At 38.0% G+C, this 288,358-nt stretch overlaps 5 protein-coding genes across 13 annotated transcripts; 3 read left to right on the plus strand and 2 right to left on the minus strand.

The window, feature by feature from the left end:
* The first annotated feature begins 5,690 nt into the window (after positions 1-5,690).
* Positions 5,691-26,824, plus strand: ppp1r1c (protein phosphatase 1, regulatory (inhibitor) subunit 1C). 3 transcript variants are annotated; one of them, XM_022206257.2, is made up of 6 exons: positions 5,707-5,899; positions 10,763-10,820; positions 15,377-15,414; positions 15,942-15,993; positions 22,201-22,404; positions 24,105-26,824. In XM_022206257.2, exons 1-6 carry the CDS (start codon positions 5,819-5,821, stop codon positions 24,158-24,160), a joined length of 489 nt encoding a protein of 162 aa, XP_022061949.1. In that variant the 5' UTR covers positions 5,707-5,818; the 3' UTR covers positions 24,161-26,824. The 3 variants fall into 3 exon arrangements, with proteins under 3 accessions (XP_051815673.1, XP_051815672.1, XP_022061949.1); XM_051959713.1 differs by having other exon boundaries at positions 5,691-5,899; positions 15,386-15,414; positions 22,201-26,824; XM_051959712.1 differs by having other exon boundaries at positions 5,703-5,899; positions 22,201-26,824.
* An 8,713-nt stretch (positions 26,825-35,537) lies between these two features.
* On the minus strand, positions 35,538-112,352 carry nckap1 (NCK-associated protein 1). 5 transcript variants are annotated; one of them, XM_022217409.2, is made up of 32 exons: positions 112,013-112,352; positions 99,482-99,499; positions 88,317-88,427; positions 83,859-83,945; positions 83,713-83,769; positions 79,299-79,441; positions 79,019-79,109; positions 77,618-77,755; positions 76,438-76,486; positions 76,189-76,345; positions 74,457-74,513; positions 73,923-74,019; positions 72,033-72,139; positions 71,370-71,502; positions 70,908-70,989; positions 70,699-70,757; positions 68,872-69,017; positions 68,663-68,795; positions 66,840-66,959; positions 57,187-57,326; positions 55,438-55,569; positions 54,023-54,241; positions 49,823-49,953; positions 49,523-49,620; positions 47,559-47,652; positions 47,211-47,293; positions 45,890-45,970; positions 45,716-45,809; positions 45,514-45,630; positions 41,252-41,361; positions 37,422-37,511; positions 35,538-37,332 (listed from the first exon to the last, which is right to left on the minus strand). In XM_022217409.2, the coding sequence occupies exons 1-32, from the start codon at positions 112,118-112,120 to the stop codon at positions 37,216-37,218; spliced, it is 3,399 nt and encodes a 1,132-aa protein (XP_022073101.1). In that variant the 5' UTR covers positions 112,121-112,352; the 3' UTR covers positions 35,538-37,215. The 5 variants fall into 5 exon arrangements, with proteins under 5 accessions (XP_022073101.1, XP_022073100.1, XP_051815654.1 ...); XM_022217408.2 differs by having other exon boundaries at positions 83,859-83,951; XM_051959694.1 differs by lacking the exon at positions 112,013-112,352 and adding an exon at positions 102,917-102,982 and having other exon boundaries at positions 83,859-83,951.
* On the minus strand, positions 41,368-45,507 carry LOC127537449 (neurofilament heavy polypeptide-like). 2 transcript variants are annotated; one of them, XR_007947076.1, is made up of 2 exons: positions 44,994-45,507; positions 41,368-44,931 (listed from the first exon to the last, which is right to left on the minus strand). XR_007947076.1 is itself a non-coding variant. In XM_051959705.1 (2 exons), exons 1-2 carry the CDS (start codon positions 45,187-45,189, stop codon positions 44,239-44,241), a joined length of 909 nt encoding a protein of 302 aa, XP_051815665.1. In that variant the 5' UTR covers positions 45,190-45,507; the 3' UTR covers positions 41,368-44,238. The 2 variants fall into 2 exon arrangements, 1 of the variants encoding a protein (XP_051815665.1); XM_051959705.1 differs by having other exon boundaries at positions 44,974-45,507.
* LOC110967721 (dual specificity protein phosphatase 19-like) lies at positions 111,418-138,910 on the plus strand. Of its 2 annotated transcripts, none has more exons than XM_051959710.1 (5): positions 111,418-111,543; positions 113,789-114,041; positions 122,562-122,608; positions 125,410-125,562; positions 138,594-138,910. In XM_051959710.1, exons 2-5 carry the CDS (start codon positions 113,804-113,806, stop codon positions 138,774-138,776), a joined length of 621 nt encoding a protein of 206 aa, XP_051815670.1. In that variant the 5' UTR covers positions 111,418-111,543; positions 113,789-113,803; the 3' UTR covers positions 138,777-138,910. The 2 variants fall into 2 exon arrangements, with proteins under 2 accessions (XP_051815670.1, XP_051815669.1); XM_051959709.1 differs by lacking the exon at positions 111,418-111,543 and adding an exon at positions 113,286-113,464.
* A 23,939-nt stretch (positions 138,911-162,849) lies between these two features.
* LOC110962199 (G patch domain-containing protein 8-like) lies at positions 162,850-265,392 on the plus strand. The gene is made up of 6 exons (XM_051959695.1): positions 162,850-163,673; positions 234,578-234,682; positions 247,330-247,466; positions 250,375-250,475; positions 254,247-257,886; positions 261,571-265,392. The coding sequence occupies exons 1-5, from the start codon at positions 163,563-163,565 to the stop codon at positions 257,039-257,041; spliced, it is 3,249 nt and encodes a 1,082-aa protein (XP_051815655.1). The 5' UTR covers positions 162,850-163,562; the 3' UTR covers positions 257,042-257,886; positions 261,571-265,392.
* The last annotated feature ends 22,966 nt before the right edge of the window (positions 265,393-288,358 follow it).

The raw sequence follows: 288,358 nt of genomic DNA on the forward strand, positions 1-288,358 counted from the left end.
GGTTAAAATCTACGACACACTGTTGGTTTTAACCGTAATATCTAAACTTTTTGCTGCTTGTAAATTGCAGCATCTTTTTTTTCTTTACTGGAAACACTTGCTCAACAGCTGATGTTTTTAAATTGTGCCACATGAAGACTTTTACGTTCTGAACGTTTAAACCAGAATCTGACGCCTTGAACAGAGGAAGCTTTGTAAGCTGAAACCACAGGTGCTGGTTTGTCTCCCTCTCACCTTCACAGAGCTCTGATGGACGGATTCCAGCCAGAAAAAACCCAACAAGAGGCTCTTTGTGTGGTTTGTTCCAGCTTCTGTAGCCTCTAAGTCCCTCCAGATGAGACAAAGTGTTTCCACCACGGCTGCCAACACGAAAAAAAAAAACGATTCTGAAGTCATTGGTGGCAGAAGATGCAGTTTCTGAGCTGGAGGTAGAAAATGGAGATGAACCAGAGACACAAAGACACAAAGAGGAGGTCTGACTTTGATCTGGTGGCTTCTAGTCTGAAACACAACTTTCTATTTCATGTGCATTTCTGTCATGAAACGTGATGAAAATTTGAGTGTGTTAAACATTAATGAAACATTAGAACAACATCCTGCTAAATATTGAATAAAACTGATGTTCGATCATAATTTAACATCCAATAATTTACATTTAACAGAAAAAAGTGCACTACTTTTGAGACAGCATACGATTTATTTGCTAAAAGCTCAAATCTAAAACATTTGCTGCTTCCAATTTGGTCTTTTTCTTTGTTGTTTTGGATAATAAACTGAAAATCTTTGGTTTTTGGACAACTGATTTGAAGCTTTCGCTGGAAAAAATGCTCCTCTCAAAACAAGAAAAACACCTTATTTCAAGGAACTTTTACCTTGAAATAAGTGAAAATAATCTGCCAATAGAACACGTAAAAAATGGCTTGGTAAGATTTCTAGAAATAAGATATGATGTTTAGAATATTGAGACATCAAAATTAGCTGGAAAAAGTCATTTTAAGCTTTATTTTACCAGGATTGTCAAGCTTAGGTGTCTTAAAATAAGCCAGATATGCTAAAAAAAAAAAAAAAAAGAAGAAGAAGAAGAAATTCTTCACTCAAAAGTAGATTTTTGCTTTTATTTAACCTCCTAATTTGAGATGAATTAACCCTCCTGTTGTCTTCATTTACGGACGGCAAAAAATATTTTCTTGTCGAAAAAAATCCTCAAAATCTGCCAAAAAATTCCTCAAATTTCTGAAAATATTTGCAAAACCTTCAGGAAGAAAATTCCAATAATTCCTTGAAAGTTTTATTTTTTTTAAAAAAATCTACAAATTTGGCAAGAAAATTCTTGTACACATTTTCAAAAAATGAGTAAAAATCTTCCAAAAAATCCTACAAATATGTAAAGTGATTCCATATATATCAGTAAAACTTCTAATATTTTCTTTAAGAACATTCAAATAAAAATCCACCAAACTCCAGCGAATTTTTCTGGATTTTGGTTGATTTTTATGTGAATGTTCTGAAAAAAACATTTTTAACATTTCTTTTTTCCATCAACAAATGTTCAAAGATTTCCAAAAAATGTTGAAAATGTGTGAAGTTACACAGTGAAAATATTTTTTTCTCCACATTTTCAAACTTCAAAACGGGTTAATTTGACCCGCAGGATGACACGAGGGTTAAACTTATTTTGAGTTTTCTTGTAAAATTCAACTCAAAACAAAATAATTTCAAGACTGTTTGACTTAACAAGATATTTAAGATGCATTGTCAGGTGTAAGATTTAGAGTTTTTGCAGTGTTAATAAACTTCTGGTGTTTCAAAGACCAACTTCAAGCAGTTTCTGAGTGTTTTCTTTACTCCCGTCACATTTTCTTCGCTGTAGACTCATTTTCACTGAAATCTGAAGTCCTGAACCTCTATGGAAACAGAACAACCATGAAGAAGGAGAGAAATGTTGGAATGACACAGAAATCATGAGAAACAACAATTAAAGGTGCATTTCTTAGATGATATATTTTGCCAGCAATGAAAAAACCTGTGTCTGCATGTATGCAGAAGTTATCAACACCTGAAAGAAAACAGAGGCTCGAGAAATTGTAGCTATTTTATATTTTTTATTTGCAATTTTATTTTGTTTCAGTATTCGTCTTCTCGTTGCTCAGTGTAAACACTCATTTTCTCGGTGGAGCAGCACATGACACGTGATTAGTTCAAGGACTGTTGTAAAATTGAAAGTTCAGTGGGTTTTTCCAGTTTTTATAGTTTCCAGCACTGATAAACGGCGTTGATAAGATGTCTTTCTAACCTTCACACAAGATCTGCTGGAGACTCAACTGTCAGAAAATAAAATTTCACGTTCTTATGACAAAAACTGGATATAAATGACGAGGAGATGGTTTGTGAAGTTCACCTGGCTTCAGTTCAGACGAGTGCAGCAGTAAAACAAAGCCACACATCTGACACATAACTGAACAACTGGCGGCTTTATTTTTAGTCCAAGTGATGTTCTGGTGTCGATACGCAGCGAAGATCACGATGAAAGCAGCTGCAGTTTATTTGTGGAAACCCACAACCAGACAAACGACAGCTGAAAACACACGACTGCAGAGAGCACAACGTTACCTGGACTGACTTTTTAAATGATGTAGCAGAGGTTTTCCTACAAAAATGTAACAAAAAACAAAGAATTAAGAAGAAAAATGAATTGTTTTAACCTGTTTTGTTAACTGAAAAACTGTTTTGTTAACTAAAAAAGAAATGTTAAAAAAGTTTCTTAAGAACATTCACATAAAAATCAACCAAAATCCAGCAAAATTCACTGGATTTTGGTTGATTTTTATGTGAATGTTCTTAAAGAAAATATTAGAAGTTTTACTGATAAATATGGAATCACTTTAGATATTTTTAGGATTTTTTGGAAGATTTTTACTCATTTTTTTGAAAATGTGTACAAGAATTTTATTACCAAATTTGCAGAATTTAAAAAAAAATAAAACTGTTAACTTGCTCAAGTGTAATTAACATTTTTGTTCATGAAATGGTTGAAAAAAAAAGAAAATGCAGATGTTTCTACCAAACTTTAATGCACATATAAAATCCTACTAACTCTAGTGCATAATCACCCCATAAAGCTGCATTCTGAGCAGAAAAAAAACAGTGTAATATAATATTTATTGTCTTAGCAGCTGAATTAAAGCACAGATAGTGAACGTACCACAATATGACTGAAAATAAACAAATGTCAGCTGAAGAACAGGTCCCCTGTGGCTGTTAAAGCACAAATTAGACCTAAAAATTATAATAAAAAGGGACTTGCAGGTTTTTTTGTATTTTCTCTCTTTTTGTAAAGATTTTATTCCTCCAAATGATGGATCTTTGCTAAACTATTCGCTAACAGGTGCTAAAATTAAATGCACAGTTTGTTCAGAGCTGATCTCAGTTTATTAATCTACATTTCTACGTCAGCATGCATTTCTATATTTTACTATAAGTTCTCGAGAGGCTCATAAGTCTGACGTTTAAATGTTAAACTTTGGGAGATTCTGATGTGACGTTAGTTTAGGACTTTAGAATGCAGACATCACCTCGTCTTTCTGGGAATTTGTGCGTTTCATCAACGTTGGCTGACTTTATTTTAGTGAAAACTCCACGAGTGTTTGATGTTTTATAACCAGAATATTTATAGATGTTTACTGGACGGCTTTAAGGGCCAATAAAACACAGAAAAAAAAGGCTGCAGGAAGAATAATTATAATTCTGGCAGAGCAGATGAAGCTCTGAAGCAGATTTTAAGACTTCATGTTTGCAGGAATTCAGTTGAATGAACAAAATATGACGTTTTAAAAGTATTTGACCTTTTAGAGAAAAACGGTGTCAGAATCATTTTAGTTCAGCTTCCACATTCAGTCTAATTTGATCTCCAGTGACCAGTAAAGTCACAGCATAATAACCTGTAAATAACTGCTCATGTTCACATTTAAGGAATTATCTTTTTACAAAACATCATGAACAACCTGAAATGTCTGAACAAAAACAAGTTCAATTCCAGCAACGTTCAGCCTCAGTTTATCATTTCCACATTACAACTTACAGATCAGAGCGTCAAAGGAATACAAAATTTAGTCACAGCTGTCTGGAAATGAATGATTTCATATTTTACTTTATGATCAAAATGACCAAAGTCAGACAAAAGACAAACAACTACAAAAACAACATAAAATATTACAAAAACAAGACAAAACGACAAAAGCGAGAAACAACATTACAAAAAGGGAGACAAAGGACACGAAACAAAGCAAAACAGAGACAAAAAAATCAGACAAAAAAGTTACAAAGCGACAAAAAAATGGACAAAACAAGACACAAACGAGACCAAAAACAAAAAAGTGAGAAACAAAACGACAAAAAAGTAGACAAAAACACAAGGAAAACACAAAACGACACAAACGATCCACATAACAACCAATAAAGAAAAACACAAAATGACAAAAATAAGGCAAAAAAGACAAGCGAGACAAAAAGGAAACACAAAAATGACAAACACAAGAAACAAAATGACAGAAAAGTGAGACAAGCGACAAAAGTCAGACAAAACACAACAAAAAGAAGACAAAATATTGCAAAAATGACACAAAAACAAGAAACAAAACGACAGAAAAGTGAGAAAAGTGACACAAAACAAAACAAAAAAGAGACTAAAAAGTTACAAAGCAACAAAAAATGGACAAAACAAGACACAAACGAGACCAAAAACAAAAAAAGACAAAGAAAACCCCACAAATCAACGAATAAAGCAAAACACAAAATGAGAAAAATGACAAAAAACACAAACGAGACAATCTGCAGTTAATTTTCATGTTTAATTAATTCAGTTAAAGCTTCAAACTTTGAGCCAACCGTCCAAAATGCAGACATTTTCAATTTATTGTCCAAAATGACAAATAAAACGAGAATAAATTGACATGTGAGAGAGCAGAAGCAGCAAATGTTTTAGATTTGAGCTTCAGAGGGCTACGGGACTTTATATTGCAGTGAAAAATGAAGCAACAGTGAAGAAAAATGTGACAAAAAAACATCCAGAAGCTGCAGTTTGGAGTTTACCGGGTTAATCAGCGGTTCATTTTCAAGTTTAATTAACTCGATTAAAGCTTAAAACGTTTAACCAATTGTCCCAATTACAAGGATTTTCTGTCTCTTGTCCAAAATGATGAAGAAAAATAGCACAAAAACACATCTGGGAAACTGGAAGCAGCAAATGTTTTAGATTTGGGCTTAAAAATGCAGTTTCCAACGAGCTGCAGGACTTTTTATTGAGAACCTTCATCTGTTCTAATAGTTTAATTGTTTTTTATATCAATAATCTGAATGTAGAGGAACAAGAAGCCCAAGAATTTGCTTTAAAATTTTGCTAAATGCTAAAATAAATGTACTGAATTAGGTGAAAACATTAGCATGTTAGCATGTTAGCATATTAGCTCAGAGTCCACATGATGTTTCCTTCATGAAATCAACGTCACCCTGATAGAACTCTGGAGGTTCTTCAAGCAGCTAAACGTGGCTGCGGGCAGGAAGTTATAAAAACACAGCTGCTCTGAATGTACAGAAAGAAAAAGAAAAAACTGGGCTGTGAGAGGAAGCAGAAACACAGCTTGGTTCTGTTTTGGAAAATGCTGCAGTGACTTGGCTCCTCTCTCTCTCTCCTCAGGTCTGTCAATTAGTGATAATGGACCCAGCGGCCGAGCGAAGGCCACTCCCTCCCTCCTCCTCATACACACACTAACACACACACCGACACACACTCGTCTTTCCTTCCTCCTCTCAGTCGCTGATAATGGAGCCCAGCAGCCCCAAGAAGATCCAGTTTGCGGTTCCTCCGCTGCAGGGCCAGCTGGACCCGCAGGCCGCCGAGCATGTGAGTGGACCCGGACCCGGTTCTGGGCTGAAGGTTCCTGCATGTGGGTCTGAATGGAGCTTCTATCTGTCTGGAATGTTCTGTGTGGGTGCAGAGCTGCATGAGAACTGCCGTCTGTGTCTCTAATGTTGATTTTAAATGGATTTTATTTCTGTTTTCTGCTGAATTACACAAAAAAAAACTCTCAGGAGGTTAAAAATTATAATTTAAATCTGTTTTTTGTGAGTTTTTCTGCTTTAAAGACAACAAACTGACCTTTGTGAGGTGAACAGGGCGTCAGAAAGCTGTAATCGTTGGTGTAATTTCCCTTCAGCTGCAGGAACAGAAGCCGGACTCATGTTTCTGGGAGTTTAAACCCGCTGACGTCTTTATGGACTGTTTAGAGGCTTGTTGTGATTAAAGCTCCTCTGTGGCCGTTTGTGGAGTCGATCTGTTGGAGTTTCTGAATTAAAGTAAACCAGAGCGAAGGTTTTACGAGATTCAGGCTTGTAAAGATGATGATAAACATTTACATTTCTGCAGAGTGACGTCTTTACATTCAAACCGTTGCTCTGGAATAATATTCACATAAATACTGTATAGAGTATAGAATATGTATATGAAGACTTTCTCATTCCTCTGAAACCCAAAACTGTCATGTTTTACAGGAAAAAATCCCCCAAACTGCATCATCTAATAGTCGGTAAACAGTAAAAACTAAAAGAAATGGTCAAATATCTAATTTTCCAGCGGTCCTGAACTAATCATCTGTGATGTTCAGTTGGAAATTTACCCAAATTTACTCTAAAAATCGCTAAAATTATTTCACATGTCTCATTTAAAAATTTACCAAAAGATAAACAGTTTGCTCCAAATAAATTCTGTAAAAATAAAAAAATTCTGTGCTCCTGATTCTAACTGTGAAGCCATGACTGACTCAGCTGTGACCAGCGGTTATGGGACAAAAATTCAGAGTGTTCAGGAAAACTGTTTCTAGAAATTCATGAAAAGACTGGAGAATAATTTTCCACTTTCAGTCCTCCAAACCACCAAAACTGTTATGCTTTGCTCATTTTAATCCTCTGAACACCAAAATCTATCATGAAATCCCCACAATGGCATCTACTAGTCAGAAATACCAAAAAAATGAAAGACATCATTAGATTTTCAAGTTTCCAGCGGTACTTGAACTAATCGTGTGTTATGTACAGTTGAGTCAGAAAAACAGCAGAAATCTAAGCACAAAATCATTTTATTCTACATGTCTCATTTAAAAATCTGCTAAAATAAACCACTTTCTTTAACCATGCTCTGTAAAAAATAAAAAATTCTGCACCTCCTCCTGTACTCAACGCTCAGCTGACAAAAAGTTTTCAGTCCAACTGCAGGCAGTGTTTCTACGAGTTAAAGTGAGGAAAAAGGAACCAAGGTCAAGTTACTGATTTTAATCCTCTGAACATGACGACTCATGTTTTTAAGGAAAAATCTACAAAATGACAAGAAAAAACCTGAAAGAAATCATCAGATTTTCAAGTTTCTGATGGTACTTGAAGTAATCTTGTTTTATGTACAGTTGAGTTGGAAAAACAGCCAAAATCTAAGCATAAAATAGCTTTCTACTGCATCTATAAACATAATAAAAACAAAAAAATCTGCGTTTCACTGCAGATTAGAAGCAAAGATTAACTGAGTTGTAACCGACAGTCATGGAGTTTTCAGTTGAACTGCAGGCAGTGTTTCCACATTTTCAAAGTTTTAGGGAAATTTTTGAACATTTTTTGGTGGGAAAAAAAGAAATGTTAAAAACGTTTATTAAGAACATTTCACAAAATGGATTTTCTGTGAATGCTCTTAAAGAAAATATTAGAAGTTTTAGTGATAAACATGTAATCACTTTAGATATTTTAAAGATTTTTGGAAGGATTTTTCTCATTTTTTGAAAATATTTACATTTTTTTGGCAAATGTGTTTTTTTTTTATCTGAAACTTTTAAGGGAAATTTTAAAGGACTTATTGGAATTTTCTTCCTGAAGGTTTTGCAAATTTTCAGGAATTTGGGGAATTTTTTTCTGAATTTTTAGATTTTTTTTCATAAAAGGAAACAATATTTTTTGATGCCTGTAAATGAAGACAACAGGAGCATTAAAAATCTGCCAAAAATAAACTGCTTTGTTTAACCAAATTCTGAAAAAATAAAAAAAATCTGCATGTCTCACCGTAAATATCAAGTCATGACTGACTCAGGTGTGATCAATGCTCAGCGAACAAAAAATCAGTTTTGACTTGAACTGCAGTCAGTGTTTCTACGAGTTGAAGTGAGGACTGGAACAAAAGTCCAGTTACTGATTTAAGTCATCTCAACACTAAAAACTGTCATGTTTTTAAGAAAAAATCTACAAAATGACAAAAAAAGAGGTGAAAGAAATCATGAGCTTTTCAAGTTTCTGATGGTACTTGAAGTAATCTTCTTTTATGTACAGTTGAGTTGGAAAAATAGTCAAAATCTAAGCATGAAATAACTTTTTTCTGCATCTGTAAACATAACAAAAATAATAAATTCTGAATTTTCTGAGATGCGACCGACAGTCACAGAGCAAAAATGTTCAGTTTTCAGTTGAACTGCAGGCAGTGTTTGTACGAGTTAAAGGAAGGAATGAAGGAATAAAGATCAGGTTACTCGTTTTAATAGTCTGAACCCCAAAAACAGTTCACTTCTAAGCATAAAATAACTTTATTCTACATGTCTAAACATAATAAAAACTACAAATCTGAAAGAAACTTTTTGTACTTGAACTAATCATCTGTGATGTTCAGTTGGAAAAAATAACTCAGATTAAATCTAAAAATCGCTTCATTTTACACGTCTACTTTAAAAATTTACAGGTTCTGGACAGGCTGGACTAAAAACTCTCCAAAATTAATCAAAAAATGATTAAAATTTGTCATTTTAAACAAAATTTCTGTCATCTTGAAGTAGTTTTAAGTCATTTTGGACAATTCTTTAGTAGGTTTTGAGTAATTTGGGACAATTTTATATTACTTTGCACAAGTTTTAAGTCACTTTAAGTTATTTTAGACAAGATTTGAGTCATTTTGGACGATTAGATAGAGAGTAAAGAGCAGCATGGCTCAGAAACCGTGAACAGAGGAGGAAGTCGTTGGAAAGCCATTCAGCATGGTGAAACATCTTTCTACTGATGAGGAGCAGAGTGGAGAGGCAAAGTCTGGAGAGGCTGGAAACATGGAAATAGTTAAATATCTGCAGTATGAGGAGACAAAATGACCACAAAGAGACAAAAAGTGACACAAATGGGACACAAAGTGACAAAAACAAAACAAAAAATGAACAAAATGAAACAGAAAACCAGAAACAAGACAAAAATGTACCTAAAATTTGTCCAAAATGATTTAAAAATTGTCCAAAATGACAAAAAATGTGTCCAAAATGTCTTTAAAATGTCAATAAAATAAAGTCAGCATGGCTCAGAAACAGTGAACAGAGGAGGAAGCCAACATGGTGGAACATCTTTGTACTGATGATGAGCAGAATGAATCAGAATCGTTTTATTCTACATGTCTCGTTAAAAAAATCCCCAAAATAAACAGTGTGCTCTGATCCATTTCTGTAAAAATGAAATAATTTTGCACTTCATGACACAGATGTGAAGCCTTTAGTAAACCAGCTGGGACCAGCAGTAACATGACAAACATTCAGAGAGTTTTCAGCTGAACTGCAGGTCGTTTAGCTACAAGAGATGCGGGGAAGCGAATAAAAAACAGCATGAAAGACATTTCTGAGGTCGGTTTGTTTCCGTAGATGTTTACGACTTTAGATTACAGTGAAAATGAACCCACAGTGAGAAAAAATGTGATTTAAAGCATGTAACTCTGGGAAAAACGTCCTTAAAACATGTTAAAAATGAGGTCCAGTCTGGGAACAATCATGTTTTTAAAGTTTACTTTAAGTTTTAAAAGCTGTAAGTTGGAAAATTATACTTTAAAGATGCTTCTGGGAGAATAAACTCTCAACCTGTAATTTAAAGAAATGTGTGAGAGATTTTTATTACAGCGTGGGATGATTAGTTCCAGATGGTGTTTTAATGGACTTTTATTGGGACGAAGAACCGAAGTTTGTGTGTTTTAGGCTGTAAATGTGATGCTGCAGAGCTAAAAGAAGGTTTAAATGTGTTTTTTGAGTGTTTTATAGAATAAATATGCTGTTGTAAAGGTTTTTTAGTATAAATATCATGCTGTAGATTTAAAAGAAGGACAAATTTTGAGTATTTGTGTGTTTTAGGGTATAAATATGCTGCTGTAAGGGTTTAAATATGATTTCTTGTGTGTTTTAGGGTAAATATGTGCTGCTGTAAAGCTAAAGAAAGGTTTAATTCTGAATATTTGTGTGTTTTATAGCATAAATATGACGTTGTAAGCATTTAAATATGAATGTTTGTGTATTTTAGGTATAAATATGCTGCTGTAAAGGCTTCACTATGAATATTTGTGTGTTTTACAGTATATATGTGCTGCTGTAGAGCTAAAAAATGGTTTTATTATGAACACGTATGTGTTTTATAGCATAAATATGTTGCTGTAAAGCTAAAAGAAGGCTTAATTCTGAATATTTGTGTGCTTTACAGTATTAATGTGCTGCTGTAAAGGTTAAACTTTAAATATTTATGTGTTTTATAGTATGAATATGTTGCTATGAAGCTGAAAGAAGGCTTTATTGTGAATATTTGTGTGTTTTATAGTATAAATTAGCTGCTGTAGAGCTAAAGAAAGGTGTAACTATGGATATATGTGTGTGTTTTAGAATATAAATGTGCTGTTGAGAAGCTAAAACAGTGTTTAATTGTGAATATTTGTGTGTTTTCACCTCAGATCCGCCGTAGACGACCGACTCCTGCCACCCTGCAGATCTACAGACAACCTGGTTCAGGTGAGGCGGCTTCTCTCCGAGCTTTGAGCGGCTCTAATGGAAGCTTTATTAGATTCTGCTGTAAGTGATCCGGCTGATGGATTCCTGCAGATCCTGTTTGTGTGGCGGCTCTCAGCACCGATAAATCTGCAGCTGGGAGGAGTTTCCATCCTCACATTTGTTCTGTTTATTTCTGCAAAGGAAACAGCGAGAACGTTGGAGACAAACAGAAAAGACGACAGGAGACACAAAATAACACAAAGAACAGCAGCACTTTCACTTTAGAGACAGAAAAAGTCCAGAGAATCCCTGAGTTTGTTGGGTTTTCATCTCTACAACTCTAAATGAGTTCATCTGCATAAGGATTAGGCTAAATTTCAGAATTTATTAGACTGTTCAAATAAGAATTTTTAAACAATTTATTACAGGAATTTTAAAAAGAAAGGATGTAACGAGAAAACTAGAGACAAAGCAGTTTCTCCCCTGACATCCTTTATAAATACATCTGAATATAAATGTCCTGCTCAGCTGAGAGATTAAATCAACAGAAATTATCCTCATGTACTCTGTAAGATTTGAGATTTTTAAACCATTTTGACTGTATTTTAAAAACAACAACAACAATTAACTGTGATTTTACAGATTTTCCCTGTTAAATTAAATTAAAAATAATGACCAGTAAAATCACAGATAATGCATTAGCTTACATGTTGACTGCATGAAAGCATCCGTTAATAATGTCCACATCAAAAATACTTCTTTTACAAACAGTCATTTGCTCTTTTACAACATTTGATCATAAAATTATGATTTTTGGAGGGTATTTTAATCGGGAAAAACATAATTATTTTATAGATATTTGCTACTATTTGAAAGAAAAATGAAGTATATGAATGAATAAAAAATAATGGTAAATATGTATTTTTAAATGTTGTTTTACAGATTTTTCCTTTTCTAAGTTACAGGTAATATCCAGTAAAATAATAATAACTAGACAATTCCCGCTCGCGGAAATCGTGGGAGGGGCTCGGGATGTGTGCATGTCCGGAGCAGCATGGGATAGGCATATTTACTCTGAAGGCTGTGTGAAGCTGAGAGGTTTAACTGGCAAATTGTGCTGTAAAGTAATTTTGAAAGGCAGAGACCTGAAGATCTCACCTGGTCAAAATTTGGATTGGAGTTACTCTAAAGGCTGTGTGAAGCTGAGAGGTTTAACTGGCGTTTTCCAGTCTGTCATAGGCTTTTATTTTGAAATTGTGCTGTGCTTTTATTTTGAAAGGCAGAGACAGGAAGATCTCACCTGGTCAACATTTGGATTGGAGTTACTGTAAAGCAGGGGTGTCAAACTCAGTTCCCGGAGGACCACTATCCTCTGTGTTCGAGATGTTTCCTTCTTACAACACACCTGATTCAAATGATTAGCTATCATGAAGCTCAGCAGAAGTCTGATAACGAGCCCGATCATTTGAATCAGGTGTGTTTGAACTGAGTTTGACACCCCTGCTCTAAAGGCTGTGTGAAGCTGAGAGGTTTAACTGGTGTTTTCAGGCCCATCTCAGGCTTTTATTTTGAAATTGTGCTGTGCTTTTATTTTGAAAGGGAAAGACAGGAAGATCTCATCTGGTCAACATTTGGATTGGAGTTACTCTAAAGCAGGGGTGTCAAACTCAGTTCATGGAGGTCCACTATCCTCTATGTTTTAGATGTTTCCCTCTTCCAACACACCTGATTCAAATGATCAGCTCATCATCAAGCTCAGCAGAAGCCTGATAACGAGCCTGATGATTTGAATCAGGTGTGTTGGAACTGAGTTTGACACCCCTGCTGTAAAGGCTGTGTGAAGCTGAGAGGTTGAACTGATTTTCAGGCTGAAATGCAGCTCCTGTGTAGGTATTGGGTGTGAAGGTGGGTGTGGCACTCCAATGAGTCTGTGTGTGTGCGTGGGACCATGCCTGCGCGTGTGTAAGAGCGGTTGCTATGGCCCCCATAGCAACGGTGCCTGCCACAGACAGCAAAAAAGTGCTTCTCAGGAGCAGCGCGCAATGTCTCGTTCTGGCGCTAATTGTGGGCTAACCGTGAATGGTAGCTGAAAACTAAAATGACCGTGAGCGAGAGGAAGGCTGTGGCTTTCCATAAATGTAATTATTTTCCACATATTGTGAGAAATGACCGAGTTACAGCGATTTAAAAAACACTGTCCCTCCATAAGGCAGATGATTCAGTTTACATTGGTTCTAATGGGGAGAACGGTGCGACTTTGGTCTAAACTGCTGCCTGCCATTTCCCTTCAGAAAGAGATAGGTCTTCAAACATGGATTCATTTGAATCCCAAGAAATTTGTCTACAATCTGACCAAATTTCATTCCCCTAACATTTATCGTTTGGTCGTGAGGGCGATGCGATCGTGAAATTTTCAGGCGGATTTCTCTCCTCTCCTCCACTCTACCAACTGACATGCCGCACTCTAACCAGAGCAGATTTTGAGAATTTTCACTTTTTTGAGGACTCACTGATCAAAAACTGTAAATCTCAGCCTGACATAAAATATATTCCTGCGGAGACAAGAAAAATCACTGCGTTTTGATGGTTAAATGAAGTTTCTAGGTGAACGTATGGCGAAGCAGTGGCGTTTGGAAAAAAGTGGATTTTTTGAGCCGATTTTTTTCGCTCCCCATTCATTTCCTATGGGACTTTTTTCGCAGTTTTTTGCGAATAATTCTGCGATAAAATGACGAATTTCTTAGAAAAGTCATAGCACACTATTCCCGATGAAGCCGCACGTTTTGATATATAATTTGTTTTGGTTTTCTCAAAGGCCTAGGACGAGTTAGCGACCGAAAAACGGCGGAAACGTGAAGAAAAAAAGACTATAATAAACGCTTTTTGCACAGGAGAACAATAGTGGCTCGTGGCTTCGCCACGAGCCACTCTCCTCCCATTGCTTTGCAATGGAGAGGAGAGTGGCTCGTGTCGAAGCCCGAGCCCCTAATAATAATAATAATAATAATAATAATCACAATAATAATGATAATCATAATCATAATAATCATAAACATGATAAACATAATAATAACCATACGAATAATAATAATAATAATAATAATAATTAATGTCCACATCAGAAATTAATATTTTTTACAAATAGTATTTTGTCGTTTTACAACGTGTGATGGTAAAATTAGTCACTGTAAAAAATATCAATGCTGTACAGATATAGAGTGCTTAGAATAGGAGCTATACAATTATTTTTATTGTTATTATTATTATTGTTGTTGTTGTTGTTGTTGTTGTTCCCAAATTATGAAAGTGTTTTTCTCTGCCTCTGTTTCTTTCATGCTTTTATTTTGAAGGGTTGGGGCTCCTTCACTTCCTGTAGCTGTAAAACAGCCACAAACCTCAGAGGTCGTCGTGACAACGAGCTGAACGTTGCTAAAGATTCTCACTGTTTTTGTGAGGCGAGCGATGAGATTTTAACAGTTTTTTTCTGAAACCTCTTTGAATTGTGTTTTTATTTCTTTGTTCTGATTTTTAAAGTCAACTGAGATTCAGAATCTCTGCAAAAACCCTGATTTAGTCACAAATACAACCCAGACAGAGCTACACTGAGCTGAAAACATTCAACAGAAAAAAAAACCCTTTAGCTTCTGTTTGCTGCAGATTATTTACTGTTTACAAATAAAACTGTTTACCTGCTCCTGTTCTGAACACACAGCAACTCACATCAGAAAAGGTTTGGTCATTTCATGGGATTTTTGTTGATGTATAAACTGAGAACATCAACAGATTCATGACAGCAGACAAATTAAAGAATTAAATGAGAAAAAAACATGAGCAGCTGCTGAGTCAAAGATTAGAAATCCATCATCAATGAGAAAAGAATCACCTGCAAGAGCTGATTTAGTGGAAAAGTCATGAGGCTGATGTTCAGAGTCAGTATTTGTCACACAAAACAGAAAAGATGCAGCATGACAAGTGAAAAGTTACACACAAGTACACACAAAATAAAGATAAATAAAGGAAAAACAGACACAAAAATACACAAAGAACCACAATGTGATGCAGAATGACAGCAACGAGATGCAAAGTGACTGAAAATAGACACAAAACCAAGTTAAATGACTGCAGAAACACACAAAAAGTGATGCAAAACACATGCAAACAGGGACAAAATGACAACAAAGACACGCTAAAGTATTGCAAAGAAATTTAAAACAACCAGAAAGAACCAAACGGACTCAAAGGGCTGCAAAGAGCTGAAAAAAAATACTAAAAGAGAAGCTAAAATAAAGATACATACATGCAAAAATACACAAAGAACCACAATATGATGCAGAATGACAGCAACGACACGCAAAGTGACCAGAAAGAGACTAAAATCAGCTAAAAAGAGACACAAAATGAAAAAAATGAGGCAGAAAACCAACTTCAGAACAACAACTGCAGAGAAACAAAAATATACAAACTGATGAGTTTCAGAAATTCCTGAACTTCATCAACATCTGACTGAACAGAAATAGAAGCATGTATAAAGTAGAACTTGTTGTAAATAACATAACTCTGTCCTGTTTCTGCTCCAGATGTTGCAGATCAACACAACGCCTCCGGAGACGCTCAGGTTTGTTCAAATAAACCGTAAATAAAAACAGACGCTGCACATTTTAGACTTTTTAGACTCTGAGAACAACTTTTAACCTGCCACTTTGTGCCACTTTCAAGTCATTTTAACATCTTTCTGTGTCATTTTTGGGTCTTTTATGTTATTTTTGTGTTATTTTTAGCATTCTTTTGTGTTGTTTTTTCTTTTACTGACATTTTTGTGTTATTTTAGCATCTTTTTGTTTCCTATTTAGTGTCATTTTTTTTATGTCATTCTAACACCTTTCTGAAGATCTGAAACTGCACAAATTAACCCTCCAACAAACAGCATCAACACGTTTCCTCTGTATTTATGAAGCTTTTATTCCTCATGAATAACGGATGATTTTCTGCTCTGAGCTGATTAAAATCTCTGAGAAGTCGCTGATGTTGGATCTACCAGATAAACCTGACTGCTGCAGACAGCTCTGATTTATTTAAACTTCTGTCTCACCTCCTTTACTCGTCTTTAAGACCTTTAAATGTGTTTTTCTGTTTCCTGTCCAGGCCTCAGACTCTCAGAGGAAGCAGAGCACCTTCGCCCCTCCGACAACAAAAGGTAAAACGGTTTCCGTCCCTCCTCATCCTGAAAAGCGTCGTTTATTAAAGAGGAAACGGGAAGAATCTGTTTCCCTGAAGAGAGGATTAAAACGAGGATTTACCGACTGCTTCTCTGCAAATCTGTTGGTTTCACAGCAATAATTAACCCTCTGAACGCGTTATTTTAAAAAGAGATTATTTCATTTATCAGAGAAGGAATTGTTAAATAGAAGCTTTTTATTTCAGTTTTTCATCTTGAGTTTTACTTTAATCTGAAAATTAACTAACCAAATCTGAGTTTAAAGTCAGAATATTTCAGTAAAATCATTTTATTCTACGTCTTGTTTAGAATTTCAAAAAAAACTGTTTGCTCTGAACAGATTCTGTAAAAAACGAAATATCCTGTGATCCTCGGTGCATTCATGGAGTCATTAATGACTCAGCTGTGACCAAAACTAACAGGACAACAAAACAAATTCAACATTTGTGTTTCTATTTACTGTCATTCTAACTGTTTTAGTACATGAAGACATTTCTGATTCTCTCTGCTTCATCCTGTTTCCATAAAAGACTTTATATTACTGCAAAAAATGAACCAAGAGTAAAAACACCTGGAAAATAGACATCTTTGGTATCATTTTGATCTCTTTCTGTTGTTTTTTTAAAAAAATTTAACATCCTTTTGCTTCTTTTTTTGTCTCTGCCACCTTCGTATACATACATCTATCTGTATCTACACTCAACAAAAATATAAACGCAACACTTTTGTTTTTGCTCCCATTTTTTTATGAGATGAACTCAAAGATCTAAAACTTTTTCCACATACACAATATCACCATTTCTCTCAAATATTGTTCACAAATCTGTCTAAATCTGTGATAGTGAGCACTTCTCCTTTGCTGAGATAATGCATCCCACCTCACAGGTGTGCCATATCAAGATGCTGATTAGACACCATTAGTGCACAGGTGTGCCTTAGACTGCCCACAATAAAAGGACACTCTGAAAGGTGCAGTTTTATCACAGCACAAAGATTTGAGGAAGTGTGCAGTTGGCATGCTGACAGCAGGAATGTTAACCAGAGCTGTTGCTGGTGTATTGAATGTTCATTTCTCTACCATAAGCCGTCTCCAAAGGCGTTTCAGAGAATTTGGCAGTACATCCAACCAGCCTCACAACTGCAGACCACGTGTAACCACACCAGCCCAGGACCTCCACATCCAGCATGTTCACCTCCAAGATGGTCTGAGACCAGCCACTGGGACAGCTGCTGAAACAATGGGTTTGCATAACCAAAGAATTTCTGCACAAACTGTCAGAAACCGTCTCAGGGAAGCTCATCTGCTGCTCGTTGTCCTCATCAGGGTCTCCACCTGACTCCAGTTCATCATCGTAACTGACTTGAGTGGACAAATGCTCACATAGGATGGAGTCTGGCACATTGGAGAGGTGTTCTCTTCACGGCTGAATCCCGGTTTACACTGTTCAGGGCAGATGGCAGACAGCGCGTGTGGTGTCGTGTGGGTGAGCGGTTTTCTGATGTCAGTGTTGTGGATGGAGTGGCCCATGGTGGGGGTGGGGTTATGGTATGGGCAGGCTTCTGTTATGGACCAAGAACACAGGTGCATTTTATTGATGGCATTTTGAACACACAGAGATACCGTGATGAGATCCTGAGGCCCATTGTTGTGCCGTACATCCAAGAACATCACCTCATGTTGCAGCAGGATAATGCACGGCCCCATGTTGTAGGATCTGTACACAATTGTTGGAAGCTGAAAACGTCCCAGTTCTTGCATGGCCAGCATACTCACCGGACATGTCACCCACTGAGCATGTTTGGGATGCTCTGGATCGGCGTATACGACAGCATGTACCAGTTCCCACCAATATCCAGCAACTTCACACAGCCATTGAAGAGGAGTGGACCCCCCCACCCCAAATAAAACCAAACTGCACCTTTCAGAGTGTCCTTTTATTGTGGGCAGTCTAAGGCACACCTGTGCACTGATCATGGTGTCTAATCAGCATCTTGATATGGAACACCTGTGAGGTGGGATGGATTATCTCAGCAAAGGAGAAGTGCTCACTATCACAGATTTAGACAGATTTGTGAACAATATTTGAGAGAAACGGTGATATTGTGTATGTGGAAAAAGTTTTAGATCTTTGAGTTCATCTCATAAAAAATGGGAGCAAAAACAAAAGTGTTGCGTTTATATTTTTGTTGAGTGTAGCATCTTTTTGTGTTGTTTTATCTCTGTGTCATTCTAACTGTGTCATCCTTCTCAGAAGTCATTTCTCAGTTTTCTCTCCTTCTTCGTGGTTTTTCTGTTTCCATAGAAGACTTTAGATTGCAGTGAAAAATGAAGCTGTAGTGAGGAAAAATGAAGCTGCTCGTTGGGATTCAAGAATCCTTAAACTCTAAAAATGAGACATTAACTAAAAATCGAAGCAGAGATGAAAACGTGGGCAGCAGAAACATCAAACACATGACAGCTTGTATTAAAATACAGAAACACGCTGACTTAAAGACGCTAAATGGAAGATTTCCCTCCAGAGCACAGAAGCAGGAAATAAAAGCCTCCTTTGTTGGTGACTTTCACTCTAAAGAGGCTGAACTCTGGATCCTCAGCAACAGAAACTTCCTCTGTCCCAGTGTTGAATCGTCTGGTTGTTGAAGCAGATAAAAGACTTTAAATCGTGTTTTCATTCAGTCTGAAGGCTTCATGCAGATCTCTGCAGCTGTCCACACACCAGTCTTTATGTCCGTCTATTGGAGGAACTTCTGTTTGTTTTCTTTCACAGCATATTCTCCTCTCTGTTATCTCGGCTCTGCTCTGACTTATTTAGTCTCTGGTTTTGTTGTTTGGTCTGAATGTGTGGATCCATCTGCTAGAAGACCATTTAGTTTATTAATATATATAATAATAATATAATATAATATAATATAATATAATCATATATAAAAAATGTCGATTTTAAGGTTTGTTCCACCTAAATTACTACTTTCTGTCCAAGTATTTAGAGTTTTAAAGGTTTATTCCACCCCTAATATGACTGTCTGTCCATGTATTCTACCTAAAATATTAGTTTCTGTCTAAATACTTCTAGATGTAAAGGTTTACTTTATTGTTTATAGGACTTCTTTCTCAGAACTCGTACTTTTAAATGTTTATTCCACCTAAAATACTATTTTCTGTTCAAAAATGGGTAGATTTAAATGCTCATTCTACCCAAATTATGACTTTCTGTAAGTATTTGTAGTTATAAAGATGTTTTCTACCAAAAATATGACTTGCTGTTGAGGCACTTCTAGATATAAAGGTTTATTAAACTCAAAATACTATTTTCTGTCCAAATACTGATTTCTGTCGAGGTACTTCTAAATATAAAGGTTTATTTTCCAAAAACTACCATTTTATATTACTCAAAATACTAGTTTCTGTTCAAAACCTGTTAGATTTAAAGGTTAGATTCACTCAAAACATTGTTTTCTGTCCAAATATTTATAGTTTTATAGGTTTACTTTATTGTTTGTAATACTTTCTGTTGAGGTATTTATAGTTTTGAAGGTTTATTCCAGTCAAAAATACTATTTTTTGTCTAAATATACTTATAGTTTAAGGTTTACTTTTGTGTTTATACTATTTTCTGTCTAAATACTTGTAGTTTTAAATGTTTATTCTGTCCAAAATACTACTTTTTGTATAAATATTCATAGTTTTTAAGCTTTATCTCACCAGAACAGGACTGTGTAACAAATGAATTGCATGTTTAAAGCTTTATTCCAGTTTTTCTGGAAGTTTTTCTGTCTCTGATCCAGAAAACCAAACTTTTCTTTGGATTAAACCACGGCTCTCCATGTTTTCTGGTCCAAATAAAGAGCTAATGAACAATAAATGTCTTATAAAATGCAGATTTCTCTGCAGACACACGATTAAAGGTCACACCAGCCGATTAAAATTTGCTTTTATCTGCAATATAAATAGAATAAAAAGGCAGAAAATGTAAAGATAAAGGTCTGATCGCTGCTTTAATCTGTTGAATCCTCGTTCTGATGTTTGCTGGCAGCTTGATTTGTAGAAACTCACCGTCTAAGCTCGTCTTTCAACAGAACAAAGCAGAGATCTGATGCTTTCTGTCACTACGAGTCTCTGCTGTCATTTTAAAATCAAAGCTGGTCCTGAATAATTTATAAAACTCTAACGGAGCAAAGCAGAGACCAGGAGGATCAGAGTGAGCTCAGAGCTGCAGGTTTTTACAGTTTCAGCTGAAAAAAAAAGCTCTATTTTAAAGACTGTGAAGATAGAGGATTTATCTGCAGGAAAAAGACCTGAGAACCAGAAATCCTGCTGCCAGTGTTTGTATCTGCAGCTGATTCTGGGAAGTGGAGCCGTAAAAGCTTCTGGTTATCGATCTGTTCTGAGTGTTTGTTCACTAAGAGCCTCCAGAGAAACGCAGCAAACAGCAGCTTCACGTGTGGAGAAGAAACGCTCTTTATTCATCTCAGGAGGTTTGCTTCCCTCACGGTGGGGTTTTACAGAATTATATCATCAGGATGAAGGTTTTTAATTTAGACTTCAGGAGGTCCTCAGCTTTATCTTTAACTTCAGTCCTGAAGCACATTTTTCTACAAACACAAGAAGAAACGCTATGCTGAAACTCCACATTATAAATAAAATGGTGAATGTTAGGGGATGTTCCCATTAGATAGTCAGCGATATTTGTAAGACTTAAGTATAAAAAAATAAATGAAAAAAGCAAAACAAACAAAAAAAGCCCTAATGAAAATCTGGCAACAAGGTGCCAGAAAAAAAGAAAAAATATAAAAAATATTGTAACGTTAAAAAACTGTAAATGTAAAAAGTAAAATAAACAAATAAATAAAGATTAATATTTTTTGGCTGATAGTAAAGCGGTAATTTCATCATCACACACTGTAAAATAATAAATTATTATATGTAAAAAATATTATTTTTTATGTGGTCATTTGAGGATTCTATTTTTTTCTCTAATTTTACTAATTATTATCTGTAATTTTCTACATAACAGGAAGTCATTGAAATTACATTTAAAAATCATTTATTATTATAATTATTATTATTTATTATTATTATTATTATTATTATTATTATTATTATTATTTTAATCATTTTAATACTAATTTAAAAGAACAAATTACTGTTTGTAAAAAATACTCTTTTTGATGTTGACAATATTTATATATTTGACCAGTTTTTTCTCACTGAAAATAAATAAATATTTTTTTAAAATTAAGCAGATATTGTTTGGAATTTAACAAAATGTGGATTAAAAAAAAAAATTCGATTCAAATTTACAAATTCTAAATTCTAATTAAAACAAGGCCAATATCTATAAAAAATAATAGAATTTTGCTGATTTAACCATAGTAAAATTCTGTAATCTGTTTTATTTTGTTTTTTTATTTATTATTATTTTCTTTACAATTTTTATTTTTTTCTGTAATTTTACAAATTATTATGTGTAATTTTTCAAAAACATGGAAAATCCTAAAAAATACTTAAAAATTATTTATTATTATTTATATACAGAATTTTTCTTTCAAATAATGACAAATATCTGTAAAATAATAATATTTCTGCTGCTGATCAAACATTAAAAAATAATTTTTTATTTGTAAAAATGCAAATTTTGATGTGGACGATATTCATATTTTTTGCAGATAATATCTGTAAATCAAAAAACATGAGAAGTCTTTAAAATAACAGTTAAAATATTTAAAAATGTTAAATTCTTAATATACAAACATCTGTAAAGATAATTATATTTTGCTGAATTAACTACAATAAAATTCTGTAAAACTTTTTATTTTATTTTTCCCAGTTTTCACTTTTTCTGTGATTTTATTAGAGAATATTGGAAATTTGATAAAACAATGAAAATCTATAAAATAACAGTATTTTAAAAATTATTTTTAAAAAATTTATAAAGTTTTATAAAATTATAAATTTGATTAAAAATACTTTTTGTGGCGAACAAACTGCTAAAATCTACAAGTGAAACTAATTTCTTCCTTAAATCTAAAAAAAAACAAAACAAAAAACGACGATCTTCATTTGGATTTTTTTGTCTCTTCAGTTCTTCCCTCATGTTAAAAATAAATATATATTATTCTTTTATTTAAGCTAATTTTAAAGCGTACTTCAGCGTCTCCCCACTAGAGGTGCTCTTCTCTCCTCAGAGCTGCAGCTGGGGGTGGAGCAACACCTGCTGGGGGCGGGGCTTCCAGAGACAGACAGCCAGCTCAGTCCAGTCACAGCGCAGCTCTATGCCACCGCCTCCCTGTGGGCCAATCACAACGGGCCAGAGGAGGCCAATGGGAACGAGGCGTGTCTGCTGTTAGCCAATCAGGAGAGAGGAGTGGCAGAGAGCGAAAGTTCAGGCGGTAACACTGGTTTAGATGGAAATTTATTCAAACACAAAAATAAAAATGAAACTTACTGTCACTGCAAAAAAGTAAAAAGTAAATAAAAACAGAAAACTTACAAAAACATAAACATCAAGAAATAATTGAAAACAACAATTAAAATGTTTGACAAATAAATCTAAATATAAAGTTGTTCTTCTATCTGAGATCATCAGGGTGCCTTTCATCGTAAACTTTGGATAGTTAGAAAACTACTACTACTAATAATAATAATGAAAATAATAATAGCTTAATTTGTATAGCACCATGGACAACAACAGCAAGAAGGGAACTCAGCAAATACTTTTGAACATTGTAATAGATTTTCAAAATAAAGCAATACAATAACACCACATAAAATAATAAATGAAAGAAACCAAAAAATGCCCATGTCGAAGTAAAGAAGAAGAAAAATATATCAACAACAGTAGAAATAAATAAATAAAATGAATAAGTAAGTAAATAAATACAATAAAATAAACAAAAAATATAAATTAACTAATAAATTAATAAAGGGTAAAAGGGAATAAAACACACAAAGAAAAGAAAATAGTGTCGTGAAATTGTAGCTTGACAAATTTCCAAGATAAATAAAAATAAAAACTGCCCAACATCAGACAAAATTTTTCAGAGATCTTGTTGTTTAAACAGCCTCAAATATAAACATGTAAAAAAAACTTAATGAGGATGTGTCAATGAGTGAGTTTTTGAAAATAAATATCCAAAAAAATATTCAATAAATTAAGGTAAAATAATACAAATATCACTAAATATCCATGTTATATGTATATTATATATATCTATATTGCTGTAAATAATTCTGGTATATTAGAGCTGGTTGAGCAGAAAATGTTCAGTTTAAGAAAATTTGATGATTTGAGACTGAAAATCCAAACAAAAACTGCTTTTCTCATCAAAATTCATTAGAATGTAAACAGACTATTTCATTTCTTGAAGATGACAATTTCCATTAAATAACATTTGAATGAATCAACATAAAGGCAGAAATCACTGGTTTGCTTGTTCTTTCCCTTAAATGTGAATTAAAATGCTTTTTTCTCAACATTAAATTAATTTTAATGTTGAAGGACATTAAAAATGTTAACATTTAAATGTTAAAAAGTGTCGCTTAAAGTCACAAAATCAAAGCTGAATTTAAATTCTGCAGTTTTACAGCTTTATTTTTTAGCCTCTTTTAACTGTTTGTTGAGTTTTTGCTGCTTTTGTCAGCCACAGCAGGCAGCAGTTTAGTCGATAAACAACAAAATGAGAGAAAAGCTCATAAGAAAACATCTCAGAGTTACAAATATTTTAATCAGGAGATGGAAACAGACCAAACAGCGAGTGTTTATAATACTAAAATGGAATGAAAGTTGCTAAACTGATGCTAATGTTGGTCATTTTTTATGAATAATTCAACACTAATCACAAAATTAATCTGGTGTTTATTCTGTTCACTAATGCAGCTTTAAAGATGTGAAAAATATGATTTAAAAAACTTTTAAAATCATGTAAAATTAACAGTTACACACACACTCATTCTTCACATTTCCATATTAACATCTATATCGTGCAGATTTCTTGATAAACTAACAGAATTAACAACTAACTCTGTTTCTCTTATTTTTCTTTTCTTGCATGATTTTTCTATTTTCTCCTCCGACTTCTTTCCTCCTCAGATTTGTCATGTGACCACAAAAAGGAGGCGTCCAGTCCAGACTCCGTCTCTCGATAGCCACCATCCATCTCCCCTCCTCCATCTTTAATAACCAACTCTTCCTCTTCCTCCTCGTCTTCCTCACTGCTCTCCATCTGATCCTTTAACTCGCTGCTTCACTGCTGCACTCAAACTCTGGATGATTTCATTTTAACAGACCTGCACACATAAAGAGTTCAGTTCAAAACCTGTGGCTGTGAATAAAGATGTGTTATATTCAAACATTTACACAACGTCTGAGTCCTGTTTGTCCTTTAATAATCGTATTTCTGGACAGTTTTCAGGGAATTTTGAGGCTAAAACATGAAAAGTTTTACTCTCAGTGGTTTCTCCAGAAAAGCTGCAAGAAAATGCTGTTTTTCTTTTTAACCCTCCAACAAAACAACAAAAACAACAACAACAAAAAAAACAATCAGTGATGTTCTTAAAAGAAAAATGTTCAAAATTATACCATTTAAGAATCCTAATATTTCCAACTTTTGCAGTAATCTTTGAACTACTCATCTGTGATTTGCTGATCTTCAGTAAATCTGAGCTTAAAATTGTGATATTTCATCAAAATCACTTTATTCAACATGCCTCATTTAAAAATTTCCCAAAAATGCACCGTTTACTGTAAACAAATTCTGTAAAAAAACAAAAAATGTTGCTCTTCTCCGTGCAACTATAAAGCCATAAGTGACTTGGCTGGGACCAACAGTCGTGTTATTAAAATTCATCAAGATTTTAGATGACTGAAGTTGTAAAAACTGTGGCTGTGAATAAAGATGTATGTCTGAGTGGTTTCTGCCCTGTATAATCATATTTCTGGACAATTTTGTCTATTTTAAGCTAAAACATGAAATGTTTTGTAGGTTTTTAGCTATAACACTGTTTTACTTTCAATGGTTTCTACATAAAAGTGAAAATAAAATATTCTTTGTCTCTTTTAACCCTCCAATAAATAAATAAATATGCCTATCTGTGGGTTATAAAGTTGTGTTTTTAAAGAAATATTTCCTAAAACGGCACCATTCATCATTTATGAACTCTAGTATTTCCAACTTTTGCAGTGATCTTTGAACTAATCATCCGTGATTTGCAGTTCTTTTAGTAAATCTGAGCATAAATTTGTGATATTTCATCAAAATCGCTTTATTATACATGCGTCATTTAAAAATTTCCCAAAAATGCACTGTTTGCTCTAAACAAATTCTGTAAAAAATTAAAAATTTTGCTGTTTTCTGTGCAACTAGAAAGCCATCAGTGACTCAGCTGTGACCAACAGTCATGTTATTAAAATTCAGGATCAGCACACAACAAGATTTTAGTTGAATAACGTTAAAAAAAAACTCTGGCAGGGAATAAAGATGTGTTATATTCAAACACTGAAAGAACGTCTGAGTCATGTTTGCCCTTTAATAATCGTATTTATGGACAGTTTTCTCTATTTTAGGCTAAATTATTCAAAATTTTCTAGCTTTTTTGCAACAGCTCAGTTTTCCTCTCCATAAAAGCTAAAATAAACGGTCTTCATTTTATTTTTTAACACTCAAAACCACAAAAACCCCATTAGCAAGGTTAGAAAGTCAGGTTTTAAAAGAAAAATGCCCAAAATTACACCATTTATCATTTAAGAATCCTAATATTTCCAACCTTTGCAATAATCCTTGAACTACTCATCTATGACTCACTGCTCCATGTGAAAATCTGAGCTTAAAAAAAATTACTTTATTCTACATGTTTCACTGAAAAATGTACCATCTGCTCTAATCACATTCTGTAACAAATGAAAAACTTTGCTCTCATCCGTTCAACAAAAAACCCTTTAGTGACTCAGCTGTGACCAACGCTGAGCACTTCATGAGACAGAAGACAAAAACTCAGTTAAAGTTATTTATTCTGCAACAAGTAGCAGATATAGAGGAGCATCACTGTTCAAAGGACTGAAGCTAACAAAGGTGTTCATCTGAAGGCGTCTTCCCAGTGATGGATGAATTCACAGAGTACTGAGTGGATTCATGAAAATGTACAACAATCTGATTGGTCAGAAACTGTTGGAGAGGAACTGCTCTGATCTCAGCCCTCTCATCGTTGGTGGACCAGGCTTGTCCTTCAGCTTCTGGGCTCATGATCCTCCAATCAGATGGTTCAGATCCTGCAGGAGGGTCCCTCTCCTGATTATCACAGTTTCTGGTGACGCTCCGTCTCCAGCTCAGTCATGACTGTTTGTCAGTTCTTAACACAGCAGCTTTTTTTCTCACTTGATGTTCTGTTTCTCTGGAGTGGCCTTCAGCACTTGAATGTGTGTGTGTGTGTGTGTGTGTGTGTGTGTGTGTGTGTGTGTGTGTGTGTGTGTGTGTGTGTGTGTGTGTGTGTGTGTGTGTGTGTGTGTGTGTGTGTGTGTGCCTTTAGTGCAAGTGGATGTGCTTTGTCCTCTGTTTGACCCGTTGTTAATCTTGTTGGTTGGAACGGCTGCTGTAGATCCTCCCCTTCATTCACAGATCAACACACTCCTCTATTTAGCACACAATGCATTGTGTGTTTCACTACTAAGCCAGCAGCATGTTTAACCCTCCTGTTGTCCTCATTTATGGGCACCAAAAAATGTTGTTTCTTTGTCGGAAGAAAGTCCAAAAATTCAGCAAAAGATTTCCTCAAATTTCTGAAAATTTGCAAAACCTTCAGGCAGAAAATTCCAAAAATTCCTTAAAAGTTTTATTTAATAAAAATCCAATATTGGCAAGAAAATTCTAACAAATATTCTTTTAAAAAATAGTGTTTCCTTGTTTGAAAAATAGCCATAATTCAGCAAAAAAAAAAAAAAATCCCCAAAATTCCTGGAAATTTGCAAAACCTTTAGGAAAAAAATTCCTTAAAGTGAAATTCGCTGGATTTTGGTTGATTTTTCTGTGAATGTGCTTAAGAAACATTTTTACCATTTCTTTTTTTTCCACCAAAAAATGTTTAGAATTTTCCAAAATTTTTGAAAATGTGGACATCAGAAGTTTCACTGTGAAAATATGTTTTTTTTCCCTGCATTTTCAAACTTCAAAATGAGTCAATTCCCGCCCGCAGGACGACACGAGGGTTTGTAGTGTGTGTAAAAGTTTAATTATTAGTAGTAAATGGATTCCATATTCATTAGCAGTAAAACAGATGATAACATTTTGATCAGTAGTAAAAGACAGTATATTTGTTAGTAGTAAAAATAAGAAATTCCAGCAATATATTCTTAATATTTTTGAAGTGAGATGAGACAGGAGTGAATAAACACCTGGAGGTCAGAGGGTGGAAATGAGACGAAGTGATGTCTGGACCATGAAGAGATTAAAACATTCAGTGTGATTCTTCTGTGTGATGCTGCACTGACAGCTGAAATGTTTTGGTGTTACTAATCACCCCAAGAGGCAGTACTACGGAGCCCCTAAGGTGCCACGGAGGAAAAAAAATATAAATCGTGCGCACAAGATACTAAAGCGTGCGCTCGAGATACTTATTCGTGCTCACGTTTTAGCTTAAACGTGGGCACATTTAAGCTAAAACGTGCACACGATATGTTAAAACGTGTGCACGTTTTAAGATAAAACGTCAGCCGGCGGGAGGAGGACTCAGATTTGGGCCGTGTCATTGATTTCATACAGGAACAATTACAAGGTCCGGGGAAGATGCATGGATATCGGTGGATGTTCACTAAGTGCTAAGAAAATGGCCTAAAAGTCAAGAAGGAAGAAGTCCGACTCATACTGGCCGAGCTGGATCCAGAGGGGTCAGCATTCAGACAGCGACAGAGACTGGACAGAAGACAGCACTTCTCAAAGGGACCTCTGGCACATCGACTCAAACTGAAACCTTTTGCTGTGTGCATTAATGGGTGTATCGATCGCTTCTCTCGTAGTTTGGCTGAATGCCTACAAAACAAGCAGTGACCCAAAAGTGATCGGACGCTATTTTGTCGAAGCTTTAGAGACATTAGGTAAATATCCCAAACTTGTGGCCACTGACCGTGGCACGGAAAACGTCTGCGGAGCTGTTCATGGTCCTGAATATTACTGACCTTTTTACCAGAGCTGTCCTTACTGATTAATCCCTTATTTAGTCAGACAAGCAAATCAAAGTAAGAATAACTTTGCACAACAGAAAACAGAGCACAGAGCTTAAAATAATGTTTTAAAATAGAATAGGTATACTTTATGTTGCGGGTTAACTTAAAACAGCATGTCTGGAAATAACGTGATGCCTAACTAAAAATAGTTACTGGGAAAAATCCTAAATAACATGCTCCTGGCATGAGAGCCGTTATATAGGCTATGCTCCACAGTTATCACAAACTGAGTGAAATTTGCAATAATTTTACGCGAGAAAGAGAGAGAGAGAGCGAGAGAGGGAGAAAGCAGGGGTCTGTGTGATACGCAGGTATACGCCATATATCCACGAGAAAATTTTCCAAATTTCCGTATACCCACTTAAAAATGTGCAAAGATACGCATACCCAGGGGTGTAAACACACAGGTATACACCGTATACCCACTAGAAAAGGTCCCGAATTTCCATATAACCACTTAAAAATGCGCAAACACATGTATTAGTATGTTTTTGGACATAATGTTCACTTTCCCATTCATAAATTCGTCTTCTCTGTGTTAGGAAGCGGTGAAGGTGTCTGGCTGAGAACAGGGCTCACTAAAGGCCGACCGCGGTCTGGATCCGGACCCAGACGCCGTCTATACGGGTGTAAATTTGACAGGTCGCTTCTATTTTACCGGTGCAGCTTTCCAGTGTTTATCATTGGTCTATCAGCTCAGAAACACACAGACCAATGATGTACGAGTTCAGGCATCCCACGTGATGCTACTCAGCTAATGACGTCGCTGAATCGCATCGCCGCTCTGCCTTCAAAAACCAGCTGAGAGGTGAGGGACAGAGAGGACAGTAGTGATGGAAGTTCGGCACTTTTCAGAGAGCTTTTGGCACTGCTTCCAAAGAAAAGACGGCTCTTTCGGCTCCCAATTTATTATTGTTTGTAGCCTCATTTTAGCCTAACCTGGCAAATATGAATCATTTGTGTTTTGACAAACACTTTTTCATTCAGTGTCTTTATGAGAAGCCTTATAATTGACTCATTTTGTGCATTTGTTTGTTACAAAAGCAGGCATTCTTACTTTTGTTTAATATTTCAATCAAAATTTTCTGCATAAAAACAAATGAACAAAACTCTGCACATGAACCCACAGAACCAGAACAGAAACAGAACCAGACTCAGTGTTCAAACAGTATAAATGTCCTCAGAGCAGGCTGACATTCAGAAAAATCAGAAGCCCGAGCTTGGATGGGCTGATACATTTCTTCTTTCAGTGACTATCTGCCGTGTTTTTGAGAAGATTCTCTCAGATGGAAGAAGTTGTCTCTCCTCCATCACCTTCACCAGGTGGGGCAGACTGAGGCCTTGTCCTGCTCCAGCTCAGTGGGTCGTCTGCTGGTTGGATGAGGGGTTCCTCTAGATGTGATCCTCCATTACCACATCAGCTGTAGGATGTCTCCTGAATCATCTCCTGTAGCTCTTCCATCAAAGAGCCTCCACACAGCAGAAGTTTGAGGTTCCTCCTCCACTTGGTCCTCTAATGGTGGAGGTGTCAGACTGCTGCTGCTGCTCTTATTCTCTGAAGTGTCTCATCAACAGCTCTGTTGTCACTGAAGGCAAGCTTCTTTAATCTAGGATCCAGTAACATGTTTTCTGCTAGGACAGTGTTAAACTCCATACTCCATTAAATACGTTAGGAGTCGGCTCTTCAGATTCACTACAAAGCATCGACTCTTAGAGTCGTATCTTTTGCACATTATACAGCCCCTCGTGAAAGTATTCGGCCCCCTTGAACTTTTCAACCTTTCGCCACATTTCAGGCTTCAAACATAAAGATATAAAATTTTAATTTTTTGTCAAGAATCAACATCAATTGGGACACAATCGTGAAGTGGAACGAAATTTATTGGATATTTTAAACTTTTTTTAACAAATAAAAACCTGAAAAGTGGGGCGTCCAATATTATTCAGCCCCCTTGCATTAATACTTTGTAGCGCCACCTTTTGCTGCAATTACAGCTGCAAGTCTCTTGGGGTATGTCTCTATCAGTTTTGCACATCGAGAGACTGAAATTCTTGCTCATTCTTCCTTGCAAAACAGCTGGAGCTCAGTGAGGTTGGATGGAGAGCGTTTGTGAACAGCAGTCTTCAGCTCTGCCCACAGATTCTCCATTGGATTCAGGTCTGGACTTTGACTTGGCCATTCTAACACCTGGATACGTTTATTTGTGAACCATTCCATTGTAGATTTGGCTTTATGTTTTGGATCATTGTCCTGTTGGAAGATAAATCTCCGTCCCAGTCTCAGGTCTTTTGCAGACTCCAACAGGTTTTCTTCCAGAATGCTCCTGTATTTGGCTCCATTCATCTTCCCATCAATTTTAACCATCTTCCCTGTCCCTGCTGAAGAAAAGCAGGCCCAAACCATGAGGCTGCCACCACCATGTCTGACAGTGGGGATGGTGTGTTCAGGGTGATGAGCTGTGTTGCTTTTACGCCAAACATATGGTTTTGCATTTTGGCCAAAAAGTTGGATTTTGGCTTCATCTGACCAGAGCACCTTCTTCCACATGTTTGGTGTGTCTCCCAGGTGGCTTGTGGCAAACTTTAAACCAGACTTTTTATGGATATCTTTGAGAAATGGCTTTCTTCTTGCCACTCTTCCATAAAGGCCAGATTTGTGCAGTGTACGACTGATTGTTGTCCTATGGACAGACTCTCCCACCTCAGCTGTAGATCTCTGCAGTTCATCCAGAGTGATCATGGGCCTCTTGGCTGCATCTCTGATCAGTCTTCTCCTTGTTGGAGGTGAAAGTTTAGAGGGACGGCCGGGTCTTGGTAGATTTGCAGTGGTCTGATACTCTTTCCATTTCAATATGATTGCTTGCACAGTGCTCCTTGAGATGTTTAAAGCTTGGGAAATCTTTTTGTATCCAAATCCGGCTTTAAACTTCTCCACAACAGTATCTGGGACCTGCCTGGTGTGTTCCTTGGTCTTCATGATGCTCTCTGCACTTTAAACAGAACCCTGAGACTATCACAGAGCAGGTGCATTTATACGGAGACTTGATTACACACAGGTGGATTCTATTTATCATCATCAGTCATTTAGGACAACATTGGATCATTCAGAGATCCTCACTGAACTTCTGGAGTGAGTTTGCTGCACTGAAAGTAAAGGGGCCGAATAATATTGCACACCCCACTTTTCAGTTTTTTATTTGTTAAAAAAGTATAAAATATCCAATAAATTTCATTCCACTTCACGATTGTGTCCCAATTGTTGTTGATTCTTGACAAAAAATTAAAATTTTATATCTTTATGTTTGAAGCCTGAAATGTGGCGAAAGGTTGAAAAGTTCAAGGGGGCCGAATACTTTCACAAGGCACTGTAGATAGATACAGTCCATAATCTGAGAAAGTTCTGCTGTTCACACCTCATTTTACAATGTCCTGTTTGTGTGTTTGTGTAGGTAAGCTGGAAAGTTCTGTACCTGAGGAGGATGAGGAGGAAACCAACCCTCAGGACGGTTGATCCAGCAGAGAAATCTCAGCACAACCGAAGCAGCCGATTTATCTTCTGCACAAACATGAACATGGACGTCCATCAGCACCTTCATGTCAGGACATCGATCAGTGGGAGAAATGACTGCAGGTTATTGAAAGACAGCAGTTTATTTTTAAGTCAGAACTGGAACAGAAACGCCTGAAACCAGCGTCCAACCCTTCAATGAAAACACCCTGACTGAACCACCTCCACCAACGATCACCAGACCTTCACCAACAGCCAACACCTCAGTGTTTCACCCACCAGAATTAAACCTACCTTTGTTTGTCTTTTTCAAGTTCATACAGGATGGATTCTTACTTAAACACAAGCATCAAAATGACAACAAATGTCAACACAACAGTTCACCTCAAACAGTTGATATTTTAATACTTTTGATGGGAAATTGTTCAACATTAAAGTATTCTTAATCTACGAAGCAACGAACACTGACATCGTAATTTCATGTCATTTCGAATTTACACATTAAATAAACATTTTAGAGGAACAAATCACGATAAATTTTATATTTGGTCTGCATGCTAGATGCTAGCTAAAGCAAGAGTTACCTGTATCTGCATGCTAGTTAGCTACAAAACGATGTAGCTCACAGCAGATGGATTTCAGTATCAATGTAAAGTGTCATTTTATTCAGAACCATGAAATAAAATAAAAATGCAAATAATCAATTTAAATTCTTCACTAAAACAGTTGACATAAATAATTATTTCAGTTTTTTATTTGGTCAGCCAGCTACTTGCTATCCACTAGCTAGCAAGCATTAACCACACCTGCTTGCTAATTAAGTGAAACCAACAAACTAATAATCTCAAAAGGTAGAGGTTTCTTTTTCATCAATAAGCATCATTTTGCTCAAAGACAAGTCTAAAACATAACTCAAATTTTGATCCTAAATTTTGCTTATATTTGGCCTGTTAGCCTGCAGCTAGCTACTGCAGCGTAGCCAACCAAGGATTAACTGTACCTGCTAGCTTGCTAGCAAAACAAACAAACAAAAACAAATTAAGCTAATTCACAAGTTGTGGTCACCATTAACACAATTTTATGCAAAAACAATGAATCCTAATTAAAAACTCAACAAAAAAGTTAGCTAACCAATTTAAATTCCTTTCTGAAGCAGCCACATTTTAATACTTTTGCGGGAAACGTAAACTTTATTGTGTTTAAAATCTATGAAGCAACAAACATTGGCATTTTAATTTTAGATTTCATATTTACACACAAGAGAAATATTTAAAAGGAATGAATCTACATGTGTTTATTTTTACATCTGGTCTGCTAACCTACTGCTAACTATAAGCAAGGGTTATCTACACCTGTGAGTTAGCTAATGCCAAAAACAACAAATTAAGCTAATTCACAAGTCTTTGTCACCATTAATATAATTTTATTCCAAAACAAGGAATCATAATTAAAAACTAAACAAAAAAAAGTTAGTTAACTGAGTTAAATTCCTGAATTAAAGGAAGAAATGTAGATGTGTTTAATTTTATATTTGGTCTGCTAACCTTCTGCAAGCTACTAGATACAAGCAAGGGTTAACTACAGCTGCTAGCTAGTTAGCTAAACCTAGCAACTTTAGCTGGCTAACTCACAGTAAATAAACTTCTTTGTTGCTATGATGTATGATTTCATTCAACAACTTGGAATAATTATTTTATAATTCATGATTGAAACAAAACAGCATAAACCAACTAAAAACTACACCAAAGTAGGTATTACTTGCTAGCTAGCTACACAACAGTTAATTATTGTCAATACACTTCACTGCCTGTAATGCTTTTACAGCTGTGTATGATGATTTGCAGCCAATATCTGGTTTGTTTCCCCACTTCAAGTTTTAAAAATGTCCAACACACCATCAGGAGTTATAAGGTGATTCACACAGCATCTAGAAAATATACAGAAGCTCATGAATTATAAAATAATTGCAATAAATTTAGATTTTTAGGGTCTATGTTGACAATAAAGCAATATATAGATATAGGAGATCTCAAATTTACCAGGAGACGCTCAGGTAGTTCATGACATCAATAATAGCTGTTCTCCAGGTTAAGGGTCATAGTCGTTTTGCTTTTTCCTGTGATGTCGAAATTTGTTTCCATTGATTCATGTTCCTCAATATAATTTTCCACTTTACCTGTCAGAGTCAGTGCAAAAAACAGCATAAAGCATCAGTTTATGGTTGAACAGCACACGTTTTTAGTCACTTAAAGAAACTGGACTAGGTGAGAAACCTGAACTCATCAACTAGTGAGAGGATTTATGGCTTTTTTCTACTTTTATTTTTTGTTGACCTGTGTATGCAATATGTAACCTTGTCACTTATATCAATAATAACAATAAAACGTCAGCATTTACTTTATATGCAATGGAATTAGGAAACAGGAAGTGAACTAGCACCTCCTGGTGGTTTTTGTACGATACAGCAGGCCTCAATTCAAAGGTGTCATGTTTGTACACATATTCTGACATTTTCTCTGGACTAATTTTGGATTATTTGAGTGTAAAACGGCTGTAGATGACATTCAATAATGAACATGTAACTGTCAGGTTTCAATAATTCCATCCTGTTGGTGTAAATATTCCTGAACTCTGCACAGTTCAACAGCAGAAACCTTTTTTTTTTTTTTACCCATTTTGAGTCTGGAATCTTTCTACTTTACTTTGGCATGATTAGGTTATATGACTGTTTACATATTAAAACAGTTAAAATTATTCCTAACGTGCCAAAATAAAGTAGCTTAAAGTGCATTTAAGTGTGAAACAGAACTAGACTCAGGAGTTAAATGTGGTTTAAGGTCTACACTGCAAAAACTCTAAATCTTATCCGGTCTGTTCATCTTATTTTTAGGCAAAACGTCTCATCCTACTTGACAACGCATCTTAAATATCTTGTGAAATCAAACAGTCTTAAAATTATCTTATTTTGAGTTGAACTTTACAAGAAAACTCAAAATAAGTTTAACCCTTGTGTCGTTCTGTAAAATGTGGGGGAAAAAAAAAACGATTTTCACAGTAAAACTTCTGATGTCCACATTTTCAACATTTAACGGAAATCTTTGAACATTTTTTGGTGAAAAGAAAGAAATGTGAAAAATGTTTTTTTAAAGAACATTCATAAAAAAAATCAAAGAAATAGAAGTTTTACTTGATATACATGTAATCACTTTAGATATTTTTAGGATTTTTTTGGAAGATTTTTATTAATTTTATGAAAATATTTACAAGAATTTTCTTCCCAATTTAGAGGATTTAAAAAAAAGTTTTAAGGGAAACTTAAGGAATTATTGAAATTTTCTTTCTGAGGGTTTTGCAAATTTTCTGAAATTTGGAGATTTTTTTGCTGAATTTTTGGATTTTTTTCAGACAAGTATATGCATATATACATCTCACATTCGGAGGTTGCATGAAAGCAAAAGTCTACCTCTGAGTGAAAAACTGCTATTTCTTTCTTTTTTTTAGCATATCTGGCTTATTTTAAGACACCTAATCTTGACAGTCCTGGTAAAATACAGCTTAAAAAGATCTCAGCATTCTAAATATCACATCTTATTTCAAGAAATCTAACCAAAACATTTTTCACTTGTTCTATTGGCAGATTTCCTTCCACTTATTTCAAGGTAAAAGTTCCATGAAATAACTTTTTTTGGTTTGTTTTCAGAGGGGCATTTTTTCCAGTCTAATTTGCCATCTTGTGGCATTAATTCTCTTATTTTCTTACCCTTTTTCACCTCAGTGGAAAGCAGCCGTCACACACTCACAGCTCAGGTCTGACACAGCCCTAAAGTTTATTTTATTCATGTCATTTAAGTTACACGGTGGAATCAGAGACACAAAAAGGAGGTTAGAAAGGAAACAGCAATCATTCCACATCAAAATGGCAGAATGTGTCCACGGCTCCAGTGTCTCCGTCGGCTCATCGTGCTCATTCCAGGCTGTAAAAACAGATTTCTACTTCTGGACTCGTGCTGGAAACCTCGTCTTTAACTCTACACAGGAAACTACAGCAGAATGTGCAGAATGAGTGTGGAAACAGAGCCGTGGTGTTAGTAACGCATGAGCAGAGGGTTGTCTCGTACGAAGCCCTCCGCCGAGCCTCGGAAATAAAAAATAAACCAGACCGCACTTTGTAAAAGTTGTCCGTCTGTCCTTTAAAAGGTCCTGCACAACCGTCAAACAGAAAAGAAAAGTCCATCGGTGGATGTTTTCCCCCCCGAAGCAGTGAAAACATCACCAAGAGTGTTTACATATATATAGATTTATTTTCTGTCTTATTGCAGCTCCAGGTTTGTTTTTTTCTCTTGTTCAATTAGGATTAACTGCTTAAATTGACTTCCTAGTCGAGTTAAACACGTTTCTATCTAAGCAGGGAGTGTCAAATGACGGCTAATTTCCCTCGATACGGATGAAAAAAAGGAACATTTCAGCCTCTTTTTGGGAACTTACAGATCACATAAATTAGACTTTGAAAGTCAACAAACAGCAGCTGCAGTTTGCGTTGTAAAAGTTTGAGCTTTGTTTTTAATCTGAGCCGTTTAACCCCCCCATTATGAACCCAAACACTCCACCACTCCCAAGCCCTGACACACAACTTCTTCTTTTTTAGTGTCGACACATTTGGCAAATCGTCATAAAAATAACAAAACAAACATTAAAAACAGACAAGTTCAGTTCACATCAAAGTAGAATACAGATATTATATCTTTACCCACAAAAAGCTCATGTTACGACTAGCTAGAAAAAAAGAAAGAAAACATCACCATGTTATACGAGTGTGTGTGTGTGTGTGCGTGTGTGTGATGTCTGTCTGTCAGTGTCTGATTAAATGTGTAAACTTACATTAACGAGCAAACATGTCTTTCAGTATCAACACAGGAATCCTCAGCCCAGAAGCCCCACATCACATCAGAATCATTCCCAAAGAAAGCATCCAAATCCATCACCACATCGTCAGCTGGCCACTAGAAATCTCAAAACTTTCATCGAAAAAATAAACAAAAGAAAAAAAGAAAAGTAGTGTCAACTATATATATACTATATATTTATATTTTTGTTCTTTTATACCAACCAAACATCTTGTATATTAATGTGTTGCTGCGGTTTATGGTCCCTGCAACGTCATGGAAAAGGTACAATGATGAAAATAAAGACACTGATCCCCACTCTGTCCAGCTAGTAGTGTGTGTGTCTGTCTGTTGTCCAGCGAGTAGTGTGTGTCTGTCTGTTGTCCAGCTAGTAGTGTGTGTCTGTTTAGTGTGTTTTTCTGTTTAGTGCATCTCGTTCGGTGTGTTTCGGTTTAAATGCTACGCGTTTAGTGTGTCGACATGTTTCTGTCGTCGTCGGATGGCCAGTTGAGGCGTCGCAGGCATAGTTTAGTGTGTTTAGTTTGTGTTTAGTGTGATGCCGGTAGTGTGCGTTGGTCGCCGTGTGTGTAGTGTGTCTCTATGCGTTGGCGCTGATGCTCTGTTTGTAGACGGCGTGGTAGGCGTTGCGCAGCAGGACGTAGGGGAAGCAGGACTCCAGCAGGTCCATGGTAAGGAAGGGAGACTCCTGCACAATCTGAAGGACACACATACTGTCATTAATACTCCAACAGTACAAACATTCACTGTTCCAACATCTAAAGTTTCAGTTTGAGCTGTTCTCACCATGTCCAGCAGCAGATAAACAGATTCTCTGTTACGTGTCGTCATCTTGTCTGTTTCCTGACCGATCTTCAGCAGGCTGGAAGACGCCAACTACACAAACAAACAAACAAAAGTCAGAGAGTGACAGGGTGGTGTTTGCCGTCTGACACGTTGAGTTTCCACTTATTTTTGGCAGCAGTTTCGAGCAATTTTTCTTTAGAAATTTCGACAAAACAACCCATAAATCAGACATTATTTCCAAAAGACAACTTCATTCAGATGAGAGATGTTCTGATCCGACCTAAAGCATCAGTGTTGGGGTCAGTTAGTGCATTTTTAACTGTTTCAGCTGAAATCTAAACCTGAGCTTTTGTTTACGTCCACTGCCTAACAGATGTCACAAAGGGAAAGCAGTTTGTGTTGGACACGGGGGATGCTAGATAATTTTCTTAATCGAAAAGGTCACTACATTTACCCTCCGACGCTACATTTACCCTCCGACGCTACATTTACCCTCCGACGCTACATTTACCCTCCGACGCTACATTTACCCTCCGACGCTACATTTACCCTCCGACGCTACATTTACCCTCCGACGCTACATTTACCCTCTGACGCTACCGCTACATTTACCCTCTGACGCTACATTTACCCTCTGACGCTACATTTACCCTCCGACGCTACATTTACCCTCTAACGCTACATTTACCCTCTGACGCTACATTTACCCTCTAACGCGACATTTACCCTCTAACGCTACATTTACCCTCTAACGCTACATTTACCCTCTGACGCTACCGCTACATTTACCCTCCGACGCTACATTTACCCTCTAACACTACATTTACCCTCTGACGCTACATTTACCCTCTGACGCTACATTTACCCTCTGACGCTACATTTACCCTCTGACGCTACATTTACCCTCTGACGCTACCGCTACATTTACCCTCCGACGCTACATTTACCCTCCGACGCTACATTTACCCTCCGACGCTACATTTACCCTCCGACGCTACATTTACCCTCCGACGCTACATTTACCCTCCGACGCTACATTTACCCTCCGACGCTACATTTACCCTCCGACGCTACATTTACCCTCCGACGCTACATTTACCCTCCGACGCTACATTTACCCTCCGACGCCGACGCTACATTTACCCTCCGACGCTACATTTACCCTCCGACGCTACATTTACCCTCCGACGCTACATTTACCCTCCGACGCTACATTTACCCTCCGACGCTACATTTACCCTCCGACGCTACATTTACCCTCCGACGCTACATTTACCCTCCGACGCTACATTTACCCTCCGACGCTACATTTACCCTCCGACGCTACATTTACCCTCTGACGCTACATTTACCCTCCGACGCTACCGCTACATTTACCCTCCGACGCTACATTTACCCTCCGACGCTACATTTACCCTCCGACGCTACATTTACCCTCCGACGCTACATTTACCCTCCGACGCTACATTTACCCTCCATTTTGCTCCATACGAGCCTTTACGTAGCCTGAGATCCTCAGAGTCTCGGCTGAAAACCAGATGTGACAGATCAGAGAACCGAAGCACCGGAAGCAGGAAATCAGGTCTGCAGATCAGTGACCTCTTTAAAACGTCTTCTTAACTCTGCTGTTGTCCTCATTTAGAGGCACCAAAAAATATTGCTTCCTTGTCTTCCAAATGCTTCCAAATTCTGAAAATTTGCAAAACTTTCAAGAAGAAAATTCCAAAAAACTCCTTAAAAGTTTCCCTTATTTTTTTTTTAAAATCCTCCAAATTTGGCAAGAAAATTCTTGTAAGCATTTTCAAAAAATGAGTAAAAACTCTCCAAAAAAATCCTAAAAATATTTAAAGTGATCACATAAATATCAGTAAAATGTCTAATATTTTCTTTAAGAACATTCACATAAGAATCATCCAAAATCCAGCGAAATTCGCTGGATTTTGGATGATTTTTTTGTGAATGTTCTTAAGAAAAACTTATAACATTTCTTTTTTCCACCAAAAAAGGTTGAAAAATTTCCCAAAAATGTTGAAAATTTGGACATCAGGAGCTCACTGTGGAATTAAATATTTTCTCTCCACATTTCAAACTTTAAAACGGGTCAATTTTGACGACACGAGGGTTAAAAAGTGTTACAGGACACTCTATCCTAATGGTAGTGGACTGAGCGGTTCACTTGTGTTCATGTGTTTTTATTTTACACTGCATGTCTTTAATTTGCTTGTGATTTTAAACGTTTATGGTTTACTTAATTTTCTGACCTTTCTTAAAAAAAAAACAACTATTTGTTCAGTTTTACTTGTCTGCACGCTGCAACCTGAGTTTATAAAGTTCTCCATAAATACAGACTAATACTAGAACCATGAACACCTTTTTGGTTTGCTGCCTTTAAGAATTTTATAGGATTGAAATTAAAGTCTATTAAAAGCTGTGATGATGACTGGTGAGAGGACACTGATCTTCTATAAACACCTGAACACACACAAGGAACTTTAACTGAGCCTTTCTGTTCAAACATGTCGGTGTTTTAATTGCAAATATCCACGTTTCCCCCGAATGTCTCTCAGTAAGCTGCCACTGTATCACACCACCACCAGTTCATAGGTTCATTTTTATGTATTTTTATCCTTTTCTAAATGTATGGCGCTAAAACAAAAGTCAGACAGAAACGTATTTTCAGTTCCTCTGCATGTCCTGGATGTATAGAGAAATGGACAATAAAACCCCTCTATTTTACGAGTGTCCAACATGAGGCCTGTGGGCCAAAAGCGGTCCTCCAGAGGGTCCAATCGGCCCTCAAAGTGTAGAAATTACAATAAATTAGTAAAACTATAAATTTAAAATGATTTCTCGACCATGACAAGTTGTTTGATCAGAAAGTACTAGATTGTTCTTTGTTCTATGCTCATTGTGTGTCTCATTTTTGTAATATTTTGTTTGGTTTTTGTTGCGTTTTGTCCTTTTTTTGATCATAAAGTCAAATACTGCATCGTTCAGTTCCAGATAGCTGTGACTAAATGTGTTCCTTTGTCGACACTCTGATCTGTAAGTTGTAATGAGTAAATGATAAACTGAGGCTGAATGCTGCTGGAATTTTACTTATTCTTCTTAATAAGCTTCAGGTTGTTTATAATGTTTAGTAACAAGATAGTTCCTTAAATGTGAATATTTTCAGAATGGACATTTTTGCTCTGAAACAAAGGAAAATGTTGTAGTTTGTGGTTATTTACAGGTTGTTATGCTGTGATTTTAAAGGTCACTGGAGATCAGATTAGACTGAATGTGGAACCTGAACTAAGAAGAGTTTGACGCCTCTGATCTATTCTATTCTGTCTTGTTTGGCAGACAGTGACTGACTTCCTGGAATAACAGAAATAATCCTTTGATATTTAATATTTCCTTCATCTAATCATGTGTGACGTTTAGTTTCTTTGGGAAAATTCCACCGAATCAAAGCTTAGAACTGTGAATCTTCATTAAAATCACTTTACGGTGCGCGTCTCATTAGAAAATTCACTTGATTGTGTAAGAAAGAAATAAAAATCCTGCATTCCCAGTGCACCCTAAAGGCTGTGTGCGACTCAGCTGAACAGTGAGGAAAAATACAGAACAGGAGCAGTTTTGAGGTTAAAGTTGGCAGAACTTTCTGGCAGAACTTCCACCATATAACCTTCCAGAATGTTGAAGCTCTGGGGGTAAAACTCGACTTCTCCTGCGTCTGTTTTCAGGTTTTAGGGCTTTTCAAACAGAGGAACCGCGGCAGCATTCCAAGCCGTAGAACCTCCAGACGATGGATAAAACCTGAACTTAGCGTTTGGTGTGGGACTCACAGCCAGGAACTCCTTCAGGCGGTCCTCTATGCTGCCCTTATGGATGGTGAAGAGAGCAGCAGCGATCTGGTTGATGGCTTTGGCCAGACAGTGGATGTTGTTACAGTGACCTGCAGGGGGCAGCAGATGCACACCATCAGCACAGCAAATGGCAGTTAATCAAGATCAATTAAGTCTGCTTTAATGTGTGACGTCTGACTGACAGCAGCAGGAAGACTCCAGAAAATCAAACCTGGAAACGAGGTTTAACTTCCACGTTTCACGCTGATCAGTGTTTGTGGACATCACAGGGACTCAGAGGGAAAAACGTACAGAAACAACGCATTTATCCGTTTATTGTGTAGATTCATCGTATTTATTTCAGAATTTCTAACAAACAAAATCACAAAGTGCTGTACAGGATGGTTCCATTTTTCTTTGTAAATAATCAAATAAAATGAGCTTTTCTCATTTTTTAATGATTTATGTCATTTTAACTGTTAAACATTACAGAAGACATTATTTTATGTTGTGTTGTTTGCATAGAGGTGCAGGACTGCATCTTTCTGTTGTGATCTGGTTTGTTTTTGTTGTGATTTTGTCAGTTTTTGTTGCGATTTTGCATCTTTTTGTGGTAATTTTGTCAGTTTTTGTTGCGGTTTTGCATCTTTTTGTGGTAATTTTGTCTGTTTTGTTGTGATTTTGCATGTTTTTGTGGTAATTTTGTCCATTTTTGTTGCGATTTTGCATCTTTTTGTGTTAATTTTGTCCATTTTTGTTGCGGTTTTGCATCTTTTTGTGGTAATTTTATCAGTTTTTGTTGCGGTTTTGCATCTTTTTGTGGTAATTTTGCCTGTTTTTGTTGTGATTTTGCATCTTTTTGTGGTAATTTTGCCTGTTTTTGTTGTGATTTTGCATCTTGTGGTAATTTTGCCTGTTTTTGTTGTGATTTTGCATCTTTTTGTGGTAATTTTGCCTGTTTTTGTTGTGATTTTGCATGTTTTTGTGGTAATTTTGTCCATTTTTGTTGCGATTTTGCATCTTTTTGTGTTAATTTTGTCCATTTTTGTTGCGGTTTTGCATCTTTTTGTGGTAATTTTATCAGTTTTTGTTGCGGTTTTGCATCTTTTTGTGGTAATTTTGCCTGTTTTTGTTGTGATTTTGCATCTTGTTGTGGTAATTTTGTCTGTTTTTGTTGTGATTTTGCATGTTTTTGTGGTAATTTTGTTCATTTTTGTTGCGATTTTGCATCTTTTTGTGGTAATTTTATCAGTTTTTGCATCTTTTTGTGGTAATTTTGTCTGTTTTTGTTGTGATTTTGCATGTTTTTGTGGTAATTTTGTCCATTTTTGTTGCGATTTTGCATCTTTTTGTGTTAATTTTGTCCATTTTTGTTGCGGTTTTGCATCTTTTTGTGGTAATTTTATCAGTTTTTGTTGCGGTTTTGCATCTTTTTGTGGTAATTTTGCCTGTTTTTGTTGTGATTTTGCATCTTTTTGTGGTAATTTTATCAGTTTTTGTTGCGGTTTTGCATCTTTTTGTGGTAATTTTGCCTGTTTTTGTTGTGATTTTGCATCTTGTTGTGGTAATTTTGTCTGTTTTTGTTGTGATTTTGCATGTTTTTGTGGTAATTTTGTTCATTTTTGTTGCGATTTTGCATCTTTTTGTGTTAATTTTGTCCATTTTTGTTGCGGTTTTGCATCTTTTTGTGGTAATTTTATCAGTTTTTGTTGTGATTTTGCATCTTGTTGTGGTAATTTTGTCTGTTTTTGTTGTGATTTTGCGTCTCTGTTGTAATTTTGTGTGATCAAGTGAGTGTGTGGGTATAAAACGTGTCATTGTGAGCTGATGACCGGCAGCAGACGTGTGCCGCTGTCGTGTATTCAGACAGAAAAACCAATCGCTGGCCGCCGTGCGCTCTGCATACTAACAATGGTGGAGCCATTACAACTCATTATGTCGCTTATTAACAGTGGCGCCTTTCATTTCAAGGTTGTTAGAAGTCGACGTCTTGATAATCCGTCCCTGAGTGACGAATCTCTTTGATACTTTATCAAAAGCCTTTCTGACTCCATCAGTGTCTCTGTTATAGAGAGATCAGATCCTTTAACTGACGGATCTTTTTAGTGAAATACACGAAACAAATAAGGCTAAACAGGCGACTCTGGGTGAACAGAGCTTTAGAAATATTAAAATACACTAATGAAGATGACAGTGCAGCTCTTGTGCACATAAATGAGTTAATCTGAGGGCAGAAGGTCGACCTCATTTATATGCAGAACAGTTTGATCCCAGCAGTAAATTATGTTTCACAGAGTTTAAGGCTCTGAACTGTAGCGGTCCTAATATTGTCTTTACTCATCAAACACGTCTCTACAGCTAGAAATAAAGAAAAAAACTAATCATGACGACTCAGATTTTATGTGCTTTTATTTTGTACTGACTACATCTGTGACTATTCAGTAATTACAGAACCTTTTAATAACCGATTAACGCTCTGAACCCTAAACCCATCATTCATCTGCTCTGAACACTGAGCTTAAAATTACGACATTTATTCACACGTCTTATTTAAAAATTCACCAAAAATAAACCATTTGCTCGAACCAGATTCTGTAAAAAATAAAAAAATTCTGTGTTTCTTGTTGCAGATAAAAAGCTTTTAATGACTCAGCAGCTAAAAGTCACTCTATAAAAATTCAGGGACTTTTTGGCTGAACTGCAGGTAGATAGATACGCATAGAAACACAATTATCAGTTTATTGTGTAGATTCACCGCATTTTTCCATTAATTCTAACACCTGTGGACCGAAACAAACAAAAACAAAGTGCTCCACATGTTGACTCCATTTTTATTTGTAAATAATCAAAGAAAATTAACTTTTCTTATTATGTTTTTCATGATTTATGTCATTTTGTGTAAAACAGCAGAGGACATTATTTTGGGTTCAGTGATGTTTGCATACAGGGGCAGGACTTGCATCTATTGTGGTGATTCTGTATCTTCTTTAGTGATTTTTGTGTGTTTTTGTTGTGATCTTGCCTCTTTTTGTGGTCATTTTGCATCTTTTTGTGGTCATTTTGCATGTTATAATAGTGATTTTGTGTCTTTTTGTGGTGATTTTGTGTCTTTTTGCAATAATTTCATGTCTCTTTGAAGCGATTTTGTGTGTTTTTGTGGTGATTTCATGTCTTGTGCTGATTTTGCGAGTCTGTTGTACTTGGGCATCATTTTGTGGTGATTTTTGCATCTTTATGTGGTGATTTTGTATCTTTTTAGTGATTTTGTGGTAATTGTGTGTCTTTGCATCTTTTTGTGGTGATTTTGTGTGTTTTTGCAATAATTTTAACTCTCTTTGTAGTGATTTTGTGCGTTTTTGTGGTGATTTTATGCGTTTTTGTCGTGATTTTTGTGTTTTTGTTGTACTTTTACATCTTTTTGTAGTGATTTTGGAACTTTTTGTCTTAATTTCATCTGTTTTTGTTGCAGTTTTGTGTGTTTTTGTTGTGATTTCGAGTTTTGTGCTGATTTTGTGAGTCTGTTGTACTTGGGCATCATTTTGTGGTGATTTTGCATCTTTTTGTGATGATTGTGTGTGTTTTGGTAGTGATTTTGCACCTTTTGTGGTGATTTTGCACCTTTTGTGGCGACTTTGCATCTTTTTGTGGCGACTTTGCATCTTTTTGTGGCGACTTTGCATCTTTTTGTGGCGACTTTGCATCTTTTTGTGGTGACTTTGCACCTTTTGTGGTGACTTTGCACCTTTTGTGGTGACTTTGCACCTTTTGTGGTGACTTTGCACCTTTTGTGGTGACTTTGCACCTTTTCGTGGTGATTTTGTTGCTTGTAAAGATGTGAAAAATGAGCCCACAGTGTTGAAGAGTGTTCCAGCGGAAAGAAACAAAGACAAGATGCCAAACGTCGTGTGATTCCAGGTTCTTATGGGAGAAACTGTCATGACTCAGTTTTGGAGTGCAGGTTGAACAAATCTGAAGATGTCACTTTGGATTGTGATTTCTGGGACACGATTACAGAACAAACTATCATTTAGCTTTGAAAAAAAAAACGTATGAGGCAGACTAACTGCTAACAGAAATAGTCATCAGTCGGTGGATCGAGGCGCTGATCTGCACCAAACAGTCCTGAGTGGGCGCTTTGTGTTTGCTCCTCATTTACACTTCAACCGCTTCACGTGTCAAACATGAAATCTGGGTGAAAGTCTCTGAAACTGATCTGAAACAATCCGTCAGCGGCGCAGACAAAGCGACAGCGCGGCGCCTACCTTCTATGGCCGGGCTGTACTGTGACATCACGTTGCTGGCGAGCGTCGGCAAGGAAACGGCCACAAACACCATCAGCAGGCAGGCGATCTTGTACTCCTCCTCCGGACTGATGTTCTCTGCACGGACACAAACACACACTGAGGCTTTGTGCGGCTACACGCTGGCTTTGTGCGGCTTTGTGCGACTGTGTTTGTGTCTCACCGCTCTTCTGAGAGGACAGGGCGACCACCAGGGCGGGATCGATCTCACAGGGGAGACCTGCTGCTGACGACAGCTCGTAAACATTCATGGCCACCTGGAACCGCACAGAAAGTCCACGTGAACACAGAGAGAGCAGCACTTGGAGGTTAAACTGAGTCTGTGACGGAGTTCTACCTTCATGTCCGTCTCTCTGGGAATGTGATCCTTGAAGTCCTCCACTGAACTGACCAGGAAGGGAATGTGACAAGACAACACCTGGAGAGAGAGAGAGAGAGAGAGAGAGAGAGAGAGAGAGAGAGAGAGAGAGATGGAGGAAATCTTACAAAACAAACAAGAAAACACTGATTCAGCACCAATAAAAACACTTTTTGAATAAAAGTGTGAGTTTACATGGAAAACGTGAAATTATCTGGGTGACCCCACACCGTTGAACGGTAGAGTAAGGCAACTTTAACTCAATTAGAGCAACTTTAACTAATTCTGTATTAGCTAAAGTTTGGCAACGTCACCGCAAAAATACACAAAATTACCAAAAAAAGACGCAAAATCACAACAAAAATACAAAAAAATAATTACAAAAGAGAAATTAAGACAAAAAGCTAATTCTATATTCGCTAAAGTTTCTCAAAAATGAGTTTAAGTTGCTGTATGTTAGTTAAAGTTGCTTTATATTTTTATACAATTTTAACTAATATAGAGCAACTTTAATTCATTTTTAAGCAATTTTACTAATGTAGAACAACTTTAATTCATGTAGAGCAACTTTAACTTAGAGCAACTTCACCCAAAATAGAGCAATATTAGCTAATATAGGGCAACTTTAATATCGAGCAATTTTACCTAATACAGAGCAACTTTAACTAATAAAGAGCAACTTTGATTCATTTTTGAGCAACTTTACTAATATAGAACAACTAATGTAGAGCAACTTCAGCTAATCTAAAGCAACTTTAATTTTTGAGCAACATTAATAGAGCAACTTTAATATAGAGCAACTTTAATGTAGAGCAAATTTAACTAATGTAGAGCAACTTTAACTAATATAGAGCAACTTTAATATAGAGCAACATTAACTAATGTACAGCATCTTTAACTTATTTTTGAGCAACTTTAGCTAAAACAGAGCAACTTCAGCTAATATAGAGCAATTTTAACTCATTTTTGAGCAACTTTAGATCAAATAGGGCAACTGGAGCAACTGTAGTTAATGCAGAACAACTTTAATTCATTTAGAGCAACTTCTTTTCAAACACCAGAGGAACTTTAACCCCTAAATGCTGGAAGACTCAGGAAAAAGCTGCAGGATCAACGTTTTATTCTGCCCATCTTAGAACCTTGGCTTTACTTTTATTCCATTCTACTATGATGGTTAGTATTCTGTCTACGTGTTGTTCCTTTTGTTGGGGAAAAATAACAAAAACAAAGCACAAAAACAAACAAAAACGTTGCCTTGGAACTTTTCGATGGCACTCTGAATTCATCAACAGGTTCTTACGTCTCTCAGAGCCTCCTGAGCGAGGGAGCGGAAAGACAAAATGACTCCAATGATGGTCATTCTCTTCAACACGCTGTCCACAGCTGCAGACACACAACAACACAACAAATCAACGAGCTACAGCAGATATACGGATCAATATCAGCACAGCAGGTCATCAGGTTGTTCGTCATTTTAAGATCAGCCTGGGTTTTGTTCTGTACTGACTTCTACTTGCCGTTCAAAGACTATTAATAAGATTACAAGGGTTAGAACATCTTTAAATAGGGAAGAAAATCCAGAATTGGTTTCTCAAATCAAATGTCAGAAGCTGTTTATATGCCTGTTATTTGTGTGTGTTTTAATTACAGGTGAGTTTCTTGAACAGCGCGGCCATGTGGTCCGGTTTGTCGAAGCTCGTCCTCATCTGGGTCAGAACCTCCATGTTTTCTACCACCAGTTTCTACAACGAGAAGAAAAAAAACACCAAGAGTTAAAACTAAGAACAGCCTGTCTGCATTTCATTCTGCAGGATAACCCTTTTAGTTTCTGTTAACTCGGAGGCCGTTGTTTGTCAAACAGAAGCAAAGTGATTCTCATTCATGGTTCAGAAGTCCTTAACAGTCCTCTGTTGTGTTTTATTCAGCTACAAGGTTTTGTATTCAAACTGCAGAGTCGCGGCTCCGTGACGCACATCGTGAAAACGCTTTGATAACAAAGATGCTGATTAGTCACAGGTTCAGTGTGCTGCACTCTAATTCTCAGACTGACTCTTTTGACAAAACGAGAACAAGAAGGAAACCTGTCAGTATGACGGCACACGTTTACAAAAAATACAAATAAAGCAGCTTTGTGCAACACGTACAACAGAGTTCACAGGAACAAATCTAAACATGAGCTGACAAACACAATTAAAATGTTCAAGCTTACTAAAGAACTATCACGCACGTTTAAACCTCTCTTTTAACCCTAATATTAAACATTTTCAGAATCAGAACCATCTATAAAGGCCAACAGGAATTTGGTTTCGGCTGTTGATTAAGATTAAGGAAAAGAGAATAACAAAATAACGACAGCAAAAAATAAGCACTCAAAGCAGGACTCTGCCAAGGAAGCTCCACTGTCGGACAATTTTCTGATGGATGAAATTTTCAATAAAAAATGACCTTGGGCTAAGCACAGGCGTGTGTTCTGCATGTGCACATTATGTACGGATACCAAATCACATGACCTAAATATGTAGCAGAATTAATGGGACTCAGAAACACCCCCACAGTTTAATCAGTTGTTCCTTGGATCATTTCTGATGGATAAGTCCTGATAAGTCCTCAGTGGTGGATTTGTAGTAGGATCACAATCAGCTGATGTAGTGTTCACTGGTTGTCATGGTTACAGTGACACCGTGTCACTGTCTCACAATGATATAGAAATCTTTAACAAATCTCCAAAATGATTATAAATTTGTCCAGAACTTGCTTCAAAAATCCTCTTTTCCTGTTCACAATCTGTCCAAAATGGATTAAATATCTAGGAGGGCTTAGAAGGGTTTCAAAAATGGCTAAAAACAATAAAATACGACCAAAATGACTCAAATTTGACCTCAGACAGTAAGTATCTTCTGTAAATGTTAAAAAATGACCTGAAATGTGTGCAAAATGACTAGATATGATTTACATTTGTCCAGAACTTCCTCAAAAAAATCATCTTAACTGTTAAAAAGTTGAAAATCCATTGATTCTTATGTTTTTACAGTTTCTAAACCTAACAAATAGTGTTTTTTTCTGAATTTTTAAAGGCAACACGCTTTCAAAACCACTGGTGGTTTTAATGTAATACGTTACACCTTTTCTTCCTCTAACTTGAAACTAAAAGCTCAAAAACAAAACTATGAAGCTTTTGAGATCTTAAATTTCATCCTTTCTTAATTTTAGAAAACTACTTTCTCTTATCCTGCTGTTTGACACGTCAGAGGAACCAAACTAAGAGGGGGTTGAAAGAGGAGTTTTACCTAAATGAGGTGTGTAAAATAAAGTGATTCTGGTGATTTTAAGCTGAATTAGGGGACATTTTCCAGACAGAACTCCATTTCACACATAATTAGTTTCAGGACTGTTTAAAGCTGACCATCTGATGGTTCTTTCTGACTTCACAGTTCCTGGATGTGATAAAAGTTTGGACTTTAAGCCTGACATGAGATTAAAACACAACGTATTGATGTAGAACCAGATCAGAAACAGTTATTTACATTTAAGCAAGAAAAATGAATCTGTCTGTACTAAGCTTTTCAACCTCTAACATCAAGCCTGTCAGTAGATCTTTGTTATAGTTTTTACCTTTAGCTCAGCGACCTGAGATGAAATGTGCCACATCAGACTCTCACTGAGGAACTTCATACCGTACGGTCCCAGCAGCTCCGACAGTGAACGCATCTCTGGAAAACAATAATAAAAAAACAACTTCAAATCCATTTAAACACGTGATTTTAGCAGGAAAGGTTAAACGAGTAGTGTGTGTCTCTGAACTGTAAGGACGTCTGTACTTTGTTTTCAGAAAACGAGGAAACTTTTCGGTTTGTTTTCCATCACCATCAGTTCTGACGGCGACTCGGTGTTTGTGCGACTAACGGTTCGTACCGGAGATGTCTGAATACTCCTCGGCGTTGAAAGTCAGCTCGTTCTCTGTGGGCAGGTTGACGAAGGCCTTCATGGCGGGAAAGTAGGCGATGTGTCCGTTGCTGACCTGACGGAGCAACGTTTCCAAGTACCTGAACGAACACACAAAGAACTTCATCAGCGAGTTACAGGTTCAGAGCAACGTTTAGTCAGTCTGCAGCACAGAAAGACTTCACACAGAAAAGGCTGCAAATATAGCCTAGCCGCGCTAGACCCATGCTCTGAAGACGGAAGGGTCTAGGTACACTCAACAGGGAGGGAGGCGGGCTAAAAGGTTGTCTATCAAATCACTCTGCAGCAATTGGGTAGGCATACAACCAATCAGCGCAACGAATAGGCTCCTAGAGCGCCGGAAATCAGAGGATGCAGGAGTTCAGTGAAGCCTTATTTATACAGTCAATGGGTGAAGCTCAAGTATATTACAGACATGTTAACAGAAAGATTATTCAGAGTCGGTGCTAATGGAGCTCAACGACTGTTGTCGTTTTTGTTGTCGACCCTGGCAGAGAATTAAATTCATTGCTGTGGGTTGTCTAGTGCAGCTAGGCTACTGCAAATATATAAACTGTACGGAACTGTCCAGTTTCTAAATAAACATACTTTTAAAAATTCACTTCCATGCATAAAAAATAAAAGATTATTTACTTAATTACGTAGATAATTAGATGTGATGCAGTTATAAAACCATAAATCATTAAAAAAGGAAAAAACAAAAGGGAAATTTTCTTGATTCTCAACAAAAAACCTCAAAACAAATCAACATTTTTCCAATTATGATTTAATTAATGAACTAACTGATGTTTTCTCATGTGACTGTTGGTCACAGTGGATTCACTCAAGGCTTCACAGAGGGTAGGAGTTTTCATTTTTACACAATTTTGTTCAGAATAATAGGTTATTTTTGGCATTTAAAAAAAACGAGACATGTAGAATAAAGTGATTATAATGAAATATCACAATTTCCAGCTTACATTTGGCTTATTTTCCGGCTAAAACTGAAAATCTTGTAATTGTTGAGTAACTGATGGCTGCACAGTGGAGGAGCTCTGAATTTTTAGTGCAGACGGTTTATTTTTGACACTTTTTTTAAAATAAGACATGCAAAATACAGCGGTTTTAATGAAATATCACCACTTTAAGCTGAGGTATTACTCATGTAGGACGCTTTAAATCAGCTGTTATCAGGTAAAAGTAAATTAAAAAGCAGTTGAGAGCTCAGAGAAGAAGCTCAAACCTTTCTATTTCAAAGAGCTTTTAATAACTAGCATCATGGTGACATTTTATTAAGTTTATTTTATGTACTAACTTATAGATTTTAGTGCTGTTTATTTCTATTGGTTTATTCGATATTTTACTGCTGTCTCTGTTTTTACTGTGAAGCTCTTTGTTGACCCTGTGGCGTCTTGTAAAGGACCACATAAATAAATAAAATAAACTGATAATTCTGCAGCTTCTGTCTGGTGTGTGTGTGATTTCCTGCTACATGGCACTAAAAATGAGCAGAATCCGGTTCATTAGTGGCTCTAATAAACCAGTTTCTATGACTGGTGGTGTGTGAAGACATTAAGGCTCTGAAGCAGGAGCAGTTTTCTCACTCGGTCACTCCACAGCACATGGTTTGGTTCAGTTCTCCTCGCTGATGAACAGTTTGTTAATTATCCTCCAGCTGATGTAGAGACTGAAGGCAGCTGACTAGAACACACACCGTCATGTTTCTGTAGCGCTGCTTGGTCGGTATCTGTGCTACTCCTTTATCACCGGCAGCTCCTCTCGCTGATCGTTTCTCTTTTCACAATAATCTCCTATAGAGTTCTTCACTGCTGGTGAGAGCTGAATGAATAATGATGTAGAAGATATGGTCGTGTTTTAGATGTTTGTATCCGCCTCCATTTTTCTCTCCTTTTTAAACCTCTGAATGTTAAAAGCTGCCGGCAGGTTTGAAAGGTGTGCTATCTGTTTTAAAAGAATCACCAAAATAACACAATTTATCAGCCAGAAACACTGAAATCAGACTTTACCATCCAACTAACCTTAAGGTTCTCGTGTGGGACTTTGGTTTCGACTGGAAAAAGAACCAAATCTAACCCTAACATCGTGATATTTAATGAAAAACATTTTATTCTACGTGTTTTGTTTAAACATTTGGCAAAAATACACCGTCTGCACAAACAGGGAGAACACAGCACTGCTCCAAGGCTGCTCAGTCTTTGATTCATTTCTGATGGATGAAATCTTTAATACAAAATGACTTTGCACTGAGCACAGGCGTGTGTTCTGCATGTGTACGTTATGTACGGATACTGAATCATGTGACCTAAATATGTAGCGGGAGGCGGGAATTGATGGGACTCAGAAACACCCCCACAATATAATCAGTTATTCCTTGGATCATTTCTGATGGATAAGTCCTGATAAGTCCTCAGAGGTGGATTTGTAGTAGGATCAAAATCAGCTGACGTAGTGTTCACTTGTTGTCATGGTTACAGTGACACCATACTGCTATCTCGCAATGATACAGAAATCTTGAACAAATCCATGGATCCAGACTAAAGTCTAATCAACAAAAATGCTGATTCCAGTCTTACTGGGAAAATAAAAAAAAGGTAAGCTTGAAATTGTGATATTTCATCATAATCTCTTTATTCTACATGTCGTATTTTTCTAAAAATGCCAAAAATAAACAATTTATTTCTTTAAAATTCTGTAAAAAATCTAAAACTTGTACCTTCTGTGGTGCAACTGTGAAGCCTTTAGTGACTCAGCTACAACCAACAGACACATGACTGAAAAAGAGACTTTTCAGCTGAACTGCAGGCAGTGTTTACAAACAGTTGAAAGGAGAGAAGTGTGGAAAACAATCAATCAATCAAGTAGTAAAATATCTACAGGTGTCTAGAGTCACCGTATACTTTTCTCCAGTGTTGGTAACATCTGTAGGCAACTGCAGAAATGTTTTGTTGAAGTTTTTACATTTTTGTTGTAAATCTAATGAATTCCACTTTTGGTTTTCCTTGTTTAATGCTCTATAGTATTCTAGTATTAGTATTATATAGTATTATAACTGCATCATACTGCATATCTATAACATGTAGAGTCAACATCTTTTGACAATATTGGTGAAGTTTGTTGAACATGTTGATTCCAGGTTTTATCTATTTTTATTTTTCATCATTCTATCTGTGTCATCTTTCACAGAAAACGCTTTAAAGTTCTGTTTCCGTAGAGCTGCAGGACTTTATCCTGCAGTGAAAAATGAACCAACAGTGAGGAAAAACATAAAAACAGCAAAAAAACATCCAGATTCTGCTTTGAGTTCAGAAGTTAATTCCGTGTACGTCTTCAGGAAAAGCCACCCATTTCATCCTATCTGCATTCTTTTGTACTTTCTGACATTTTTCCATGTCTGTACTTATGTTTTTGGCCATGAGTCTGCTGTGGACGATGGTTTAGCTCTAACACAAGTACCAGTTGGTATAGAGGCTGGTGATGGTTTAACTCTCTAACAGACGTACCAGTTGGTGTAGAGGCTGGTGATGGTTTAGCTAACAGATGTACCAGTTGGTGTAGAGGATGGTGATGGTTTAGCTAACAGACGTACCAGTTGGTGTAGATGCTGGTGATGGTTTAGCTAACAGACGTACCAGTTGGTGTAGAGGATGGTGATGGTTTAGCTAACAGACGTACCAGTTGGTGTAGAGGATGGTGATGGTTTAGCTCTAACAGACATACCAGTTGGTGTAGAGGCTGGTGATGGTTTAGCTAACAGACATACCAGTTGGTGTAGATGCTGGTGATGGTTTAGCTAACAGACGTACCAGTTGGTGTAGAGGATGGTGATGGTTTAGCTAACAGACGTACCAGTTGGTGTAGAGGATGGTGATGGTTTAGCTAACAGACGTACCAGTTGGTGTAGAGGCTGGTGATGGTTTAGCTAACAGACGTACCAGTTGGTGTAGAGGATGGTGATGGTTTAGCTAACAGACGTACCAGTTGGTGTAGAGGATGGTGATGGTTTAGCTCTAACAGACATACCAGTTGGTGTAGAGGCTGGTGATGGTTTAGCTAACAGACATACCAGTTGGTGTAGAGGCTGGTGATGGTTTAGCTAACAGACGTACCAGTTGGTGTAGAGGCTGGTGATGGTTTAGCTAACAGACGTACCAGTTGGTGTAGAGGCTGGTGATGGTGGGCTCCCCGTGGCTGTCCAGGTGTTGCGTCTGCTGCAGCAGGACGTTGTTGAACACCCGGGTGATGTCGATGGTGACGTAGTTCTCTATGGACTGCAGCACCGTCATGTAGGCTCGGACGCTGGTCAGCAGCTCACTGGGCTTGGCTATCTCCTGGGTGGCCTGGTTGTACATGGTCATCCCCACTATGGACCTGCACACATCACAGGGGAATGAAAGGTGTGCTGACAGAGGTAAAATCTGTAAAAACACGGAAAATCTAACCACATTCAACAGAAAGAGGCAAAATCACCACAAAAGAGGCAGAATTATCGCAAAAAGAGGCTAACTTTCTACAAAAAAGAGGCCGACTTATCACAAAAAGAGGCAACATTTCTACAAAAACAACAAAATTACCACAAGAAATATGGAGAACCTCCCATGAAAAGATGCAAAATCACCACAGAAAGAGGCAGAATTATTGTAAAAAGAGGTAAAATTTCTACAAAAAGAACAAAATTAACACAAAAAATATGCAAAACCCACGTTAAAAGATGCAAAACCATCATAAAATAGGCAAAAATCACCCCAAAAAAGGCAAAAAACTGAAGAGGCTAAAAACTGAACTTCTGGATTTTCAACTTTCTGGTGGTCTTTAAAATACTTTTCCATCAGAAAACTGAACCAAATCTCAACTTAAAGTCATGATTTGTGAATAAAAATGATTTATTCCACACATCTCATTTAAAAATTAACCAAAAATGAAGCATTTGTTTGAATTGGATTGTGTAAAAAACAGCGCAAACATGAAGTTATCAGTGACTCAACTACAACCAACAGTCATGTGGAAAAAAAAAAAGCTTTGGGTTGAACTGCGGGCAGTGTTTCCACATAGTGGAGATAAATAAACTAATAAATAAAATATATATCGTATTTAGAGCCATTATTTATTTTACAGTGGTGGTGGTTACAAATGTCTTGGGAAACTGTTATCCATGATTTTTTTTTAAATGTTTGTAAAATAACTAAAGAAATTCAACATTTTGTTTTTAAAAGATGTACGGTATTTTAACTTTTCTTGTAAAGTTTTCTCTCCTTCTTCATGGTTGTTCTGTTTCTGTAGAAGTAACAGGAGTTTATAGTGCAGAAAAATCAGAGCAAACTGCACAGGATTCATCCAAAACTCTCAATTAATCAACTTTTAAATCATGATAAATGCTCTGACTCTGACCTTTGCTCACTGATTACAGTCTGAGAAGATAATGGATGAATTCATGAGGTTTTTTTCTCTTTAGGCAAAGTTTTATGTCTCATTTGTAAATAACCGAGAGTTTGTCGTTTGTCAGACTGCAGGGTCGGATCAGAAACCTTTTAATCTGGACAGAATAGATGATGTGTGTGTTTGTTTACTTGGTGAAGCGGATCTCCAGGTGTGAGGTGAGGTACTCCCTGGGCGTGAACGTGTGCTCCCAGACCACCAGGTTGGGAACGTAGTTGATGGAGAAGCAGAGCTCAGATAACGCCGTGTGGAGTTTATCCAGACTGGAGGAAGAAAAAATACAAAAAAAGACATTTAATAATCTGTGTTTGTTTGTTTACAGACAGCTACCAATAACCGGATGTATGGAACAAAACAATAAAGGAGTTTTTAATGAAATAAAACATCAATCTGAGCTGTTTACATGAGAATAAACAACTAAACAATCCTGTCAACATTATTACTGCATAGACGGGTGTTTAATGGAGCTAATGGGAATTTAACCAACAATAAAACAAGGTCAGAGCTCCATTATTAATAATTATGGACTAAATAATGGAGGAACTACAAGAGACAAAGAACAGACAGAGACACAGAGATAAAAGTAGATAAACGGAGGCAGACGGTTATCTCCAGATCAGAGCAGGCGTTAGTCTAATTCATTCACTGAAAAAAAAAAAACTATTCAAAAAAACACAAAAATTAAAGTTTCCAAACCTAAAGGGAGCAGAAAGAAGAATAAACTTCAGCAATCTGTCCCTTTATAGCAACAATCGGTTTAAAATGAGCATTAAAAACAAAATAAATGACTCTAAAGTCTGTAAGCAGTTTAATAAAATCATGCTTTTTATCACGGTTTTAAATCTCGAGTGTGACTTAGATCCTGATTCCTCGTCTGGATTGTTCCATAAATACATTTTTTACAGAAATAATATTGATTTGGTTTTATGAAGATCTCTGTTGCTTTTATCTTTTGCTAACCTGTTCTGGTAAAGTGTGATGATTTTTATGAATGACATCATTTACAGAACGCTACAATCTACTATGTGGTGAAGTTTCTACAGTTTTAACTGAACCAATAATGGGTTTGTTGGAGCTCTTGGTTGTTGTTTTTTTTACATTAATCTGATGGCTTTTTTCCTTTTGCACTTTATGGTAATTTTGTCATCATTTTGTGGGTTTTTGCATTCATTATGAGACTTTTTCTCGACATTGTGCATCTTCCTATAGTAATTTCATTGCTTTTACAGTCATTTTGGGACTTTTTCTGAACATTTTCCATCTCTTTATAATAAGCTCATTGCTTTTGTAGTCATTTTGTGGCTACTTGTCATTAATTTGTGGATTTTTTTTTTTTTAGCAATTTTATGGCTTAAATCTTAGTTTTATGAAGACATCTGTTCCTTTTACTTTCTCTTTTTGCAGATCTGTTCTGGACATTGCCTGCTGAAGTTTCTTGATGAGCTTTATACATAATTTGCAGAATACTATAGTCTACTATGTTGCGAAATTTCAACAGTTTTAACTGAAAGAATAATGGGCTTGTTGCATCCCTGTGTGTTTTTGACTGATTATTTTTATGGCTCTTTTCTGTAAAAAGAAAACTGACTGGATGTTTGTCTTCCAGGCATTTCCCCAAACTTAAACGCAGTAGGTCAGTTATGAAACAATCAAGAGGATTACAGAACATGCAGAATGCTTTGCTATCCAACAAATCCTTTACTTTGTGTACTACAGCAACTGTTTCAGATATTTTCCCTTTTGTATGTTTTATAGGTGATTTCTAGTTCTAATTCTCATCAACCATGACACCTAAAGCCTTAGTTTCCCTCCCTGTATGAGCTTCAGCGGCGTCTGTATCAGCTGAACACGTGTAAACGGTGTCCGGTCGTGGTACTGACTTGGTGACCAGTAGTCTGTTCTTCCTCATGCTCTCCACTCCCGGCTTCTCCCTCTCCGGCTCGCCTTTCTTCCCCGTCGCCTTCTTGCTCTTCTTGTTCACGGCCTGGCTGATGGTTTTCGCGCAGTGTTTGGGAAGCAGCTGAGGGAAAAACGAGACAGATTGAGCAACAAAGAAAAACAAAACACAGGACGCTGACAGATAAAAGTAAGAAGCTTTTTATGTCAACAGAAGGCTGGCAGCATCAATGTGACGGCGTGGAGGTGTTTCCAGACCGTCCGTTAATACGAGGAAACTTTCAGATCTTTATCTGAGCAAAGACTTCTTTACTGTCCACTGGAATAATGTTTGAAATATTATTTTGTCTCGTCACATAATAACGGATCATAAACTCAGAACAGACCGGAGATACTGAAAATCAGGCCGTGACTCTGAAAAACAATTCGTCATTTTAGAAGAAGCACTGTTTTGCTTTCAGGCAAAATATCTGATGTAGAAAGATCAGATTCTGCTCTAATTCTACTTCTGGGACCAGAAACTTCACAGAGTTTCTGCTGGTTATCTGGCAAAACTACAGAACAGAAACAGTCCAGAATAAGACCTCCTGTAAAACTATGGATTGCTGCTTTTACACTTTGGTTTAGTATGACTTGGGGACTTTAACAATTTCATCAAATAATAATATAAGGGTCATTCCATGAAATCGGTGCCTTTTGCCTCCCCAAGAAATAATCAGTCATACAATTATGATAACAACAAATTAATATTTCATTTAAAAATATAACATTACCCTGTCTTCTCTCCTTAATATAACATCAAATTAAAGTCAGTGAAATGTTATTTTAATTAATTTAAATTACTTTCATGCTGATGAGGGTGAGGTTTTTGGCCTGTCCCTCACTGTTATTGTTGTATGTGTACAGGACTTTTCATTTGTAAAATGTAGGCAAAATGTTAAAATTTTTACATTTACATGTAGTTTAAAGTATGATCTTATTGTAAAACATTGTTTTTGGTAATAATAATATATATTAACCATTATAAATTACCAATTTATCGGCGTCCCCTGATTTCGTGTCAACCCTGTTACCCTAACTAAAAAACCCTATAAAAATAATGGTACATTCCAGATTTGACAGGATTTAAAGGAGGTTGCATCATCTTGGAACCAGGATGCTGACAGCTCATTGACAAGTAAGTTTCTCTCATCTCTGATTTGGTATTTTGAAGTTTTTTCAAGGTTTAACCAGGGGGGACAAGCATACAACGTCAATCCTGTTACCAGTTTTTAACATATAAACATAATCAATTTCCTATTTTTCAAAATATAATCAATATCTACAAGTAATTATCTTTCAAAGTACATAGCTTGCACTTTAACTCGCATTTATTTAGCTAGCTACAAGCAAATTAGTTTAAAATGGTCAACCCTGTTACCTTTCCACAGTAACAGGATTTGACATAATTAACAAATATTAAATAACACAGCCTGAGATGGCACAATATAGTTTCCTGTCACTTTAGACCTTCTGTGATTCCTGGCTACTTAAAAAATAAAAATTAAATATAGTTTAAATTTTACATTTTCAAAGTTGAAAAGGCACCGGTTTCATGGAATGACTCATATACACACGTGGACAAAATTGTTGGTACCCCTCAGTTAAAGAAGGAAAAACCCACAATTCTCACTGAAATCACTTGAAACTCACAAAAGTAACAATAAACTAGACAATTCCCGCTGGTGCGGAAATCGTGGGAGGGGCTCGGGATGTGTGCATGTCCGGAGCAGCGCGGGATAGGCATATTTACTCTAAAGGCTGTGTGAAGGTGAGAGGTTTAACTGGCGTTTCCAGTCTGTCGCAGACTTTTATTTTGAAATTGTCCTGTGCGTTTATTTTGAAAGGCAGAGACAAGAAGATCTCACCTGGTCAAAATTTCAATTGGAGTTACTCTAAAGGCTGTGTGAAGCTGAGAGGTTTTGGTGACATTTTCCGGTCCGTCACAGACTTTTATTTTAAAATTGTGCTGTGCTTTTATTTTCAAAGGCAGAGACAGGAAGATCTCACCTCGTCAACATTTGAATTGGAGTTAGTCTAAAGGCTGTGTGAAGCTGAGAGATGTACCTGGCAAATTGTGCTGTGCTTTTATTTTGAAAGGCAGAGACGGGAAGATATCACCTGGTCAAAATTTGGATTGGAGTTACTCAAAAGGCTGTGTGAAGCAGAGAGGTTTAACTGGTGTTTTCAGGCCAATCGCAGGCTTTCATTTTGAAATTGTGCTGTGCTTTTATTTTGAAAGGCAGAGACAGGAAGATCTCATCTGGTCAACATTTGCATTGGAGTTACTGTAAAGCAGGGGTCTCAAACTCAGTTCCTGGAAAACCACTATCCTCTGTGTTCCAGATGTTTCCTTCTTACAACACACCTGATTCAAATGATTAGCTCATCATTAAGCTCAGCAGAAGCCTGATAACGAGCCTGATCATTTGAATCAGGTGTGTTGGAACTGAGTTTGACACCCCTGCTCGAAAGGCTGTGTGAAGCTGAGAGGTTAAACTGGCGTTTTCCGGTCTGTCGCAGGCTTTTATTTTGAAATTGTGCTGTGCTTTCATTTTGAAAGGCAGAGACAGGAAGATCTCACCTGGTCAAAATTTAGATTGGAGTTAATGTAAATGCTGTGTGAAGCTGAGAGGTTTAACTGGCATTTCCAGTCTTTCACAGCCTTTGATTTTGAAATTTTGCTGTGCTTTTATTTTGAAAGGCACAGACAGGCAGATCTCACCTGGTCAACATTTGGATTGGAGTTACTGTAAAGGCTGTGTGAAGCTGAGGGGTTTAACTGGTGTTTTCCGGTGTGTGGAAGGATTTTATTTTGAAAGTGTGCTGTGCTTTTATTTTGAAAGGGAAAGACAGGAAGATCTCACCTGGTCAACATTGAGATTGGAGTTACTCTAAAGCAGGGGAGTCAAACTCAGTTCCTGGAGGTCCACTATCCTCTGTGTTCCAGATGTTTCCGTCTTACAACACACCTGATTCAAATAATCAGCTCATCATCAAGCTCAGCAGAAGCCTGATAACGAGCCTGATCATTTGAATCAGGTGTGTTGGAACTGAGTTTGACACCCCTGCTCGAAAGGCTGTGTGAAGCTGAGAGGTTAAACTGGCGTTTTCCGGTCTGTCGCAGGCTTTTATTTTGAAATTGTGCTGTGCTTTCATTTTGAAAGGCAGAGACAGGAAGATCTCACCTGGTCAAAATTTAGATTGGAGTTAATGTAAATGCTGTGTGAAGCTGAGAGGTTTAACTGGCATTTCCAGTCTTTCACAGCCTTTGATTTTGAAATTTTGCTGTGCTTTTATTTTGAAAGGCACAGACAGGCAGATCTCACCTGGTCAACATTTGGATTGGAGTTACTGTAAAGGCTGTGTGAAGCTGAGGGGTTTAACTGGTGTTTTCCGGTGTGTGGAAGGATTTTATTTTGAAAGTGTGCTGTGCTTTTATTTTGAAAGGGAAAGACAGGAAGATCTCACCTGGTCAACATTGAGATTGGAGTTACTCTAAAGCAGGGGAGTCAAACTCAGTTCCTGGAGGTCCACTATCCTCTGTGTTCCAGATGTTTCCGTCTTACAACACACCTGATTCAAATAATCAGCTCATCATCAAGCTCAGCAGAAGCCTGATAACGAGCCTGATCATTTGAATCAGGTGTGTTGGAACTGAGTTTGATACCCCTGCTCTAAAGGCTGTGTGAAGCTGAGAGGTAGATCTGATTTACAGGCTGAAATGCAGCTCCTGTGGAGGTATTGGGTGTGAAGGTGGGTGTGGCACACCAATGAGTCTGTGTGTGTGCGTGGGACCATGCCTGCGCGTGTGTAAGGGCGGTTGCTATGGCCCCCATAGCAACGGTGCCTGCCACAGACAGCAAAAAAGTGCTTCTCAGCAGCAGCGCGCAACGTCTCGTTCTGGCGTTAATTGTGGGCTAACCGTGAATGCTAGCTGAAAACCGACATGACCGTGAGCGAGAGGAGGGCTGTGGCTTTCCATAAATGTAATTATTTTCCAAATATTCTGAGAAATGACCGAGTTACAGCGATTTAAAAAACACTGTCCCTCCATGAGGCAGATGATCCAGTTTACATTGGTTCTTATGGAGAGAACGGTGCGACTTTGCTCTAAACTGCTGCCTGCCATTTCACTTCTGAAAGAGCTAGGTCTTCAAACTTGGATTCATTTGAATCCCAGGAAAATTGTCTACAATCTGACCAAATTTCATTCCCCTAACGTTTATCGTTTGGTCGTGAGGGCGATGCGATCGGGAAATTTTCAGGCGGATTTTTCACCTCTCCTCCACTCTACCAACTGACATGCCGCACTCTAACCAGAGCAAATTTTGAGAATTTTCACTTTTTTGAGGACTCACTGATGAAAACTTTAAATCTCAGCCTGACATAAACTACATTCCTGCGAAGACAAGAAAAATCACTGCGTTTTGATGGTTAAATGAAGTTTCTAGGTGAACGTATGGAGAAGCAGTGGCGTTTGGAAAAAAGTGGATTTTTTGAGCCGATTTTTTTCACTCCCCATTCATTTTCTATGGGACTTTTTTGGCAGTTTTTTGCGAATAATTCTGCGAAAAAATGACGAATTTCTTAGAAAAGTCATAGCACACTATTCCCGATGAAGCCGCACGTTTTGATGTATAATTTGTTTTGGTTTTCTCAAAGCCCTAGGACGAGTTAGCGACCGAAAATCGGCGGAAACGTGAAGAAAACGGAATAACTAGACAATTCCCGCACGCGGAAATCGTGGGAGGGGCTCGGGATGTGTGCATGTCCGGAGCTGGGCAGGAGAGGGGTATTTTTTGGTCCGTCACAGGCTTTTATTTTGAAATTGTGCTGTGCTTTTATTTTGAAATGAAGAGACAGGAAGATCTCACCTGGTCAAAATTTGGATTGGAGTTACTCAAAAGGCTGTGTGAAGCTGAGAGGTTTAACTGGCAAATTGTGCTGTGCTTTTATTTTGAAAGGCAAAAACAGGAAGATATCACCTGGTCAAAATTTGGATTGGAGTTACTGTAAAGGCTGTGTGAAGCTGAGAGGTTTAACTGGCGTTTTCCACTCCGTCGCAGGCTTTTATTTTGAAATTGTGCTGTGCTTTTATTTTGAAAGGCAAAGACGGGAAGATCTCACCTGGTCAAAATTTGGATTGGAGTTACTACAAAGATGGGGTGTGAAACTGAGTTCCTGGAGGTCCACTATCCTCTATGTCAGGGGTGTCAAGATCCGTTCCTGGAGGGCCACTATCCTGCATGTTTTAGATGTTTCCCTCTTCCAACACAGCTGATTCAAATGATAAGGCTCGTTATCAGGCTTCTGCTGAGCTTGATGATGAGCTGATCATTTGAATCAGGTGTGTTGGAAGAGGGAAACATCTAAAACATGCAGGATAGTGGCCCTCCAGGAACTGAGTTTGACACCCCTGCTCTATGTTCTAGATGTTTCCTTCTTACAACACACCTGATTCAAATGATTAGCTCATCATGAAGCTCAGAGGAAGCCTGATAACGAGCCTGATCATTTGAATCAGGTGTGTTGGAACTGAGTTTTGCACCCCTGCTCTCAAGGCTGTGTGAAGCTGAGAGTTTGAACTGATTTTCAGGCTGAAATGCAGCTCCTGTGTAGATAATGGGTGTGAAGGTGGGTGTGGCACTCCAATGAGTCTGTGTGTGTGCGTGGGAGCATGCCTGCGCGTGTGTAAAGGCGGTTGCTATGGGCCCCCATAGCAACGGTGCCTGCCACAGACAGTAGAAAAGTGCTTCTCAGCAGCAGCGCGCAACGTCTCGTTCTGGCGCTAACTGTGGGCTAACCGTGAATGCTAGCTGAAAACCGAAATGACCGTGAGCGAGAGGAAGGCTGTGGCTAACCATAAATGTAATTATTTTCCAAATATTGTGAGAAATGACCGAGTTACAGCGATTTAAAAAACACTGTCCCTCCGTGAGGCAGATGATTCAGTTTACATTGGTTCCTATGGAGAGAACGGTGCGACTTTGGTCTAAACTGCTGCCTGCCATTTCACTTCAGAAAGAGCTAGGTCTTCAAACTTGGATTCATTTGAATCCCAGGAAATTTGTCTACAATCTGACCAAATTTCATTGTCCTATCTCTTATGGTTTGGTCGTGAGGGCGATGCGATCGTGAAATTTTCAGGCGGATTTTTCTCCTCTCCTCCACTCTACCAACTGACATGCCGCACTCTAACCAGAGCAGATTTTGAGAATTTTCACTTTTTTGAGGACTCACTGATCAAAAACTGTAAATCTCAGCCTGACATAAACTACATTCCTGCGAAGACAAGAAAAATCACTGCATTTTGATGGTTAAATGAAGTTTCTAGGTGAACGTATGGCGAAGCAGTGGCATTTGGAAAAAAGTGGATTTTTTGAGCCGAATTTTTTCACTCCCCATTCATTTTCTATGGGACTTTTTTCGCAGTTTTTTGCGAATAATTCTGCGAAAAAATGACGAATGTCTTAGAAAAGTCATAGCACACTATTCCCGATGAAGCCGCACGTTTTGATATATAATTTGTTTTGGTTTTCTCAAAGCCCTAGGACGAGTTAGCGACCGAAAAACGGCGGAAACGTGGATAATAATAAAAGACGATAAACGCAACAGGAGAACAATAGTGGCTCGTGGCTTCGCCACGAGCCACTCTCCTCCCATTGCTTTGCAATGGAGAGGAGAGTGGCTCGTGTCGAAGCCCGAGCCCCTAATAAACGCAACAGGAGAATAATAGTGGCTCGTGGCTTCGCCACGAGCCACTCTCCTCCCATTGCTTTGCAATGGAGAGGAGAGTGGCTCGTGTCGAAGCCCGAGCCCCTAATAAAATTTATTGAAAATTAAATAATCAAAAACAGCCATTACTTTTGAATTGTTGATTAACATAATTATTTAAAAAAACAAACTAATGAAACAGGCCTGGACAAAAATGATGGTACCTCTATAAAAGATTGAAAACTATTTGACCAGAGTGACATGATTAACTCAGGTGTGTCATTTAATTGACATCACAGGTGTTTCCAAACTCATAATCAGTCAGTCTGCCTATTTAAAGGGAGACAAGTAGTCACCCTGCTGTTTGGTGAAAAGGTGTGTACCACACTGAACATGGACAACAGAAAGCGAAGGAGAGAATTGTCCCAGGACATCCGAAAAAAAATGATAGACAAACATCTTAAAGGTAAAGGCTATAAGACCATCTCTAAACAGCTTGAAGTTCCTGTGACAACAGTGGCTCATATTATTCAGAAGTTCAAGACCCACGGGACAGTAGCCAACCTCCCTGGACGTGGCCGCAAGAGGAAAATTGATGACAAATTGAAGAGACGGATCGTTGGAATTGTATCCAAAGAGCCCAGAGCAACCTCCAAAGAAATTAAAGGTGAACTCCAAGGCCAAGGTACATCAGTGTCAGATCGCACCATTCGTCGTTGTTTGAGCCAAAGTGGACTTCATGGGAGACGACCAAGGAGGACACCACTGCTGAAAAAAACTCATAAAAAAGCCAGACTGGAATTTGCAAAAATGCATGTTGACAAGCCACAAAGCTTCTGGGAGAATGTCCTTTGGACAGATGAGACCAAACTGGAGCTTTTTGGTAAGGCACATCAACTCTATGTTCATAGACTGAAAAAGCAAGCATACGAAGAAAAGAACACTGTCCCTACGGTGAAACATGGAGGAGGCTCAGTAATGTTTTGGGGCTGCTTTGCTGCATCTGGCACAGGGTGTCTTGAAAGTGTGCAAGGTACGATGAAATCTGAAGACTATCAAGGCATTCTGGAGAGAAATGTGCTGCCTAGTGTCAGAAAGCTTGGTCTCAGTCGCAGGTCATGGGTCTTCCAACAGGACAACGATCCAAAACACACAGCCAAAAACACCCAAGAATGGCTGAGAGAAAAGCGTTGGACTATTCTAAAGTGGCCTTCTATGAGCCCAGATCTGAATCCCATTGAACATATGTGGAAGGAGCTGAAACATGCCATTTGGAGAAGACACCCATCAAACCTGAGACAACTGGAGCTGTTTGCTCATGAGGAGTGGGCCAAAATACCTGTTGACAGCTGCAGAACGCTCATTGATAAATACAGAAATTGTTTAATTGCAGTGATTGCCTCAAAAGGTTGTGCAACAAAATATGAAGTTATGGGTACCATCATTTTTGTCCAGCCCTATTTCATTAGTTTGTTTTTTTTTAAATAATTATGTTAATCAACAATTCAAAAGTGATGGCTGATTTTGATTATTTAATTTTCAATAAATTTTTAGTTATTGTTACTTTTGTGAGTTTCAAGTGATTTCAGTGAGAATTGTGGGTTTTTCCTTCTTTAACTGAGGGGTACCAACAATTTTGTCCACGTGTGTAAACAATAATGCAAAAGACGAAGGACATAGATGTCAGAAAATGCACCGTAGATCAAGATGATCAAAAACGCTAAATAAAGTTTTTTCTCCCTAACGTCTCTTTAAATCAGAGGTGTCAAATTAATTTTAGTTCAGGAGCCACATTCAGCCCAGTTTGATCTACAGTGGGCCGAACCAGTTTTTAACTAAAGGATCAAAACGACAATAGTCAGATAAAAACAGACAAAAAAACCCCCAGCAAAAACAAGACAAAATACTGTGAAAATGAGACACAAAACGTCAAAAAAAATGAGAAACGACACAAAATGAAACAAAAAAAGAGACAAATAAGTTACAAAGCGACAAAATAATGGATAAACGGCGAAAACGAGAAAAAAAAAAAAAAAACACAAAACGGCACGCAAAACAATGAATAAAGCAAAACACAAAATGACAAAAATAAGACAAAAAACACAAGAGAGACAAAAAGGAAACACAGACCGACAAAAACGAGAAACGACAAAAACGAGAAACGAACGACAAAAGTCAGACAAAAATAAAAACAATACAAAATATTACAAAAATGAGACACAAAATGACAAAAAATTACACAAAAAATAAAAATAAGAAAAAAACCACAAGCGAGACAAAAAGGAAACACGAACCGACAAAAACAAGAAAATGACAAAAACGTGAGACGAACGACAAAAGTCAGACAAAAAAATAACAAAAACAAGACAAAATATTACAAAAATGAGACACAAAATGGCAAAACAAGAGAAAATGACAAAAAATTCGACAAAAGTTACAAAGCCACAAAAGATGGACAAACTACAAAAATGAGACCAAAAAAACACAAACAACAAAAACGGCACACAAAACAATGAGTAAAGCAAAACACAACAAGACAAAAATAAGACAAAAACCACAAGCAAGATGGAAAGGAAACAAAACAACAAAAACGACACACAAAATGACAAAAACATGAGACTAAAGTCAGACAAAAAACTACAAAAATGAGACAAAATGACAAAAGAACAATCTAGTATTTTACTTTATGATCTAAACAAGTTGTCATGGTGTAGAAATTATTTTAAATTTATAGTTTTAATAATTTACAATCTGCAGTTAATGTCTTCTCTGTAATTTTTACACTTTGAGGACCGGATTGGACCCTCTGGAGGACCACTTTTGGACCACGGGCCTCATGTTGGACACCCCGGCTTTAAAGGATCCGTCTCTGAGCTCCTACCTGGTCGCTGAGCGTACACTGCTCGGTGCAGATGTCGGTGATCAGGTTTCTGGCCTGTTTGGCCATTTCATCCAGAAACATGTTACACAACGACAGGCTTCGGTCTCCTATGTGGTGACGCTGTGGACGAAGACACAAGAACACAACCAGGAGTCAATATTAGTGTCAAGATATCATCATTTAGCAGCAACTGTACAGAAATCAACAACTGCTGCTCAACGTGTTCCTAAACTCAATAAATCCACATATAAACTGGATTTATCTCTCTGGAGGAGCTGTACTTGTTGTAGTTTTTCACCTGGAATAATTAGTCACAATTATCCCTGTAATTTAACTCCCATCTGGTGAGACGGCCGTGTGTTTTAAAGTCAGAGTAAGTAGTTTTTCCACATGAATGGTTGATTCTTTTTCTACTTTTTTCTCTTTAAAAACGGCTTTATGTTAAAATGTGTTAAAGTGAAAAGGTCAAACACAGTTCTAAATGTCCAACACCAAACCTGACAGAACATGAAGTTGGTTGAAAGTTTTTCTTGTACGAACCCCAGAACCCAGTTTTATTTAGAAAATCACCGAAATTACACGATTTATCAGAGAAAACCTGCAAAGAACAGAAAGAATCCTCACCTATAACATACAGTTCATTTCAGAAAATGAACCAAATGTAAGCTTAAAATTGTGATATTTCATCAAAATCACAAAAAATAATCAGAACTTAACCACTTCAAAATAACAACAGAGTTTTCTGATCACCTCAGTGTAAAACATGCTGTGGGTCACATGACCTTCAGTCCAGTAGAAATGTCAGATCAACATGGCGGCTCGGTCGTAAACTTACTTTTTTATTACGAAAACTGTTCAGAAAAAGCGAGCACTCAGCTGCTGAATCTGTCCTGATTTTAGTTCAGCAATGTCTGGTTAGATGTTTAATGAAAGTCTTGCGATGCGTCGGATCTCCGCTCCCTGCGCCTCATTTGCATAAATGAAAGTACTTTATGTAAATGAGCTCCAAGGTGACCCACCATACATTAGCTACCACAGTCCTGGCACTGGCAAACGGTGCATCCATCCCATAATAGACCACTTTAGAAGACATTTAAAGTGCCTGAGTTCACAAAAAGTCTTAAAATGTTGAATATAATCGCTTTAATTGGACTTTGAGTTTGCAGTAATCTGAATGTAGCAGACAGAAGAAAAATGCAGATAAATAGAAATGAAACAAACATTTTTGTTTAAGTTCACGTATATGAATATTCACTGATTTAGTCGTCAACCAAAATTTATTTGAATTGAAAAACTTTGTGTCAAAAATGTGATTAATTAATTACAAAGCTTCTAATTAATTAGATAATTTTTTTCAATCACATCCCACTGCTAGTAGAAATGTCACAGGAGCAAGAAGAGTGTAGAAATTTCTTTGGGCTTGGGGGTTAAAAGATAAGAAATGAGCTGTTGGTGTTTGGTATCTGGGTACAAAGACATCTATCACTGGATTATCTTAATACTCAGGAAAAGTTCCGAATGTGACGCCTGTCGAGTAAATCCTGATGCATCATTTTGTGCAACTGGAGTGGATTCGAGGATGTTTCTTCACAACAGACAGCAATATCCTCAGAGAGTGTAAGATATCAAAGGATCAATAATTATTTCATGCCAGGTTAAAGTTCCTCTCTGGAGGCTTTTGGCATTAAGCTGCTGAAGGTTCTCGTCTTTTACAGACCACATAATGCAGTTTCCGGATCCAGGAGTTGAATTACAGTGAATATCATTTCCTCTCTAGTGCTGCTCCCGCGTTAAACAGCAGTATTGTGTATCTGTGTACTCACCTCCTCAGGACAGAGCTCGTGTGTGCAGGACATGAAGTGTGTGCAGAGCAGAGGGAAGCAGATGGAGTGTCGGCTCTGGGAGGGAAGCTCCAAACACTGCTGGAACATCTTCTCAAACGCTCGGCTGTAGAAGCTACAAAAACACACAGGAGACGGTTAGAATCACAAATTATCTCCGTTTATCTAAACGTGAGGCTGGTGCAACCCACCAGAAAATAGAAAGGTCTGACGTCTCCACCAGCATCTCCACCAGCGAGTCGACCATCTTGGTGTGGAAGATGATGGTGTTCATCATTTTACCGAGCTCCTTGTGATCAGATATACCCAGACTGGCTTTAGAGACGCTGGTGTACGCCTGCAGAGGAGAAAACAAAGTATGAGGAGCACATGAAAGAACAGATGGAAACAAAGGGTTTTCTTACTGAACAATAATGTACAAACCCCACTGGTGGAGTTTTATTACATCTCTTTTATAGCATTATTGCTACATTTGAAGTTTTTATGCGTTTGTCTCAATCAAATTCCTTCCAACAACCCTGTTTGGATTCTAACTAGGTCTGTTTTTTCTGGCCAAAGGGCAGAAAAAACATCTGAAACCGCTAAAACTGGGTCAAATATTCAGTAAAATCAAGCTCTAAATGTACGTCTGTATGCAGACGATACTCTGCTGTACATATTCACATTGTCCACAAACCAAAGTCCAGTTTGAAGATGCTGATGTTCTGATTTTACTGTAAGATCACCACAAGCACCACTGGTGGAGTTTGTGGTGCAAACTATGAGCATTATTGTTCAGTAACTCAAGAAAGAATTAGAAAATTTGACCTACTGACCAACAATGTTAAGCCTTTGCACCACAAACCCCACTAGCAGGTTTGAAAGGCATCCCGTCTTTAAAAACTCACCAAAATTAAACCATTTATCAGAGTCAGAAACTGCAAAAACAGAAAAAAAATCTGTGGATTTTGAGTTTTACGACAGTCTTTGAACGCCTCGTGTGTGACTTTAAGTTCCGTTGAGGAAACAAGCCAAATTTAAGCGGAATTCTAAAGGTTTAATTTAAAAATTTGGCACAAATCAACAGCTTGGCATGACCAAATTACAGACAAAAATGAAACTTCTGCACTCTTCAGGCTGAGTTTATACAAAGAAGAAGTAGCAGCAGACTGGTGGAAGTGTCAAAAAAATATAAGTAGCAAAATATCTATATGTACAACCAATATTATATTGTATCATATTATAAGTTTTTTTCCTTTTTTTACCCAGGTTTTTCCACCTGGTGGGGTTTGTGGTGCAAAGGGTGAAAATTGTTGTCCAGTAACTCAAGATAGAATCTGAAAATTCTTAGAGCTACTGAACAATGTTAACCCTTTGCAACCACTAGGGGGTTTGAAAGGCATCATGTCTGTAAAAACTGCCCAAATCACACCATTTATCAGAGCCAGAAGCTGCAAAAACTCAAAAGAATCTGTGGATTTTGAGTTTTACAACAGACTGTGTGTGACTGAAAATAAACCAAATTTACACGTAAAGTTGTGATATTTCATCATAATCTTGTTAATCTAAAGGTTGAATTAGAAAATTTGTCAAAAATTAACAGGTTGCTATGATCAAAATTTGGAAAAAATGTAATTCTGCGCTCTTCAGGTTAAGTTTATACAAAGCAGATTTTAGCAGCAGAATGGTAGAAATGTGAAAAAATATCAATAACATGTATAACCAATATTTTTCTCCGTATTCGTAACGCCTGGAGGCACAAAAATGTTGAACATGTTGATTCAAGTTTTTTTCCTGTTTTGCTAAAATAAAAATAATCAAAGAGTCTCTCTCTCCATCTGATCCTGGTTGTTCTGTTTCCATGGAGCCCACAGCGAGAAAAAAAATGCAAAAATAGCAGAAAATGTTCAGAAACTGTGTGAGGTTCAGCAGGTTAATATTTTATGAGGTTGTGGAAACCAGGCTGCACTAGAAACAACTGGCCTGGCCTTAGAAATGTGTTTTTTAGGAGACCTAAATCACTACATCCATGTTTGTACCTGCAGTCTGAACCAGTCCAGCCTCATCCCTCTGAAGTCAAACACCTCTCCGTCCTCCACTGGAACACAAACACAATTATTTAACCAAATAAACACAGTTTCTTTAATCTGTTACTTCCTAACATTCACCTTAATCATTATCAGCACTGCCGCTACACAGATCTACTGCAGTATTAATAATTCTGCTGTTATCGTCCTCTAAGGCTCACCTTGTTTGACGCTGAGGGAGGTCATAGTGTTGACAAATGAAGACATGATTATAGATTCATCCTCTGGACACACTGACAGGTTCTGGGAAAGAAAGATGGTGAGAAGGACGGTTAGAGTGGATAAAATATCTATTATAAGAGACATTTTTAAAGATTTAGCTTCAACTAGGGCAAAAATGTGGATTTTTAAACATTTTACTGACAGTGGAAAATAAAACTTAACACTAAGAAAAGGTTGAAACAAAAACTAAACATGCAGTCAAACATTAAATCAAAATTCCATCACAATATTAAGGAATTCTAAGTCATGTATGGTGAAATAATTACAGCTGTACAGAGGTATTGTTGGACACAAACTAAATAATAATATTTTTTAGGTCAATCGAAGCAAAACTGCCCAATTTCAGCAACAGCTTCTCAGACTTTGTGTTGCATTTATGCATGTAAAGTGTGATTTCCTACCTGCACCAGCTCATTCAGCACCACAGCATCAAAGCCTGACAGATACTGGACGTAGTATCGCTGCATCACTGGTCCGTATTTCCTGACATGAGCTCTGAGCTCCTCCATGTAGAAGATCAGCTCTGCTATGTGTCTGAAAAACAAAAGGACGCATCAACCACCTGAGACTGAAGAAATAACAGCAGCAAAGTAGAAAACATGCAGGTTAATGAAGGTCTGAAGATGTATCTGTGTATATATGAAGTTTATTCTGCTTCAGAAGAGGTCTTTAGAGGGCGACAACTCACAACAACAGAGTCTGAGTATTCACATACAGTTGTGCTCATAAGTTTACATACCCTGGCCAAATTTGTGAAATATTGTCCTTTATTTTTCAGCAAATATGTTTGTTAATGGAAATATTTTTCCTTCATTTCGGGCTGGTGTTCAGACAAAGCTATTTATTGTCATGCAATTGTATTTGCTCTGATCATTCATGTTTTCATTAAAGAATGGAGCACATTTGACAAATTCTGTGAACTTATGAGCACAACTGTAAATCTGTGCATTTTCTTGCATTTCTCATCCTTTAACTTAAAGAAAATGCTGTTTTAATTCTCAGTTGTAATGATGTTTCCTAAACCCTACATGTGTGCAGCCACTCTGTTGTGTATTTGTTCTTACTTGTCAATGAAATCATCTGTGCTTTTCTTCTGGATGTTGTCAGCGTGTCGTAGCAGCCAGATGATCTCGTCACGGGCGAACGACAGCGCCATGAACACAAATAACGCCTGGTGGACGGAAGCACAGAGGAAGGAGGAGAGATTTAGACGTTTCGAAACTGCATTTAAACCTTCTGAACCCCAAAACCTGCTGGGAGGTTTAAAAAGCATGTTTTCTTAAAAGACAAAATGACACTGTGTATAAGGCCAGAAAAACAGAAAGAACTGTCAGATTTTCAACTTTACTGCCTTTATTGAACTACTTATTTGTGACAAGCAGTTCCATAGAAAAATGTATCCAAATCTGAGCTTCAAATCATGACATTTCTTCAAAAACACTTATTTTCTACATATCTCTTTGAAAAATTAACAAGAAACAAACAGCCAGCTCTAACCAGATTCTGTTAAAAAAAAAAAAAGATATTACACTTTTTGGTCCCACTGAAAAACTGTGACTGACTCAGTGTTTGGCTGAACTGCAGGCAGTGTTTCCACAGAGAAAAGGAGACAATAAGGCACTTTGTTAGTGTGTAGTCATCATATTTTCCACCGTTGGTCACACCTGTGGACAATTTTATACACATTGATTCCAGTTGTTTTTTTAGTAACATAAATAATGTAAAAAATATAAATTTGGCTGTTACTTTTGTCAACTTCTTCAGAGCCAGTCTGAGCCACTAAAAGCTACATTAAGATGATGTTTTAGTTTTTTTAAGGCAGCTTTGTCTGATGCATTGGCCTAGAGGACCTCTGTTTTATGATGTCATGTGAAGTTATTTCATGCACTATATTTGGATTGAAAAAGTAAATACTTCGTATGATAGTCAGCCTTTAAATGTGGTGTTTTATTGTTTTTAAGGTGGAATTCCCTTACTCAGGTTGCTCGTTTAGTGCTGATCATTTAAAACTGAATGTAGGGATTTTTAAGGTGGTATTCTGTGTTAATTTCGAACCCCACAGTCCAGCTAAAACAGTTGTTAATGGCTTCAGAGCTGATCTGAGGAACTAAAAGCTACTTAAGATGTTTTTTAATTTTAGTTTTAAAGGCAGCGTTTTGACCTCTATGACTTTATGTTATCACGTGAAGTTATTTCATGCACTATATTTGGATTGAAATGGTAAATATTTAGTAAAAGAGTCAGTCTTTAAATGTGGTGTTTTGTTGTTTTTGAGGCAACAAACCCTTACTCACTTTGAGCTGCTAACTCAGCTGCTTTAAAACTGACAGTAGGGGTATTTAAGGTGGTATTGTGTGTTACCCCTGGCTAGTTAGTGTTAGACTAGGGCTTTTCAAGGCCGCTTAGCTGATGCATTAACCTAAAGGACCTCTGTTTCTATGTTATTTTGTACAGTGTATTTGGATTGCAGTAGTAAGTGTTCAGCAGCATAGCTGGCTACTTCGTGTGGTATTTTGTTGTTTTTAAGGTGGCATTCCCTTACTCAGGATGCTCGTTTAGTGCTGAACATTTAGCCGTTTTAAAAGTGACTGTAGGGACATTTAAGGTAGAATTCTGTGTTAATTTCAGACCCCACAGTCCAGCTAAAACAGTTGCCAACGTCTTCAGAGCTGATCTGAGGAACTAAAAGCTACTTAAAGGTGACATTTTAGTTCTGAAAGCAGCTTTGTGTGATGCACAAGGACCTCCATGTTTTTATATTGTTATGTGAAGTTATTTCATGCACTATATTTGGTCTATGACAGTAATTATTTAGATAGACAGTCAGCTATTTCAAGTGGTTTTATATTATTTTTTAAGGTGACAAAACCTCATTCAAGTTGTTCGCTTTAAGATTCCACCTCAGCTGCTTTAAAACTGAGCATATTGCTATTTAAGGTGGTATTCTGCGTTACCTTCGGACCCAGCAGTCCGGGCTGGTCGGCTAAAACGGTTGCCAACTCCTTCAGAGCTGATCTGAGGAACTTGCGTCTCTCTCGGTGCATGGAGCCTCTGTAGAGTCGGGCAGAAGCAGCGAGTCAGAGCGTCAAAACACAGCAGCGTCGTGATTAAAAGGTATTTTGACACTTTCAGGACAATCCCACAAGTGGAAGAAAAGCAAGCAGATGACAGTGACGGCAGAAGAATGAGAGCGGAGATGAAAGGGGGAGACGGAATAAGTAATGAGGATGAAAGCAGACATGAGACAGAGGGGGAGACAAAGAGCCGAGGATGAAACGGTGAAAGGAACGACGATCGGATAGAGAGAAAGAACGTGACGTTTCAGCGCGAGACTCCCAGAGAGGCTGGAAGAAAAGCCACCGTGACAGGTTAGAAAAAGGAAGCTAAAATACATGTATAATACAGAACATGTCGGCAGTGGAATAAATCATAAAATGAGATTTATTTTTGTAGAACAGAGCAGAAGAGATGGTTGATGGGATACGTACGCGTGGGACAGCGCCTGCTCTTTACACTCCCTGATGTCGTTGATGCGTTTGTTGTATCTGGAAAACACACAAAGAAGGAAAGTTGTTCAAAAAGAACAAATTCAGAAAACAGTCCGTCAACACGACACTTTCAATTTTCTGCTTTTGTCTCAGTGATGCTCCAAAACGTGAAAACAGTCAACAGATATGGAAGTGAATGAAGGGCACATTTAAGAAGCTGCAATGTGGAAATTTGACACTTTTGCAAAGAAAAAAAATGTCTTAAAGGATTAAACTTATCAAAAATGTAGTGAAATATGATCAAACCTGCAACAGAACTAGTCCAACATTCAAAATGCAAAATAAAACATCAGAAAATACTGTTATGAAACAGCTAGCTACAAAATCTGATTCTTCAGATGTTTCACAGTAAAACGACTCTTCCTACTGAAATATGCATCATAAACAATCACAATATGTTTTATTTTCTTATTGTCCAGCCCTAGATAGTTACTAATCTCACTCACAGGAAATCCCTAAAAACTGTTTATGCTTCAGGTAAACAGTGTCTCTCTGTGTCAAAACATGAATCAGAATAACTTCTAGCAGGGAAACTGTTTTATTTCTAAGATAGGAGAAAGTCATAAAATATGATGGAACACAAGAAATCAGACTAAAACAAAAACACTGAGAAGCCGAGTCTCTAGTGATGCAACACGAGGCTGTCAGGTTGGTAGAGGGAGGGACGGAAACCAGCCGATCAAACAGAAAGAATAAAAACTAATTGTTTGCTTTATTTCAGTTCCTGCAAAGTCTACACTGTTTGATTTTTAAAAATGACTCGTCTTCCTGTCACTTTAGCCTGTGCTTGTTTCCAGCACCGGACTCTGTCGGTTTTCACGCCCGCCTGGTAAAAGAAGCCGTCAATCTAACTTTAATGCTGGTTTTTAATGGAATATCTCCACAGGGGTACAGAGGAACATTCCCAGCAACCATCACTCCTGTGTTCTAATGCTACATTGTGTTAGCTAATGCTGTTGAAAGGCTCACTGAGGATTAGAAAACCCTTGTGCAGTTATGTTAGCACATGGATAAAAGTGGGAGTTTTCATGGAAAACATGGAACTGTCTGGGTGAGCCCAAACTTTGAACAGTAGTGTAGATCTATAAAAATCTAGTTCAATGTCAAAAGAGCTGCTCTATCATCACTGTCAAACTCCAGTCTCATCAGGCTAACATAGTTCCTCACCTAGACTGAACACCTGATTTCTGCCTTATTTCTCTTCCCTAAAATGAAATTTAAACGGAAGATTTGTTGTTTTGAAGCAGTTTAGTTGATTCAGCTCAACACAGATGGAACTCCACATATTTACACTGCCGTTCAAAACTTTGGGCTCTGTACCCCTATGGAGATATTACATTAAAAATCAGCCGTTTACACCTAGAATAGTCATTTACCACATTAACTATGTCTACACTGGATTTATCATTCATTTAATTGTATCTTCATTGGAAAAAAACTGCTTCTCTTTCAGAAAGGGAGAGTTGTAAGTGCTGCAGGAGCACTGGGAGCAGAGCATCGCTGCACAACAGACTACTTCAAATGTAAACCAGGTAGCTCCACCGCTAACTTTTCAATATGTAGGTTCCTCCACAGTAATGTGACCAAGAACAGCAGTAATCCCTCCGCCTCTTTCCCTGCCTCTCCTGGATTTACTCCTGGATCCGTCTATAAAGCGAGGACCGTAACTCACCCTCTGATGTTGACGAACAGGTCCTCTGCGGCCTTGTGGATGTGGAAGACTTCGTCCCTGAACAGACAGAGGCAGGTGGAGCTCTGCAGAGCCAGCTTCCACAAAGACAGAGCTGCTGCGTCGCTGTTCAGCACCGCGTGACACAGGATGAAGCCGACTGCAGAGAACACAGAGGAGAACATGAACGCTGAAGACTTTTCATCAACCACATACCGGTTCAGGCGTTTAGACTCTCAGTGCAGAACTTACAGACGATCCACTTCTCCATGGCGTCCAGTGACAGATATTCACACGGCATCTAAACACAAACAGATGATTTTGGGCTTTTCCAGCTGAATTATTTGATCAAAACCAAGAATAAATACAGTAAACATTTTTTTTTTAAATCCTTGATGAAGCTCTTTAAGGGTCATTCCAGAATTGAAGGATATTTTACATCCTACCTTCAAATTCCAAACAATCCGTCTACAAAATCCTAAAACACGCAGTCCTGGTGTAAATGTTCTTGTCCTGAGACCACAGCTAAAAAACTAGGAGAACAGAATGTTTGAAAATGTTTTAAAACACCAAATCAGTCTGGAGTTCCCCCTAAAACGACATTTTTCTCTTGTCCCCTGATGACCAAACTGAACCTCTAATAAAACAGTTCAAATGAAATTTAAATGTCCTCTTGTAATTGTAGGAACATTAAAAAAAAAGAATTTAATCAACATAATATTTTAAATAATAATTATTATGCACGGACCGTGTGTCCCACAACAACCCTGATGATGACATTTTCTTGTTCTTGCCATTTTGAGTCTTGTTTTCGTCGTTTTGTCAGATTTTTATTATTTTGTGTCAAGTTTTTGTCATTCTGTGCATTTTTTGTCTTTTGTCTCTTGTTTTTTTTTTATAATTTTGTGTCTTTTTTTTGTCGTTTCCTAAAGAATGTGTAGAGCAAAGCTATGTCCTCTCTTTTATTCTTCATCTTTCCATCACATTGTCAGCCTTGATTGAATGTCTCTCTCTCCCTCATATTACCAGGATCAGACTCATTCTTTGGACTGTTTTCCATCAGTCAGTTTGTCCTCTTGGTCAGCAGTAACAGCTAGCTAAATATCTAGCTTCTACTGCTGAGAAAAAGATCACATTAGCATGGATTAGAGTAGGGTTAGCAACAACACAGAAAACATGGAATAAAAATGCTACCATTGATGTGGAAGCTTTGATAGTTTATTACCTATTATTGATCAATATGGAGCAGAAAACTGGTAAAGAGAAGGTTTATTTTTCAAACATTTTGAAGTCCAAATGTCCTCCAGTTCTGGAATGATCCTTAAATTAAAAGACTGAACTGAAACCTTTTAAATCCTCCCTTGGGTCATATATGAGGCAGGATGCTAAAATCTGGCTAACTGCTGAATAGTTCAGACATCATGTTACTAACGGTGTCGGACTGAGCAGGGTTTAACATGGTGGAGGGAGCAGAGATGAGTGACAGCAGCTGGGCGTTCCTCCACTGGTCAGCGGACAGATTCCTCCTGGGATAAACCATCTGAAGACTGATCAGAGCGTCCGACAGCGACTGCAGGACAGAAAGAGAAACCGGAGCGTTGCAAACGTTGAAACTGGATGAAGAGCGCAGTCTAAAGGTAAATTTGTGATAAATAACCACCAGTTTATTGGAGTGTGAAGACGAATTTCTGAATGAGTGAAGAGAGAACGACATCCAGACATCAACCTTATTAGATTGTTCATTTTTAGAGGCCAATGAGAACTTTAAAACCATCAGAGGTCGTGTTAATCTAATGCTTTTAATTTAGTAGCAAACATTAATGTGAATTGCTGCTCCTGAAATATTTGGAGGCTACAGTGGAGTATTTTATCTGTGTAGGTTAAAGTGAATTAGACGCGAATGATTCTCTGTCATGTGAGTTTATCTGTGATCTGAGTGGATGAAGTGCTGGAAACAGGGAAGACTTTCCAATGTAAGTTATTAAAAAAATAACAAATAAATTCCCACAATTTCGCCATCTATCTGAGCCAGAAACAGCAAATCTGAAATATTTTTCAGTTTTGCAGCCGTTCTTGAACTATACTTGCTAAATGAAACCAAAACGCTGCTTTAAATCACACTATTTCATTAAAGTCACTTTATTCTACCCGTCTTAAAATCAGAGGTTTTTGACAGGTTCCTGATCTAATCTCTCCTTTCCTGTTGGGAAAATTGATCAAATCTAAGTGCAAAGTTGTGGCATTTCATCTAAATCATTTTGTTCTACCTGTGGCATTTAAAAATTTGACCAAAACAAACCATTTTCTCAAACCGCATTCTGTAAAAGAATTAAAATTCACTTCAGTAAGTGAAACAGTGAAGCCATTATCGACTCAGCTGTGATCAACAGTCACGGGACAAAAATTCAGGAAACATTCGGCTGAACTGCAGGCTGTGTAATAAAATATGTCTAACATGTAGAATCACAGTTCTGTTGGGATGAATAACCCAATTTAAGATGAAAACCATTAAAATCACTTTACTGTATGTTTGGTGTGTGGTATGACCTTTTACCGCATTACTTTGAATTTGCTTTTAATTAAGTTGATATTTCAGCTCTCAGTTGAAGAGCAGAAACGGTTTGAAATGTGGCACTAAAAAGCTCTGCTTCAAAAAAAAAAAACGACAAACACTGTAGGTCAGACTGCAAACGACCGTGGTGCTATTTTAGTAACGATGGCAGAACTCACAGAGAAAAGGGAATACGAGAACAACGACAAGAGTGTCGTGTCGAGGAATGAAATAAGAAACTCGTGTTTGTACTTTGTGTGTTTATCAGTGTCGGGTTTGTACCTTTCCATGTGGGACGAACTCCTCCATCATCTTCTTCAAAGGGTTCTCGTAATCCACGATCATCTGGCCCAGCCTCGGGTATTCCCTGTCACTGCACAACACAGCACCACGGTTACCATAGCGACCACACGGAGGCTTCATCACACAGAAATAATCTTGGCTGAGAGCGAATGTTTGTGGAGATTAGCGGAGAACAACAACAAAAAGCTGCACTTGTTATTCGTTTGTGCGAAGCGAAGGCTCTCGTCTTTTCTAATCTGCTTTTATCGCTCTCCGTCACCTGGCTCCATGTGTCATCTCGTGGGCATAGTTGTACAGGCCGATGATGGCCTTCCTCTCCTCGATGCGAGACAGAATGATCATCAGGGTCGTGTACGTCACCACCAGGTCCAGGTAGTTCTTGGTCAGGTCAAAGTTCACCGTCTGACACCAAGAAGAAAGACAAACGTGGCGTTTTTAGACGTCAGATATTAATAAAATCTCTGCACTGAAGGGATTTAAAGGTTTGGAGCATCATGTAGCCGATAAAATGGACAGCAAAGATGAGATGGAGGAAATATTCTGAAATACTTCTGTAAAGAAACCATGAAATGAGAAGACGTGTCCAATCTTTTGACTGGTAGTGGATTTACCATCTAAATGTAACCAAGACTCAGCTTTAAATCACTTTATTTCATCAAAATCACTTTGTTCTGCATGTCTTTTTAAAAAAGTCACCATAAATAAACCGTTGCTCAAATCAGATTCTGTAAAAAAAACAATTAAAATTCAGTGTTCCTCTGTGGAACCGTGAAGCCATCACTGATTCCGCTGTAACCAACAGTCACATGACAACAATTCAGGAAATATTTGGCTGAACTGCAGAATGACAATCGGAGTTGTCTATCAGAACAACTTCAGCAATTATCAGGCTGCTGGATGATCAGAGCTATTCAGCTTTTTTCCAATTACTGTTTTTAATTGATTCCAGAAACATTTTCTGCGTAAAGTAGCAGATATTACTGAAGTTGCATGATTTTCTGATCTGTTTCTGTGATGATAAGCACACCCAGTTACGCTGAAATGTTTCACCTCTGAGTAACTTTGGTGCCGGTTTCTTTAACCTGCGATCCGCCTACGAAGCTGGACCCTAAAACAACTCGTTATACCAATACTCTGACTTTGATACCTGCTAAAATATAACAATAATTAAATTATTTACCAGCCAGAACCTAAAAAAAACAAAACAATAAATGACAGAACATGTAGCTAAACATTGTTGATTTTCTAATAATTATACCGTCAAAGGGTCTGTCTGTCTGTCACACTACTCAAGAATGAACCAAGAGATTTGGATGAAATTTTCAGGGAAGGTCAGAAATGACACAAGGACCAAGTGATTAGATTTTGCCAGTGATGCGGCTTTTCGTCTGGATCCAAGGAGTTGTTCAAGAGTTCTGCATCATTGCAGTGTCACAGTAACTATGACAACAAGTGAACACAACATCAGCTGATTGTGATCCTACTACAAATCCACCTCTGACGACTTATCCATCAGAAATGATAGAAGGAACAACTGATTAAATTCCCCGCCGTCCGCTACATATTTAGGTCATGTGATTTGGTATCCGTACATAACGTACACATGCAGAACACACGCCTGTGCTCAGTGTAAGGTCATTTTTTATTGAAGATTTCATCCATCAGAAATCATACCAAGACTGAGCCGCCTTGTCAAGAGTGCTTTTCTTGATATTAAAAAGAAAACTAAAAGTATTTTGACAATAATCAACATTTGGTAATGAAGGGTGTAAAAACAACAGGAGGGACTTATGGCACCACAGTGTGTTCATATATTTTCATGTGCAACCAGAAACTGTGACATTTAATCACGTTGTTCCATCTTCATGTCAAACTGATGCTTATAAAATCCTTGCATGGTTAAAGCTCGTGTCCGGAGTTTCTGTTTGTTTTCAATTTATGTATCATTGTTTAACAAAGCTTAAATGTGTTAGTCTAGTTCAGGGGTCGGCAACCTTTAACACTCAAAGAGCCATTTCGACCCGTTTCCAACAGAAAAGAAAACACCAGGAGCCGCAAAATCCTTTTGGCATTTAAAATGAAGACAACACTGCATATATCGCTTTTTTACCTCTATGCCCTTGTTAATCAGTCGTGATTAATTAATTACAAAGCCTCTAATTAGATTCATTTTTTTAAATTGTGTCCTTCCACTAATATTTATCTTACCATGTTCATGTCATTTTTGCTCCTGGACCTCATATGTTACATAATGTTAGCTGGAAATCAATATTTTGCAAATGTCTATTAAACTTATAAAATCTATTTATCTATTTATCTTAAGTTAATAACTTTTCTCCGGTAAGTCGCTGCCCTATTTTCCAAGACGACACTCCTCTGACTCTCTGACTTGCTGCCTGGACATCGAGCCGTGTTCTTGCGAGTAACGTGTATTACCCTATCATGAGAACTTTTGACTCAAAGACGTGTCTTTCTTGGAGTGGAGCTTTAATACACAGGCTTGCCATTCTTGAGTACAAAACGATGTGAAACTACAGGCGTTGCTTCTCCATCTCCTCTGCATCAACTTTGCACTCTCATGTCCCAGCCAGGGGAAAACCCCAGCAGCACATCCGGTGGAGTGACACGTCAAAATAAGAGCGGTAATTTCACAATAAAACTCTCTATATTAAAATGCATTGAAAGGCGCCTGAAAGGCAGAACAATTTATTTTCCAAAGTTAAAGGGAGCCACAACAGAGGGCTGAAAGAGCCACATGCGGCTCCGGAGCCGCGGGTTGCCGACCCCTGGTCTAGTTCAATACTATAATATAAAGTTAGTGTAACGCGATATGAAAATTTATTCCTGAGCTCCGCCTTCCTCTCATAGACCCCCATGTTATTCCAAAAAGCGCCGGTCGCTGCCGACCAATCAAGTTCGAGCTTCAGCTTTGTCATGCTGTCAATCAACGGTTACGCGCACAGCAAGCAAGCCCATGCAGAGGTGGGCGAGCTACGCACTACGCAACCGCGCGCACATTTGTTTTGCTTGTGGAGGAGAGAGCATCAGGGCTCAGCAACTTCCAGAAAAGTTACCAATCCCACAGCTTGTCAGGCCAAGAGACTGCAGGACGTTTTTTGGCTCGGGGTGCTCGCGTCGCTCCCCGACCACGGCCTCCATAGCCCGCCTGACGGCTTCGTTTAGATGCCCGACCTCTGGAGGAAGATGTTGGGGCGTCTGGGACATACTCTTCGTCAGAGGAGTCATGCAATTCTGAACTCTAGATAGAAATAAATAAACAATGTAACACATAAACACGCGTAAATGCACTAAGTTTGATAAACAACGTCATCCAGAGGGATACACGAGTGTAATCACATATTGAAACTTTACTCGTTCGTCCTAGCAGATTCATGTTATTTTGGTATTAGGACAAGTTAGGCTCAATACAGAATTCTAACGTAATTCCTTTATTATTTACTAAATGTACTAAATGTAGAAGAGTGGAAAACAGCAAAACAGGCAAGATGCTGCAGCACTCCGGGCACTCCTCTCATGTACTGCGCGTGTGCACAAATAAAGGGGCGAAATCAGAGGGAGGGACCAACAGTGTTTTGGGAGACGCTGCGATTCAAACTCCAGACACGAGCTTTAACTGCAGCAGGGCTTTGGTGCACATTTTAAAACACCCACTTTTGCTCTTTCTGCAGGAGCTGATCATTTATATCTGCTGTTATTGATTTTCAAACAGTGATTTTTGGCAGCTTGCATCAGTTAAAAGTACTGGTGTGAATGCTGAGATGGTTTTCCACATTGATCAGTTAGATAAAAAGATTAAGGCCAAATTAAAGTCATAATTTGTCAAACTGGTGGTGAAAAGGTTTGTTTGTCACAAAATAATCTGTCTGTTCACTGTATTTTATTAGATGTAACTATGTTATATTATGTCCTTGGATTAAACCCGACCGTCAGCTGGAAACACAATAATGCTGTCTTCAGCTTTAGGCGTCTACTTAGTGGACAATTTGTGCATGATGGGCAGCTAGTAGCAGTGCTGCAGTGCTCTAATGAGAGAAAAAGTGGTTGTTATGTCCGCTACACCTGCAGAGAGTGGAGGTGGAGCTGCCACGTTGTCACACATCAAGGAAAGTCATTTTTAAATTACCAACACCAACAACAGCACTGGGTAACATACAGCCATGGCCATAAGTTTGGACACAAGTACCATGATGCTTGTGAATCTTAGAAAATACCACAAAATTGTCACTTACAATACAGTACACAACTCCTGAGAACTATATTAAGTTTCATATTTTAAAAAAAACATCAAAAGAGTTTGGTGTCATTTTGTTATTCTTACCAAATCCGGTTGTGAAAGTACTGCATTTTTTTGTTATTTTCTTCTAATATTATGTTTTGGGAACAAAGTTGTTCCAATTGTTGGAATTTATTGATAATATTATATCCCTTGTTGATTTGTTGACTAATTAATCTGGTGCTGTCAAAAATATTAGTTATGTTCTGTAATAGACATCAAAACAGACATAGGAAGTCATGCTGTGTCCAAACTTATGGCCATGGCTGTAGTTTTTAACAGCACTGCATCACAAACGAAACTTCACTTGATGGGACAACAACAAGATTATCTTTTAAAAAAAGAGCAAAAACAGAACTTCTAATATAAATTTGCTTACGATATCAAAGAAGACCTGGCAGGCGTCGATGGTGTTGAGCAGCTCACACACATGATCCTGTTGATACAGAATAAAAACACTCTCATTAGAATCTCCATCAGTCCTAAGTACACACTTTTATTATGTCTGACTGAGAGTTGCCCCACCTTGAACTCCATGACATCTACGAAGGTAAAATAGTAAAGAGCCAGGTTCTTCAGGATCTCTGACTTCTCCTTCTGCAGCTGAGCCAGCTGTTGCTGTAAACACCGCACGGCACAAAACACACAGTTACAATAAAGCCAGGGGTTTTATAGGAGCTTTATGAACCTGAAAATGATCTTTCCTCCTGAGTTCCATTGTTTCTAAACTGACTGTGAGTGTTTCCCTGAGTGCTCTTTAAATGTGTGCAGCAGAAATCCTTCATTAGGACGATCTACCTCCTTTTTATTTTCCTTCTCTCAGAGCTAAAGTCGTGACAGCAGATAAATAAACACGACTGCTCTCATTTAAACTCTGACCGGGTTCCACTCTGGAAATATTGTTCCTACATATTCCATAAAACACTGTGAAGAGAAATATCTGCATATTTTTATTCCTTTCGAGTCTCTAAAAACTCTAATTGCCAAGTTTCCCTTCAGGGATCAACAGACATGATCAGGTCTCGCTTCACATTAGTGAAAGTTTCTCTTATTTCTGACTAAATGAACAGCAAACTGATAGAAATCCCATCTAAATAATTCAGTGATATTGGAGCTAGCAGACCTCTATCTGTAAAAACAGATTTATTAAAGACTCTGCTTTAAACTCCAAATGCAGATGAAGTCATTTTACTTTGGTCGAACATTTCTTGCATTTGACTTTTTCCTCTCATTGGCTCAATTTCCTCCTTTTTAAAAAATATTCTTTGTTAAGAAACAGAATTAGGATAAAAGTTTGTGACTTTTAAAAAGTAGATGTTTTTAAATTTTAGGTGAAAATGTTTGACCAAAGTAAAATCTGACTAAGAAAGAGAACAGAGCTGAACTTTAACTCTCTGAAGCCCAAAGCATGCCGGTGGGTTTGAAAAATGTGTTATCTGTAAAGTTTGGCCAAAAATAAACCATTTATCAGAGATAGAAACTGTAAAAATAGAAAAAAAAAGTTAGATGTTTAACTTTCAAAACGTCTTTGAACTACTCATGCAAGATTTTTCTTTCTGTCTTGAAAATTAAACATATGGAAGCTAAAATTTGTGATATTTCATCTAAATCCCTTCATTCTACATGCCTCGTTGCAAAAAATAGCAAAAAATAAACTGCGTGCACTAAACAGATTGGGTTTCCAGGTAAAAATTCTGCGTTTCTTCACACAACCATGAAGCCTTTACTGATTTGGCTGCAACCAACAGTCACTTGACAACAATTCAGGGACTTTTCTGTTGAACTGCAGGCTGTGTTTACACTGAGCAGAGACGAGACAAATATGAAGTAAACAAATAAAAAACACAAGTAATAAAATATCTATCATATCATTTAATTTGTTCCAGTGTTAGTAACACCTGTGAACACTTGATTCCAAGATTTAAATCGTTTTGAAAAATATATAATCAATCAAATAAATTTGACTTTTGTCTCCTTTTGTGTGATTTCTGATTTTTTTAAAAATTTATTCTCTCTCCATCTCTTCACGGTTGTTCTGTTTCCATAAAGCACCAGGATTTTATATTGCAGTCAAAAATGAGCCTACAGTGAAGAAAAATGTGACAGGAGCAGAAAAAAAAAACATAGAAATTGCTTTGGGTTCAGAGTCTTAAAGTCAGAAGTGAGGAGGAAAATTCAGTCGAAGCACTAAAACTAGAATTATTTCTGCTGATATCTGGTTGGATGCAACGTGCTTTAAAAGATTGCCACACCAATCTTTTAATAAGCTGTAATATATAAACATGACTAAAAAGCAAGAAGCAGTTTTTATTTACATGACAGACGTTGCTCTAGAATACTGCATGTAAATTGAAATGAGCTCCAGAGGTCAGAGCTGCAGAGTTTATCTACCAGGGAAGGAGGAAAAGTCCAGAAATGACAAGTGTAGGAAGTGAAACACTGCTGCTGCTGCACCAAGGAGCTCAAAACACTGTTTTCTGGTCCAAAGTCAAGCAAAATAATAAAAATTCTGGGATCTGGGATGAGTGTTTTTGATGCTTTTTGGAAAAACTCACTGATTCAGATCAAACATCTGCAGAGAAAAGCCAATAATGACAGAAAGCTGACAGCAGATTAGTGGATGTGCTGTTTAAAAGGCTCCTTGTTGCAGACGGTCAGCTCATTCAGACACCAGCAGGTCGGTTTAACGAGCTCCAACCAGGCAGAAACCAGTTAACCGACCACACACTCACTCAGTGGATGAAGGAGAGGAAATAAAAACACAAAGCTGCCAGCAGGGAGGAGGAAAAAGCGGAGCAAAGCAAAGCACACGCCAAAAACGGCTTTAAAAAATACAGAATTACATCAGTACAAAACTTAGGTTCATGAACTTAAATACAAAAATAAAAAGTTACGGAAACTTACAAAAACTTACCAAAAAGCACAAGTCCGGAATAAGCCAAGTTTTAGCATGCAGAACACAAACACAGAAACAAAGCAGAAAACAACGTAAGAGACCATTTCTGCACAGTTATACTGAATAAAGCAGTTAGCCACACACACACACACACACACACACACACACACACACACACACACACACACACACACACACACACACACACACACACACACACACACACACACACACACACACACACACACACAGCTGTTTGCTAAATGACACTTCCACATAAACAAACAGGCCAGAAGCTAAGCTAATGAGTAAAGCTGAAAAACATTTGATGAGCAATGACTGTTTAGTTCATTCAAAACACACAAACAACACACACTCATACACAATATATAACACCCTTTGTTGTTAGTTTTCACTGAAACACTTAAAAACTGAACAGACAAAACAAATGAATCCTGTTTATGGAAATAATCTGGAGGATCATCTGACTGTTTCAGGGTGTAGAGCAGCACTTACTGACTGGACTGGTTAAATGACACTGATGTAAAACTGCACCATTAATGTTGACAGTTTGTCTCATTTCAGTCTTTTTGTAATTCCTTTTTGTCAAATTTTCCACTTCACACAGTCAGTTTTATTCACACAGTCTGTTTACGCTGATTAGTTTTTCTTTCACTACAAACAAAGCTTCAGATTTTATACTTTTTAACCGTATTTTGGAAAAACAGAACACTATAGTTTTTGATCTAAAAGACAATAAACCAAATATAAATTCAAATTTTCTTAATTTTTCTCACAGAAATCTGTATACTGACATTCAGATTATATTGCAGTGATGAATTTCTGCTTTTTGTCTGTTTGTGTGTTGTTTTTTGTCTAATTTGTGGTATTTTGTGTCTCTTTGGGGCAGTTTTGTCTCCTTTCAGCTGTTTGGTGACCCTCTTTTTGTATTATTTGGCGTCTTATTTATGTCATTTTGCGTCCTGTTTGTGTCGTTTTTAAGTCTCGTCTTTGGGATTCTGTGTCTAAATTGCATCGTTTTGTGTCTTTTTTCTGTTGTTCTAAGTCTATTTAAGCTCTTCAGGCAGATGTCTTGGATGCCTTTCTGATTGTATTTGTGCTTTAATTTCCTCTAAACTCTTATTTCTCTTAAAAATGTTTAAACTAAATGACAATAGGTACTGTCTAAACGTGCTCAAAAAATACAATCAGAGCTGCAATGATAAATTATATAGTAGCTGATGAATAAGTAATAATTGGCAGCTGATTAATTAGTTTAAATGAATTTTTGAAAGGGAAACAATGATTGACATTTTTTTCACAAGGTCTGGACGTTTCACAGACCAAACTGATCGATTAATAGAGATACCGGTTAACTGTTCTGATCAATGATTAATTAGTTGGGAGTAATATTTTAACAGTTTTGTGATTTCAGCTTCCTAAATGTGAATATTTTGTAGTTTTCTTTACTTCTCTGTGACTGTAAACTGAGTATCTTTAGGTTGTGATTGATGTTTGTCAGAATTTTCTGACAATTTTTTGGATTAATCAAGAAAATAATCAAGAATGAATACAATTAGTTATACCACTTGCATGTAAAGGTTTATATAATTGTAGTTTAGTTTTAGTTATTCAGATTGAGTCAAGTGATATTACGGCCTCACACTGGGCTTTGTGAATATTATTTGTGACATTTACCAGATTAAATCACGTTCTTTCTTTCTTTCTGATTGATAGCTGTTGGTATTTTTACAGTTTCTGCTCCCAGATATTACACTGTTCAGGGAATCGTGTGGCTAAGTAGCACATTTTACTATATTTTAGCTAATTATTTATTATCATAAAGATATAAGACAACAGTTCAAAATATTCTAATGTCATACAACATATTTTAATACATTTTCCAGATCTGTTTTACTAATGCAGCTATTTTCCAAATGTTATTGTAGGCAGTACAAAAAATTATACACAAGATTTAAATTGTCCAGTTGCACACCTGAAGACAAACCAAACACACCTGCAAACACGCTTTCATTCATTCTGTACAACAGAAAGCACGCTGCAGGCAGACATGCAGGTGAACTTACGTTGTTATTCCGCGTCTCCACGGCGGGAAACTTCCTGACGATAAATTTAACGGCAGACTCGAGGTTCTTGTCGACCAGGTAGGAGGGTTTCGCCTTCGGGTCGCCACAGGCCTGGAAGGAGAGGAGAGGAAGAGGTGAGGAGGGATGAAGCTAAAGCCACACTGCTGCTGCTGAAACACCTGCACTCTACTCTGGTGGTTCTTTCCTCACAGTCGGACATGTTGGATGTTCAGGTGTTACCGTGGAAACGCCGACAGTTAAACCCGGTTTATCCCAGGACCAGATCAGAGGAGGGTTTGGGTGGATGAAATACTGACACTGCTGCACCACAAAAACAAACACACTGGATGCAGTAACGTGTGCAGTCTATGTTTATTTAGATGCACGTGTTAACAGGGTCGATGTTCTGCTCAATGCAGTTTGGAAGTCTGCGGTTTTGTTCGGATAAACCAGGTTCAACTGTTGGAAAAGACTGAGCAAGAGCCTGAACTGATCAGTGGTTCTCAGCGGCTGAATCAACACATTAAAATCTCAATTTATTAAACAAATATTATTGTAATAAAATGTTTGATATTGATCATGCTTCTCAAGTTTTGGAAAGATGTTTTAACCCTCTGAACCCAAAAAACCTGCTGGCGGGATTTAAAGGATGCAATGATTAAAAAAAAAATAGAAAGGAAACTGTCAGATTTCCCACTTTCTGATGGTCCTCGAACATCTCGCATATAAATTTTAGTTTTGTCTATGAATCTAATCATTTTAGTTTGCACGTCTAGTTTAAAATTTGCCAAAAATTAGCTGTTTAATCTTATGTGTTTTCTTACAACCTTTGAACAAATCATCGTGTCCTTCCATTAGAATCCACAATCATCCAAATCACTGTATTTTACGTGTCTTATTTGAAAACTCGCCAAAAAGCCCCCACTTTCTATGAAACGGATTCCCTAAAACACAAAATTCTGTAATTCTCGTTGCAGCTGTGAAGCCAGTAGTGACTCAGTTGCAACCAGAAAAGTCGTGACAAAAATTTGAGGATGTTTTTGGTTTAAATGCACACAAAGTTTACTCAAAGCAGAGAAGAGAAAGGCATGAAAAAATGTAAGCAGTAAAATGTCTACAGCAGGTCCTCGGTCTCTACGACGTTTCGGGTTTACATCAACATCTGCCATAAATTTATTTAAGTCTTGTTCCATCGTTCTGACATACGGTGTTTGCCACGTTAAAACAAATCGTTGGGCGGTGTAGGTGCACTCCATTACCCTTTAGTTCTTTATCAAATCCTGTCAACTTTACTTCTTTCAACAGGAAGTAGTCATATTTTCATAAAACTGAAGGGAATTTGAGGCAAACCTTTAAAAGAACAACGAAAACCAAGTTGGTATTGTTTCCGTTAGTCATCATCAGAAGATGGCGTAGAGGCGACATTTTTATACAGTGGTAAGTGTCGGAAACAAAACTAGTTGTTTGCCAACTGCTAAAAAAAAACTTAATGAAGAAGAAGCTAACAACTACTGCGTTTGCGACGCCTGTGAAATTGGCAAGCTAAGTGGACAAATATGTCGTCACACTAGGACGATTTCTTTGTTAACATTTGCCACATTGGATTCTTTCATTTGTGTTGTTTTTGTTGGGAACTTTTTGCCCTTCATTATGGCTCCCAGCTGTAAGTCAGACTCTTCTTATGGTAGTAGTATGTTACCACGGCGTTAGTGTCGGTGAGTGACATGTGGCGTTTTTCCATTAGCACCTACTCGGCTCGACTCTACTAGGTCTGTGAGGTTTTCCATCAGGACGTAGTGCCCGGTACTAGGTACTATTTTAGTACCTACTGGGCCGGGGTTTTAAGCGAGCTGAGTGGAGCCGATAATGTGACGTCTACAGAGTGCAGGCCACTGATTGGACAGGAAGTGACGACACACCAGACCTGTACCATGGGCGAATGAAGAGGTCAAGACTTTTCTGTCTTTGGTGGAGGACCAAAGAATACAGAGGGAGCTGGATGGTGAGACTCACAATGAGAAAGTTTATCTGGAGGTGTCTGAGCAGATGACTGCCCATGGAATGAAGCAGTGTCAGGAGAAGCTGCAAAAGCTCAAAAGTAACTATTGGTCCATCAAGGACTACAACGGCTGGAGAAGGTCAAATCGAAGGCGTTGGAAGTGGTTTAACCGAATGGACGCCATTTACAGCACCGACTGGTGAGTAACGGGAGGAAGAGTGGCCTCGACTCCAGCGCTGCATTGTTGAAGACCATGCTGGAGGACGGTGAGCGTTCTGTGACTTCACCCACGATGAGGTGGTGCTACACTGTAAACGAACGCGACCTGAGCAGAGTTGAGTCGAGTCGAGCCGAGCAGGTGCTAGTGGAAAAGCGCCTATAGGTACTGATGTACATGTGAGTTCCGACTTATGGCGAAAATCGAGTTGGGTCACGTCGTACCGTTCCGACGTAAGACAAGACCTTTCTGTATAGTATATAGTGTTACCATTATTTCAGAGTGAAAAATGAGGGTTCAGAGGGTTTAGCATCTAAAACTTTGGTGTCACATTTTAACAGTTGCAGTAATCTGTCAACAATCTTGATGTCTGATTGGCCAATTTTAAAATGAAAATTATTAGCTACCTGAGTGTGACAGCTTTTTCTTTGCTATCCATTTCCAGCAAACTGAGCAAACTAAAAGCTCTCCACAACATAAAAATGCTGAGAACCGCTGAGAGCTGCAGGTAATGAGAGGTTTCAGTTTCAAACGGTGCCTCTGAGCGGTTAGATCCACTCCATGACAGGCAGAGTGACGGACAGGTAGGACCGAATGAAACAGAGAGAAACGTGAAGGAAAGGAAGGAGGGAAGTAAAGAATGGACACATTGAGAAATGAGAGGATGAAGGAAAAGAGAGAGAAAGCCTTTCCTCAGAGTCTCCATTACTTCTCTTTTGTCTGCTCATTAATATTCTCCTCTTCAGGCGTTGCAGTTTCTGCTCGACTGCCCGACTCTGGCAGGAAGCAGCAGCGCTCATGCATTATGGGTAGTGTAGTAGTGGATGGTGAGGAAGATGTGGTCCATGCATGTGCCATAAACAGAGTGAATGTAGAAAGTTTATCGGCTGCCAACACCGAGGAACAATCCTAGAAGAGGTCGGCGGCTCCGACCGTTCTGAGGATTCAGTTCCTCGTGGTTAAGGTTCAACTTTAGAGAAGGGGAAGCACACACTGAGAAAAGCCAGAAAGAGTAACATGAGGTTACCAAAATGAAGTCTACAACACAAACTACGCTATAAATGCAGAGTTTCTACCTCCAGTATCACAGCTAGTAATGACCCAAACGGCACCACAACCATAAACCTGGATTTCAGTTTGCATGGCGCTGAAACGTTTCCAGCATCGGCCAGTACAAAATGAAACCGCCACACAGCAACACATGCTAGTTAACACAAGCACAGGAGGTAAACTGACGACCCAGGAAGTAAAACAAGATGAAATGCAGGCTGAAAGTTCAGCTGTTGACGTGTAGAAGGTGAGATTTTGACTTTATTTCACTCCCAGGTCTAATAAAACAACAGTCGCATTTCATGTCGTGGTCTGTGTGAACATAAATCTCATGTTTTTCTGGCGCTGAGGATTTAATTTTCTGTCATTATTAACATTTACAGACCGTCTACAGAATCACAACTGGTTTAACCCTCTGAACCCCAGAAAGTATCGTGTTCGTAACCCGAGTAGTCTTAAAATTAAACCATTTATCAGAGCCAGAAACTGTAAAAAAAACAAAGAGAATCAGAGTTTTTTTTAAAGGTCTCTGATCTAATTTCTCCTATTCTGTTGGGAAAATTAATCAAAATTTTGCTCTACATGTGACATTTAAAAATCTAAACCGTTTCTCTAACCACATTCTGTAAAAAAACATAAAATTCTGATCTCCTCGGTGCAGCTAAGAGGCCATCAGTGACTCAGCTACGACCCAAAGTCACCAGACAGAAAAAACCTGGATGCAGGCACACAAAGCAAACATTAAAAAGAGTTAAATATCTATAGTATGCAGAGGGACAGTTTATTTTTCCAGTATCGTTAACACCTGTGGATCGCTGGACAAATGCTGCACATGCTGATCCAAGGTTATTATGTTATTGTAGCATAAATAATTTCTAAGGACTTGTGGCATTATTTACTGTTCAAAACTTTGGTGTCACGTTGGGTCTCGTTGTTTTGTGTATTACTAGTGTTCTTTTGTGTTTGTCTATTTTTTGTTGTTTTGTTTCTTGCTTTTGTCATTTTCTGTCTCATTTGTGTCACTTATATAATTTTTTTGGGTCATTTGTCCAATTTCTTGTCCCTTTGTAACTTTTTTGTCTAATTTTTTGTCTCTTTTGTGTTTTGTGTTGTTTGTCTCACGTTTTGTTGCTTTCAGATCCAGGTAGCTGTGACTAAATGTTGTGTTCCTCTGTGACCTGGAAGTTGTGATGTGTAAATGATAAATTGAGGCTGAATGTTGTTGAAATAGAACTTATAAATATTTTTTCTTAGGAAATTTCAGGCTGTTCATAATGTTTTGCTCTATCTGCCACTGCATCTGTTCTTTTGTCCTATATATTATTTGTAAAGATTTCTATTTACATCCTTGACTCCGCTATTTAGTTATTTTTTTATGTTCTTAACTTATTTATCTTGCATGTTTAAAAAGGAGAAAGTCACCTGAAATTTCATTGTAGCTATATTGTAACCCTAAAGCTTTCTTATCCTATCTTTAAAAGATAATTCATTAAATGTGAACATTTTTTTTGCACTAAAAACAAACGGGAAAAATTGGAGTTGTGGTTATTTATAGGTTATTATGTGACTGGACTTGACATCAAACTGGGCTGAATGTGTCCCCTGAACTAAAATAAGTTTGACACCCTGGTTTAGACTGTATTTCTGATTCATTTAATGTTGTCTTCACTGAAAAAAAATGCTTTTCTTTCAAAAATAAAGACATTTCTAAGTGACTCCAAACTTTTGAACAGTAGTGTACATGAATTAAAGCTGTTCTAAAGGAGTTAAACGGTAGTGTATATGATTTTTTGTCCTTCTAGCCATGTCTGTGTCGTTTCTAAAGAGGGTCAGGACTTAATATTGCAATAAAAATGAGCCCACAGTGAGTAAAAATGTGACTTCTTCAAAACTTCTTGGAGTTCAGAGGGTTCCTCGTCAGGAAACAGCTGCTGCCACTTTGCAAAATGGATGCAAACTGGTGCAGGTATAAAATAACTGGCTGTAAAAATGATCCTGACACGACAAAAGAAGATGGACTAAACGACTTGTGTCGGAACCCGGTTTGGTTTGTGTGTCAGCTGAGGAACACCGACATGCTCAGCTCTTACAGGTCTACGTCTGGAACACACTCACTACTACAGAAACACTTGGACACTATGGAGGGATTGGACACAGAAACACACAACACCAACATGGTTTCACTACCCATCGATGACACACTGGACCTGGAGTCGCAGCTTGTTTCCTCGTACCCACTCCTCTCACACCTCAGCAGACTCACGCCGTCGACAGCGTGTTCGCTCAACAACATCTGCTCAGGGGTGTGAGAGGAGTTTTACCTTCAGCTGACTGAATAACAAGGAACCAAGATGTGACTGTGGAATCCATGCAACTGCAAAAGCACAAGCCTGGCAGATGTGCCAACACAGCGCTCCTCTGAGCCTCATCCTACACAGACTACCTACAGAGTAGTTACCCTTTGACTGACGCCGGGGAACTGTGGAAGAAACACTGTCTGGTTACTGCAGAACATCTGGATGCTGACTGGAGGGTTGTGTCATGTTTTAGCCCAAACTCTGACTTTTAGCTGCTGTGTTCAGTCGACAAACTACTTTAAAACGAGTTTCTTGATGACTTGCACATTTTGTTAGTATATTCGTTAGTGTTTTGAAATAAAATTAATTGATGTATTGACTTTCATCTGGGTAAGGCTTCAATAAATTATCAACTAGCTGTCAACTACTAGATTAATAACTGAGTATTTTGATAACCGATTAGGTTGAGTAATTTTTTCTTTAGGTTGTGGACAAATAAAGGCGTCCTTTTGGATATTTTTCACTATTTTAAAGACCAAACGGCTGATCAACTCATCAAGAAATTCAGACTAATTAACCAGGAACATAATCCTCAGTAGCAGTTACACGTGTTGGATCTGTCTATAGTTTATCTATATTCTATCTATCAATAGTCTATCTACAGCGCCCTTCATAATTATCGGCACCCCTGGTTAAGATACGTTAAAAGCCTTAAACTGAATTCAATCATCATTTCAGAAACAAACTCTCACACTGAAATTTGTAGAAAAATGTATTACAGGAGAACATTAAGTGCCCTTTTGTTGGTAAAAGGGGGTTGCACAAAGTATTAAAATCAGTGGTGCTAATAATTGTGCCACACATGATTTGATGTAAAAGAATTATTTCTTAATGTGTGATTTTTTTCCCCCACTGAATAAATGCACTTTAATTAAAGGTTGGATTTTTCTCTTCTTTTCATTGTGGTCCTATATTATTTAGAAAAAAACTGAATTTATTAGAAGCTAAAGACCCACCTTAACCAGGGGTGCCAATAATTATGGAGGGCGCTGTATCCATCCATCCATCCATCTATAGAGCTAATGAGCTATAGCTCTATCTATGGATCTACACCCCCTGTCAAAAGTTTTAGGACACTGTCCCATTCAAATAAAGCAGAACCTGTCCTACAACTTTTGACAGGGGGTGTATTTCATCATATGGATGTGATCAGGGCAGAACTCTGATCATACATGTAAAGTTTCAGGCAGATTGGAGCATGTTCAGGACATTTACACAGCATTTGAAATTTCATGGTGAAGGATCAAAACTCCAGAGGCCGTCACAGACACGCCCTTTGACTTTAGAAAAAGATTTTAATAACTTTGGATCATTAAGGCCTCCTGTATGTACTGGCAGAATTTGAGGTGAATTGGAGTTTCCCCCTAGGAGGAGTTCGCTCTAGAAAAAAAATGAAAAATGGGCAAAATCTGACATTCAAAGCCAAATAGCTCACTTCCTGTTGGGTTTGGAATGTGGCTGTCACTGACTTTTTTGTTCAGCCTGATGTGCTGCATATGTGTACCAAATTTGGTAGATACACCCCCTGTCAAAAGTTGTAGGACAGTTTCTACTTTATTTGAATGAGAAAGTGTCCTAAAACCTTTGACAGGGGGTGTACCTATCGATCCGGTTTGAATTTCTAACTTTACATTAGTTGCGCTGTACAACACCAGACTCTTAAAAGTTAGATGTTAGAGATTCCCGCAGGTACTTGAAGGCAACATAAAGGAATCATTTTCATATCTAGCTGATTTCCTCATCATAGTTTTATGAACATTATGAAGTATCACAGTAGAAAAGACTAATGAAAATTATGTGCACAAAAAAACTATTTCATGCTCACTTAAAGGAGCTTTATAAGTAACGTTAATGAGCTTCACTGGAGTCAGAAACACCTTTTCTGAATAATTGTCTCTGACAGCATGAAACATGAACAATATCACGAGTAAGAATAATTACAACTTCCTGAATGACTCCTGAAGACTTGTGACCATTTATCTTGTACAGTTAGTTTCTTCTACTTGGAGGTTTTATGGCAAAAAGCTAGTTTTGTTTCTGACATTTACAACAGTGGAGCTCAGTAATGTAGCCTCTAGCGCCACCTTCTGATGACAACGACTAATGGAAACAGTAGCAACTTTGTTTTGATTTTAAAAGTTTGAATCGAATTCTCTTCACAGTTTTATGGAAACATGACTACTTCCTGTTGACAGAAGTGCATTAAAGTTGTCAGAATTTGATAAAGAATTAATGTCATTTATTTCACCTACACTGTAGATATAAATATGTTTTAATTAATGGGCTAAAACATGTCAAACCTTCAGAATAATTTGTAAAACTTGTTTAGCATCTCCTGGAGACCTTAGTGAATTTTGTAGCTCTAGCAACACCATTACGTCACCAAGCATTATGAGTTATACCTCCAGAAATATCGAGCCTAGCTGTATATCTAGCTGCTCAGCATCACAGAAGAGACATTAATTCATATTTTCTGTAATTTAATGGCATGTCCATTAGTGCTGGTGGTGGCTAGTGCAGTAAGCTGGCTGGCTGGGTTTGGGTGGGGTGGGGGGGCAGATGGAGGGATGGATGGAAGGAGGGGCGCAGTGAATGGAGGGACGGGGTTATGGGAATAAGCTGAGGATCAGTCGTGGTCGGGGAGCTGTTGCCTGGATACCAGAACAGACCTCGGTCTCGCCTCCACCATCGTCTCCACTCCAGGTAGCAATTAACAGCTGAGCTTATGAGAGGGTCCCCACGCTGACCAACATATGGCGGGGGACCCTGCGACGAAAAAAAAAACGCACATCTGAAAACTAATTACGGCTGCTAATTACTGGATGCAGTATTTGAGCGCTGCTTGGAGCCTTTTCACGGCTGCCTGTAAAGCACCTCCTCCCTGAGATGATCCGTTTACGTCTGTCATTCCTCTCAGTGTGAGCGCTCTCGTTTTCACCAGGAGGGGGATTAACTGCCGCGAAAAGAAAAGAAAGAGAGCTCCAAAGAATCCAACAGTCTCGTGATTAGAAACAGAACCACTAGAGAACCACTAAAACCTGCAAAGAGCTGGCAGGCTGCCTGGGCTGCCTGCTGGCAACCCGGATAAACCTTCACTCGTTATTCTGCAGTCGTCAACGTTTCTGCTCTTGTTCTCTGCTAAAAATACTCGGAAATCAATTTGAAAACAATTTAACAACTTTTTAGGATTACAGGTTTGCCTGAAAAATAACTTTTTTGGAGAGAAAAAAATGACTGAACAGCTAATTTATGCATCTAACAGGAGCAGTAAACATCTATAAATAAATAGTAGAATAAACTTAATTTAACCATCAACGTAATCCTAATAGGTTTGAGTAATGCTTTGTGGATATTTTCACCATTTTCTGACATTTTAAAGACCAAACAGCTGATCAACTCCTCAAGAAAGACTAATTTACCAGGAACATAATCCTTAGTCGCAGCCCAAATGGTGGTATTTGTGGTGCTGTACATCATCTGACTCTTAAAAGTTAGATATCAGAGATTCCCTCAGGTACTTGAAGGCAACATAAGGAATCATTTCCATATCTAGCCGTGTTTCTGTATCCTAGTTTTATGCACATTTTGAAGTACTACAGGAGAAAAGGTTCATGGAAACTGCAAAGTTACGTGAACAAAAACGCTTTCATGCTGACTTAAGGGGCCTCTATGAAAAATCTTCACTCGTTATTCTGCATTTTTGTGCTTCTTCTCTGCTAAAAATATTTGGACATCAATTTGAGTACAATTTTACAACTTTATAAGATTAAAGGTTTGTCCACAAAAGAACTTTTTGTGACAGAAAACTGAACAGCTAATTTATGGATCTAACAGGAGCAGTTAAGTGACATCTACTAACAAACAGCAGAATAAACTTCAGTTAACTAATTAACCAGGAACATAATCCTTACTTATAATCCTACTTCAGTTAACCGTCAACAAAATCTTTAGTAGCAGTTCAACTTGTTGGTGTGTTCAAGTGACTGTAGGAAGTTCCAGCTCTCTGAGAAACTACCAAAAAAAAAAAATCACATTATTCTATTTACTTTTGTTTCTGGTTGATTTCCTAGCTATACATTTGTGGAGCTATACAACACATGACTCTTACAAGTTAGATAATAGAGATTCCCACAGGTACCTGAAGGCAACATAAAGGAATTGTTTTCATATCTAGCTGTGTTTCTGCATCGTACTTTCCTGCACGTTTTCAAGTATAACGGCAGAGAAGCTTCATGGAAACTGTAAAATTACTTGCACAAAAACGCTTTTATACTCACTTTATGAAAAATCTTCACTCATTCTGCAGTCGTCAACACTTATGTGCTTCTCCTCTGCTAAAAATACTCAAATAACCAATTCAAAAACAATCTAACAGCCTTTTAGGATGATAGGTTTGCCTAAAAAAAAAAAGCCCTTTTTGGGATAGAAAAACTGACTGAACAGCCAATTTATGGATCTAACAGGAGCAGTTTAGTGACAATATCGATTAATAAACTTCATTTAACCTGCAACTAATTAACCATCAACATAATCCTTGTTGGTGCATTCAAGTGACTGTAGGAAGTTCCAGCTCTCTGAGAAATTACCAAAATCACATTATTGTAACCATTTTTGCTTCTGGTTTGAATTTCTAACTACACATTTGTGGTGCTGTACAACACATGACTCTGGAAACTTAGATAATAGAGATTCCCACAGGTACTTGAAAGCAACATAAGGAATCATTTCTGCACATTGTGAAGAATCCTGACAGAAAAGGTTCATGGAAACAGCAGAATTACTTAATAATAATCACTTAAAAGGGGCTTTATGAAAAATCTTCACTCATTCTGCAGTCGTCGACGTTTTTGTGCTTTTTCTCTGCTAAAAATACTTAAATAACCAGTTCTTAAACAATTTGTCAATTTTTTTAGGATGAAATGTTTGCCTATAAAAGGATATTTTTGAATAAAAAACTGACTGAACAGCTAATTTATGGATCTAACAGGAGCAGTTAAGGGATAACATCTATTAATAAACAGTAGAATAAACTTCATTTAACCTGTAAAACTATCAATGCACAACAGTTTGGTGGCTCGTTGAAATCTTTACAAGTTCTAAAGAGACTTTTTAACAAATGTTTGTATAGTTTTGTCAGTTACTGGCATCTTTACACGTCATGTTCACATCAAGAACTAAAAAAAAAAAAAAAAGCGTCAAATCTAGTTCTGGCTTTTGCTTTGCAGTCCAGTACACTGGCAGGTAATGCATGTGCTCTAAGAGGAACATAAAGGAGAAAAAGTAATGTTGGTGTGGATGCCGGATCAGAAGCAAATGAAGAACACACTGAGTTTGCACTGTGTAAAACTGACAGTGGATGGAGCCCAGCCTTACTCTCAGCATTACAGATTCAGACATGAAGGAGGAGTGAGGCACAACGGAGAGGACCAACAGATCAGTACAGGTAGCCAGGAGGAGGAAGAGGAAGAGGAGGAGGGAGGAGGAGGAGGAAGGGTGAAGGGGGGACGGGTTTCATCAGTGGAAGGTGATAAATTTTGCAAACCTTCCAAACTTGTCCTTGCTGCATAGGAGAGGGGGGAAGCATTGGAACGGAGAGAAGAAGAGAAGAAATCAAAACAAAGAGGCCACCCAGACAAAGAGCTGGATCACTGGTCCACACATCCAGACACACAAACACACACACGTCGTCACACAGCCGCTCATACAGGTGTTTTCTGCAGATCTGAGTTCAGTAGGAAAGCCCTTCTGGCAACACATAAATAAACAACAGGACATGCTGCGCTCACATGTTATCACATTAACACTTGGTTTAACGCACGCCGTGGTGACGCTAACAAGGTGTAGCGTCGCTGCCTACGCTCCTCCACACACTGACAGCAACACTTCCATGTTAACAGTCCTGAGATAATAATAATAATAATGTCATTGTAATATGGCTGAGGCTGCTCGGTCTGAAAGCCAGCAGTGAGAGGACAAAGTTTGGCCCCTGGCTGCGATGCCGCTCCACATTTCTGCTGTTGCTTAGTAACGGACAATGCAGTGTTTCTGACTGTTGGAGGACGGAGTCTGTGATGCTCTGATGCATGTTGGAGTTTATCGTGTCGGAGTCACGGCCGACTACATGATGAACTTATTTCAGGTCACTGCATCTCAGATCATCTGCAGCCTTCTGCTCCACCACCTCTGATTCACTGGAAACGTTGCAGCCAGAAACTATAGATATTTAAAATATTAAATGTTAAATTTTAGACTGATGTACACTACCGTTCAAAGGTTTGGGGTCACCCAGACAATTTCATGAAAACTCACTCTTTTATCCATGTGCTAACATAACTGCACAAGGGTTTTCTAATCATCAATGAGCCTTTCAACAGCATTAGCTAACACAATGCAGCATTAGAACACAGGAGTGATGGTTGCTGGACATGTTCCTCTGTACCCCTATGGAGACATTCCATTAAAAATCAGCTGTTTACAGTTAGAATAGTCATTTACCACATTAACTATGTCCAGTCTCCCTGCACACTAAACAGGAACAGAGGATGGTTTTATCACTTCTTCATAATGAAGTGTGTTTCAGCTGCTTCCCTCTGGAAGGGGTTTTTAGTTCCAAGATGCAGAACAAAGTGTTAGAAAAACAGCTTTATTCCTGTCGCCATCACTGAGCTCTATAAGAAGCAGTGACATTGCACTTTATTCCATTTATTTATCCTAATCTCAGGTCTATTTATTATAGTGACTTAAAAACTTTATGTTCTTATCCTGGTTGTCATTCCAGAAATTACTTTTATTTTCCTAAGGTTTTTTATTGTGTTTTATTATTATTTATCTTGATCATATTTTTTATCTAATCTTTTATTTGTCCTTGCTGGTGTAATGGTGTATTGTCACCCTGTCAGATTCAGTGTGTGTTTTGTTATGGAATGTCAAATGATCAGTTTTTTCCTGCAAAACAAATCTACTCACAGTGTATACATAAATTAACCTTTATCTGTATTTCTGACTCATTTCATGTTATCTTCATTGAAAACAAAATGTTTTTCTTTCAAAAATAAGGACATTTCTAAGTGACTCCAAATTGTTGAATGGTAGTGTATCAAACATTTTAAAACATGAAAAAATTCTTTTGAAAGTTGCCTGTCGACCTGCTTTCAGAACTTTTGCTTTTCACTCAGTTATTTGAGACTTTGAAGCTTGGTTTGGATGACCATATCTCAGGATCTATGAAACGTTACAAGCTTGACATTTTCACTATTATTTCTCATGTCATGAATTCAGAATCTGAAAAGCAGGTCAAATAATCCCAGTATACGTTAAATAATCCCAGTATACGTTTGAGATTAAATACTAAAAAATTAAGCAGTTATCTCATCTTTCAGCTCATATAATAACTGATAACACAGAGGTCAACTAGTGCTATTTTCTCTAACCATATGCAGCTGTATCCCAATCATACAGAAAATAGAATACTTTTCACTATGAAATACTTCATGAAAAAGGTTTCATAAGTGACTGAGCAGGTCAGTTCTACCACAAAAAAAGACATAGGCTGTGTCCGAAATGGCATACTAACGTACTACTCATACCAAGTGTGACGTCAAAATAAGTATGTAGTGCGTTCACATTGGATAGTATGAAAAGATTGAGTACGCGAGAAATACCCGGATGTATACTATATCCGGAAAATTTTTAAATATGTGCGGTGACCACACTAGTCATACTCAACCGCCCCATAATGCTTTGCGAGCTATCCACCGAAATGCAAGCCTCCGCGGGATCTGTGGCCGGACCGCGGCGATTTTTATTTTATTTTATGTGGTTAAGTAGTCATCCTAATCACCCCACAGATTTGAGAAATAGGCGTTTTCTGACCAACATTTTAAATTTGTCAGACGCCTCACAACGTGCTACTGAATGCTAGCAGCTAGTTGCAGCAGCTCGCTTTGCATACAGAACAAGTAGCAGCTACCTCCAGTAGCCTGCAGCTACAATTGAAACGTTCACATAATCTGGCTAATAACTGCATGAGGAGTACCGGCTTGAAATTGCCACATTAATTATACGACTGTTTGTTAGCGTAAAATCGACCTGAAGCCGGCATTCAGCCGAGATATTTGATAGCCGTACTTCCAGTTTTTGTCGTCGGAGGTTTGAAATGCATTATGGGAAACGGAGTAGTATACTACAGTGTGAACGGTCGGCATTCTAATCATACCTATAGTACGTAGTATACAGTACATACTCATTGAGAATGTAGTATGTAGTACGTTAGTATGCGATTTCGGACACAGCCACACTGCTAGCTTACCAAAGTAGAACAGAGTTCTCAAGTTTCAAAATAGTTCTCTACATATAATCCTCCCCTTGCCCCACCAAAAATGCTAAAAGTCAGCCAATTTTATTAAAAACTTTCTTAGAAAACATTTGATTCAATTAAAATTTTTATAAATATCGTTATAAATATCCATATTTGAGAAGATTTCTAGTTAAATCAGAGATGGTCGAGCAGAAACGGATCTAAAAATGGGATGCTTTGAGATGAGATAATCCAGTTATTAATGGTTCTGCTTTTGGTTGTGCAGCACAAATTTACCTCTCAGATAAAAACCAACAGGGTCTTACTGTATGTGATGCAATTTAAAAGCTCTGAAATGTCAAACTGCAGTAATTTAGAGAGCGACTCCCTGAAACCAGGGCCAGTGAGCTCCGACAGGAGGATAGCTCAGCTGTAAAGCCTGCTGATAAACATAAGTATATATACCTAAGGAATACACATCATACATATATATCTAAGGAATAAAAATCAAGAATGGTTGCTTTTCAAACTCTCAGATGCTAATGCTACTGTCAAATCCGGTCTCATCAGGTTCATATTACTTCTCCATTAGAACCATCTGACCTGAACTAATCGGATCAGGATCCTCACTACTGACTGTGATAAATCCCTTCAACAAACACTTTGATTCTTATTTCTTACTATTATTGGCAGTAAGTTCATGGCGACCTGCTCTGCCTTACTGGGCTTCATGTGGCCGGTATCTCACTGCTACAGAGCCCTAAATGAAGACTGGATACAGGAGAGGAAAGTCTGGTCAGCCATTCTTTGTACAGAAGATACGTTTTTTAGTGCTAAAAAAGCCACGACCCTCCATGAAGAGAAACAAACTAATAACTAAGAATTCTGCTTTGGCCAACAGCGTCTGTAGCGTTGCAGAAAGCTGAAGCACTGACAGGCGATCAGAGCAGATAATGACCAGGCCGTAAACACTTTAACTTTCTGGTGATTGGTCAGTTTTCTTATCTGTTGAGTTCCTCCTTGGGAAGTAGAAGAAGAAAAAAAGAAGGACAAGAACAGTTAAGGAAAACAGACAGCAAGACAGAAACTGGTGAAATATTAACACTTTAGTTTGTATATTTTAAACATCATCTAACAAGTTCTGACACTTTGTTTTGATCCTTTTCTGCAACATAATCAGCGTCGACTCTTCCGGTGGGTAACGGACCGGCTTCAGAGGGCATCTCTTACAGCATTCATTACATAACACACATCACCGTGTATTTATGCACAGGCACACGGCTTGCTGGAGTGCAGATGAGGAAAGGGAATCCCTCAGCAAACACATCTAGAGGCCTGCTGCCAGCTGAACCACAGATGTGCAGTGAAGCCATCAAGAGCTGAAAATCTGCAGCTTTTCATCCAAACGTCCCAACAGGTGATGGAGCAGATTCGACCAAAAACAAGTCCTCGCTTTCACAGAAAACCTGCATATCTACAGCCCTCTATGGTACGACTACACATCTGTCAATTGATTTTGTCTCTTCAAATCAAAGCACAACCAATTACAAATATCAAATCTGCCACGGATCTGATCAAATTCAGCATCATTCAGTCTGACCTTCAGGAATTTATGGAGGTGTTGGTGAATTTGCCCTCATCTCACTAATAAAATGCCCTTCAAATTAAAAACGAGGCGTAAAAACGCCCCCGGTAATCAGGCGTGTCCTTCATTAAATGTCAACCTGTAAATTTTCTCCCCCGGTAGTGAATTATTTATGTGCGACTGTCCCCTCCGGGCCACCGTACTGTAGGTAAACCAGTGACTGGTCTCTACCTTTCAGTGTATTCTGGACAACAAAAGACAGAGACCAGATTTTGTGAATCAGAAAAACAGTGTCAAGAACGAAGCAGTGGAAAATGTTGGCACCGAACAGCTGGTTGTAGAAAATATTCCTGGTCTGACAAACAACTGCATCATGAAAACAAAGTGAGTAGAAACACAGAAACAGGAGGAGGAACAGTGAACTCTACTTTAGTAACTCTCACTGGAACGAAACAGCAGCTACTTTACCAATATGCCAAGCAAAAAACAATTATTTCAACTGATTATAATCACCTTAAGGGCCTCAAAATGTCCCCTCCGAAAACTCAACTTGGAAATTCAGTCCGTCCAGGAATTCACGATGGCAACGATTAACGCAAACTCAACCAATCTCCGTGAATTATGCACGACCTTGCAATTTTGTCCAATCACTGCAACTTTTCCGCAATTTTGTCCCATCTCCCGTGAGTTCCACCAATCACAGCAGTCCCCAGAACAAACAAAAAGCACGTACGTCACTGAAATCACTTCCTGTTTATGGTTTGAAGACGCAGACATGTTCCATTCTAACATCTGTCATTTACCAACAAAAATTACTGCTAAAGACGTAAAAAACAATCCCTTATGTTCTTCATGAAAGCAGAGGTAAACTTTTTCGTGCCCGTGCAATAAAAACGAAAATCACTGAGTGACAAACACTTTTCTACCGCCAAACATATTGGAACAGCTGAAATGAGCGGACCACAGACCAGACAGATCCCTGTGATGGAAGCTGGTACATCCAGATCATTTGGAGCTCTGAAAGAATGAAGGTAAGTTAGACTAATTCATTGACGCGACAAGCCGTGAGTGTGTGTGAACATGTATGCAGGGATGTGAAATTAACTTTTTAATCCACTGACAGATGTGTCCAAATATGATAAATTCAACAGTAAGTTATCATTTTGTGCCTTAAATCTACCAACCACTTCATGTTAAACCACTGTCTGCTGCTGCTGATTTCCCACTGTGGTGTACCAGCTTTTGGAAATGGGTTGCAGCGTTAAAGAATTAGTATAGGAATAAATATTGTCAATTAAAATGTTGAAACATGTTCTACAAGCTGAAAAAAAACAACTTTTTTTTTTAGCAATTGTCACTGTCTCCGATGATTTTATCGTAACAAATTCTATTAAAACATCGCAATTTTTTAGAAAAGCTGACACGAATTCAGGCATTTTAGGCCACGACAATCTGGAAAAACTCCCGCGAAATCCTGGAGGGACTGAAAATATAATTCACTTCCATGCAAAAACCCTGCAAGAACCACTAACCCCTAGAAAAGTTTGAATTGTGTCCTGCAGAAATCTGACATCTTACAAGCAGAACAACCTCCAGACAAATAGTTAAAACTAAGCCTTTGACTCTAACCCAGGGTTCTCGCCAGCGCATTTCAGCGTAACGGCCCGTTACACTGTCTAACGGCCCGTTACACTGTCTAACGGCCCGTTACGCTCAGTTTAAAAGATTACGCTGTGATTAGGGCCGCTACGTCAGCGCATTTCAAAGATTACTCTGTTGTTATGAGAGTGTGTGGCTCCGTCATGAGAGAGGGAGAGAGAGCAGCGTGTGTGTGTGTGTGTGTGGGAGGGAGGGGGAGAGCGAGATGTCCAAGCTACCTTGAATGCAGCCCGAGACGGCAGTCGGTAGAGGTGGAGAGGTGTACTGGGTTTGCGGTACTGTGCAGTTCAGCCACTGTTTATAGACAATAAAGGCTGCAGTGTTCTTCGATACGGCTGGGCTCTTGTGTCTTTGCCTCTGCGGCTGCTGAGGAAGTGAAGGGGGTTAACCCCGGGCCGAACAGGAAGGGTTAACACTGTGATTAGGGCCGCTGCGCTGTTATTTTGACAGATAACGCCATGTGCGTTTGTTTTAAATCGACTGGGTGCCTATCTAGGTTAATTTATGTCTCCCCACCTCAGCCGTACTTTCCTGTCGATTGACCCGTTCCCATCTATTGCGCATGCGCGTTCCCGTCTATTGTGCGCGTTCCCATTTATTGCACGCGCGTGCAGGAGGACCTGCCGTTACGCTGAAAAAAATCATGGCGAGAACCCTGTAACCTGCATGAGAACTTATTCGTCACACACGGGTCATTTCTAACTAACTTAGGACACTATTACCTGAGTGCAAGCAAGGTTAAGGACAAATAAACACCCTGCAAGCGCTGTGTGCAAGGCAAAACATGAAGTTAGAAGGTCCACCAGCTGAAAGATAAGCACAGCAAACAAAAACTTTAATGCCACTCAGCCACCATTAATCAAGGCGCCTTCATTTTAAAGGTTTTCCTGCAGATAAGTCAATGGTGTGCGATGAGTGAATATGCTCAGAAAGGAAAAGAATATCGATCGCCGTGCTCTCAGATGATAATATTACTGTTAGTGCGCATGAATTACTCCCAAAGGTAGAAACCTGCGTTTTTTTAGACTTTAAACCAGAAAAATGTGCAGAAATAACCTGCAGGATTGAAATCCAAATGGCTAAGACACGGCTCTTTGGTTTCTAGCTTTGGGATGTGGTTTGAATTTGTTTTTTCTAGCATCACGAGGTAAAAGAAAGCATTAAAAGAACACATGAGCAGCACTTCAGAGTGGATATGTTGAGAAGATTTATGGTGGCAGGTCAGGAGAGATGTGAAGATGATGGGACAGACGGAAAGAAAAAGGAAGGAAGGAAGGAGGAAAGGAAGGAAGGAAGGAAGGGCGTGTTAAGAAGAGTAATCAGCAGTAAAATCTCACCAGTGTCTGACTGCTCATACTGTGTCTATTGAAAATGCAGATGTGTTGGCTGCAGCGTTTAGATTTCACCCACTTATTACCATTTCTCTGACATTTCAGTGGCACCAGATTCACAGTGAATGGGACGTAAAGGCAGCAGAGGAAACAGTATGAGCCCTCAGACAGCTTAACTTCTACTCTGTTCTCATTAGAAGCTGCTAGGAGATGACTGACCTCTTTCACTCTCTCCAGCTTTAGTTTTTTATTCATCATACATACACACGTGGACAAAATTGTTGGTACCCCTCAGTTAAAGAAGGAAAAACCCACAATTCTCACTGAAATCACTTGAAACTCACAAAAGTAACAATAAATAAAAATTTATTGAAAATTAAATAATCAAAAACAGCCATTACTTTTGAATTGTTGATTAACATAATTATTTAAAAAAACAAACTAATGAAACAGGCCTGGACAAAAATGATGGTACCTCTATAAAAGATTGAAAACTATTTGACCAGAGTGACATGATTAACTCAGGTGTGTCATTTAATTGACATCACAGGTGTTTCCAAACTCATAATCAGTCAGTCTGCCTATTTAAAGGGAGACAAGTAGTCACCCTGCTGTTTGGTGAAAAGGTGTGTACCACACTGAACATGGACAACAGAAAGCGAAGGAGAGAATTGTCCCAGGACATCCGAAAAAAATGATAGACAAACATCTTAAAGGTAAAGGCTATAAGACCATCTCTAAACAGCTTGAAGTTCCTGTGACAACAGTGGCTCATATTATTCAGAAGTTCAAGACCCACGGGACAGTAGCCAACCTCCCTGGACGTGGCCGCAAGAGGAAAATTGATGACAAATTGAAGAGACGGATCGTTGGAATTGTATCCAAAGAGCCCAGAGCAACCTCCAAAGAAATTAAAGGTGAACTCCAAGGCCAAGGTACATCAGTGTCAGATCGCACCATTCGTCGTTGTTTGAGCCAAAGTGGACTTCATGGGAGACGACCAAGGAGGACACCACTGCTGAAAAAAACTCATAAAAAAGCCAGACTGGAATTTGCAAAAATGCATGTTGACAAGCCACAAAGCTTCTGGGAGAATGTCCTTTGGACAGATGAGACCAAACTGGAGCTTTTTGGTAAGGCACATCAACTCTATGTTCATAGACTCAAAAACCAAGCATACGAAGAAAAGAACACTGTCCCTACGGTGAAACATGGAGGAGGCTCAGTAATGTTTTGGGGCTGCTTTGCTGCATCTGGCACAGGGTGTCTTGAAAGTGTGCAAGGTACGATGAAATCTGAAGACTATCAAGGCATTCTGGAGAGAAATGTGCTGCCTAGTGTCAGAAAGCTTGGTCTCAGTCGCAGGTCATGGGTCTTCCAACAGGACAACGATCCAAAACACACAGCCAAAAACACCCAAGAATGGCTGAGAGAAAAGCGTTGGACTATTCTAAAGTGGCCTTCTATGAGCCCAGATCTGAATCCCATTGAACATATGTGGAAGGAGCTGAAACATGCCATTTGGAGAAGACACCCATCAAACCTGAGACAACTGGAGCTGTTTGCTCATGAGGAGTGGGCCAAAATACCTGTTGACAGCTGCAGAACGCTCATTGACAAATACAGAAATCGTTTAATTGCAGTGATTGCCTCAAAAGGTTGTGCAACAAAATATTAAGTTATGGGTACCATCATTTTTGTCCAGCCCTATTTCATTAGTTTGTTTTTTTTAAATAATTATGTTAATCAACAATTCAAAAGTGATGGCTGATTTTGATTATTTAATTTTCAATAAATTTTTATTTATTGTTACTTTTGTGAGTTTCAAGTGATTTCAGTGAGAATTGTGGGTTTTTCCTTCTTTAACTGAGGGGTACCAACAATTTTGTCCACGTGTGTACAAGCACAGAGGCTCATCCCACACACAGACCCACTACTCTTCTCCTCCCACACACCACCCACTGGTGGAAAACTTCAGCAGCACACTTCAGAGTCAGCAACATCAGGAAACGGCTTGTTCTATAGATTTCTGTCGGCTGCACGGAGGTGAAGATGTTAGTTTAAACATGGGCACAGCTCTGACGCGGAAAATACTAAATATGATATAAAAACACCAGATAATCAATTATTCTTGCAATTATCCAACATGTTTATTAATAATATGTAAAACAGAGCAGAAAAGATGAACCAATAACTTGTCTTTTACGACTTTAAGAGCCAATTTGAGTCATTTCTGAAGGAATAATAGCTCATTAAATGTTAATAGTTTCTGTTTTTCTCATCTGTATCTGTAAACTGTAAGATAGTGGAAAAAACTTTTTGTTCACCATTTCCTGACATTTAAGAGCCCCAAATAAAGAATTTAATTGATTGGTTCTCAGCTATTCTATTACTTATACATTAATTGACAACTATTTTGATAATCTGAGTATTTTTTTAAACCAGAAAAGTTTAAATGATCTGTTCGCAGCTTCTTAGAGGAGATTATTTTCTTTCTTCCTCTATGTATGTATAATTTAATATCTTAATATGAAGTTGAGGACAAAACAAGACATTTGATAATAATTTTTCTTTAGTGTGAGTAAACTGAAATCTTTGGTCACCGGCAGACATTATTTTCAACCATTGTACAGACAACAATCTGATGAATCAACAAAGTAAATAAAAAATGATGGAAAGAAATGATGCACATTTACTCTACTGTGTTTAAAAACTATTTTGAGCTGCTTATACTTCCAGTTTTTAACTACTTTAGTCTAAATTCTCTAATTTTATTTTCTTTAAAGTGAATATTTCTGATTTCTTTCCTCCTGTATCACAGTGAACATGTTTTTTTTTTTTGGGGGGGGGGCAAGCAATTCAAGCACATTTCTTAATTTATTAATGGCAGAAAATTAAAATATTTGATTTTCAGAGAATATTAATGACAAGCAGATGTTATGTTACATATTTTGTTCTTTTACAGACAGACACGATCTTTGAGTTATAACTAAAACAAAACTCGTGTCATCTTCAACTTTTGAAATACATTTTCCATCATTTTCTGACCTTTAATAGCCCAAAACTAATCAGTTAATTGATTGATTGTCAGCTATTCCATTATTATTCCACTAATAAACAACTATTTTGATAATCTTTGAGTATTTTTTAAACCAGAAAAGTCTAAATTGCCTGTTTGCAGCTTCTTAGAGGGGACTATTTTCTGGTTCTTTCTTCCACTATTCAAGTAAATTGAATATCTTTATATTGAGTTGTGGACAAAACAGGACATTTGACTGGATTTCTTCATAATTTTTCTTTTATGTGAGTAAATTGAAATCTCTGGCCATTAAATTGGTCATGAACAGAAGTTATTTTCAAATATTTTCTACCATTTTACAGACAAAATAATCTGATTAATCAACAAATTAAATAAAAATTGAGTAAGGCGTTAAAGCACATTTACTCTACTATATTTCTAAACAATTTTGGGATATTTATATTCCAATTTTTAACTACTTAACATCATATGTAATTTAGGTTCTTCAGATTTTCTGAAAATATAATCACATTTAAACCACTACATATTAAACAACTCAAGAGTAGAGCTGTTAATCGATAAGCTGTAACTATCTGCATTCATCATCAACTATTTTGATAATTATTTATTGGTTTTGAGTCATTTTCTAAGAAAAAAAATCTGAATTCTCTAATTTTATTTTCTTTAATGTGACTATTTCTGGTTTCTTTTCTCCTCTGACAGTAAACTGGGGTCTGTGGGATAAAAACAAGACATTCAAGCACAATTTTTTTGTTTTATTTTTATGTCAGAAAACTAAAACCTTTGGCTTTCAGAGATTATTCGTGATTAGCAGATCTTATTTTATGTTATTTTACAGACAGATAACATCTAAAACAACACTTGTGTCATGTTGGGCATTTTGAGAAACGCATTTCACTGAATAAACAACAAATCAGTTAATAAATTATTACATTACAAATCAACTATATGATAACCGATGGATGAGTTTGAGTAATTTTCAATAAAAAACAGTCTAAATTCTCTGATTGCAGCTTCTTAAATTAGATATATTTGGGGGGTTTCTTCCTCTATTGTATAGAAAACCAAACATCTGTGATCTCAGGCTTTAGCAAACACTGATGAACATTTTTCACCATTTTATACACCAAACAAGTAATTGATTAATGGGGGAAATAATGGACAGACTAATCAATAACAGAAATGATTGTTAGTTGCAGCCCTGATCTTAAATCATTTAATATTTAGGCAGTCAATAATGTAAACAAAACACCTGCTGGAGAAATAAAACAAAACAAAAAAAATGTTTTATGATTTTGTAGCATTTACTTTAATATCACTTCTGGTTAGATGAGGTGACCTGTATTTTAATGGTATTATTTTGACATTTAAAAAAGAAATAAACTACATTTCTGTGCAATCGACCAAAATAAATCAAATAAACCGACAATAAGCTGCATTAAATCACTGTTTTAGTTTCATTTTCTTACAAGCTCACTGCAGCTAGCAGGTAGCTTGGTAGAAAAATAAACCCTGGGGTCAAATCCAGGGGAACTAACTGACAGACTGCAGCCGTTTCTGTGATTTAATGTTTTGGAGCTTCGTGTTTTAGCTTTTTGCTGGAGCAGAGACGACGCCCGACTGCTAGCTTGGCTTAGCTTGGCTAGCAGCCGCCGCCATTACCAGGTTGCTAACGCTAACCAGAGGCCTGACGGTTGGTCAAATATTACCACATTCCGCTTTTTTTTAACATATTTATGCTCTGTGGTTGATATATTTATAATCTGCCGCTCAGGGAAAATGCCAATGTTTATTTTTAATCCAAATAAAAATCAAGTTACACCGATAAACTGACGAGCTACTTTACCGCAAGCTAACAGTGATTTAGGCTAGCTGTGCCCACTGGCTGCTTCCAGGGATGCTAATGGGACATATTTGGGATAATGCAGGTGCATATTCAGCCATATTTACCCATATTTATTAAATTCTTAACCGTGGCCACTATAAATAACATGAAGGGGATGTATTAACGCAGCTATCGGTACAGTGAGAGTGACAATCAGAGCTAGCTGCTGTCTAACGTTAACACTGACTGGATGTAGATGCTCCAGATAAAGAATCCGTCCTCAGCTTTATGTGCTTCGTGTTCATCTAACCGTGCATGTGCGTGCGTGTGTGCCAACCTTTTTGATATTGTAAACTCGGGTCAACATCCCGATGCCTCTGTCGTTGAGGATGGTGAGCTTCTCAGCCAGTTTCTGCTGGCTGGGCTGGATCACTCCCCGAGACATCTTCTCTTCGATGTTCGGTCAAACCTCGATCCAGAAAAATAAAAAACCAAACGAGCCCAAACGTCCTGTGCCGGGGGTCCGGAGAAGGAAGAGGAAAAAGCAGCGGTGGTCGGTGGATTGTTAGATTTCGCCCATGTTCGATGAGATTTTCGGGGAAGCGGCTTCCTGTACTCCACCCACCGTCTCCTGCTTTTTTCGGTCTCCGGGATGAAGGAGGTGTCCTGCTTTCTACAACCAGGCTGCGGGCTGCGTTCAGGGAACCTCGGACAGGATAGCCTCAAAGCAGAACACTGAGGAGTCGTTTGGCCTGAGTGTCCTACAGTAATATATATGAATTCACTTAACTCATTCATATATTAATGTAAAAAACCTACAACGCGTATATATTTACTTATTTAAATATTACAGTTAGGAATCGAAAATATTATATATATGACAATTTTCCCTGCCTAATTTAACTATTAAAATATACATCTAAACATATTCTATCTTAAAGTAAAGAAAATCTACAATGTTTTGGATAATAAACATTTGCTTTACTATTTTGACTATTGTAGGTAAGATCCTATAAATATTATATTTGTTACACAAATGCACCTGACTAATTTAAATGTTAAAGTTAAGACCCTACAATATTATATAGCGGTCTAACACAAATTTAACCAAATTATTTAAATATTACAGTTAGGAACTTACAGTATTATATAAAATACATATTTACATTGCTAATTTAATATTAAGACACAACCTACATTATTATTATAGTAGCAGTACAAAATTGTCAGTCTAATTTAAATATTAAATATTCAAATCAATAAGCTACATTAGTGTATATAATGCAAAAATACTTAAAGTTCTTGAGGTTAGGAATTTGCAATTAAACATATAAATTTACTAATTTAAACATTATTATTATTATTATTATTATTATTATTATTATTATCATTATTATATGCAAATTAATTCTTACACACATTTATGTGACTAAATTAATAGATATTTGCTTTTATAATTTTGAGACAACAATGTGCACAAAGGTAACAAAGAGTGTAAAGTTTTTTGGCCTCTTGCTTTGATTCACAACATGAGGGTATTTGAGTAAATCACGGTCCTCTTTAAATCTCTCTAGTTTCCTATTTTACTGTGAGCTCCTGAAGGCCTCATATTTTTGACGCTGCTTCCGACAGTTCATCCATTACTGCGGCTCCAGTCGCTGCTCTTTAAACACGTTTTCGGTCCTGTTTTAAACACAGCAGCTGAATGAATGTACCAGTGATGATCTAAAGCGGATTTAAACCAGAGATTGTTGCAGGATTTCGCTTTAATTCAGTTCATTTAGAGCAGGTGGGTGAACGAAGCAGGGAGCGTATTTGTGACTTGTACACGTTAAACAGCTTCGTGCACACTTTTCTGTTCAACTTTACTTTATGTACGCAGTTTTGCTGCTTTGAAACGGTGTAATATAAATCTACTGTATGTTCTGCACTTGTAAAGCATTGTAGGATAAAGTAAAACAGAGTAAAGTGTACTAGAAGAGTTAGTTTGTTGTTTTATCGTGGTGGTATATTAGTACAGCGTTCCACCACTTTATTTATTCATCTGCTTTAATAAACTTGTAGATAATCCGCTGTAAACATAAAACTTCCTCTTTGTTTTCGTTTGTTTTAGCTGCGTCCTGCTGTGATGCATTCACTGTCTCAGGAGATCCAGGGATTCTCCAAGCAGCGTCTGAAGAAGCAGAGCACGCGGGTTACCACGGTGACGGGCAGGAGGTTTCTGGAGAGGAGGAGTGATGGAGGAGAAGGAGGAGAAGCGGTGGAGCAGGTGGAGGAGCTGCAGGAGGACGGAGGAGGATGTGGGTTTGTAGAAGATACCAGCCTGGACCTCCAGGTCGGCGTAGTCAGACCGTTTCTACTGCTGGGTAAGATTACTGATACTACTGTTTACTACTACATACTACTACTAACTACTGCTGGGTGAGATCACTGATACTACTGTTCACTACTACATACTACTACTAACTACTGCTGGGTGAGATCACTGATACTACTGTTCACTACTACATACTACTACTAACTACTGCTGGGTGAGATCACTGATACTACTGTTCACTACTACATACTACTACTAACTACTGCTGGGTGAGATTACTGATACTACTGTTTACTACTACATACTACTACTAACTACTGCTGGGTGAGATCACTGATACTACTGTTCACTACTACATACTACTACTAACTACTGCTGGGTGAGATTACTGATACTACTGTTCACTACTACATACTACTACTAACTACTGCTGGGTGAGATTACTGATACTACTGTTTACTACTACATACTACTACTAACTACTGCTGGGTGAGATTACTGATACTACCGTTCACTACTACATACTACTACTAACTACTGCTGGGTGAGATTACTGATACTACTGTTCACTACTACATACTACTACTAACTACTGCTGGGTGAGATTACTGATACTACTGTTTACTACTACATACTACTACTAACTACTGCTGGGTGAGATTACTGATACTACTGTTCACTACTACATACTACTACTAACTACTGCTGGGTGAGATTACTGATACTACTGTTCACTACTACATACTACTACTAACTACTGCTGGGTGAGATTACTGATACTACTGTTTACTACTACATACTACTACTAACTACTGCTGGGTGAGATTACTGATACTACTGTTTACTACTACATACTACTACTAACTACTGCTGGGTGAGATTACTGATACTACTGTTTACTACTACATACTACTACTAACTACTGCTGGGTGAGATTACTGATACTACTGTTCACTACTACATACTACTACTAACTACTGCTGGGTGAGATTACTGATACTACTGTTTACTACTACATACTACTACTAACTACTGCTGGGTGAGATTACTGATACTACTGTTTACTACTACATACTACTACTAACTACTGCTGGGTGAGATTACTGATACTACTGTTCACTACTACATACTACTACTAACTACTGCTGGGTGAGATCACTGATACTACTGTTTACTACTACATACTACTACTAACTACTGCTGGGTGAGATTACTGATACTACTGTTCACTACTACATACTACTACTAACTACTGCTGGGTGAGATTACTGATACTACTGTTCACTACTACATACTACTACTAACTACTGCTGGGTGAGATTACTGATACTACTGTTTACTACTACATACTACTACTAACTACTGCTGGGTGAGATTACTGATACTACTGTTCACTACTACATACTACTACTAACTACTGCTGGGTGAGATTACTGATACTACTGTTTACTACTACATACTACTACTAACTACTGCTGGGTGAGATTACTGATACTACTGTTTACTACTACATACTACTACTAACTACTGCTGGGTGAGATTACTGATACTACTGTTCACTACTACATACTACTACTAACTACTGCTGGGTGAGATTACTGATACTACTGTTTACTACTACATACTACTACTAACTACTGCTGGGTGAGATTACTGATACTACTGTTCACTACTACATACTACTACTAACTACTGCTGGGTGAGATTACTGATACTACTGTTTACTACTACATACTACTACTAACTACTGCTGGGTGAGATTACTGATACTACTGTTTACTACTACATACTACTACTAACTACTGCTGGGTGAGATTACTGATACTACTGTTCACTACTACATACTACTACTAACTACTGCTGGGTGAGATTACTGATACTACTGTTCACTACTACATACTACTACTAACTACTGCTGGGTGAGATTACTGATACTACTGTTTACTACTACATACTACTACTAACTACTGCTGGGTGAGATCACTGATACTACTGTTTACTACTACATACTACTACTAACTACTGCTGGGTGAGATTACTGATACTACTGTTCACTACTACATACTACTACTAACTACTGCTGGGTGAGATCACTGATACTACTGTTCACTACTACATACTACTACTAACTACTGCTGGGTGAGATCACTGATACTACTGTTTACTACTACATACTACTACTAACTACTGCTGGGTGAGATCACTGATACTACTGTTTACTACTACATACTACTACTAACTACTGCTGGGTGAGATTACTGATACTACTGTTCACTACTACATACTACTACTAACTACTGCTGGGTGAGATTACTGATACTACCGTTCACTACTACATACTACTACTCACTACTAACTACTGCATTAACTTTACCATTTATCATCATCATTGGTGCTACTACTACAGTAGCTATTATTACGTGTACTGTTTTTAATACTGCTACACCCATCATAAATCCTGCTAGTGCATCAACAAATAATACCAGTACTGCTTTTACTACTTCAACCACAAACATTACTACTACTGCATTACCTTGACTATTTTCAGCACTACTAATACTATGATTACTAGTTCTGCTTTACTTTTACACCCATCACTACTACTTTTACTACTACTGCATCAACTGATATTACTAGTACTGTTTTACTTTTACTATGCCCTTCACTACAACTACTTCTGCATCAGCTTTACCAATATTACAACTAATATTACTGCTTTTAATACTGCTACACTCACTACTACTACTACGACCAATACTGCATCAGCTAATATTACTAGTACTGCTTCTATTACTACAGTCCCCAGCAGTACTACTTCTGCTGCATTATGTAAGATTACTACTATTGCTTTTACTGCTACTATGTGTAGTACTACTACCACTACCACAACATTTTTTTTACCAGTATTGCAGCTAATATTCCAAACATCTGTAACGTTTTGTTCTCTTCTGTGCTAAACCAAATTTAAGCCTAAAATCATTATACCATATCAAAAATCACGTTTACTTTTATTTAAAAATTTCACCAAAAATAAACCATTTGCATTAACCAGATCCTGTAAAAAAATAAATATTCTGACCGTCTTCGTACAATCATTAAGCTACTCATGACTCAGCTGAGAACAACAATCACATGACAAAAATTCAGAGAGTTTTCAGATGAACTGCAGGCAGTGTTTCCACCGAGCAGATAGGAGACACATACAGAAACTAGTTTAAAATAGTTAAATATCTAAAGTATGCACAGCCAACACGTATTTCCCAGTTTTGGTAACACTGGTCAACATGTGGGGAAATGTGGCACGTGTTAGTTCCATTTTCTACATTTTTTATAAAATAAATAATCAAAAACATTCAACTTTTTCCATAATTTCTGTCATCCTAACTGCACAAAAGATGTTCCTGAGTTCTCTCTCTTTCTTCATTGTTGTTATTCTTTCATAAAGTTCAGGACTTTACATTGCAATAAAAAAGAACAAGTTTAGATCAGGAGGGTTAAACTCATTTTAGTTCAGGTTCCACATTCAGCCCAATCTGATCTCCAGTGACCAATAATACCACAGCATAGTAACCTGTAAATAACCACAACTCCTGATCTTTCCTTAGTTTTAGTGCAAAAAAGTACATTCTGTTCACATTTAAGGAATTATCTTTTTACAAAACATTATGAAGAACCTGAAATTTTTGAAGAAAAATAAATTAAATTTCAAAATCTAAATCAAGTTTCTACAAAGGCACAAAACATTTAGTCACAGATATCTGGAACTGAATGATGTAGGATTTTACTTTGTGATCAAAACGACAAAAGTCGGACAAACAATAGCAAAAACAAGACAAAATATTACAAAAATGAGACACAAAATAACAAAAATGAGACAAAATAACAAAAATGAGACACACAATGACAGAAAATTAGACTAACGAGACGAAATGAGACAAGCAAGACAAAAAAATCATGAGACAAAAGCGATGCTCAAAGCAACAAATAAAGCAAAACACAAAATGACAAAAAATAAGACAAAAAACACAAGCAAGACAAAACGGAAACATAAAAATCAGACAAAATACAACAAAACCAAGACAAAATGCTACAAAAATGAGACAAATGACACAAAACAAAGCAAAAAGAGACAAAAAAAATTTTACAGAAAAGTTACAAAGTGACAAAATGGACAAATGGCAAAAATGAGACCAAAAATGACAAAAGCGAGAAACAAAAATACAAGACAAACGACAAAAATCTGACAAAAATGTCTTCTCTGGAATTTATACACTTTGAGGGCCGGATTGGACCCTCTGGAGGACCAGTTTAGACCCGCGGGCCTCATGTTTGACCCCTCTGGTTTAGAGGGTTAACTAGTACAACTATAATCACTGGAACTGCAGCAGTTAATCCAATCAGCTCTGTAATAATAACAGTAGAAGATCTTTTCTGTTTTGTCCTGAACCAGTGAGTCACTTTAAAACACTTAGTCAGCTGTACTGTCAGTCGTCAGTCCTCCAATCTGTCCTTAATATTCAGTCAATAAACTCCTAATAAATCCCTGCCATTAGCTGTGGGTTGGTCTCAGGCTGAGCTTCAGCTGGAGGTGGACGTGCCGACATGTCAGCATGAATCCGTCCTGCTCGTCCTTCAGCTCTGGAGCCGCTGACCTCAGAGCAGCAGAGAGTCAGAGGGAGAATCTCCCAGCAGGGATCAATAAAATATTACATCTGTTCAGATCAGCAGAGGTGACTCTCCTCAGAACGCTGCTCATTTCCATCAAGTTCACAACAACTCACACCCTCACTGGAAGGTTCTATTCTACACAGTAACACTGATCTGTTATTAGAGGGAGAGACTCACCGCTTTAACCCTCCCGCTGTCCTCATTTACAGGCACCAAAAATATTGTTCCCGTGTCTAAAAAAAAAATCCAAGAATTCAGCAAAAAAATCCCCCATTTCTGAAAATTCGCAAAACCGTCAGTAAGAAATTCCACTAATTCCTTAAAGGTTTCCCTAAAAAATTTTCTTTAAAAAAATCCCAGAAATTTGCTAAGAAAATTCTTGCAAATATTTTCAAAAAATGAGTAAAAATCTTCTAAAAAAATCCTAAAAATATCTAAAGTGATTCCATGTATATCAGTAAAACTTCTAATATTTTCTTTAAGAACAGCGAATTTCACTGGATTTTGGTTGATTTTTTTACAGAATGTTCTTAAAGAAACATTTCTTTTTTTCCACCAAAAAATGTTCACAAATTTCCCAAAAATGTTGAAAATGTGGAAGTTTTCACTGTGAAAATCTATTATTTTCCACATTTTCAAACTTTAAAGCGGGTCAATTTGGCCCACAGGACGACACAAAGGTTAAGAAACATTGTTTTTAGGAGGGGTTGTGTACAGTTCTGTTCCAAATAAACGGACCCTGTTTCCAGTCTTTATCCTAATCTGTCCTAGCAAGCAGACATGATGTCTGATGAAGTTTATTTTGAACATTTCAACCACGAAAGACAATGAATAAATTGCTCAGAAAGGAGCAGGAGGGAGTGGAAACTTCTCTAATCCCACCACTTCTCCTAAAACAGATGATTTTAAATCCATTTTTCCTGCTTCTTTAAAATACTACCATTTATAAACAACAATAACTAGAAAAGCACTCAGAGCTCAGTCCTCCTCCAAGGCTGCTCATTCCCCCATATGTCAGAAATGCAGCATTTGTTTATTATTTTTTGATGATCAGAAATCACGGCAGCATAGAATATGTTCATTTAATACAGATGTACCCACAAACTAAATGACCTTACACTGAGCACAGGCGTGTGTTCTGCATGTGTATGTTATGTACAGATACTGAATCATGTGACCTAAACATGTAGCAGGTGGTGGGAACTGATGGGACTCAGAAACACCCTCATAATTTAATCAGCTGTTCCTTGGATCATTTCTGATGGATAAGTCCTGATAAGTCCTCAGAGGTGGATTTGTAGTAGGATCACAATCAGCTGATGTAGTGTTCTCTTGTTGTCATGGTTACAGTGACGCTATCTCACAATGATACAGAAATCTTTAACAAATCCATGGATCCAGACTATAAGACGCATCACTGTAAAAGTCTAATCACTTGGTCCTTGTGTCATTTCTGACTTTCCCTGAAAATTTCATCCAAATCCGTTAGTTTTATTGCAGTTCAGAAGGTTAAAAATGCTTCATAAACGGTTTGTAAGTGCTGAATATATCCTGGCGTCTCTCCGCGGATTCGTCTCTTTACATCTTTTCCTTGTTTTTAATGACACATATGGGCAGCAGATGGCTCCATTCCAAACCCTCCTTTAGGTTTTGGTTTTCCTCTTTGACTCCTCGGCTTCATCTAAAACCAGTTTTAATGCAAAGAGAGCAAATGTTTTCCCTTTGAAGAAGAATCTCCTTCTCCTCCTCAGTGCTGATCAGACAAACCTTCACTGATTTTCTGCTCCAGGTTTTCTTAATGTTTGTTGTTTTTTTTTCCTTTTCTTGCCTCTTTGACCTTCTTCTCTGCTGCTTTAGTCAAACTTCTGCCCTTCTGAAGGTTGTTGTCATGAAAACGTCTTTGCTCACTAAAATCCTTCCAGGAGACGTAGAGAATATCGAGTGTTTGTTTCAGCACTTTTCTGCTTCTTCTCTACAAATGATCTGATTCTGTCTGTAGCTGGACGATGTTTTACTCAAACCTTCTGTTTTCCTGCTGGTCGATTATCGCTGCTCATGTCCTGCAGCTTTTACCAGTTTCTAACTACATCAGGCCAGACTCTGGATGTTGTGTGGTTTGTTATTCTGTAGGATTATTTTCATGATAACATAAACACTTTTGGAATCTATAAAAAGTCAGAAAACAGTCAAACATATCTGCCACATTTCCCCACAGCTCAAAGTGATTTTTCAGTTCACCCGTTTTATTAATGCGACTGTTTGAAACCCAAAAATATTCCATTTAAAATGATAAAAGCAAAAATAATTAAAATGCCAATATTCCCATGATATTGACATTTTTAAAAAATCAGGAAAGCAGGACTGCCAGACAAAAACTATTATTAAAATATGGTGAAAATATCTGCAGATATCTGAAAAAAAGTGGCTGATTTAAATAGAAAAAGGCAGTTTATTTTTACTCTCAAACAACGATAAAGAACAAACCACTGTTTGTAAAAATACAGATTTTTGATGTGGACATTATTGATAATACATATTATTTTTATGTATATTAATGCTTTTTTATCTTTTATTTTTATGAAATGTTATTTAACAAAACAGAGAACATCTGTAAAGAAAAGTCAAAAATTATTTGCAATTTTTCAGTCCTTTATATACATAAAATATGTTTTTTTCTGATTTAAATACAGTAAAAAAAATTAGTAATTTTACAGTCAAACATTGTAAAAAAACAAATTTCTGTTTGATGTGAACATTATTTACTGTCAACATGTAAATAAATACTTTTTTAAGGTGATGTTATGAGTATTGTCTGTGATTTTTTGGTTTCCCAAGAAATGAAGAAATAAAAATCTCATAAAAGTACTGTAGTTTTCCATAATAAAGATACTTTTTGTGATGAGCTCACGTTTTCCCTTTTTTGTTTTGTTTATGTTTAGCTTTTCAATGTTTAATAAAAGGTGTTTACATGTGTAAAAACTGTTAAATTACCTACAGCATATAATGATTATATATGTATGAAGAGTTCATTTGCAGAAACAGGTAACTCCGTATACAGAAAACTTATTTTTTATTGTTTACTTGAGATAATAATAATAATAATACTAACAATATATTTTTTCTCTCTTTTGTCATGTATTTTCTACTGAGTCAAATCCACTCAACTTCAGTTTGATTGATTTTATCTCAAGTAAACAATAAAAAAAGTTTTCTGAAAATTTATCTAAATGGAGTTATCTCTTTTTGCAAATGAACTCTTCATCTATAAATCTGGATTTTGACAGATTACTGATGCTTTGTACACTGATGAAAACATGTTAATTTTGCTTTTTTGTTGTGAAAACATCCGTAGTTATAAAAAATATCCTCATTAAACAACAAATCTAGTTTACTTGTAATACATATATTCATATATTTTCTTTTCTGTTGTCACTAACTCTATTTAAATTGAGAAATATATTTACGCAATTAAATTTTAATTTAACTGTTTCATTTATTAATTAAAAAGGAAATATTTGTGAAAAATTCCCAAAAGTGTAAATTTAAAATTTCTTTAAAAATTTATAACATTTTTACAATTTTTCATACGTGCGGGTTTTTAGTGTTTTTATTAAACAAATGTGTAAATTCACATTTTATTTCTGGATTTTTGCGTATTTCAGAAATACTGAAAACATCTGTAAAATAAAAAGGACAAATTCTGCTAAATAATTTTGCAGAATGTCCACATTTTGGATGCTCAAAAAAACCAATGTTGGACATTAAGCCCTGCTGGTGTTTCTGAGCTCAATTAAACTGTAATTTTAGTTTCTGTCATGTGAGAATAACAACAGAGAAGCTCATTAATGTTATATTTAAAGCTGTTTAATAAGTTCATTAAATCTGTCTGTCCTGTTTCCAGCCTCTCAGGACGCCGCCCACGACCTGGACACCCTGCAGAGGTTTAAGGTCAGTCCACATCCATGCTGCGTCCTCGCCGTGTAACGATCTCATGCATGTTCGGCGCCATGCAGCTTCCTGCAGCCGGAGCAGCTCCATGGTCATGCAGTGACGGTGGGGCTCAGCAGAGGGAGTCGGTGATTACAGTAGAGGCTCCGCAGTGCTGCTGGAAGCTGCTGCTGTCTCAGGATGATGAATCGGACAGATTAGCGACACATTCAGCTCCGGTTTCTGGGAGGAAACCTCGACTCCCTAAAACCTGGACCGTCCTGGGTTAGTCTGAGCCCAGGAGACTCCACAGTTAGCCTGAAAACACTAAAAAAAAAACACATGGTGAAGCAGCATTAGGTGTGTTTATTTGGTAAAAATCTAGTTAAGACTGGCAGAAAGCATCAGTTCCTGGTTGCTGTGATCCTGATTCTGATATTAGTTAGTCTCTGATTGGCTGCTTCAGTGTTTTCAAGGTTTCTGCCTCCAAAACTGATCATAAAAATGACAAAAATCCATTAAAATCAATTAAAACTGCTGAAATAAATACATCAAAACAACCAATAGAACTAGATACAGTTTATAAATAGCAGCTGTAGTCTTCAGTTACACGTCTTTTAATCAAATAATTGTCTTTTAATTCAGCGCATCAAACACAAGTAAGTTTTTATCATGATTTATAAATAATAAATATTTATTTCATAGTACAATTGCCAGAAAATGATCAGAAACAAATTAATATATCAGAATATTGCAGCTTTTTTGTGATTTTCTTCTTTATTTGTTGTATTTTCAGCATCTAGCCGCTAACAACGCAGGAAAATTAGCTTTCTGTGGTAATTTTGGTTCATTTAAGTTCCTATATTGTTCCAGGAAATTAAGGAAAGAAAAAATTTAGCTCAAAACACCCCAAAGTTGGTTTATTTCACCATGACGGTTTATCTCCTGGTTTTGTTCTAAACATGCTGTTTCAGTGTCTGTAGCTTTAAATGTAGCTGAGCTGCTGCTGGCCCCGCCCCCTTCAGGAAGAAAACTCCCTCTGTCTTCTCTCTCTGGTGCAGTTTCTGTGTCTTAGAGTGAATTGGGGCAAATTTGAGTAATTCTGAACTGATTTCAGTTAATTTTGGATGAGTTTTCAGGTCATTTGATGAGTTTTAGTGCATGAAGACTGTTCTGTTCACTCTAACAGCAGAACATCTGGGGAAATTTCAGACATTTTAGAGTTTTAGAGTCAATTTGGACGAATTTGATGTTATTTTGAACATATTTTGCTTCTTTTTGCATGAGTTTGACTCATTTTAGACAATTTTTGAGTCTTTGGGTACATTTCAATTACTTTTGTATGGGTGTTTAGTCATTTTGACCAAATTCTAAGGTATTTTGAACACATTTTGATAAATTTTGGATGAGATTTGAGTGATTTTGAAGACACTTTTTAAAATTTTGAATACTTTAATTAGTATCTGGATGAGAGTTGAGTAATTTTGGATGATTTTTTGGTAATTTTGAAGACACTGATTATTTTTGGCAATGTTTTTGAGTTAGTTTGGTCCATTTTAAAGTCTTTTTGGGCACATTTTAATTAATTTTGTATGGGTGTTTAGTCATTTTGGTCAAATTATGAGGTATTTTGAACTTATTTTGATTAATTTTGGATGAATTTTGATTAATTTTGGACAATTTTGAGTAATTTTGATGACACTTGGATTAGTTTTGGGCATTTTAGAGTCATTTTGGACAATTTCTGAGTCTTTTTGGGCACATTTCAATCACTTTTGTATGCGTGTTTAGCCATTTTGATCAAACTCTAAGGTGTTTTGGACATATTTTGATGAATTTTGGATGAGTTTTGAGTCATTTTGAACACACTTAGATTAGTTTTGGGCATCCGTCGAGTCATTTTGGACAATTTTTCACGTCTTTTTGGACAGGATCGATTGCAAAAAGACTTGTAGAAGCTGGAGGAAGTAAATAAACCTGGTGGACTGAGAGGCAGTTACTCATTCTGATTGGTTCACCTGGAAGCGGTGAGGGGGCGGAGCTACACAGAGCTGGATGATTATTGGTTCCTCAGTTTCTGTGTAGAACCTGATTAAGAGTGTGGACATGTAGCTGTGGGGGTTGGAGAAATTACACTTCCAAGTTATTAATGCAAACAAAACGCAATAAAAATGGATTTCCACCATTTGGGAGCTGGAAAAGCAGCCAGTTAATAGGTTTTCTCTTGTTGTCTGCTCTAAAAACAACGTGCAGGTTTATTTTTGTATAATAAAGCACCAGGACAGGAGGAAACAGAGCACATGTTGGCGTTATTTCCGTGTGTGAATCAAAATGCTGCTGCAGTGTTTGGGGTGTTTTCAGTGCAGCTCTGTGGCACTAAAAGAACAAACTCTATCAGTTAACGGGATCAATTTCTCGTTTGTTTCGGCCCTTAATGGGGTTTGTTGTCGATAATAAAAATATAGTGCAGCGAGCGCCTGGCTTGGCATGAGGACGAGGATGTTAGAGGAAACCGGCAGCCTGACAGCAGAACACATTAGAGCGACGCTGAGATGTAACAGAGCAGAGAGTTCAGCCCTCTGAGGTAAGCTAAATTTAAGTGAGAGTAGACAGATACTGCAAAATGAATCGCTGCCATCTGTCTTCCCTCTCTGCTCGCCGCTCTTCGTCTTCCTCCCTCCTCCTCATCCTCCCTCAGTCACATCCAGGCGCTGTCAGGTCATCAATATGGCCGACAGGATGTCTGTCCCGAGCAGAAAGATCCTTCCAGAGCGAGTCCAGGCTCAGGTTTCGTCCTCTGAAGGTGTCTCTTGTCCCGTCAGGTGTCTCATGTGCTGAACGTGGCCTACGGAGTCTCCAACCTGCTCCCAGATCAGCTGGTCTACAAGACGCTGCAGATCCTCGACCTCCCCGACACTGACATCACCTCGTACCTGGAAGAGTGCAGCTGCTTCATAGATGAGGCCAGAGATCAGGTAAACACGCCTGATTAGCAAGAAATCATCCACTTCTACACTCTGACGACAGATAAAGAGGAAGATTTTAACCCTCTGAACCTCACAAATGACATCTTATCTTTGAAAAAAATCACAGAAATGACACCGTTTATCTGCCAGAAACTGTAAAAACAGCAACATTGCATTGTTGGATTTTCAGTTTTCCAATTGTTCCCAAACTGCTCATCTGAGCTGTTCTGTTGGAAAAATTGAACCAAATCTGAGCTTAAAGCTGCAGCATTTGATCAAAATTGCTTAATTCTGCATGTTTTGTTTAAAAATTTGCCAAAAATAAAACATGTGCTTGGACCACATTTTGCAAAAATAATAAAATAAAATAAATAAAATTAATATTCTGATTTTTCAGTTAATAATCTAGAAAATCAACCAAATCTAAGCTTAAAACTGTGATATTAAATCAAAATCACTTTATTCTACATGTCTTGTTTACAAATTTACCAGAAATAAACTGTTTCTTCCAGCAAAATTCTGTAAGAAACAAAAATAAATTCTGCACTCATCAATGCAGCTGTGAAGCCATTCAGCTGTTGTCAACAATCATGTGACAAAAATTCTGTGAAATGAGCTAAATCTAAGCTTAAAATTGGGATATTTAATCAAAATCACTTTATTCTGCATGCCTTGTTTTGAAATTTGCCAAAAATTAACAGAAGCTCCTACTACACTGTAAAAAACTAAAAATTCTGTGATAATTGGTCCAACTATGAAACCATTGGAAACCTTGTCAACAGTCAGTTGACAACAAATTTGGGACTTTTTGGCCAATCGTGTGATTTTATCTAGAAAATGACCAAAATTAAGTTTAAAATCGCGATATTTCATCAAAGCCACTTTATTTTACGTGTCATTTAAAAAGTTGCCAAAAAAACCCCCAATTTGCTTGAACCACATTTCATAAAAAAATAAAAATTCTGTGCTAATCGGTGCAACTGTGAAGCCAGTAGGAGCCCAAGCAGGACTTTTCGACTGATACCAAAATGACAAAAATCAGACAAAATATTACAAAAATGAGACATGAAATGACAAAAGTGAGAAATAGAATGGCAAAACATAAGACAAATGACATAAAAAGAAACAAAACACAGACAAAAAAATTGATAAAAAAGTTACAAAGCAACAAAAAAGACACAAAACAAGACAAAAAATGACGAAAGTGAGAAACAAAATGACAAAAATAAGACAAAAAACACAAGCAAGATAAAAAGAAAACACAAAATGACAAAAACCAGAAACAAAATGACAAAAACATGAGATAAATGACAAAAGTCAGACAAAAAATACAACTAAAACAAGACCAAATTTTGCAGAATGAGACATAAACAACAAAAATGAGAAACAAAATCATAAAAAAATGAGACAAATGACACAAAACAAAACAAAAAAGAGACAATAAATTCAACAACAAAGTTACAAAGCGACTAAAAAAAACACAAAACGATAAAAACAAGACAAAAATGTTTCATTAATGACACATGAGAAAAAATTATAAAAGCGAGAAACAAAACAACAATGTAAGTAGACAAACAACACAAGGGAGACAACAAACACAAAGCGACACACAGAATGCTCAAAACAACAAATAAAGCAAAACACAAAACGACAAAAATAAGTAAAAAACATAAGAGACACAAAGGAAACACAAAACGACAAAAACAAGAAACTAAGTGACAAATTTGGTCAGAAAAAGACCAAAAAGCAACAAAAACAAGACAAAATATTGCAAAAATGTGACACAAAATGACAAAAACATTAAACAAATTGGCAAAAAAAGGAGAAAAACAACATGAAACAAAACAAAAAATTGGACAAAAAGTCACAAAGCGACAAAAATTAGACAAAAAACACAAGCGAGACAAAAAGGAAACACAAAACGGCAAAAATATGAGACAAATGACAACAATCAGAAAAATCTGACAAAAAACAAAAACAAGACAAAATATTACAAAAACGAGGCACAAAAGAACAATGAATAATCTAGTATTTTACTTTATGATCAAAACAACTTGTCATGGTGTAGAAATTATTTTAAATTTATAGTTTTACTAATTTACAATTTGCAGTTAACCCTTTACGCTTCAGTGCGTCGTAGGTGTACCGCCGGCGGTACACCTACTAATTTGCATAGGAATTTCAAGAATGTCCGACGGCTGCAAACACGATTATACAAACACTATACGCCGATGGAAAGCTTAGATTCTCATGAATCCGCCGGTATAAACCACTTTCAGATGCGATTACCACAGCGGGTGAGAAAAACACATTTGTCCGACAAAAACAAATATTCATCCATCCGTTCTCTATACACGGCTTCAACGCACACAGCGCGACTCACATTTCTGGGTTCATTATTACACACAGAAAAAAAGATTCCACAAAAAACGGCCATAATCCAACCTTTTACATCCAGACAACACAAGCCAGTAAACTATTTTGTCCAAAACATGTCTTGAAGTCGGTATAAAATCCACGAATCGGTCGTTTTCAAGGAAATGTACCTCGCGATGCGCGTCCAATATTCCCTGTATTTTTCATCATTTTTTTAATTTAAAAATAGAATATTAGCGATTTTTTGTACTGAAAACGGCTGGAATTGACTGAAGCTTAAAGGGTTAATGTCTTCTCTGGAATTTTTACACTTTGAGGGCCGGATTGGACCCTCTGGAGGACCGCTTTTGGTCCACGGGCCGCATGTTGGACACCCCTGCTGTAAAATATCTTACTAACTGTGTTTACATCACGATTATATGTACTAATCTGTAGGTGACTGTGGACTAAAACTGCAGTTTTTCCCTAGCAACAGCAGCAGTAGTGTGCAGTGGTGATGTCTAAATACCTTCATGTACTTCATGAATGTTCTGAGTCATCCTGTACTAAAGCAGAACCTCACTGGCAGCTCAGAGACTCACATCAGTTTCATGGTCATCCCTGATAAGAGCCAGAGAACATCAACTCTATTTAAACACTTCTGCTCTGCTTCCCTGAGGAGCTGGATTCAGCCTGAGAACGCCTCCGTTCATATCTGCCAGCTAATCTAACATGTCAGTGTGCACACGCAGCTATCCGCTAGCTCTCCGTGATGCATTCACTGGCATCTGCAGCTTGCTCAGCACAAAGGTGGTCCGATTACCTGCTGCAGCACCAAGCCAGGGTCATTCCACCAGCAAAGTCACAATGTTGACTCAGTTTCACTCCGAATGGCATCGATTTAACGAGATCAGTTCAGCCGTTCTGTTCAGTATTACACCACCAGACTGACTCTAAAGCTTCTAGCTCCTTCAGAGGAGTCATCGGTGTCTTGGTGGCCTCCCTCACGAGTGTCTTTCTCCTTCAGAGGAGTCATAGCTGTCTTGGTGGCTTCCCTCACTAGTGTCTTTCTCCTTTAGAGGAGTCATAGATGTCTTGGTGGCCTCCCTCACTATTCTCTTTCTGGTAACTCCTTTAGAGGAGTCATAGATGTCTTGGTGGCCTCCCTCACTAGTGTCTTTCTCCTTCAGAGGAGTCATAGCTGTCTTGGTGGCTTCCCTCACTAGTGTCTTTCTCCTTCAGAGGAGTCATAGATGTCTTGGTGGCCTCCCTCACTATTCTCTTTCTTGTAACTCCTTTAGAGGAGTCATAGGTGTCTTGGTGGCCTCCCTCACTAGTGTCTTTCTCCTTCAGAGGAGTCATAGATGTCTTGGTGGCTTCCCTCACTCGTGTCTTTCTCCTTTAGAGGAGTCATAGATGTCTTGGTGGCTTCGCTCACTAGTGTCTTTCTCCTTTAGAGGAGTCATAGATGTCTTGGTGGCCTCCCTCACTATTCTCTTTCTTGTAACTCCTTTAGAGGGGTCAGAGGTGTCTTGGTGGCTTCCCTCACTAGTGTCTTTCTCCTTCAGAGGAGTCATCGGTGTCTTGGTGGCCTCCCTCACTCGTGTCTTTCTCCTTTAGAGGAGTCATAGATGTCTTGGTGGCTTCGCTCACTAGTGTCTTTCTCCTTTAGAGGAGTCATAGCAGTCTTGGTGGCTTCCCTCACTAGTGTCTTTCTCCTTCAGAGGAGTCATAGCTGTCTTGGTGGCTTCCCTCACTAGTGTCTTTCTCCTTTAGAGGAGTCATAGATGTCTTGGTGGCCTCCCTCACTATTCTCTTTCTTGTAACTCATTTAGAGGAGTCATAGGTGTCTTGGTGGCCTCCCTCACTCGTGTTTTTCTCCTTTAGATGAGTCATAGATGTCTTGGTGGCCTCCCTCACTAGTGTCTTTCTCCTTTAGAGGAGTCATCGGTGTCTTGGTGGCCTCCCTCACTAGTGTCTTTCTCCTTCAGAGGAGTCATAGATGTCTTGGTGGCTTCCCTCACTAGTGTCTTTCTCCTTTAGAGGAGTCATCGGTGTCTTGGTGGCCTCCCTCACTAGTGTCTTTCTCCTTCAGAGGAGTCATAGCTGTCTTGGTGGCTTCCCTCACTAGTGTCTTTCTCCTTTAGAGGAGTCATAGATGTCTTGGTGGCCTCCCTCACTATTCTCTTTCTGGTAACTCCTTTAGAGGAGTCATAGGTGTCTTGGTGGCCTCCCTCACTAGTGTCTTTCTCCTTTAGATGAGTCATAGATGTCTTGGTTTCCTCCCTCACTAGTGTCTTTCTCCTTCAGAGGAGTCGTAGATGTCTTGGTGGCTTCCCTCACTAGTGTCTTTCTCCTTCAGAGGAGTCATAGCTGTCTTGGTGGCTTCCCTCACTAGTGTCTTTCTCCTTCAGAGGAGTCATAGCTGTCTTGGTGGCTTCCCTCACTAGTGTCTTTCTCCTTTAGAGGAGTCATAGATGTCTTGGTGGCCTCCCTCACTAGTGTCTTTCTCCTTCAGAGGAGTCATAGCTGTCTTGGTGGCTTCCCTCACTAGTGTCTTTCTCCTTTAGAGGAGTCATAGCTGTCTTGGTGGCTTCCCTCACTAGTGTCTTTCTCCTTCAGAGGAGTCATAGCTGTCTTGGTGGCTTCCCTCACTAGTGTCTTTCTCCTTTAGAGGAGTCATAGATGTCTTGGTGGCCTCCCTCACTATTCTCTTTCTTGTAACTCCTTTAGAGGAGTCATAGGTGTCTTGGTGGCCTCCCTCACTAGTGTCTTTCTCCTTCAGAGGAGTCATAGATGTCTTGGTGGCTTCCCTCACTCGTGTCTTTCTCCTTTAGAGGAGTCATAGATGTCTTGGTGGCTTCGCTCACTAGTGTCTTTCTCCTTTAGAGGAGTCATAGATGTCTTGGTGGCCTCCCTCACTATTCTCTTTCTTGTAACTCCTTTAGAGGGGTCAGAGGTGTCTTGGTGGCTTCCCTCACTAGTGTCTTTCTCCTTCAGAGGAGTCATCGGTGTCTTGGTGGCCTCCCTCACTCGTGTCTTTCTCCTTTAGAGGAGTCATAGATGTCTTGGTGGCTTCGCTCACTAGTGTCTTTCTCCTTTAGAGGAGTCATAGCTGTCTTGGTGGCTTCCCTCACTAGTGTCTTTCTCCTTCAGAGGAGTCATAGCTGTCTTGGTGGCTTCCCTCACTAGTGTCTTTCTCCTTTAGAGGAGTCATAGATGTCTTGGTGGCCTCCCTCACTATTCTCTTTCTTGTAACTCATTTAGAGGAGTCATAGGTGTCTTGGTGGCCTCCCTCACTCGTGTTTTTCTCCTTTAGATGAGTCATAGATGTCTTGGTGGCCTCCCTCACTAGTGTCTTTCTCCTTTAGAGGAGTCATCGGTGTCTTGGTGGCCTCCCTCACTAGTGTCTTTCTCCTTCAGAGGAGTCATAGATGTCTTGGTGGCTTCCCTCACTAGTGTCTTTCTCCTTTAGAGGAGTCATCGGTGTCTTGGTGGCCTCCCTCACTAGTGTCTTTCTCCTTCAGAGGAGTCATAGCTGTCTTGGTGGCTTCCCTCACTAGTGTCTTTCTCCTTTAGAGGAGTCATAGATGTCTTGGTGGCCTCCCTCACTATTCTCTTTCTGGTAACTCCTTTAGAGGAGTCATAGGTGTCTTGGTGGCCTCCCTCACTAGTGTCTTTCTCCTTTAGATGAGTCATAGATGTCTTGGTGGCCTCCCTCACTAGTGTCTTTCTCCTTCAGAGGAGTCGTAGATGTCTTGGTGGCTTCCCTCACTAGTGTCTTTCTCCTTCAGAGGAGTCATAGCTGTCTTGGTGGCTTCCCTCACTAGTGTCTTTCTCCTTCAGAGGAGTCATAGCTGTCTTGGTGGCTTCCCTCACTAGTGTCTTTCTCCTTTAGAGGAGTCATAGATGTCTTGGTGGCCTCCCTCACTAGTGTCTTTCTCCTTCAGAGGAGTCATAGATGTCTTGGTGGCTTCCCTCACTAGTGTCTTTCTCCTTTAGAGGAGTCATCGGTGTCTTGGTGGCCTCCCTCACTAGTGTCTTTCTCCTTTCGAGGAATCATAGATGTCTTGGTGGCTTCGCTCACTAGTGTCTTTCTCCTTTAGAGGAGTCATAGATGTCTTGGTGGCCTCCCTCACTATTCTCTTTCTTGTAACTCCTTTAGAGGGGTCATAGGTGTCTTGGTGGCCTCCCTCACTAGTGTCATTCTCCTTTAGAGGAGTCATAGATGTCTTGGTGGCCTCCCTCACTATTCTCTTTCTGGTAACTCCTTTAGAGGAGTCATAGGTGTCTTGGTGGCCTCCCTCACTAGTGTCTTTCTCCTTTAGATGAGTCATAGATGTCTTGGTGGCCTCCCTCACTAGTGTCTTTCTCCTTCAGAGGAGTCGTAGATGTCTTGGTGGCTTCCCTCACTAGTGTCTTTCTCCTTCAGAGGAGTCATAGCTGTCTTGGTGGCTTCCCTCACTAGTGTCTTTCTCCTTCAGAGGAGTCATAGCTGTCTTGGTGGCTTCCCTCACTAGTGTCTTTCTCCTTTAGAGGAGTCATAGATGTCTTGGTGGCCTCCCTCACTATTCTCTTTCTTGTAACTCCTTTAGAGGAGTCATAGGTGTCTTGGTGGCCTCCCTCACTAGTGTCTTTCTCCTTTAGATGAGTCATAGATGTCTTGGTGGCCTCCCTCACTAGTGTCTTTCTCATTCAGAGGAGTCATAGATGTCTTGGTGGCTTCCCTCACTAGTGTCTTTCTCCTTTAGAGGAGTCATCGGTGTCTTGGTGGCCTCCCTCACTAGTGTCTTTCTCCTTTAGAGGAATCATAGATGTCTTGGTGGCTTCGCTCACTAGTGTCTTTCTCCTTTAGAGGAGTCATAGATGTCTTGGTGGCCTCCCTCACTATTCTCTTTCTTGTAACTCCTTTAGAGGGGTCATAGGTGTCTTGGTGGCCTCCCTCACTAGTGTCATTCTCCTTTAGAGGCGTCATAGGTGTCTTGGTGGCCTCCCTCACTCGTGTTTTTCTCCTTTAGAGGAGTCATAGATGTATTGGTGGCTTCCCTCACTAGTGTCTTTCTCCTTTAGAGGAGTCATAGATGTCTTCGTGGCCTCCCTCACTATTCTCTTTCTTGTAACTCCTTTAGAGGGGTCATAGGTGTCTTGGTGGCCTCCCTCACTAGTGTCATTCTCCTTTAGAGGCGTCATAGGTGTCTTGGTGGCCTCCCTCACTCGTGTTTTTCTCCTTTAGAGGAGTCATAGATGTATTGGTGGCTTCCCTCACTAGTGTCTTTCTCCTTTAGAGGAGTCATAGATGTCTTGGTGGGCTCCCTCACTATTCTCTTTCTTGTAACTCCTTTAGAGGAGTCATAACTGTCTTGGTGGCCTCCCTCACTAGTCTTTTCTAGTTACTCTACATGAGCAGCTATGAGTTTTATATCAGATTGAGGGTGTTTTCACTTAGTGGCTGTTTGAGCCACTAAATTTACTTGGAATCGCCTTAAATTTACTTGTTTTTTAATCCTTTTTTGCACTTTTAATTAAAGCCCCTTTAATTAAGAAGACTCCTCTCCGTTAATCTGACGGCATCTGAATGTGTCGGCTTAATGAGCTCCCCACTTGCTCCTCTGTAAACAGGGCGACAGCGATCTCACCAGGTTCCATGATCAACATTTTCCTTCCAACACGTCACAGATCTGAGCTGTTAACAGATGCAGGATGAACAGACAATATCCTGCGAGTTGTGGGAAGTGATTTTGGGAAAAATTTCCACATTTCAGAACCAATATTGGTCCAGAAACATCACAGAGAGCAGAAGACACAGTTTGAAAACTACAAAACACCTCTCTCATGTACTTTCCTCTGCTTTTTTATGTCTTTTGTAAACTGAAATGTTAATAAAAGTCCATGAAGAGAGAGTCTGGAACACATCAGATTAATGAGACTCACCAGTGATGATGTAGTCCAGGATTTGGACTTTAGTTTGTTGCTTCCACCGGTTTGTAGGAGCAAGGTGGTGGCAGTATCATCATGTGAAACGTCACTTCATGATCCCGCCACCACCATGTTTACCATCATGATGCTGCCACCACCATGCTTACCGTCATGATGCTGCCACCACCATGCTTACCGTCATGATGCTGCCTCCACCATGCTTACCGTCATGATGCTGCCTCCACCATGCTTACCATCATGATGCTGCCACCACCATGTTTACCATCATGATGCTGCCTCCACCATGCTTACTGTCATGATGCTGCCTCCACCATGTTTACCATCATGATGCTGCCACCACCATGTTTACCATCATGATGCTGCCACCACCATGCTTACCGTCATGATGCTGCCTCCACCATGCTTACCGTCATGATGCTGCCTCCACCATGTTTACCTTCATGATGCTGCCTCCACCATGCTTACCGTCATGATGCTGCCACCACCATGCTTACCGTCATGATGCTGCCACCACCATGCTTACCGTCATGATGCTGCCTCCACCATGCTTACCGTCATGATGCTGCCTCCACCATGCTTACCGTCATGATGCTGCCACCACCATGCTTACCGTCATGATGCTGCCTCCACCATGCTTACCGTCATGATGCTGCCTCCACCATGTTTACCGTCATGATGCTGCCACCACCATGTTTACCGTCATGATGCTGCCACCACCATGCTTACCGTCATGATGCTGCCTCCACCATGCTTACCGTCATGATGCTGCCTCCACCATGCTTACCGTCATGATGCTGCCACCACCATGCTTACCGTCATGATGCTGCCTCCACCATGCTTACCGTCATGATGCTGCCTCCACCATGTTTACCATGATGATGCTGCCTCCACCATGCTTACCATCACGATGCTGCCTCCACCATGTTTACCGTCATGATGCTGCCTCCACCATGCTTACCGTCATGATGCTGCCTCCACCATGTTTACCGTCATGATGCTGCCACCACCATGTTTACCGTCATGATGCTGCCACCACCATGCTTACTGTCATGATGCTGCCTCCACCATGCTTACCGTCATGATGCTGCCTCCACCATGCTTACCGTCATGATGCTGCCACCACCATGCTTACCGTCATGATGCTGCCTCCACCATGCTTACCGTCATGATGCTGCCTCCACCATGTTTACCATGATGATGCTGCCTCCACCATGCTTACCATCACGATGCTGCCTCCACCATGCTTACCATCACGATGCTGCCTCCACCATGTTTACCATCATGATGCTGCCACCACCACGTTTACCATCATGATGCTGCCTCCACCACGTTTACCATCATGATGCTGCCTCCACCATGCTTACCATCATGCTGCCACCACCATGCTTACCATCATGCTGCTGCCACCACCATGCTTACCATCATGCTGCTGCCTCCACCATGTTTACCATCATGATGCTGCCACCACCATGCTTACTATCATGCTGCTGCTTCCACCATGCTTACCATCATGATGCTGCCACCACCATGCTTACCATCATGCTGCTGCCTCCACCATGCTTACCATCATGCTGCCGCCACCACCATGTTTACCATCATGATGCTGCCTCCACCATGCTTACCATCATGATGCTGCCTTCACCATGCTTACCATCATGCTGCCACCATTAAGGGATGGCAGATTTAAATTGGAACTGTAACTGACGTGTTATCTGTGCTTTTCTTTTAAAGTAGAACCCAATCAGGCAGCTCCTCGGGGTGAAATAAAGTCTAATGAAGAACAAACACAGGATGGAATCAGTGTTTTATCAGCTCCTATCAATCAGAAACGTTGTTCTGCTCTTTTATAGTATCTGTGCTGCAGTCAGGACAGTTACATATCAGCTCTTGTTTTCCTTCCTTTTGGAGGAAAAAAAAAAGAAGTACAGAAAAGTTCTGCAGACTGAAAATTGCCTGAGCAAGATAATCCATCACAGCAAACACAGAGACTTAATTTGGTTTTGTCAGAGTTTCTTGTTTTGCTGTTATTTCATTGCGCTCGAGTTGAGTGTTTTCATATCAGTGCTCACATCACATTATGTTGTGCTTACGGTCAATCTCCTGACGCACATGCACACACACGCACACACACACACACACACACACACACACACACACACACACACACACACACACACACACACACACACACACACACACACACACACACACAGAGAGAGAGAGAAACACACAATAACAAAGGGTTGTATGACTATCTTTGTGAGGACATTAAAATAATACATTCCCAAAGTCCATAACCGGATGGATGGATGGATGGATGGATGGATGGATGGATAGATAGATAGATAGATAGATAGATAGATAGATAGATAGATAGATAGATAGATAGATAGATAGATAGATAAAAAATTTGTTGCTTTTCACCTTTGAATTTTCAATTTAATCACAAGAATTTCCCCCCAAAAAGACTCTTTAAAAAAAGTGAAAGCAGATTTCTACAAAGTAACGTCAATGATTTAAAAACAATAGAATACAATACAAGAACTTTATTTAAAATGTGAATTTAAGTTTTTAATTTAAAAAAATGTACCTACACCTATGACTCCTCTGAAGGAGTTACTAGAGAGAGTCTAGAGACATCACTGAAGCATGGTGGTGGCAGCATCATGGTCACCACTTCAGAGGAGTCATAGGTCTCTTAGTGGCCTCCCTCACTCGTCTCTTTCTGCCAACTCCTTCAGAGGAGTCAGAAGTTTCTCCAAAAGGAAGGACAATAAGAGCTGATATGTAACTGTCCAGACTGCAGCACAGATACTATAAAAGAGCAGAACATTTCTGATTGATAGTAGCTGATAAAACACTGATTCCATCCTGTGTTTGTTCTTCATTAGACTTTATTTCACCCTGAGGAGCTGCCTGATTGGGTTCTACTTTAAAAAGAAAAGCACAGATAACACGTCAGTTACAGAGATCCAATTTAAGTCTCATGTCCCTCAATGGGTATTGATTGACGTGGAAAATCAAAAATGTGCTTACGGTTTCAGTTCCGCTCCACGTTCAATAAAAGAGACGAATGTGTCGATGCAGAGCCGAGCACGCATTGTCTAAAGATGTGGCTGGAATTTTAAAAATGTATTTCCAGCTAGGCACTCAAGGCGGTAAAATAATTACATCAACATTAATATTAATCATATTGCAAATTTTGACATACTCTCTCACAGCCGCAGATTTATTCCGTCTCAACTTGCTCTACATGCTCGGTCTTTCAGAGGAAAGTCAGAAGTAACACGAACAAAATGCAGAGAAACGAGTTCTGGAGCTTCAGCAAACACGACCTTCATTTATTAGAGCATGTTAGCAAGTTTTAAATGTCACAGGGACATATTTACTCATTTAAAATCAGTCACATCTGTTCCGATTCTAAAGAAACTTCTGTCACAATATGACTGAGGTCTGTGTTGGTAGAATTACATGTTTTTCTATTAACCCTCAACTACCAACTAATCATCTTTAACGAGATGTTTCACTGGAAAAAAGGAAGAAATCTAAACTTTAAACTGTGATATCTCATGAAAAATCCCTTTATTCTACATGTCTCAGTCAAAAATTTGCCAGAAATCAATCGTTTGCAGCAACCAGATTCTGTAAAAAATGAAAAATTCTGGACTCTTTAAGACAACTGTGAAACCTTTAGTGTTTCAGCTGCAGTCAACAGTTATGTGAAAACAATTCAGAAACTTTTTGGTTGAACTGCAGGCAGTGTTTACACAACATGTTGGTAAAACATGTAATCACTTGAAAAAATGTTGGGCATGCCTTTGAAATAATCCTTCGTGAGTTTTGGTTTTGTTGGGAAAATGAACCAAATCTAAGCTTAAAATCAGAATATTTAATCAAAATCACCTAATTCTAGATGTCTCATTTGAAAGTTCACAAAAAATCAACCATTAGCTCGAACCAGATTCTATGAAAAACTAAAAATTCTGCACTCTTCATCGCAACGGTGAAGATATTAGTGAATCGACTGAGACCAAGAATTATGTGAGCAAAAATTCAAGGATTTTTCAACTGAACTGCAGGCTGTGTTTGCACAAAAAATTGGTAAAATGTGTAATCACTTGAAAAAATGTTGGACGTACTTTTGAAATAATCCTTCATGAGTTTTTGGTTTTGCTGGGAAAATTTACCAAAATCTAAGCTTAAAATCGAGATATTTCATCAAAATCACCGAATTCTACATGTCATTTAAAGATTCACCAAAAATCAGCCATTTCTTCTAACTATATTTTATTTAAAAAAACAAAAATTCTGCACTTTTCATCACAATTTTGTGAAGCCTTTAGTGAATTTGCTGTGACCAACAGTCGTGATAAAAATTCATGAACTATTTGGTTGAACTGCAGGCAGTGTTTATACAACAGACAAATAAGAATCAAATTAATCAGATATCTGTAGTTTGTAGATCCTCTGTTGTTTCCAGTGTTACTGTGACAATAGAAGAAAAGTGCTTCAAGTTGAGAGTTGTTTTTAAAACTAAATCACACTTTTAGTCTAACAAACAGCTAAATATTAATGCTAGCAAATTACCATCGATGAACGAGGAGCATGATTTTTAAACCTGTTTATTTTACAAACTGTCCATTTTCCTTGTTTTCTTTTTCCACTCTGACCAGTTAAACATATCTAGGTTGTCATTAAATGTTTGTTCCCTTCGTTTTCTTGTCTTACACGTATGTTTCTTTCCATAGGACGGTGTGGTTCTGGTCCACTGTAATGCCGGAGTGTCCCGTTCTTCCTCCATCGTGATTGGATACCTGATGCTGAGGGAGGAGCTTTCCTTTGATGATGCGTACGACCAGGTGAAGCAGGCGAGGCCGTCGATTCGTCCAAACCCCGGATTCTACCAACAGCTACAGAACTACAAACCTTAAAGGACTACAAAGCCTTTTTTATTTACCTTAAACCAACAAGCCAACACATAAATCAATAATGTTCTTTAAAGAGCTGTATGTAAGACTGTAATACTATTTACTTGTATACTGAAATAAACTACTGTTAAACTGAATGAGTAGAGTTCTGTCTTTCCAAATTACGGTTAAAAACTATAAGATCTGAAGCTTTTTTGTAATCAAAGAAAAAAGAATGACTGTTAACGGCAGGATTCTCATAAAACTGACTGTGTGAACTGGAAAATTTGCCAAAAAATGACAAAAATAAAGACAACAAAACAAGACACACATAAAGACAACATGACAAAATCTGGACCTAAAACATCAGAAAATTTTTCAATTTTCAACTGTATTTTAATGATTTTTCCTCTGAAAAATTATCCTTTTTGTCAGTAAAAGTACATATTTTGTACTTTTACAGATGATTTGTTGTTCTGCATTAAAGACACAGAAAACCTGCATTTAATTACAGTAAATGTCAGAAAAAGTCCATTTTACACAGTGTAAGGCTAAAACATACTATGTAAGTGGATCATTTTATCATTTTCATACCTCTATGTTGTGTGTAAATGCATAAACTTCACCTTCATTCCTCTAAAACACAGCTGTTAACTGTAAAACTGTGTTTTTTCCGACAGATTTGATCTTTCCGGAGTTATTCTGCTCTCCGTATAGATTCTCTGCTAATTAACGGACGCAGCAGTTTTTCTTGAGGTGCAGCTTGATTCCTACAAACAGGTATGCCATCAATTCTGCTGATTAGCCTCACCGCCGCACCATCTCTATCAATTTCACAAGTTTGCCGAGTTGACGCGCTAAAGCCGGCTGCCTTGAAATAATTAGCTGGTAATTAGCTGCTTGGATAATGAGGGGGAATCCAGTTGGCTCACATGCTAATCAACAAACACCGCTGGGATGAGCTGCTGACGCTCAGCGAGGCGGCATCACCACACTCACCGAGCTGGAGGAGAGTCTGCAGGCCTGATGCTCGCTGTTCATCCACTGATTATTGATTATTGTTCAGAGTGCCGAGTTTCACAGTCAGATACACTAAAAAACAGAGACTATTCTGCTCATTTAGCTGGATCTAGTTTAATAAATTACTCAAAACTCTTCATTTGTGAGGCAGAAAATGTCAGAATACATGCTCCGGGTTACAGAAAGTCATCTGCATTGTTACAGTAAACTGAAATTAGCATCATGTTTGCTTCCATAAAGAACAAAGCTTCCTGCTTTGGATGTCAAAGCACTAAAATATACTAAAGAGTCCACATCCTGCACTTTTATAGCTTCATAATTTTATTTTTTGGGCCTCCTCGAATATGTTTTCATGCTTTAATTAAAAAAAAACACATTATTTTTGTCTTACAGCACTTTCTCCATCTGAAATGCTCAGTTTTAGCTCCTGTCGCCTTGTGCAAAATCACTTAAATGCCAAATGAGAACCTGACCAGGACTACCACAGTGAATGCATCATCCTGACAGTGAAGCATGGAGGTGGGAGTATGATGATATGAGGCTGTATGAGTGCAAAAGGTGTCCCAGGAAAATAGTGTCACTAAAAATGAGTAAACCACAGTGTCAGCAGTAATCAGGAGGTCTAGAAGGAGTCATAGTTCCACCAATCAGGAGGTCTAGAAGGAGTCATAGTTCCACCAATCAGGAGGTCTAGAAGGAGTCATAGTTCCACCAATCAGGAGGTCTAGAAGGAGTCATAGTTCCACCAATCAGGAGGTCTCGAAGGAGTCATAGTTCCACTAATCAGGAGGTCTAGAAGGAGTCATAGTTCCACTAATCAGGAGGTCTAGAAGGAGTCATAGTTCCACTAATCAGAAGGTCTAGAAGGAGTCATAGTTCCACCAATCAGGAGGTCTTGAAGGAGTCATAGTTCCACCAATCAGGAGGTCTAGAAGGAGTCATAGTTCCACTAATCAGGAGGTCTAGAAGGAGTCATAGTTCCACTAATCAGGAGGTCTAGAAGGAGTCATAGTTCCACTAATCAGAAGGTCTAGAAGGAGTCATAGTTCCACCAATCAGGAGGTCTTGAAGGAGTCATAGTTCCACCAATCAGGAGGTCTAGAAGGAGTCATAGTTCCACTAATCAGGAGGTCTAGAAGGAGTCATAGTTCCACTAATCAGGAGGTCTACAAAGAGTCATAGTAGCAATAATCAGGAGGTCTAGAAGGAGTCATAGTACCAATAATCAGGACTTGGTTCAGGGGTTCTCCATGGAAACCAGAGTTATTGTGAAGCTCAGACAGCATGAAGGAACCTTCAGAACATCAACCTCTATTGACGGAGGACCAGAACTAAACCTGGATGTTGCTCAGAAGTAAATTTCCTGATAAAAGTTTGCTGAACAACATGAGAAGAAGCCTGATGGATGCTGGAGAACATTCTTTGGTCAGATGGAGATAAATGTGTTGAGCTCAGATGAAGTCCAGATGTTTGGTGAGAACCTGACCAGGACTACCACAGTGGATGCATGGTCCTGATAGTGAAGCACGGCAATATTTTTGGCTCTCTTTATGGTCATTTTGTGTTTCTTTGTCGTTATTTTACATCTGTTTCTGGTAATTTTTTTAGTTTTTCTTGACCACGACTACCACAGTGAATGCATCGTCCTGACAGTGAGAATAAAAAGTGCTGATGACATTTCTAGATGCAGCATGAATGTCTGAGGATAAACCAGAATACTGACTGACAAGAAGCTGGGAGAAGAGGAATATTCCAGCAGGAGAACATCCAAAGAACAACACGAACAGGAATGTGGTCTGACTGGAGTCTAATAGAACACCTACTTCAAAGAGGAAGGTAGAGCAACACAACCCCTCCAGCAAAGAGCAGCTGGAAAAAAAGCAGAACGACAGGACGTCTCTGCAGAAAAAGAGCTTTCAATGCTGACGAGTACAGAATCTGTCATTAAAAATAAAGGTGGACAGATGAAGAATGGACAAAAATCTAATTTACTAAAGATGTGCTGAGCTTTTTGTTGTATTTAGTTCCTACTGTTAGCCCTGTATGATAAAATACAGTCACTCTAAACTGTTAGATATACAGCAGTTACTCTGAGGTGATAAAATGTTGAATCATTTGACATTTAGCTCATTTTCCAGACTCACTTCTGTTGTTTACTAAATGCTAAAACAGCACACTGTGGTGATTAGCCTCTACTTTTATCAGCACTTTTTAGGAATTGTATGGATTTAGGACAGGCTTGTTAGCTGCTAAACAAGGTCACGCCACGCTGGCATTATTATTAATATTCCAGTAGTTTGTATTAAAGAGACGTGTGCTGGATTCTCGCCCTCATTAGAGCGCACATTTGTCCACTTTTTGAATTTGCGGCTTTGTAGTTTGTGTCGGTCGCCGGCTGACGTCGCTCTGGCGAACAGGAGGGGTGGAGGCTGGTTCGCTGCCAGAGACTTGGAGGAGCAGATAAGTTCTGCCAAATTGGTTGCAATTCCTGCCGGTCCTATAAAGGTCATAGATTATTTAACACCCCTTTAAAGCCGTGGACTGATTGCAAAGAGCGAGCATCTGTCGGTGTCACTGACTGAATATTTGGGTCCCGCGGCTTTGTTGTTCCCAATAAATGCACACAAATGCGCGATTCTGCTTTTTATAGTCTCCACTTGAAAGGAAAAACAGGCCAGTAAAAATATTGAACCAGAGTGTGACTAATGGCAGCGGCCAACATGCAGTCTGTGACAGCACTTGAGTGTACAGGGCGGTTTGGCCTTTTCTTTGGTGTTGTTCAATGGTGTATCACTGAGGAGTATCTGCTATGAAGCCAACTGGGTTTCCCTTGACATTTTTGTGACATTTTACCGTCTGGATGTGACGGCCCACAGTATGGCACAAGCTGTCCCATCTGCAGGGTCTCTCTGGGTCCAACCATCATCTCGGTCTGTGCAGGCCTCAGAATGAGAATATTAACAGACATCCAGAGCGAGCTCACATGCAGGAATAATTTCCCCCGAAGCGGTACAACGTTATCTGGCTTTCATTAGATATCATGAAGAGGACAAAAAGCGTCGCACACATTCAACACAAACTCAGCTGTGCAGGAAATATAATAAAATATGATTATTTATTGTAATAAATGCATGTAAGCTGCTCTGCATGCGTGCCATCTGCATGTAGAGGAGCACACATGTAAATCACATATGTAAATGCCGAGTATGTTTAATTATGTGGAGTGTTTAGTTTACTCTTCATGATTTAGCTGTTTCTCTAAGTATGTCAGAGCCTTCTTCCTCCACAGCATCGATCTATTATTTCCTGTCTACGAGTGACATTTTAAACTGTTAAAGTGGCCGACAGGAGAAAAACAATACTCACTTAAACTTCTGCTCACAGTTTTATGTGAATAAAACAGTTATTTGCAGAGACGTCTCAAGTGAGATGCATGTTTAACATTTTCAACAAACCTGAGCTAAATCCTTCGTATACGTCCGCTGACAATAAATATCAACATCATTATTCAATTATGATTATTCCTCATTACAAATTAAACACACTGGACAATTATCCTGTGTTGATATATGTCACTGGGATGTAAGTACACAGTACTGGTAGATCCTGGCTTCATATCACTGAAAACTTTGTCATGGTGCCCATTTACTAGCTAAATGCTAACAGTGCTCACCATTTACCAGTAAAGGATAGAGGAACATTATTCTAGTCAATCACAGTTAGTCTTAAAGTCATGACTGCTGGTTGGAGATCACTAAGCATCACAGAAGTCTTTGTCATGGTGCCCCTTTACTAGCTAACCCCTCACAATACTCACTGCTTACCAATATAGTACTGGCCCATTTTCTCTGGTTGCTAAGGAGGATAAATGCAGCATTCTTAATCAACGGTTGATTAATCATTAACACCAGTTGTGCACAGTGGATGTCTATCCTACTATCACTTTAGTTAATAGACAATCTGGCAACAAAGGAATCTCTACTACATATACTGACAGTCAATAGAAACTTTGAGGTAGAAATGTACGCAGAATTCTACTTGTAGGGGGGTTGTAATTATTCTTTGTGGATTTACTGATGATCTAGTGCCCTGGTAGTTGAGATAATGATGAGTTGTCATTTTGTCATGATTCATTGCACATGGGTTGGTCACTCAAATACACACCAAGCAATACTCAGTGAGTATCTGCACAATGTGAGAATGGGTTTTGAAGGCCTATATAAAGGCCCAAAAAAGGCCACCATTGTTAGTCCAGTGAACAGCATCATGCCGCGTCTATCACATGAACAACGTCTCCGGGCACTGGGTATGGTGGAGGCCGGTTTGAGCTACAGTGATGTATCCAGGCGTATGGGCTGTTCCCAACCCACAATCAGAAGCCTGGTCCAAAGCATGCGCCGACGGATTGCTGCCTGCATCCAAGCAAATGGAGGCCATACTCGGTATTGACTGTTGTGACTTTGTGTTTGGCAGGTGCCGTTTTCTTTTGTGAAATTCTTTATTTTGAAATCATTTAAACTTTAGATTTTTGTTTCTGTATGCCAATATGCTAAACAAATGATTCATATGAAGAAAATCCAGTTTCGGGCTTCAAAATAAAAATTATGTTGAAAAATATGCTCTCAAAGTTTTTAATGACTGTCAGTGTACATTATTGTGATATAGAAACATTATTCTGTTCAATCCCAGTTTGTTTTAAACACATAATGTCTGATTGGAGGTCATTAAGCATCACCTACAGTGCCTTGTGAAAGTATTCGGCCCCCTTGAACTTTTCAACCTTTCGCCACATTTCAGGCTTCAAACATAAAGATATAAAATTTTAATTTTTTGTCAAGAATCAACAACAAGTGGGACACAATCGTGAAGTGGAACGAAATTTATTGGATATTTCATACTTTTTTAACAAATAAAAACCTGAAAAGTGGGGCGTACAATATTACTCGGCCCCCTTGCATTAATACTTTGTAGCGCCACCTTTTGCTGCAATTACAGCTGCAAGTCGCTTGGGGTATGTCTCTATCAGTTTTGCACATCGAGAGACTGAAATTCTTGCCCATTCTTCCTTGCAAAACAGCTCGAGCTCAGTGAGGTTGGATGGAGAGCGTTTGTGAACAGCAGTCTTCAGCTCTGCCCACAGATTCTCCATTGGATTCAGGTCTGGACTTTGACTTGGCCATTCTAACACCTGGATACGTTTATTTGTGAACCATTCCATTGTAGATTTGGCTTTATGTTTTGGATCATTGTCCTGTTGGAAGATAAATCTCCGTCCCAGTCTCAGGTCTTTTGCAGACTCCAACAGGTTTTCTTCCAGAATGCTCCTGTATTTGGCTCCATTCATCTTCCCATCAATTTTAACCATCTTCCCTGTCCCTGCTGAAGAAAAGCAGGCCCAAACCATGAGGCTGCCACCACCATGTTTGACAGTGGGGATGGTGTGTTCAGGGTGATGAGCTGTCTTGCTTTTACGCCAAACATATGGTTTTGCATTGTGGCCAAAACGTTCCATTTTGGTTTCATCTGACCAGAGCACCTTCTTCCACATGTTTGGTGTGTCTCCCAGGTGGCTTGTGGCAAACTTTAAACCAGACTTTTTATGGATATCTTTGAGAAATGGCTTTCTTCTTGCCACTCTTCCATAAAGGCCAGATTTGTGCAGTGTACGACTGATTGTTGTCCTATTGACAGACTCTCCCACCTCAGCTGTAGATCTCTGCAGTTCATCCAGAGTGATCATGGGCCTCTTGGCTGCATCTCTGATCAGTCTTCTCCTTGTTCCAGGTGAAAGTTTAGAAGGACGGCCGGGTCTTGGTAGATTTGCAGTGGTCTGATACTCCTTCCATTTCAATATGATTGCTTGCACAGCGCTCCTTGAGATGTTTAAAGCTTGGGAAATCTTTTTGTATCCAAATCCGGCTTTAAACTTCTCCACAACAGTATCTGGGACCTGCCTGGTGTGTTCCTTGGTCTTCATGATGCTCTCTGCACTTTAAACAGAACCCTGAGACTATCACAGAGCAGGTGCATTTATACGGAGACTTGATTACACACAGGTGGATTCTATTTATCATCATCAGTCATTTAGGACAACATTGGATCATTCAGAGATCCTCACTGAACTTCTGGAGTGAGTTTGCTGCACTGAAAGTAAAGGGGCCGAATAATATTGCACGCCCCACTTTTCAGTTTTTTATTTGTTAAAAAAGTATGAAATATCCAATAAATTTCATTCCACTTCACGATTGTGTCCCAATTGTTGTTAATTCTTGACAAAAAATTAAAATTTTATATCTTTATGTTTGAAGCCTGAAATGTGGTGAAAGGTTGAAAAGGGGGCCGAATACTTTCACAAGGAACTGTAAGTCTTTGCCATGGTGGCCCCTCCTCTGGTCTCTAAAGTTATAAACAGGAAGAAGCTCCACCTGCTGGAACAACCGGGTGCTACAGCTGATCTACAATACTTGAGCTCGAGACGTCCGATCCAATTTTTTGCCCTTGATTCGATCTCAGTCATTTAATGTTTAATACCTGCTGCTTTTGTAGATGATATCCATGTGACAATGTTGCAGATACATACAATTGGGTGTCGTCTGCATAACAAAGAAAATTATCGACAAAATATCTGTGGAAGATTAGTTGTATGATAATAAAAGCATGAATACATGTAAATTGTTTTACACTCTTACACATGTAGCTTTAAAGACTTACAGTGATACATTTTCTGTTCAAACAACTACTGTAGTAAAATGTTTTGCCTGTGCTTTACAAAATAGTTACAAACCACAAACGAAAAATAAATCATTATGTGACCATATTCTTTTTCTGTTCGGGCAAAAAACAAGTTGGTTAGGAAATGTTTTTAGTCAAAACAACTCCCTTGTTAAGTTTGGGGACACATTTTGTCATTGTTCCAATAATAGAATGTTCTTCGTCATGGTTAGAAAAACAACAGTGAGTGTAGGTAGGAAACAGAAAACATTGAACGTACTAAAAGAACTGAATACTGAACACCAGAATGAAATGTTTAAGTTTCCTGATCTCCCTGCTTGTGTATTGGCTAGTTCAACAGACCAACATTATCGTCACTGGTGTCGCTCCTGTTGTGAAAACGTGTATTTTAACCCATACTATGATCTTTTCTTGAATCTAATTAAGTAGTTTTCATGCTTAAATGTAACAATAACAACAAAATGATGCTGTACTCTGCAGAAAAAAGAAACTGAGGAATGTCATAGACGATTAAATGTGCACTACCGCTCAAAAGGGGTCATGATTTGTCCTGATTTTTGAAAGAATAGCAGTTTTTGTTCGATGAAGACAACATCAAATGCATGATAAATCCAGTCTAAACAGCTGATTTTTAATGGAATATCTCCATAGGGGTACAGAGGAACATTTCCAGCAACCATCACTCCTGTGTTCTAATGCTACATTGTGTTAGCTAATGGTGTTGAAAGGCTCATTGATGATTAGAAAACCCTTGTACAGTGATGTTACCACATGGATAAAAGTGGGAGTTTTCATGGTAAACATGGAATGGTTTGGGTGACCCCAAACTTTGTATATTTTCCCAACAAGAACAGGTAACTTGGTCAAACATGAAATGATGGTGATTTGATTAAAGACAACAGAATCAAACAGATTCAGTCGATACAGATGCTTCAGGGAAAGACTCGACTGTTGATTTAACTCCTAAAAACTCGTATGAGTATTAAAGTTTTCCCCTAAGTAACGTTTCTGCAGCGTTGCTTCCTCTAGACTGCAGGTTTCTGGGTGAAAGTCCTGAGGCTTACGTCGACTCCAACACCTCACCTATCAGCGCTGAATACTGACGCAGGTTTCATCGACGTCAAACGACACCTTGTGAGCATCACTGAGACAAAAGCAGCTTCAACAAAACAACAGAATGTGACACTTTGCTAATAATAACAAGTTGCTCCAGCAGCGAGCATTCTTCCTTTTTTACTTTACCTTCTTCCAGACTGTAGAAATGAATTGCCCCCACATTAGCATGAGCTAATTTTCATTTGGGTGTGTATTTGATATATTATTATTAAACAAACCAGGCATGCATTAATCCAATATTATTACATCTCATATTTTAATGATTACCTTATTATCTCTCCTTCCCCCAAACAGGACTTATAACCCACCAGCAAAACCCCATTATCTTTGCTGCTGTACTGAAAAAACAACATTAATACTCACATAAAACATAATGGGTTACAAGGGGAACACATAAACGTACAAATTCAGACAAACAAACACCAGCTGATGTGTACGTACGGTACAAGGAAATGCATAAACCACTAGAAAAATTGAGCAGGGAGTAAAAACTTTGTTTCAGATTCGTATTTGTGTAAAATTAATCTCGTGGAGCCGATGGGAGGGTTTAAGCTTATTGCAGAATTGGATCATGGGACCTAAAGTAGAAGGAAATTTATCAGATAAGCCTCTTACTGTGTACTTTATTTTCTCAAAGCCCAACTACAATATTCAGTCACTAAACCAGAGAGAGACTCTGGGGGGTGTCGACAATTTCCAGCTGAGGAAAATCCTTCTACGAGGCGGCGCCAATGCAAATGTAGTAATTCAGAGTCATTCACTGAGAAAGGATTTGTTTTGTTTCTTACTGAATGAAAACTAACAGGGATGCAAAGAAAAAACAGGACACCTCAGCACTGGGCTTCACTTCTGTTCCACATGAGGATTTAAGAACAGAACAGCGTAGTTTCAGTCACACCTGCTGCATTAACCATCAATAATGGATTAAAAAAACCTCACATGCGATGAACGCGGTCTGATGAATCCACAGCTAATGGTCGCACGCCTTAGCAGAAAGTCGCAGATTTGTTTATACCGCAGCAGAGTTTGTGCAGTGAAGCGCTGCAGGTTGTCGTTTCCTCAAAAGGTCGTTAGGTGCACTTTCACTTAATGAGGTCCAGCTGGGATGTGCAATCACCAGGAGACACATGAACATTAAACAATCTGCACCAAAATACACCCACACACACAAACGTATTTCAGCCACAAATGGTGAAAAGGTAAGAGCAGCCGTACGTGTGCAGCAGATGGGTAATTGATCAAATGTAGGACATGAGGACAGTCAGTCAGTCACAGTATAATGTCCATGTTTCCTCTTTACACTGGGGTGACGCTGAAATTATTCCTCTGAGTTTCACAAATATCCTTGGATTTAAAATCCACAAAAGAACTGATAGGCAGCTCTCTCTGTTTAGATTAGGACTGCACACTTCAGAGAGAAAATACAGACTGAATTATAGCTTTAAACAGAACAAACAGAACAATGTTTTTGAACAAATAACAACAGAGTGGCAACATGGGACTGATAATGCAATTTTTACCTGATAGGTATCAAGACAAATTGAAGCCCAATCCTTTTATTATGTTTGCTATGACTCAGTTGTTGTAAATTTAAATAATTTTCCGAAAACTTTCCCCATTTTCAATCAACAACTGATTGAGTTTGAATGCAAATTTCACTCAATTTACATTTATCTTCCATTTATGCTGTTGTTTTAAGCTACAAACATGTGATTTAGGCCATAAAAACAGCTGCTCCAGAAGTCATAAGCCACTAGAATACAGGACTACTGTTTAAATAGATGGTAGTTCTATTTTCAAATATACTTTCTTTAGGTCATTAAGTGTCACAGAAGACTTTGTCATGGTGCCCCTAAACTGGCTTAATCCCCACAATGTTTTCTGGTGGCCAACATGAAACAGCCTGTCTCCTCTTAACGTGTGTGTCCACTACATGCGAGTTCCTCACACGGCAACGCAACACATCTGAAAATCGCACGGCCAGTGGGTGGTCACTAGCGGACTGCAACATTGTCACATGACAGCCTTCGAGCAACAGTGGACAGCTACGTGGTCACATGACCGAGCTTCCAGCCTGATGGGCCGGCAGGCATGTCGGATGAACACAGCGGCTTGGCCAGAAACTTTCCCTTTTCTTTCAAAAACACTTCAGCGAAAAGTATTTCTGAAAGCATTTGAGGTGAGAAATAAGCTGTGCAGCAGCTGAATCTGTCCTCGTTTTATTTCACCGACGCCTAGTTTAGATGTTTGAGGACAGTTTGACGATGCGTGGAATCTCCGCACCCCACACCTCATTTGCGTAAAGTAGAAGTCCAATCTACCCAAATGAGCTGTAGACCTCTCCAGAATGCCACATGCGGGGTGTTTCCAGCTGTGATCCGGTGTGTTTACCCAGAGAGGGCTGCAGCTCATTTGCATAAAGTAGACTGGAGTCCAGTATGCAGAGATTCCACGCATCGTGAAACTGCTCTCAAACATCTAAACTAGCCATCGGTGAACTAAAACGAGGACAACTTCAGCTGCTGCACACCTTATTTCTCACCTCAAATGCTTTCAGAAATACTTTTTGCTGAAGTGTTTTGTAATATTAAACAAAGTTTGCAGCCGAGTCACCATGTTGGTCTGGCTTGAAATCCACGAGCAAACCAGCCCTGAGTGGATGTGTTTGTCCAATCAGGGGCAGGAAAGGTACTTGAAGAAGGTGCTGAACACAGTTCACCGTGGAGGAGAAGCTTACAACAGCTGTATCTGCGCATGCATCGTAACCATTACTGTTTTCAAAATAAAAGGTAAAGTTTGAGGCCCAGCCACTGTGTTTATCAGACTCATCTGCTGGACTGTCAAGCTGAAAGCTTGGTCACATGACAATGTTGCGGTCCACTGGTGACCACCGGCCGGCCGTGCGATGTTCAGATGTGATGTTCAGGTCATGGTGCCCATTGTTAGCTAGATCCCTGCAGTGCTACCACGATTCATGATTGAAAGGTGCTCTTCAATGGAAATCCAACACAGACTCCACCGTCCTACAACCTAGTAAACTATAACTGCATCAGATTGGACGAACGTGTTTCCTGTGGACTGTCTGCTCCTGGATTTCCAAACCGAACAACACGTCAGCTCATTTTGAAGCATTACATTGTTTGCCTAAGTGCGTGTTTTAGTGGAGAAATGGGTAGTTTAAATGTTTAGCTAGCAATGGTTAGGTTTAGCTAGCTACAGTTAGGTTTTGCTAGCTACAATTAGGTTTAGCCAGCAACAGGCAACATGACAGAGACTTCTGTAGTGCTTAATGACACCCAGTTAGAGCCCATGAGTTCAAGGAAAGCTGGGATCCACTAGGAATGCATTTGTGGTCTCTGTCATGTCTTTATTGACTAAAACATCTGCATCAGCACAAGGTAATTGTCTGCTTCGCTCTGTTTGAGTTATCAGTTAATTAGTTATTGATTGATAATGCTGTCATTTGCGAAAATTATCTTCCTCTCTAACATCTTGTCGTAAATTGTGCTCTCCCTTTACGACACCCGTGTGATAGCAGATGTAGAAAGGATCAGGTTTAGGTTACAGCCGATATTGATCTGGTGAAAATGCTTGGAGCAGCTTCGAATCCGATCTTTGAGATCAGATCAGGATGCTCCTACATTCAAATAAACCAACCCTCTGCTGCTGCTGCTATCAGGAGATGCTAAAAGAGGATGTAAATATCTCACTTCTGTCCACATCTTACCCTAAACTGAACCAAACAACAACCAAAACCTAACCGTTAAAGTGGTGGGTCACTGACAAACAGCTCTTTCTGCTGCTCAGATGTGAGAACTTACTTCGCTCCTCATTTACACAGTAAAAAGGTCAAAATTTCCATCAAACAACGTGTTTTATTTTGCTTGTTTTTGTCATCATTAGGGCTGAATTTTGAGCAGTCTATGCGCTGAAGTTTTTTATTAAACCGAGACGAGCACACGAGGTGCTTTAATTAATTCTATACAAGGCACAAATCCATAATTCATCTGTATTACTTTTCATGAGTTGTTTTCCCCTCGGGGAATGTTAAAGTGAGAAAAGTGAAGAACTTGGAAATAAGGAACGGTCCTCAATGCTCAGAATCACACCATTAAGATGCGCTGTAAGTCTTTTAGATTTCAAACGCTGCTATACATGAAAGTTTAATTTGGCTATGGATAAAATCATGATTGCTTTGATTATTAGCGAGGGCACCGAATAAACATTTGTAGAAGAAAACACATTGACTAAAGTGTGACTGGAGTTATTCAGTTAAAAGTGGGATTTATAGGAGAAATATTTGAGCTCTAAAAGGGATGATTAAATAATCTATATAAAAGTAATATACTGAATATATCTGCAGTGTAAAATTACAACGAGGCAATGCCATTTCCTATTCTGTTTAATAGAGGAATGTGTTTATTTTTCCCTCTTTAAACGAATATAAAACACAAGTTTACATGTAGATAAAAGGGGAAATAAATGCATAAGCCAGCACCGACACATCTTAAAGGCCTCGTGGATCTGCAGCAGAATCTCTCAATTAATTAATATTAGTAGGAATTAGACAGCGGCTCGTTTTAGCTACAAAGCTGAAAAAGCAGACGTGTTTTGGGAGCTCTTGTTTTTTGGGATGTGCAGGCGGCTTCATGCTTGTATTTTTGTGATTTTTTGTGGGTCTTGCTGTGACTCAGCTCTGTCTCGCCTGCCTGAACAGCTTCTTCTTTCTGGCACCAAGCTGAGACTCGGTATCTCCCCTCCACTGGCCTCTGCAGAGAGCTGATTGGAAGCTTCTCCGATTTGTTTTTTGGTGTTGCTTTAAATCTCTCTTCCTTTCTTCCCCTCAGATCTGCTGCTCATTTGCTCTAATCTGGTCCCAGCCTTCCTAATTAATCCCTTCAAAAAAATAGAGAAAAAAGGACTGTTACCAACACTGGAGAAAGATATTTTAATACCTTTACTACTTTTTAATTGCATGTCTACACACTGCCTGCAGCTCAATTGACAAGGACTTGAATTTTTATCATCTGACAGTTTGTCACTAATGGCTTCACGATTAATTTTCTGTTTTAAAAGAGTCTGCAAACAGTTTGTTTTGGTGAAATTTTGAATGAGACGTGTTCAGTAAAATAATTTTGGTGAAATGTCATGATTTCAAGCCAATGGATCTCCACATAACGAGTTCAATGACTGTCGGAAAGTTCCAAACTTTGGATAATTTTTTTCTGTTTCTGAAGTTCCTGGCCTGATATGTGGTGTTTAGGTATTTTGGTCTCATGTCATTAAGTGTCACAGAAGTCTTTATCATGGTGCCCCTTGACTAGCTCGATCCCCACAATGTTCTCTGGCGGATAACATGGATCTACCAGCCTCCTCCTATAGTATACATACAGCTGGATTAAGAAATACTGTCTTAGTTAATCCCAGCATGTATTTAACACAAGCTCTGGTTGGACGTCGATAACTACCAGTAAAGACTTTGTCATGGTGCCCCTTGACAAGCTTAATCCCCACAACGATCTCTGCAAGCCAACATAGATCTACCTGCCACCTCCTACAGTAAATATACATCATGATTGAATTATAGCCTTTAACAGTACAAACAGGCCAAAGTTTAGAACAAATAGCAACAACCAAAGAGTGGCATCATGGGACTGATTCATGCAATTTTGTCTTTATCAACACAAATCAAAGCCCAGTCCTTTGTTTATGGCCGCTATGACTCAGTTGTTGTGAATTTGAATAATTTTACGAAAACTTTCACTATTTTCAATCAACAAATAACTGAGTTTGAATGCAAATTTTCACGCACTTTCCATTTATCCTGTGCTAATGTTGTTTCAAGCTACCAACATGTGATTTAGGCCATAAAAACATCTGCTTCAGAAGCCACAAGGATGTAGGAAGACAATTGAAGTTGACTGTTCATGTATATGTTCCTTAGGTCATTAAATGTCACAGAAGGCTTTGTCATGGTGCCCCTTGACTAGCTTGATCCTTACAATGTTCACTGCTTGCCAACATGGAACTACCCATCTCCTGTTACAGTGTTAAACAGCTGGATATAGAAACACTATCCCAGGTGATTTCAACTTGTATTAAGCACATGAAGCACCACTAAAGTCTTTGTCATGGTGTCATTTGCTAGCTAAATCCCTGCAGTGCTATCACGATAGATGATTAAAAGGTGCTCTTCAACTTTTAACATGAAAGAGTCTTTGTTTCTCTAAATTCTTGTTAAAAAAGTCCAATGATTAAATATTAATTTGATAGCATTACAATGCTGTATGAGCATGAGAGTACATACAATTATAATTATTTTTATTTTATTTTATTTTATTGGTCTTCTTCGGCTGGACTTTTTAAAAACTGTATTTTAAGGTCATATTTATTTTCTGTAAGTTTACTTTAGAGCCAAATGTAGTTTTAAAACAAAGTATTCAACTTGTTTGTAATGTTTTTGATTTATTAAACTAAGTTTACTTTTATTTTATTCTGTACTGTAAATAGCTTCAGTGTATTATAAGATGCTACAGAAATAAATATGTAATAATTTCCTTTTAATTAGGTAAGCCACTTTATAGAACTGATGTTACTTTCGAGAAATCTGCTTTCACTTTGACATGAAAGAGTCTTTCTTCTGTAAATTCTTGTCAGATTTCCATTTCAATAACCGTGACTTCTAGCATATATTACATATTTTTTATTACCATTAGAAATCATTGTCATTATGACATGAAATAGTCTTTATTTATTCTTTTTTCACATTAAGTGTGGTGAATTAGGAGAGTCACTTTAAAGAGATGAAAACATAGCAATCACTTTTTTGATACTTGTTAAGACTACATTAATTTGTAATAATCTGTTGTCACTTTGACATGAAAGACTATTTTCTGTGTATTCTTGTCAAAAAAGTCCAATTAAAGAGATTCAATTTTAGTTTAATGGAGAGTTGAATACTTCTGAAATCCCATTTTTCATATACATATTTAAAAACTGACATTAGTATGTGGAAATCTTTTTCACTTTGGCATTAAAGCGCCTTTATTTCTTGTGAGCAAAACTGAAGAGAAAGTTTTGAGTTAAGGGAAGGCAATTGGTTTTTTTGAAGAATTGGCATTCATTTGTAGAAATCAGTTTTCAGTTTGACATGAAAGAGTCTTTTTACTACAAATTCCTGTCGAACAAGCCGAACGATTCGATGCAAAAAAAGTAGCTTTGTAGACGAAGAATTGTTTTTTTTTTTATATATATATATATCTTTATCGCTTATAGCTTGTATCTTTTGGTATTTTGTACATGTAGACAAGAGTATACAACTTGTCTGGACAATTTTTAATTTATTTACCTCAATAAATTCTATTTTATTTTTCCTTACAATAATATCTGTGCAAGAATACTAGAAATATGTTCTCACTTTGGCATGAAAGAGTCTTTATTCTTTTTTCAAACTAACTGCGGTGAATTAGAAGAGTCACTTTAAAGAGATGAAAACAGCAATCACTTATTTAATATTTATAAAGACTTTACATTAATTTGTAATAATCCATCCATCCATTCTCTATACACCACTTTAATAATAATAATAATGGATTTTATTTATAAAGCACATTACATTTGTGGACAAATCTCAATGTGCACAATCAAGAAGACAATAAAAACAATGATAAAAACAATATAATATAATTTAAAAATTTAAATACATTAAAAGCAATCAACAATAAAAAATCAATCAGGGAAGACAGTACGAAATAAAAAGGTTTTCAGCCCTTTTTTGAATGAATCCATCGTCTGTGGAGCCCTGAGGTGGTCGGGGAGGGCGTTCCACAGACGGGGAGCAGCAGCCTCAAAGGCCCTGTCAACCATAGTCCTGAGCCGAGTCCTAGGCGGGCGCAAATGGTGCAGTTGGCCTGACCGGGTTCTGGCTGAAGTGTGTGGGTGAAGGAGTTCATTGAGATAGGTGGGGGCTGCACCATGCAGACAGTGATGGGTGTGAAGAAGGATTTTGAACTGAATGCGAAAGTGAACAGGAAGCCAGTGCAGAGTGCGAAGGATGGGGGTGATGTGATCATGTTTACGCATCCTCATCAGGACCCGGGCAGCGCTGTTCTGAACATACTGGAGCCTTTGGAGGCTCTTGCCAGGGATCCCGATGAGGAGAGCATTACAGCAGTCCAGCCTGGAGGAGACAAAGGCATGGACGAGCTTCTCTGCAGCGGGACGGGAGAGAGATGGCCGGAGTTTGGCAATGTTACGGAGGTGAAAGAAGGAGGTTTTGCAAATGTGAGATATATGATGATCAAAGCTAAGATGGGGGTCAAACCTGACACCCAAATTAGTAACGGAGGGAGAAAGAGGAAAGTTATGACCGAGAAAGGAGACAGAGGACATGACAGAGGAACGGAGCTGGTGTGGAGTGCCAATATGAATGGCTTCCGTTTTGGAGCTGTTCAGCTGTAAGAAATTTTCACTCATCCAAGCCTTTATCTCCTCCAGGCAGGAGTCCAGCTGAGTGACAGAGGATGGTGGGGTGGAGGAAGGGGTGACCTTGAGGTAGAGTTGAGTGTCGTCAGCATAGCAGTGGAATTGTATTCCATGCCTGCTGACGACACGGCCAAGGGGGAGCATGTAGATGGTGAAGAGGGTTGGACCGCGGACAGAGCCCTGGGGGACCCCACAGGTGACCATGTGGGGGCGGGATTTAGCTTCCCCCAGGGCTATGAACTCAGTCCTTCCTGTAAGATAAGAGTGAAACCACTTGAGGGCAGTGCCAGAGATACCAATGTCATATTGAAGGCGGTGAAGGAGGATGTGGTGATCAACAGTATCAAATGCAGCAAAGAGGTCGAGAAGGATGAGGAGGGAGGTGGAGCCGGAGTCAGAGGTCATCAGGAGGTCATTTGTGACTCTGATGAGAGCTGTCTCCATGCTGTGAGAGGGACGGAAACCGGATTGGAATTTCTCATACAGATTTACCCCGTTAAAGTACGCCGGCCCGCGGGCGGGCCGTTTTTTTATCGGTATACGCTTTTTTTAAAATAGAAGGACACTGCAAACACGATTATACAAACACTATACACACATAGAAAGCTGAGATTCTCATGAATCCGCCGGTATAAACCACTTTCAGATGTGATTACCACAGCGGGTAATATAAACACATTTATCCAACAAACAACAAGTCATGTAAACGTGCACAGCTCACCTGTCGACGCAGTTTGGACGCTCGTTTCTGGTCATAAAAGAAGATAATCCACAAAAACCGGCCAGAACCCAAGCTTAGCCATCCAGAGGAAACAATCCAGTATAATACTTTGGCCAAAACATGTCTCGAAATAGGTAAAAAATCCAGAAAACGATTGGCTCCGTGCGCGTGCACGCGGCGCGTGGTGGCGCTGTGCGTTTCATATTCACTGCATCTTTCTATTATAACTTTATCATACACGGTCCTATTCCCTTTGTTCGCGATTCAAAATGGATACTGAACGCTTCTCTACCGCTTCAAACCGGACTTCAACCAATCAGGTGACTCGTTTCCGCCTACTTCAGCAATATAGCCAACCATGGCCGAGTCTGACAGATATCGATTACATCACTTGATTGACTTGTTTCTCAGCAAATCACGCCGGAGGAAACGTTAGATTGACAGGCCTGGTAGCCAATGAGCTTGCTGAATGGCTTGAATATAAATCCCGCCTCTGCCAGCGGCTTTATATGATATTTCATTCGTGAGCTCCGGGCTCCACCTGCTGTTTCTCTGTATTCCTCTCAATCTGTGTGTGTGATCGACACTGAAGCCTATCTGAAGTGATTTTTTGAGTTCTTTATGAGTTTTTGGAATGAAAATAATGTGAAAATGAAGTGAAAATGAATTTATACCATTCTGTAAAGAGTGTGCACAGTGTATAAAGATTGTATCCAACATTGACAGGGGCGGAGCATATCAGTACAAATACATGTGTGAAACACTCATTTCTTGTAGTATTGCTCTGAAATTTTGACCTGAACTATGTAAGACCCCAGGCTTTTGCAATATTGTGTTTTCAAGCTCTTACAGTGCTGCCACACTGATTTTCAGGTGTTTTATTAGGGAAAAAATGTAGGCGAGAAAAAAATTCATCCTAATTCAGTGTGTGCCAACATGAAATACTCTGTGCCAGTAGCACCTAGAGTAATTCTGACTGCACTGGGTGAAAATTCAGGTTGTCAGCTTTCAAATGAGACCCCAACCATGCATGTACTCCAAACAGTTCAAGAACAGCATTCAATTTACTTTCTGTAAATCTCAGTAGAAATTTCGGGCGGAAATTGCCTGGACCTTAAAGGGTTGTGGAGTTGGATGGAAACAATTCTTTCAAGGATTTTGGAGATGAAGGGGAGGTTGGAAATGGATCTGTAATGTGACAGAGGTTCAGGATCGAGAGTGGGTTTTTTGAGGAGGGGCTTGACGGTAGCTGTTTTGAGGCTGGTTGGAACAGTGCCAGATTTAAGGGAGAGATTGATAATGTTTGTGATAAGCTGACTGATGGAGTGGCAATGAACTTTAAGCAGAGGGGACGGGGTTGAGGGAGCATGTGGACGGTTTAGGTTTTTTGATGATTTTCTCGACCTCCTGCTGCACTGTGGGGTAGAAGTGAGATAGCTGTGTGGCGAGTGCAGTGTCATGTGTTGGGACAGAACTGTTGGCGAGGAAAAGAGAAGCGCGGATGTTGTCTATTTTGGAAGTAAAGAAGTCCATGAATTTATTGCACTGTGTGACTTTTTGGTTGTGGTGTGGTGAAGTCTGAGGTTTGAGCAGGTGTTTAATGGTGGTGGACCTGGCCTTGGAGAGTTCCTTGGCATATCTCCGTTGATGTTCCCGGTAGGCCAATTTATGCACCGTCAGTCCAGATGAAACATAGGCCCACTCCAGGACACGACCAGTCCTTTTTAAATTTCTCAGCTCCTCTGTGAACCAGGGGGCGGAGTGGGTGAAGGTAACTGTCCTGGTTATTAGTGGTGCATGAAGGTCCAATAAAGCTCGAAGGTTATTATTATAGTAGTCCATGAGATCGGTGACTGATGTGTTCGGAGGAGGAGAAAGGAGCTGAAGATGTTGACTGAGGGAGATGGAGTCAATTTTCCTGAGGTTCTTGAAGGAGATGAGGTGTTGTGGTTTGGCGAGGGGGGAGGGGAGAGGGATCCTGAGGGTGACTGCGTGGCGGTCTGAAATGCCAATGTCCTGGATTTGAAGGTCTGTAATTTGGATGGAGTCAGTGATGACCAGGTCCAATGTGTGGCCCTTGGAATGCGTGGGACCAGCAACAGATTGGTGAAGATTGAGGCAGTCCAGGACCTGATTAAAATCGGCAGCCAATCGGCAGGAGGGTGAGTCCATATGGATATTGGAATCCCCCAAGATCAGAATGTTGGAGTGTGAGGTACAAAGTGAGCTAAAAAAAAATCATGAACTTCAGAAAGGAACTAGACGACATGGTCATTAATATCCCCCGCCACATGTGATGTCTATGAGTCTATATCCAAAATAGTGATCAAGGGCCATAACTCTGTTAAATATTATCGCAAAGGTCTCATTTTCGAACTTGATCAAGGTGTCCATGGTGTGAAGCTACACACTAAATTTCGTAATCCTAGCTGTAATAGTTTCCGAGAAAAGCTGTCCCCTTCATGTCGGACGGACGGACGGACGCACGGACGCACGGATGGATGGACGGACGGAGGCCAAACCTATATCCCCCTTTTCCGCTTCGTGGAGGCAGGGGATAATAATGGATGTGGTTTCGGGGGGTGCTATGGTTGCAGAGGTAGTGTGACGTGCTGTGATGTGTTTGCAGTTGAAAACCAGGTGTTCAAAACTGTTGACATGTCGGGTGGACAATAATGAAGTTTGAATGGTGCTGCGATGAAAAACAGCGAGGCCAGCCCCCCCGGCCTCACTGGGGTTGCGGGGGGGGGGTTGTGTGTTGGAGCCCATAATTTGTAATAATTTGTTTTCATTTTAACATGAAAGAATCTTTTTCTGTAAATTCATGTCAAAAAAGACAAATTAAAGAGATTAAATTATATTTTAAGGAGGATTAAATACTTCTGCAATCATTTTTTTACATACATTTTTAAGAATTGACATTATTTTGTAGAAATCAGCTTTCGGTTTGATGTGAAGAGTCTTTATTTCTGTGCATCATGAGCCAAATAAAAGAGAAAGTTTTGCTCCTAGGGTAGGCAATTGTCTTATTTTACATTTTCTTAAAGAACTGACATTAATTTGCAGAAATCTGTTTTGATTTTAACATGAAAAATCTTTTTTCTGTAAATTCTTGTCAAAAAAGTCAAATTAAAGAGACCATGATTCAATTTTACTATAGATGGGGTGGACACTTCTGCAATCACTTCTTTCAAAAGATATATATTTAAGAACTGACATTATTTTGTAGAAATCAGCTTTCACTTTGGCATTATTAGAATCCTTTTTAGATACTTTTACTCAGAAACTTCGAGTGATTCGATGTTAAAAGCAGCTTTGAGAGAGGGTTAATTCTCTTTATGGTCTCTGCAGCTGAAGTGCCCTAAAGCAGGACACCAGATCACCTCCGGCTCCGTGGTCCAGCTTTAATAATGCATCGCTTAGTTTAAATTTGAATTTTCATGAAACGCGGAACAACCTCCTGTCACAGCTCCCTTCTCCTCTGCCCTGTCTGTCTTGCCTGTCTCCCATCCACTCCTCTGCCCTGTATCTTCCCCTACAGCTCGGTGCCTGAGTGGAGTCTAACTTCTCAGCTGACTCCACTCAGGCAATCAACCACCTCCACGGCTCCCGGACAGCTGACGATCATCTCACTAATGACTCACCTCAACAATAAGTACCGGCTCAGCCTTCCACTCCCTGCCAGAGTATTAAACAAGAACCATGCAGTTCAGTTTTGCTCTCTAGCCTCTTACTAGTTCTGTTTTGAGTTCCTGCCTTGTTTTTTACATTGTTTTTTTCCTTCTGCCTCTGCCAGACTCAGCTGTCCGGGATCCCTGCTGTCCTCCTTCCCTCCGGCTCTCCCCAACCCATCACCGGTTTTCTCCTCCTGGACCCCTCTACTCATGCCTAAACCCCCCTGCTCATGCCTGGACCCCCATTCCTGCCTGGACCCCTTCTGTCCCTGCCTGGACCCCCCGTTCCTGGTCAAAACCCCCCACTGCACCAGCCGTTCCTGCACTCTGGTTTTCCCCCATCTAGCCACCATTTCACCCCCCAGCAATAAAACCCTTCATTCCAACCAGCCTTGGTGGTGTGGCTCTCTGCTCGGGTCCAGCCCTCCTCAGATCGTGACACCTCCTGCTGCTTCCTCCACTTTCTGTTCTCCTGCTCGCCAGTAGGTGGAGCTCTTCTCCTTCTGCTGGAGGAGGAAGAAGAAGCGAAGGATTGGCTAGCTGATAGACTTTTACAATTTTTATTTTAAGGTCGTATTTGTTTTCTGCAAGTTTGCTTTTGCTCCAAATGGAGTTTATTTATTTACTTTTGTTTTAAAAAAGTGTCAAATTTATTTGAAACATTTTTGATTTAACTATTTTTAAAATTTTATTTTGCATTTTGAATAACTTCTGTGCATTATAAGAGGTCACACAAATAAATAGATTTGCATTGGATGAGTTTTTGTACCTATGCAATCACTATCATCAATATTTTATATATATATATTTTAAAGAATAGCTTGTTTTCAGTCACGTGATTCTGACACCGCGCGAGATTCAGACGGAGGGCAAGACGTAAACTACAGCAATGGAAGAGATAGAGGAAAGTGTCTATTGCAGCTCTTTAAATGGAATTGCAGAAGAAAGGTACCTGCAAAAAGTCACAAGATATGGCGGATGTGATCCCTACCTTCTCAGGAAGACGGATTTTTCGACAGATTTAAGATATTTGCCTGCTGTTGAGGCAGTTGACATCGCAAATTACTTAGTGTTCCAAACGTACACAAAACAGCAGATGAAAGCGTACAAAAGTATGGAGTCTTACAACTATTTTGTTAGTGGATGGGTGCACGACCTGGGCTCAAAACTACTGAACAACGACCTTCGTTTGGTTTTCGCCAGGGTGAGTGTTTATTTTATTATTGATGACTATTTCATGTTTAGCATATGTAAGCATCAGCAGTTAGCAACAGCTATTAAGCGCAGTGTGTCTGACGTAACTTAAACAAAGCAACGAAAAAACAAACGTTTGTGCTACATAGGAAAGTACATGATAACTATAAGAGAATAAACAAATTACCTTGGACAAAATGGTTACTGCACCCACGGGCATTATCTGACTCTGCTCCTCCAGATCGCAGGCGAAGATTTAGTGGCGATTTTTTTCTGGCGTTTTTCGGTGAGCTTCTTACAACTTTCCCCTTTATGAATGACTACCTTGGGTACTCGGTAAAAACTCTTACTTCTTTCCTGGTTGGAACGATTTGAGCAGCTGTTAAAGATTGCAAAACATCGGCATCTTGGTTACAGACTTGTTTACTACTTCACTTGTGTCGCCCTCCGTTTGTATTTCGCACCAGCTGCCCAGCACGGAAGTGACGTCAAGTGAAAACAACCTATTGGCATCAATAGGTAGAAATCTCACATTACCATATAGAAATATTTTCACTTTGACATGAAAGAGACTTCATTTGTTTTTTCACCCTAGAATGAAATAGAAGAGTCACTTTAAAAAGTAAATATATAAGCAATCACTCATTTGATATTTTAGATATTTTACATTAATTTGTAATAATCTGCATTCACTTTGACATTAAAGAGCCTTTTTTCACTAAATTTGTGCCAAAAACGTCAAAATAAAGAGAACATGATTCGATTTCCGTATGGACATTTTTGCAATTTTAAAGAACTGATACTAATTTGTAGAAATCAGCTTTCACTTTGGCATTAAAGAGTCTTTTTTAGATACTTTTACTCAGAAACGTTGAGGGATTCGATGTTAAAGGCAGCTTTGAAAGAGGGTTAATTCTCTTTATGGTCTCTGCAGCTGAAGTGCCCTAAAGCAGGACACCAGATCACCTCCGGCTCCGTGGTCCAGCTTTAATAATGCATCGCTTAGTTTAAATTTGAATTTTCATGAAACGTGGAACAACCTCCTGCTGCTTCCTCCACTTTCTGTTCTCCTGCTGGCCAGTAGGTGGAGCTTGTCTCCTTCTGCTGGAGGAGGAAGAAGAAGCGAAGGAGGGAGAGAAGGAAATGATTAAAGAGAGAAGAAAGACGGCGAGAGGCGAGGGAGGGAAGGATGGAGGGAGGCTGGGAGGAGGAGGAGGAGGAGGAGGAGGAGAGAGAGCAAGCGTCAGCACTCCATGTGTTAAAAGGGCAGATGGTAACCGCGGGTAACTGAGGAGAAAGCACTCTGCCGGCCACAGAGCCAGAGATCAGCGGAGAGAGGAGGAACGAACACATGCAGAGCAGAGAGAGGCAGCATCCAACACGCAGGACTTCTGCTTCTTCTGCTGCTGATGCTGCTGCTGCTGCTGCTTCTCCTCACTAACAAGGAGGTAGCAGCTCAGGGAGGAGGATGAAGAGGATGCTGCTGAGATAGAAGAAAAAAAGTATCCCTCCCTGCCACTTAGAGACAAAGAGAGGAGGCAAAAAAAGAGAGCAGGAGGAGGAGAGGCGGTTGGACTGATCAATGAGAGGCTTCAGCAGAGACTCAGTGACAGACTGATGAATGAAAGATGGGAGCAAAACATCTGGAGAGGACTTAGAGGGAAATATTTAACGGGAGGAGAATAAAAAAAACATTTAGAGGAAGACAAAAGAGGAGCGGAGGGGTGAAATATTCAGGAGTTAGAGAAACTTAGAGAAGAGAGGGAATAAATGAGGAGCAGCCTCGTTTAAAGCCGAGGAGATAAGTTGAGGAACCGCAGAAGAAGAACGACGAGCAGCTTTCAGGACTTTTTCCAGGCAGAAACTCCGATGGCGTGCTACTACATAGTGATCAGTTCCACCCACCTGCGTGATGGACAGCTGAGGAGCATCAAGGGGGTTTTCAGAGGACCAATAGGAGCCGGCGGCCAGAGGAACACGGTAGGAACACCGAGAAAACGCACAAACCCTGGAGCTTTTATCCTGGAAGTTTGACGGCCACTCTGTGGGAGTAGAGTCGGACTGTTTTCATAGAGTCTGAGCTGTGAAATTCAGGCTTTTCTGGGTTTATTTGGAGCTTCTAAACTCAAAAATCAATTAAAACAACAGTTTGCATCAACTACAGTTAATAAACTACATTTACAATCTACTATCAAAGGTAATTTTAACTTGCAGTCTTGAAAATGCCCATTAATGTTAAGATAAAGGAGGAAACTTATAGAAAAATGTAGTTATCAGGTCACTTTCATGAAGTTGCATGGACCTCAACAGAGTATTTGATATTATTTTGTCAAAGCAACCCAAACGTTTTATCTAAATCAGTGACTTTCTTTGCTTTGTTTTCCTGCATCAGAGAGAAACTGCCAAATCATTACATTTTCTGGATTATTTTTGAGCTTCTACACTCTAAAAACGAATTAGAACAGCAGTTTGCATCAACTGCAGTAAATAAACTATATTTACAATGTTTACTTGCAGTCTTGCAAGTGTCCATTCATGTTAAGATAAAGGAGGAAACTTGTAGAAAAATGCAGTTATTAGTCAGAAAATCAGTAAATTAAATTGTTTTATTTCCTTTTTCTTTTAGTGTCAGACAAAAGCTGCAAAATCATGACTTTGTGGGTTTATTTGGGGCTTCTGCACTCTAAAAATCAATTAAACCAACAGTTTTGCACCAGTTTTAACAACTTAAACCAACAAACGACACTGATTGCAATCTATAATTTAAGGTTTTTCTAATTTGCAGTCTTGCAAATGTTCAATTATGTCGAAATACGGGAGCAGATTTGAATTCCTGAACTCAAAGTGTAGAAAAATGCAGTTATCAGACCGATTTCATGAAGTTGCATGGACCTAAATTGAGCTTTAAACCAAATATTGCAACATTGAGGTTAAATTACAAATTTATTATTAAATAATAATCATTATGTCAAACCAACCCATCAAAATAATGTTTGCGACTTAAATGTTTGATCTAAATCAGGAAATTAGCTTGTTTTTCTTTGCTTTATCTTCTTGCATCAGAGAGAAGCTGTGAAATCATGACTTTTCTGGATTTATTTGGAGCTTCTGCACTCTAAAAATCAATTAAAACAGCAGGTTTGCATCAGTTATAACAACTTCGGTCAACAAACGACACTGATTGCAATCTATAATTAAATGTTTTTCTAAGTGTCTGTCTTGCAAATGTCCATTTATGTTAAAATTAGAGGAGCAAATTTGAATTCCTGAACTCAAAGTGAAGAAAAATGCAGTTTTCAAGATGATTTCATAAAGTTGCACGGACTTAAACTGAGTTTTAAACAAAGTATTGTCCAAAAAAATAATGTTTGTAAATTAAATGTTTTATCTAAATCAGTAAATTAGAGTCCTTGTCGTTGCTTTTCTCCTGCATAAGACTCGTTTTTCTGGATTACCTGCAGCTTCTACACTGTAAAACATAATTAAAACAAAAAGTTTTGCACCAATTTTGACAACTTCAACCAACAAATGACAAGGACTTCAATCTATAATTGAAGATGTTTTTAATTTTCTGTCTTGAAATTGTCCATTTATGTTAAAATACAGCAGGAGACTTGTAGAAACATGCAGTTTCCATTCCAATTTCATCAACTTAAATTCAGATTTAGATCAACTAATGCAGACATTAGAGCTTAAATTACACTAAATGTTATTGTTGTTTCAAACCAAACCATCAAAATAATGTTTGCAGCTTAAAAGGTTGACCTAAATCTGAAAAATGCATCAAATTACGGGGTGGGAATGACTTTTTCTGAGGAATCATGACCTTTAAATGATCTAAATCAACTTCAGTAAACTGAAGCGTTTCACATCCAGACTGTCTGAGTCAAATCTTTGAACTTTAGGCTTTTTTCTGGATGAATTGCAGATTTTTACACTCTAAAAAATCAATTAACTCAACAGTTTGCATCTACTCCAGTTAACAGACTACATTTACAACCTCATGTCAAAGATATTTTTTAATTAACTGTCTCTAAACTGTGAAGGAGACTTCAATTTCTGAACTCAAAGTGGAGAAAAAAATGCTTTTACCAGGTTGATTTAATGAAGATAAATTGAGTTTTTAACCAATTATTGCAAAGGAATTGAGTTGTAATGAAAGATAATATCATTTCTGAGTCATTAAAATTGTGTTTGCAGTTGAAATGATTTATCTGAATCAGTAAATTAAAGTTAAATGCATCTAATTAAGTGTTAATTGTAGAGCGTATCTACATTTAACTGATCTGTCAAACGTGAGATTTCTTTATTTTCCTGCATCAGACAGAAGCTGGGAAATCATTACCTCTAAATTATCCAAATGAACTTCCACTAATTAAAGCGCTTTGATTGGAGTTGGTTTGACATCCAGACTGTTGGAGTCTAATCTCTGAACTTGAGGCTTTTATCAGCTTCTACACTGTAAAAACAGGTTGAATCTTTTGGAGTTACATTTCATTCAGTTACATGAACTGAAATGGAGTTTTTAAACAAATTAATTAAGTTGATGCAACTTTATTGTGCTACACATCAAAATAGTGTTTGTTTGAATCAGTAAATTCTATTTTTTTTTATCCCACTGCTCTAAAAAAATCTATTTCAGCCACAGTTTGCATGAATATTTTTGAGCTACTAACAACTTCTAAGTAAATTATGTTCAACCAACAAGATTTATTGAGTTCATGGAATTAGTTTTCCCTTTATAATTAGCAGCCTAAACCATCTAAGATCTTCCAGGCATGCAAAGATAAAGGAGGAGTCTTGAGAAGAATAAAGTTATTAAGTCAATTTCATTAAATTAAATTTGTTTAAATTGAGTTTTTAAACTAATTAAGTTCAAATTACACAAAAAATTAAGTTGATGCAACATTATTCTGTCATCTTAACTCATCAAAATAAATGTTTGCAAGTTAAAGGGTTTATCTAAATCAGTAAATTAGATATTTTTCATAATCTTGCAGCTCTAAAAAAATTATTAAAAACAGTTTGCCTGAATATTTTTGAGCTCTTACAACTTTTAATGAAATTATGTTCAACCAACAAGCTATACTAAGCTATACAAAGTTATTTTTAATTATCTATTTATCTATTTGCGTTAAAATAAAGGAGGAAACTTGAGAAAAAAATCAGTTATCAACTCAATTTTATTAAGTTACACGAAGTTAATTTAACAGTTAGTTGGAGCACCTTTACTATGTTAACTACAATTCTACAATTTCATTTAGCAGACGCTTTTGTCCAAAGCGACGTACAACACAAGCAAAAATTCAGACATAAGGAAAAACCTGTAGTAAGTGCAAAAAGTGCTTCAACCAAAATAATGTTTGCACATTAAAGGGTTTATCTGAATCTATAAGTGTATTCTTTTAATTACCTTGCTGCACTAAAAATAAATATTATATTAAATTACGACAACTTAAATTATGTTCAACCGACAAACTACACTGCTTTAATGAAAATAGATTTTCCTCTAAATATCTGTCTCAGTTTATGCTTTTATGTTGAAATAGAGGAAGACACTTATGGAAAGTTATTTTAAATGAGCTTAAATGGAGTTTTAAACCACTTAAGTTTAATTTACACAAAAATAAGTTGATGCAACTCCATCATGTCAGCATCAGTTTAATGGTTTATCTAAATCAGCAAATGTGTTTTTTATTATCTTGCAACTCTTAAAAAAAATTAAAGCTACAGTTTGGATCAAAATTTTGAGTTTTTACAACTTCTAATAAAATTATGTTCAACCAACAAGATATATTGAATTAGGACAACTAACTTTTCCTTTATTGTTTAAGGTATTTTTATTATCAGTCACAATTTTCTGAAATTATCAAATTATATTAAAACAGAGGAGGTGACTTTACATCCTGAAGTTCAAATGAAAAAAATGCAATTTTCATCCGGATTTCATTTAGTTACATGAACTTAAATTGAATTTTTAAAACCAATTGTTGCAGAAATTTTAATTTAAATTACAAATAATTTGAAGCTGATGCAACTTTATTGTGTTAATCGTAAAAATTCTGTTGTAACCCATGAATTTAAATTGAGTCGTTAAACCAATTAACACAGAAATTTGAGTCCAAACAACATAGAAAGTTAATTTGATGCAACTTTATTATATCAACACAATTAAAATAATGTTTTGAATTCAGTTTTTTTATTTTGCAGTTCTGCATTTCATGAAGTGATGGGAATCACTTTTTAGAGCTTAGTCCAATTTTCAAGCCAATTTCATTCAGTTACATGAACTGAAATGGAGTTTTTAAACCAATTAACTCAGAAATATAACTTTAAATTACAAACAGTATTAAGTGGATGTGACTTTATTCTGTTAAACATGAAAACACTGCTTTTATTTTATCTTACAGCACTGAAAAATAAGTAAATCCAGTTTGTTTCATTAATTTACATGAATTTAAATTGTGTTTTTAAACCAATTAAGGCATAAAATTAACTTTAAATGACAGACAACATGAAGCTGATGCCACTTTATTGTGTCAAACATCCAGAACACTGCGGATCTAAATCAGTCAATCAGATTTTTCTCCTCTCAGCTCTGGTTTTAGTTAAGCGGTTGGTGTTATTTTTTACAGTGTTTTTTTTTTAAAGTGCGCCTCCATTGAACTGATCTGAGTCTCTATTAGTGTGATTGCTTCATTCTCCTTCATCAAAGACACACTGAGAAATCATTACCTCCAAATTATCTTTACTTTAGCTCCACCCACCCGCTTGATTGTCAGCTCCTTAATCATGCTGTTTGTGGAGCTAATTAATTGCCACTTTCATTAGGTTAATTGACTCGGTGTACATGGGGGAGGGTCTTGTTTTTTTTTTTTTTTAATCTTTAAGGCGATTCTCAGTCTGACCCTCCACTTCAGCCCTCTTCAGTAAATCTTCAAAACCAAGCCGGACTGTGTTTTTTTAGGTGTCAAAAATACAAACCGGGCGACAAATTAGCTGCATTTTTATGATTAAAATGTGAATGAAAATGAGCTCAGAGGGATGACTGTGAGGCTGCGTGGGAAGACTCGACCAGATGAGTCACAAGTTCTTCTTTTCTCATCATCTAAAGTCCAACTAAGACCTGCTGAACATCATCACAGCGAGGCGATGCAGAGCAGAAGCATGTTGGTTCACAGACAGAAGGTTTCCTCTGCAGCCTGTCGCTTCAAATTAAACCCAAACCCAAAGCTTAACCGGAGAGCGTCGCGGCGATGATCCCAGTCATTACGAATCTATTAAAGCGGCTGATAAAGCGCTCGTTCCGACACCCTGTGAAGTCTTTGTTCTGCCTCTTTTCACTCCGTCTCCCGCCAAGCCGCTGTCAGATCATATTTCAGTTTGTGTCAATACTTTTAACGCCGGCCATAAATCATAAATTATGACGACGCGCCACGCCGCCGTGATGAGGCTATAAGTCTTTGCCGGAGAGCGGCCCTCAGTAAATCAACAACGAGTCGGACTTCGCCTGTGATTAAGAGGAAGGTTCAGCAGCAGAGAGGTTTCACTGAGCAGCAGCTTTAATATTCTGGATGAAAATCAACGTTAAAAAGGAGCAAAGGTGGAAAAAATGACCAGATTTCCTGAAAAAAACCAACAATATTTTGGCAGCTAGGGGACCAAAAAATACCTAAATGATGGAAAAACCCATTAAAAACTGAGAAATGTCCCATAATTTAAATATATTTAATGAAAAATAATATCATTAGACTAATATTTTCAAAATAAAGTTAAAGGACCAAATCCTAAATGCTGAAAAGGGGATCAGATCTCCTACATTTTAAAACAAAAACTAAAAAATCCTAATATTTTGACAGCTAGGGGGTCAGAAAAATGCTTTAAATAATGAAAAATAACATGAAAACACAGTAATTTCCCATAATTTGTATATAATGATTAATAGTAAGAGAAGTTTAAATTCTATTTATACAAGCTACATCTGATTTAATAAAGAAGTCAATATAAAACTACAGAAACAATATACAAGTTAGTAGTACTGAGGTTAAAGGACCTAAATGTGGAAAAAATGAGGACATTTGAGGACAGTTGAAGGTGGAGCCTGTCCTCAAACCAAAAACGACCACATAGGTCGTCTGTACACGCCCGTATTACGACCCAGTGTTACGTTTTGACTATGCGACCTCTGGCGGTTGAGTAAATATCGACACTCTGGAGTCACAGGTGAAACGTCATCATGAACAAACTTTTATCTAACACTATCCCTGTCCCTATCCCTAACCATAACCTTAACCATAACCCTAAAAACGTGTTGGGAAAGTGAGAAAAAAGCCGTTTTGCGACGGAAAAGCCGTTTCGCGAATTAAATCCCGTAATGCGTTCGTTTTCCCCGTAGGGGCGCAAACGTTCATACGACCGCATAGGTCGTATTCCGGTGCACGGTGCAAACGACCGATGCGGTCGTATGAATTGGAGGACAGGTTGGAAGGTGAGGTGACGTTCTTCAGATGTAGAGCTCTGCTGTGTTCTTCTTGTTTATAGATCGTGTAAGGTGTAAATATGTAAGGTTAGAGAGAAGAAAACTTGTTGTGTCTGTAGCGTGAATTTTACATAACCTGACCCATCCATCCACCCTGAGCTCCTCCCTCTACAGAGCTCACAGTTACGGATCATGGAGGACATTTTGGCTTCAAAATGTTTGAAAAATAAACCAGTTTTCTGCTCCACATTGATCAATAAAAGGTAATAAACTATCAACGGCTTGATTGGCTCAGCTTACACATCAATGGTAGCATTTTTATTCCATGTTTTCTGTGTTGTTGCTAACCCTACTCTAATCCATGCTAATGTGATCTTTTTCTCAGCAGTAGAAGCTAGATATTTAGCTAGCTGTTACTGCTGACCAAGAGGACAAACTGACCAAAGAATGAGTCTGATCCTGATAATATGAGGTAGAGAGAGACATTCAATCAAGACTGACAATGAGAGGAAAATATGAAAAATAGAAGAGAGGACACAGCTTTGCTCTACACATTCTTTTGGAAAACTGATGATGTTAATGACAGAAACAAGGCACAAAATGACAGAAATGTCATCAACAGGTTCTGCTAACATGTTGTGGGACACACGTTCCATGTATAATAATTATTGTTTAAAATATAATGTTGATTAAAAAAATGTCTTCACAATTACAAGAGACATCAATGAAAAATAAAACCAACAAAAGGAGATTTAAATTTCATTTTAACTGTTTTATTAGAGACTCAGTTTGGTCATCAGGTGATGGGACAAGAGAAAAATGTCGTTTTAGGGGGAACTCCAGACTGATGTGGTGTTTTATAAACATTTTCAAGCATTCCTTTCTCCTATTTTTTTTTTTAGATTTGGTCTCAGGAGAAGAACATTTACACAACAACTGCATGTTTTAGTGTTTTGTACATGGATTACTTGAAATTTGATGTAAAATGTCCTCCAGTTCTGGAATGACCTCTGATTACACCCTAAAGACATCGATTGTTTCTTTTAAAGGACGGCCTCAAATACATTTTTTTTTAGAGTTACATCTTTTCTAACAAACTTTAAATCTGGATCCACACTTCTCATTAAAGTCTGTCGTAGAGGAGCAGAAAACAGACGTCTTACACATTAATTACTGAGCTTCATTAAACAGATGACAAACTAATGAAGCTGCTACGGCGTCTTCAACAAGTTACAGCTCTCAGACGTGTTAAACGACAGCAAACTCTGGAAGCATACGGCAAAGTTTCCACCGTGGCGCCGTAAATAGAGCGTCCTTTAATTACCCACGCAAGGAAAATGTTTGAGAGGCTGCGTTCGTCACCTCGGCCAGGAATAGAAAGCTATATCAAGAGTTTTAATTGGCAAACAACCACACACGACTATCGCCAGTCACCTCGGATCCTCGGCTAATTTTACCTCCCGGTTCTCCAGCGGGTCTGATGAAACTGCGTGAAACGATCGGGTCTTAAAAATTCAGATAACACGCTCCGAAATCGAGGGAGATGTGTTTGCGCCAGCACTAAATGAGTCTGGAGCCAGAATAGCGCCGAGCGACGGGATCAGTGGGAAGGATGAGTTTCCTTTTTAGATCCAGTGACTCAAGTTGACTCCCGTGTTCAGGAGGAGATGTTTTTTCCACTCCTGCTTTCTGAAGCATGACTAAAATCCCGCCTTAAATAAACCGTTTGCTTTGTTCAACTTAAAGAACCTCAGCAGATCTGAGCATCCTGTATATTCTACTTCTCCTGACCTTGTTTATAGCTGAGCTCTGCTGTTTCTTACCCACCGGCATCTTCACATATTGAACAATGGAAAGACTTTATTTATTTTATCTTTCCTGTCTTCTTTATCTTTCTGCTTCTGCATCTCGTTCTGCTTGTTGTGATCCTAAGAAATCAGAAATCAAACCTTATGTAGCACTTTTACACTATTTGTCTGCAATTTATGCACTTTTCCTTTTATTTCTGACCATTTAGTGAACAAAACTGTCTAAAATGCTGCAGTTAACAAAAAACAGGTTGGTTGGTGGATTTGCTCAGGTTTATGGAAACAGAACAAAATGGAGGAGAGAGAACTCAGAAATGTTTCCTAAATGACTCAAAGAGACAAAAACAACACAAAAAGGATGATAAATTAAGACAAAAATGGCATAAAAAGACACCAGCATGACACAGAAAGATGTTAAAATGACATGAAAACAACACAAAACCGCCCAAAATTACACAAAAAATGCCAAAATATGCTAAAAAAAAACACAAAAATGACATGAAAATGACACAAAAATGGCAAAAAAAATACACAAAAAGATGCTAAAATAACACCAAAAAAGACTCCCAAAGTGACAAAAATGAATCTAAAAGATGCAAAAAAACAGAAACTCACAGATAAAAATGATGCAAAAATGGCACAAAAGATGTCTGCTATCCAGGTGGTTCTCACACCTGTCTCATTTTTCCTCACTGTAGGTTAATTTTTTACTGCAATCTAAAGTCCTGCAGCTCTCTGGAAACAGAATAAAGAAGGAAAAGGAACTCAGAAATCACTTCTGTGAAGGATGACACACCTAGAGTACAGTGACGTGCGGTGAGGTTCATGGCTGGTGAGGCACTGACTCCTCAAGAGTCAGATTTACGATTGTAAGAACTGAAAAAAGCATCTTATTTCACTATTCATCCAACAGCATGCAACTACTGATAATGCTTCATATCCCATCAGCATTCCTCTTTCAATTACACTCACAAACCAACACAAACATACACAGGAACATATTTGTCCTACAAAGACCTATGGATAGAGCACCCATCTTGTGTTTTAAGCAATTCATCCATCCATCCATCCATTCTCTATACACCGCTTTATCCTCACTAGGGTCATGGGGGGTGCTGGAGTCTATCCCAGCTGACTCGGGTGAAGGCAGGGGACACCCTGGACAGGTCACCAGTCTGTGGCAGGGCTACATATACAGACACACAATCACACCTACGGACAATTTAGAGTAACCAATTAACCTCAGCATATTTTTGAACTGTGGGAGGAAGCCGGAGTACCCGGAGAAAACCCACGCATGCACAGGGAGAACATGCAAACTCCATGCAGAAAGTTCCCAGGCCGGGATTCGAACCGGGGATCTTCTTGCTGCGAGGCAAAAGTGCTAACCACTACTCCACTGTGCAGCCCTTAAGCAATTCATACATACTGTAAAAAAAATTAAAGTACAGAGATGTGTGCAGACCTACTGGCTTTAGCTTGGCGCCGACTTTGGATTGCTTCTGTTGAAGCCAGAACTGCAGCGACAAAGCACCTGCCAGCTTGCGTACGCCCCCTTGAGTTGAGGCAGAGTACTGCCTGCCTCACCTGCTGACTTTTCTCTGCACTTTATTGTGCAATCAGCAGGAATAGTTCTCTCACACATACATAAAAGACATTACACAGACTGCAGAAAGTCATGGTGTATAACGAATATTTCTGTAAAGTTCATATTGGCGATATGCTGAGGAACAGAAATGGACACGCGTCATGCAACCCAGATTGTATTGGATCATGCAGTCAGACATGAGGCACAGTTCGCCCGTACCTCACCCGGGGTTTCTGCCCTGGATTTGATCAGAAAAACTCAAATTCGGCAATTTTTACTCAATAAAATTTCAGAAATGTGTAGTCATACTGCAAATGCATTTTAACACAGATCAGTGGAAAATATTAATGTTTATTTATGTACACTTTCTTTTTTCTTTTTTTGTCATGATGACAGGTGAGGTCTCCCCTGACCGCACGTAACTGCTAGAGTAACAGAAAGAGACAAAAACAACACAAAAAGAATGCTAAAATGTCACAAAAATTACATAAAAATACACAAAAATAACACAAAGAGATGCTAAAATGACATGAAAAACACAGTAAAACACCCCAAATACACAAAAGGATGTTAAAATAACACAAACAAGACATGAAAATAGCACAAGAACGGCCAAAATTACACAAAAATAGCACAGAGACAACACAAAAGGATGCTAAAATAACACAAAAACACTCCAAAAGTACATATCATAGATATTTTACTATTTAAATGTGTTTCTTAACTCTCTGCTCTGTGTAAACACTTCCTCCAGTTCAGCCGAAAATTCTTTAAATTTTTGCTACTTGACTGATAATCACAAAAACCTTTAGAGTTCTGTAAAGGAAGACCTAATTTTTTTGTTTTTGACAGAAACTGGTTAGTGCACAGTTTATCATTAGCAAGATTTGTAGAAAAAAATTGATCATCTAGATGAAATATAGCACTTTAGATTTAGATTTGGTCCATATTTCCCAATGAAATATCACGTCACAGATGTTGAATTCAAGAAAAGTTCAAAGTATGATGGATTCTTTCTGTAATAAACTATTTTTCTGAGCACCAGGAGCTGGGAAAACAATCTTACTGCTGCATAAAGTACATACGATGGGTGCTGTAGGACTTTTTCTGCCACATTTGGCCTTATAGTGAGATCTAAAATCATAGAAATATTGAAAAACATAACATATTGGATTCAGAGTCATATTCTTTTAACCGTCAGCCATCTATTTTAACTTAATTTTTTGGAAAGAACATCATACACCTGATTTATGCGAGCAAAAAAACTGAAAATCAGATTTTTTTTTTACTGAGAAACATCAACATGGTGTCAGAAACATATCATTTTAACCTTCAACTATATTTTAACTATTTTTTTGGGAGGGAAGAACATCTTACACCTGATTTCTGTCAACAATAAATCCTCCACAACATAAACTTTCCCCATTAGAGCTCATAATAAACTGAATTTCCGCCGTAATTCTGGGTTTCCTGAGGTGTCGTCGGACAGGTGAGCTGCTGCAGAGAATAAAAACATCTCTCGCTGTTCTCATCCACTTCTCTCCTCTTCAGAGGAAAACAAATCATCCTCACGCCCTGAATCCACTGTTTTCTCTGTACTTTAATTGCTGAAATGTGCCAGAAACATCCGGGCATGCTGCCTGTGTTCTCTCCGTGTTACTATCGGCTCTGTCGTCTCGGATCCTCGCCTCAAGTCTTACAGCGACGTTCAGAAAGCCGTTCAACAGGTTCGACGCTTCCTCTGCTCGTGTTTAAATGTGTGTTTCTGCAGATCAGACATTAATTCATGATCGCTCGCCAGCTGTCGGGGAATTTTTCACACCTTTCCCGATATCAGCGCGCCGGAGTTTTGTTGCTATAGAAACATGGACTCCAGTAAGCTAAATAACGCCGATTTTTCTACACCCCACTTGGCACCAAAACGTTGACATCAAATTCCTTCTTTTGATTTTCTCTCAGCGGCTGCCGGATTCGTTTCGGAGGCTGGAAAAAGGTGCTTCTACATGTTCTAGATATTTCACTATTTGTGTCAACACTGCCTGCAGTTCAGCTGAAAACTTCCTGAATTTTTTCCACTTGATTAATCATCACAACTGAGTCACTAATTGATTCATAGTTGCACTAAAAACTGCACATTATTTCATTTTTAACAAAGTAGTTACTGTACACTGTTTATTTTTGGGAATTTTTTTTAAGTGAAACACGTAGAATAAAATGTTTTTGACAAAATATCTGAATTTTAGGCTTAGATTTGTTTCATTTTCCTGACAAAACTGAAGGTCACACATGAGTAGTTCAAAGACATGAGCAATATTTTTCCAAGCATGTGATACTGGATCACTAGAAAAAAGGTGCTTCTACATGTTATAGATATTTCACTATTTTACATCCTTGTTTCTTCTCTTCTTTGTGTAAACACTGCCTGCAGTTCAGCTGAAAACATCCTGAATTTTTTCCATGTGACTGATCATCACAACCGAGTCACGAATGGCTTCACAGTTGCGCTAAATATTGCACAGTTTTTCAATTTTAACAGAAACTGGTAATTGTACATAGTTTATTTTTAGCTAATTTTTAAATGACAATGATTTTGGTGAAATGTCTCGATTTTAAGCTGAGATTTGGTTAATTTTCCAGACAAAACCGAAAGTCACACATGATTAGTTCGAAGACGCATGCAGTTTTTTTCCAAGCATGTTGGTGTTACTGAAAAAAATGACAGAAAAGAAAACCCTAATTTTTACATACAATAGATATTTACCATCTTACTGAAGTACACTGCCTGCAGTTCAACCGAAAACTCCCTTAATTTTTCGCACGACTTTTTGGTTGTGCTGATTTTTTTTTTTGCTTCATACAGTATCTGCTGCAAACTGTTTACTTTTAGTAAATGTTTAAATAGCATATGTAGACTAAACTGATAATTTTGATGAAATATTACAGCTTAGATTTAGATTCGGTCTATATTTCGTAACGAAACATCACGTCACAGATGTGTAGTTCAAGTAAAGGCTTAGATTTGGTTCATTTTCGCAACAAAACCAAAAGTCGAAGTTCGAAGACGTGAGCAATATTTTTCCATGCGTGTTGATGTTACTGAAAGACACAGACAACAAAACCCTAACTGTACATACAATAGATATTAAACTACCTACTGAACTACACCGCCTGCAGTTCAACCGAAAAGTGGCTTTTTGGTTTCAGCTGACAAGAAGATCACAGAACTGTTTATTTTTTTACTTAATAATGCAACGCTGTAACCTCCTGCCTCTCAGCTGCTGTAAACCTGAGTGTCTTTTTCTTTGGAGTATTTCGTACGTGTAAATCAACAACATCGTGACTCCTCAGCCCATAAATTAGCGCCATCCAGGACACTTTGCACATGTGTGCGAGGGAACCGGTGAGTTCATCCGGGTTCGAAGCGACGCATGTCTCTGGGCCTTCCATGGCATCGGTGTGTGTGACGGGGTGAGTGTGTGTTTTGAGTAGTTGTGAGTACATGGTGTGCTTCATTGATGTGTGAAACATCAGCTATGACTGTGGAGCCATCTGCTCCAAAGGGAGAGATGGAGTCGGTGTGTTTTCTTCTACATGCATGAGTGGCTTTGCAGCAGCGACTGTGTGTTTTCTTGGCTTTACCCACATTTTTCTGTATGTTTTTTATTTATTTATCTATTTTTTTGGTGCATATGAGACATCATGAAGTTTCAAAGCCAAGTCTGCACATGACAGAACGTACATGTTGTGTTTAGTATGCAGGCTGATCCTGTACGACTAAATTGCTTTCTCAATGCTCCGTAATTGCTGACTGGATTATGGCCCAACACTGTCTGCATAAAACTGTGTTCCTGTATAGCTTTGTCTCACTTAGCCAGGCTGTTCTTTAGTGCAAAATGGTCAGACTGGGTTAGTTTTTATTTATTTAAACTAATTACAGTCATTGTGCCCTAGTGAGGATAAAGCGGTGTATAGAGAATGGATGGATGGACAGTCATTGTGGGCGGGGCTAAGTGAAGGACGAGGCTTCCATGTTCCCTCAAAATACACCAGGTTCTCGGTTTACAACGTCCTCAACCTATGTTGTTTCATGGTGACATCACCATCTCCCATAAATTCATTAAGAAAGTCTTGTTGCATCATTCTGACGTACTCTGTAGTTCCTGTTTTTTGCATAGGAACTAGTTGCCGAGTGGAGTGAATGAATACGCCGTCACACAGCGCTATGTGAGGAAAACATTCGCCGTTTGTACACCACATTGAATTGTGCTACATTCGCTTTCTTTCATTTGTGTTGTTTTTTGGAAACTTTTTGCCCTTCATTATGACTATCAAGCATAAATCAGACTCTTCTGATGGCAGTGCTTCAAAGAAAAGGAAAGCCATCTCCATGGAAGTGAAATTAGATAGAACTAGAAAAGCACTCAGAGAGTGCAGACCTCCGCCAAGGATGGAGAAGAAAACATTAAACCCATGCAGTAAAGGATCATGAGCTGGAATTGAACCTGCATCTCTGACACAGTTCTGTTTACAAAGCACCTTCTTAATTAAGCAGTTGAGCTATCTGGACACCTTGTCCCAATTTGTTGGACGACATACTAACCTATGATGTTTTTGTCATATTTTGGACCACATACTAAAACATACTAAAAAATTCAAAGTGATCCAGAATCCAGGATACTTTCCGGATTGCCACCAAAATTAAATCAGCTCTTCCTCTTACCATAGTCTACATCCCCTCAAAATTTCATCTGAATCTGCCCAGGCGTTTTTGAGTTATCTTGCTAACAGACAGACAGACAGACAGACAGACAGACAGACAGACGCCGGGTGTCACATAACCTCCTTGGCGGAGGTTATAAAACGGTACTTATGTATATGAGTTTCGACTTGTGTCACGCCATAGACACGGAACTCTGACGTAGGTCGAGGACCCCCCTGTAGTTGTTTTGGTAGAAAATTTATATGCAGACGGATAAGAACCGTCATTGAAATTAATAATCCATCAAAAAAAAAAAAAACAGTAATTCTGCCTTGCCGCACAATCAGAAGCCTTGGAAAGACTTGACATTTTCTGTACAGTCGGTCACTGCCTGGAGATTCTTTTTGTTGTTTCTCAGTACAAAAAAAGATTGAGCCAATAACACAAAGACAGTAGAAATGTCAGCTGACATGACTGCATCCTGAATATGGTGACAATTTCAACAAAAGGTTTAGCTGGTAACTGGCCACATGACAAAGATTTCTGTGATGCCTAAGTGCCTTCTTAGTGACAGCTCCAAAATAGGGATTGTTGTTGTTTCCTGGAGTGAAAGGGATTTTGAAAATATCTACATGCAGATACCGGAAAGTACCTGTTAGGTCGGACTAGCGTTTACCTAGCAACTGTCCAGCATGACAAAGACTTCTGTGACACTTAATGACCTCTGGCTAGAGCTCATAATTTTAAACGTGTGCTCCAAAAAGGTCCAAACATGGCTATTATCTAGAAAAACTGCAGTTATTAAACATTAAACGAATAAGATTGAATCAAGGGCGAAACATTTGATTGGACGTCTCTAATTCAAGTAATATAGATCAGCTGTAGTACTCGGTTGTTCCACCAGGTGGAGCCTCTTCCTGTTTAATCCTGTAGATACCAGAGGAGGTGTCACTCAGTCTACAGTTCACGTTAAAGCAGAGAGCATTGTGGGAGTTTAGCAGCAACGGGCAACAAGACAAAGACTTCTGTGGACATTAATGATCTCCAACTAAAATAATGAGCCTTGTTCCCAGTAGTTTATCTAACGGAGCTGTCTTTGTGGTCAAAATCATGTGTCTGTGGACTGAAATAGTAATATTAGCACAGCATAAGTATCTAATGGGCTTAAACTGACATATTAATCATCCATTATTGATGGAGAATGCTGGTAATTATTTAGAAAATGCCAGAAGTTGTGCTTTTACTTTACTGTATGACAGAGGACATAAATAAAGGTTTGGTCTGAAGTTGAAGCTGCTGACAGGCTTAATTCTTCATGTTTATTATGTGTAAGAAGTCTGAATCTGTTTTTTAAATTTAGTCTGTCATCAATGCACAGTGTTGATTATTTTCCTCATGACGTGTCTCATCGTATGTAAGAAAAACACAACACCATATGGACGTGTTAATAAGGGTAAAAAATAGATTTTCACAGGAGCGTATCTTAGAAACCTGCAAGCTTGTAATTCCTAATTAATTGATTCTAAAGCACAGCAACAGAAAATATCTAAACATCACTGCAGTAGATTCACACCAACACTGAATTCTGTGAAGTAAAACTTTCAGAAAATGTTGTTAAATCAAATACAGGTGCTGAAATATCAAAACAGAGGATTGTTTTCTACACCTAAAAGGCCACTGAAGTGATGCTAACCTGCAAGATGTAGTCAAAATGTGTGTTTGGTCCATTCAGTATGACGTTAAAAATGAACCGTAATGTTCCTCAAAGTATAAAACCCCGAAACCTGAACACATTCACCACCGTTCAAAAGTTTGGGCTCATCCAGACAACTCCATGTTTTCCATGAAAACTCCCACTTTTATCTATGTGCTAACATAACTGCACAAGGGTTTTCTAATCATCAATGAGCCTTTCAACAGCATTAGCTAACACAATGTAGCATTAGAACACAGGAGTGATGGTTGCTGGAAATGTTCCTCTGTACCTCTATGGAGATATTCCATTAGAAATCAGCTGTTTCCAGCTAGAATAGTCATTTACCACATTAACAATGTCTACACTGGATTTATCACTCATTTAATGCTGTCTTCATTGGAAATAACTGCTTTTCTTTCAAAAATAAGAACATTTCAATGTGACCCCAATCTTTTGAACAGCAGTGTACATTAGACGGGTAGCAACTCACTAACCTGGCAACCCCCCAAAAATGGAGAATAAGCTTCAAACATGGTGAAAGCTTCATATTTAAACACAAATCATGATATGTTTCTGAACCAAACCAAGTCATTTTGGTGCCTCAGCTTCTTGTTCTTGATAAAGTGTCAGCTAAACTGATATTTGCCTAAATCTGATCAAAAAGTGAGTAAAAACCGAATGTGAACGAGTGAAAAAGAAATTTAAGTCTGATATGAAGTGATGTGTTGAAAGTCCTCCAACCTCCACACTTGGATTTGTGACTCCTTCAAATTAAAAGCCTTTCCTACGACATCACAGTCTTGTGACCCCAAACTGTTGAACAGTGGTGTGCATAGAACCTTTGAGCCTTATGCTGTGTAAAACAGGCTTTTTCTGACACTGACTGTAAATAAATGCTGGTTTTTGCTGAATTTTTTTATGCTAAGCAGCATCTGTAAATGTAAAATGTAGGAAATATGTACCTTTACAAAAATCCATCATTTCATAACAAAATGTATTTTTTAATCAGTTGAGAGTGTTAATTTAATAAAACAAACCAAAAAAGTTGTTTTCTGCTTGTAAAACAAAAGAAGATATCATATTTTTTTCTTAAAAAATGTGGAAAAAAGATATTAAAATTTGGGACAATATTAAAAATCTATAGAATCTATTTACTGTGAATGTTCCACAAATACAGTATGTAGCTGTTATTTAACCTTAGAGCTCTGATCTAAGTTAAACAAAACAGCCTGACACTGTGTAAAATGTTTGTTTTCTACAGACATTTACAGTAAATATGTACAGTTTTTTAAAAAGAGGATCTATTGTATCTGTAAAGTGCAGCATGAAAACTTTTTTTAGCAACAAATCCGCTGTAAAAATATGAAATATGTACTTTTACTTTACAAGACACCATGTTTTCATGACAACATTTATTTATTTTTAAACAGATGAGAGTGTTAGTTTAATAAAACACAACACTGACCAATAAAGTTGCTTAAAATCAGATTGTTTTTTTTTAAGTGGGGAAAAAAACCTATTAAAATATAATAGACCCCAAACTTTTGAACAAGAGTATTTCCTATTTCCTGTTACTTTATTTGTAGTTTGGTTAAAATTTAAATGAACGCTTTAACGTCATTTCTTTTGCAAATGAAGCTCCTCCCTGGTGGTTCAAATTTGGAAAAACATGTTTAGTAAAACCCACAAACTTCAGCGGCGTGAAATCGTCGTGGATCTGATCTCGTCTGACAGCGAGCCAACAGACACACGTTGTTGTTGAATTCTGGGGAAATAACGGCTGTAGTTTTTAAATCTGTCATCCCGCTGTGTCCCCGTTTAATTAAGAATGCAGACGGCTAACCAGTGGAGCTTGTTTCTAGAGAAGATGAATGAAAACATGCGAGAGGAGCAGATGTTGGTGTGAATGCAGGTGTTGGTCACTTTGCTGCTGCCAGGAAAAATTTTCAGCTGAAAGGAATCTCCTTTAAACCCAAATCAGCTCCGCTCCGACTGCCTTGTGAGTCGTGAGCTAGAAAATGTTCCGTCGTACTCGTAAAAATCCCCCCAGGCCGATGTTTGTGTCACGCTCCGGTTCGTCCATCCCCACGAAGGTTTCACAAACACTCAGAGGAGTTAAAGCAGAGGCGTCAAACTCGTCTTAGTTCACGTTCCACATTCAGCCCAGTTTGATCTCTAGTGGACCAGTCAAACCACAGCATAATGACCTGTAAATAACCACAACGACAAAAAACAACAAAAGCAAGACAAAATATTACAAAAACGAGACAGAAAGCGACAAAAGAGAGAAACAAAACGATGAAAAATGAGACAAACGAAATAAAACAAAACAGGAGACAAAATTTTTTAACAAAAAAGTCACGAAGAAAAAATGGATAAAACAGCACAAAAAATGACAAAAAAATGAGACACAGAACGACTAAAAATGAGAAAAAAATGAGAAAAACAACAACAAATATCAGACAAAAAAGACCACAGACAACAAAAAGAAGACCAAATTTTACCAAAATGAGATCCAAAATGACAAAAATGAGACACAAAATGACACAAACGTTTTGTGTCTTGTTTTTGTCATTTTGTGTCTCATCAAAAAGGAGTCAAAAATATTTGATAAAAAAGCTACAGTGACAAAAATGGACAAAAACATCCAAAAAAATCACTCAAATGACAGACAAAATGACAAAACAACAAATATAGCGAAACACAAAATGACAAAACAACAAATATAGCAAAACACAAAATGATAAAAACTAGACAAAAAACACAAGTGAGACAAAAAGGAAACACAAAATGACAAAAATGAGAAAAAAATGAGAAAAAGGCAACAAAAATATGACAAAAAAGACCGTAAACAACAAAAAGAAGACCAAATTTTACCATAATGAGACCCAAAACGACAAAAGAACAATCTAGTATTTTACTTTATGGTCAAAACAACTTGTCATGGTGTAGAAATGATTTTCAATTTATAGTTTTACTCATTTACAATCTGCAGTTAATGTCTTCTCTGTAATTTTTACACTTTGAGGGCCGGATTGGACCCTCTGGAGGACCACTTTTGGCCCGCGGACCAGATGTTTGACACCCCTGAGTTAGGGGGTCTTTAAAGGCAGCAGCGTTGTGGCCCTTTAAGATGAATTCCTCATCCGGAGATGTTGTTAATGAGTCGTGGAGTGTTAAAGTATATGTTTGTGTAGCGCGGCCGCTACTCGATCGTCATGGAAACTGAGGTAGCATGCTGGAGGTGAGTGGGCGTCGACGCGACTTGGATGAACCCTGGATGTGGTGGGAGGGACGGAAGGAGAGCGATGAGGAAATGGAAGCAGATGGAGCAAAGTAAGAGGTAGAAGTTGTGTTGCTATGAGAAGTTTCTGAATAACAAGTCTGCATCGATTTATTACTCCAGTTTCATCTGCAGATCCACAAACCTTCCTCTGTACTCCGAACAAATCACTGCATTTCTTCTGTTTTCTCCTTTAAACCTTCAGCTCTTCCCTCGTGCCTCGGTTACAAACCTCCTGACATCCATTTTAGACTATTTTAGCCGAAGGATGACCAGAGCGCTGGTGTTCAGTCGGAGCTAAACTGCTGACATTGAGTCTGTAAAAGGACTGTTGGGACGACGTTGTTGTTTTATGTATTTTAAATAGTGTCGGCTTTGGCCTCTTTTCTGGTTTTCCTTTACGAGCGTGTGTTTGTGCTCATAACCAGTCAGTAAACTCAATATTTATGCTCAGTTTTACCTCATAAGAACGTGTTGAAGCTGGTGGAAGTGAAAAAAATCAATGTTATTTTACAGATTTTTAAAAAAATGATTTGAACATTTTTGTTAGTGATTTGACCACAAAATTACACAAATCTTACTGTATTTAAATCAGCAAAAAAAAATCATTATCTACAGATATTTGCTGTAATTTGAAAGAAAAAAACTGTTTATTGAAATCAATTTTGGAACAAATCAATTAATAACATTCCAGGATCCCACAAATGTTGAATGTAGTTTTATCTCATAATATTGTGCACACTGTTGAAAGTGACTGTTTTTAACATCATTTTTTAAAATGTTATGGGGTTTTTGTACAGATTCCAAAAATTTTTAGTTTTAACATTTTTGTTCACAACATGATTTTTTTTTCAGTTTTTAAATCAACAAAAATGTTGTTATTTAAAGATATTTGCTGTAATTTGAAAGAAAGTTTCTGTAAATAAATTCTGAAAATATGGTAGATAATTTAAAACAGCTAGTTTGCTGATTTTCCCCAAATAAAAATAGGGAAAGCTTTATAATTTAGTTAAATTACAGAGTAAAATGCAGAAAAATCAGACCACATGTTGACCAGTGATCTCTTTAAAGCTAAAATATGACTCTTTAATATTGTCTGACAAATTTAACCAGCATAAGAGTTAAAAAAAACAACAACTGTGCTGAGTATTCATAGCTATTTACATGTAACATGAGAAAATAAGAAGATAGAAAGTCCATCTGTTACAACTACAGACAGGGAGAGTTTCCTTCCTGAAGGGGGTGGGGCCAGCAGCAGCTCAGCTACATATAAAGCTACAGACACTGAAACAGAATGTTTAGAACAAAACTTGTTATACGCACATGGAGGACTTAACCAACTTTTTGTATTTTGAGCTGAAAAATGAAAAAAAAGCTCAATATGGAGCCTGAAAAAGATTGTTTTCCTGTATTTTTACTGATATTTTTCACAAAATTCTGCTTCTGTTTCCTGTTTAGTCTCCTTTTCTTTTTGTAGTCCCGCCATTCTCAGTTTAGTGAGCAGTAAAAAAAAATAAAAAAAAATAAAAACAACAACTGTGCTGAGAATTCAAAAATATTTCCATGTAAAATGATAAAATAAGCAGACAGAAGGTCCAACTGTTACAATTACTGACAGGGAGAGTTTTCTTCCTGAAGGGGGCGGGGCAAACAGCAGGTTTTGTATTTAAAGCTACAGACACTGAAACAGCTCATTTAGAACAAAACTAATTCTTCAGTCATGAAGGAAACGACCGACTTTTTGGTATTTTGTGTGATATGTGATATGCTTTGATTAATTTGCTAAAAAGAGCCAAAATATCGAGCCTGAAAAAGGTTATTTTCCTGTATTTTTGCAGATATTTTCTCTTAATACTGAAAAACAAAGATGTAAATCTTCTGTTTGTTTCCTGTTTATCCTCCTCTCCTCTTTGTCGTCTCTCGTTTCCATTCAGTCTGTTCTCTCCTTTTCATTCTCAGTTTAGAGAGCAGTAAAAACAGCGATAAAATAATAATAAAAACAACAACTGTCCCGTGATTATAAACCCATCTCCATCTGGATCTGTGACTCCCTCACACTGAGCTGCACACTCACAGCGAGCCGATAGGAAGTCAAACAGAAGGCCAATAAGACACGCTCGACTGGAGGCGACTCTGTTACCGAGTGTGTCGCTGTGTGTGTTGTTGTGTGTGTTGTTGTGTGTGTGCTTCATTGTGTTGCTGTGTGTGTGTCGGAGCGAGACTGTGAACAGGGAGAGTATTCACTGCTGTCATTGTGTCCTCATAAGAAGATGAGATAAATCCTGAAACATTTCCGTCGGGGGCGTTTAGACCGAAGACACCTGGAGGTCGACGTCGTCTCCACATATTCAAACGACGATACCCAAAAAACGATACTTTAATGACCAACTACACGCCTTTATTAACGCCGCCTGTTTGCGTGTTCGTCTGATGGAGTTTAAAAAGCATTGGTGCAAGAAATGATGGCAAAAGGGACACATCTGGTCATAGAAGCCCGAAGGGATGAACATGTTTTCACATCTAGACTAGTAAAGACTCCTGCAGACCCACTTTAATGGTTACATCAGCTCCTGATTCTAACCATTAGTCTGAAAAACAAGTAAAACTGTCCTTTTTTATTCAGCCAAACATGACAAAATGGATCCATTTTCCAAATATTTGCACACATCTTGCACATTTTCAAGCAATGTTTTAAGAAAATGGAGCAAAAACTGTCATACAACCTAAAAATAACAGTACAAAGAATGACATGGCAATTAGAGCAGCAAAAAATACCTTAAGTTAATCATATCATAAAAATACTCTAACGGCATTTTTAAAAATGATCCGTAAAGCAAATATACATGAAGATAAAAACTGTATTTTGACTACCAGTGCCTATGAATATAATGTATAAAGTTAAGGGACACAACTGGTCACAGAGGCCTGAAGGGATGGACATGTTTTCACATCTACACAGTGGAGAAAAATGCATAAAAACTGCTGCTTGGAGTTAAGAATCAACTTAACATACTACTACCAAAAAAGAAACAAAAAAACCTAAGAAATTAAACAAGTAAAAACATAAAAACCAGCCAGCAGCTGCTCTGGGTTCAAACAGTGAAGCTCCACAGATGTAATTGAATAAAATCTGTTAAAATGTGCATAAAATACATTCACAGACTTAGTTTTTTAGTAACCGTGTGCAACAACCAAAAACGTGACAGAATTTTAGACAATAATACAATAATTTGTTCGTTTTTTGTGTTTGTGTTCATGAAATGATAAGAAATACTTGAAAGCCACTTGTTGATAAAGGAAGCCAGCGTCCTCTCTGAGAGCTTCTTATCTCTGTTTACTGGCTGTTAGCTAATGTCCGGACACGGTAAACACAGATGACACGTAGATGCCCTTGCTCCGGGGCACGTCGGCAGCGTCGGCCGCTGTTGATACCTGAGATCAAAGCCGGTAATTCCTCCTCCTGCTCGGCATCCTTTCAGGGAGGGAAGAAAAGATAGTCGGATATTTTGGCACTCGGGCTCGGCTCTAATGACACAGCAGACGAGCAGATAGCATTGATCAGAGTGACCCCTCTTTCTCAATCGATGGGAACGATCCCATCTAGATAACGTTACAATCAATAACACTCTGTCTGTCTGTGGAGGGAGGAGGGCGTCTGACCCCTGTCAGCCCAGATACCTGCCGCTGAGGCCACAAAATATCGTTTTGAGAGCATTTGTGTTTATGTGTAAGTGTGTGTCAGCGGCAGGGGGGAGCTTAAGGTCGGCCAAGGTGAGGCGTAATGGGACTCTGACCAGATCCAATCTGGGACCACTTGTGGCAAAATGAATTGGCCTCACACTCGGAAGCTGAGTCTATCCTCGGCGTGTCCTTTGTCTTCTTGGTGATTGTGCGCCCGGCTGTCCGTGTGTTTCCGTGAGTGTGTTTGTATACGTGTAAAGGCCACGCTCGCTGCTGGAAAACTAATCTAATTCTGACAGGTTCACGCAGTCGAAAGGGCACGTTTATTAAAAAAAAAAGAGGAGGGAAAAATCACGACGCGCCACATTGGTTTTGTTGGTTTGTACTTCCAAGTGCGTAACACACTCGAACGCTTCACACGCCAGCCGCCACTTTGGCTGTGATGAGTGTAAAATGCCACATGATTGGTCGTGTTGCGTCGAGGAAGAGCGTCTCCATTTCCTGCCGTCTGGTTCGCTGCCTCCATCTGAAGCCGTCAGATTCTCTCGGCTGCATTCGTTTCTGTAAAACGTCAAGAATCTCAGTGTGAGGGTCGAAATTTCACAACTAAATCCTCATTCTTCGTCTTAAAAACAAACAGAAACACCCAAAGACAAGCTCAGAGGTGCTATTACCTGTAGAGTCGACTCCTCTAACACTCTCCTGAATGGGACCATTCAAAATACTGCTGTTAGATAAACACCAACAAAAAAGGACACTTTACGACAATTCTTAGATTCCTGCACTGCATTCCAGATACTATAAGAAGTATTCACCACTGATTGAAGGTTTTTCCACTCTATTGCTTTTGAAAATTGCATCATGGTCAGTTTCAGTGTTTTTTTGACAAGAATTTACTAAAAGGAAGAGAGTTTCCCATCGAAGTCCAAACAGATTTCTACAATATAAAATCAGGTAACTAAGATTTTAAAAGAAATGATTGTTGTGAAGATCTCTAGGAGTACAGTTAAATCCATCATTAAGAAAAGAATATTGATCATGAATAAGTCTGACCAGAACTGAGAGACCAAGAAGGCCGAGGCTAGTGAGGGAGTCCACCAAGACACCTATGACTCCTCTGAGGAAGGTACGAGCTTCATTGATTTAGATGGAAGAGACTTTTTTCCTGGTCTATTAGAATATAAAGCCTAAATTAAATGATTGAGTATTCATCTTACATCAGATAAATGGTGCTGCCGCCGTGCTTCATATCATGATGCTCCCACCACCATGTTTCACATCATGATACTGCCACCACCATGCTTAATTTCATGATGCTGCCACCACCATGCTTCACAGTGGGGATGGTGTGTTTATGATGATTTTCAGTGTTCGGTGTCTAGTTTGAGGTCCAAAAAGCTCCATCCTGGTCTCCTCAGACCAAAGAACCTTCTTCCAGGTGACTTCAGAGTCTCCACATGTCTTCTGGTGAAGTCTAGTCCACATTTAAGTTTGTTTTTTTAAATTTGGGCTGTAGATTGAATTTAAGGTCCTAATTATTTTTCTCTAAGTTCTATTTTGTCCAAATGTTAAAGAGTAAGTTGAGGAAAATCTATTTTTGTCTGTAATCAATGTTTTTATGACATCTGGTCTAAACTGCTTCGACTTTTATTAAACTTGTCTGCACTTCATTGAATTTCTTTTCAGTTACAGTTTTTGATTCATTTGATGTCAATAATTTTATTTTATTCCAGTTTATTCTTTGACATATTTTATTTTCTCCCTTTGCTGTAAAGCACTTTGAATAAGGCCTGTGTATGTTAAGTGGCCTTAGAAGTAAAAATGTTGTTGCTGCCATTGCTTTTTCTTATTCGAAGGTAACAGGATGTGTAGACTTCAGTGTTAAACTGGGATAAAGTCGTCTTGAAAGGTGACATTTCTTTTATTTAATGTCTCAATAGCTGTTTGAACCCCATTTTTCTGTCCATTTAATGAAGAAAAATGCAGATAAATGGAACCTAAACAGACAAAAATGGTTTTCAAATTGGATTTCTATTTTCGTTTTAATCATATCGCATGCAGGATCGTTTTCTTTAACCTTCTGAACTTTAAGCAGTTTGTTCTCGTCATATTTTTCCTCACTGAAGACTCATTTTTCACTCCAAATGTCCTGACTTTTGCACCACATTCTCTAAGTATTTAAGCCTTATTTTCTGCCCTTCTTCCCCAGAGCAGCCAAAGATTTGCAGGTCGGGTGAAGAGGAAACTCTGAATTGTCCATTAAATGTGTTTGTTCTTGCACTGTGACAAAAACAAGAAAGGTTAACCGAAAAGTCAAACTGACCTGGAAAACAAACACAGTCCGTCTCCTCGTTGCATACAAATGCTGGTCGACTCCCACTCCTTATTTCTTGTTTATTCTCCCTCCCCTCTGAAAGGTGATTAATGAGCTCACTGTAAAGCTTCCATTAATCATTGACTCAGTGATTTCTCTGCCAAAAGACATCTGGGTTTAGACTGAGTGAGGAGATCATCTTTCTGCATGTTGGATTTGCTGTAAACATTGCTTCAGGGCTATAAGATGATGCAGATCGTAGCTAACGTTTAGCCTTCTGAAACACTGCTGGTGGGTTTTTAAAGGCATGTGTGAATGTGAAGCACTGTAGAGCATTTTATTAGTGCAGAGTATTTATGGTTTCATTTAAATTTTGCAGAAAAAGGTAGAAAAGGTCTTTAACATGATTTCCTGCTGTTCTAACACAACCCTTTGACCATCTGAAGAAGGATTGAAAACCCTCTGGTGGATTTAAATTCATGTTGTCTTTCAAATGTTGGCAAAATTACATCATTTATCAGTGCCAGGAATGGTAAAAACAAAAAGAACAGTGAAGTTGTTATAAATGTTCCATCAAACCTTCATCTAATCATTAGTGACCTGCAGTTCCTTTGGAAAAATTAACCAAATCTAACCTTAAAGTCATAATCTTTCATAGATCTTTACTCTGCATGTCTTATTTTAAAAATGTGCCAAAAACAGATGGTTTGTTTTAACTGGATTCTGTAAAAAAGAAAAAAAAAACAGAATACCAACAAATCTCAGCTTATTCTCAAATAAAAATCTGCCAAAAATTAATCAAACTAATTCTGTAACAAAGAGGGTGGATAAGAGAAAACCATAGGAAGAAATTAAAAATGTAAATACAGCAGGTCCTCGGTTTACCACATCCTTGACCTACAGTGTTTTGTGGTTACGTCGCCATCTCTAGAACTCGTTGGCGAGCAGAACAGAAGAATACGTCATCATGTTGCGTTTTACGAGGAAGACGAGGCTTCGTTTATATCTGCTGGAAAATACTCCAGTCACCAAAAGCATCCAGAAACTGCACACAGATTTATTCACATTTTGTGTCGTTTATCAGACACTTGAATTGTTAAAAGGTACACAAATTATGGTCATGTTGTGCATGAAAAATTGTATGAATTAGAAGTTTTGCCGGTGGAGGACTTAGTGTCACAGTGAAAAATGAACCCACAGTGAGGAAAAATGTGAAACTGCAGTAGTTCAGAAGGTTAACTGGCATTTAAACAATGTATACTTTTGCATGGTCTGTCAAACATTTGAATTGTTAAATGACTGTAATTTTGTTTGTGGAATATTTCATGTCCCAAAAATAGATTAGATTTTTTTTCAGGTGCAGGAGTTTATATTGAAAAAATGAGGCCACAGTGAGGAAAAATGTGAAACTGCACACTGGGAAGTTGGTTTTATTGCATTAGTATTTGATCGTACAAAATGTGTTGTTGGTAGAGAATGCAGCATCCCAAATAAATCCAAATTTTTTTGCAGGACTTTATGTCACAGTGACAAATGAGCCACAGTGATGAAAAATGTGAAACTGCAGTAGTGCAGAAGGTTAACCACACTGTGAAGTTGGTTTTACTGCATTAGCATCCGAGTGTATAAATTTGTTATTGGTGGAGAATGCGGGCGTCCCAAATAAAGAGATTTTTTTTTGAAAGACTTTATGTCACAAAAATATGAAAGTGCTGTAGTTTAGAAGGTTAACCTCAACAAATGTACTGGTGATTAAATAATATATACTGTTGCATGGTTTGTCAAACATTAGAATTGTTGAAATGTACACAAATTATGGCCATTTTGTGGATAGAATATTGTATGAATTAGAATTTTTGCAGGTGGATGACTTAATGTTGCAGTGAAAAATGACCCAATAGTGATGAAAAATGTGAAACTGCAGTAGTTCAGAAGGTTAAACATACTGTGAATTTGCAATTTGAGAGGCCGCTCTATAGCCGATTAGCGTTTGATCTTACAAAACGTGTTGTTGGTGGAGAATTATGAGATTTTTTTGCAGTACTTTATGTCACAGTGAAAAATAAGCCACAGTGAGGAAAAATGTTGTAGTTCAGAAGGTCAGCCTCCACAAATTTAATGGCATTTAAATGATACATACTTTTGCATGGTTCGTCTAACATCTGAATTGTTATTGCATTTTACACAATAAAAAGCTGAATTTGATTCTTTTTGCAGGTGCGGGAGTTTATACTGCAGTAAAAATGACTTAACTGGAGAAACAGAAATATAGGATCTGCTCTAGTTTACAAGGTTAACCTCCACAAAATTACTGACATATGAATAATTAATACTTATGTATGGTTTCTCAACCACTTGCTTTTTTAAGTTTTCTATAAATGATGGTCATAAGGTGCATGGAATACTGTATTACCGTCCAAAAAACATGAATTAGATTTTTTTAATATATTGTAGTCAAAATGACTCAGTGGAGAAAAATGTGACGGGAGACAAAAACATCTAGAAACTGACACAGATTTACATGCATATTGCGTGGTTTCTCAAGCATTTGAATTGCTAAAATGTACACAAATTATGGCCATTTTGCGCCTGGAATATTATGTGAATTAGAATTTTTACAGGTGCAGGACTTAATGTCGCAGTGAAAAATGAGCCCACAGTGAGGAAAATTGTGAAACTGCAGTAGTTCAGGAGGTTAACCACACTATGAAGTAGCAGTTGGAGAAGCAGTTCTACAGCTGATTAGCGTCTGATCCTATGAAACGTGATATTGGTGGAGAATGCAGGCGTCTCCTCCGTCACACTTCCCTCCGCGGCTCGACTTTCACCTGTCTCAGATTCTCCGCCGCCGCTATTTCCGGCTTCCCTGGGTTTCTTCCTCTTTCCTCGCCACGCACCCCCATGCAGCGTGGAATGTAAATAAACCAACAGCGAGAAGCCACAGCCGACGCACACACTCAGACTCACAACACAAACCCAGATTTGTATGCGGCGACGACGGCGTTTCTATTTCGGGGGCCGGTTTTTCGACTTCTTTGTAAGTCTGCCACGCTGCCTTTAGAGCGTTTCTTGGTTGTAAAATAAAGGCCGCGGATACATGTAGTTTTCCACAAAGATTTGTTAGCTCTCTCTATTACAAGGTGTGTTTGTGTGCACGGCCCACTCACTGTGTGTGTGTGTGTGTGCGCACAGCGAGACAGAGATAACATTGTTCTCCCAGAAATCTATCAGCGCCAACAGGATTGCTTTTCCCCCCGCCTGGCTTTTTTCCCTGTGTTTCATTCCTGTGTTTCCATCCTCCCCTCCCGCCTCCTCTCTTTCCATTACTCTCAAGCTCTCCCCAAACAGAGCACCAGTTGCACTTTACAACATCCAGTTTGGCAGCCGAGCACGCCGATGCACGACGGATAGCCCGGCGTGTTTGTGTGCGTCGGCATGTCTGAGGGAGGAAAGAAAAAAAAGCTATCTCCCCTAAATGATACTCTGCCTCCTCCACCCCTGACAGAGAGGGAGATAGATCCGGAGAAATGGGAGTCGAGAGGGGGGAGAAGATGGAGAGGAAGCGGGGGGATGAAGGGGGGAAGTGAGTGATGGAGGACGGGGGAATAAAAAGAGATGTATAGGGATTAGGTGAGCGGGAAAAATTAGTAATGGCTGGTGCCGACGGGAGACGAGACGGATGGAGGTCGGCCGGCTGCAAGGTTGTACTTTGCATTTGTCAGTTCAGCCGCTCAGGAAATACAGTATAATTTACCCAAACGCATGCAAAGCAGAACATATGGAATCTGATGCACCAGCAAATAATAAGCACCTCCTGTAAATGCATGTTGGCAGCTGAGCTGAAGGTGAGAAACTGTGAAACCCGCAGCATTAAACAGGTAAAGCCTGTGGAGAATAAATGGTAGTTTTATTTTGGTGATTTCCCCTGTTTGATTACATTAAACGCAGATAACATCCGGTACAAAAATCACAAAATTTGCAAAATTTTTCTGTATGTTTTGTCTTTTAAAAAAATTGCAGGAAACATGTTTATTTGACATATGACATGAAATTTGAAGAAATTCAAAAGATAATTATGTATATGAAGGACTAAATAATGATACATCACTTTTTAATGCTCAGTTAATGCTTTTTCTTTACATTTCATTTTTATTTTACACATTTCCCCTCATTTGATTACAGATTATTGAAAACAGATATCTGGTAAAATATTGCAAACATTAGATTTGCTAAAAAAATGAATTTTTACATATTTTTAATCAGCAGAAAACATATATTTTTGACATACACCATGAAGTTTGCAGGTATTTGAAAGAAACTTTGTTTTAAGTGTCGAATAATAATAATAAATAATAAGTCACTTTTTAATGCTCAATTAATTTATTTTCCCATTTTAATTTCAGATTGTTAAATACTGATAAAACCGGATACAAAATTACCCAATAAATTATTTTGAATTTTTTGAAAACATTTTAACAGCAGAAAACATGACTATTCTATATTTGACATGCATTTTGTGAATATTTTAAAGAAAATTGTTGTATAGACCCCATCAGAGCCTACGTCATCAACAAGCTGCGTGCGCATCAACGCAAGCGGAAGTACCGCTTCATATCATTTACCTGGCATTGTTCGCACCACACGGAGTAGCAAAACTAAAAGCTAACGCTGAACTGTTGGCATCATAATGTCAGGCTGTTGTGTTTTTGGTTGTACGAACCGAAATACTCAAGAGGGACATAAGTTCTACCGCATGCCAATGGGCTCTCAGCTGTTTCAGAGGCGGCTGTGGCTCCAGGCTATCAGGCCAGCGGATTGGACGGAGGATACCATCAACAATGCACGCGTGTGCTCTGTTGTGGCAAATAAAGTGAAATCAGTGCAAAATATACTGACGAGCTGTCGGTTCCCACACAATTAGAGCCCCTATTAAAAACCCTGTTGACTGTTGTGACACAGCCCGATCTCACGAGGATTCGTGAAACTGTCACGTAAATTTTTGTTTCGGCTTCGTGCGCACCAACACGATTTCATCATGTTTTTCGTGCCGCTCACCACGAAATGCACACCAATGTATTTTAAACGGCGGACTTTTCGTGCCACTCAGAACGTATTTCAAAAGAATGTGTATATTATATTTTTAATGTAAAACCACGGCGAATCCAACGCTATATTTTGCATGACATCGTCCCTAAACATAACCCTAACCATAATCCTAACCATAACCTAACCATAACCTAACCATAAGCCGGTGGTACACTTACCAATTTGCATAGGAATGTCAAGAATGTCTGGCGGCCGGCGGCCGCAAACGCAATCACACAAGCAGTATACGCCGATGGACAGCTTAGATCGTCATGAATCCGTCGGTATAAACCACTTTCAGATGTGATTACCACAGCGAAAAACATTTCGTGGTGAGCGGCACGAAAAACATGACGAAATCGTGTTGGTGCGCACGAAACCGAAACTAAAACTTACGTGACAGTTTCACGAATCCCCGTGAGACCGGGTTGCAGCTGTGACAGGGGGACATAAACAGTAAAGTGGCTGGAGTCGCCGCCATAAAGGTGCAGTTTGCTGTGTGCATGTAGTTCTCCACTTTGTTGATGATCACCCATGCCTCATACATCGTAGTTTTCTGCCCTTGCCTTTGGCTGGATAGGATTTCAGACATCAAAACACAAAACTTTTTGTCAGTGTCCTTGTATCTCACCTGTACCTGTCCACAAATTGCGTAATCATAGGCCTCCATAGATTTGTATGCTCGCAGCTTCTCTCTAGTGTACACTCTAGATTTTTCAACTAAATACAAATAAATATCAGGCCACTGAATATTGGGCCACTTACTAACGTCATAGTCCCGTTCGGTAAGTGTATAGGGATCTGGGAGCCTCTTGCCATTTGTTAAAGTGATCTTTTTAAAGTATTTTTCACGATCTTTTACTGATAATGCACCCGCATGGCTTGACAAGCCACTGCCAGCCGCCATACTTCTGTTGCCAGGGTGTGCGCGCAGCCCTGTTTATTTACCTACAGTAAATAGGTCTATATTAAGGGCTGAATAATTTTAATCAGTCTCATTGCTCAGTTGCTGGTACTTTTTTTGAGTAGTTTACTTTTATTTTATAGATTTTTAAGTTTGATTGCAAATTGTTAAATACAGATAATACCAGGTATACAATCACAAAAAAATAGTTTTTTACAATTTTTTAATAGTAAAAAACATAATTATTTGATATATGACATGAATTTTGCAAGTACTTTAAACAAAAATTGTATTTTAAAAACTGAATAATGGTAAATCAATTTTATCATTATTTTTCTATAAAATTGATTTCATTTTACAGATTTACCAAATTTAATTACAGAGTGTTAAATACAGATAATACCTTGTTTAAAAAAAATTAAAATTTGTTAAAAATTTGTTATTTAGATTTTTTTCATCAGCAGAAAATATAATTATTTGATATATGGCATGAATTTTGCAGGTATTTGAAAAAATTATTATTGTTAATAATAATAATAATAATCATAATAGTGCACAAAAATACTCAAAAGTTTCTACTCTTTTAACAGATAATGCGATATGTGTCACAACTTCACTGTGAATTATAATATTTGATCTGTTTTCTACTGAATATAACTGAAGACTGACATGTTTTTGCTCCTTTATGTCTGGAGGATAAAGTTTGTGGGTCAAACATCTCTGCAGCAGTACAATGCTTCATTCATGATGAGGTTTTCTTCCACATTTCACTTTTATTCTGAGATTTAGATGTTAAACTTTACAGCATCACATTGAAAGTAATTTATCTCTAAAACACCGTCATGTTTTTGTCCCCATTTTAACGGGATGATTGATAAAGGCAGGGGTTTAACTCTGCTTAATGCACAACTATAACACAATTTTTAAATTTCTGTGTTCATTTTTGTGGGTTTTTAAGCATTGAAGCTGTTTGTAGGTGAATATTTGAACATTAGACAGGTTTTATGTTGACTAGAAAAGTGCAAAGATATCTCTTAAATCTCAGGATGAATTCAAAATGTTTAAAACTATTTCAAACAGGTCACAACTGAGTTTAATTTCCCAAAGCAGCTCCACACTCGGGGTTTGCAGCCACTTCTACAGGAATAAATTATGTTTAATTTGGTGCAGCAGCAGGACAACAAAAAGAAAATCGAAGTTTATATCAGAGGATTGTTGAGAAGTGATTCAGAAAAGTTTGAAGTTTAAGGTCTGGGTGAGAAACAAACATTGGAATCAGTGGAGCGGAAAACCAACAACTGTCGTTTAAAAACCAACATCCTGTCGGCAGAAAAACACAAAAACCTCCCAAATGTCAACTTTGCTGTAACTTAGAATGAACACGGTTGTTCTCGGATCGGCCACCATCTGTTTCTCTGAAGCCTCGAGGGTATGATCACCTTTTCCTTCTGAGGCTGATTGTTATCGTCGCGCTGATTCAGGATTTCTGCTGCTTTTTTTTTTTTTATCACACTGAGCTTTAAAAATGAAGCTGCTTTTTGTAAAAGTGGATAAAAATCTGGATGGATGCTGCGCTTTTAGTCTCCAGCAAAGTTCTTAATCAAAGAAATTTACATTTTGAAATAAATCTTAGTCTTAAAATGGCAGAATGAAGTTTAATTTGACCAGAACTAACATTACATGGAGACCTCATAATCTAGAAACTACTTCCTAAAAGTAAAGCTGTGTTTTACTGGAGTTTAATGACTTTATTCTCTTTTAATCATATTAACAAGCTGCCACTGAACCGCTTACTTAAAAATCTGTCTTATCGTCCTTTGACTTTTCATTTTTCTAATGGATTTTCTCTCAAAATGCTTCAGACTTTTATTTCTATTCACCAATGTAATAATTAAAAAAGAAAAAAATAGAGGAAAGGTGCGGAAAAAAATAAAATATTTGCAAAATATACTAAAAAAAACCCACCAAAAATCAACAAGATGCTGTATCATGTTATTTTGGAAACTTAACTGTAAAAATATAATGCTAAAAATCCGAATAGTAATTTATTTAATGTGTGACTGTAATTACATTTTTTGCTGCATTTAAATTGGATAAAATATTATTTTTTAATTTTTTTTATTACAGATATTTTATCTAATTTGAAGTTAAGTTTTATGTATAAATGAAAAAAAGGCAGATTAAGCAATTAAAAGAATAAATAATTTTTCAGAACTCTTTTTTCACAGATCTTTCCCTGTTTTGTTAAATTTCAGATAAAAATTTCTAAAATCACAAGGGAAAAATACTTACTTTAGATTTTTGAAAAGGGTAAAAAATGTTGTAAATCATGTAGAAATCTGCATTTTTGCAAACAGTAATGTGTTTTTATCACACAGCGTGACGCGACACTTAACTTATTTTACTACATTTAAATTTTAAAAAACAGCAAATAATTCATTTTTTAAATTAAATTACAGACAGTAAATAGTAAAATCACACCAAAAATTGTATTAATATAAATGTTAACTGTCCAAAACTGTAAATGTCAGTTTTGTTGACAGATAGTATTATGTTATTTATATATGTGTGTGTGTGTGTGTGTGTGTGTGTGTGTGTGTGTGTGTGTGTGTGTGTGTGTGTGTGTACATATATATAACAGCTTAAAATTTCAGAAGTTTGAGATTATGAAAAAATATACGCTGACTTTGAAAAAAACTATATTTTTTGCTTTGTTTGCTCTTTTACAGTTCTTGACTGTAAAATATTTTTTACACAGACAAAGTATAATTTACACATTGAGTGTAAAATATTAGGCCAAATCTGTAAGTAATGTCAAAATTTTATATATTTATGAATAGTAATTTGTTTTTTCGCAGTACTTCAGTATGAATTTTTTTTAACAGAAGGAAAGTATAATTTACACTTTGCCTGTAAAATATTAGACCAAAATATAAATAGTGTCAAAAATTTCCATTTTTGTAAATAGTAATTTGTAATTTTTTTTTTTTTACAATGTTTCACTATAAAAAATGTTTAACACAGGAAAAAAGTGAAATTTGCACATTAAGTGTCAAAATATTTTGCCAAAACTGAAAATACCTTCAAAAAATATTATTTTTCTAAACAGTAATTTGGTCTTTCACAATATTTGATGGTAAAATTACATTTTTTTTACACAGAAATACAATATAATTTGCACATTATGTGTACAAAATCAGGCCAACACTATAAATATTGTCAACAATCTGTATTTTCCTAGATAATAATTTGTTTTTCACAATATTGAACGGTAAAATGACATTTTTTACACAAAAAAGTATAATTTACATGTTGAATGTACAATATTCAGACAAAATTGTAAATAATGTCAAAAATCTTATTTTTCTGACTGCTAATTGGTTCCTTCACGGCTGACAGTGATTTATGGGATTACCTTCCTTCATTCTTCTCTGAAATTCATCCTCTAAATCTGCCGTCGAGGGTTTTTCAGCTTCGGGGTAGGGCAGGTATCTGCTGCTGGAAGTTAGTAAACCTTCTAATTGCGGTATTGGATTGCTCACAAACCATTAACTAAACGTCCGAGGATCCACACATGTATATGCGCCGCGAGCTGCTTAATTAGAACGGAGCCGTTAAGACATCCCATAATGTCGCCGTGACAACGCCTGAGCTTCCGTCCATTGCTTTTGTTCGAGAGCAGAGATTGATGGAGTGAATGAAGAGACAGAAAGTGTGAGGAGGAGGAGGAGGAAAAAACAAAAAAATAAAAAGAAGAAGAAGTGAAAAATCTCTGAGCCATAATCTTCACTCAGCCTGGAGAAGCTCTGCCAAGCTGACCACACACACACACACACACACACACACACACACACACACACACACAGATAAACACGTACACACAAACACCATGCATGGTGTGTGTGTGCGTGTGTGTGTGTGTGTGTGTGTGTGTGTGTGTGTGTGTGTGTGTGTGTGTGTGTGTGGGCTCAGTTTAAGACAGAGTGGAAATCAATGCAACCACTACCACTATGCATGATAATGAGGGACACTGTGTGTGTGTGTGTGTGTGTGTGTGTGTGTGTGTGTGTGTATGTGTGTGTGTGTGTGTGTGTGCGTGCTCAGGTGCTGGCTATACTTGTGGGGACCAAATGTCCCCACAACTGTAGGAAAACCGAAAACAATGTCACTTGTGGGGACCTCATTTCGGTCCCCACAAGTTTAATAATGGTTACATTATTAAACTGTTTAAAATTAAATTGTAACCATTATGGTTACATAATGGTTACAAGTTTAAACAGTGTTTTCTTGGCCATGTTGTTGTTACTGAAAAAAGTAAAAGTGCAAAAGCATTTCTTTAGGGTTAGGCATTGTTTTGGTCTGGGTTAAGGTTAGGGTTAGGGTAAGGGTTAGGGATTAGATATGAATGGAAGTCAATGGTATGTCCCCACAATGATAGATAAACACAGTATGTGTGTGTGTGTGTGTGTGTGTGTGTGTGTGTGTGTGTGTGTGTGTGTGTGTGTGTGTGTGTGTGTGTGCGCGTGCGCGTATCTCTGCAGTGTGTGTTCATACAGATAATAAGGTTGTATGGTTTTACAAAAATGTGTGTTTGTGCGCATGCGTGTGTGTGTAGGTCTCTCCCGTGTGTGTGTGTGTGTGTGTGTGTGTGTGTGTGTGTGTGTGTGTGTGTGTGTGTGTGTGTGTGTGTGCGTTTAATCCTCACTAAGCCTAAGTTGTGTATCCGAGTCCGATTTGGTAAAAAGTAAAAAGCCACTTAGGTTGAACTGCAGGTCGTGTAGTGACGACACGACACCAGAAATCATTATTTTTCATCACAACACCGGTTTTCTGGAAAACTCTGCAGGTTGAGAAGGTTTCTGACTCCAGGAGGAGGTCGAGAAGATATTTCTGTCTCACATTTATGTTAATAAGCTATCTGAGCAGATGATTTTCTAAAGCAAAACGACGAGTGTGAATGTCAGTGTTGAATTTAGTTTAATTTAATTGTACCTCTTTTCTTACAAGTTATTTCTATAATACAAGTGCGCACTGTAAAAAACATTTACATTAATTTTTAAATTGAAATTTTTGCAGTGTTATTTTACAGATTTTCCCTTTTTTAATTACAAAAGCTAACTAAAAAGATTTCATTTACATTTTGACCTTAAAAAATAAAAATTTCAAAACTTTTTCAAAAAAAGGTTTTACTATTGTTGAAAAAAGGTTGAGAGTTAAAAAGACCAATATTTGTATTTTTTGAACATTTATTTATTTATTTTTAAAAAATATCTGTTTTGTTGAATCACACATAGCAACTATAAAAAATACTGAAATGTATTAATTTACGTGTTGACAGCAAATAAACAGGCCAATTTTTATATTTTTAAATACATTTTTAAGATCTGTTTTGTTCTTTTCCACCATTTAATGGCAAAATTACACATTTTCTTTAACTGTACCTAAATCAATTCATAATACTGTCATTTTAGAATAATATGAAAAAGTATTAATGTACATTTTGACTGTTAAAAAAATTCCATTTAAAAGAAAAGATTTTACTATGATTTTAAAAAATTTGACGGTAACAATAATGATAGAAAAACAGGCCAATTTTTGATTATTTTAAATTTCTAATAATTAAAAATATTTTTTGTTTGTTTACAACATTCAATGAAAAAAATCCTGATATTCTCTAAATAATTGTTAATTAACTTTAATGTGTTAATATTTCCAGCAGTTTTTATTGGTATTTGGATTTTATTGTTTTTTGTTTAAAAAAAAACTATTATTTAAAAATGTGGACAGTGAAAAAATAATAACAAAAAAGGAAAAAATTTCTATTTTTTTATATATTTTTAATTAATAAAAAATAATTAGTTAAATTAATGAATTACACATAGTGAGTAGAAAAAATACTGAAATAGAAAATGTTAATTTACAAAATACCCAACAAAAACAGGACAATTTCTACATTTTTATAGATATTTTAAAAATAGTTTTTAGTTCTTTTACAACATTTAATGGAAAAATACAGTAATTTAGGAAATAACTGGAGTTATTTGAAATAAATGTTTTGTATATTAAGGCTTGAAAGACAAGTAAATAATTTATGAAACTGCCATTTTATAGATATTCCTAGTTTTTTGAGGTACAGATAATATCCAATAAAAGCACTGAAAATAATTAATTTCCATGTTGACTGTAAAAAAATTTCAAAACAACAACAAAAAGGTAAAACTTGAAATAGATCCGTGTATTTGATGTAAAATGTAAAATCATTTCTGCAAATAATCGTTCATTTTTTTACATTGTGATGCCATTAAATCACAACATTTTACTGTAATTAAATCAGCTAAAGTATCATTATTTTACAGATATTTTACTGTGTTTTTCACTGTTTTTTGAACACTACAATGCTCTGCTTGTTGGTTTTAACGTATTTTTTCTTGCTTAATTTTATGTTATTTTTCCAGTGGGCCACAGACAGTATGTTGGCTTTATTTACTGTTGGAAGGTAAAAACTTGTACATAATATGCACTATTGCACAATGCTGGTAGGTGTGGTTTGTTCCTCTTAAAGCAAAAATATATCAAAACAAATTCCAAAGTAGTTTTCAACCATAAAGTTTCATCTCTGGTCAGTTTTTCTGCTTCTAACAAACTAAGTGACGTTTTTCTGTCTGTCTCAAGTGTCTCAGACTGTTGTTGTTACCAGATAATCAGCGTTATTCTCTTCATCAGTGAGCAGTCATGTTTCTGCTCATCATGTTTGTGGATCAATGAAAATATTATTATCATCTGACAGGAAGTCAGATTGGATTGAACTTCCTGGATGATGGAGACAAAGTGAACCCAGAAACCCTTCAGGAGGGTTAAAAGGCATCTGGCCTTTACTAAATCATGGAAACTAGACTTTAATCAGAACCAGAAACTGTAGAAAGTGGATTTTTACATTAATGATGAGCTAATCATCTGTGTTGTGCTGTTTGGTTGGACAGTGTAAAGAAATGTAAATGTGAATATGTGATGCTGTGATATGTGTTAGTGACTAACAGTGATGTGACAAAAATTACATTTTTTCAGTAAAATCACAGAAGAAAAATTTATTTCATGCGCTGACTGTAATAAAAACAACAAAAACAAAGACAGTTTGTTGAACATTACAGTGCTCTGCTGGTTTTTAATGTGTTTGAGTCTGTGTGATTTACATTTTGTCATATTTCCCAGCGTTTAAACTAAAAATACAGTTGTTCTCGAGAAAACTGCTGTTATCTGAGAGAACAATTATGTATATTAAGGACTGAAATGAGTGGAATAATTTGGGAAACTGTCATTTAATAGATTTTGTTCAATTACAGATGAAAAAGTATTAATTTTAACATTTGAACATTTCTAGCAGTTTTTAATTCAAACTTTTTTTTAAAAAATTCACTGTTATTTTACAGATTTTGCCTACAGAAAAAAAGTTTTTTTTAAATAAAACAGATCAATTTTTACATGTTTATATATTTTTAAAATATTTTTAATTATATGTTTTTTGTTCTTTCACAAGGTTTAATGGAAAAATACAGTTATTTTAGAGATAACTGCTGTTATATGTGAGAGAGATTATGTATATTTGGGACTGAAATTACTTAGATAAATTGTGAAATTTCCCTTTTATAGATTTTCCTAGTTACAGATAATATCCAGTAAAATTACTGATGAAATTCAATGTTCACTTGACTGGTTTTGGAGCGGTTTTTGGACTGGTTTTAGAGTGATTTTATGGTGTGTTTGCACTTTTATTAGACTGTTACTGAAGTGGTTTCTACTGGTTTTATTCTGTTTTTTGGGCTGGTTGTAGACTGATTTTATTCTGGTTTCTTTTATTCTGGTTTCTTTCTGTACTAGTTTTAGACTGGTTTTTGGACTGATTGTGGACTACTTTTTGAACAGAGTGGTTCTGTGCTGCTGGTGGACTGCTGTTGGACTTGCACTAGACTGGTTTTATTGCCGGTATTGGAATGGTTTCAAGTGGCTTTAGGCTAGTTTTTAGACTGGTTTAATCCTGGTTAGTTGGACTGGTTTTGGTGTGTATTTATCCTGGTTTGGGGCTGGTTTTGGTGTGTATTTATCCTGGTTTGGGACTGTTTTGTTGTGTATTTATCCTGGTTTGGGACTGGTTTTGGTGTGTATTTATCCTGGTTTGGGACTGTTTTGTTGTGTATTTATCCTGGTTTGGGACTGTTTTGGTGTGTATTTATCCTGGTTTGGGACTGTTTTGGTGTGTATTTATCCTGGTTTGGGGCTGGTTTTGGTGTGTATTTATCCTGGTTTGGGACTGTTTTGGTGTGTATTTATCCTGGTTTGGGACTGTTTTGGTGTGTATTTATCCTGGTTTGGGACTGTTTTGGTGTGTATTTATCCTGGTTTGGGACTGTTTTGGTGTGTATTTATCCTGGTTTGGGACTGTTTTGGTGTGTATTTATCCTGGTTTTGGGCTGGTTTTGGTGTGTATTTATCCTGGTTTGGGACTGGTTTTGGTGTGTATTTATCCTGGTTTGGGACTGTTTTGTTGTGTATTTATCCTGGTTTGGGACTGGTTTTGGTGTGTATTTATCCTGGTTTGGGGCTGGTTTTGGTGTGTATTTATCCTGGTTTGGGGCTGGTTTTGGTGTGTATTTATCCTGGTTTGGGACTGTTTTGTTGTGTATTTATCCTGGTTTGGGACTGGTTTTGGTGTGTATTTATCCTGGTTTGGGACTGGTTTTGGTGTGTATTTATCCTGGTTTGGGACTGGTTTTAGTGAGTTTTTGGACTGATTATAAATTGCTTTTATTCTGTTTTTGGACTGCTTTGGATTTCTATAACATTTAAAACTGTAAAATTCGGTTTGAGAGTCCCTGTGATGTAAATTTTGTCATATTTCCCAGCTCAAATGTGAATTTCCTGCAGAAACGGAACATGTAGACGCGATACTAGTCTTTAAAGCTATAAAAGGCTTTGCATGTTTATATATAGTGCGTCTGTTCTCTTTGCATGAGTGTGTGTTTGTGATTTGTGAGTGTGTCTGTGTGCTAATTGGAGGGCTGCTGTCTTGAAAGATCATCCATTTGTCTCCATCTGGCCCTCTGGCTGCACAAACCTGCTGCTACTTCACACAATCAGTCACAGGCGAACACAACGTTGTGATTCAGACGCTCATTCAGGACAATGGAGACCAAATCTGCCACTCAGACGCATTTTAATCCACTCAGCACATCACATTTCGGATTCTTCTGCAGGATATTTCTGAGCTGTAAAGGTGCAGCTCCATTAAAAACACGATTCTTTCTCTAATCCGGTGATAAAGTGGGAGTTCTAGTGGCGTCGCTGATGGTGTGAGTCCGTAACACGACAATGTTTATTCATAGGATGAGACAGTTTGGCTGGAATGTGGGTCGCGTTCATGAAACAACACTCAAAAGCGATGCAATATTAATGTCAATATGCCCGCTTCAGTTTCATCTCGCTGCCACAGATCTGATTCTTGAAGCGCCGCGATGCTCAACAACACACTGACTCAATTATTTAGTCCGAGGACAAAGGAAATATTTAACCTCCTGAACCTGAAACATTTATATGGTTTGTAGACAGGTTTTAGGCTGGTTATTGGAGTAGTTTTAGAGTGGTTGTAGACAGGTTTTAGGCTGGTTTTTAGAGTAGTTTTAGAGTGGTTGTAGACAGGTTTTAGGCTGGTTTTTAGAGTAGTTTTAGAGTGGTTGTAGACAGGTTTTAGGCTGGTTTTTGGAGTGGTTTCTGGAGGGGTTTTAGATTGGTTTCCTTCTAGTTTTTGGACAGGGGTTATATTGTTTTTATCAGGGTTGTGGAGTGATTTCTAGTGGTTTTAGGATAGATTTTGGACTGTTTTTTGAATTGGTTTGAAGATAGTTTTTGGACAGTTAGACTGGTTTTATGCTGGATTTTGTTGCTTTTAGACCTTTGTTAGACTGGTTTAAGACAGATTGTTTGGTTTTGGGGCTGGTGTTTGGACTGATTTTGGAGTGGTCGCAGACTGGTTTTATTCTAGTTCTTGGACAGATTTTATGTTGCTTTCATGCTGCTTTTGTACTTGTATTAGATTGGTTTTGCTACTGGTAATGGGATGGTTTTTAGTGGTTTTGGATTAGTGCTTGAACTGGTTGCACCCTGGTTTTATCCTGCATTTTGGCTGGTTTTAAACTGGTTTTAAACTGGTTTGGGGCTGGTTTTGGGAGTGGTTTTGGAGTGGTTGTGGACTGGTTTTTGACCAGTTTTTGAAATGGTTTTATACTGTTTTTAGACTGCTTTTAGACTCATATCAGTCTGGTTTTTGGTCTGTTTTTGGAGTGATTTCTGGTAGTGTTAGACTAGGTCTTGAACTGGTTGTTGACTTGTTTTAATCCAGTTTTTGGACTAGTTTCATGCTGTATTTTGCTGCTTTGTGACTTGTATTAGACTGGTTTTAGACCATTTTTGAGGTTTTGGGACTAGTGTTTGGACTGGTGTATGAACTGATTTTGGATTGTTTTTGAAGAGAATTTGAAATGGTTTTGGACTGGTTGGAGACTAGTTATTTTCTGTTTTTTGAAGTGGTTGTGGACTAATTTTAATCAGATTTTTTGACAGATTTTAGTGCTGATTTCATCCTGTTTTTGCACTGATTTTGGACTTGTATTTGAGTTGTTTTTGGACTGGTATTGGAGTGCTTTCTAGTGGTTTAAGACTAATTTTTGGACTGGTTGTAGATTAGGTTTTGAGCTGGTTTGGGCCTGGTTTTTGGAGTTGTTTTGGACTGGTCGTAGACTGGTTTTTGGACATGTATTTACGCTGGTTCCTGCTGCTTTTGGGCTTGTAATTGACTGCTATTTGGACTGGTATTGCAATGGTTTCTATTGGTTTTTGACTAGGTCTTGGACTGGTTTGGGGCTGTTCTTTGGACAGTTTTTGGACTGGTTATAGATTGTTTTATTATGGCTATTGGAGTGTTTATGGAGTGACTCTGGAGTGGATGTAGACTATTTTTTCACTGGTTTCAGGACCGAAGTTTGGACTGGTGGAGGAGCTGATTTTGAAGTGCTTTTGTAGTAGTTATAGACTGGTTTGGGGCAGTTTTAGGACTGGTTGCTGACTGGATTTCTTTTGGTTTTGGACAGGTTTTTCAACAGTTTCTTTGCAGTTTTCATTAGAAGGGAAGTAAAAAAAAGAACATTTTTTTTCTTGACTCTCACTCTGGTCTGATGATGATGAGACTTATTTTGTTTCCAAACCCTCCTACACATCGCTTATCCATCGAGGCACTGTTAATCTTGGCCACACTGACTAAATGTGGATTGTTTTTCAGGTGAAATTAGCTTATGGGGTTAACAGTCTGTGTTATGAACAGGGGGAGTGGAATATTGCAGTTATATCTCAGCAGGGAGGTTTTAACGGAAGAAGCCACTAAGTTCAAGCTGCATTTTGTGAAATGTTGACTGCAGCATATTAATCAGCAGCTCCACCCACAGCTGGGACCACAAGTCTCCACAGCTGCTGCTTCCACTTTCAAAATCCACCTTAACTTTACAAAAAAAGGCAGTGAATACGCCTTTAAAGACCCTTAAAACAACAAATATGACTATTAAACAACATCAACAGTTTTAATAAATGCACTCCATTAGTAGCAAAACTAAACGGAGTGCAAACATAATTAATTCTGTTATTAAAGTTTCCCTCGTTGTATAACCCAAAGAGCTGCAATGAGTCATCAGTGTTTTCTGATTCATTCTGATTGTCACTGTAAAATACTGAAGGTTTTTACTTTTCTGACAGCTTAAAACAACTTTTCTTTTATTAAACTGCTTGAAACTTTCCTATTTGTGGACAGTTGCTGTGTGCAGCCGTTGATTTGACTTAAAGATTCATGATCTAGAGACCTTTCTAGCGTGGAGGAGCACAGATCTTTTGTTTTTTAGGTACAAACTGTTTATTTTCAGTAGAACTTTTTATATGAAACAAGCAGAACAAAGCAAGTTTAACAAAATACCATAGTTTCAAGCTTGGATTTGGTCAATTTTACTGAAAGAAACGCATCTGTCACAGTTCAGGGAGCATCCAAAAGTTGGTGTTTGGACAGATTCTGACGTGGTTTTTGAAGTGTTTTTGGAGTGGTTTCAGGCTGGTTTTATTGTAGTTTTTGGACTGATTTTATGCTGGTTTCATGCTGCTTTTGGACTCACAATAGACTGGTTTTTGGACTGATATTGGAATGGTTTCTATTGGATTTACACTAGTTCTTGAACTGGGTGTAGACTGGTTTTATGCTGTATTTAGTTGCTATTAGACTTCTGTTAGTCTTAGACAGATTTTTTGGTTTTGGGACTGGTGCTTGGACTGGTTTTGGTTCTTGAACTGGGTGTAGACTGGTTCTATTCTGATTTTTGGACTGGTTGAACAGTGTTTGGAATGATTTATGCTGTTTGTTCACAGCTTTTGGACTTGCATTAGACTGGTTTTTGGATTGGTATTGGAGTGCTTTCTTGTGGTTTTAGACTAGTTCTTGGAGTGGTTGTAGACTGGTTTTTGAACTGGTTTGAGGCTGGGTGTTGGACAGTTTTTTTGGTTTTGTTTTTTTTGGTTTTGAGACTGGTGTTTGGACCAGTGTATGAACAGACTTTGGATTGGTTTTTGCAGTGCTTTTACACTGTTTTTATTCTAGTTTTTGGACTGGTATTGGAATGATTTCTAGAGGTTATAAACTAGTTCTTGAACTGGTTGTAGACTGTTTTTTTCTGGTTGTTGAACTGGTTGTTCGACTAGTTTTCGATGCGGTTTGGCCCTGGTTTTGGACCGCTTTTTAGACTGGTTTTTGAGCCATTATTGGAGTGGTTTTATGCTGTTTTTGGACTGCTCTAGGACTCATATTACACTGTTTGTTGGACTGGTGCTGGAGTGGTTTCTAGTGGTTGAAAATCTCACTATGTTTTTCATTATTTTTTTGTTTATTTAGTTATTTTTTTAACAGTTTCTGCTCACATTTTGAAGTTTTTTGAAGATAACATGCATGTTAAACCCACCGGCTGGGTTTTGGGGTTTGAAAAAGGCAGAAAATCATAAAGAACAAACAGAATCTGCCTTTTCAGTCATTGTTGAAACAAATCAGGCAGTGAATCTTTATTATTTCTGCCAAAATCAGTGAGTGCAGAGTGATGAAGCAGCTAAACATCTGCACAAATGTCACTCAGACACGGATATTATCAGAAATCAGGAGGCTGAGAACCAAAGTGACCATCGAGTCTTTTACTGTTTTCCATATAATCAGAGTTCACAGCGAGAACAAAACCTCCGTTAAAAGTATTTGGCATTAAGCTCAGCTTGGCAATCTGGTCTGTGTGGGAGCAGCAACAACACGTACACAACAGAGTTCAGCACATATGGTTTCTGGAGGCTCCACAAATATTCTCAGACCAAAGTCAGCAGCAGCAGAGACGAGCTGGTGTTAGAACAGAAGGTTTTATTTAAAATCAGAGACGGTGTTTTTACTATCAGCTAACATGTGACTATTGCCTCATTATTATTTATTTATTTATTTACTTCTAAACCGGTTAATTGTTCATTCACATGTGATGTTGGGACGTTTCTTGATCTGAAAACATCACAAATATTCAGATCATATGGAAAACAGTCAGAAAAGCAGCAAATCTGTCAGATTTAGACTGGTTTAACAGTTGGTTTTGCCTGGGTTTAGACTGGTTTTATAAATAGTATCTACAGAGTTTCTGAATTGGTTTTAGTCTGCTGGGTTTTGTTGGGTTTTTAGGACTAGTTTCAAGACAATTCTTACATTGAGCATGACTGGTTTTCTGCTGTTTTTTTAACTGGTTATCAACTGTTTTTTTTTTTATACTGGATGTTTTGACTGGTTTTCTGCTGATTTTTTAACTGGTTATCGACTGTTTTTTATACTGGATGTTTTGACTGGTTTTCTGCTAGCTCCTGGACTGTGTTTGGACTGGTTTTGGATTAGTTCTAGATTGGTGTCATGCTGGTTTTTAGACTAGTTTTTCACTGATTTTTGGTCAAGTTTCATACTGTATTTTGGACTAGTTTTCTGGTGGTTCTTGTACTGGTTTTGGGTTCATTTTTGGTCTGGTTTTAAACTGGTTTCTTGCCAGGGTTTGGACTAGTTTTGGACTGGTTTTACACTGGTGCTACATTGGATTTTTCACTGGTTTTCTGGTGGATTTTGGACTGGTTTTAGGTTCGTTTCAGGGGTTTTGGCCTGTTTTGGTTTTAGAATGGTTTTTAACTGGCTTTGGAGCTGGTTTCAGGTTAATTCTTCTACTGGGTTTGGCTGGTTTCCTGCTGCTTGTTACTGCACTAGGCTTGGACTGGTTTTTAGAATAGCTTTTGACTGATTTGTGCTCTGATTTTATGCTGGACTTTGGACTAGTTTTCTGGTGATTTTGAACTATTTTTAAAATATTTTTGATGTGATTTCAAACTGGTTTTAAGCTTGCTTTTGGACTGGTTTTGGGTTTATTTTTGGTCTAGTTTAAGGCTGTTTTTGATGGGTTTTGGACTAGTTTTACACTGGTGTCACACTGGATTTTTGAACTGGTTTTAGGCTGTTTTCAGTCTGGTTTTCGGAAAGTTTTAGACTGGTTTTTGAACTGGTTTGAGGATAACTTGTATTGGGCTTTGCTGTTTTTTTGCTGCTGTTTGAACTAGTTTTGGACCGGTTTTCTGCTTGTTCCTGGACTAAGTCTGGACTGGTTTTTGCACTGATTTAGACTGGTTTTATGCTGGGTTTTGGACTACTTTTAGACAGGTGTTACACTGAGTGGGGTTCTAATGGGTTTGAACTTTTTTTTAGACTGGTTTTATGCTGATTTGTAGAGGAGGAGTTGTACCATTCTGCCTAAAATGATCAGACATAGACAACAAACGGTGAAGTTGTGGACGTTCAGGCTGCAGCTTTGACTGACCTGCAGCAGCCGACAGTCCGTTCTTCTCTGTGCCGTCGTGATGTTTGAAAAAGCTGCATTTGAAGGCAGCGTTTTGTGGGTCCAGACTGAGGATGGACTCACTGATTGTGAATTTGTCACCAGTCAAACAGCTGAACAACTTTTCCTGCACAGTCGGCTGAATTAAACTGTTTTCTAACCACAACAAGACAAATGAGAGTTTAAACTTTTTCTCTGACTCGGAACAGAAGATCGTTTTCCTGCAGGATGAAATGACTAAAAGCTCGCTGACAGTTTTACTCCAGCATCCCTCCGTCCACACGCCGTTTCTCTTTCGCCAAATAAATAAAAGTTAAAGATGAGTCAGCAGAACCTTGTTTGGTCCAAGAAAAGAAACAGAAAAGCATTAGATTTGGCAGGCTTTTGGTCTGGTTTTGGATGGTTTTATTCAGACTTTCAGACTGCTGTTTGGACTGCTTTAATGGTTTATGAACAGATTTTTGGCTTTTTTTATTTTGGTATTTTGAGTGTTTTTAGACCAGTTAATAGGCTGGTTTTCGAGTGGTTTTAGGCTTCCTTTGGACTAGTTTTGGAATGGCTTTAGAGTGGTTTTAGGCTTCCTTTGGACTAGTTTTGGAATGGTTTTAGAGTGGTTTTAGGCTGCCTTTGGACTAGTTTTGGAATGGTTTTAGAGTGGTTTTAGGCTGCCTTTGGACTAGTTTTGGAATGGTTTTAGAGTGGTTTTAGGCTTCCTTTGGACTAGTTTTGGAATGGTTTTAGAGTGGTTTTAGGCTGCCTTTGGACTAGTTTTGGAATGGTTTTAGAGTGGTTTTAGGCTGCCTTTGGACTAGTTTTGGAATGGCTTTAGAGTGGTTTTAGGCTGCCTTTGGACTAGTTTTGGAATGGTTTTAGAGTGGTTTTAGGCTGCCTTTGGACTAGTTTTGGAATGGTTTTAGAGTGGTTTTAGGCTTCCTTTGGACTAGTTTTGGAATGGTTTTAGAGTGGTTTTAGGCTGCCTTTGGACTAGTTTTGGAATGGCTTTAGAGTGGTTTTAGGCTGCCTTTGGACTAGTTTTGGAATGGCTTTAGAGTGGTTTTAGGCTGCCTTTGGACTAGTTTTGGAATGGTTTAAGAGTGGTTTTAGGCTGCTTTTGGACTAGTTTTGGAATGCTTTTAGAGTGGTTTTAGGCTGCCTTTGGACTAGTTTTGGAATGCTTTTAGAGTGGTTTTAGGCTGCCTTTGGACTAGTTTTGGAATGGTTTTAGAGTGGTTTTAGGCTGCCTTTGGACTAGTTTTGGAATGGTTTTAGAGTGGTTTTAGGCTGCCTTTGGATTAGTTTTGGAATGGTTTTAGAGTGGTTTTAGGCTGCCTTTGGATTAGTTTTGGAATGGTTTTAGAGTGGTTTTAGGCTGCCTTTGGATTAGTTTTGGAATGGTTTTAGAGTGGTTTTAGGCTGCCTTTGGACTAGTTTTGGAATGGTTTTAGAGTGGTTTTAGGCTGCCTTTGGACTAGTTTTGGAATGGTTTTAGAGTGGTTTTAGGCTGCCTTTGGACTAGTTTTGGAATGGTTTTAGAGTGGTTTTAGGCTGCCTTTGGATTAGTTTTGGAATGGTTTTAGAGTGGTTTTAGGCTGCCTTTGGATTAGTTTTGGAATGGTTTTAGAGTGGTTTTAGGCTGCTTTTGGACTAGTTTTGGAATGGTTTTAGAGTGGTTTTAGGCTGCTTTTGGACTAGTTTTGGAATAGTTTTAGAGTGGTTTTAGGCTGCCTTTGGACTAGTTTTGGAATGGTTTTAGAGTGGTTTTAGGCTGCTTTTGGACTAGTTTTGGAATGGTTTTAGAGTGGTTTTAGGCTGCTTTTGGACTAGTTTTGGAATGGTTTTGGAGTGGGTTTATGCTGGTTGTGGGCTGACTTTTGACTGACTTTATGGTGGTTTTTCAACTGGTTTCACGACTGGTTTAGAGTAGTTTTAAACTGGTTTTTGGACTGGTTTTGGGACCAGTTGTAAGATATTTTTTGACAGGGTTTAGACTTAATTTAGGCTGGTTTGGTTTACTGTCTCTCTGGTGTCTGGTGGTTTTATGTTGGTTTTTGGATCAATTGTGGGCTGGTATTAGACTGGGTTTATGCTGGCTTTTAAACTGTTTTTATTCTGTTTTCTGACTGGTTTTGGAGCAGTTTTAAACCGGTGTTTGGACAGTTTTTTGGACTGGTTTAGGATTGGTTTTGGACTAGATATATGCGGCTTTTGAACTGGTTTTTCAGTGGTTTTTGGAGTGGTTTTAGACTTGTTTAGACTGGTTTTATTTTGGTTTATCTGGTTTATGAACAGATTTTGGAGTGGTTTTTGGACTGTTCTTTAGAGTGGTTAATGGACTGGTTCCATTCTAAAACTAGTCAAAAACTTTTGACTAGTTTTGGAATGACTTAAGATTGGTTTTATGCTGCATTTCGGACTGATTGTGGACTGGTATTATACTGTGTATGTGTTGGTATTTTAACTGGTTTAACTCTGGTTTTCAGACTGGTTTTGGACTGATTTTCTGACTGGGCGTAGGCTGTTTTTTATCCAGTTTGGAATCATTTAGGCTGGTTTTAGTGTAATTTCCTTCTGGTTTTATCTGGGTTTTTGGGCTGATTGTTGGCTGGTATTATTATATTGGTCTTTTGACTAGTTTTGCTCTGGTTTTCAGGCTGGTTTTGGAGTAGTTTTAGACTAGTTTTAAGTTGGTTTTTGGATGGTCTTTTTTCCTGGATTGAGAATTTGTCACCATTAAGCAGCTGAGAAACTTTTTTCCTGCACAGTTGACCGAATTAAAGTGTTTTCCAACCACAACAAGAGGAATGAGAGTTTAAACTTTTCCTGCTGCGGTTCTCGTATGGACTGAAATGACTTCGAAACTCTCGGACAGTTTTACTCCAACATCCCTCCGTCCACACAACGTTTCTCTTTCCCCAAATAAAAAAGAGTGGAGTGGGAGGGAGAGACTGTGTAATTAACCCACAAAGTACACTGTCGACTTCAAAAACCCTCCTTACTTATCCCTTCCTCCATCCCTGCTTCCATTTCTCTATCTTCTGCCTCTCGCTGTCTCTCTGAAGTCCAGTTGCCGTATCAGACAGCTAATTAAAGCAGCTCGTAATGAGGGAGGAAGAGGAGGAGGACGAAGAGGAGGAGAGGGGAGGGTCGGAGGAGAGACCGAGAAGAAAGGCGTCATGATTCGGGGATGTCATCCTCGTATCAAAGCCAGAAGCTCTTCAGACATCATCTCCTCTTCCTCTGAACCGTCTTCAAACGCCACATCCTCCTTTCTTTTCTTTGTTTTATTTGCTTCTTTAAAGTTCAGTGATTCACATAACAGAAGTACAAAATACAGAATGGTAAAACACACACATTTGGTCACTGTTTCAATAGGAGGATTCTCATAAAGAGGATCCGCTGGTGCCTGTGGGGTGTTAATTAAGACTAGCATTAAAGCTGCAGTAAAGTAACGTGCAGCCTAAGGACCTCCCTGGAGATGGAGAGCCGACGTTTGAAACACCAGAATCCAGTCATTTTAAATTAGCTGAGAGAGAACTGTGCCGACAGCAGCTACGTGCATCTTCCTGCTTCTATCTGAGGGTCTTTATTAACGGGACTGAAATGCAGCGACTCCTGTCTGGGATCTACCTGAGGATGAGCTGCATGCTAACTGGAGGAAGTCCTGCTGCTTCTGGTTTTAGAAGCTGTTGTGGATGTTTTACTTTGCTTTTATCTCGTTATAGCTGTTTTGTGTTTCTTTGCTGCAGTTTTGTATCTTTGTAGTTGTTCTGGACTGGTTTTAGTTTTTTCTTTTTGCAGGCTTTATGCTGGTTTTTGGCCTGGTTCTGGGCTGGTTTCAGGACTAGCACTAGACTGGTTTATGCTGGTTTTTGGACTGGTTTTCATCTGTTTTCAGGCTGGTTTTGTTCCGATGTTAGGCTCGTTCTAGATTAGCTTTTGATTGTTTTAGACTGTTTTTTACAGTTTTGTTTTTTGGGTTTTTTGCTGGTTTTAGCCTAGTTTTATGTTGGTTTTTGGACTGGTTTCACCTAATTTTAGGACTAGCATTAGATTGGTTTTCTACAGTTTTTTGAAAAGGTATTAGTCTGGTTTTTGGCCTGCTTTTGCCTGTGTTAGACTGGTTTTATGCAGGTTTTTGAACTGGTTTTGGGCTGATGTTAGGCTAGTTTTCAGGTACTTTTATGTTGGTTTCTAGACAGGTATTAGACTGATGTTATGTAGGTTTTTGAACCAGTATTAGTCTGGTTTTTGGATTGCTTTTGGACTCTTTTATGCTGCTTTTTTGGAATACTTTATGAGCAGTATTTCAGACTATAGTTTTGGCCTGGTTTAAGGACGAGCATTAGACTGGTTGTATGGAAGTTTTTGGACTGGTTTTGGGCTGATGTTAGGCTGGATTTCGACTAGTTTTATGTTGGTTTCTAGACTAGTTTTAGAGTGGTGTAATGCAGGTTTTTCAGCCAGTGTAAGTCAAGGTTTTTGGATTGCTTTTGGACTATTTTAAGGTGGTTTTTGGAATGCTTTATGGGTGGTATTTCAGACTGCTTTTGAACTGATATTAGGGCTGTGATATCAGACTGGCTTTATACAGGTTTTTGGACTATGTTTGACACAGTTTTAGGTTAGTTTTTGGGATACTTTATGGGTATTATTTGGACTGTTTTGGTCTGGTATTAGACTGGTCCTATGCAGGTTTTTGGTCCAATCTTAGGGTGTTTTTAGAGTAGCTTTGGAGTGTTTTAGAGTGGCATGTAGGCTGGTTTTTAAACTTTTCTACTGGTTTTATGCTGCTTTTTGGACAAAGTTTATGCAGGTGTTTCAACTGGTTTAAGTCTATTTTTTGAATGCTTTTTGGCCTGATGTAGGACTGACTTTTGTAGCTTGTAAACTAGTTTTCTGTTGGTTAAAGGCAGCTCTTTTGGACTGATTTTATGCTTGCTTTATTCTGGTTTTTGACCTGGTTTTGGATGGGATTGAGACTCGTTTTAAACTGTTTCTTGGACTCCTTTTGGACTAGTTTTGAACTGGTTTCAGGCTGCTTTTTGGACTGATTTTATTCAGTTGTGTTTTGTTTTTTATTTGGCATCTCTTTGCTGTCTTTTTGCATTCCTGGTTGTTTTGTATGTTTGTTGTTATATGACACCTCTTTAGGGATTTACTTGTTCTCTCTTTTTGCCAATTTTTCATCCTTGTAGTAAAATTGAATCTTTTTGCGGCCGTTGAGTTTCTATTTTGTCATTTCACACCACTATCTTTTAAAAAAAAAAACATCTCTTTATGGACATATTTGGTCTCTGTAAAGGGATTCTGCATGTCTTTGCAGATATTTTATGACTCCTTGTGCCCGTTTTATGTCATTTTGCGTCGTTTTACCATCATGTTTTGTCTTTTTATTGACATAATTGGTCTGTCTAAGGATTTTTCATTTCTTGGCAGTTATTTTGAGAGTCCTTGTGACTATTTTGTGCCATTTTATACCATTTTTGTCTCTTTATGGGCATAGTTGGTCTCTTTGCAGTTATTTGTTACTCCATGTGGCTGTTTTTCACCTCTATGTGTCAATTTTGTCTCTTTATGAACATATTTGGTCTCTGTCTAGGGATTTTGGGTGTCATTACAGATATTTTGTGACTTTGCGTGCCTATTTTATGTCATTTTGCATCATTTTGCCATCATGTTTTGTCTTTTTATGGACATATTTGGTCTCTGCCTAAGGATTTTACATTTCTTTGTGGTTATTTTGTGACTCCTTGTTACTATTTTGTGTCATTTTATACAATTTTTGTCTCTTTATGGACATATTTGGTCTCTGTCTAGGGATTTTGCATGCCTTTGCAGATATTTTGTGACTCTTTGTAGCTGTTCTGCATCTCCATGTGTCTACTTTGTCTTTTTATGGACATATTTATGGTCTCTGTCTAGGGACTTTGCATTTATTGGCAGTTATTTTGAGGGTCCTTGTTACTATTTTGTCATTTTATAGCATTTTCTTGTCTCTTTTTGGACATATTTGGTCTCTGTCTAGTGATTTTTCATATCTTTGCAATTATTTTGAGAGCTCTTGTGACTATTTTGTGTCAATTTATGGCATTTTTTGTCTTTTTATGGACATATTTGGTCCTCATCTGGGGATTTAGCGTGCTTTTGCAGATATTTGGTGACTCCTTGTTACTTGTTTATGTCATTTTACACAATATTTTGTCTCTTTTTGGACATATTTGGTCTCCGTCTCGGGATTTAACGTGCCTTTGCAGATATTTTGTGACTCCTTGTGGCTGTTTTGTGTTGCTCTGTGTTGCTGTTTTGTGTCTCTGTGTTGCTGTTCTGTGTCTCCTTCGCTGATCGTCTTCGGTGGGCCCGTTCAGTAATCTACCCATTGATGTGAACCACAAAGAGGTCCTCTGCGGTCTTGGTTCAAGTGGAGGAGGGGAAAAAAAGAAAAAGAGGCCGGCCTCAGAGTGATTTTTGACTCGGCCTTGTCGCTGCTGCGTGGCCGATGATGAAATGACTTGAAAGATGAGAGACTGACAAAGAAAGATCTGGAGAGTCGGAGGGAGGATGGCGAAGGAGACGAAGATGGGAGACACATGGAGATGCAGAGACAATAAGGAGGATGTTATTCCTGCTCCATTACTTCAACGCCACCGTCTCATCTTCTGCTTTTATTATCACTCGCACTCCCTCTCATCTTTCCTTTCTATTATTCATCCTTTCTCTCGCCGTCTCTATCATTAGTTTTTATCTCTCTGTCTCTCTCGCTTTCTGTTGTTCAGACACTCAGACAAATGAGCCATGAAATATTCGCCATCGAGACTCGCACACTCTGGTATCAGTGTGTGTGTGGGTGGCAGAGTGTGCACGGCCGCGGGTGTGTGTTGGCTGTGACTCGGGCTTTGAAGTGTGTCAGGTCTACGAGCCGCTCTGGAAGGTAGCCCACCTGTGTTCGATCCGCCTTTTGTGATCCAAAAAACGACTTGGCAGGCAGGAAATCAAATTGGCCGCCGAAAATTGCGAATTCGCTGGCTGCCGCACGGCCGAGCAGCCGAGGAGAAAAGGGAGGCTTCACGGAGATATCGGCCAGAAATCTCACAGGCAAATTCACCAGATTAAAGCACAAGGCAGAGCAACATGCACTTCACTTTATTCAACCAATGAGCAGGACGTTTCTCTAAAGTTAGCTGTGATAGAGGGGCAGATGTTACGGCTGGCAAGACCTAATCTGAGCATCGGCAGAATATTTAGTCTGGCAGAGGGTAAAAAGCGGTGACTTTGCATCTTTATTTGATGGGTTCAATGTTTTCATCATACAAATTGACTAAAAAAAGCAAAAACTAAATATCTTTGCACAACTTCCATCCCTTTATAGAGCAATAAAACATTCTGTCTTGTCTTTTTTTTTCTGTCTTTAATCCAATCAAAATCTTCTTGGGTTGAGCTAAGGAAAGAAGTAGCTTCGATATTCCTTTAATGCACGATCCAAACCTTTGGAAAAACTCAACATTTTAAGCATGTAAGTTGCAGCTGGAAGGCTGTTATTTCCTGCAATGAAGTATTTCAAAAAGGGTAACATTCATCCAGTGAGTCAAATTAATCAAATCTGGGCTCAAAGTTGTGTTAATTCATTAAAAGTCCAAAAATAAACACAAAAAATAGCAATATTCCTTTCAGTTTAGGAGAAAATGCCCTTAATTTAACAAGAACTCCAACAACTTTCATGGTTACAGAGACAAACTGCATGCAGGAATTTGGAAAAATCAATTAGCTAACAAGCTAATCAGTTGTTTGATTTTCTTGACAGGCAAATCTTGTAAATGTGAAATGAGAAAATAAACTATTTTAACGCAAATCTTGAAGGAACAATGATCAGTAAAACAGTCAGAACTTCAAAAACAAATCCTCTGCAGTAAAAATGATTGTTTTATCTTATACAGGCTTGTCTTTAGCCTGTTCCAACCTGGAAAACCTTCTGACCTCCAGTTAAACTGCACTAATCCCCACTGGGACGTTACTGGTGTCCATTAGAGCTGCTACAGACTGAACCAGGAAGTGTTGATGGTTCCTGATGGAGGTCAGACTGAGACTAAACGAGTTAACGTCCCATTAACACAATCAGATTAACCGGTTTTAATTAACCAGCAGCAGCAGGACAAACACTGAGGGACCAGAGGACAGCAGTCAACAAGTCAGAAAAACAGCGGACAGCCAATGAGCAGGAAAGATGGTTGCAGACTGGTTTTTGATTTGCTTTGGTTGCAGACTGGTTTTGTGTTGGTTTTAAGTTGGTTTTTGAACTCGTTTTAGACTGTTTTTTGGACTGTTGCTAAGTGTATTGGTGTGATGAAAAGATGTAGCTTAGTACTAAATCCAAATGCATTATCCATCCTGTATCATTCTTTCATAATGGCCTATTTGAATTACGGTTTAGAAGTTTGGGGGAATTGTTATAAAACAAATGTATTACCTTTAGTCACTTTGCAAAACGAGCTATTAGGGTTGTTCATAATGTCAGATACGATCATCACACCAATCCACTCTTTCTCAACTCATCTAATCTCAAATTATATGACTTGGTTGATTTGAAAATTGCACAGATTGTGTTCAAGGCATCAAAAAAATCCCTTCCTGGTAATATCCAGGCTCTATTTCAAGATAGAGACGCTCATCATAAATACAAACTGAGGGGAACTGATCAATTATATCAGCCGAAAGTAAGGACAGCCCTAAAATCCTTGTGCATTTCAGTGAAAGGGGTGTTGCTATGGAACAGTCTTCCAGAAGAAATAAAAATGTGCACAGGTACTTAAGAATGCATGGCTGTGGCCGATACACCGACACTTGACATACACATATTACATTACATTCATAAGAGGCACACTCACAATGTGTATGGGCCTGGGTTTGGGTGACCCATGATTACCACAGCCAGAAATTTATTTATTCCTTTTTCTGTTCACTCGTTTTTTCCCAAAATGTGTTTGTATAACATTGTGTGTTGTTGGTATGTATTAGCATAAGTAGATGCTCAAGGATCTGCGTCGATGTATTGTGTATCTACCCTACCTTTGGACTGGTTGCAGAGTGGTTTTATCCTGATTTTCACAGTTTTTAGTTGAGTTTTTCTATAAGTTTTAAGCTGGTTTTAGCTACTTTCAGATTGTTTTCATGCAGATTTTTGGACTACTTTTGAGCCTGATTTTGGACGGCTTTTAAGCTGATTTGTGGGCTGGTTTTAGACTGGTTTCAGACTGGATTCGGATCACTTTTGGACTTCGTTTTGGACTACTTTTATGTAGGTTTTTGGATTAGTTTTAGCCTGGTTTCAGACTGGCTTTGGGTCAGACTTTGGACTGGTTGCAGACCAGTGGTGTAGTGGTCCCTGGAGAAGTGGGTATACTCTTAATTTTCACCTTTTTTTTTTAAATTAGTCCAGAAAAACGCCCTGTTTTAGAAACAGTGACACAGAAGACTACTCTATTGAATTTATTCAGTCATTTCTACTTTCCCACTATTATAAAATTATCATGACTTGATTAGGAGCAGTTTGTAGTTATTACTGGTCACACAAGCAAACTGGATTAATGTAACATGTATTCATCATGAGGCAAACATGGTGTTTCAGTTACTTTTGAACATTTATTTAAATAAAATACTTCAAATATGAAGTTGACAGTGCATCCTTGTTCATATTTCATCATGGATAAAACCTCAATATTGTTTTAGGTCGATCTTAAACTACCTGTCCCCATTCTTGTGTTTTTACTTTAAAATCAACTACCAGCCTCGAGGTTTTCCCACATTATCCCAATCTAGCTAGCTTCAGACTTACGTTAGAATAACGTTAGCCTTTCAAAACGTTAGTCAGACTCGGCCCAACACTCAGTTTAACCCGTTGCGCTTCAGTTGCGCTTCAGTGCCCGCCCGCGTACACTTTGAGATCTGCATCAGCAATTTGCTAAATGCCTGAAACTGCAAACGCGATTATACAACACTATACGCCGATGGAAAGCTTAGATTCTCATGAATCCGCCGGTATAAACCACTTTCAGATGTGATTACCACAGCGGGTAATACAAACACATTTGTCCGACAAACAACGAATATCCATCCATCCGTTCTCTATACACGGCTTCAACGTACACAGCGCGACTCACATTTCCGGGTTCATTATTACACACAGATGAAATATTCCACCAAAAACGGCCATAATCCAACCTTGGACATCCAGACGAAACAAGCCAGTAAACTATTTTGTCCAAAACATGTCTTGAAGACGGTATATGATCCACGAATAGGTCGTTTTCGAGAAATGCACCCCGCGATGCGCGTCCAATATTCCCTGTATTTCTCATCATATTTTTATTTACAAATAGAATATTAGCGATTTTTTTGTACTGAAAATGGCTGGAATTGACTGCAGCTTTAACCACTGGCGACAAAATATCCTCTCCTTGAAATGTGCAGTCATGTTGCCAGTAGTTTAAAACAATGATTCATTTGGAAACCACCTTAAACCTTACCTGAGAATTATATCATCCATGAAAGTAGGTTCGCTCGATACGTGTCACTCACTTGAAAGGTGTTTATTCTGATTTTCTCGCATTTCCGCGCATCTTTCAAGCCAGACCTGTCAATCAACTGGAGTGCCACAGAGGTGTTAGCAAAATTTTCCTCTGTATGACCCGCCCTACTCTGCCTCTGATTGGCTCATCCCTAAAGTTAACCAATCGAATCAGTGAAGGTAGCATGTACCAGCCAATTACAGGCAGAGGAGGGTTGTTCATGGCTTCATCATCCTTAAGGAAAAGAGGGCTTACCTGGCACACAGATATTACTGAATGATGCGCACCAGGGAGCATTAGAAGTGGGTATACGCAATGCTAACTGAAAAATAAGTGGGTATACGCTGTATACCGCCGTATACCCTGGACTACACCAGTGTTACAGACTGGTTTTGGTCAAGCTTTGCATCAGATTCAGACTAATTTCAGGTTGGTTTCAGGCTAGTTTTGGCCGACTTTTGGACTCGTTGCGGACCGATTTATGCTGGTTATTGGACTAGTTTTAGCTTAGTTTAAAGCTGGGTTTTGGACAGGCTTTGGGGCTGCTTTTGGACGGCTTTTAAGCTGATTTTGGCCTGGTTTTACACTGGTTTCAGGCTGGATTTGGATCACTTTTGGACTTCATTTTGGACTACTTTGTGTAGGTTTTCGGATTAGTTTTAGCCTGGTTTCAGGCTGGTTTTGCCTACTTTTGGACTGGTCACAGACCAATTTTATGCTGGTTTTTGGACTAGTTTTAGCTTAGTTTAATGCTGGGTTTTGGACTGGCTTTGGGGCTGCTTTGGACTGCTTGTAATGTTGTTTGTGGACTAGTTCTGGCTGTACATAAGCTCCTCTCTGGACGTTACCGTCCGACGGTCGGACCATCGGTTTAAATTAGATCTCAGAGCAGCTCAGTTGCAGATGTTGCTCGTCTTCGGCTCTTTGCTCACACGACTGTAAAAATATGCATAAAAGTCTGGGTTGTGGACGGCGAGCAGAGGCTGCCATATGTCCGATCCCTCTCATTTCCTCATGTCTGAGGCTCATTTAATGCCCGTAAATCATCGGCTGGCCGTCTTAACACAAATGCTTTCATGAGTTCTGTGTGTTGCACTTTGAGTCGGACGGCGCTCGTTTTGGGGAAATTACTCGGATCAAAACGTCTCTAGTTTGTCATGAAATCGGAAACACGATGATTTTTCAGCCACCAGCTGTGCAGCTTTTATAAACTGTCTTCTTCCATTGAGCTAATTAAGCAATAACAGCTGCTTTAACTTCCAAACAAACGGATTTTCCTCTGTGATGAGAAATAAAAGAAAAAAGAGAAGGAAATGAGACACTTTGACTTTCTTGACATTAAAATGTTCATTATGACAAAGATGGAATAAAATAGAACTTTTTCATTCTGAGGGAAATCTTGCTCAGAAAAATACAATCAGGAGAATAAATGAGTCAATAACAGCATCATAAAAAAGACACATTCACTAACACAGCAACCACATGAATTTATTTCACTTTATTGTTTTGAAGATGAGATGAACGCTGAGTTCTGGAAATTTATACAGTGACAGAGAAGAAAAAATTGTCTGAAGGAAATACTGACCTGAAAAAGAGTAAAAAAAAATAACATCCAAAATGTGAAAAAATATCTCCAACTGGAAAAAAACAAACCCAACAACTGCTAACTATAATTTCAAATTAAGAGGAAAAATTTAGGCAAAAGCTACAACCACAAAAAAGGCAATATGAGTCAGAAAAAATATTTCTAAGAAAATAATTTTTATGCTTATTACTAAAAAAAAATTGATTTTTTCCAACAGCTCTGAGCTTTTACTTTGAAGGGGTAGCATATATGATAAAATGCTATTCACTTCCTGTAAATTCTATTTTTTCATGGCGTATTGAACTGGGACTTAAAAAATAACTGAAATTATTACAGTAATTAAATCCACGTTACAATGAAGCGTCTCGCTATGGTTTTTGTTTGCTGGGTATGGAGTCTTACTTTGAAAGTGTAGTCAAGAATACAGATGTTCTGTCCATGAATACTCATGTGAGAAAGAGACGGAAATAAAAACTGTTTGGTAAGCCTGATTTAACATAAGGGAGGTTTTATTTTAACAGTCTATCGCTGGAGAAACCATAAGGTTGTGTGTTTATTTTGAAAAGGCAGCATATTTCTGTGTTTTGTAACATTTCAGAGCTTTTAATTTTGATAGTTCGTGCATCCTGTGAATTATTTCAATTAATTTTACTTTAAACCCCACAAGGTGAACTTTAACTGTCTATTAAAATAAAATAAATAAACAGTATAAAGTAGCATGGCTAATGCTAACATAACAAGTCAACCCTAGCAACGGTTGCGAGGAGCAGAAACAGCAGCAGACTCACCGATTTAATCTCTATTCTCTTTTCTGCCCACAATATGTTAATAAAATGTAAATAAGACTAATGGCTGGAAGTATAAATAAAAATAAGTCGACTAGAAGAGAAAAGTAAGAAGTAATACTGGACTTTGTAATGAAATACTGCATTTTATAACACAATACTGCACTTTGTAATGAAATACTGCACACAGAATTGATAAATAAAGTTGTAGATGCTGCAGATATTGAGGATTTACAGAGTTTATCTCTAAATGAGCGCTGCAGGTCAGAATGAACACGTCTCCTCTAATTAGATTTTGTTTCCAGTAAATCGTCATCTTCAGGGACGTTTTGGCTCCGATTTTTTGGCACATCTGTTGTTTTCTTCTTGGTGTGTGAGATCTGGTGTCCATCTGAGATCCTCGACGTCTTCTGGCTGTTTTTTTTTTTTATTCTTACAGATACCGGGTTCTGAATGAAGCTCCGGCTGCAGATTTTAACTGTAGAAAAACATCCTGTTAAACCTGCAGCTCCTCAAATATAACAACAAAATAATAACTGGATTTGTAAGATTAAACAACCACCTGATGATGTGTAAATACAGTGCCTCGTGAAAGTATTCGGCCCCTTGAACTTTTCAACCTTTGGCCACATTTCAGGCTTCAAACATAAAGATATAAAATTTTGATTTTTTGTCAAGAATCAACAACAATTGGGACACAATCGTGAAGTGGAACAAAATTTATTGGCTATTTTATACTTTTTTACTTTTTTCACCTTTTTATTTTTATCAAACAAATTACCAGATAAAGGATTAATTAGCATGCAAATGTAATAAAGGAAAACATGTAATAATAATTAATTTTTAAAAAAGGTAACATGTTTTTCTTCCAGATTTTTTTTGTTTTGCTAAATTAAAAATATTATTATTTTTTTTAAATACACAAAAATATAAAATCGAATAGATTTGAATTTCTAATCTAAAATAATATTAAAACCGGTAACAATGAAAAACAAAAACAAATGGAGTTTTTAAAGAAAAGAAAACAGATTTTTCCCATTATTTGCAAATCTGTCATAATTTCACCAATTTTCTCTTCTTATTCAGTGAAACAGTTTTTTATAAATGCACATAAAAATAAAATTACACTAAATTTACATGTGTAATATAAAATAACATTAAAAACAATTTACCTTTTTATAGGAACATTTTAATGGAAATTGATTTTTTGTTTTTGTTGGTCATTTCAGCATTATTTCACATTTATTTCCCTTTATTTATTAGATTAAACTGTTAAATTCAAGTTAATTAATGTGGATATATTATTATCAAATACAATTAATAATCAAATGTGTTTCTAACATTTAATTTATCATTTGTATTATATCTGTCTATCGATATATAAATATATATATTTTTATAAATAATAGTCTAGAATTTGTTGTTTTTTCATATGTAAACATGTATGTTTTAGCATTATATAGATTATTATTCTAATATCTATTCTTTATTGTATATTTATTGTTTTATAATATTTAAAATTATTTTACATTTCATGCCAGCAGCTTAACTTTACCATTAGTTGGTCTTTATATTATTTTTATATTTGTAATCATTCGGTGAATCCTGAGCAGCGTGTGCGTCAGAGAGATGTTTTTATAAAAAAAATTTCTGTCTAATCACAAACTGTTCTTTTCCTTTTAAGATCTGCTCTCTGCTTACTTTGGTCCATTAATGTTCGTATTTTAAATCTAAATTACTTCTGAGCACAGATCCTCCTGACCTGCCGGTTCCACAAAACATCTGACCTCCAGAGACAAACCGGTCATCGTGTTCGACCCGTTTAGACCAACTCCAGAGAAACCTGAAGGAAAATTAAGGAAATGAAGCTTCTTTTTCAGAGTTTAGAGAAAGTAGTTTTATCTGAAGCCACTAATCTGCTTTTATTTGTGCTAAAAACCGGATGAACCAGGAAGTGACGGTCCTGATGGAGGTCAGACAGACTAAACAGTTAACTCCATTAACACAACCAGATAACGTTTAATAACCAGCAGCAGCAGGACAAACACTGAGGACCAGAGACAGCAGTCAACAAGTCAGAAAAACAGCGACAGCCAATGGAAAGTTGTTCAGACTGTTTTGATCTACTTTTGACTGGTTGCAGACTTTTTATGCTGGGTTTGAACTAGTTTTTCTAGTTTTGTCAGTTTTAGGCTCGTTTTTGACCAGAGTCTAAGCTGGTTTTTGAGTCAATAACAGACTGGTTTTATGCAGACGTTTGGACCACTTGACTGCTTTAAATCCATTTGGGCTAGCTTTAGACTGGTTTCAGGCTGGTTTTGTGCTGGGTTTTATATTGTTATGCTTTTATATTGCTTTTGGTAATTTTGGCTATTTATATTACTAGTTTTGAACTTGTTTAATGGCAGTTTTATGCTGATTTCTGGCCTGCTTTTGACTGGTTATATTGCCGATTTTTATACTGATTTCAGTAAAAGTTTGTATCAGTTTAAGGCTCATTTTTGCCAGAAATTAGGCTGTTTTTTAAACTAGTTTCAGACTTGTTTTATGCAGATTCCTGGCCTGATTTTGGACTGCTTTTAATCTGTATTTGGCTTGTTTCAGATGGTTTCAGCTGGCTTTGGACTTCATTTTGTACTAGTTTATGCAGGTTTTTGGACTAGTTTGAACTGATTTTTGACTGGTTGCAGACTGGCTTTGTCTGACTTTGGAGCGTTGCAGATTGGTTTTATGCAGATTTTAGACTGCTTTTGGTCAAGTTTTTGCATCGGTTTTAGACTGATTTCATGTTGGGTTCAGGCTCATGTTGGCCTGATTTTGAGCTCCTTTCAAGCTGGTTGTGGACGAACTTTCACGGTTCAGAGTAGAACTCAGCTGGTCTGGATGTTCTCAGAGCAAATAAGATAACATCCTACAATAATATAATAAATAATATAATATAATATATATATATATATATAATATAATAAATATAATATAATACAATAACATAAATAGATGAGTGCTGCGTTCAGTGAAACTGAAGGTCAAACACTTGTTTTCTGTGATTGTATGAAGGACTGAACATGCGTGGAAACACACACACCAACACACACTTCATTCCTCCTCATTTCCACTTTAATTCAGTCTTTTGTGCCTGAAGGGACGTTTTTTCTTCGCTTTCTGTAGAGATTTACAAGAAAAACTGAAATGAAATCAAACACAGAATTGATGCAAACCACAAACACAGAAAAAGTTCTGTCAGCAGCTCCGTACATCCCATAAATGTGCGCCGTTCTCGTGCACAGAAAGAAAAAAATACACTTTGTCTGCAAATGGGAGCAAATAAACCTAAATAAAACAATAAACTGCAGCTGTGATGAAGTCAGATAAGATTTTTACTCTACAAGTTTCCAAAGTCGGATTTTTTTCTGCCAACTTTACTGGTTAGTTTTCACCTCATGGCCTCTAAAATCTGTTTTTTATTTGGCGTAAAACAATTAAAAGTGCAAAAACCGCAGCATTTAAAGATTACATATTTCAGACAAGAAAAGTCACTTTTCCTGCTTTTTTTTTTCCGACATAGGATTAAAAAAACAACAAAAAAGCCTTCTCAAGCGTCTTTAAGTCAGTTTTTCTCGCAACTTTTCTGGTTAGTTTTTGCTCAAGGCTTAAAATCTGCTTTAAATTCATCTGAAACATGTTAAAAAATGCACAAAAACTGCAGCACCGTTCTGTATATTAGACATATTGGCAGAAAATTCTGTTTTCTGGCCTTTTCTTAATAAGATTTAGAAAAACAACAGAAAAGCTTCCCAATTCAGTTGTTTCAGCAACTTTTCTGGTTAGTTTTCACTCAAGGCTCTAAAATCTGCTTTAATTCATCACAAAACACGTTAAAGTACAAGAACATTGAAGCACTGTTGTTTAGACTGACATTTTTAGAACACAAATTGAATTTTCTTGCCTTTTTCCCTCATTATCATTCAGAAACATCCCAAAGTTTTCCTGCTGAATACCTTCAACATTCTGCTTATTTCACTTTGTGACTCTAAAATCTCAATATTTATCGTAAAACAACATTAAAGAGCACAAATCTGGAAAAAAAAATCAATTTCCTCCCTTTTATTCTACTTAGGATTCATGAAAACAATAATAAAAAAAAAAGCTTCTCTAAGTCTGTTTTTCCTGCAGCTTTCCTGCTTAGTTTTCACTTTGTGACTCTAAAATCTGCTTATTTATCCTAAAAACAGCATTAAAAGTGCAAAACACTGCAGCACTGTTGTTAAGATTCTAATTTTTAGACACAAAAGTCCGTTTTCTTGCCTTTTTCCTCATTATCATTCAGAAACATCCCAAGTCAGTTTTCTTTTCTGCTGAAAACCTACAACCTTCCTGGTTAGTTTTCAGTCAAAGCTCCAATATCTGCTTTTATCATCAGAAAACAACTTTGAAGGAGCACAAATACCCCAGAACTGCTGTTCAATTTAGAATTTTCAGGCAGAAAAAATTGTTGTATTGACTTTTTCACTGTCGGATTCAAAAAATTCAATTTTTCCTCCTCAACACCCACAGCCTTCTGGGTTAGTTTTGCCTTCATAGCTTCACAATCTTGCTTTTATTGTTCATAAAACAACCTTGACCTTTGTTTAATTAGAATTTTCAGGCAGAAAATGTTTTCTCTCAGTAGGATTCAGGAAAACAACAAAAAAGCTTCGAAAAGTTGTTTTTTTCTGCTGAAAACCAGCAACCTTCCTGCTTAGTTTTCACCTTGTGGACTCTAAAATCTGCTTTTATTATTTGCAAAACATGTTAAAAATGCAAAAAACACTGCAGCACTGTTGTTAACATTAACATTTTAGACACAAAAGTCATTTTTCTCGCCGTTTCTCTACATTGGATCAGAAAAACTGCAGTTTTCCTCCTCAGTGCCGTTTGTTTTATCTTCATGCTCTTAATTTTGTTTTAATTTGTTAAAACTGCATTAAATGATCACAAATACTACAGCACCTTTCTTCAAATTTGAAATTCCAGACAGAAAATTTAGTTTTTGTGCCTTTTTCTATGTAGGTTTAAAAAAATGCTACAAGAAAAGCTTCAGGGTCAGTATTTTCTGCCACTTCCCTGATTTTCACTTAAAATCAGCTTTTATTATCAGAAAACACTGAAAGTGCAAAAACACTGCAGCGCCTTCCTGTAGATTTGAAATTTCAGACAGAAAAGTCAGTTTTGTTTAATTTTTCTCTGTAGTATTCAGGAAAAACTGCAGTTTTTCTTACCCAACACCTTCAACTTTCCTGTTTATTTTTCACCTCATGGCTCTAAAATCAGTTTTATTCATCATAAAACACGTTAAAGGTGTAAAAACTCTGCAGCAGCTTTCTGCAGATGATACGTTTCATGGTGAAAAGTTAATCTTCTGGCCCTTTCCTCAGAAACACAAAGAAAACTGACCTTGTCCTTAATTTGGGGCATCAACGTGGAGCTCCGTTTTCTGCTCTTCCTGCGATAAAAACGAGGATCTGCATGAAGCGGCGGCTCGTCATTAGTGTCGGAGAGGAAGGAAGCCCTGAGGGAGGCGCAGAGCAGAGATCTGTCAGTAAGAAAGTCATTTACAGGAGGCTGGAGGCTGCAGAGGAGCTCCACTTCAGACTTATCAAACCCGTTACCAGACTCCCAAATCAAATCAGTCGCAGCCGACAGCTTGTCTCAGCACAGATACCCGCCCCGGCCTAAAAATGTAGATTATTTGATGCCTTTCTCTGCTTTTATCGTTTTTTTTTCTGCAGTCTGAAGTGAAAATATGAAGCAGAAAGAAGCTCTCAGCTCTAATTGGGAGTTAGGAGGTAAAAGTCTGCAGCTTTCTTCCACTTTCAGCCTCTTTTAGTTCGATGTTTTGGTTTTCTGGCAGCAGAAACTCGATCAGATCTGCAGGAGAAAATAGTAATAATAGATATATGATGATAAAACAGAGCCCCTGTCAAAGAGTTTACATTTATTTCTATCAAAATGAAACCAAAAACCAATTCCTCGTCTTTTCCTACATGTTTCACTGTCATTCTTCTTCTGTGGTTTAATCCTCTGATCTTTAAACTGTTTTTTGTTTTTGCTTCTGACTCATTTTTAATGATGAGAAAATCTTTCTGGGACCAAATTATTATAATTTGATTTTAAAAAAAGTATTCAATCAATGTCAACTCTCAATGTCAACTTCAATACTGTAAATATATTTCTAAAATTAGACAATTTAATATATATATACATTTTTGCAAATATTCCAGAAATAATATTTGCTGTAATTTCACATTAAGTTATATATTTATGATTAATTTTTCTTTAAATATTAGATTTTTTTAAAAAGAAAGCAACAGTGATTAAAAATGTACACTGTTAAGAAGTTTTAAATTTAATTTTAATTTAATTTTAACAGATTTTTATTTCATTGTATTTTTCAAATAGACAAAAAAGCCACACCTTTGAAAGATTTTATATTATATTATATTATATTATATTACATTATATTATATTATTTACATTACATTACATATATTATATTACATTACATTACATACATTATATCATATTATATTACATTACATTATATTATGTTATATTATATCATATTACATTATATATATTATATTATATTACATTATATTATATTATATTATATTATATTATATTATATTACATTATATTATATTATATTATATTATATTACATTATATTATATTATATTATATTACATTATATTATATTAATATTATATTATGTTACTATTATTATATTATATTATATTATATTACATTATATTATATTTATTGTAATTTTACAGATTTTTCAGGGTTACCTATTAAAAGAAAGTGTTACAATAAAATAAAATTTGATCCTGTAAATATATTTCTAAAATTAGAAACGATGAGTGACAAATACCAGAAAGAAAAAATATTCTGTAAATCATAGATTTATTTGAATGAAGCTATTCTTTTACCCTAAAGCTGATTTTTTAAAATTCAATTTTTAGCTAGAAGATCAGAATATAACATAACATAATATTAAATAATATAATAAAATATTATGTTTCAAAGTTACTGTTTTTTTAAATTATGCATTTCTAACCGACTTAGAGAAGCTTTTTTCTAATTTTTCATTATATTATTTTATTATGTAAATTTATTGTAATTTTACAGAAACTGTTACATTTCAGTTTAATGCTGTGAATACATCCATAAAATTAGATAAAATTAGTGACAAATAACAGAAAAAGTCCAGATTCTTTAATTTAACATATTTTTGCAAACTGAAGCAGTTTAAATTTGATCTTTTTGCTGAATATGAAGCAGTTTAAATTTGATCTTTTTGCTGAATATGAAGCAGTTTAAATTTGATCTTTTTGCTGAATCTTCCTGCAGTCAGACTTCAGTTTTGTGCCTCCTAGCTGTCCGTGTTCCTTGTGTTTTTGCACAAAGCCTCCACAGCGTAATGTGTTTTAATTTGGCCGCTGTGCAGAACATCTGCTTTAATGGAGGCGCTGAGCCATCTCCAGCCGGCTAATGCAGCCCAACGACATCTTTAATGACCTGATGCAAACCAATGCCGTCTCTGATTAAATAATGCAAATGTAATGTTTGCCGTGTAATAGAATAATGCAACATAAATCCGTTAGTTAATGGGATTACGGCCGCTGCAGTGATCACTGGTCTGACGAGCTAATGCTGACCGAGGAGGAGGACGGGACGCTTCATGTGGATCCTCAGAGCTAAAGAAGAGAAATTCTACAGACTAAAACTTTCCAACTACGTTAAACGCTCAGAGCTCACTGAAGGTCACGTCACAGATCGAATTATCACGACTTTTAAAGATGGAGAAAGTGTGAGAATTCTCCATTCCTGCTTCTCTGAACGTCTGCACGAGATTAAAACAATAAAAACTATAAAACTTTCTTTTAAAATAGAATATTTGTGTTTTCCTGACACTGTAATCATCATTAACTGTAATTAAGTGTAAATTGCAACATTAACTTTATTATTTACGTATAAATGTTGCAGCTATTTAACGTAAACAACAATAACTTTAATCTTTTTTTAATTTAAAATTGAGATCTACCAACTCTGTTTGTTTGGGTTTTAAACACATTCTCATTTGCATTCTGCACTCTTGTATATTGGCCTTATATATATACATATATATATATATATAATATTATATATATATTATATATATTATATATATATATATAGAGAGAGAGAGAGAGAGAGAGAGAGAGAACTAATGTCTGAACATGTAAAAATCACCATAACAGTAAAACATCTAAAATAATAACATTCATTTTTCATGTTTATTCAAATTCAATCCTCTAAATAGTAATTCAAGGTTCGTACATATATCAATTAATTTTTCAAAAAGCTGCAAGATTTTTAAAAAAAATCTAATTTAGTGATTCTAATAAATAGTTAAAATGTCAAATGTTACTTTCATGGGAAGTGTTGCTGTGATAAAGTTGCATCAACATCATATTAATATTAAGTGTCTTTTAAACTGAAATTTCTACATTAATTTAATTAAAGCTAAATTCAAGTGCAGGAAACTTAATAAAATGGATTTTTCTTCAACTTGAGGTCAGAATTTTACATTTTGGAGCTTAAATTCTTTAATTTGTTAAATTAAAAACTGAAATTTGTAATTTAAGTAACTAAAATGAACAAATTCAACAATGTGAAATAATAGTTGAAACAATCTAATTTTTAAATGAGAAATCAACTTAAAAACATGTCCATTCTATCATTAAATAATTATAAAGCTGTTCATTGATTTAACATAATTTCTTTAGAAATTGTATTAATTAAAAATGTTGATGTAAACTAAACTATTGCAGCATTTAAAACGTCCTGGAAAATACAACTAAATGCTGTTTTTTCCCCAAAAAATTTAGTGAAAAAGAATAAAATCTGATGCTTTTTTAGTGCCAAAAACAAGAAAGCACTGTTGATTTAATATATTTAATAGACTACAATTTGTCGTACATCGCTGCCATGAAAATATATCTTTCTTTATGGTTTATCTTTACTTTTTTCAGTGTTTTTGTGTTATTTTTGAATATTAAACAGAGTTGGTGGATCTAAAATCTGTGTCTTTATTTATTTTAAAAGAAGAAAACGGTGGAATTTGCAGGCAAATTTACAATAACTGTTTAAATACAGGTTGTTATTGGAAAGTCTAGTTCTAGAATTAAACAGAATACTTTATATTCTACTGTAGAGTACTGCAGTAATACTGTAAAACACACAGTAAAACACTGGAGAGCAGAGCTGACAGTATTCTGCAGTTAAATGAGTCATTTTGTGGATTAAAAGCGATGGATGTGTGTGTGTGTGTGTGTGTGTGTGTGTGTGTGTGTGTGTGTGTGTGTGTGTGTGTCTCAGACACTCAGATTGCTGCTGATCAATACGTGTGATTGAAAGGCCCATTAGCCATCGGAAGCGATAGAGACGGCATCAGTCCACATGACAGACTCCACACACACTCTGTATGATAAACATCCCATAAACACACTTTAGCCGGACGCCGACGCTCAACCTGCTTCTTCTGCTTCACACCGGCGCTCTGTTTTCATTTATGGGGCCGAGTTGTGATTTATAAATATGCAAAGCGGATGTGAAAGCTGCTTTTCACCGTTTATTCGACCAATCAGAGCTCCAGTTTTCTGCTCTGAACCTGAACAGCTGCTTTCATGCACGTATGGTTTATATTTAATCACCACGAGTCTGCAAAAGTTTTCTTTTTTGATTCAACATTCATTTAATGTCATAAAAATAAACAGTAATTTGCATAATTATTGTAGAATGTTTACCCTAGCTAGAGCTATGCATATAAACCCTAATATAGGCAACAACATGTTTGCAGTGGTTCAGTTTGGGTTGTGTTTTAGCTTCATGCTAAACACGCTAGTTTTCAGAAACTAGAACATGTTACCTTTTCAGACATGTATTTTAACCTCAGAGCTCCTCTGTTATAAGTTTGTTTATTTGGGTTTGACCCGAACAGACAAAAATCCCATAAAATCTAAAGAACTGCTTTCGTACACGTGATTTTCTGTTTGTTCAACCTCACTTGATGCTGCATTTTTACTTGATGATAAGGAAAGTCTGCAAACAAAAGCTGAAAAGTGTTCTTTTTTGATTTTATATTAAACTAATATCATGAAAATAATCTGTACTTTAAATACGTGAGTTGTAGTTACTCATATAAGACCAATTATAGATGAGGACACAAAATTCAGGTTTGAATTGCTGTAGTCTGGGCTGTGTTTTAGCTTCATGCTAAACAAGCTAATTTTCAGAGACTAGACAATTTTGCCTTTTAAATGAAGCCTCAAACATGTTTTTAAACTTACACCTCCTCTGTTATAAACTTTTCTAGTTGGGTATGATCCAAATAGGTGAAAGTCCCTTCAAATCTGAAAATCTGTTTTCATGCATGTGTGATTTTCTGCTGAATAAACATCCGACTGAACGCTGAGGTTTCATTTGATGATGAGGAGGACAGTTTATCTGTCTGGTTTAGACAGCTCAGGAGTTTCTTCTTTGATTTTATATTAAGTTAATATCATGAAAACACAGTTACACATCAAAGCATGTCTCAGTTTTAGTTGCAGACAATGACAACAACAACTGTTTGAATTGCTGTAGTTTGGATTATATTTTAGCGTCATGCTAACCATGCTAACATTCAGAAACTAGAAGATGTTACCTTTAGACTGAAACCTCAAACAGTCACAAAGTCATAGCAACTGTTTGTTAATTCAAAGCCACTTTTAGGCGTTGTGCATAAAGAAATAAATGTTTAAAGTGTCTCAAATAAAACTCTGTAGTCACATAGACAGTTGGTTTTGATCTTTATTCACAGATTTTTATGCATAAAACAGAAAACATCATCTTCCAGGACAACACTTTAACACTGACATGGGCCTTTTTGCATGAGAAGAACTTAAAGTTCTGACATTTTAAGGACATTTTATTGGAAACATGTACGAGGTCAAAATTTGATTGCAGAATTTTTACTGCCTACAGACTGTTTTATATTGTGTTTTTATCCCTTTTACTTACTGTATGAGGAGGGAGAATGTTGGAACTCATTGTTTTCATTCATATTTAAACATCCAACCATAAAAAACGGTGACAATTTGTAAAAACAAACTACGAACCGTCTGTAATGGAGTCTCCTATTTTCTGCTTTTACTAGAAGATCTTCTACTTTGTGCTCCTCCTTTACTGTCAGGATGTCTCTGCAGCAGAAACAAACCAAACTTTGGTCGACATGCAATCTGGGCTGAGAAAGAGCAGCTTCTCTACAAAACTGAAATCATTATAAAGTGGGAATGAAGACTCATACATCTTACTAATGATCCGATGACTCTTAAGGTCACCGCAAAGACACAAGATGAGACTTTTCCTTCTCTTCCTTGTCTCTGCAGGAGGAGGGAGACTCGAGGTTTTACTGCGAGCTCTGCAATAAACAGTACGTCCGACAGCAGCAGTACGAAAACCACATCAACTCCTACGACCACCATCACAAGCAGGTGAGTGTGGACCGGAGCGAGGCTTCCTCCTCTCCAAGGTCGAGGATTCATTACGTCCCCCGACACAAAGACACTCGACTCCGGTTTCAGACACTCTGCGGTCAGAAAATCCCTCCAACACATGACAATATCCATCCTCGCTACCGCCCGCTGTAAACTGCAGCGGATTGATTTTGTGACGTTCAGAGCTGAGAGTGGCATGATGACGGTATTTGATGTGTATTTGTTCTGAATGGAGGACGTATCGACGCCGCTTAGCGAGGCTCTATAATACTGCGATTAACACGGATAATGCTGAGCTCACTGCTGAAGGACAGTAAATATCAAATCTAGTTTATTTATGCTGCACATTTCAAAGGTCCAATATGATGAAAATCCATTTTTATTGTGTTTTGGATGCCTTAACAACTTAAAGGTGTCATATAAACTGTGTAAGGATATGAAGATGTTCACTGCTGCCATTCCTCAACTAAATAACCTCCCAGCTTTACAAGTTAACCGGTTTATTTATTCCATTTCAGAATGAACAGCTCCATCACAGACTGCCAGGTTTATTTACTTTCTACAGCTGCTTCTTCTAAACTCGAAAATGTCTCAGAATCACCAAATGTTCTGCTGTTGGCTGCAACAAACCTAATGTCATGAAACTTGTCCAAAATGTTTAAAAATTTCTCCATAATGACTCAAAACATGACCAAAATAATCAAAATATGGTTAATATAACTCAGCTTTTTTCCAAAATGATTTAAAACTCTTACATTTTTGTTCAAATTGACTAAAAACGTATTTGAATTGACTTAAAATGTCTGAACCGTGACCTCAAAATTTGTCCAAAATGACTCACATAAAATTATTGAAAATGCATTCAGAATGGCTTTAAATTGGTCCAAAATGGTCTAAAATACCTGAACCATGAGCAAAACTCACCAACTGTTCTGCTGTTGGATGCAGCAGTGAACACAACAGTCTTCATGCAATCAAGCCTGTCAAAAGTGACTCAAAACTTGTCCAAAACTAGGTGTAATGACTTCAAAATGACTAAGATTTTTACACTGAAAGCTCTAAAATGTCTGAAACATGAACAAAACTCAGCAGATATTCTGCTGTTGGCTGCAACAATCCTATTGTTCTGGAACTTGTCCGAAATGGCTCAAAGTTTGTCCAAAATGACTCAAAACACGACCAAAATAATCTAAATATGTTCAACAAAACTTAGAATTTGTCCAAAATGACTCAAAACTCACATAAAATCGTTCAAAATTACTTAAAATTTATTCAAATTGACTTGAAAACTCTCAAAATGTCTGAACCACGAACAAAACTCACCAAATGTTCCGCTGTTAGAATGAACACAAGAGTCTTCATACACTGCCAGCATCCGAGGAACTGAACTCCCAGTGGATTATTATTGATGCTAATGTCCCCACAACAATAGGAGAATCCTCAGTGTTAGCATGTTGTGCAGCTAACGTGGCTAACATGATCTGTGATGGTCAGAGCTCTGTATAAACTGGAACACTGAGGGACATTCAGAGATGGTGGAAACTTTCATTTAAACCAGGAAACCAGGACTGGGTGGGTTTCTGTGTTTTCATGTTAGCATCTGTTAGCTTCTCTCCTGCTCTCTGTGCTCATTAAACTGCATTTTAGTCCAGCTGAACTACAATAAAGCTGCTCTCATTTATACATGTTTCTGTTTCTGTTGTCAGACTGCAGAACGAGGATGAAACAGAGACTGAAACTCATCCAGACAACACGTTAACCAGCAGTCGCTTTGTTTACAAGCTGCTGCTAAATTAGCTGAAATACTGATTTTATAACGATGTCTGACAAACTCACCAAACAGGAGTTTAAAACAGCAATTGGGCTTAGAATTCAGAGATTTTTCATCTAAAATGGTCCTCAGAGAGACAGTTAGACAATAGAAAGCACTGGTTTAACACATTTAAACATAAACAAAGAGAGTGTTCTTCCTGAAGGGGGCGGGGCCAGCAGCAGCTCAGTTAAATTTAAAGCTCCAGACACTGAAACAACTAATTTAGCACTAAAACTAGGAGATAAACAGTGAAATGAACAATCATTTGCAGTATTTAAAAAAAAAAAATTGAATTATTTGCGAAAAGGTAGTACAAGAAGGAACTTTTAAGTGGTAAAATCTGCAGACGTTGATGCTCTGCAAAGTCACACATTTACCTTCGTTGTCAGCAGAGGTGTTCACTACTTGAACCGACCCAGAGAGAGTCTTCTTCCTGAAGTTGAAAACTGTGCTGACGATTCAGAGATATTTCCATTTAAACTTGCCTCAGACGGAAAATTATAAATCATAGAAAGTCCTGTAGCCACTGTTTTGTTCCACGTTGTCAATCACAGAAGCAGGTTGAGTTTTCTTCCTGAAGGGGGCGGGGCCAGCAGCAGATCAGTGGTTTACATGGTCAAACAGCTGATTTAGAACAGAACTAGGTGTAGTACAGTCATGGAGGAATGAACCATCTTTGTGGTGTTTTGTAAAATTAAAAGATACCGTCTGTAATATATTGATGTTTTTATTAATTTGCTATAAAAATGTCTGAGTATGGGACCTTTAATGCTCCCAACGAAGGATCTGGTGTCTTCAGGGTCTGTATGTTTGCTTATTTTCATCCAAGGTCGTGTTCCTGAAGATGAAAATGTCACCAAAGAGGCAAGCTGAGTAAAACAGACAAACTAAGCTTCCCTCAAACACAATAAATGTTGAGTTTTTCATGTTTCAGGCTGAGTCACGGTGCGGTTTATTGGTTTTACAGCACAATGGATTGGAAATGAACAATGACTTTAGGGTAAAAAAGGCCCCAGAGAGGCGAGTACAGTAGGAACACAAAGATGCCCCGATCCTACACAGTTCATCTGATGTGGATGTAAACACTCGGCTGGGAGTTTCATCTCGTCTGCTTTGTTTCCTTTTTACACCCAACAGAACAAATTGCAGATCTGGCTGTATAAACGACACATCCAGCCAGCCGACGTACGGCTTCTTCAGGCTGAATAATGTCGGATAAAATGCTGCAGCACATCAAGAGCAGATGACGTTAGCTTCTCAGCAAACGTTTCCCAAAGCAGACGGGACCGTGACCGACCGTGAACCAAGAGACGGCCGGCTTAGCGGAGGCTCTGCAGAATATTACTGCTGGAAAATCCATTTCCTGCAAGTGTTGCAGTCTCCAACAATATGCCCCAAATGCTCGGCATCCTCAAGTAAACCTAATAACTCCGACACACGAGCTAACTGTGAAAAATATTACGCCTCTTTGGCCGCTCGCGAGCGAACAAACGATAATTGCAGCAAATACATTCCTCCCAGCACCTATAATTTTGTAAACAGCTGCAAGTTCTCAGAGCCGCCCTCCTCCTCCACATCCCACGATGCAACTCTGTCCACATTAAAGAGAAAAATGACGAGAGGAAGAGCAACGTTTGGAGCAATGCGACAACTTCCTACATTTTTTAAGTGAGCGGGGTGCATTATTGATAACTTCTGAGTTATTATTTAACCAGCGCAGCATGTAATGTTGATTTTAACCTAAAGTGACTCCTGTTTGCTCTCTGGCAGCTTTATGGGTTTAATTGAATCTACAAGGTATACCTCAGAAACACTGAGCTGAGAAAAAGTAATTGCCCCCCTGCAGACATCTATTTTTGAACATTTCTGACAATTAAATGTTCCAGATCATCAAACTGATATTTATATTTATTGGATATTAGGGAGAGATAACCAATAAAACACAATTATTTATTGAAGATTTAAATATGTGCCTTATATCATCCCCGTGAAAAAGTATTTGCCCCCCTACAGAAATCTTCTATTTTTTTGCATATTTGTCACGCTTAAATGCTGCAGATCATCAAATTAGTATTTGTATTTATTTAATATTAGACAGACAATCCACAAAACACAATGATTTATTGAAGATTCATTTAAAACCTATGTCACCCTTGTGGAAAAATATTTGCCCCCTACAGAAATCTTCTATTTTTGCAATTTTTTTCCCCACTTAACGGTTCTTGGTTATCAAACTAATATTTCTTTTTACTGAATATTAAACAGAGATAGCCCACAAAACATGATGATTCATTAAAGATTTATTTACAGCCTGTATCACCCCTGTGAAAAAGTATTTGCCCCCTTACAGACATATTCTATTTTGCATATTTTTCATGCTTAAATGTTCCAGATTTTTATTGGATATTAGACAGAGATAACCCACAGAACACAAAATGCAGTTTGAAATGATAACTCATTAAAAGTGTATTGAGAACCTACATAACAGAAAGTATTTGCCCCCATACAGACATCTATTTTTGAACATTTCTGACACTTAAATGTTCCAGATCATCAAATTGATATTTATGTTTACTGAATATTAGACGGAGATAACTAACAGAACATGATGATTTATTAAAGATTTATATATGTACCTTATATCACCAATGTAAAAAAAAAGTATTTGCCCCCCAAAAAACATCTCCTATTTGTTCCACATTTCTCACCAGATCATCAAGCTTGATATTAAAAAGAGATAACCCCTATATCACAAAATGCAGTTTTGAAATGATGATTTATTGAAAACCTGTGTGAAAAAGTATTTGTCCTCCTACAGAACTTTCCTATTTTTGCACATTTCTGACACTTAGCTGTTAATACAGTCGTCCCCCACAAGCTCACCCACAAACTGTCCTCACTTGGTCTGCACCCTGCCCTCTGTGACTGGCTCCTAGACTTTCTGACTGGCAGGCCTCAGTCTGTCAGAATCGGTAATAGGACTTCAGCCATCATTACAACCAACATTGGCACCCCACAGGGATGTGTCCTCAGCCCCATCCTCTGCACCCTGTTCACATATGACTGTGTCGCCTCCCACAAGGATGACATCATCCTGAAGTTTGCAGATGACACTGCAGTGATAGGACGCATCACCAGCGGAGACGAAGCGGCCTACAGGAGGGAGGTGGCCAGTCTGGTGTCATGGTGTAAAGTCAACAACCTCACCCTCAACGCAGACGAAGGAGATGATAGTGGACACGAGGAAGGAGAGGAGACCTCAGCAGCCACTGTACATCCAGGAGATTGAAGTGGAGAGGGTGAGCAGCTTTAAATATCTGGGCGTTCACATCAGTGAGGACCTAACCTGGACACTCAACTCCACACAGCTGGTTAAGAAGGAGCAACAGCGGCTGTACTTCCTGAAGAGGCTGAGGAAATTTAGCATGTCACCTAAGACCCTCAGCAACTTCTACAGCTGCGTCGTTGAGAGCATCTTGACCAGCTGCATCACTGTGTGGTATGGCAGCACCACTGCTATGGACCGCAAACGTATGCAGAGAGTAGTGAAGACTGCTGAGAAGATCACCAGGACTCCACTGCCCTCTCTGCAGAGCATTTACCACCGCAGAGTCAACAGTAGAGCTGCCTCCATCCTAAGGGACCCCACCCACCCCCAGCACGGTCTGTTCACACTTCTACCCTCAGGCCGGAGGTACAGGAGTATGAAATGCAGGACCACAAGGTTTAAGAACTCTTTCTTTCCCACTACCATCAGACTCCTAAACTGCTGACCGGAGTTCACACCAGCAGCACAATACTGTACTGCCTTATTTGCATTTGTATTGTATTGTATTTTTATATTTTAAATTTTACACTTGTGTTATTTGTTCCATTTTAAATTTTAATTTCTATTTATATTCTTTTAGGCATTTGGTGGACAGCAGAGTAAGAATTTCATTGTACAGGGAAACATGTTTCCATACTGTGCACATGACAATAAACACTTTGATTCTGATTCCAGATCATCAAACTGATATTTATATTTATTGAATATTAGACAGACAATCTACAAAACACAATGATTTACTGATTTATTTAAACCTATGTCACCCCTGTGAAAAAATATTTGCCCCCGTACAGAAATCTTCTATTTTTTTCATATTTCTCACAATTAAATGTTCCAGATCATCAGACTAATACTAACATTTATTGGATATTAGACAGAGATAACCCACAAAACACAAAATGCAGTTTGGAAATGATGATTTATTAAAGATTTATTAAAAACCTGTGTGAGAAAAATATTTGCCCCCTACAGAAATCTCCTATTTTTGCACATTCCTCAGACATCAATGTCTCAAATCATCAGACTAATATTTATATTTATTGAATGACAATCCACAAAACACAATGATTTATTGAAGATACATTTAAACCTATATCACCCTTGTGAAAAAGTATTTGCCCCTCTACAGAACTTTCCTATTTTTCCACATTTCTGAAACTTAAATGTTCCAGATCATCAAACTAATATTTATATTTGCTGAACATTAGACAGAAAGAACTCCCAAAACACAAAATGCAGTTTTAAAATGACCGGAAATCTTCTAAAATTCCTTAGAATTTGTCCAAAATGCCTCATAATTTGTCCGGTATGACTCCAATTTGGGGCTGCTCAGTGGAGTAGTGGTTAGCACTTTCGCCTTGCAGCAAGAAGATCCCTGGTTCAACTCCTGGGGTGGGCCTGGGATCTTTCTGCATGGAGTTTGCATGTTCTCCCTGAGCATGCGTGGGTTTTCTCCGGGTACTCCGGCTTCCTCCCACAGTCCAAAAACATGCTGAGGTTAATTGAGTACTCTAAATTGTCCGTAGGTGTGAATGCGAGTGTGATTGTTCGTCTGTGTATGTAGCCCTGTGACAGACTGGCGTCCTGTCCAGGGTGTCCCCTGCCTTCGCCCGAGTCAGCTGGGATAGGCTCCAGCACCCCCCGCGACCCTAATGAGGATAGAGCGGTGTATAGAGGATGGATGGACTCCAATTTGTCTTAAATTACTGTAAATTTTCTAAAATTACCTCATATTTCTCCAACATGATCTAAATTGTTCCAAATGACTCAAAATCTGGCCAAAATGACAAAACCCTTGTTTGAAATGATTGAAATGTGTCCTAAAAGACTGGAATTATGTCTAAAATGATTCAAAATGTCCAAATCTGACTAGAGACATGTTCAAACTACTCAAAATTCGCCTGGAAAAAGTTAAAAATGGTCAAAAATGACTTGAAATTTGGCCAACATGACTGGCTTGTTGTCCAAAATTACTACTACTACAATTACTATTACTAATATGTCCAATGTTATGTGAGATTTGTCCAGAAGTGCTTGAAATCATGGACCTCCTAGATTAGATGTCGATGCTCTTGAAGAAATGTTGGTGGTTGGTATACTTGTGAAGGTTCGCCATGTTCCATGTTTCTCCATCTGTGGATAATGTCTCTCGCTGAGGTTCTCTGGAGTTCCAGAGCCTCAGCACTGGCTTTGGAACCCTCCAGACTCATGAATGTTAATGACTTCATCTGTTCTTGAGTCTCTTTAGAACGTGGCATCATGTGCTGCTTTTTGAGACCCTTTAGCTGCTTCACAATGAAGACAAGTTCTATTTAGTGATGCTGAGGTTTAACAGGCCTGGCAGTGATCATATATGGGTGTGGATGGTGAAACTGAACCCAACGGATAAATGAATTTGGTCATTTGGTAGATTGGAAATTACTTTTTCACACAGAGGAAGATGGACTGGATGGTGTTTTCCCTTCAAAAAACAAAAACCAGTTTGATGATCTGGAACATTTATGACAAATATGGAAAGATGGAAGATTTCTGTAGGGGGGCAAATACTTTTTCATGGTACTGTACGTAGACAAACCCGCAATTTAAGAAACAGCCTGCTAAAAAAAACACACAATTCTGGTCAATAACATTAAACATAACATTAAAAGGACATGTTTTTCCTCATACCAACTTGGCAGTAAGCTGCAGGATTCTTTAACGGCTGCTAATTGCAAGGCACTTAAGAGCAATGTTGTATTTTGACTGTTCTCATTTGTGTTTTTGTTTATTTGTCACTTTAAAAATGACCGTTCGTTGCTAGAATGTGGTTGTATGTATGAGTGTTTGTGTTTTTAAGATCCAACAAGCCTGGCAGTAATCATATACGGGTGTGGATGGTTAAACTGAACCCAGCGGACAAAATTAATTTGGTCACTTGGTAGATTGGCAGCTAAGGGGGCAATTACTTTTTCATATAGAGGAAGATGGACTGGTCGGTGTTTTTCATTCAAAAAACAAAAGCTAGTTTGATGATCTGGAACATTTATGTGACACATATGCAAAGATGGAAGATTTCTGTAGGGGGCAAATACTTTTCCATGGCACTGTATAACTTAAAAAAAAAAGTCCCCCCAGGAGATGCATTAAAACACTGATTATTTAACCATTTCTTGCTACAAAGGTTATGAATAAAGTCCTACATAACAACACATACAAATAGTTTTCTGTCAACACAGACATAAAGTGCATCTTTCTTGAAATTCCTGATGCATCATCTGCAAAATCGATTAAATGATAATAAAAAATCAGACTTGAGTGTTTATTATTGTCAGATCCTGCAAATTAAACGTCTGACTAGTTATGATACGTTGCTGCAAAACTCCCTTTAAAAGAATCCAATATGGCCATAAAGCTGTTGTACTTATTGATCTTGTCGCCCACAACAATCCAGCCAAGTGTTAAAGGAACAAACAATGTGGTAAAAGCTCTTTGTTGTCTCATGGTCAGCGACTGCTTTCATTTTCCTGCTGCCATGAACCTCTCGCTGAGCACGAAGCAAAGAACTCATTTACTTTGTTCAGCGTTTTGTGTGTCTGTCATGCAGCATGACATTATAAATATTCAATTCAATTCAGCTTTATTTCAGACACTGGGTCCAAATACATAAATAGATAAAAAGCAACTTTATTCATGTTTCAGCAGAGAATCTGTGTACCTGAAACACTGAATGATTGTTTCAGTTGTTCACAGATTCCAGAGGATAGAATGAGCGAATTATTCATCAGTTAAAATTATTAATCAGCACAATTCAGACAAATTGGTGGTTTAAATATCTCATATTCAGGCTTTTTTGTAGCGAATTAATGAAGTCTCATGTTTACAGAAGATTGCTTTCAGTTCATAGTTGGTTAATTCCTTCATGACTGTATATCTCCAGGTTTTGTTCTAAATTAGTTGTTTTAGTGTCTGTAGCTTTAAATGTAGCTACGTTGCTGCTGGCTCCGCCCCCTTCAGGAAGAAAACTCCCTCTGCTTCTGTGATTGACAATGTGGAGCAAAACAGTTGCTACAGGACTTTCTATGATTTCTAACTTTCTCTCTGAGGACCATTTTACATGGAAATATTTCTGAATCATCAGCACAGTTTTTAACTTCAGGAAGAAGACTCCCTCTCTTCTTCCAAGTAGTGAACACCTCTGCTAGCAAAGAAGGTAAATGTGTGACTTTGTAGAGCAACAACATCTGCAGAGGAAGACTTAGAGGGTCCTTATTGTGCTACTTTTTAGCAAATAATAAAAATTTAAAACAGAAATACTACAAAAGTGATTAATTTCTTCACAGATAGCTGAGCTGCTGTTGGCCCCGCCCCCTTCAGGAAGAACACTCTCTGTTTATGTTAAAAACAGTGTTAAACCAGGACTTTCTATCCTCTAACTTTCTCTCTGAGGACCAATTTAAATTAAATATCTCTGAATTCTCAGCTCAGTTGTTGTTTTAAACTCCTGTGTTTGGGGAGTCTGTCAGACGTTGTGATAAAATCAGTATTTCAGCTAATTTAGCAGCAGCTTGTAAACAAAGCGACTGCTGGTTAACGTGTCATCTGGATGAGTTTCAGTCTCTGTTTCATCCTCGTTCTGCAGTCTGACAACAGAAACAGAAACATGTATAAATGAGAGCAGCTTTATTGTAGTTCAGCTGGATTAAAATTTAAAATACAGTTTAATGAGCACAGAGAGCAGGAGAGAAGCTAACAGATGCTAACATGAAAACACAGAAACCCACCCAGTCCTGGTTTCCTGGTTTAAATGAAAGTTTCCACCATCTCTGAATGTCCCTCAGTGTTCCAGTTTATACAGAGCTCTGACCATCACAGATCATGTTAGCCACGTTAGCTGCACAACATGATAACACTGAGGATTCTCCTATTGTTGTGGGGACATTAGCATCAATAATAATCCACTAGGTGTTCAGTTCCTCGGATGCTGGCAGTGTATGAAGACTCTTGTGTTCATTCTAACAGCGGAACATTTGGTGAGTAAAGGGTTTAGTAAAAAGCAGAGCTCTTTAAATTTGTATATACTTAGTACCTGAATATCCTAAATGTGATCTGATGCACATTTTTCATGATATGTTTTCTCATGAATTCGTACATCACAGAAGTGCTACAGTAGACCTACACTTTAATTAATAAACCCATTTAATTTAGCAGATAAGGAGGGAGGGTCTCTGCAGTGTCTTTGCCCAGAGGCTCACTGTCTAATAATCAGTATCTACTGGGTGGTATTTACCCATTAGACTGATGAAACAAACAATGATACGACTCCAGACTACTGAAGCAGATCCCAACTGACACGATGGTGAATAATAGGAAATTACTTTACATTGGGCATTTTACTAATTTACTGTTTAGTAAATTAGTTAGAATAAAAATGCACTGGAATCAACATGTCCGACATATTTCCAGCTGCCTATTGGTGTTACTAACACTGGAAGTCATCTGAAGAAAGATGTTTCACCTACCTGCTCCTCTGGTCACTGTTTCTGAGCCCTGCTGCATTTATTTTTATTGAAGTTTTATCATTTTGAACAAAACTTGAGCCATTGTAGACAAGCTTTTAAGTCATTTTGGACACATTTTAGGCACATTGTTGTCTCTTTTCTCTGACTTTTTTGTCTCATTTCTTGGTTTGTGTCTCATTTTGGTCTTGTTTTTGTTGTTTTCTGTCTGTGTCATTTTATTTCTGTTTGTGGTTTGTCTCTTGCCAGATTTGCCAGACAAGTTTGGCTTGTTTTATAGTTGCTGTGCTTCACTTAATATCTTTTTGTAGTTGTTTTGCACTTTTTTGTGAATTTTTTGTCACATTTTAATTATTTCTCATCTGCTTGTGGTTGTTTTAATCCTTTTTGTGGTCATTTTCATTTTTTTGTGCAAATGTTGTATGTTTTATTATTTTTTTCACATCAATTTATCTCGCTGATGAAGTTAATTTTCATTATTACACATATTTAAACTAATCTACAGCCTGTTGAGGAGCTCAGAGCATGGCTAAGGTGTTGTTTCTGCTGCAGGTTGTTTCGTCTTCAGGTTGTTTCATCTTCAGGTTGTTTCGTCTTCAGGTTGTTTCGTCTTCAGGTTGTTTGGTCTTCAGTTTGTTTCATCTTCAGGTTGTTTCTGCAGCAGGTTGTTTCGTCTTCAGGTTCTTTAGTCTTCAGGTTGTTTCTGGTTAAGGTTGTTTCATCTTCAGCTTGTTTTGTCTTCAGGTTGTTTCGTCTTCAGGTTGTTTCGTCTTCAGCTTGTTTCGTCTTCAGGTTGTTTTGTCTTCAGTTTGTTTCATCTTCAGGTTGTTTCTGCTGCAGGTTGTTTCGTCTTCAGGTTGTTTCGTCTTCAGGTTGTTTAGTCTTCAGGTCGTTTCTGGTTCAGGTTGTTTAGTCTTCAGGTTGTTTAGTCTTCAGTTTGTTTCGTCTTCAGGTTGTTTCGTCTTCAGGTTGTTTCTGCTGCAGGTTGTTTCGTCTTCAGGTTGTTTCGTCTTCAGGTTGTTTCATCTTCAGGTTGTTTAGTCTTCAGGTTGTTTCGTCTTCAGATTGTTTCTGCTGCAGGTTGTTTCGTCTTCAGGTTGTTTAGTCTTCAGGTTGTTTCGTCTTCAGGTTGTTTCGTCTTCAGGTTGTTTAGTCTTCAGTTTGTTTCGTCTTCAGGTTGTTTCGTCTTCAGGTTGTTTCGTCTCCAGGTTGTTTCGTCTCCAGGTTGTTTCGTCTCCAGGTTGTTTCGTCTTCAGGTTGTTTCATCTTCAGGTTGTTTTGTCTTCAGGTTGTTTCGTCTTCAGGTTGTTTCGTCTTCAGGTTGTTTCTGCTGCAGGGTTCGTCTTCAGGTTGTTTCGTCTTCAGGTTGTTTCTGCTGCAGGGTTCGTCTTCAGGTTGTTTAGTCTTCAGGTTGTTTCATCTTCAGGTTGTTTGGTCTTCAGGTTGTTTGGTCTTCAGGTTGTTTCTGCTGCAGGTTTCGTCTTCAGGTTGTTTCGTCTTCAGGTTGTTTCATCTTCAGGTTGTTTAGTCTTCAGGTTGTTTCGTCTTCAGGTTGTTTCGTTTTCAGGTTGTTTAGTCTTCAGTTTGTTTAGTCTTCAGGTCGTTTCGTCTTCAGGTCGTTTTGTCTTCAGGTTGTTTCTGCTGCAGAGAGAGGTTTCCTGTCACTTTGTCCGGCCGTCACGCTGCACATCCAGCCTGCATGATTTAACAAACCGCTGCTTCTATCTGCTCTGCTTTATCTGTTTGTCGCCTGGCTGTCTGTCTGCTATTGTCATCGTTATTATTATTATTTGTGACACACAGACACACACAGCATCAGTATCTCTGGTCTGCAGACATGAGCTCAGTAAGTGAATTAAGCTGGTCTGGACTGAAGCGACGCTGACACCGAAGCACAAACACAGATAAAGAATTGCAGAGCGGACAGATAAAATCCACACACATGCAACTTATTTAAAACATCTCTGGAAATCCTCCGCTGCTTCTGATAAATGTATTTGTCCTGCAGCGGCTGAAGGAGCTGAAGCAGAGGGAGTTCTACCGAGCGTTGGCCTGCAGGAGGCAGAGGAGGCGACGGGAGGAGAAACGAGAGGAGAGAGCGCTGAGGAGACTCCATCAGCATGAGGAGAGGAGGACTAGAGACTGGTGAGGACGTCCAGGAAACAGGATTTTATTCTGACAACGCCTACATCCCGCTGTAGTACCAGCTAAAAGGCTCAACTTGTTCAAAATCTGTTGAAAATTCAGCTGTTTTACATCTTAAAATGCTCAAAAAACTGAAGAAGATCATATCTGCTTCTACACAAACACTCTAAAGTCTGAAACCTGCCTGTCATGGTATCTTTATTTTTTAAAATCACCAAAATTCGATTCTTGTTAGGAGCTGAAAACTATAAAAATTCTGGGATTTTTAGCTTCCGACGGTTTATGAACTGACCATGTGTGATTCTGTTGCAATAATTAACCAAATCAAAGCTTAAAATCATGTTTCACCAGTAATCCCTGCATTCTATGTGCTTTGTTTAAATATTTGCTAGAAGTATTTGCTATATCCAGTTTATCATTTCCGCACTGTATCCAGAGTTTCTACAAAGGAAGAAAACATTTAGGAAAAGGTATCTGGATCTGAACAATATAGCATTTTACTTTGTTATCAAAACAACAAAAACAAGACAAAATATTGCAAAAATGAGACGCAAAATGACAAAAATGAGACACAGAAGGACAAAAAAAGAGGCAAATGACACAAAACGAAACTAAAAAAGGACAAAATATTAGACAAAAAGTTACAAAGTGACAAAAAACGGCACACACGAGACAAAAAAAATTCACAAAGGAGACCAAAAATAACAAAAGACAGAAACACAATGAAAAAATAGACAAAAAACAGAAGTGAGACAAAAAGGAAACACAAAATGACGAAAACAGGAGACAAATGACAAAAGTCAGACAAAAAACTACAAAAACACGACAAAATATTACAAAAACAACAAAAGAACAATCTAGTATTTTACTGTATGATCCAAACAGCTTGTCATGGTGTAGAAATTATTTTAAATTTATAGTTTTACTCATTTACAATCTGCAGTTAATGTCTTCTCTGTCATTTTTACATTTTGAGGGCCGGACTGGACCCTGTGGAGGACCACTTTTGGCCCACGGGCCTCATGTTTGACACCACTGATGTAAATGAATCTGATGACAAATAAATCAGATTTTGAGCTCAAAGCTACAAATCTGAACCTGAAGATGCCGAACAAAAAGAAATGTGACAGAAGAGAGGCTTTAAAATCCACACGTGAACGTCTGGAAGCGTCTGTTGTCTCGGTGAGGAGGTGAACTCCTGCCGGCCAATCGCTGAGCCTGCTGACGGCTCTTCAGTATCGGCTGTCGCTGCCGTTTCATATCTGGAGCACAATTCAGCCGAGGATGAGGCTGAACTAATCGATTTTCTGCTGGATTTCAGCTCCTCCTGCTGCTCTCCTGGTTTCCTCTTCGCTCTCATTCTCCTGCTTCCCTTTTCTGCCCTCATCCCACTTTTCTCCACATCTCGCCTTTTTAATCCTCACTTTTACTCTGAAAAAATGCTTCTCTACAGATATTTAATAAATAAATACAGACATGTTTCTGTGTTTTTCATCTAAAAATGTTTTTCTACAAATCTGCCCTGAAACTACAGTCAAACATGACGAGAATCCATCATTTTATCAGCAAAAAATATATTTTTGAAACAGTTTAGAGGGTCAGTTTAGTAAAGCAATGAAGTTGTTCACTGTTTGAAAAGAGAAAAAATTTGGTGGAAAAAGGTAGAACGGTCAAATGTTCAAAAACTACAAATACAGCGAGAGTAACAGCGAATATATCTTTAAAATATTTATAGTTTTGCTTAACCAAATACAGCAGAAAACAATTACATGTCATTCTGTATCGTAATTTTACAGTTCGATGTTGAAAAAATGACCACAAATTGGCTTAAAAAACTGCAAAGATACAAAATGACTGAAAAAGCACCCAAAATTGTCACAGAAAGACAAAAAGGGAAATCACCTCAAAAAGACCTAAAAGCACTGCAAGCAGAAGTAAAATGTCTTAAAAGGGACTCATAATTATCACAAAAAGATGCAAAACAACAAGAAAATATCTCAAAACCACCCCCAAATAGCTAAAAACAACTGGTAAAAAATGGAAAATATGTAAAAAACGAATCAAAATGATTACAAAAAGATGCAAAACAACCACAACACATCTCAAAACAACCACAAAAGACTTAATACAGCTGCAAGAAGATGTAAAATAATTTATAGCGACCCAAAATTATCATAATAAGCCTGAATAGCCACAAAAGGGCTTAAAACAACTGGGAAAAAGCAAAAATTACTTAAAAATGACTCAAAATTAGAACAAAAATATGCAAAATGACAAAAAAAAGACTCAAAATTGTCACAAAACATTTCAAAACAACCACAAAATAGCCCAAAATGACCACAAAAAAACTGAATGGCCACAAAAAGGCTTATAGCAACTGCAACAAGATGGAAAAATGACTGAAGAATGACTAAAAATCGACTCAAAATGATCACAAAAAGATGCACAACAGACCAAAACAGCCACCAAAGGCCTAAAACAGCTGGAAAAATGAACAATATAACTTCAAAACAACTCAAAATTATCACAAAAGATGCAGAATCAAAATGGCACAAAAATTACCACGAAAAGTGTGAATGGCCACAAAAAGGCTTATAACTGCAACAAGATGGATAAATGACTGAAGAATGATTTAAAAATGACTCACAATGATCATAAAAAGATGCAAAACAACAACAAAACATTTCAAAACAGACAGAAAAAGGCTTAAAACTACTGGAAAAAGACGCAAAATGACTTAAAAGCGACTCAAAATTTAAAAGAAAGATACAAAATGACTGAAAAAGGATTTAAAAATGACACTAAAAAGCACAAAATGACCAGAAATAGAAAAAAGTTAAACAGCCACATGTTTTCTCATCTTTTTCCTTCATTCCTTTTCCTTCCTCCTCCTCCTCCTCTTCCTCAGCGCTCCAGGTTCTGGTCCGATGTTCAGGTCCACCACGGTGGCCGTGGATCCGGCCGATCAGTCCAGACCCGACTGGACGGACGGCGGCTCGCTGGGAACCAGTGAGTTTTCTGGTCTTTAATATTTAACGAGGCTGTGTTTGGTTTGTGTGATGAAGGTTTTAGTTTCCATATCGGAGGATTAAAGTGAATCTGCAGCTCTGAGAAGCTCGACAGTTCGGTTTGGTGGAAGAAGATGTTTCCCGCTAACAAGAGGAACGAGCCGAGCAATTACCCAGAAAGAGAAAAATAGCTGCAGGAAGAAGCAGAAACAATAGAAATGAGAGAAAGTGCAGCGATCAGCAGAGCTGCTGCAGTAAATCAGAGACTTTGCAGCACGAATCCTGATGCTGACCAACATCTGGATCACAATCAGACAAGAAATTATCATCTGAGTCGTGTTCAATTATGTTCTGCAGGAAAGAAGAACAAAAACTTGTGATTAAGACCATTTTTACAACTAAATCAGTTTATTTTCCACCTTTGTTTAGTCCTCTGATCTCCAAAAGTTCAAAATGTTTTCTTTGAAATTACGTCCAAAATTACGCCATTTATCTGAACCAGAAACTGTAAAAACAGAAAGAATGATTGGATTTCAAACTTTCCAACAGTCCTTGAACTTATCATCTATGACAGGAAATCTTTTTTAAATTCAAATATTGATCAGAATGCTAAAGTTCTGTCCAAAATTGCTCAAAATGACTTAGAAAGATGTCAAAAATACACGCTAAATGTTTCAAAATGTACTCAAAACGTCTTCAAAATGACTCAAACATTGATCAGAACAATAAAGTTCTGTCCAAAATTTCTCAAATTGACATAGAAAAATACATCATAATACACGCTAAATGTGTCAAACTTCACTCAAATTGTCTTCAAAATGACACAAATAGCGATCAGAATGAAAAAGTGCAAAATTTTTCTGTGCAAAATTACTCAAAATGATCCAAAAAAGGCATAGAAAAACGTCAACATTTACTCCAGACGTCTGAAAAATGACAAACATTTGTTCAAAATGTGACACAATTGACTTAAAATGTCTTCAAAATGATTCAAATGTTGATCAGAAAGACAAAGTTGTGTCCAAAATGACTCAGAAAGACGTTAAAATACACTCTAAATGTGTAAAACTTCAACAAAAAAGTCAGAAATGTCACAGCACTTGTTCAAAATACCTCAAACTGTGATAAATATAAGACTAGATGTGGTAAAATTTACTCACGTCTTCAAAATGACTCAAATATTGACCAGAACGACAAAGTTCTGTCCAAAATGACTGATGATGACTTTGAAAAACATCAAAATACGCTCTAAATGTGTCAAACTTCAATAAAAACATCTGAAGATTTGTTCAAAATGACTGAAAATGTGACAAAATGTCCTCAGAATGACTCAAATGTTGATCATACAACAAAATTAGTCTAAAATCACTCAAAAATGGTCCAAAATGAATTATAAAAACATGAAAGTACATTCTAAATGTGTCAAACTTCACCTCAAATGTCTGTAAAATGACAAACTCTTGCTCAGAATGAAAGCCCAGCAGCACCACAGACCTCAGCGCCTCCATAAAACCGACATTAAACCTGCTTTTTGCCGTACTGGACGTCACTGCGTACATTCACATAAATCTATAAAAGCCTGTCTGAATATCCAGTCTGCGGTTGAATCTGTCGTTCAGTCTGGATTTGTTCTGAATCAGGAGCTCCCCTCGGTCCGTCTCCAGTGGATCTTAGAGACCAACATAGATGCACTTTTAACAGAGCAGCGCTTCTCAGAAACAATCAGTTGTCACCCCGTCTTCTCTCAGAACACATCTCCAAACTTTTCTCTCTTTCGTTTTAAAGTTTAAACAGGCGGAAAGAGTCAGACGGCTGCATTAGAATTCACCTCCTCTCTGAGCACTAAATGCATTTTCACATTTAGAAGAGGAGGAGCGATAAAACTCAAATATTTAACAGACAGAAGAGACGGCACGTTATGGATCAGAGCTCATCTCAGGAAATATATGCACAAAACTGGATATTACATGTTGGAAGAAAATCTTTATTAGCTAAACTACCATAACAACACTTCCAAGAGATGTGAAACAAACATAAAAAGAGCCAACATTTCTACTTATTAAGAGAAAGCTACCCTGAAAACAACTGCAAAGACACGTGAAATGATTAAAAATCGACATAAATTAGACACGAATACACACAAAACATTCACAAAAAGATGCAAACAGGTGTTAAAGAACAATAAAAAACAAGCAAAATCATCACTCACAGATGTAAAACGACTCAAAGGTGTCTCAGAAAAAAGCAAGTGATGACATAAAGGGCCCACAATGATGCAAAGAAGTGTGAAACAATGATAAAAACAAGCAAAATCATCACAAACAGATGTAATACGACTGAAGAAAAGACAAAAATAGCATTAAAAGAGACAAAACAATCTCAAAAAACATGCAAAACTAATACATACCCCCCAAAAAACCTAAAACAGTAGGAAGGAGATGGGAAATGTGCCAAAAACGACACATAATTACCATAAAAGATACAAAACCCGAACAAAGCAGCACAAAAACTCCAAAAAGAGAGAACCAAACCACATAGTCTTAAGACAACAGGAAGTAGATGTAAAATGAATGAAAAACAATTCAAAATTTAGACAAAATGACGCTAACTGATGTGAAACAACCATAGAATCAAGCAGCATTTCCACAAAATGACAACAAAGAGCCATAAAACAACAGGAAGTGGACGTAGCATGACTGAGGTATGATTCAAACAGACGTAAAAATGACCATATAATGAGAAACTGACCACAGCAACTGGAAGGAGATGGAAAATGTGTAATAAATGACTTGTAACTATCACAAAAAGACACAAAACAACAACAAAGCAGCACAAAAAGACCAAGAAAAGACAGAACGACTACAAAGAGCCTTAAAAAAACAGGAAGTGGACATAAAATGACTGAAATACGATTCAAACAGACGTAAAAATGACCATATAATGAGAAACTGACCACAAAAACACCTTAAAAACAACTGGAAGGAGATGGAAAATTACTTTTAATTATCACAAAAAGACACAAAACAACAACAAAGCAGCACAAAAAGACCAAAGAAAGACAGAACGACCACAAAGAGCATTAGAACAGCAGGAAGTGGGTGGAAAATGACTGATTTAAACACGCAAAAATGAGCAAAATTTCCACTAAATGACCACATAATGAAAAAGTGACCACCAAAACATCTAAAACAACTAGAAGGAGATGGAAATTGACTGAAACACGATTCAAAATTGTGACAAAATGACGGTAATTGATGTGAAACAACCATAAAAATAAGAAAAATGTCCACAAAATGACTACACAAAGAGAAAATGACCAAAAAACACCTAAAAAAGACAGAATGACACCAAAAAGGCTTAAAACAACTGGAAGGAGATGGAAAATGACTCAAAATTTGGACAAAACAATGCAAAACAACCAAGAAAAATGAAAGAGATGTCAGGAAATAAAAATCATCTTCTTTTATCAGACTGATGTATAGTTGGACGACAGCATGTTGCACAAAAACTGGATGTTCAATGTTGGAATAAAAACTTTAATCTTGTTTTTGGGGCGTTCAGCTGTGTGTTTGTGTCTTTTCTTAAGTCCGTCCTACACCCATAAATCACATTCAGACGTGATGAAAGCAGTGATGAAGCTGAAAAATGCATCAGGAGCTTTACAGTAAACATGAAAGCCTGTTTCTCTTCCTACTTTCTTCTTTACAGGCAGATAATCCTGTTAAGTTCTGCTCGTGTTCTAACCAGCTCTAATCCTTCTTCCTCCATCCAGAACCTCCGACCCAGCTCATCCAGCCCTTCCTTCCTCTGGAGACCAGCCTCCAGTGGGCCTACAACCCGGTGGACACCGGCAGCTCCACCACACCGGCTCCCGACATCCTCAACGAGCATCACCTGACGCCGACCAACGCCGGACTCTTCAACAAGCTGCCCTGGGCTCGTCTGAGTGGCTCCAGAACTCCTGGTAAAGCCCAGCCCGAGGCGCCGTCCGCCCCCTGCAGGGTCCGACCGGTTTCCTTCTCGCTGCCCAAGCGGAGCTGCGTCCTGCTGCACCAGTCGGCCGCCGTCTTCATCCAGGAACGGGCCAAGAACCTCGCCGACAAACCGGCGGATCAGCAGCAGCTCAAATCTCCGGTTTGTGCCGACGTGGACGCCGCTGGTCGCTGGGATTCTGGAAACCGGTGCGAGGACGGTAAAGCCGAGAAGGCAGCGGCAGGACTCTCTGGGACCGGAGCCCAGGTCGCTTTGTGTAACGGAGATGATAGCACGACCGTGAGCGGGGACCAAGTCCAGCTCTCCTCACGCAACGACGACGGGAGTCCAGCCCAAGATGGCGCCGAAACACCAGAAGACAATCAGACGCCGGATTCTGAGCTGGAAAAGACTCAAACGGAGCCCGAAGTTTCACCTCCCGTCCCTCCAAGTCGACCCAAAGAGCCGTTCTGCCGAGTCCTGAGCCGAGATGGCGGCCGGGTTCTGCTGTGGCCGACAGAGATGGTCAGCTACACCAAGACGTCACCCTCCGTCTCCTACAGCGTCAACCCTCTACTGTACGACTTCAGAGCACACAACAAGGCTAGGGAGGGAAATAAAGGAGGGCTGGAGAGAATAAAGCCATCTGTGATCAAACAACCCGGCTGCCAACGGAGGCAGGAAGATTCGCAGGGAGGCAGGGAGGTGAGGAGAGATGAAAGGGAAGAGGAGGATGAAGGAGGACAGCCGGGAAATCCTGTGGAACTCGTAGCCCGTTGTAGCGCCGGCGACGCATCTCCAGATGAAAGCGCTTTAAAATTCGCTTCCGCCGAATGCCACCGAGCGCCGACGCCGGGCCTTCAGAAACCAGCGAAGAGGAGGAGGAGGAGGAAGAGGAGAGGAGGCGTGAGGAGGGGGATGAGGAAGAGGGGGAGGAGGAAAAGGCGAGAGGATAGAAAGGACTCAGAGAGGGGAAGGAGGATAATAAGCAGCCTTTGTGCGAGTCAGATGTTTGAAGGGAAAGTGGAGGAGAGGTGGAAGCGAGAGGGCAAAGACGAGAGGAGGGAAAAAGGGCTATTAAGCAATCTGGCGGCACATCGGCTGGTGGGAGGCAGAGAAAAGAGGATGAGGGGAGAAGAGAGGAGGATAAGGGGAGATCAGACGGAGCGGGAGAGGGCAGGTAGAAATGACGAGAAGAGAGGAGAGCTATTAAGTAATCTTCCCGTGAATCGGTGTAATCGCTGTAACCAGCTGTGTCTGCAGGTGAAAAGGGAGGCCAGCCAGCATCAATCCCAGCAATCAGCCTCCGGGTGGGGCCAGGGGCTCAGAAAGCTCCTCTGCAGGGGTGCAGCATGCGGCCCAGTGATTAGCCCCGTCCCCGCGTCTGTTACAGCGACGCCACGCTGTCCTGCAATTACACCCGACCCGGCACAGAATGATGGGGGGACGGAGGAAGAGGAGCGGAGGAACCCGAGGAAGATAAAAGCCGCCGAGGAGGCCGAAGAAGACGCGTGCGATCCGGCGATTAGCGAACCGGAGATTCGATTCATTCCCAAAGCTCACGGTGAAGCAGCGTGCGATCCAGCGATTAGCCTCATCCCTGCGTGCGCTCAAAGACAAACAACACCTGCAGGAGGCGGCGACCCGGCGTCAGATCCACGCTGCTCTGCACAAAACGCCGAAACCGACACGAACCTCGACAGAGATTCCTGCAAGAGGAAGAGGAGTTCGGAGGAGGCAACGCCGAGGAAGAAACGGAAACGAGGAAGGAGGCCGGCGAGGAGAGCCGGCGAGGCCTGTCGATGTCGGGAGCTCAACGGGACGCTATCGGACGACTCAGTTTGCAGGACGAACTCTGAGGACGGCGAGGAAACGGAAAAAGAGGAGAAGAATCAGGAGGACGACTCTGGAGACAATCACAACCCGGCCGAGGACAAACCGACCTGCAGCAGCGAGGCGTCCGAACTCTCCTCTACCTGTAGCACTGAAGACGCTCCGACGGACTCGGACTGTCGCTGCAGCAACGAACAAACGAACGAAACCAAACCGCAGCAACAAACCCAACACAAACTCTGCAAACCTCCCGTTTGTTCTGATTGTAATCACTGTGGAGACGAAAACGGAGGCAAGGAGGGGAGGAGGGTGAGGCAGGAGGAGGCGCCGAGGAGGAAGGAGGCCGACCCGGAGCACCTCTACCCGGAGAAGAGGCCTCGCTTCCCCCGCCGCCTCCCTCCGCCCTGCCTCCCCCTCCACGCTCCCCTCCTCCTGCCGCCGTCGCTCTCCTCCCCCTCCTCCTCGTCCTCCTCCTTCTCCTTCCACCACACCATCATCCAGCATCACCTGTCGCTCCTCCCTCCTCCGTCTCACCTCCACGTCCCTTCATACCCTCCCCTCCTCCCCTCCTTCTCCCCTCACCTCTCCCCCCTCGCTCTGAATCCACCTCCTCCACCTCCTCCATCCTTCTACGCCTCCTCCCCCATCCCTCTCCTGGACGTCCCCGGTCCTTACCCGGCGTTCCACCCGGTCCAGAGCCACCATGCCTCCCTTTACCCTCCTCCTCACCCGGCAGTCCTCCCCTTACAGGTTTTGTTCTGAAAATTTAAAATGAATAAAAGCTGCATTTTCCTATTTTTCTGCAGAAAATAAAAGCAGCTTTTATGCATCATTGCCCGTGAGGCTGAGAACAATTTCAGGAACACTTAAGTAGAAAAACAAAACGGATCTTTTCTTAAAGCCAAACCTCCGGCAACCTCATCACCCCGTCCAAACACTCAGAAAAAAAATAAAAATGATGCCTAATTATCTTCATCAGCCGCAATCCTGCTGGAAATGAGCCTCAGGTGTGCAGCCAGCGGGATGCTGCTGAGGAAACACAGCTGGGCTCGAATCAGCCGCCGCTCCTGTTTAGCATTCTAAACCAATCATTTGCTTGTGAGGCATGTTGGAGTATTTTAGTTTTCTTTTTCTTCCGCGTGTGACTTTAAAGGATTAATTCACCCCCAGATATCTTCAATCTGCCGTAATATATGCAGAGGTTTTTTTTTTTTTTTTTTTTTAGGGGGGCTTTTTTCTTGTTGAAATTCTAATTTTTTCCCCCTCCTGAGAGCTTCCACTTGAGTCGGTGATTTTCCTGCATTTCCCTGAATCGAAGGCAGGCGTGAAGTCGTTGCTGCTGCAGGTCGAGAGACACAAAAAGCTATTTACCCGACGAGGGCAGATTCTGAAAGGTCGAAACACAATATTTCTGCATTTTTGCTGCATGGTTTCATCCAAACATCTCATCATTTAGCAAATATAAAACAATAAAACATGATCTGATTAAGCTTCAGCTGCAAAATATTAACTTTTTGTCGAATAAAAAGGACATTCCAGAATTGGAGGACATTTGAAAAAATAAACTAAAATAAACTAGTTTTCTGCTCCATATTGATCAATAATAGGTAACAAACTATCAAAGCTTCCACATCAATGGTAGCATTTTTATTCCATGTTTTCTGTGTTGTTGCTAACCCTACTCTAATCCATGCTAATGTGATCTTTTTCTCAGCAGTAGAAGCTAGATATTTAGCTAGCTGTTACTGCTGACCAAGAGGACAAACTGACTGATGGAAAACAGTCCAAAGAATGAGTCTGATCCTGATAATATGAGGTAGAGAGAGACATTCAATCAAGACTGACAATGTGATGAAAAGATGAAAAATAGAAGAGAGGACATAGCTTTGCTCTATCCATTCTTTAGGAAAACTGATTGATGATGTAAACAATAAAACAAGATAAAACAACAAAAAGAAGATGCTGAATGACAGAAACAAGACACAAAATGCTAGAAATTAGACAAAAAATTACAAAAACATGACACAAAATGACTAAAACAAGAGAGAAAATGAAAAAAGGCAAAAAAAAAACCCAACAGAAATGGAACACAAAATGACAAAAACAAGACAGAAAATGACAAAAACGAGACACAAAACGACAAAAATGGAACCAAAATGACAAAAACGAGACACAAAACGACAGAAACGAGACAAAAAATGGCAAACACAAGACAGAAAAGGACAAAAACAAGACAGAATAACAAAAAATGAGAGACAAAATGAAAGAAACAAGACACAAATGACAAAAATCTGACACAAAATGACAAAAACAGGATTCAGGATTCAGTAACAGGATTCAGTTTGGTCATCGGGGGGGGACCAGAGAAAAATGTCACTTTAGGGGGAACTCTATACTTATTTGGTATTTTAAAAATATTTTCAAACATCCTTTTCTCCTAGTGTTTTTTTTTTTAGATTTGGTTTTAGGACAAGAACATTTACACAACTGCATGTTTTAGTGTTTTGGATTATTAGAAATTTGATGGGAGGGACGTAAAATGTCTTCCAGGTCTAGAATGACCCTAAATCTAGAATTAAAGGAAAACTCCACTGATTTTGCACATCAAAGTTTGTTTCCAGGTCTCGGGGAGCTGCCTCTGAGTCAGTTTGTTGGACGTTTGAATAAAATGTGAGCACATGCAGCTGGTTGCTCATCATACGACTAGAAGCTGGAGGCTGAATTAACAGCGCCGCATCCCCAGAACTGCACCATCTGCAGTTGATTTGCATCGTAAGTCGGCACCAGTTCGACAGAAAGAAAGAAAGTATGGTGATAGTAATAAAAGATGTCTTCTGCTGCGAGAGTTTCAAAGGAATGCCCATTGTGAGTCGTGTTAAATACGACGCTGCAGCGCGACGAGGAGAGAATAGCAAAAGAAGACGACACGTTCGGGGTGTGCGAGTATAAGTGGGCAGAGATAATGGATGTGTGAACACTAGCCAGTAGGAATAATGGGAAATTTTCTGTTCCTGCATGATGTGAATGCAGCATCAGGCGGCTGCAGTTAGCTGAATGCTAACAAAACCTGCTGCTCCAGTGATCAGGGGTTTGGCTTTTACTGTCCAGAACAGAATGAGAAATTTAACATTAAATAAAAGGATATGGATTTGACTCTTCAGTAAATGAAACTTTGTCAACTATTGGGCTGAGTAATCTAAAATCTCTAAGTACAGCTTTTTAAATATGAAAACCTTTTTTTTCTGGGCAAAATAAGACATTTGTCAACTTGAGGTTCAGGAAATGCACTGATCAACATTTTGCCCCATTTTATAGACCGAACAATTAATTAATCAATAAAATAATCAAAAGAAAATGGAAATATTGCCAGTTGCAGCTGTTTTTTGCCGATCTTGACATTAAGCAACCTGATTGGCTGATCCAATTCTAGTGGGAGGTGCCTTTTTTTTAAAAATACAGTGGGTACGGAAAGTATTCAGACCCCTTGAAATGTTTCACTCTCTGTGTCATTGCAGCCATTTGCCAAAATCAAAAAAGTTCATTTTATTTCTCATTAATGCACACTCAGCACCCCATCTTGACAGAAAAAAACAGAAATCCATCCATCCATTCTCTATACACCGCTTTATCCTCACTAGGGGTGCTGGAGTCTATCCCAGCTGACTCGGGTGAAGGCAGGGGACACCCTGGACAGGTCGCCAGTCTGTCACAGGACTACATATACAGACACACAATCACACTCACATTCACACCTACGGACAATTTAGAGTAACCAATTAACCTCAGCATATTTTTGGACTGTGGGAGGAAGCCGGAGTACCCGGAGAAAACCCACGCATGCACAGGGAGAACATGCAAACTCCATGCAGAAAGATCCCAGGCCCAGGCCGGGACTCAAACCAGGGATCTTCTTGCTGCAAAGTGAAAGTGCTAACCACTACTCCACTGTGCAGCCCAAAAAAACCCAAACAAAAAACAGAAATGTAGAAGTTTTTGCAAATTTATTAAAAAAGGAAAACTGAAATATCACATGGTCATAAGTATTCAGACCCTGTGCTCAGTATTGAGTAGAAGCACCCTTTTCAGCTAGTACAGCCATGAGTCTTTTTGGGAATGACGCAACAAGTTTTTCACACCTGGATTTGGGGATCCTCTGCCATTCTTCCTTGCAGATCCTCTCCAGTTCTGTCAGGTTGGATGGTGAACGTTGGTGGACTGCCATTTTCAGGTCTCTCCAGAGACAACCAGACAAAACAACCAGAGTGACGCAAAATGACAAAAATGAGACACAAAATATCTCAAATGCGACACAAAACAAACAATATCTACCAAAACAACCAGAAAGAGGAACACAATTATGTACGCTACCGTTCAAAAGTTTGGGATTGCTTAGAAATGCCCTTTTTTTTTGAAAGAAAAACATTTTTTCCAATGATGGTAACATTAAATGAATGATAAATGCAGTCTGGACATTGTTAATGTGGTAAAAGACTGTTCGAGCTGGAAATGGCTGACTTTTAATGGAATATCTACCTGGGGCAGAAATGTAAACACGACCATGACATAAAGTGGCAGATATGGAGCAGAATCTTCAAATCAGTCCAGATGAGTGACAACAGTAGAGTAAATAAGTAAATTTGTTCACTCCAGTGCAAAGATAACTTCGCTGCAAGTCTTATAAAGTCATGACTTTAGTGTCTGTTTTAGGATTTTATTGATATTTAAGGCCAATAGAACAATTAATTGGCTTTGAAATTGCATCTTGAAATGTTCTCCCAGAGTAATATCTGTGCACGGAGCTCTGCGGGATTTAAAATTGGAGAATTGATTGGTCAGGAGGAGGTGTTTTAAAGTGCATTTATCTGTTGTTGTGAATGTAAACTGCTCAGTAAGAAGTGAAGCAGCTCGTAGTTACTTCACATCCAGCCTCATCCTACAGAACTCTGCACACGCCTGACGCCGGGTTCCGTTTTTAATTTGGTGTCTTCAGCGTGTGACGGCTGAACGTCAGAGCAAAATGTTAAGTTTAGAAATAAGCCTTTGCTCTTTGGTTGTGATGAACCGACTCCAGCGGCTGACCTTTACATTTGACGTTTTAGACTGTTGATTTTCTGCCGTCTCACTCGGCTGCCGCTGCTCCAAAAATACCCCAAAGTGGTGGAAAACTTTACGTTTAGTGACTCACACCAAACACAAGAGACCAGATGTGAGGATTTGACTGTCAAACAACCACTTCCTGCATCGCTCCAGAACTGGAGGATAACTTTCTGCTCCATATTCATCAATAATAGGTAATAAACTATCAAAGGCTTGATTGGCTCAGCTTCCACATCAATGGTAGCATTTTTAGTCCATGTTTTATTTGTTGTTTGCTATCCCTACTCTAATCACAGTAACAGGGTTGCTAATCCACGCTAATGTTAGCTTTTCTCAGCAGTAGCAGCTAGATATTTAGCTAGCTGTTACTGCTGACCAGAAACAAGACACAAAACGACAGAAACAGGACAAAAAATGACATAAACAAGACAGATAACAACAAAAATAGGACAGAAAATGACAAAAACAAGAACAAATCAACAAAAACAACACACAAAATGACTAAACCAAGACACAAAATGACAAAAACATGACAAAAAAAATGACAAAAACAATACAGAAAATGACAAAAACAAGACAGAAAATGATATAAACATGACACAAAGGATAGAGACAAGACACAAAATGACAGAAATGAGAAACACAATGGCAAAAACAAGACAGAAAATGACCAAAACAACACAGAAAATGATATAAATGTGACACAAAGGATAGAGACAAGACACGAGATGACAGAAACGAGATAGAAAATGATACAAACACAACACATAATGACAAAAACGTCATCAACAGGTTATGTTAACATGTTGTGAGACACGTTCCACAAATTATTATTATTATTTAAAATATAATGTTGATTAAAAACTGTTTTAATTTAATTTCAACTGTTTTATTTGAGATTCAGTTTGGTCATCAGTGACAAGAGAAAAATGTGACTTTAGGGGGAACTCCAGACTTATTTGGTATTTTAAAAAATATATATTTTCAATCAATCTTTTCTCCTAGTTTTTTGGATTTGGTCTCAGAACAAGATCATTTACACAACAACTGCATGTTTTAGTATTTTGGATTATTTGAATTTTGATGAGCGGGATGTTAAATGTCCTCCAGTTCTGAAATTAGATTAAATTTAAAATTAAAGAAAAACTCCACCGATTTTGCACATTAAAATTTGTCTCCAGGTCTCGGGGAGCTGCCTCTGAGGCAGTTTGTTGGGCGTTTGAATAAAATCTGCAGCTGGTTGCTCATCATACGACTAGAAGCTGGAGGCTGAAGTAGCAGCACCGCATCCCTAAAACTATTTACTACATGGTACCTGGTATTTTGTACATGGATTATTTGAAATTTGATGGTGGGCCATAAAATGTCCTCTAATTCTGGAGCGACACTCCTGATCAGCTCCCCGTTCATCAGGCGGTCTGACAGCTGATGTTCCACTCATTGACAAAATAACTCGAGTGCTTTGTTTCATTGAAATGCAGGAAGCTTCTGAATTCCACCTGAGCAGTTCCTCAGGGTGGGTTTTTCCTTTAAAGGGTTATGAAGGAGGATCCGGCCTCTTGCTTGCTTCGGTTTTAATTATTTCTACTTTGTGTCACAAAGTGTGGGAGTGAAAATCCATCACAATTAAGAGAATGCGAGTGCATCTCTGTAAACCCGGAGAGGGCGACGCTCAGACTTCGGAGGTGTGATCGGCAGCAGAAACGATGAGCGAGGAGCAGAGTCACTCCCACACATTGTTCTTCTCTGACGCTCCCTCTGAAGTCGAACATCTGGCTGCGATTGCTTTGGGCCATCCCTGGCAGCGCCGATCTGTCTCAGTCACTATAGATTACTGCGGTTTCAGACAGCAAACAAACAGAAACAAATAACTATGTGCATTAAAATTCAATTTCAAAAATCATTTTTTTGGCTTACTGTTTTTTTGTGTGTGTGTGGGCGGATCAGTGTTGTTACTCTGAGTAAAATCTTTAGGATGAAAATCTATCGATCCTGGACACACACTGATTATTCTGCAGCCTCGCCCACTCTGCCGGCTTCATGGAGGTTATCAGGAACAAACTGATGCTTCTTTTGCAGATGTTCTACGGTGTGTTGGACATGTCACCATGGTGACACTGTAGAACTAATGGTGACACTTTAGAACCAATGGTGACACTGAAGAACCAATGGTGACACTATGGAACCAATGGTGACACTATAGAGCCAATAGTGACGCTGTAGAGCCAATGGTGACCCTGTAGAGTCAATGGTGACACTATGGAACCAGTGGTGACACTATAGAGTCAATGGTGACACTATGGAGCCAATGGTGATGCTGTAGGGCCAATGGTGACCCTGTAGAGTCAATGGTGACACTATGGAACCAGTGGTGACACTATAGAGTCAATGGTGACACTATACAGCCAATAGTGACGCTGTAGAGCCAATGGTGACCCTGTAGAGTCAATGGTGACACTATGGAACCAGTGGTGACACTATAGAGTCAATGGTGACACTATGGAGCCAATGGTGATGCTGTAGGGCCAATGGTGACCCTGTAGAGTCAATGGTGACACTATGGAACCAGTGGTGACACTATAGAGTCAATGGTAACAGTATAGAGTCAATGGTGACACTATAGAGTCAATGGTGATGCTATGGAACCAGTGGTGATGTTCAGTATCCAGAAGTGAGTACACCCCTGTGCAGTAAAAGTGTCAGTAATCGCAGTACTTCTAATCTGTTTGCTGTGATGTAAAATTAAAAACCAACAGCTTAGATTTACTATATTTAAAACACAGATAATTACTGATTAGTGGTGCTATAGCTCCTTCGATACTTGCAGCCATGATTAGGGGCACTGTGGTTCCTTCTAGACCTCCTGATTACTGCTGTTCACTGATCTTCCTGGATCATGTTTTGCACTCATGCAGCCTCGTATCATCATACTTCCACCTCCATGCTTCACTGTCAGGACGATGCATTCACTGTGGTAGTCCTGGTCAGTTTGGTTGGATGTCTTCAGTTGTTTCTTTTTCTATCTTTGTGAAGTCTGACAGTCAGATTTATTCACTTCCTGTGTTCAATTATTTCCCATGTGGAGCCATGATGCAGACATAGTCACAGTCCATAGGTCCAAAACTGATTGTTCTGCCATTCACAGCTCGTTTTAGAATCATGTTCATGCAGTTAGACTGACTGGAAATCACAGTTTTGACTCGAGTTTTCACTTGATTTACTTTTGCTGCTTTGAGTTTCTACTCTGAGGTCCAATTTTTCAGTATATTCCGTCTGAAGCGTCAGTTTTTGGTTGTTGCTAAGAGCTAGCACTCCACTGTTCAGCCTAAAAACATTGATATTTCTGCAAATTTATGCAGTTTTGAATCACGTGACACTGCACAGGGGTTCTCACTCCTCTTGTACCTGCAGTTTGCTTTCACAAAAACCCACAACTTCTTCTTGCAGCTCCGAGCGTAAAACATCAGGATTATATTTAGCCAGTGTGACAGTGCTCGTACAGCGAGTGTGTTCTCTCCCTGTAGCCATGCACCACGAGGGGTTAGAAACCATATGTTCTCCATGAACGTAGGTTTTATTTATTAATGTGATGAACTGATTGCATTAGAGGAGAATAAAGCTGTTCTTAGATGTATTTTTGTAGAGAACCCCTCAGTTGAATGAGGCACAGTTTTTGTATCATGTACTCTGATGCTATTTTAGCTAGTAAACGGACCCCACAGCCACTGAATATCCGTCTCCTTGTTAATCTGTTGTATGTTTGTTCCGGTCATCAATCGCTGGGGCTTAAAAGGCCACGTTTGAGTTCCTTCAGAGAGCAGTTTCACCCTGTTTTTGTCAGAGAAATGTCTTGAGATCTGATAAACTAATATTTAGCTGACTTTTTTGTGTAATCTAATTTCAGCCAAACTCATATCCACAGATATTATCCCCGCTAATATGATAGATCTAGTAAATCCATTGAGAAAAACAAATTATTCTGAAAATGGAAATAAATCGGTAGACTTGATATCAGAGCTGTGTTGTCTGTGTCTTTTTCTTCTGACTTGCTTCGCACACAAAAAACCTCCATTATCAGCAAACACATCTGCGAATCGATACTTTTTGCCGCTGTAATTTCCCCTGCGTGTGAAATAATAAAGCGAAAAAGGCGGAATGAGCATTCGGAGAATATTTTAAACACTTTACAGACTGAAAATAGGTGATTTAAAGTCTGCAAGAAGATGCCTCGGATGATCAGACGTGTGTGTGAGCGTGTGTGTATGTGTGAGCGTGTGTGTGTGTGTGAGCGTGTGTGTGTCCAGGAGGAACGTCGACAGCTGGGACCATCATGTTCAATGAGTAAAATAGCATCAAAACTCAACATGTTCAACACCTGAGGCTGTGTGTGTGTGTGTGTGTGTGTGTGTGTGTGTGTGTGTGTGTGTTTGTGTGTGTGTGTGTGTGTGTGTCTGTGTGTGTGTGTGTCTGTGTGTACGTGCGTGCGTGTGCTCAGGTTCTGGCTATACTTGTGGGGACCAAATGTCCCCACAAGTATAGGAAAACCAAAAAACATGTCATTTGTGGGGACCTCATTTTGGTCCCCACTAGTTTAAACAGTGTTTTCTTGGCCATGTTGTTGTTACTGAAAAAAGTAAAAGTGCAAAAACGTTTCTTTAGGGTTAGGCATTGTTTTGGTTAGGGTTAGGGTTAGGGTAAGGGTTAGGTATGAATGGGAGTCAATGGTAGGTCCCCACAAGGATAGAAAAACACAGTGTGTGTGTGTGTGTGTGTGTGTGTGTGTGTGTGTGTGTGTGCGTGTGTGTGCCGTAACAAACGCAGTGTGTTGAGTCCAGTTCACTTTGTTACCAAATCAACGGTTCTCGGTAATTTACTTTGGTGACCTTTAAAAACCAACAAAAAAGAAAAAACCTTGTGACATTAAAACTCGACTGTATGGAATTAGTTTCAGAGTGTGTGTGTGTGTGTGTGTCTGTGTGTGTGTGTGTGTGTGTGTGAGATCTCTGGGCCCTGAACTCAGCTTCGTACGGTTTGAGCCTCCACAAAGGTTGATGGATGTCTGGACTGGGCCGGCCACTTTACGGTGAACGAGTTAATAGACTCCCAGCAGTGCATTACGCTCAGCTTCCTCTGCTCCGACCACAGGAGCTGTGTTAAGAAAACCTCGGCGGCGGTTTGTTTTTCATTTCCGCAGCAGCGAAAAGACAGACGCTCTTCTCTGAAACTTGTCCGTTAATGAGGCGCTGTGGCTCTCTTCAGGCTCCTCCAGAAACAAAGTGTGTTGGAAAATGTAGAATACTTTCAAACTGAAATAAGTTTGATCGAGATTTATGTATCAGAGGCGCTCGAAGGAAAGGCAAAATGTGGAGAAGCACACTGAAAATTGTTTAATTTATGTTGTGCATTGTGGATTTTGTCATTTTACTAGTTTAGTTCCGTAAATAATAAAGATTTAAAGTGCAGTTTAAAGCTAGAAGCAGCTGGCGGTTGGTGTTTTGTGTTCCTTGGATGTTCCCCTGGAGGAATATTTCTCTTCTTCATCTGGTCAAGTTTATCCTCAGACATTCAGGGAGCTTCTACAAATGTCATCAACACCTTTTGACCTCTTGCAACCCCAAATCATCACACTCTGTGTTTCACTGTCAGGACTATGCATTCACTGTGGTGGTTCTGGTCAGAAGAGACAAATAAAAGAAAAAAAGAGACGTAAAATGACGACAAAGACACACAAAATGACCACCAAGAGTATTAAAACAGCTCCATGCTTCACTGTCAGGACTATGCATTCACTGTGGTGGTTCTGGTCAGAAGAGACAAATTAGAAAGAAAAAAAAGGCCATAAAATGACAACAAAAAGACTAAATGACCACAACAAGACACAAACTGATCACAGACAGAAACAAAAAGCTAGCATCTCTTGTCATTTTTTTTGCTAATTTAGTTTCGTGCATTTCTAGAATTTATTTCTGTAAATAATAAACTTGTAAAATGCAGTTCAAAGCTAAAAGAAGAAAATTATAATTAATAAAATTAAAATAACAAAAATCTATAAGAATCTGCTGCGTTTTTATTACAAAAAATGTGTAATTCTATGGTTAATTATTACAAAAGCACTAATTATTATTTACTAAAAATATACAGATTTTTAATGTAAACATTATTTACAGGTTGGGCCTTTTTTTCCAGTAAATATATTTTAACATATACATATATATAAATATATTACACTGCATATTGAAAACAAAGCATCTGTATAAATTAATTTCACAGAAATCTGTGCATTTATGTAATTCTGACCATTTAATAAATAAAAATGCTTGAGCTAATTAAGCTAATTGTGCTGATGATTAAACTAACATTACGCACAGATTTCCTCCATCCAGGCAAAAAAAATAAAAAGAAATGTTGAAATTAAAAGGCTTGTGTGTCCTTTATGATTTAATTCCTGTTTAATATGCAGAGAAGTTCAGATAGATCCAGGACAGAATTATTGATAGAGATTAGAGGTGCTGATTAATAAATAAATCCAGGTGATATTTCCAGCAGACTGGTGTCCTCAGGCAGCTTCACATCCGTCTGAATCTAAACATCAACTCACCAGGCCGGTTTGAACAGAGACGGAGCTGCCTGGTAAAAAGACGAGGAAGAAGAAGTGCCAGACATTTTGGAGGTGAAGGCCGCAAACACAACCAGCCTCAGACAGTTTAAATGTTGAAAAAGACGTTCAGAAACAAGCTGACCTTAGAAGTTTAAATGTTGTAGTAGCTAAAGATTTGAGTACAGATATGAACCGACCTCTGAGCTGAAGCTACAAACACTTCAACACACCATTCTCCAAACAGCAGCTAGAATTCCCACTTTTAGATAAAGAAACATGGCCTTCAAAATCACAGCTTTCCGTCCCATCATTTCTGTTCAGATGAAAGAAAAAAAACAACTTTAACCGAACAGAAACATCAGCTGGAGTCTGAATCTGTGCAGAAACCTGAAGGTTGTCGGGAGCTTCTGGGTCCAAACAGAAAAATGACCCAAAACGGACAAACAAAAGTGGATTTTTCTGGAGCTGAAACGTCTGAAGAAGGAATCTTTAAACCTGAGACCAAGTGGGTCAAACCTATAAATCTGATCAGCCCTCTGAACTCTGACAAATGTTTAATGTCCTGGAAGAGAGGGCAGAAAAAATCGTAGCAGAACACACTGTAAGCTCCTTATTATATCATAGTTGAAACCAAATTCATTTACGTTGTGTATCGTAGATTCTGCCGTTGTGTTTAGCTAATTTAATGCAGCGCCTGTTTGAGAATTAAACGTGTAAAGTGCAGTTTAAAGCTAAAAGCAGCTAGTCGGTGTTTGAATAAGTAAGAATAAACATAACGAAGATCATCCAGAAATTCTCCAGTGACCAAAGGAGGCAGGCAGTTCTGAATCAGAGAGCATTGTGGGAGTTTAGCTATTAAAGGGGCACCATGACAAAGACTTGTCTGGTGCTTAATGACCTCTGACCAGAGCAGAAACAATAAATAAAGCTAAGACTGACTATTATAGAGGCTGGTAAAACAACTATTAGTGGAATCTCCATCATTTCAGTTTGGTTTAAAGCATTAATGTCAGTACAGAATAAATACCCAGTACACTCAGTTTGTGATTTTTTAAAAATTACTTTATGCTTGATAATACTACAGCATTGAAGTACAATTTTCCATTTTCAGCGACTGAGCAAGGAATTTTAAATACTATGGTAGTTATAGCTGTATAGTAGGGTTAGGTATTATAGTTGTTTGAATAGAAGATGCATCACCACGTCTTAAAAGCAACACGTGTAAGAATGTAGAACAGTTTACATGTATTTATGTTTTTATTGTAACTAATCTTTCACAACCGTTTTGCCGATCACCTCCTCTGTTACGCAGACGACACCCAGCTGTATGTATCTGAAACATTATGATGTGGCTACTATCTAGACATTAAACATTAAATGACTCAAACTGAATCAAAGGCAAACAATTTGATTGGACATCTCTAGTTTAAGTAATATAGATCAGCTGTAGTTCCTGGCTTTTTGTAGTTCCTCTTCCTGTTTAATCCTGTAGAGACCAGAGGAGGCGTCACTCAGACCACAGTTCATGTTAAAGCAGAGAGCATTGTGGGAGTTTAACAACAACGGGCACCATGACAAAGACTTCTGTGGTGCCTAATGATCTCCAACTAAAACTCAAGCATTTAAGAGAAGCTGGTATCAAACAGCACAGGGTTTAAAGCTGTGGAAAAGTTTTTATTTTGTTAATGTTTTTCTCTCACTGTGGACTCAGAAATGTGTAGAATAATGCAGTTACAGAGACAGAAAAAAGTAGAATTTCTTTAATTTTTGCTTTAAAAATTAAAAATGTTCACTATTGTTGTATTTCTGGTTGATTAAAGGTGTCATTTTGGGTTCTTAAAAAAAAGATAAACAAACAAACTTGATTTTTAAGTGTGCACCAATAATTGTAATATGAGGTTTAAGGTTTCAGTATTTCTGTTGCTGCCATCAGCTGCACTCATCTAGTTTCATCCCAGCAGATTTAAGAACCTGGCTGCAGAAGGTTACAAATGTTTATAAAAATTAGAGATGTTGTTTATAATTTAGCTGTTTTCATTGAATTATTTAATGTAATAGTACAAAATGTGCATGAAAATATTCCATAAAAGCTTGGACCTACTGTTTAGAAGATCAATTACTGCTTTTACTTTAAAATTCCTTCAAATCTGGAAGCTTTCAAAGTAAAGTAAATAAAGTAAAGCTTGTCATCTTAGAAATACAAATACAAAAATACAAATAAAGAAAATAATAAATAATAAAGAAAATATAGAAATACAAAATGTATCAGCCAGAAACAGCAAAAGCAGAAAGAATCACTGGAATTGCAGCTTTTCTGATGGTCTTTGAATGCATCTTGCGTGACGTGAAAGATTTACACTTATTACACTTATTTACAAGATATTTCATCAAAATCAATTTATTCTACATATCACATGTAAAGAGCTGTTTTTATGAATCATATTCTGTAAAAACAAAACATTCTGCACTTCATGACACAACTGAAAAGTGAAACTCAGCTGTTTCAAATTCAAAGACAAGAAAGACAAAAAGATTTATTGTTTGTGTGAGAACCTCTTTGAAAGCATGAGGTAGTTCATTTAAGCTCTATTTTTTTTTATCTAAAATCTGATTAATTCAAAGAAAACAACAACAAATAAACACATAAAACTGGACCTAACAAGTCTCCAGTTTAATCAGCTTCCTCTAAAAGCTGCTCATCACTTTCAGCAGGAAAATAATCTAAACTTCGCCTCATTATTCCGGTTTTTAATGAGCGTTTATCATTTAGTGCAGCTTTCTGTCTGCTGCATGATGAAACCCGACAGAAACGGAGAATCTGACACGTTAGATGACATTTAAACGCCGTCAGAGCTCCCTTCTGTCATTCAGAGGTAAAACCGAAGCTCACCTTGTTTTAAAGTGTTTTTTTCTTCCTGCTGGGTGAAAATCTGCAGGAAACATGGAACTTTATAATCGTTTTGTCCTGGACTCGGAGCTTACCGCCGTTTCCACACGGTTTGTGTCTTTAGACTGACAGAAAACCAGAGAACCAGGCTGTGGAAAATAAAGAGAATTTACTGGATTGATGTAGTTTATTGTTTAAAACTGGGGAAAATGATTTCACTTTTACTTTCTCTAAAATATTTATTGAAGAAGTTCTTTGCTTCTCTACATGTTCTGATTCATTAGGGACATGTCATTTAAAAACGCCTCATAAAAATACAGAAACCTTTCATGGTTGCAGTTTTTTGTCTGAATTTAACGAGATCAAGTTATTTTTTTGTATTTTTATAGTTTAATGAACATATGTATATGTATAAAAACAATAACGTGACCTAATATATTAAAAATAAAATAATATTCAGCATATAAAATAAGGTATATTGTGATTAAAGCAGGTCATCAGTGCAGATAGATGCTATAAACACAATAATTCAATATGTTTGCTCTAAAAACTTCAGTAATTATTAGACAACATATTTCTAATTTAACACGCAAATTTGAATACAATTACAGAACTAATGCTCTTTCTGTTAATTATTACAAATTGTATCTAATTTTTAAATTATATGCACAGCATTGGACTTGATTTTAACTGTTTTAACCAATAAATACAACAGAAACATTTACAAGAATAAAGTTCCAAAGGTACCAAAAAACTCTTTTTATATTCTTGTCTTTTAAAGAAAAAATATTTTTTCTTTAAAATATAAGAATTTTATGGACACAGTTATGAGTTTATATCATTATTTTACAATGTGTAAATTCAGAGTATTTGCATTTTAAATTTTTTATTGTAAAATTGAAAGTAAAAAGTGTAAAATTACAGATTTATTTTTGGTTTTACTTTTTTATTTTAAAGAATAAAGGCTAACTTTATGTTGCATTTATGGGGTGAAAAGCTTCAATGAATTTATATTTTCAGTGTCTTTTTGGAGGCGATAAACAGAGCCACTGTTGGTTCTAGTTGATAATTCAAACATTTCAATATTTTAGTTCAAAAACTGCAAAATTAAAGGTTTCTGATATTAACTCAGCAGCTGTCCAGTTTTGTGTAAATTTAATTCAGATGCACTTTTTTTAAGCAGTAAAAGACGGTTTCTATGCTTAATTATGACAATATATGGCATAAACAAGATGTTTTTTAATCTAAATGGACTAAAATCAAGCACTGATGAGGAACTTTTCAGTCTTCAGCTCAGATAAAACGACTTCTAGACATTTTTTTAGACTTTTCTCTGTTGGATCTTTAATATGCCATCTTTAGTTTTGCAGGTTTTCATGCTCCACTCTTCTAATCTCTCCGACTGAGAGCCATTTGGACGTATTTTCCTCACCGTTTTCCAGGTAAACATTCTGCATTAACTCCTGGAGGCCTTTCAGCTCCGACACACTCGGGTCGGCGGGTAATGGCCGACGCTTCCTCTGGCAGGAAGTGGAGGCTGAGAGGCAAAACCGCAGGGAGGCAACACAAAGCGATAACATTTGTTCTGAGCTTTCTTGATCGCTGTGCAGAAATGGGTCACGGCTGCCAGAGAAGCATCAAACCTCCGGTGGAGTCGGTGCATCTGTCAGGGCTTTACTGCTGAGGACGGGAAACTTCTGCAGCCTTCCACACTTCTCTGCTCGTTTGTGATGACTGATTGGAGTTTCTTTTTGTTGATGCTCTCGTTTTTTGGGGGGTGAAAAAATGAAAGATTGTTCAGGAACTTCTGAGGCTCTTCAAGCAAAATGATTCATTATCTGTAATCAGAGAGTTTCTGTCTGTTTCAGCCTCAACAACTTTACAGAAACACGACTGTGAGCAGACAATACAGCAGAGATGAGGGTTAAGGATCCTGTAAAGCTAATTTGCTCCTTTATGTAAGTTTCAAACCCCATTTTGATGAGTTACACTGGGCACAGAAAGTATTCAGACCCCTTGAAATGTTTCTCTCTCTCTGTCATTGCAGCCATTTGCCAAAATCAAAAAAGGTCATTTTATTTCTCATTAATGTACACTCAGCACCCCATCTTGACAGAAAACAACAGAAATGTAGAAATTTTTGCAAATTAATTAAAAAAGAAAAACTGAAATATCACATGGTCAGAAGTATTCAGACCCTTTGCAGCAACATTCATATTTAACTCACATGCTGTCCCTTTCTTCTGATCCTCCTGGAGATGGTTCTGCTTCTTTATTGGAGTCCAGCTGTGTTTAATTAAACTGATTGGACTTGATTAGGAAAGGCACACACCTGTCTATATAAGACCTTACAGCTCACAGTGCATGTCAGAGCAAATGAGAATCATGAGGTGGAAGGAACTGCCCAAGGAGCTCAGAGACAGAATTGCCAATTCACCAAAAAGAACCATTTTTATTGACCAAATTCTATAAAAAAAATTTCTGGCTCAATAAAATTTTCAGAATTCATGCAAACTTGTCCAACAATTTGTGCAAAGTGACCAAGAAACAAACATTTTTTAATGCAATATAAAAAGGGAACAACAGTCATAGGCAGGTAGTACCCATAGACTGTATATATAGTGGACGTAGCATCTGGCTCCAGAATTGAAGTCCACCCGGAAGTGTCAAAAACTTGCAATATCCCGCCGTCCGCTAGGGTTGGCTCCAAAAAGCTTTTTCTCCGTAGACCCCAATTCATTTTTGGAAAAAATAAAATTTGATAGACTGATTTTCTACAGCTCAGGATTTTTTCCCGTTAGTTTTCATGGTCAAAATGAGAGATCAGGTGGCCGATCTTAAAATAAATCAATACTGAATTTTAAATAAATCGTTAAAGTTGGCGGAGCCAGGGGGCGTGGCTATACTTGATAGACAGCAACAGAAGCCTCTGCGGTAAAATGTGGGCGGGATAAGAGAGTCCTCAGCCAATCCTGCCCCTAGTTGCTCTCCGGTCCAGTCTGTTTGATGACGCTTTTTACGTCACTGGCTCCAAAAAATCCAAAACGGCGACCAGGAAGTAGCAAAATCCGGGCTTCATTTTCTCGGCGTTGAAATCAACGGGTGACGTCACGGTTAGTTTACGCCTGGTAGTACCTCTAAATTAGTGAAATATGAAATAAAGGATTGCCATTTCTGGTAAAACTTGGCTGTACATCCTCTCAATGTGTATTTGATTTTCTCAAGTTTTAAAAAAAACATGACATCTTTAAGCCATCGGGAAAAAGAAGGATATTTAGCAGACTTCCAATGCAACAATAGTAAAAGTCTAGCTAGTAGGAATGTAAAAGCAATAATTTCCTTTTGTGTAGAGTTAAGTGCTAACACAGGGTCAGGTATTCCAAATATAGCAATCAAAGGACATGGTTGGAGGTTTACCTCAAGGACAGTTGACATAGTAGTAAAATAACCCGTCCAAAAACTTTTTACATCAGGACAAAGAAAAAACATGTGGCTAAGATGACAAGGAGAGCCTTTGCATTTATCACACTTGTCTTCCACTTCAGGATACAGTTCAGACAATCTGGATTTAGAGAAATGCACCCTGTATAATACCTTAAATTGAATAAGTCCGAGATGAGCACAAGAGGTGGTAGATCGTACCCTCACGAAAGCCTGTTTCCAGGACTCATCGTTTATTTGTACCCCCAGTTCTCTTTCCCATGTACACTTGACTTTAACATTTGAGTGCTGCTGAGTGCCAGAATAAAATCATACAACTTAGAAATCGTTAATCTAATAGCATAGTTGCCTAGGCAATTATGCTATTAGGCTAACGAAATGTTACCTCTGTGGTGAGGAGTAAAGGACAGCATGGTTTCCCACCGCTGTTTCAGAGGTAAAGAGGGGAAATTGGGGAAACATTTAGTAACAAAATTACGAACTTGGAAATAGTGAAACAGACGAGAAACAGGCAGATTGTAGCGAGATGATAAATCGGCAAACCTAACAAAGACACCATCTATATATAGGTGCTTAAGTTGTGTAATACCCTTATCACACCATACTGAAAATGTTGAATCCGAAAGAGATGGAGGAAATAAATGGTTGTTATTTAGAGGGCCCAAAGGAGACGCAGATGCAAATTCAAAGTGCCATCTAAATGGATACCAAATCTTGAGTGTATTAAGAACCACTTGATTATTAATATAAAGAGAGGGTTTTATGGGTAAGGAAGAACAGAGCAGAGCAGGTATAGAAGATCCCCTATGAAACAAACATTTTTATTGATCAGCTTCTGTAAAAAACTAAAAACACAGTGCTTCTTCCACGATTAAATGTGGGATTGAACGCCTCTCCACTGTGCTTTTAAGACTCTTCATGCAAAATAATTCATCATCTGTAATCACAGCCTGTCTGTCTGTGAGTCTGAACATCTTTTCTCACAACAATAATTGTGTCTAAAACCCAGCAGAAGACTTTCCGATCTCCTCGACCACCTACTTTCTTCTCAGTTTCACCGACTCTGGCTCGGATTCAGACTTTCTGCCATTGATTTAACATCGAGCCAAGGCCCAAAAAAGAGAGAAATCACTGGCGGGATCTTGATTTGGCTCTGATCGACCAAAACCGTTTGACTGAGGAAGTGCCTGAAACAAGCCGGGTGGATGTCAGGCTGGTTTTTCCTCTTTCAGCTGAGAGATGTATTAACCTCGGAGAAAATAACTGAAATTAAAGACAGAAAAGTGATTTGGATCATTCAACAGATATGTAATATATAAATAAGACCGTATCTGTCTGGAAATGACTTCACGTTGGAGGTCTGGGCGTGTTTTCAAGTCTTTCCACTATTGATTTTAAATTAATGGATCAGATTATCAGGTGCTGCTGGCCTTAGACCAGACAAACTTGAAACCCGCAAAAGAAACTCTGATTCTCAGTTTCTTCTCTTTGGTGAGAGGAGCTGAAAATATCGACATTTTTTAATTAAAATCAATTCAGTCCGGATTTTTGCACTGTTTTTTTTTTATCATTGTTATTACCTTTTAATAAAATCACTAATTTGTTCCATTATTTTTGATTGTTTTGTCTTTTGTAATCTTGACAACTCAGCATATATTTTTTATTTTATCCCTGTTTTCTGCTGTGCATTAGTCTCTAAATCAGTCACTTGTAAAGCAATTAGTTTAGAAAGTATTGTATAAATTAAGCTAAATTGACCTTATTCTACTAAGATATCTTCTTCGAATGAAAAGAGCACCAGTCTGACACCTCCTACAGACATGTCATTTTATTTAATATTCACTAAATAAATAAATGCATATGTAAATAAATAAATAAATATTCCTGCAAAGTGAATCCTGAAATAAATGCATGAGGCAACAGGCTCTTATTTTGAAAGGACATTTTTAAAAGACTAGTTATATTTATTTCAGGGGGATTTTATTGCATAATACCACATTTATTTACCATTTGAATGTATTTAATGCTGAATAAAATGGATTTTTAATTGATTTATGGGTTGTTAGTAGACTAGTCTTACTGACCGGATATAATTCTGTCATTTCTGCTACTTATGTCACGCTGCCTTCCGCTATCTGCATGTTAACATTTTTTACAATTAACTTCACTCCAGGAAACAAAAACAACAACCTCAAAACAGCACCCCAAAAACACATGTATTGCCAAAGATTTGAATCTTACAATAAAGCATTCTACTCAGTTATTTTACTCCATGTAGTAGAATGATACTGAGGTACAGTCAGACCATTCTGCACCAATTCAGCACAATGGAGAAGAAGATTACTAGCTTAAATGTTGCTACACTAGCAAAGCTTCTGCACATCTGTGGTTGTGGTTCAGCTTGGTGCGGTTGCTAACTGATAAAAGCTGGTCAAGTAAAAGTGCTTCCTTTACCTCCTTTTGCACAGGAAACCATTAAATCCTTCATGAAATTTCTTGCAGCAGCAATATTCAAAGCTACGCGCGACCCACAGGATCGTCCATTTCATAACCACAGATTGTTTTGATACCTATGGACCGGCATGGATCGCAGCTATCTTTGAATAGCATCAGTAGGTCATTACCACCTTAATTATCAGAGCTGGAGCCCCAATTTTGTCCTTAAAAATAAGTAACAAAGGTCCTGATTTGGAGGTTGGAGAGGCTCGTGGAGTGTAATTCAGAAGATTTTCAGTCAGGAGACAAGAATTCAAGTTCTGTCTAAATTCTAGCAAATCTGGTTTTTATTGTTCCACTCAAGTCTTAGTTTGACTGTTTTTATCGTGTTTACTTTCAGCTTTATTTAAGTTTAAGCACCAAAACAACTGGATAATTCGAGGCACTGACACTGCTGGGTTAAGTTTAGACACCAAGGCTCCTAGAACATGTAAAGATCCCAAACCAGCTGGTTAAGTTTAAGTATTATTACCACCTGGTTAAGTGTACACTCCAAAACTACTTAGTTAAGATTTGGGACAGAAACTACTTGGAAAAATGGAGGCACCAAAATTACTTGGTTATACAGTATTAAGGTCCCAAAACTACTTGGTAGATTTAGGAATAAAATCTACTTGGTTCAGTTAAAGTACTGAATAATACCTGATAGAGTTTAGCCATCAAAGCTAGTAGAACAAATCTGAATGCCAAAACTACTTGGTAAAGTTTAGGGCACTAAAACTATTTAGTTATGTTTAGTCGCCAAAATGACTTGGCTAAGTTCATCAACAAATTATTTCCTGATGCTTAGGTACAGAAGATACTTGGTTTGATTAATGCAAAAAAAAAAAGCTTCTTGTTTAGGCACTAAAACTAGTTGGTGAAGTTTAGGCATCGAAACTGGATATGTGTAGATTCCAAAAACTATGTGGTTAAGATTAGCCACTGCTGGGTTAAATTTAGACACCAAAGCTCCTAGAACAAGTCAAGATAGATTCATCCATCCATCCATTCTCTATACACCTCTTTATCCTCACTAGGGTCATGGGGGGGTGCTGGAGTCTATCCCAGCTGACTCAGGTGAAGGCAGGGGACACCCTGGACAGGTCACCAGTCTGTCACAGGGCTACATATACAGACACACAATCACACTCACATTCACACCTACGGACAATTTAGAGTAACCAATTAACCTCAGCATATTTTTGGACTGTGGGAGAAGAAAACCCACGCATGCACAAGGAGAAGCAAACATCTCCATATTGACCATCCGGTTGACAGCGGCCTCGCAGTCTCGATGGTAGTTCTGACACACTTGGAAGTCCATTTTGGCTGACGTTTCTTGTGCTTTTTCTTAACAAAGCAGTACAAAAATAGAGCTTTACGTCAACTTTTTCGGTAGTGCTCATGGGCGCTCCATGCTCCATGCAAACTCCATGCAGAAAGATCCTAGGAAAGCCGGGACGTGAACCAGGGACCACTGTGCAGCCCTCAAGATAGATTAAGATGGGTTAAAGTTTCTCTACCTCGTTAAGTGTACACTCCCAGATTACTTAGGTTTTTGGACAGAAACAGACATTATTGATGTTACTTTGATAATCAATAATCAAATGATAACGGCCTGTTGAGAACCTCGAGGTGGAGAAGATCTTCACTGATCCACATGTTCAGGAGTAATCTCATGATGACAGGTTGATAAGGACTGATTCACATGGTTGTTTAACCCTTTAAGCTGCAGTCAAGTCCAGCCATTTTCAGTACAAAAAATCACTAATATTTTATTTGTAAATAAAAATATGACGAGAAATACAGGGAATATTGGACGCACATCGCGAGATGCATTTCCTCGAAAACGACCGATTCGTGGAGTATATACCGACTTCAAGACATGTTTTGGACAAAATAGTTTACTGGCTTGTGTCGTCTGGATGTCCAAGGTTGGATTATGGCCGTTTTTTGTGGAATATTTTCATCTGTGTGTAATAATGAACCCGGAAATGTGAGTCGTGCTGTGTATGTTAAAGCCGTGTATAGAGAACGGATGGATGGATATTCGTTGTTTGTCGGACAAATGTGTTTATATTACCCGCTGTGGTAATCACATCTGAAAGTGGTTTATACCGGCGGATTCATGAAAATCTAAGCTTTCCATTGGCGTATAGTGTTTGTATAATCGCGTTTGCAGCTTCAGACATTTAAGGAAATGCTTATGCAGATCTCAAAGTGTTCCGCGGGCGGGACACTGAAGCGCAACGGGCTAGACTGTTTCAAATAATAAAATTCAAACCTTTGATCACTTCTGTACGTAATTTCCCAGAATCTTCATTAATAATCTTCCACAATAACTTAAAAGCAGCTGACATTTTATGAAAACACGTCAGGTCAAGTGCTGAAAAATGCAGAGATTACAGCAGCAGCAGCAGCTCAATTTTAAAAAAAAAACATCTTTGAAAAGAAAGAAAGGAATTTACCAAATGCCAGAGAAGGAATAAAAGAATTTCACGGCTCATTAGCGATTGATTCGTGCTGGCTGAGACTGGAGCTTCTCACTTCATCTCTGAAGAGTGACATCAGAAACAGAACAAACATGAAAATACATATCTGTGCAACAATTAGCGACGCTTAAACTTCTCCTGCCGTCGTCATGACAACGCCGTGACAATGTCGGTCAGAATTTAAGTGGCTACAAGGCGAGAGTTGGCGGCGATGGAGAAAATAGACTCAGGGAGGAAGTGGGAGGACAGGTGGAGCTGAAAAAAAGGAGTTTTAGAATGAATTCAGTCTAAAATCACAAAAAAATCATGTTGCGAATGTTTTAACAGCTAAACAAGATGCAAGAAAGTAAAAGGAATAGAACAGCAAGCATGTTTGAGGGTTAATAAATGGCATTAGGTGTAAATAACAAGAGAAGCTGCAATAAAACACAGCTATGAAATACTGAAGTGCACGAAGCAATAAAAGTATAAAATAAACGTAATAATCACATAAGCGTGAAAATATAGTTTCAAAATGACTGATTTTATGCATTTTAAGGGGTTCCTATTTCATAATGCAGCATTTATTGACTTTTTAATGTATCTACTGTTGAATAAAATGGATTTTTATAGAATTACAGGTTGTTAGTAGAATAGTCTGACTGACCGGATGTTGACTTTGGGTATAATTCTGAAAATAGAAAGTTCTGCAGAGGATTTGGATCATACACTAGGCCTATGGCAGAAATACCTGTTTTTTCTAATTAATATTAAATTAAATAGGAGAATGATAATGAGGTGCAGTCAGATCATTCTACAGAATTAAATTTAGTGTGAAATCATCAAAGAAGATCATGTGGACATTTTAACAGCTAAATAAAGTGAGAAAGTGGAGACAGAAAACACATTTGAAGGTTAATAAACAGTATTAGGTGTAAATAATTCATAGAAACTATATATTTGCTGTGTGATTATTACAGCTGCACAGTAAAACAGAGTTTTTATGAGTGCCCAGCGTTCAGGGACTCGGTGTCCGGTCCGGATTCCCGCTGATGAAGCACAAACTTCTGCAGAAAGTTCTGAGAGAAGTTTATGCATAATTCCTGAGGCCGTAAAACGGCACAGCGAGCAAACGCCGAGGAAATGGGAGGTTTTTTTACACAGTGGAGAGCAAAGTGAGGCTCTGCAATTACAGCCTGAAAAGAGGTGAACAACGGGGGAGCTGCTGCAGGGGGTGGACACAATAACGCGAACACTGCTCAGTCTAATGTAGAATACAACAATGCAGCAGCAAACGCAGCAGCCGGTAACGGACAGGATCCACGGACACGAAGTTTTCTAGCAGCTACGGGAAGTCTGGTTTAAATCCAAACTTTTAATATAAGCAAAACTAGAGGGGAGAAATTTATAGATATAATGAAAAATGTGGTTTATATTTAAACATCTCTATGCATTAACGTAGCTGTCCAATAGCTTTACATATATATATGCTTTACTACCTCGGTATCATTGCTAGTATTCATTTTCTATTTTAATCCTATTTAAGCGTACTTTTTTGTATTTTTAGTAACTTATCATAGTTGTTTAGTTTCTGCATTTCTCACGTATTAGAATTTCACTTTTCTGAGTGAAATTTAGTAAAAGTAGATGAATAATTGGTGCCAAAATGACAAAAATTCACATCTTCTCTGAGATCGTTAACCTTCTAAACCCCAAAACCTGCTGACAAACCAGTTTTCTTTAAAATAATTTTTCAAGGTGGTATGTGGATATAGCTAGAAAATGTAAAAACAGAAATCAGTTTTCCAACGGTTGCTCCTGCTGCTGAACTAATCACGTGTGATGTTCAATTTGTAATAAATAAAATACATGAAATAAGATAAGTCTGTGAATTACCAGTAAATTGTTTTTTTTTTAAAAACAGTAAACTCTGTGTAAAATTTGAAAAAAATATTTTGCAGTGCACTATTCAGAATTTTTTTTGTTTGTTCTGAGTTGCAACAGATGGAAAGCTTTAAAAGTCACTGCAAGACAATCATTTTATTTTGTAATTTCTTTTTTTAAAAAATTTGCATGCACTGCTCTGTAATATAAAGTCCTTCCATCTCTTCCCTGTTTAATAGGTCAAAGCTGAATTATTCCTGCAGTCCAGTTTGCCTGTTTGGTCATAAAACTCTCCGACTACTCGAGTGCAGCTCAGCCTCACCTGAGTCATTACGCCGGTCGCTTTATTCATTTTATTCATCGAGTCGTCGTACAGTCGTTCACGCCTGAGTGCCGCTTTGAGCCCCGAGGGCCACCGAGGGTTGAACTGTGGAGCTGCAACGGATTCTTTATGGTGAAAAAAACGAAGTAGATTCTGATAAAAAGCAAAGGATGTTCGGCTTGCGGACGGAAGTCAGTGAAGGAAATAAGTTTTACTGTTTGAACCTCAAAAAAAAAAAAAAAAACCTGCAGGAGGGTCTGAAAAACATGTTTTCTTTAAAGGTCCCAAGTTGAGGCCCTCAAAATAATAAATTCACAAAGTCCCCAGAATGTGTCTGGGTGTGAATGTGTGTTTCAGCTCAAACACCACAAAGATGGACCGTTTCACCGTTTAACTCCTGGTTCTGTTCTTAACGGGCTGTTCAGTGTCTGCAGCTTTAAATGTAGCTGAGCTGCTGCTGGCCCCACCCCCTTCAGGAAGAAAACTCTCTCTGTTTATGTTTAAATGTGTTAAACCAGGACTTTCTGTTCTCTAACTTTCTCTCTGAGGACCATTTTAAATTAAATATCTTTGAATTCTCAGCCCAGTTGTTGATTTTAACTCCTGTGTTTGGTGAGTTTGTCAGACGTCATTATAAAATCAGTATTTTCGCGAATTTAGCAGCAGCTTGTACATGAAGCGACTGCTGGTTAACGTGTCGTCTGGATAAGTTTCAGTCTCTGTTTCACCCTCGTTCTGCCGTCTGACAACAGAAACAGAAACATGTATAAATGAGAGCAGCTTTATTGTTGTTCAGCTGGACTAAAATGCAGTTTAATGAGCACAGAGAGCTGGAGAGAAGCTAACAGATGCTAACATGAAAACACAGAAACCCACCATCTCTGAATGTCCCTCAGTGTTCCAGTTTATACAGAGCTCTGACCATCACAGATCATGTTAGCCACATTAGCTGCACAACATGCTAACACTGAGGATTCTCCTATTGTTGTGGGGACATTAGCATCAATAATAATCCACTGGGAGTTCAGTTCCTCAGATGCTGGCAGTGCATGAAGACTCTTGTGTTCACTCTAACAGCAGAACATTTGGTGAGTTTTGTTCGTGGTTCAGATATTTTAGAAATTTCACATGCATTTTTGACAAATTTTGAATAATTTTTGATCACATTTTAAGTCATTTTAGGCTAATTTCCAACTCATTTTGGACAATTTGGACCAATTTTTTTGTCATTTTGGACAAATTTTGAGGTATTGTGAGCATACTTTCATTCATTTTGGACACATTTTGCCTCATTTTGGACAGTTTTTCAGGTCATTTTTGATAAGTTTGAGTGCATTAAGTCTTTTGCGTTCACTCTTACAGCAGAAAATTTGGTGAGTTTTGTTCATGACTCAGACATGTTAGAGTTTTCAGGCCAATTTGTGCAAGTTTTAAATCATTTTGGACATGCACAAAAACTCTTGTGTTCACTCATGCAGCCAATTTTCAAGTCAATTTGGACAAATTTCCAACTCATTATGGACAAGTTTTGTTGCTCCAGACAAATTTTGAGTCATTTTAGACCCATTTTAATTATATTGAGTGATAAAATGACGTCTGATCGCCAACAGGATTGATTACTTTCGTTGCCTACTGTACAATGACAATGAAAGGAATCCTGTTTTATCTCTATTCTATACTATAAGACTTTAAGTCCAGTTCAGATTGTCTAACACTTATCAGTTATGTTGCACTAATTCTTTTATGACTGAGAATACTGACAAAGTAGTATCAACACTACATATTTGCATGTAAGTAATAAAATCCAGGTTTTGCACAGATTCTAGTGTATGCATAGAAATTAATATTGCACGGATTTGTAGCTAAGTAATAAATAACAATATTGCAGATTCTAGTGTATGTAGAAAACCTCAAATTGCACAGATTTGATATAAATTGCACAGATTTTTATGGATATTGCACAGATTTTTGAGTACAAAAATAATGATTTGCAGATATTCTAGAGTATGTAGAAAACTTGATACTGCACAGAGTTTTTAAATGTACTAAATATTCATAACTCACAGCCGCTAATGTGTTGATTTTGCACCAAACCGACAGTTTTCGGGTGTTCAGATCTGCTGCTGGTAACATGTGATTTAACCGCCGTATCAGAGGGAATTAATGGAACGAGGAAGACGGAGGGACAGAGGACGACGAGGCATGAAGAGGATAACACATCACATCAGGAGGAAACAGAGAGGAGGAGGAGGAGACGCTGGAAGTCCAGCAGCACCGACAGCACAAACTCTCCCGTCCAGGATAAATAGCTTCACTCACACACTCACACACACACACACACACACACACACACACACACACACACACACACACACACACACACACACACACACACACACACACACACACACACACTCTGGAAACTAAATAAATAGCTTTATACTCAGCAACAGCCAAAGTGGGTCAGACATCAAAGTAGCCACTCGAAAAGCTGCCGGAGCTGTCGACTCTCCAGCACACTGTGGACACGCACACTGTTGCTTACTGCAAATTGCTGCTTGAACCGCCTGCACACATTTGAAGACACACGCTTGTGCTTACTCCAAATTGCTGCACTCGTCTTCCTGCACACACAACGAGCCCCTCGCCGGCTGCCATGGCCGAGCAAATAGCAGCAATCAGGAAGTCTGAGTGGCTCCGGCCACTTTAGAAAACGCCCAGCGAGTCGACACCGAAGGCCGGTCCGGTTCTGAGAGCAGGAGGTCAAACACGAGAAATACAGTAGAGGAACCCAAAACCATCAATATTCAGACTGAAACTCCATCTGAGGAGCTGCTTAGAAAACAGACATACACAAAAAATCTCTAATTAGTCGTAGAATTACATTAATAGACAACTAACCTGCATCATAGTTATGTTTTTCAGGCATTTTTTGGCCCATTTATCTTTGTAATGTGTCACAAATAAGTTTTTCATCAACTTGTTTCTGCCGTTTATTTTACTGCTTTCAACCAGTCAGATACTAGATGGAACTTGTCACCATGGCAACCAAGAAAATGGAGGAGAAATTTCAAACGTAGTGAGAAAATCATGTTTTACCTCAATTTCAGCTCATCTCTGACCCACCATCTAACACGTGAAAGTGCCAAACAAGTCATATTTTCCTAAATCAAACCATAAAATGTTTGTTTTTAAAACATAACTTATTATTCATTTGTAATTTTGTTCGTGTAGCATCTGTCAAAAACAAAGTTCTAAAGTTCTGTGATGGAGAATTTCCAATTAAACACAAAATTACATCAATAAACAACTCAGCTGCATTTTAATTAGGTTTCGAAAGAAACTGATATTTTACCAGATTATGTTAAAAACGTCTTCTAATTTCTCTAATTTATTTTACTGCTTCAATCTTTTTCAACCAACCAATCAGATGTCAGATAACTTGTTGCCATGGTAACCCAGAAAATGGAGGAGAAACTTTAAACACGTAGTGAAATAATCACATTTTACCTCAATTTCAGCTCTTTTCTGAGCCTCAACCAGGTTTCTAACAGGTAAACTTGTCAGTAAAAGTGATATTTTCCTAAATCAAATCACAAAATGTTTGCTTTCAAAACATATTTCATTATTAATCGACAATTTTGTTTGTGTAAAAGTTTCATGATGGCAAATTTCTAATTAAACACAAAATGACGTTCCTGTAAAAGCTAAACTGCTTCTTTATGGTGTTTTAAGTTGTGTTTTTTTGCTGATTTATGTTTGTAATGTGTCACAGTTCCATTTTTAATAAGCTTATCTTTGCCGTTGATTTTACTACTTTCAACAAATCAGATATTAGATGGCATGTCGCCATGGTAACCAAGAAAATGGAGGAGAAGCTTCAGACACGTCGTGAAAGGTGGTGTCTAACCTTAACCAAACATTTAACGTGTAAAATTGCGTAACAAAGCTGATATTTTTCTAAACTGAACCCAAAAGTGACAGAAAATGAAACTTAAGTAGTTTTTGGAAAACGTATCCGTCAAAACATAAACAACCTTATTTGTGTAGCGTCTTTTGAGATCAAAGTTCCGTCAACAAAGTGATAGAAAATTCTACATTTCCATGAAACTATGTTCACATTTAACTAAACTACGTTCTTAATTAGGTTATGAGCCAAACGCTTGTTTGTTATGTGACAAAAATGTAACCATTGTGTTGAACTGCAGGCAGTGTTTGCACAGAAAACACAGTAGATAAGCATGAAAAGGACATAGTTTAAGATATTTGAAATTGAATTATATAAAAAAACAGAAACTGCTTGGAGTTTAGAGAATTAATAGATTCTTAGTTGAATATTCATGCTTCAGAGTAAAACTTACAACCTGCTAATGTTTTTTTTTTAAGCTGCAGTAACTGAGTTTTTGTCCACTGTGTCGTCGCACAAACAAATCCTGAACTCAATCACTGACCCATCGGCTGTATTTGCAGTTTTTACTGCTTTACTGTTGCTCCTCATCAGCCAAGCAGTGACGGGGGTCCTTATGTCGGAGTTCATTCGCTACAAGTCAGTTTTAGCCGTAAGTCGGAACTCCGGTGAAAATGTAAACAAAGCTGTTCCATGCATCACGGCACTGATCAGTTCATCGGAAAAGTCATGAATACCAACGACTTTCATGCACGTATGAATCATCATGCTTTTTTTTTTTTTTACAACTTGAGTGTTTTATTCTGTCTAATTTCGCTTCCAGAAGACTTTCCTTTTTTTCAAGCATCAGAAGAGTCTGACTTACGCTGGGAGTCATAATGAAGGACAAAAAGTTAGTGAATGAAGCACAGTCCAAGGTGGAGTACAACCAGAGAATGGAAACAAAGCCGTGTGACGACGTATTCATCCACTCCACTCGCCAACTAGTTCCATGTAACCGATTCAACATGCAGTAGGTCATAAACCGAGGACCCCCTGTATTATTAGATGACTTGTCACCACGGTAACTAAGGATCATATTTGAACCCAAATAAGTCATTTTCCTGAACCAGCACAAGCAATTTGAATGCTAACAAAGGTTCTAACATTTAAAAGTGTCTGATAAAGCCGATATTTTCCCAAAACAAACCAGAAAACCAGTAAAAAAGCAAAAAATCCGACTCTATTTCTGTTACAGCTTGAATATTGAATGTGTTGTCTTTTAATATTTGCAATTAACGGATCACAGATTTAGACAAGTATCTGATCCTTCAAGGCTTTAAAATCAAGCAGTAAAATCTTAAATCAGGACTAAAACTTGCAGGTTTTCTGTAATTTAGTTGCTTTTCAAGTTGAAAACCAGCATCAGTGTTTTGTTCCTTCTGCAGTCTTTGAATGTTTAGTTTTCTGAAATAGAATAAAGATGCAGAATAAAGTGTGAGGCAATAATACCAACAACCTGCTGGAGATAAAAGTATAGATGACCTTTGGTAAATCTGCAGGGAAACAACGACCTCCAGGCTTCTCTCCTGTAAAAGCGTGCAGCTCTGCACAACTTTGCAGCCTCTTCTTTAAGTCTGAAGCACATTTTCCGAGCGGTTCCACCTCAGTGTTCTCGCTCAGCTCCTTTCAGCTGCAGCTGTTTTCTGCAAACAAGCTGCGATAAACCCGACGGACTCTACCTGGGCAGCAGCAAACAGACAGAGCGAAGACAGCCGAGCATGTCGAGGCTTAAAGGCCGACATTTTCATCTCAAGTCTGCAGAGACCGAACGAGGTGCAGCTCAGATCGACCGCAGGACAGAAATACGAGTCCAGTGAGCCGATAACGTTCCCGGGTCAGATCCTGGAGGAGGAACGGATTAGTACAGCTTTTTGGAGGAAAATAAGTTTAAAAATGTTAATTAATGCTGCTGTTTACAGGAAAATAAATGAAAAAACGATAATTAATGCAGATGTTTGGAGTAAAATAAGATTTTAAAAAAGACAATTCATGCAGCTGTTTACAGGAAAATAAGTTTAAAAAATGTTCCTTAATGCTGCTGTTTACAGGGAAAAATGAAAAAATGTTCATTAATGCTGATGTTTGAAGGAAAATAAGTTAAAAAAAAAAACCTGTTAATTAATGCTGCTGTTTACAGGAAAAAATGAGAAAAAGATAATTAATGCAGATGTTTGGAGTAAAATAAGACTTTAAAAAAGACAATTCATGCAGCTGTTTACAGAATTTTTTTAAACTAAACATTATTGCAGATGTTTTGAGGAAAATAAGTAAAAAGCAGTTAATCGAAGCTACTGTTTACGGGAAGATAAGATAATAAATGATTATTAATGCTGCTGTTTGGAGTAAAATAGAGGATTAGTGCAGCTGTTTACAGAAAAACTTTTTAAAAACTGTAATTATTGTAGATGTTTGGAGTAAAATAAGATTTAAGAAAGACAATTCATGCAGCTGTTTACAGATTTTTTTTAAACTAAACATTATTGCAGATGTTTTGAGGAAAATAAGTAAAAACAGTTAATCAAAGCTACTGTTTACGGGAAGATAAGATAATAAATGATTATTAATGCTGCTGTTTGGAGTAAAATAGAGGATTAGTGCAGCTGTTTACAGAAAAACTTTTTAAAAACTGTAATTATTGTAGATGTTTGGAGTAAAATAAGATTTAAGAAAGACAATTCATGCAGCTGTTTACAGATTTTTTTTAAACTAAACATTATTGCAGATGTTTTGAGGAAAATAAGTAAAAACAGTTAATCAAAGCTACTGTTTACGGGAAGATAAGATAATAAATGATTATTAATGCTGCTGTTTGGAGTAAAATAAGTTTAAAAAAGAGGATTAGTGCAGCTGTTTACAGAAAAACTAAAAAAAAACAGTAAATATTGCAGATGTTTGGAGGAAAATAAATTTAAATAACTGTTAATTAATGATGCTGTATGGAACAAAATATGT

Source organism: Acanthochromis polyacanthus, chromosome 15 (assembly GCF_021347895.1).
Source record: "Acanthochromis polyacanthus isolate Apoly-LR-REF ecotype Palm Island chromosome 15, KAUST_Apoly_ChrSc, whole genome shotgun sequence".
Lineage (NCBI taxonomy): Eukaryota > Metazoa > Chordata > Actinopteri > Pomacentridae > Acanthochromis > Acanthochromis polyacanthus.

Coding starts and splice junctions, on each gene's coding strand:
- ppp1r1c (XM_051959712.1), top strand. CDS start 5,819: ATGGAGCCCAGCAGCCCCAAGAAGATCCAGTTTGCGGTTCCTCCGCTG. Junction 15,415..15,941: donor ACGCCTCCGGAGACGCTCAG/GTTTGTTCAAAT, acceptor TTTCCTGTCCAG/GCCTCAGACTCTCAGAGGAA. Junction 15,994..22,200: donor CGCCCCTCCGACAACAAAAG/GTAAAACGGTTT, acceptor TTCTCTCCTCAG/AGCTGCAGCTGGGGGTGGAG.
- LOC127537449 (XM_051959705.1), bottom strand. CDS start 45,189: ATGACAGTTTCTCCCATAAGAACCTGGAATCACACGACGTTTGGCATC. Junction 44,932..44,973: donor GTGCAAAGTCACCACAAAAG/GTGCAAAGTCAC, acceptor CGCCACAAAAAG/ATGCAAAGTCGCCACAAAAA.
- nckap1 (XM_022217408.2), bottom strand. CDS start 112,120: ATGTCTCGGGGAGTGATCCAGCCCAGCCAGCAGAAACTGGCTGAGAAG. Junction 79,110..79,298: donor GAGATGACACATGGAGCCAG/GTGACGGAGAGC, acceptor TGTGTTGTGCAG/TGACAGGGAATACCCGAGGC. Junction 41,362..45,513: donor GTACAGCCCGGCCATAGAAG/GTAGGCGCCGCG, acceptor TGCCCCCTGCAG/GTCACTGTAACAACATCCAC.
- LOC110967721 (XM_051959710.1), top strand. CDS start 113,804: ATGCATTCACTGTCTCAGGAGATCCAGGGATTCTCCAAGCAGCGTCTG. Junction 122,609..125,409: donor ACACCCTGCAGAGGTTTAAG/GTCAGTCCACAT, acceptor TTGTCCCGTCAG/GTGTCTCATGTGCTGAACGT. Junction 125,563..138,593: donor TAGATGAGGCCAGAGATCAG/GTAAACACGCCT, acceptor TTCTTTCCATAG/GACGGTGTGGTTCTGGTCCA.
- LOC110962199 (XM_051959695.1), top strand. CDS start 163,563: ATGGCGTGCTACTACATAGTGATCAGTTCCACCCACCTGCGTGATGGA. Junction 163,674..234,577: donor CCGGCGGCCAGAGGAACACG/GTAGGAACACCG, acceptor TTGTCTCTGCAG/GAGGAGGGAGACTCGAGGTT. Junction 234,683..247,329: donor ACGACCACCATCACAAGCAG/GTGAGTGTGGAC, acceptor TTTGTCCTGCAG/CGGCTGAAGGAGCTGAAGCA.